We start from the raw sequence: 233,499 nt of genomic DNA, 5'->3' as shown, positions 1-233,499 counted from the left end.
CCCCGCTGTGATTGGACGGCCGCCTCGCCCATCACGACGGGCCCCGCCCCCCGCTGCAGCACGGCCGGCGGGGGCGCGTCCCCGCTGCTGCAGCGAGCGGCGGGCACGCGCCTCCCCCGCACCCGCCCGCGCGCCCCCGCGCCCCCCCGCCCCCCCCGCGCCCCATCCCTGTCCCTTTCCCCATCTCCGTCCCTGTCCCAGGCACCGCCACCGGCAATGCCACCGCGACCGGAGCTGGGCTGTGCAGAGCCGGGCGCGCTTCCCACGCGGCCCGTCCCGCGGAGCCGGCCGCAGCCCTCGGTGACCGCCCCGGGTCACTCCCCGGACGGTCGCAGACGCGCCGTGTCCCGGCAGCGTCGCCGTGCCGCCTCCGCAGCCCCTCGGCTCCCCTGCCGCAGTCCCGCTCCCGCTTTGCCCTCCCGCAGCATCCCCGCGGATTTGGAGCCCTCGCCCGCCGGGCAGCGCCGCTCGGGGCGGGCGGGGTGCGGGAGCTGCAGCGGGGGAAGGAGGAGCTGCGGAGCCTCGGAGCGCCCCGCGGGCTCTGGAAGCGGTGCCGGGGGGTTTGGGGATCCCTCGGGGAGCCCCCGGACCCCGGGGTTCATCGCGGAGAGCTCCCCGGCTCCACGGCCCTTCCCGCGTTCCGTCCCCGCCCGAGCCTCCCGGGGCCGCCCGTGGTGCCTCCAGGCCGGGTGGGCACCGGGTGAGTCCCCGGAGCTCCGGGGCTGCTGCGGCTCTGCCGGCCCCACCCGCGCCGAGCGAGGGCTCGGAACCAAACGCGTTTCGTGAAAGGCATTTGTGTTCGATCCTCCCGACTGCGAGCGGGGAGATGTGAGGAGCAGGAGAGAGCCAGACCTGTCCGGCGGCACAGCTGGAGTCTGGGGGATCCTGGGCAGGGCCGGGGACTGCAGTAGGGATAGGGATATCTCCCGCTTTTCCCGTGCTTAGGAAACAGGACTTTCTATCATCTCAAGTGTTTCAAATCACACCTGCCATTACAATTCAACTTAGCACTTTTGCAGGGCTCGAAAGGAGGCGATCAGAAAGCGTGGGGTGCCGGGCTCCGGCACGGAGCCGGGAATGGCCGGCTCACCGCAGCCCATCGCTGCGCACAAATCAGCTCCCGGCGCTCGCCTTCCTCTGGAAGTCTCCCTGGTAATTACCATTGCACTGGGAGGTCTTGCACGTCCTGTTTCTCCGAAAAATCAGGGTGTTGACTCGCAGGCAGATGAAAGCCAAAAGACTCAACTGGTTCCTCCCCTGCGTTTCGCTGTGCAAGGACTGTGCCACTCCCGGGCAGCCCAGCTCGGTGGCCACTGCCCCGAGCAGCCCCAGGCAGCTGAGTGAGGCAACCACACGTGGGTTTGGGTTGCCTAAACACAGACATGTCCCAAGATTGACACTTTTTCCTGGCTCAGCCATCATGTCTCCATGAGATGAGAGGCTCAGCCAGCACTCACAGAGCAATACCAGCTCCCTGGCAGCACCAGAACTTTCCAACCGAGAAGCTTGATGAGTTTTTTGCTCCCTTTGGGAAGATCACGGGCACAAGGAGCAGCACCAGGAGCAGCATCATCACTAGTTGTGGTCATCCCTCAAGGCAGCCAAGGCCTGGGGATGGTGCAGCATCCAAGCCTTGATGCCTCACACCCCAGGGCAGCACTTCCTCGTCTCCCTGCTTCCAGAAAACTTCCATTTTTAGACATTCAACATCATTTAAAAGAGAAATACAGACACCACCCAGAAAACATTAATCTAGGCACAAGCTGTTTGAGGAGTTTAGTTTCTTCTAGGAAATTATTTCCATGGAAAATCTTTGAGGATCCTGTAGATGCCGTGTGGAGCGTGACAGGGTATAGCACTGGGTTATTATTTTTATCACACAATTCTTTTTATCCAAGCTCCTGTTAGGATGGAATTCTCCAAATCCACTCAATGTCTTTAACCCATGGATGGAAAGATAATATTTCTGTCTAACCCAGGAAACTGGGAAGAGCAGAGGCTGGAGAAAGCAGAGACAAACATCTTGCATATAGGATTTTTATTTAAATAGAAAATCAGCTGGTCACCAATCCTAAATTTGTCCCTGTACCTTTACACAGAAGTCTCTTGATACCCTGGCCACCAGGGCATGCTTAAGGCAAAGCCTGTCCCGTGGGTGTTCCCAGACCTGAGACCAGGCAGGTAATTAAGAAACACTTAAGCCTGAAGCAGAACTGAATATGTTTAAAACAACACAGAGAATTTAAGCAAAAAATGCTCCATTAGTTTCTGATTTAGAGGTCTTGCTACTGGTGGCATGTCCTGTGACACTCCTCTCCATACTGGGTGATGTTCCCCTCCCTCCCAGGCTGGGACAGTGCCAGGCAGGACAAACTTCTGCAAGGGGAAGACACCCCTGACATCCCACAGCTGCTTGTTCTGTCCCATGTCCTCATAGCATCCACAAATAAACCAAAAACCCCTGGTTCCTTGACTATTTGGCACTTTGGCTGCCTGCAGAGTTGGGTGTCACCCCTTTCTGTCTGTGGGAACTTTTGGATGCATCTCCAAGAGGCACAGACCTGGGTCTGGCCTCCCAGGAGTCCCTACAGAGCAGAACCTCTTGGCCTCTTTCTGGGTCAGGTTTGTCCCCCATAACTTCAAGCCCTGAACAATTCTGAAGCAGGGTTTAGATTCAATATTTAAATGCAGGACTTGCATATGGACAGAACAAGGTTTGTGCTTAGTAGTGACAAGGGGACACCTAAATAAAATCCTTGTGAATTCATTTCCCAGTTCAAACTCCAACCTGCTGTGACTTTGGGTGGCCACAGCACATCCCCTGCCCCAGGGAGGAGATATCACATTTGCCATGTCAGAGGTGAGGTCACATTTGAGGCACAAGGTGCTGTGACTCCTTCGAAGGAAGGTGGAGGAAAAGGCAGGATTGCTCATGTACAAACTGCCTGCTTTGTTATGTGGGATCAAAACAGAAAGGTGTAAGGATAAAAGATAAATTATTCCACGAGAAAATTACTTTATAATAAACATTTCTATGTGAGAAGCTTGAAAGGAATGAGAAATTCAAGCCTCATGCTTGATGCTTGAGTTTCAAAGCTTTCTGAGCTGTACTAAATGGCAGTAAGATGAGGTTACATTTATTTCTTGCAGCAGACTGACCTCCAGGGCCACATGGGTTATTTCATCTCGTGTGTCAATAGGAAACGTTCCCAAACAGGAGGGATCAGCACCAAACACGAGCTCCATTGTCTCACCCAGCATATATTTCAGTCCTGGAGAGTTTTACAAGTTCTCTAAATCAGGAATGGAAAGTCTGCTCCTTCCTCTCCAAAGGTGATGGCACAAGGGTGGGCTGGCCAGGCTGCAGTGACCCTGATGTCACTCTGGCAGAAATAGCCACCTCTGCAGGGAGTTAGGCAGGGCCTGAGCTGTGCAGGGACAGGTTTGGGGTTTGCCTTCACCCCCAGCACACCCCACCAGCCCTGCTGGCAGCCAAGGCATTCCATGGACCATCCTGAGCCTCCTGGAGCAGCCAGGGCTGAGCTCCATGCTGGACCATGCTGCAGTCATGCTGGACTGGCTGTGCAGGAGGCACCTGTGCTCTGCTGCTCCTTGCCTTCTTCTTCCTTCTCTCCATCCATCACGCTGGGAGGGAGTGGAAACTGGGAAGGCAGAGCAGGATTTTCACAGCTGTGCCTTCCACTGTCAGCACAAGGGTTTGGTGTGCAGGGCTCTCCCCTCAAAGAAAAGCAGGGCTCATTCTCAAATCTCACTTAAATCCATCCAGAAATCTGAACCTCCCCTCTTCCCTCGAAGCAGGAATTTTTCTGCCAGATCTGCCCTCCCCTGCCCTGCTCACCACACCGTGGGATGGGAAATGTCCCAGGAAAACCACGTGTGGCAGGTTTGGGAAGCTGACCTGACACTTGTGTCTGACTGAGGGCTTTCAATTCTCATCCCAGTTACACCAGTTTGCACTGCTGAAGCACTCATCACTTGCAATATTGTTTTTAAGGGAAATTATTTACTTATTACATAGTAGAAAGGCCAGAAGGAAGCTTTATTGTACATTTAGAACCAGAGAGTAAATCAAGCTGGAATGAACATCACGAGATCACCTGGTTTGACCTAGCTAGGATTTTGCAGACTTAAATAAAGAAAATGGTGGAAGTTTCCCATTGATCCACTTGCAAAGGGCACATTTCCCCAGGAATCCGCCTTGTCCAGAACTGGCCTTTACTCAGCACAACTGCAGGATTAGGTGTGTGGATGCCAGCAGCATGAGCCTGTCATGCAGAGCTCTCCCCATGGCAAAGATTCCCCTCCTCACATTTTGGCTGTGGGGTTTGTTCATAGCCTGGTTTCTCATGTCCCATCTTCATTTCCCACAGACAGGGCTCAGTGCTGCTCCAGCACCCACCACCCTGGCTGGAAATCCCATTTATCCCTGTCCCTCTGCCCACACTGCTGGGGGAACTAAATGCCCCATAAAATGGGGAAATAAATGCCCCATAACACAGGGAAATGAAATAAATGTCCCATTTGTACCTGAGCAATCCCAGCAGGATTATCTGACATTTGTAACATAAAAATACAGAAGTGGTTCCAAGGTACACAAGCCCCTGCATGGCCCAGGGTTTCACACCATCCTTGGCTGGGCTGAAGGCACCAAATCCTTCCTCTTGAGCCAGAACCTCCATTTGAGACCAATCATTCCTTTGTGGAGAAGACTTAATTAAACCCATCCATTATTTTTACCCAATTAAGAGATCAATAAAGAAGAAGCAGTGTGGAAAAGTTCCCATCAGTGCCCGTGCTGGAAGCCCTGGCCATGCCCTGGGGACAAGGAGAGCAGGAATGTTCTGCTGTGGGAGCCAGGCTGTGCCAGGGGTGGGATGTGAGCAGTGATGGGACACTTGGCCCAGGGTGTCCCCCAGCCCTCAGGCTGCACTGGTGGAACAGGATGGGACCTCACTGCCAGCCAAGCTTCTCCCTGCACACCCAGCTCCACCTCCCACCTGCCACCAGAGGCTCTTCCAGCGCCAAAAAGCAGAAAAACCCTCCAGAGCCCCCTCTGAGGAGCAAGCATCCAAGAATTGAGTAAGGACAGCATCCAACAGGCTCCAGAGCAGAACCTCCCAGCAGGAGTGGAGATCTGATGGCTGCTGGGTGCCTTGGGAACACATTTTTACAAACAATGCATTTGGGATGTCTCCCTGCCCTGTGAGAAGGTGTGAGCTCCTCAGGGCCCACCACACCACCAGCAGTGTCCAGGGCCAGCAGCAACTGCAGCCCCTCCAGACCTGCCCAAGACCTTGTGTCTGCCTAAAAACCCACAGAGAAGCATTCCCAAGCCCTGCCTCGTGTTTGTACACGGGCACAGGTACTGCCAGCTGCCCTCACCCTGTCCAACCCTCTCACCTCAAAAGTGAGTGTGCCCAGCCAGGCTCCAGCCCTGACCTCTGAGCAGCTCCAGTGCCCTGCAAGTGGCAAGTGATGGCGTGCAGGGTTTGCCCAGGCAGCTCCAGTGCACTGGGGGTTTTCCCAGCTCCACTTGGAGCCTCCTGTTAGACTCTGCAGCCTTTAATTGGAGCTGATTTACGGCATTTTTATTGCTGCAGACAGCCAGCAGTTGGCACAGCAGGCAGCTTTAATATTACTTTTGCATTTTGTTGTTGAATCACCAGCTTGGAAGGCAATTGTGGGGCTTTTTATAGCTGCAGCCTGGCACCACAGCTGCTCCCTGGGCTTTGGGGAGCTCCTGGTGCCCCTCAGGGTGGGCAGGAACACAGCCAGGGCACTGGGCACCAGGCTGTGTGAGAGTCAGGGACACAGCCCTGCCCCAGCCCAGCACCACAGCCACTGCTCAGCCACTCCTTGGGGCTCACTGTGGCCAGCAGGCTCAGCCCTGAGGCTCTCACCTGGAGATTTGCACCCTCCCAGGGTGCACAATGCAGCTCCTGAGTGGAGCAGGAGACACAGGCTGGACCTCAAGCTCTGGGTCACTCCCAGCTCAGGACAGCTCAGAGCAGCATGTGCCAGCTGCTGTCACCCTCCTGTGTCCAGAGAGCCTGTGACAGGCACAGTGGCTTTAGTGTCTGTTGCTGTGACATCCATGTGTTTCACGGTCTCACATGGAAGGATCTGTCCTGGTCCAGCCCAGCTCTGTGCAGGGCTGTGATAAACTGAGCCTGAGAGGGAGCAGGGTGGTCTCTGCTATCAATTTGTTACACACAGTTTGTTTTAGCATGTTCTGAAGGAGCCCACTGATCTTCACAAGTCTGCTCCATGGTTATTCATGTTTACTTTGAAAGCAGGAGGGTCCTGCCTGGCAGAACCAGCTCCAGACACTGGTTAATGCCAGCTGGAGACACCCTCTCCCCTAGAAGCCCTGCAGCTGAGTGCTGTGCCTGCCTGTGAGCTGGGAGATGAATCCTGGCTGGGGAATGGCCCTGCAGCCCGTGCTGCTGTCCCCATCCCTGTGGCAGTGCCCAGCTCTGCTGGGGGAGCAGGGAGTTCCCTTGGCAGCCAGGTTCCCTGGCGTGGCAGCCCATAGCCACCATCTCATTCAACCTCATTCAATCTCACTCAATCCAATTTAATGATTGACTGAACCCTGCTGGCTTAATTACCCAGCCAATAGTCAGCTATCAGCTGTGGGTGAGTGTGTAACTCATCTGCCAAGCCTTGCCTGGGCTGGGGGATCGATCCCAGCAATCCCAGCAGATACATGCCCTGGAGCACTGAGGATGAGCAGGGTGAGGAGCAGTTAAGCCCTGGCACAGCCCACACAGCACATCAGCACTGCAGAGGCCAGCCCCACAGGGCTTCCCTGAGCCGAGGGGAAAAGCAGCTTGCATGTCCCTGTTAGGGCCAGGGCGTGTCCCCCTTGATGGCCTGAGGTCCTGCTGGCAGTGTCTGCTCCTTCCAGACCCTGTGAATGTGCTCTCAGATTTACCTTGTCCCCAGGCCACAGCCTTCAAAGGGTCACAGCATCATCAGGGTTGGAAAGGACCCCTGCAGGTCACCCAGTCCAGCCCCTCTGCCAGGGCAGGGTCACCCTGAGCAGGTGACACAGGAGCTCACCCAGGTGAGGTTCTTTGTTGCCTTTGTTGATGTGGTGAGGTGTCCCCAGCTGGCAGAAGGGGACCAGCTGCCTGGGCTGGCTGGGGAAAGTTTAAGTGCCCCCTTTACATGTGAGCAATCCAGCACTGGCAAAGGGCTGGAGCAGAGCACCCCCTCACCAATCCCAGCAGGGACAGCTCAGCCACGGGATGACTTCTGAAATAGCTTCAGTGCTTGTTCCCACCCTGCAAATGGCACTGGACTGAGCTCTGTTGGTGGCAAATGCAGATGCTGCCTTGGGAGGAGTGGGAGAAAATCTCAGCCCAGAGCCTGGAGCTCTCGGGCAGCACAGCAGTGGGTGCCAGAAATGTAGAGTGCAGTTCCTGCAGTGTGATATTGGGGCTGAAAAGGCAGAGCACAGGGGACCAGGGTGCTGCCAACACGGGCATCCCACCCCTCTCATCAGCACAACCTGATCCCCATGCTCATTCCCCAGCTCCTCTGGGAAGGTTTTCATGGTCCTGTCCCTGCTACTGTGAGCATCTCCCCATGCCCATTGCCACGACCACTGCCCTGCTCCACGCAGGCAGCATTCCCAAATCCCACCCTGGCATAGGCACAGCCTGTGCCAGTGGGTGGAGGAGCTCACATGCTCCTCAATAACTGCTCCCAGATCCCAGACACAGGAAGCACCACAGAGGTTGTGCTCAGTAGAGGTTTATGATGAAGAAGACAAAGGTGATTTGCAAATGATTCAATGATTTAGTTTTTAATTGGACTCGTGCCTTTCCTCACCTGTTTAAGATGGATGAGATTGGTCTGAGCCTCTAAAAGGACTGTTTGTAAAACAAACAAACAAACAGGCTATTAATCATCCTGGATGGTAACCTTGGCTGGAGGGCACTGGAGGAAGGTCTGCTGTTCCTCAGGGATGATCCTGGTGGGTTCAGGCACCAGGATGCTGTTCCTGGGGCAGGGATTTGTGTATCAGCACATCTCTATTTAACCCCTCACAGCCCATGGGAGAGAGCCCACACAGCCCAGTGGCACCAGTTGGAGGAGCCTGTCTGGCACTGGAATTTAAGGTCACTGCAGATGGAGCTGCTGTGACCTCCCCCACCTCTGCTGAAGGATCCTGGTGCTGCATATTTAACAGACTCCCTTCATCTGCATGCATTTACACCCTGGGGTTTAGGGAGGAAGAAATAAATGTCTCTTTGGTAGCTCAGCTTTTTGTCATGGTTTATTTATTAATTGTTTCTTAGCTGTCACTTTATATGTGTGCTGTTATTCAATCACCAGCAGGGTGTAAGCTAAACCTGATTCTAGAAAGAATAAAATGCCCTTTTCCTGTTCTGTTTTCTACTGGAGCAGCCTCTGCAGGTGCTGCTGTGCCTGAAGGGCAGAGAGTCAAGGGATTTTTCAATGTTAAGTCATGTGGAAATCAGCATAGAGGGGGAGTGTTTGAATAGTGCTGAGCAATGATGGGATTGCACGGCACAAAGAACACCAGAGGAGATGAACCAGCACAGGAGGAGCCTGCAAAGCTTCCAGGTGAAGGAATCCCCTAATTCCAGCCCTGCAGCAAAGCAAGGAGGAACCACTGACAAAACCACTGGGCCACTGCACCCAGGGGCCACTCTCAGCTCTGGGGGTGTGGAAATACCCAGGGGGGAGCAAACCCACTATTTTAGGGGGTGTAAAGGGGCAACTGTGCCACATGCAGGTGATTCCTGAGCATTTTAAAGGATGGCAGCCCGTGCTGCAGGGAGCAGAGCTCGTGATTCACAGCAGGACATGCAGCCAGTGGAGGGTTTCATATACACATCCTCATCAGGAATTTCATTTTTCCACAGGGCTCTCTCCTCTCCATCCTCCCGTTTCAATTTAAATTCCCTGTCAGGGTCCCAAAAGAGGCCAGTGCTCACCCCCAGCTGAACGTCTGCAGGACCTGTAATGAGTTAGGGCTGAACTGCTGCCAGCCCTTCTGGTAACATTTAGAGAGGCCCTGGCTCCCAGCCAGACCCCAGGGCTGGAGGGGAGAGAGGCAGAGGCTGACAGGAGTGAAGATATTGCAGGATGTCTGGGAGACAATCCCACTCTGGGTAAAATCACAACCCTGGGCAGCAGAGCCACGGGCAGGGAAAGGCTGAGGGGCTCTCTCAGAGCCAAAAGTGCCTTCAAAGCCTGCGAGGCAGAATGCAATTTATTTGTTTCTCATATTTTAAAATATTCTTTCTTGGAGGCATCTTGTGGGGGTCAAGATTGAAAATCCTCCTGCGGTTTTTTTTTGGTTGTGTTGTTTTGTTGTTTTTTTTTTTTTGATGGTGATCAAATTTCTGCATGTGGATTTTTTTTTGGGGGGGGGGTGGTCGAGGTCTTTTTGTGGGGGGGTTTTGTTGTTTTTTGCTTGTTTTTTGAGGCGGCAACAGGCCTTTTCTGGAGCTTGGTGTAGCCACAAACTGGGCAGGCCCTGTTCAGCAGCAGATGGTTTCACACTCTGTGTTCCCAGCCCAGGTTTTCCAGAGGAGACAGCAGAAAGTGCTGCAGCAGAGGGGGTTTCCAGCAGCCTCCCACAGGCTGGATGCCCTGGGACCCTGCCTGGAGTGCACATGTGGGATTGGTGTGGTCAAGGCTGCCAAATGCCCCAGGAGCTCTCCCTGCACCCTGTGTGCCCAGCCAGAGGTGCCAGGAGGAGGGGTCAGGGCACAGCCCCTCAGCCCCTGAGCTCTCAGAGCTGGCCAGAAACCAGGGAGATTTGCAGAAGAGAGGAGAGGCAGCAGCCTGAGACCCCACTCAGCCCCTGCCCCAAAATCAGTGCTCCAGGCTGAGCACCCTGGGGACTGGGATGTGCTGGGAATGCCGGGGCTCAGGAAAATCAGGCTAAAGAAGCTCCAGGGGATCCCCCAGGGCTCAGGGAGATGGGGTTAAAGCAGCCCAGGAGATCTCAGGGAGATGGGGTTAAAGCAGCCCAGGGATCCCAGATCACGCTCTGGCTGTGGGGCCAGGCTGTAGCTGCATCCCTTCCCAGCTCTGCAGCTCCTCTGGGGGAAATCCTGGGATATTTGTTGAGGGCTGAGCCCTGAAGCCCCCCCAGGGCCAGGCCACGCCATGGTGACAGTGTCCCTGTGTCTGAAGTCACGCTGTGCCACACATGCTTGGTGGTGCTGCCGTTGCTTCCCTGCCTGGCTTTTCCCTGCTGTGCTTCCAAAGGCTTTTCCCTGCCTGGTCCTGAGCTCCCAGCCTGTCCCTGCAGGGCTGGGGGTGGCACAGCAGCACAAGTCACCACTGCACATCTCTGCACAGTGGCCAGCAAAGCTTTCCCAGCCCAGGGAAAGCTGGGGGCTACCTCACTGTAGAGCCTGCATCCCCTCATAACTGGGGTTTGCCCCAGAGGAGCTGCAGAGCTGGGAAGGGACACAGCTTCAGCCTGGCCCCACAGCCAGAGCGTGATCTGGGGTCCCTGGGTGCTGTAACCCCATCTCCCTGAGCCCTGGGGGATCCCCTGGAGCTACTTTAGCCTCATCTTCCTGAGCCCTGGCATTCCCAGCATTTGCAGCCCTGGGGCTTCTTTAACCCCATCCATGTTGCTTTTTCTGTGCCCCATCCGAGGTGCCCCCTCTGCCTCGCAGGCACCTGAGTGTCCGGGAGCCATCTGGGTGTCCCACAGCTCCCCCCGCAGCCTCTCCTCGCAGGAATGCTGCGAATGCCAAAGCTGACAGCTGCCCAAACCAGCCTTTACCCTCCCATAGGATCTGCTCTCTCTCTTTCTTCCCTCCTGGAAGCGGGGCTGGGAAAGCCTGATGGCGATGTGGGAAGATAAAGGGCCGCCGCCAGAGAGGGGATAAATATTTGTCATTTTCCATCACTCTCTGTGAAGCACCCAGGATTCCAGGCAGCCCGCAGTTAAAGCAGATTCCGATGTGATTAACCCCGACTGTGCCGCGGCTGCGGAGGGGTTAACGAGCCCCTGTCACCGGGGATTAATGGCAAAGCCAGGGCTCAGGCAGGGCTGGCTGCAGGCACAGGGGACAGCTGGGGACGGGGCTGTCCCCTCCCCGGGCACCCCCAGACCTGCTGGGAGCTGCTGTCCCAAAGGACAGGTGGAAAGGGTGAGCTCTAGGGAAGTGTCTTTAAGGTTTTATTTAATTCTCATTATCCTGCTCTGGTTTGGTTAGCAATACATTCAATTCCTATCTCTAATTGGAGCCTGGTTTGCCCGTGCTGGTGTTTGCTGAGGGATCTCTCCCAGTCATTATCTCAAGTGCATCACAGCCCCTCTCTTTCCGTGCATTCACCCCCTGGTGGGGCTTGTGCCATGTCCTGGAGCTGGCAGGAGCCTGGCTGCACCTTCCCTGTGCCCCCAGCTCCAGGGCTGTGGCTGCCAGCTCCTGCCCCAGCAGCCTCCCCAGTGTCCCCAGCACCGGCTGGGTCCAGGCCCCACTCACACTGTGCTGCTGTGTCCCTGCAGCAGAGACATCTGTCCCCCCGCTGGGCACATCCCTGGCTGGGAATTCCATGGGAAAGGGCATGGATGGAGCCAGGACTGTCCCAGTAGGCACACTGCAGCATCCCAGGGCCCAGAGCACCCATCCCCAGCTCTCTGCCAACTCACACTGACTGAGAAAGGCACAAAAATTTTATTTTTTCTCTTTTTCAGTCCCTCGAGTGTCTGGTTCTCCGAAACATCCTCGCTGCTGCTCAGGAATAGCCAAAAGCTGGATGTGCAGGGGGAGGAACGTGTGCAGGCAGGCTGGACCACACACAGCCTGGTCCTGGAGCTGGGAGCAAAGAGATTTGTTCTTTCCAAACTCCATGTCCCCCTTTTCCTGGGCTTTGCTGGAGGTGCTGTCCCTTCTCCCCAGTGACACAGGAGTGATCCACCCACTGTGGCTGGATTAGATGAACCCTCTTTTACAGGCATGTTCCATTTCTCCCCTCCCTGGTTCTACCACAGGTGTTTTGTGCCTGATCTCTGCATTCCTCACATGCCTGGAATTCCCTGATGCTTAACCTCAGACCTGAATTTCCTGCATTTGCAACATTTGGGTTTAAGTGAGTAGCAATGACCTTGTGCAATTATTCACCCCAAACTTCTGCTGTTTGAGCCCCTCCATAACCCCAGCTCGATCCCATTTTTGAACCTAACTTATAAATTTGTTTGATGCCAAACCAGCCTGCAGAGCCTCAGCTCTGTCTTTCTGCTCAAACCCATCTGATATCCCAGATCTGGTGCTGAAAAGAGTGGCTTCAGTCAGAAATCTCTCTCCCTCTCACACCCCAGTGTTGTGCAGCTTGGTGGGATGCAGACCTGGAGCACATGGAGCTTCCTCCAGCTCCCACCCAGCACTCCAACCTCCATCCCACAGTCCCAGCAGTCCCACAGGGACAGCTGACTCCTCAGGGAGCTCTGGCTGGCTCCCAGCCATCAGCTTTTTCTTTCTCAGCACTGAAGAAGTCCCTTCAATATTTCCAAGCTGCTGAGCTGTGGTGCAGAGCTCTTCTGCTCACCAGGAGCCAGAGGGTGAGTGGGTGGGAGGCAGCTCCAGAGGCTGCTCAGGGCCTTGTTGCTTTATGCCAGGTTTTATCTGGCCTTGCAGAAGTTGTGTTTGCTGGGAATAACTGCAGGGCAGGTGGGTAAAGGGTGGAAACCTGAAAGCACATATCCACTATGGAACTGGTTAAATTCTTCTCACAGAGAATTTCTTCAGAGAAAGGGTGGTCAAGCATGGGAAGGGGCTCCTCATGGAGGTGTCCAAGGAACACCTGGATGTGGCACTCAGTGCTCTGGGCTGGTGACAAGGTGTGGATAGGGCACAGCTTGGACTAGATGGTGTTGGAAGGCTCTTCCAAGGGGAATGATTCTGTAACCCTGGGTGTTTCACACCCTGGATCAGTGCTGGGGTGGGAAGGCTGCACAGCAGCCAAACTGGATTTCATCCCTGCCATGGCACTGCCCGGTCCTGCCCTATCTCCACGGCACAGGAATTGTCCCTCTGGGGGAATTGCCTGGGTGGAAAATCAGCAGGATCGGGGGCAGGGCTGAGTCACAGCGGCACGACCCGGCCGCGCCCAGCGCTGCTCGCTCAGCGCCTTCCCATAGCCCGGGATCCCTTCCCATATTCCGGGATTGCTTCCCATCGCCCGGTATCCCTTCCCACCGCCCGGGATCCCTTCCCACCGCCCGGGATCGCTTCCTTGGAGGAGCTGCTGCCGGGCAATGGCACTCAGCAAGTCTGATCACCCCCACGCCCTGCCTGCAGCTCAGCGTCGCTTGCCCTGCTCAGCCCGGGATGATCCTGGCCGGGGATGTGCTGGGAAGAGAGGAGCAGGAGCAGGAGCTGCTGCCTCACACCTCACCTGTGTCACTGTCACCTCACCATTGCCACTGTCACCTGTGGGCAACCCTGCAAGGGGCCCTGCAGTGGCCTTTGCAGAGACCCTGGGACACACCTCAGCCCAGGTCCCCTGTGCCCAGCCCAGATCCTCTCTCTGCCCAGCCCAGATCTTTATGCCCAGCCCAGGTCACTCTGCCCAGCCCAGGTCCCCTCTCTGCCCCACCCAGGTCCCCTCTCTGCCCAGCCCAGGTCCCCTCTCTGCCCAGCTTCCCAGCTGATTCTCTTGCCCAGGTCCAATGTTTGGTGCCTCCCACAGCCTACGGTCCCTTCTCCCACCCCAAAAGCCATCCCTGTGACATGGACCCCCTGACTACTTGTCCCCAGGTGGGCAGCCCCCACCTTGCTGTGACTGCAGGGCTCCCACAGACCCTAGGGCTGTGACAATCCCATGATCTGCTGGCCAGATTCCCCAGGATCATCCAGGAGAAGCCACAACCCTGACTGTCCCCGCCGAGGCACCACACAGGGGCTGGTCTCTCCCCTCTCCCCACAAAATGTTCTTTGCACAAACAAACCAGTCAGAAAATGAGAAGCAGGTGAGGCTGAAAGCACAGATAATAAATTTTCATTCTGAACTGATTATTTGCATGTCTGTGGTTAGTGAGACCACCCTGGCAAGGAGCAGTCCTGCAAGTTCTGAGCTCTCTTGGTGGCCACCAGCCACTGCCACCAGCTACCACCAGCCTTCTCTTTGTCCCTCACCCCTGCTCCTCCCCTGGCACCTCCAGGTGTGCTCAGCTCCTGCAACAGGACCCCAGGGTGGGGACCTAAGGGTCACCTGGCTCCAGCCTGGCCCTGGCCCTTGGCTGCTGCTGAGTGTCCCCTCCTGTTCTCAGTGAGACATCAGCCTCTCCTGCCCAGGATGTCCAGAGCAGACATTTCCCAGCAGTCTGGCAGCCCCACTGTGGCTGGCAGGGATTCCCTGTTCCTCTGTGCCACCCCTCCTGCTCCACCCTGGTGGCCCAGCCCTCCCTGCCCTGCTTTACAGCCACAAGGTCTCCTCTCCTTGCACAGTTCTCAGCCAGGCCTGGAATGTGAATCACTTGTCAGGAGAGCTGTGGGTGACTGCTCAGGCCTGGTTTTATTTGCAAACAGCTCTGCAGCCACAGCTGTGGCAGCCCTAGGGAGGAGAGTGGTTCCCTCCAGCATGCCCCAGGCCAGCTTTGGGGCTGCCCACGTTTACTGACCTGGGGGACATGGACATGACCACAGAGGTGAAGATCCCGAGTGTGAATATTTTCCCCTAGATTTGGGTATTTTCACCTTCCCCTTTTGCCCTGTTACTCCCATCTCCAGTTGTGTCATATCTCCAATTTCTAGAGCAGAGCAAAAGCTTTGCCATTGTAGTTTTGTCCCCAAATGTTTTTTCCTTTGACTTTTTTTGTTGGCTTTTGTTTAGTTTTTTTACAGAAAATGTTCTGGGTTTCATATTTTTGTAAAAAAACTCACCAAGAAGTGGAATAACCCCTGGAGTTGAAGCAGAGCCCCTGCTGAGCCACCTGGATCCCAGCTCATGTCTCCCAGTTGAAGTGGTTTGATCTTTTGACTTCTCTCTTTCATTGTCACCCCCCATAATCACATAATTTTCTCTTTCTGGAAACCACCTTCAGAGGGAAGAGGAAGATTGAATGGCTGATAGAGGGAGAAATGAGAAATCCAATGGGAACAGAGTGCAGAAGTGACCAGGGGAGAGTCAGATTGGTATCAGCAGGTACAGATTGTCCCCTGGATACCTCCCCACCCTCCAGCTTCTTTTGTTGTGCAAGATTTTCTGAGCCTGGTGTGGTTTGTTGCTTTAGCAAATCTCCACAGATCGATTTTTCAAGCACTTCTTCAGTGCCTCCTGGAATCCACCTGAACCCTCTGCAGACACAACTTTGGCAGGGAGTTCCCTGACCCACCCCCTTCCCAGGGTGAGCCACACCTTCCTTTGGGCTGGGTCTGGCTCCTGCTTCCTCCTGGGACCCTCTGTTGTGCAGTGGAGGGATGATGACCAGTGGCTCACCCCGTTTTTAGGGGCAACTCCATTCTCCAAGCTCTTGGGCCACTCCAGCCCAGGCTGAGCAGCTCCAGGGCCATCACTGCCACTGCAGAATTCAGCTCAGAGGAGCTGAGGAGCAAATCAGCATCCCAAATGGGTCATGCCCATTGCTGGGCATCACTGCATGAAGAACAGAATGGAGAGAAGTCTCCCAGCCCAGAGCTGCTTGAGCAGAGCCAGTGGGTGATGGGGTCTGCTGAGCCCATCTCCACCCAGACAGGGTGTGCAGGTGTCCCCCAGTCCCTGTCCCATGCACAGGGGCTCCTGCTGCTTCTACCCTGCAGCCCCCAGCAGGAAAAGCTGCCCATTCCCAGTGCAGGGGCTGGGGCTGGCACTCAGGGGCACATGCTGCCCCTGCCTGCACAAACAGGGGCACAAGCAGGAGCTTGGTGAGTGTTTCCTCACCCTGCTCGCTCCCAGCCCAACCTAACTGGGCTGAGCAGGGCTGCCTGACTGGTTTCTAGCCAGCTCAGCTGGTTTGGCTCTTGCCTTGCTGCCTGCTGGCGAGACAAGTGTATTTTCTGGTTTTGCTTGCAGCAGCTTTCATGTGGGATGAGCTGCTCTGCTCCTCAGGGCTCCAGCCTGGGCCTGGGGAGCTGCTGTGCACTCACAGATCTGTGCTGGTGCCACCAGGCAGGGCCAGGACCTTCTCACCACTGACAGCCACTGGGAATGCCCAGGCCACATTGTCCCCACGATGTCACCCTGTCCCCTGGAAAGCCTCAGCACTGCTCTGCTTCCCATGGCTGCACTTGGGATGCTCATCCAAAGGGCAGCAGGGCTCCCCAGGCAGCCACAGGCTCTGCTGCATGGCCAAAACCTGTTTGTCCCAAAGCCAGGAAGACAGAGAATTTGCCTCATCCCTGAGAAGAGAGATCTGTCCCCTCTGGAGGTGTCCAAGACATGTGGCACTCAGTGCCTGCTCTGGTGATGGGTCACAGCTTGGACTTGATCTCAGAGGTCTTTTCCATCCTCACAATTACATGATTCTGTGATCACCCCAAACCTCGCAAAGCTGCTGCAGGGTTTGGGTTTAAGGAGGCTCCTTACCTGACCCAGGGAGTGTGTAACAAAGCCAGAAGTTGGATGCAGATCTCCTAAATCTCCTTTGAATCTCCTCCACCAGCCCTGGCTTCTTCTGCCAAGTCATGTCAAGGGTCAGTGACAGAGGTGAGAGCAGAGAACCAAACCCAAGTGTCCCAGCTCCTCCTCCCCTCTGTTTGTTGCCACCAGGTTGCCTCTCCACAAATAAAGGATTAATTGAGGCTGTTACAGTTAACTTGAAAGGGCCCTGCAGCATAAATTCGGGATCCTAAACACAACCAGTTTCAGGTTAGTAATTAGTACACTTCACTCGTTGCAGGTGCACCCTGGGAGCTCTGAAACAAGTACAGGATCAGCAAGAAAAATATCTGGAAGCAATGGCAGTGATTTGAGAGAGCTCTCTGGCTTGAACACCAATTGGATTGCTGCTGCCTGGCCCATCAGAGCTGCTCTGTTACTGGAAAGCCTTTGGGAATTGGAGCAAAATGCTGACATTTCATCTCCAACCTATACAGTGAGGGCCCCCATCATTCTATATTGGCTGGAGCCATTCCAGTGTGAGCACAGACAGGTCATTTCAGCATCCTGGGGCTCTTTTTCTTCTTCTCTAAGCAGCAGAGGTGTTTCTGTGCCTTGGAGGTGATGGGATGCACAGGGCTGGGGGGAAGGAAGGGCTGCAGGGGTAAAATCCTCTGGCACCCCAGAGCTGGGGACCAGCACCCAGCATGGGACAGGAGGAACAGGATAAATCCCAGACCCTGCTGAATCCCCCACAGGCAAACCCTGCTCCTTGTCCAAGCTTGTTGAGTTTCATTGGTTAAGAATGAACCAACTCCTTTCTTCCAGGAGCTGGGACTCCTCCTAAGCAAAGAGATATTGGATGTGATGGGTCTTCTTGGCATTCCTGGGCAGTGGGTGGCCTTTGTGCAGAGCTGGGGGCTGAAGGCTCTGCCAGGATGACATTAGCAACCCTTAGGCAGGAAAGGTGAGTTCCTGCAGGAGTTTTTATTCCTGGGGTTTGCACAGTGCTGTCTTTGTCCCTCTCCTCTCAGCCCCTCTCACCTCTGCAGCATCCTGGGGAGCATCAGCCCTGGAGATGGACACTGGGATTTTGGGAGCCTTGCTGTTCCAACCCAGCCTCCTGTGGTGCTGTTGTGACTGTGGCTCAGGCTGCAGGGGCTCCACTGGGGCTGGGGAGGGGGGCTGGGGAGGGGTCCCTGGTGTTGGAGCAGCACCAAGGCAGGAGTTCCCTCCCCTGGGCTTGCCAGGAGGGGATGTCCATGGCTGTGCCCCAAACCCCTTGTTCTCATTCTCTCTTTCTCCCAGTCATCTTCCTGTGCTTTGTCATTTTCCAGCCACCCTCATCCATGTTTTCTCAGGAATTCTTCTCTTCCTCCCCATCCTTTGACAATCTCCTGTTTCAGCAATGTCCAAAATGAGGCAGAGGATGTTCTGCCTGGGCCCCACAAAGTCCCTTCTGGGGAGGTGGCTGAGGTACCTGGTGGCCAGGGCCATGTCCTGCCGAGGTGGCCCAGCAGTGCTGGTGGCCAGGGCACATGCAGGGACACGTGCTTGTTTTCCCTGCTCCTTGCCTCACCTTGCCAGTGGAGCACCAGTGCATGGGTGAGCTGTAAAGGGTTTTTCAGAGCCCCTGCCCTGCCTGGTGAACACCCAGCTCCCTGCAGAGAGGCAGAAGAGCCCAGTGCATCCCCAGAGCAAGGGCCAGGAGCAGCAGCAGGCAGGGCATTGCCCCAGACACCCACACAAGGGTGGAGGTGACACAGCCCTGCACTCACACCCAGCCCCAGCATTCTGCACATGGAGGAGGAATATTTGGAATAGTCGCACTGCTTCCAATGGGGGAAGTTCTGGCTGAGGTGACTCACGCCAAATATTTTAATGCTGTGTTCATGAGCAGGGTCTGGCAGGTAAGTTTGGAAAAACAGGAGCAATCTGGTGCAGCTCCTGCAGGATGTTCTGACCTCACTCCTGTTGGGTGGTGAGCAGCACCAGGAGTGGCAGAGAGAAATAAATCCATGGAGCTGCTGGATAGAGACCAGAGGAGGCACCAGGATGATCAGAGGGATGGAGCAGCTCTGTTGGGAGGGAAGGGTGGGAGGGCTGGGCTCCATGGTGATCTAACTGTGACCTTTCAGGACCTGAAGGAGCTATGGGAAAGAGGAGGAGCAACTCTTTACAAGGGATAGAGGGACAGGACACAGGGAATGGCTTCAGACTGACACAGGGCAGGGCTGGATGGGATATTGGGCAGGAATTGTTCCCTGGCAGGGTGGGCAGGGCTGGCACAGCTGTGGCTGCCTCTGGATCCCTGGCAGTGCCCAAGGCCAGGCTGGACACTGGGGCTGGAGCAGCTGGGACAGTGGGAGGTGTCCCTGCCATGGCAGGGGTGGCACTGGATGGGCTCTAAGGTCTCTCCCACCCAAAGCAGTCTGGAATTCTCTGGTTTATAGTGGATGTTGGGCATTGTGTTTTGCACAGGCAAGGTTGGAAAAAGTAAAGGAAGAAACTTCATGAGTCTGAGCCAGCCTTGAACAGCCAGAGCTGGGCTGAGGCTCAGTCCCAGAAACAAAGGCAGCAGAATAAACCCGTGATGGAAATAATGTGCCTGAGTGGGCAGTTGGTACAGGAAGGATGAAAGGTGAGGGTGTGAGCCTCTGTGATGCCAGCAGGGATGGGTGTCCCCAGGGTGGCAACTGTCCCACAGCAGTGAGCTCAGCCTACCCACAAAGGGCACTGGGCATCTCCTCCCAGATCAGAGTGCCAAGGAGCAGGGGAGGGGACACCACAGAGGGGCCCCAAAGAGCTGCTGTGTGCCTGCCTGTGGCAGCTGGGACCCCCTCTCACTTTCCAGTGGGAATTTCCCCATGGACACTTGCCCTGTGCTCTCCAAAGGGCAGCAAATGGCCCAGGAGCTGTTGGTCAGTGGGAGCCAGGACAGTGACCCAGGACAGTGACAGACAGTGACACCCATGGCCTGGCTGGGCCCAGGACACAAGCTGTGCTGGAGCATTGAAATCCCCAGGGAAGGAGAAAGCAGTGTGGATATTTCATGTCTTTATTCTCAGAGAGCCAGTATCAGTGAAACCTGCTTGACAAAGTGCCCCCTCGGGACTGCAGAAATACCTTTTCCATCTGCAAATGGGCTGTTAATAGGAGAAGATTTAGAGGCTCCAAATGCACTCCTGGAGCATTTGATAAAAGTGTGTGGGAGCAGAGTGCAGAGCCTGAGCTAATACCTCTCTGTTGGATCAGAAACACTCGTCTGGACTCTGGCAGGATGCAAACAGTGCCAGAGCTACTGCTGGGGAGGCTCAGGAGCTGCTGGGTCACTGCCCCAGCACTGTTGGCTCTCTAGCAGGGGCTCTTTATACCCAGTGGGGGCTTGGCTGAAGCTCGGTGATTCATGAGACAAAAATATGGTCTAGAGGATAGATGGTGTTGCTTCAGCACTGGAAAATCTAAGATAAAGGCCAGAAATATTTTAAACTGAACTCCAGCAAGCACAGGGATAGGGAAGGACGTTAGGGCTTCTTGCATGTGCCAAAAATAGAGCACATCAAGGAAAAGAGCCTGGAACAATGGTGCAGGAAGAGCTTATCTCCAGGAGCAAAGTAGCACAGGTTTCTTTATATTGCCTGAAAAAAAAACCCAACAAAACAAAAGAAAACAAAGCTATGACCTTGTTCTAGATCCTGATTCTCTGCTCTCCCAGCTCCACCTGAGCTGCTGAGGGTGGAGCTGGCTCACCTGGCCAAGCAGGGCTGGCCCACACGTCAGTGCTGAGCCCAGCAGAGAGAAGTGGAAATGCAGAATTCAATCTCCATTGCCACAGCTCCATAAAAGGGAGCAATGTGAGGAGCCCCGTGGTGCAATCAGCCCTGGGACTGTGCAGGCAGCTCCTGTGCTGGGCAGGGCCAGAGCTGGGGACATGGGCAGGGGAGCTGGGGAAATGGCAGCAAAGGCAGAGCCAGCTCCTGGTCCAGCCTCAGCCAGGATCTGCCACAGCTTCCTGAACAATCTCTGGTCACATCTACCTGCAGACAATTCATCTGCAGGGTGCTGCAGTGTTGCATACAAGTAGAGATATTTTAAAATAAAGGCCTTTTAAAATACAGTTTAGGGCCTGCTACTCTAGCTAAGCTAGAAGTTAGCTTGTAACTTCCCATGTAAAAAATCATCAGAATAAAAGCAGTTAGCACAACAAACTGTTCTAGTAAGAGAACCTGTAATAAACAAGAAATCTGTCCCATAACAATCAGTGAACAAAATATGTAAACTAACCAAAATTAGAAAGATTTGACAGATGTACACCCTAGCCATCTACCAACCAATAAACTGTCAGTGTATTGTTAATTAAGTCTAGTTAGCCAATTAAGTCTAACATTGTGCCTATGAAATATGAGCTCTGTGAATAAAGAATTGGCTTTTTCTGCATGAAGAAACTGAGTCCTTCTGCTTTACTGCAACACTGCAGGAGGCAACCCTAGCTCACTTCTCTGGGTGGGGGCCCTAGAAAATCACCAAACCCATCTGCAAACCTGAGAGGATGGCAGCAGCAGGCCAGGCACTCAGGCAGGGAGGAACAAACACAACCTGAGGGAAGTTTGGGTAGGGTGGGGTGGGATGGGGTGGGACAACAGTGGGGCCAGTGAGCTGAGATCCAAAGGGAGCTTCATGGTCTGGTGGGATGAACTGGGATGAGCTGGGAGCTGCTGGGTCTGTTTGGATGCACAGGGAGTTGCAGGGTCTGGTGGGATGAGCTGGGATGGGATGGGCTGGGAGCTGCTGGGTCTGGTGGGATGAACTGGGATAAGCTGGGAGCTGCTGGGTCTGGTGGGATGCACAGGGAGCTGCTGGGTCTGGTGGGATGGGTGGGATACACAGGGAGCTGCTGGGGCTGGTGGGATGGGTGGGGTGGAAGGGGCTGCTGGATCCCAGGAGGGCTGGTGGCCTGCAGGGACAAGCAGGTCCTTTGGGCCCTCCCTGGCAGCCCAGGGCAGGTGTGGCTGTGGTTCAGGACAGGGAGAGCTCGGTGCCAGCAGCCTGGGCAGGATGTGGCTTTGCCATCACTCATGTGGCAGCGTGGGCAGAGCTGGGAGGGACACCAGGCACTGCCCAGGGGACACTGTCCAGTTCCACACCCAGCCAGGTGCCACTGCAGGGTACCCCAGCCCTGGGCAGGGTGGGCAAGGAGCCTCTGGCTTTGAGATGTGCAGGAGCAGATCCATGGCCCGTGGGCACAGCAGGGTCCATCAGGCTCTGTCCTGTCCTGGGCTGGGCAGGGCTGCAGGTCTGAACCTGCTTGGCCTTTAATTGCTCCAGCCCAGCCAGGTGAGTGAGAACACTCTCTGCCAGCCCCAATTCCAGGGATGTACAGAGATTCCGGGGATTTAGAGAGATTACATGGATGTACAGAGATTGCATGGATGTACAGAGATTCCAGGGATGTACAGAGACTCCATGGATGTACAAAATTCCATGGATGTACAGAGCTTCCAGGGATGTAGAGAGATTCTGGGGATGTGCAGAGATTGCATGGATGTACAAATATTCTAGGGATGTACAGAGATTCCAGGGATGTACAGAGCTTCCAGCTGCTGACAGACAGAGCCCCTCACAGGCAGCAGTGCAGAGTGGGACAGGGACCTGGGGAAGTGACATGGGGACAATGTGAGGTGCCCCTGGGTACCAGGGCTGCAGAAAGCACCTTGGGATGTGCCTCCCTGGGCTGGAGTGGTGCTCAAGGGACACCTGCTGCAATCAGGACACCACAAAAACCCTGGTGAGTGCACTATCGTGAGGATTGTGTAAATACTGTGATTAACTTCACCCTGAATCTACATGAAGGGAAGATTTTTATCACATTTACTGACAAAACAGCTTTTTTTTTTGTGTTGTTGTTTCGGGGAGGGAAGAGGAGGATGAGTAAGTGCTAGAGGAGAATTCCTGCAGTGATTTCACAGCAGATGAAAGCAGCCAGATAGGAGCTGCTGCTGCCTGGAGCAAGGGGACAGCACCCCCAGCAAGTGCTGAGCATGGAGAAATCACAATTCCTGGTGACTGGGACACGTTTGGGATTCCTGCTGTCTGATTCCTGCTGAGCATGGAGAAATTACAGTTCCTGGTGACTGGGACACGTTTGGGATTCCTGCTGTCTGATTCCTGCTGAGCATGGAGAAATCACAGTTCCTGGTGACTGGGACACGTTTGGGATTCCTGCTGTCTGACACAGGAACAAGGGGCAGCACAAGGATGTATCCAGCCCTGTGAGCAGCACAAGGATGTGTCCAGCCCATGGGCAGTTCCAGGGCAGCACAAGAATGTGTCCATCCCCTGGGCAGTTCCAGGGGCAGCACAAGAATGTGTTCATCCCCTGGGCAGTTCCAGGGCAGCACAAGGATGTGTCCAGGCCCTGGGCAGCTCCAGGCTCTGCCTGTCTCCTGCAGCAGCTCTCTGGGTTCATGTGAAGGGCCTGGGCTGAATACCATGGGTTGGCTGGCAGGGTGTCCCTGGCACTGTCACAGCCTGGGAATAGCCCTGCACTGGGCTGGGCTGGGGGTGAGGGGGGGTGGGGGTTCCTCTGCCCCCACTGCCAGGGCACAGGACAGACACCCCTGCCAGAATTCCCCAGGAGTTCCAGGAGGGGCCAGCAGGTGCCCAGAGGGCTGGAGGAAGACCGTGACTCATGAAGATGGGATGGGTGGCATTTCCCCCAGTGCAAGCCATGGCAGGGGACTCTGGAGGAGGCTGGAAACAGGGAACAGATCCAGAGCTGAGGCATCAGCAGGGCCTGGATCGGGGTGTGGAGGAGGCAGAACTGCAAAGCTTCACACCTCGTCTGCAGCCGGGATTGCCAAACCCTGCCCGGGGGATCCCGCAGCCATCCCAGCCCCGAGGGAGGACGGGCTGGGATGCAGGGCACGGCAGAAACCTCACCCCCTGCACCCAGTGAGCATCCTGCAAAACCCCGAACACCTTCCACGGCCTGCCGTCCTGTCCTGAATCCCTGCGGGACACCTGCATTGCCGCGGCAGAGGCTCCCGGGGCAGAGCCCAGCGCGGGCAGGGGCAGCTGCGGTTCCAAGGCACAGGGGCTTTGTGCCTTTGATCTCTGGCCTTAAGTGTAGTTTAATCATTGGTGAACGCTTTGCAGGAAAGATCTCAGTGTGCCTCTGGCTCTGAATAGAATAAGGGATTTAATGAAAATTTGGTTCAGGGCATGAAAAGGTGTTGGGGCAAAAACCTAAAACGTTTGGTAAGTCCCCTAAAAGCAGAAGTTAAACCATTTTTCCCAAAGAGTTTTCTTAAGGGGAAATTTGCTTCCACCTCAATCCAACAAAAACACTGAGGCATCTTTTGGTGCATTTTCTTTAATGTCACCGCAATGTCACCGCAATGTCACAGCAATGTCACCACAATGTCACAGCAATGTCACCACAATGTCACTGCAATGTCACTCCAATGTCACTGCAATGTCGCTGCAGTGTCACTGCAATGTCACTGCAATGTCACAGCAATGTCACTGCAATGTCACTGCAATGTCACTGCAATGTCACTCCAATGTCACTGCAATGTCACTGCAATGTCACTCCTGTGTCACCGCAGGGGGCACAGCCCCACCGTCCCAGCCCCCATTCATTGCACAGGCCGTGCTGGGCACCTGCTGCCCGAGATGAGGGAAGGAGCAGCCTCAGTGTCCTGAGAGGTGACCCAGGGCAGGACTGCTGCTCATGCCTTGGGGTCTGCAACCCTCCCAGAAAAACCCCAAAACCCCTGCAGCCCTGCCACGGTCAAAAAGGGAAAATGGGATTTCCAACCAGCCCCAGGCAGGGAGGGACCCCTCAGGTTGGGCTCCTGGCCCAGCAACAGCCAAGGGGAAGGGGGTGCAGCAAGGGAGGGTCAGGTTGGATATTAGGAAAAGCTTCTTTGCTAAGAGTGGTGAAGCACTGGATCACTGGAAGTGCTGGACTCACCATCTCTGGGAATGTTCATGAAACAAGTGGATGTGGAACTTTGTGTCATGGTTTAGTGGTACAGTGGGGTCAGTCAAAGGCTGAGCTTGATCTTGCAGGTCTTTCTCCACTTTATTGGTTCTGTGCTTCCAAACAGACCTGTTGGATCCTCCCTGCACACCTACTGTGCTGCACAGACCCCTTTTGTCCCCTGGGGTGGAGCCCTTGTGACATCCCAGGTTGGGCTGTGCTGACAGGGTCACTTCATGCAGCCACTGTGGATTTCCAGCCCAGGAGCAGCTGACACAGCTCTCTCACCACTTTCCCAATTTACTGCACGGTAAAGTTTTTTCTGCAGGGTCAGCAAGCCCTGCTGGGGATGCCCTGGGAGAGGGATGGGGGGCAGAGGAGGAGGGGGCAGGGGGACACCGCCTCTCTGGGCAGCAGGAGCCCCTCCATCCCATCCTCTGCTCAGCACAGCTCTCCCCACAGTCAGGGGAAGCTCTCAGTGTCCACACAGAGGGACACCCCATCTTCCACCCAGGCTCAGGAGCTCTGAGCAAGGCTTGCAGCTGGATGGGGCTTCCTGGAGTCTGGCTCAGGTACTCTGTTCCCATTGCTTCCATTAAAATTAATAATTCCTAATTATCCTAGAGGTCTGGACTGGATCACAGGGGTGCTTTGGAAAGGCTGGGACCCCTCATCAGTTTTGGCCCAGGTATATTCTCAGAATTGGTGAGTTTTGGTGGTTGTTTTCTCTCTGCCATGTTGTTTGCCTCCAGCCTGCAGTGTTCCCAGAGCAAGGAGCTCCTCACCATTTTAGAGAGAAAGTCAATTTAATGCAGTAATTGCTGCCTGAGGAGCATGTTTGACCACGGCTCCAGGGTCCAATGCCCTGTTGGCAAGGCTTGTGCTGATTGTCACACGTGGGAGCCCCTCCCCATCATCTCAGGGCTCCCTGGTGCCACCCCTCCCCTGGGGACTGGTGATGTGCCATTGGGGGTGCCAGCCAACAGACAATTTATTTTTATTTTTTTTTGTGCAGACAAATCCAGGCTCAGCTGTGCTCTGCCCTCTCCCTGCACCCCCCAGAGCCTGCCTGCCCACCCCACGTCTGCTCCATGGCAATTCCCAGATTCCAGCCCTCTCCTCCCTCCCTCCTGTCCTGTGGCTGCCCCTGCTCCCCCCAAGGAAAGAATGCAGCTTTGCAGAAGCAAGGCAGGAACAAAGCAGAAAAAGAGCAGTTTGGTATTATTTTCTTTTCTGGGCCATTTTGAATTAATTAAGGAATGTGATCTAAACTATAAATACCCTCCTTCACGTATGATTTATGGCCTGTTTGTTCTGGATTGGTATGTGCTTAATCTCTAATTGTGAGCCCACCATCTGTTTTTATTGATCTGCTTGCCAGGAGAGTTATTGCTCTCCTTGGCCTTATATGGGAAAATTAGGTATGTGGTGAGGAAGGCAGAGCCAGGGCTGCCCTGACGTCAGCCTTGGAGCTGCTGGGATTGTGCTTCCCAAAGCTGCTCCAGCCCCTGCTCCGTGTGAAACTGCAGCCCAGGGCTCCCCCAGAGCCCCGGGATCTGCAGGGCCATCAGCCCATCCCGGCTCCTGGCCATCAAACCAACAATGGGTTTGCTCTTCAGGGAAAGAAAAAAAAAATAAAAATGGTGAGAAGAAGAGCCTGGCGTGGCCTTGGTGTTTTTGGCTGCAAATCAGGGTTCTGCCAGCCCAGCCTGAGTGCTTTCAATGGTGGGAGTGTCTCCATGAGAAAACAGAATTTATTCATGGACCTGGAGGGCTGGGGTGTGTTATTAAGTGGAGAGATAACAGAGCCCGAGCCCAGCCCGTGTGCTCCACATGGCCAGAGCAGGGAGGGGAGGATGAGAGCTCCCAGCAACATTTTGAGACTTAAATGGACATTTTGAGACTTAAAGGAAGCCCGTGGGTTTTTTAGGAAGAAATGCAAAGCTGGGCAGCAGAGAAAGGCAGTGACAGTGCCACAGGGGAGCTGCCCCCAAAGCAAGGGGGTCTCTGTCCCCTCCACCAACCTGTCCCAGTGGGGTCAGATGTGCCCCCAGAGGCAGCTGGGTTGTGGTGGGAGCCCCGTGAGGGCTGGGATGAGGCTCCCTGGGGCACTGCAGGCACCCAGAGCTGCTGTGGCACAGGTGATGGGGATGTGGTGGTGCTCAGCACCCCCTGTCCCTGCCCGGGGTCTGCAGGGAGATCCAGCAGGTTCAGGGACAGGGACAGGGACAGAATGGGGACCATCCCCCCGTGGGGACCCCCAGAGATGGGGGTCACCCCGAGCCCCTGACTCTGCATTTGTGTATCCAGCACAAGATGCCTCAGAACACATTTGCAGCCAGGAAGGAGCTGTTGTAATTTGCTCAGTCTCCCACATCCTCCCGTGGTTATTTTAAACCATTTCCCTGATTTCAGGGCCTGGTCTGGAGATCCCCATTCCCAGACTGACTGATGCCTGTGATGACAGAATTTCTGCTGTTGGGCAAATTAATTTCCCATGGGATCGTGGCCTAATGCATAAATATAAAACTGACACATTTTTATTCAGTTGAAAGGAAAATAGCTCCAGCTCCAGCTCACATGAGATAAGGCTTGCAGGAGATAAGGCAGCAGTTGGAGTGTGAATTGCCATGTGGATCCCATTTTTCCCACAGATCCCTGGTGGTATTTGCTGGCTGGGCTGTGCAAGCCCCTGATAATGCAATGCTTTGGTTCTGCTTCATCTCACCCACGCCTGCCTTTCCCTGGGCACACGGCTGGGAGGGTGGGAAGGGGCAGATCCATGGAATTCACCAAGGACCTGCCTGGAGTGGGCTGGTGCTGGGATGAGCAGGGTCAGCCCCAGCCCTGGAGCCTGGAGCAGGGCAGTGAGCCCCTTCTCACAGGGAGCAGATGGACAAACAGCCAAGGTCCAGCAGGATCCAAGGGATGTGGGTCTTCTGTGCCCTTTCCCAGAAGGTGAAAACCTCTGGGGAATGGAATTTCCCTGGCTCTGGGCAGGGTGGTGCTCAGGGTGCAGGGAGCTGCTCTGCCCCAGCGCTGTGTCCCTTTGTGCAGAGCAGGGGGAGGAGATCCCGGGCTGGGGCTGGGGCTGGGGCTGGGGCTGGCCTCATGCCCCAGGGACCAGCTGCATTTGGAGCTTGATCTCAGAGTCCTGGAGCCCTTTGCTCATGCTGCAGAAATGAGGCTGCTGGATCCTGACCTCAGCCCTTATAAATAACCCAACCAGGGCCATGCAGGCACCAAAAACAATTTGTCCCTCTCCTCTCCTCTCCTCTCCTCTCCTCTCCTCTCCTCTCCTCTCCTCTCCTCTCCTCTCCTCTCCTCTCCTCTCCTCTCCTCTCCTCTCCTCTCCTCTCCTCTCCTCTCCTCTCCTCTCCTCTCCTCTCCTCTCCTCCTCTCCTCTCCTCTCTCTCCTCTCCTCTCCTCTCCTCTCCTCTCCTCTCCTCTCCTCGCCTCTCCTCTCCTCTCCTCTCCTCTCCTCTCCTCTCCTCTCCTCTCCTCCTCTCCTCTCCCTCACTCCTCTCCTCTCCTCTCCTCTCCTCTCCTCCTCCTCTCTCCCTCCTCTCTCCTCTCTCTCCTCTCCTCTCCTCTCCTCTCCTCATCCTCTCCTCTCCTCCTCCTCTCCTCTCCTCTCCTCTCCTCTCCTCTCCTCTCCTCTCCTCTGCTCTCCTATCCTCTCCTCTCCTCTCCTCTCCTCCCAGCTCCCTTTCTGCCCTGGGAATGTCCCCTCACCCCCAGGATGATTAAATCCTGAAGAATGTGTGTGAAGAAGGCTGGAGGCTTGGGCTGTATGTATTTGGATAATCCTGGAACAAATTCCCTTGTATTTATACCTGGAGCATTCAGGTGTCTCAGTCAGAGCTGGCCAGAAATCAGCTCAGAGCCTCAATCATCAGTAAATCCATATTTATTGTCCAAAACGGCACCAATTATTTTTTTTTAATAACAGGAAAATGCAAAATCCAGAAAATAGTAAGGAAGGATTGTTTTGTAAATGTTTACAAAAACACTTTTATTGCAGATGCTTAAACTGCTCTGATTCCCTCCCTGCCTGTCTGCTGCCTCTAGTCAGCTGGAATATGCTGACCACTTCCTACCAGCCTCAATCAAGACATAAAAATGTTAAGAATGGTTCATTCCTGCAAAAAAATCTGGGAAAGAAGAGCCCAGACCCACATTTAGGCTGCAATCAAGAGAAAGTCATCAGTGTGAGCTCAGGCCCACTGCCAGACATTGAAAAAAATGTATAAAGAAAAAAAAAAATCAAGTCTCAGAGGTTGTCTGAGGTGGGAGCCTGATCCGCAATCAGCTGGTTCTGCATCTTTATGGCTTTCACCTCCCTGAGCCCCCTGAGCACCTGAGGCCACCTTTCCAAAGGGGAATGTGCTGGGCAGTGCTGTGGGCAAGCAGCTCCTGGAAAGTGGATGTGAGCAGAAAATGCCAGACCTGGAAGGATTTTGCTTTTGCAGAGCACCCTGCCTGCCAAGCACCTGCAATGCTTAGAAAGAGCTCTGGGGGGGATTGCAAAATCTGCCCACTTGGAGTGGGCTTGGAACACTTCAATCCCTCTTTGACTGCCCAGGAAATGACAAAGCTTTGGGGAAACAGCCGGGTTGGATTCGGGCTTGGGACATTTCACACATTTTTTTCATTTTTTTTGTGCAGCTCAGCAAAACCTTACAATACCCTGCACAGCTTTCCTTGTTTCCTGACACTTCTGGTGATAAACTGGACACTGCAACAGATCCCAAGGCTCAGTTCCACCCAGCTTTGCCCCGTGCTGGAGGGATCTGCTTGGGATGACTCTGCTCTCAGTGGGAAAAGATTTGTGTAAATTCCACAGCCACAGGCGGTGCCACTGCTCAGGGAATGCCTGGCAGGAGTCAGTGGTGCCCACTATTCCATCCCAGCTGTGAGTTCAGAGCAGGGAACTTTCAGAGCTGAGCAAACTGCACTGGGGAAAGGAAATAAAATAAAGCACTGGTGTTCTTCCAGTGTTTAATGAGTAAATATTAAGCTGTTTTGAGGTTTTGTTACAGGAGATGTTTATGGGGTTATAGCTTTTAAACAGAACATTGAGAGCCTTTGTGCTGAGTCCAGGTCATTCACAAGAGGAGGTTACACTTGAAGAATCCACATTAGATTTAAAAGTGTTGGCTTGAGGCCCCAGCAAGAAGGGAGACCCAGGGAAAGAACCAGAGGCATCTCTAGAAATCACTTTGGTCCAAGCTGCAAGCAGTGAAGTGCCAGGTTTGGGCTGGTGTAGGACATTTGTGACAGCAAATCCTGCAGCCACAGACCAGGGGCTGCACCTGACGATGTCACCAATGTCACCAATGTTACACAGCTCCGGGGCAGGGGCTACACCTGACCGATGTCACCAATGTCACAATGTCACCAATGTCACACAGCCCCAGGGCAGGGGCTGCACCTGACGATGTCACCAATGTCACCAAGGTCACCAATGTCACACAGCCTCAGGGCAGGGGCTGCACCTGACCGATGTCACCAATGTCAACAATGTCACCAATGTCACACAGCCCCGGGGCAGGGACTACACCTGACCGATGTCACCAATGTCACACAGCTCCGGGGCAGGGGTTGGTACCTTACCGATGTCACCAATGTCACCAGTGTCATACAGCTCCGGGGCAGGGGTTGGTACCTTACCGATGTCACCAATGTCACCAGTGTCATACAGCCCCGGGGCAGGGGCTGCACCTGGCGATGTCACCAATGTCACCAATGTCACACAGCCCCGGGGCAGGGGCTACACCTGACCGGTGTCACCAATGTCACCAATGTCACACAGCTCCGGGGCAGGGGTTGGTACCTTACCGATGTCACCAATGTCACCAATGTCACACAGCTCCGGGGCAGGGGTTGGTACCTTACCGATGTCACCAATGTCACCAGTGTCATACAGCCCCGGGGCAGGGGCTGCACCTGGCGATGTCACCAATGTCACCAATGTCACACAGCCCCGGGGCAGGGGCTGCACCTGACCCGATGTCACCAATGTCACCAATGTCACCAATGTCACACAGCCCCGGGGCAGGGCAGGAGTCCCGGGCTGAGCCCCTGGGGAAAGGATTTGATTCTGAGCAGTGGGAAAGGCCAGCTCCCCCCGAGGGATGTCCTGGGGCTGGGATGGGAGGCAGGGATGGAGCAGGGATTTTCTTGCAGGAATATACCACTTTTGACATTTGAATGTCTCAGTTGAGGCTGGTAGAAAGTGTTGCAGTCCTGAGCAGGGCCAGATGAGCCGAACATCAGCTCCAGCAGCCACTGAAGCTGCTCTGCAGCCTGCAAGGGGCTTTAGGTGAACCACAGAGGGGACCAGGCTGTGCGGGTCAGGAGTTCCCTGGAACAGGGAATGTCGTGGCTGAGTGCCCCAGGAGGAGAAATGTCACTTGCAGCTCCCAGCCTGGGCAGGTCCAGGGGAGGGGTGGGGGCTCCTGATGCCCCTGGCAGAGCCAGCGGGGCAGGGACAAGGCAGGGAGGGGTGGATGTGTCTGGGATGTGTCTGCAGGGCTCCGTGGGGAGCAGCAGGGCCTGGGGTCCCCACACAGCTCCAGGACAAGGCTGCTGCTTCCTTCCAGACCACAGCTGAGCTGGGTGTCCCAGCAGGGAGAGTCCCAGGGCAGTGTGGGGTGTCCCAGGGCAGTGCGGGGTGTCCAGGGCAGCAGGAGCTGGGCTGAGCAGGGCTCCTTCTCTGAGCCAGCCCAGCCCCACTGCCCTTCCCTGGGCAGTCCCTGGGATGTCACAGCAGGGCTGGGCAGGGTCTGAGTGCTGCCCCCCAAAATGTGGTCAGCTCTGCACACCCCTGCAGCTCCAGCACGATTCCTTTGCTCTTTCCCTGTGGATTTCACCCAAAAATGCTGTCATGCTTTGTCTTTCCCTGTTGCCTGATAGAAGATCACTGTCTTTCCTGCAATCAGTGGTGCAGCAGCAGAGCTTTGGGCTCAGAAGCCTTCAGTGAAGCACTTGAGCCTAGAAACCTGTGTGCAGGAAGCTGGAGCCATAAATGTGGGAATTCCTCCCTGGGAAGCAGGTGGGAAGGGTCTGCCAGTTCCTATCAGCCATCAGCTGTCAGGGCCATGAGCAGCAGATACTGATTTCCTCCAGGACCTTCAGACATCAGCCTGTGTGAAGCAGCTCATTAAAAGCAGCTAATTGCTGCAGTCATTTGTGAAATGAATTTTTCAAGGTTAATTTAGTTTAGCATTGAGAGGCCTCTATTTAGCTCTGGAGAGGGTGAACTGCACGTGCCACACATCCCTCCCTCCCTCCCTCCCTCCCTCCCTCCCTCCATTTCTCCTCCATGGACAGAGCACCCAGCACTGGGAGCTCAGATCTGGGCCATTCCCAGGGATGGCAGAGAGGGAGTGCCCTGAGCTGGGATGGGGAAGCCCAGGGGATGCAAAGCACTGCTCCCAGCATGGCAAGGTGAGCAGCAGCCCAGCTTGGCCTGTGCTTGATGCAGACATCAGCTTTGTTTTGTCAGGAGATGAGCAATCCCTTCAGAAGTTCTTTTAACCATTGGGTGGATACTGGGAAATCAGTGTCTGAAATGGAACATGTTCAGTCAAGCTTTGCTGTTCACCTCCCTTATCCCATTTCCCCTTTGCCATGGAGTTTCCACAAGCAAACTTCCCTGCCTGCTGGACTCCCAGGTGGCTTTAAAGACAGCCAGGGACAGTCTGTAGGGCCAAAAGGGACATTGGCTGCAACTGGGATGGCACCTGGTGTGGAATAATTTTCTGCTCCTTGCAGACTGAAAGCAAGTCCAAGGAAGAAACAAATGCAGGGCCTTTTGTGAAGCATCATTTCAGGTCCAGGGGGGCTGTGCCAGCCTTTGCTGCCTCACTGTGGCACAAAGCAGCCTGGGCAGGGGTCTCAGTGCTGTGGGACACTGACCACAGGGTCAGTGGGGACCTCTGTCCATCTCTCCACTCCTGGTGCATCATCAACCACATCCCCCATAAAAGGAATCAGCTGCAGAGCCCAAACTTGCCCAGAGCTTGCTCCAGAGATGGTGGGGCTGGAGCAGAGCTAGTGGGGCTGGAGAGGGGCTGGTGGGGCTGGTGGGGCTGGAGCAGAGCTGATGGGGCTGGAGAGGGTCTGGTGGGGCTGGTGGGGCTGGAGCAGAGCTAGTGGGGCTGGAGAGGGGCTGGTGGGGCTGGAGCAGAGCTGATGGGGCTGGAGCAGAGCTGTGGGGCTGGTGGGATTGGAGCAGAGCTGGTGAGGCTGGAGAGGGGCTGGTGGGGCTGGAGAGGGGCTGGTGGGGCTGAAGCAGAGCTGGTGGGGCTGGTGGGGCTGCACGTGTCCCACCTGAGCACAGCCCGCCTTGGCACCAGCCTGGGGGAAATCAGCTGTTTAATGGACGCATCCTGTGTTTGAAGCAGCCACCAGCTGTGACAATACAGATGTTTCCTGTCTCCCTGGACCTGCAGAGAGCCTTTTCCCAGCTGGAAGCAGTTCCTGCTCCATCTCGGGGATCTTGGCCACCTGAGCTCAGCCAGCAGAACGTGCCTGGGCAGTGACCATGCCCCCCTGCCTGGGTCATCCTGGCTGTGGCAGCCTGGAGCAGCTCCAGGGAGGAATGCCCAGTTCTGAGGCCAGTGCAGTGATGCCAGGGAGTGAGGCCAGCCCTCCCAGAAAGTGTGAGCAGCCCTGAGCAGGACGTGGGGATCTGCAGGGAGGAAGATCCCCGTGTGAGCAGGATGGAGGATGTGGCTGTATGGACTGTCCTCCCTTGTTGAGTCTCTGTCTTTTCCTTGTCTGGACCCCTGGTGTTGCCACATCCTCTGGCTCAGGGCTGCCTTTGGGAAACAGATAAAGGCAGGTTCAACCCCTTTCCTGCTGGGGCAGGGCTCAGCTGGGGGAGCCCTCAGAGCAGCTTTTGCTTTCCAAAGCTGTGCTGCAGACAGGCTCTGAGCCATTCCCTTCCGTCTCTGCCCAGCTTTTGGGGCTCCATGGCACAGGTTGAGCTGGAGAGGGGGAGCTTAACTCTGAGTTTTCCTCCTGAGCTGCAGTAAACCCTGTCCTGACTCTTTATTTCCCTCCCCAGGGACAAAGCTCTGGAGCAGGGAGTGCCTGGCCATGACCATGGCTTCACCTGGGCTGACCTGAGCGCTTTCCCTGGGGCACTGAGCCACCAGCACATATTTCCTGGGATGTCTCATCACGCAGAGCTGGGGCAGGCGCTGGGTAAGGATGCCACCCTCAGTGAGGATTTCTACCTGCACTGTTCCCGGTGAACTCCCTTCCTCCCAGCATGGAAAGGTGCGGGCAAATTCCTTCCCGTCAGGTCAGACTGCGAGCGATTGGCTCTGCCTGGAACATGAATGCTCCCTGTTGGAGCAGCTCACCACAGGCCAGGCTCCTGGGGAACAGGGACAGCTGGATTGTCACCGGTGTCACCCCAGACAGCCCCTCCACCTCTCTTTGCCTGGTTTCTCCAGAGCCCGGGAGGACGCAGGGCTCAGAGCAGGCACGGTGCATGCCTGGGGACAGTTTCAAGTCGTGATTGAGCTCAGGAAAGCCTGTCCTCGTCCTTGCAGGGCACGCAGGACCCTGGACAGGGATGCAGGATGGATGCTGTCCCTTGGTGTCCTGCGGTGGCACAGCCCCCTGGGATCCTTCCCGCTGAGCTCCAGGACAGCTGCGCTGTGCATCTGCGGCCGGGGAGCTGAAACTCTGCTTGGAGCTGCATGGAGGGGGCAGGAATTGCGCCCCAGTTAATTTATTTCCTACCAAGCTGTGGGACAGCCTCGGGGACCCGCAGCCCCCCTGCCTGCCATCCATCCTGGCACTGGAAGCAGAGCCCCTCACCCTGCCAGGAGCCAGGGTGGGCGTGGAGGATTGCCAAATGCCTCCAAACCAGAAGAGGTGAAAAACTCGCAGGAATTGAAGCCAAAACTGGACAACTCCGCTGCTGTTCCTGGAAATGCCACGTCAGAGCCAGAGCACTCAGCAACCACCTGCATTTCCCAGCTCGGCCGTGCAATCCCACCCCCAGGAGCAGAGCTGCGGGGAGCGGGATCCAGGACATCACTGCTGACGCATTCCGGGCAAAACCGGGGCGAACTTCCCAGCAAAGGCCTCGGGGAAGCAAAGAGGAGAGGAGGAACGAGAGACAAAAGCACAAGTGGAGCGCTTCGGTCTGGCAGCCAGAGTGCTGCACTGGGAAAATCCTGATTTACTGCAAGAGTTCTGTCAGATGAGGAAAGAAGAGAGCAGAGTTTCTAAGTGACGGCTCCCTGAGTCTTTTCCTTTTTTCCCTGGCCTGCTTTGTAACACTGCTTGAGACATAGCGGGTTTGGGGGAGTTTGTGCTGGGTTGCCGAGCCCCGGTGCCCATCCTTGCCCCTCAGCTTGGGAATAGGGCTCTGCCAAGCTCCCTGCACTGCCCCACTCCTCATGGGAGCCTTCATCCCACCGGGGGGACCCAGTGGGCACAGCTGAGCCACGGGTGTGAGCCAGGAGCTCAGCTCCTGCTCCACCAGGGGCCATGCCAATGTTCAGGCTGGACTCTGGCTGCAGCTGTGCCCTGGACTCTGGTGCCTGTGGCCAGGCAGGAGCCCTGGGAACAGCTTTGCTGCACAGGGAGTGGGAGGGAGTCAGCACCCAGCCCAGGGCTCTCTCAGCTCGGGCGATGCGGGTGCTGAGCCTCGGGAAGGTTTCCAGGCCCATCCCGGCAGGTCTGCACACGCTTTTCCAGCCCGAGCTGCTGCCGGAGGTTTCCGTCCCGGGAAGCCCATGGGAGCAGCCATGGAGTATGGAAATCCGAGCGGGATTGGTGGCTGCCAGGGAATTCCCAGGAGGATCGGGAAGGGTCTGAGTGCCCCAGCTCCAGCCATCGCTGTGCCCAGCGCAGGTGCCCGGGCTGCCATCCCCTCTGCGGGCACACCCGCTGCTGTTTCTTCCGGCGCCGGGGGATGGCATCGCCTCCTCGCTGTTCGGGGTGCGAGCTAAGGAGCCGGAGACTTTCCCCATCCCCTGCGTGCGTGAGGTCCCTTTGGGTAGAAAACAGATGCCACATTAAAAGCCGAGCTCTTCACGCATTTCCAGCCTCAAGCGTCCGGAGCTAGCGGGTCGGGGCGCTCCTGCCGCCGCTGGGGACACGGGCAGGGCGCTCCGGACGCGCTGTCCCAGCCCGGGCTCGTTCCCACCCCGAGCCCAGCGATTCCTCTTGTTATTTCTTCATTCCCACTGGCTAAGGAAGGAGCTGGGGGTTCCCACTCCCATCATAACTCGGCACTATTAACACATTTTAACAAACAAGGACATCAGCCTTCACTAATTGCTGATCACATAGCTTTATTAATATTTACTTTTTAGTAACTGGCATCCAAGCCCTGGTTGCTGAGTGTCCTGATCAGTCACAGGAGCAGCTCTTCCCTGCATTGGAGCCGGATCGGCTCCGTTTGAGTCAGTGGTCAATGAGTCGGTGGTCGCACTTCCCACTGCCAGAATTCCCTTCCGTCGAGTATTTCCCATTCCTGCTGATTCTCCTCCTGGCGGCTCTGCCCCAGACACCCCATTCCCAGTGTGCCTGGATACCCCGTGGAGGCTCTGAGCCATTGCCGGTGTGCCTGTGCCTGTGGGAGCTCTGCCATCGCTGCTCCTGCTCTTTCCTCCTGCCGGCGCTGGCACAGCCCCGGGCTGGGATGGATGGGAGGCGACCCCACCCGGGAGAGTGTGTTTGGGGTGAGAGAGGTTCTCCTGCTGCACCAGAGGGCTCCCCGTGGCCTCCAACCCTCCCGTGTCTGACAGAGTGACACCAAACGTCCCCATCCCACATTAAAATGGCCCATCCCAGTGATCCACTGGGCAATCTCCTCGGTGTCCAGCCCTGCAGCCCCACACCAGCCCTGGGATGGGGACAGGGCAAAGGGCTCAGCCCCAACCGTGGGGTCCCCCCCGGGCTGTGGCTGCACCCCACAAACCCCAGGCAGGGCTTTGCCACAACCGGCAGAGTTTCCAGCCAGGAACGAGCAGAGTCTCTCCGGTGCTGGTGGATCCCGGGCAGCCCTGGATCCCCAGGGGGCTGCAGAGCTCCGTGGATCGTTGAAGGGCTGTGCTGGGCTTGGGGCGGGGGGGAGCGGATCTGAGAGTGTTTCTGGTGAGCTCTGGAGCCCGGTGTGGGGCTTTGCCTGGGCTCCGAATTCCCACAAAATCTGCCCGTGCTGTCACTGCTTTGCTGAGCCCCACGTTGCAGACAGGCCAGGGAGGTGGGAGAAACTCCAGACTGGCTGCCCTCCCCTCCAGCACCCCAAACTGGGACAGACTGGGTGGAGTGGGCCGGGTCCGAACCGTGGGAGGAGACCTCGGATGTCCCCAAGGGCAGCGCCCGCAGCCCCGGTGCTGGCACTGCCCCGCCCTCTCTGCACAGCCCCACGAGGGCCGATCCGATCCGGTCTGTGCCGATCCGATCCCGTCTGACCGCGGAGGGGACAATGCAGAGTGGAGCTGCCGCACGGGTGGCCACAGTCCGGCGGGGGTGGCAACGTGGGGAGGGTCCCCGTGCCCGTGGTGGCACACGAGGGGTGTCCCTACGGGAACTACGCGCTTTGGAAGCCCCACACTTCCAAGAGCTGCACCTGAAAGTTCTCCTGGCAGAGCGGGGGGTTGTCGAAGGTCTCGCAGCGCTCCGTGTGTCCCCAGAGCAGGCTGGCGTCCAGGGACAGCGCTTGGCCTCCCCCTCCACCTGCAAGGGCGAGCGCAGGTCGGGCCCGGCTGCCGCGGCCCCTCGCTCTCTGTCCCCGTCCCCCCGGCCCCCTCCTGCTGCTCCTGCGGGGGCTCCTGACTGCCAAGGGACGCTCCGGCCCGGGCTGCGAGCCTCGCCGGGATTGGGCTGTGGGGCTCCCCTGGGGGCTCGGAAGGGGGGGCTGCCCTCGCCCCCCGGACCTGAGCCGAGATCCCCAGCCCGGAGCTCTCTGGGGAAAACTCGGGATTTAACCCGGAGCGGGCCCTGCCCAGCGCGGCAGCGGCGGGCGGTGGATGCCGCCCTGGGGGCACCTGGGGAGGTACCGACAGCGATCCCGTGCACGGGTATCGATCCTCCTTATCGATACCGATCCCTTTCATGGGTATCGATCCCCCTTATCAATACCAATCCCTTTTACTGATATCGATCCCCCTTATCAATACCGATCCCTTTCACCTAATGACCCCCCCTATCGATACCGACCCCCCTTACTGATAACGATCCCTATTATCGATACCGACCCCCCTTACCGATAACGATGCCGTCCCGGGAGCCGGACATGAACATGGAGGCAGTTTTGGAGGGCAGGAGGAAGTGTCTGACGGCCAGGAACGGGGACAGGCGGCCTTTCCTCTGCGGCGAGGGCACGGCCAGGTGGTTGGGGCTGGAGCTGCGGCTGTCCCGGGAGGGGCCGAGCCGGGGCTCGGCGGCGGGGGAAGGCGAGCGCGGCACGGCCTTGGCCAGCTCCGGCTTCTTGATGAACACCCACTCGTACCTCTCTGCCTCGGGGCGCACCTGGGCGGCGGGACACACCCGTGAGCCCTGCGGCACCTCGCTCCGCTGCGGGGAGATGCTGCTGCCGCTGGGGGCTGGGGCCAAGTGCTGCGTCCAGGTCTGGACCTGGAGCAGGGAAGGGACAGGGTGTCCTGGCAGGGCAGCAATGAAGGGACAGACTCGGCCATAATCCGTGACTTACAGTGAACACGAAGCACTCCCCTGTCCCAAAAAAGCCCGACGTGGCTCCATTCTTATTCCTTTCGCTCCAGTCAGAGGAGAGAAACGCCCCACACACCTTGGGAGAGAGCACAGGGACCGTCAGGGGACGGCCGGGAGCAGAGCAGCCCCGGGAGTGCCGGGCACCGCCCCGGGCTCAGCAGGGCAGGGGCTCTGCCCCATCCCCTGGGGAATCAGAGCCCCAAATCCTGCTGTGCCAGCTCCATCCTGAACTGAGCAATGCCAGAGCCCCAAATCCTGCTGTGCCAGCTCCATCCTGCACTGAGCAATCCCAGAGCCCCAAATCCTGCTGTGCCAGCTCCATCCTGCACTGTCCACCCCTGGTGCCCTGCACTGAACAATCCCACACACAAATCCTGCTGTGCCAGCTCCATCCTGCACTGCCCACCCCTGGTGCCCTGCACTGAGCAATCCCAGAGCCCCAAATCCTGCTGTGCCAGCTCCATCCTGCACTGCCCACCCCTGGTGCCCTGCACTGAGCCCACCCAGCCTCGGTGCCCAAGGCTGATCCTGCTGTGGACACCCCTGACCTGACCATGGCTGCAGGGCCCTGCTGAGGGCTGGGAGCTCCTCCTGCCCGTCCTTGGCACGGCCAAGGGATAACAGGAGCTAAAACCTGTAGGAAACAAGGTTTTCTAGGTCACCTGTCCTTGTCTGCACGAGGCTCTGGGGTGGCAGGTGTTTATCTCCACCCCACCCTGAATGTCAGCCTAGGGACATCAGCACTGCTGGTCAGTAAATCTTTGGGAGGCCTGAACAATTCACAGAACTCCCTCCACTGTGGGATGGAGAGTGGAGAGATTAATTAGGGGTTTATGAAGCACTCAGAGTCCCTGGGAAGAGCCCTGGCTCAGGGGCCTTTGCAGTTATTCCACAGCTTTCAGTAGGAACTGTCCTTTTTTCTCCTCCATTTCCCTTGTGTGGCTGCTCGTGCAATCAGGACAGAACCTGGCCTTCAGTGCTTTGACAGCAAGTCCTAGCTCAGACAAAGCATCTGCTGACTTCAGGAGAGCCTGCTCAGCCAGGACCCACGAGTCAGTCTGTATTTGCAATTAAAGTCTCACTGGTGGCCCCTCTCCCCCTCGCCCACTCCTCTTGTTCCCCCAGCACCCCAGGCTGAGGTGTGTGCTGGTGGCCAGAGGTGCAGTTTGTTCTGTCCTGGGAGCTGGGACAGGCCCGGGGCGGGGCAGGACAGGGACCACACAGCCCGTGGGTGCTCCAAGAGCCTGTGGGGTCACACACCCTGTCCCCTCCCCAGGCCTGACTGGGAAACGCTCACCTCCCCCTCGGTGGTTTTGATGAGCAGCACCGTGGGTTCGTAGCCTTCACAGCACGTGTAGAACCTGCAGAGATGGACAAGGGGTGGGCTCGGGGGGAGCTGGAGCCTGGGCAGGGTGTGCTGGCTGTCCCTGGCCGCTCCCAGCGTGCCTGGCACAGTGTGGCACACGGGGACATCCCTGCCTGGCACATCCCCAGGCTCTGCGTGCCCTGGGCAGTGTCCGGGTGTTGGTGGCCATCGAGCCCCGCCTCTATCCTCTCCCGTAAGCCGCACTCAGGACCTGAATCGAGCCGGGAGGGGCCCCAGCAGCCCCAGAGGAGCCCCAGGCCACTCGCGCTGCTCCTTTCTCCACCACGAGCCCCGCCCGGGTTCCCCGTGCCCGACCCCCGCCCCGCTGGCAGTGGGGCTTCACCTCTGCAGGCTGCAGCCGTCCTCGGAGGTGGAGAAGAGCAGCAGCGGCGGGAAGAGCGAGAAGCGCTCGGGGATCCAGGACCAGACGAGGCGCATCTCCTGCGCCGTGACCGTGCTGGAGCTGAAGTTCTGCATGTCCACAGCCAGGTGGAAGGACGGCCTGCGAGGGGAGGGACATCAGGCCGGAGTGCGGGGCCCCTCTGCTCTTCGGGGCACAGCCCCCTGCAGTAGCTCCTGTCCTGCTCTCTTCACCGTGAGCTCTGTGCCAATATCTCCGGCTCTCCTGAGCCCTGTCCCCTGACAGGGTCCCCAGCTCTGCCTGTGCCCTGTCCCCTGATGAGTCCCCAGCTCTGGCTGTGCCCTGTCCCCTCACAGGGTCCCCAGCCCTGGCTGTGCCCTGTCCCCTGATGAGTCCCCGGCTCTGGCTGTGCCCTGTCCCCTCACAGGGTCACCAGCTCTGCCTGTGCCCTGTCCCCTGATGAGTCCCCGGCTCTGGCTGTGCTCTGTCCCCTGACAGGGTCCCCAGCCCTGGCTGTGCCCTGTCCCCTCACAAGGTCCCCAGCTCTGGCTGTGCCCTGTCCCCTCACAGGGTCCCCCAGGGGCTGGGGCGACCCAGCCCAGCCCCAGAGCTGTGGAAGGTGCCTGCAGCTCCCCCGAGTGCTCTCCACAGGAGCTCCCATTTTGACTGCTCAGCCCCCAGAGCTGGGGAACGCAGAGCTCTGCTCACCTTCTCTGCACCACGGTGATGCCCCTCTCCATCAGCGCCTTCCTGTTGGCCATCTGCAGGAGCCAGATCTCCTTGCGGGAGAAGAGGCGGATGCCGAAGGCTCTCTCCAGGAGTTTGTCCACAGTGACGTGCTGGGCGATGTTCCTCACGAAATCCTGCAGCTCCGCCTTGATGTCGGAGCCCTGCAGGCCGGCCGGGGCCAGTGAGAGGCGGAACTGCTTCAGCAGGGCCAGGGCGATGCGGTACAGCACCTTCTGGCCCTCCAGCAGGAACACGTCCAGCACCCGCACGGCGTAGCCGAAGGGCAGCCCGGGGAAGAGCCACGACAGCCACTCCGAGTAGACCTCGAGCACGTTGTCGGCGGCGCTGGCTATGAGCTTGTGGGCTGCCGGGCAGTGCTTGTTGGCCAGGTCCCCGAAGGTCATGCAGGAGGCCTGGTGGGCCAGGAAGGATTGGTCGATGTAGCCGGCGTGGGGAGCGTTGCTGGCGATGAGGCGAGAGACGCTCTCGAAGCACTGCGCCTCGTCCTCGCTGTAGTGCAGCAGCAGCGCCGCCAGCGCGGGCAGCAGCGGGCTGTGCGTGATGTCGGGGAACAGGGCGCCCACGCAGATGAGGATCTTCTTCAGGGCCGTGACCCCGTGCGGGTTGAGGCAGTAGGTGGGCATGGGGCAGCCCTCCAGGAACTCGGGCAGAGGGTGGCAGCTCACGCTGGGCTTCCCGAAGAGCCGGGCGGCCACGTCCCTGTAGACAAGCGCGTCGGGGGTGACGAGGCGGCAGGAGACGCGCTGGATGAGGCGCGGGTAGAGCCGGGCCCGGCCCGCGGGGCTCCAGCCCCAGCAGCCTTCCCTCGCCAGCCGCTTCAGCTCCTTCGGGGGCCGCTCCAGCACGTCCCGCGGCACCTGCGCCGCCTGCTGCGGCTCCGGCATCTTGTCCCAGTCCACGAACTGCCCGCAGCCCAGGCACGAGGAGGTGTCGATGTCCCAGGTGTCAGCCTCGGACGTGACCACGATGGTGACCGGGGACGAGCCAAGCACCTCTGTAGGACAAAGAGCTTTTATTGAACACCTTTCGCCGCCCACCAGCAGCGTTTCACCCTGGCTGGGGGCGCTCTGAAGTCTCCCCGCCACGTCCCGGGTTTCTCTGCTCTCCCCTAGAAAGGGAAGGGTTTCAGTCTTTGCCCTCTCCCGCTCCCATCAGCTCAGGCCCTGGAGAAGTGTGGGGCCCGGTCCCAGCTGGCTGTCAGGGTTTATTCCGCACCGTGAGGGGCTTTCCAGCCCTCCAGAAGCTCCCGGCCCGAGACAGGGCTCGGGCAGCCGCCAGCCGGCGCTGGGAAGAGCAGAGTCTGAGCTCCTCCTAGAGAGACGGGAGCGGCATTTCCTGGGGCTGCGGGAGAGCTCGGCCCGAGCGACCCCCGCACGGGGCACGGGAGCTGTTCCCGCGTGGGTGAGCTCTGCTGGGCGCTGAGTACCGGGCAGGGATCAAGGCAATTAGCGCACTCATTCACTCTTGGGTGGTTTATCGTGGCTGTGCTCAGTTGCTGGAGAGTTCAAGGATGGATTCTCACTGAGCCAGGGGGACACGGGGGGACAGCACATGGCGGCTCATCGGGACGGTCCTGACGCCCGGGCTGGGTCCGGCTCTGGCTCTGGCTTTCCAGCTCAGTTTGGCGCTTGCCCAAGGCCAGCAGGAGCAGCGGGTCGGGCTCAGGCTGGTTCAGGGCTCAGCTGGTGGATGCGGTGCCTCGGCCTGACTCCCTGTGCTGGACACAGCCTGACCCCAGCACAGTCACGGGGGCTTCTGGCCACAGAAACCAGGCTGAGACAACACCGCGGGAGAATCAGGGGCTGTTTGCTCCCCGCGCTCCCCAAATTCACCTCGTCCTCTCCCCAGGGTGCCGCCCTGCCAGGGTACCGAGCAGCATCAGCCCGAGCCCACCCGACCGCGGGTGCCCCAGCCCGGGTGCCGAATGGAGGCCCCAGCTCGGGGCAGGAGTTTGGGTCTGCCCCAGCCCCTCTGCTCCGCCGGCCGTGTCCCGGCTCGGGCGGGCCCCGCTCGGCGCACTCACCTTGCCCGGTGCCCGTGTCGTCGCCCGCGGCCAGCTCGGCCATGGGGAAAGCGGCGGCCGCGCCCCCGGGGGAGCGGGGCAGGCTGAGCCCCACCTGCAGCATGTGCCGGCTCAGTCACCCCTGCGGGTCCGCTCCGGCCCCGGCACCTGCCCGCGCTTTAAAGGTGAGGGCCGGCCCCGGCCCCGGCGTTTATTTGGGGTAAATACAGCCAGGGGTGGAGCAGCTCCGCGCCCGCATCGCCCCTTCCTGCCCCAGTTCCGCCGAGCCCGGCTGGGGGGCTGTAAACACCCCGTGGGCTGAGATAACATCAACCAGCAACACGAGCAGTAAATGAATCCTTTATTTTGCCCAGGATAACCTTGGTGTTCCCGCTCTGCGGCTCGCTCCCTGCGCAGCGCCTGGGACAGGAGGTGCCGGGGGCTGGGGCGGGCGGGGGCTCTGGCCATGGCCCGGCCTTGAGCGGGGTTGGCAGCATCTTAACATTTTAAAGGCTTTTTATTTGCCTTTAAAATCGGATCGTTTCTGTTGAGATAAGAGCAGCCGCAGGTTGTTCCTGACCTGCACCTGCAGCACCTCCCTGAGCATCCACTGGCACCGCGGCCCTGCGGCATCTCCCGAGCACGGCTCCGTCCTTAAAGACCTTCTCCTTTTCCTCACCTTTTCCGTGCTGTGCCAAACTCCTCGGGATCAGCTCAGCTGTCCCGTCACCCCTCCCCGCCTTTGTCCCTGGAGGGGGGGGTGAGGCTCAGCAAAGACCCCCGGGCTGTGCCGGGTGGGACGGGGCGAGGGGGTCTCCCAGTGGGTGTTATCCTTATCTCCTTATCCACCGCGGAGCCTGGCATGGCTCTGCTCCACAGGCTGCTCCCGAAGGGGCAGTGACAGTCCCAGCCCGCTCCTGGGCCCGGGGTGTCCCCACACCGCACTCGCTCTGCTCCCGGTGCCAAGGGGCCGCTCGTTCTCTCTGCAGCTCTAAGCCTTTGCCCAGCTCTGGCAGCAGCTGCTCCCGCTGCCTTTCCCGGACCTTTTCGGCCGCCTCATCCTCATTTGCCTTGCCCAGGACAGCGGCCGCCTCTTCCTGCCAGCGCCACGGTCTCTGAAACCTCCGGCACACGCTCCGGAGATGGCGATGGGAGTGAATTAGGGACAGGGCGAAAGGAAATGTCTCTTCGTGCGTTTTTAATGGCGAAATATTAAATATGTAGGGGCCGTGGGGCTCCTGCTGAGCAGCGCAGCCCAAGGCCATGAATGTTTGATGGCCACGGCAGCGGGAGCATCTCCGGATGTGCGGAGAAACGGGCCGGGACACAGAGCCCAGCCCGGGAAAGCACAACGGGAATGAGCCCTGGGAATGGGGAGCACAGCGGATGAGCCCTGGGAATGGGGGAGCACAAAGGGATCAGCCCTGGGAATGGGGGAGCACAGGGGGATGAGCCGTGGGAATGGGGGAGCACAAAGGGATGAGCCCTGGGAATGGGGGAGCACAGGGGGATGACCCCCGGGAATCCGAACGTGCTGACGAGGATGCGCTCGTTATCGTTATCAATATCGTTATCACTATTGTTATTGTCCTTATCACTATCGTCGTCACTATCGTTATCCACACGTCACGAGGGCGATAAAGCCTCGCTGGCAGCGCCCCGAAGCTGCTCCTGTGTTTTGTGCCCGATTTGCGTCACCGAGCGCACCCCAAAACAAAGGGACAGGCCAAATCCTGGCGGATCGGGGTGGGATGGGCTTGGACGGGGCTGCTGGGGAGGGAGAGGCTGCGCCCACCGCGGCCAAAACAGCGACAGTGCCAGCACCGCCAGTGTCACTCGGGAGCGGCGACATGGGCGTGGGCAGGCAGGGCAGTGACTGGTGCCACTGCTCAGTGCGGGGTTTGTGTGGCAGCAGGGAGGGAAGGGAGGGGTGGGGACAGCTCTGGTTCTGTGCAGTGCACATCTGCACGCTGAATGTCTGCACCTCTATACCCTGCACATCTGCATCTCTACAAGCCCCTGCCCCTGCAAACCCAGGGCCGCATCTGTGTCCCTGCATCCCGCACCTCTGTCCCTGAACACCTCCCCTGCCCCCGTACCGCACACCGGAACCGCTGCGCCATCGGCCTCGCTGCCCGCAGCACCGGGCACCCCGCACCGCCGCACCCCGGGGGCAGGCTCCGCTCCCCGGGCCCGCAGCCCGGCACCTCTCTCCTCGCTCCCATTTCCTTCTCCCATTTCCTTCTACCATTTCCCCTCAGTGCGCTCTGGGCGCCTGCGCGCGGCGCGTCCGGGCGGATCCGGCGGAAGCGCGGCGAAGGTTCCGGGGCCGCGATGGCTCCGGACCCCTGGTGAGCGCCGGGCCGGGCCGGGGGCTGCGGGCCGGGCCGGGCCCTGCGGAGCGTCCGGAGCCTCCGAAGCCCGGCACGGGCGGGAGCGGGGCCGGGCGGGGCCGGGCTGTGCGGGGTGGGGCAGTGTGCCTTCCCAAATCCATCCCGGTGTGCGTGTGTGTTTTGGGGGTGCTGTGCCTTCCCCTACCGGGATCCTTTCTCAGAGCTATCCCAGGCTTTGTGTGTGTGTGTGTGTTTTGGGGGAGCCGTGCCTTCCCCTCCCGGGCCTTTTCCCGAGTCTTATATCAACCCGTCCCAGCCCATCAGAACCCAGCCGATCCTAGCGGGTCCCGTCCCACCCCATTATCCCATCCCAGCCGATCCCAGCGGGTCCCGTCCCGTCCCGTCCCAGCCGGTCCCGGCTGCCTCCCGTGGCCCCGGGCTCAGTCCCTGCTGTGCTCCCAGGCTCCCGCTGCTCGCCGCCGCTCGCCAGCTTGCCCAGGACATCGCCGAGAGGATCCAGGAGCGGAACCGCTGCCAGCGGAGCGGGGAGAGCTCGGCCAAGGTGCCCCGGCAGGGAGGGGTTCGGCGGGGGGCTGGGCTGGGTTTGGGTGTGCCGGGTCCCGGGAGAGCGGCATTCCCGGGATGGGGGCCCTGGAGAGCGGCATTCCCGGGATGGGGGCCCTGGAGAGCGGCATTCCCGGGATGGGGGCCCTGGAGAGCGGCATTCCCGGGATGGGGGGTCGGGAGAGCGGCATTCCCGGGATGGGGGCTCGGGAGAGCGGCATTCCCGGGATGGGGGGCCTGGAGAGCGGCATTCCCGGGATGGGGGCTCGGGAGAGCGGCATTCCCGGGATGGGGGCCTGGAGAGCGGCATTCCCGGGATGGGGGCTCGGGAGAGCGGCATTCCCGGGATGGGGGGCCTGGAGAGCGGCATTCCCGGGATGGGGGCCGGGAGGGGCAGGAGCCGCGGAAGGGGCGGATCGGGCCGGGCTGTGTCGCTGTCGCAGGTTGTGTTGCACGGCAGGAGCCCAGCGCCCGTGTGTGTCCCTTGCTGTGTGTGTAAAGGGAAGCAGAACGCTCTCCGGGAATGAGCAGTGGCTTCCCCGTCACAAAGGTCGCGTGGGTTCGCAGCCGTGGATCTCTGCAGCAGGGCTGGATAGGGGAGGAGCTGTGGCGGGGCTGGGCACGCACACCCTGCTGCCCGCTCCGGCTGCTCCTCCTGGCTGGAGCTTCCCAGAGCTCAGGGATGTTGGGATGGAGCTGTCCCGGAGTTCAGGGATGTTGGGATGTTGTGATGGAGCTGTCCCGGAGTTCAGGGATGTTGGGATGTTGTGATGGAGCTGTCCCAGAGGTCAGGGATGCTGGGATGCTCAGCAGCTGCTCTGTGCCCTCTCTCTGGGAACAGGGAGCAGATGTTCCTTCCCCAGGGCTGGCTCCAGCCTTTTGCAGTGGCTGCAGTTCAGAAGGAATAGGAGCTTTGCAGCCTTGTTTTAGCTGCATTTCTAACAAAATACAAGCCCGGAGTTATATAGGAATTAGAAGCAGCAGTTAGAGCTTACCCAGGAGTGTTGTGTTCTCCATGTTTTCACACTTCCTGTTCAAGGAATAAAATAAGGTTTTCAGGATGCTGCTTTCCATGGGGCTCCAGGCCTTGTCCTTCAGGATCAGCTTTGAGTCATTACCTGCTCCCTTGGCTGTGTTCAGATGAAAATTACTGTAAGCCCTTGAGTTGATAGTTTATGCTTTATCTGCCCCCCTCTCTAGATTAGGTCTGTAATGCAATGCTGGATCTGCTGGGTCACTCACTTTGCTGAGAGGCATTCAAATCAAATGTCATTTTTGAAATGTTTCCTTGGAAGAAATTCTGAGGAAAAGTGTGTAGGCTGTGCACAACAATCAGTGCTGCTGAATGGCTGCCTCAGTTCAGCAGGAGTTGAGAAGGAGTTTCAGAAACCCCAAGGTTTGAGAGCAGTATTTCCTGCTTTCAGGATGGTGAAGTATCAGAATTGTGCAGATACACCTCAACAATAGGAGACCAATAAAAAGATTGCTGCTCATCTGTCTGTATTTATAGAGGGCAAAGTGCTCACCTGCCATCAGTGCCACCTCTGAGGAGTCCAAACCCCAGGGAAACCTGGGGTTGGTGTTGGAGCCTTTCTGGGGCTGGAACTCTCCCAGGTTGTGTTTTATGGAAACATTGCACGGGTGACTGACTTCTCCATAAAATCATTTGTCCCATGCCCTGTGTTTTCCAGCTTCCTTTAATCCATTAAGAGGTAAAGGGGGATATTTGGCAGTGTTTGATTCTACTCTAAACAAGTTTCCAACAAGGAGAGAGGTGTTTTCATAACAGAAGTGCCTGTTGAGAAATCCACAGCTGAGCAGTCGCGTGTCCTGTGCTCCTGATGTAATGTAGGAAAATGGCTTTGTACAATATTGGCCTTTTAGAGAGAATGTAAACAGGTTTTTATTTATTTTTATAGTATTTTGCAATTAGCATGCCTGACAAACTTCTTGCTTGTTGCTGAGCCAAAAATAGAGCAAAAAATTTAAAATGGAAAAAAACAAACTGTGAGGAAAAATTTTAATCCAGCACTTACCATATGTGAACTTTGCTCTATTAAGCTGATCAAAACTTCCATTGGTTTCTTTTCATTTCTTTCTACTTCTTTCTAAGTTTTCTGTGAAAGAGGTGAAATCTTTTGTTCTCTCACTGCAGTTTCTGGTGAGGTGGCTGCATTTTGTGACTGTTTTGGCCGTGTCACCTTTGTGCTCTGTTGCTGTTCTGGGTCAGTCAAATGCAGCACTCTCCACCTGGAGCTGAGAACAAATGAGAAGACCTTTAATTACCTGATTGCAGAGGCTTCAGCATTCCCAAAATTGCTGATCCCCCATCCTAGTTGGATCTTCTGCCATGGTGGTGTTGGGTGCTTTGGTCCAGAGGTGGATTTTGGCCTCAGCCTGACTGCATCTGCTCTGTTGTATGTGGTGGTGTTTGAGAGCAAACCTCCCTGGGCACAGAGGTTTGATCTTCTGAGGCTCTCCTGCTCCATCCAGTGCACACACCCAGGCAGGGTCTGGCAGCACTGGCCCTGCAGAGAGCTGCTGCTGCTGCCTCTGTGTCTCCAGGAAAGCAGGACTGAGTGAGAGCAGGTATCTGTTCCCAGTTCCCCACAGAGCAGCTGGGGTTGCTGCCCATTGTAAGCCACAGCTTGTAAACAAGAGGCACAGCAAGTCTTAATTAGGATGACTTGCATTGGTAATTGCAGTTAGAGTGGTTTTTCTGCATAACTGGAGTGAGAAGAAATAACATCTAAGGAGGAAAAACTCAAGAGGATAATGTGAGTTTGAGTTGGGAAGGGGTGGGGAGAAAGCAGGAGGATTCCTTCAAGTCTGGGGTTTGCATCAGGGAAGGATGCCTGAATTACACTTTTACTGAGAACAGACACATCTGAATCTTGGGCAGGTCAAGGAGAAAAGATTGGGGGTCCTGGGTGCTGCTGAGAAGGGAAATGGAACAGTCTGAATTTCTTTGGGGTGTTAAGTTTCAAGTCTGGAGTTCAGTGCAGGGAATGTGTGAACCTGTAGCAACCTTCTCTCTGATCCTGGTAGCTGGGAAAGAAACCCAGTGGCAAAAGAAGCTGGTGCCTGTATTTTCATTGCAGATCAGAGGAAAGAGCTGGAAATTTATCTGGAAAATATTAAAATGTGCTGAAATGTTTTGCCCATCTAAAAAAAGTGTGTTTATAAAGACTTGAAAGACAGCTTTCCATATTCATCAGCATTAATGTTTTAGAATTGTGTTTGTGAAACCATTGCATTGTTTTGTAAGCAGCCTGGCTCTGGACAGGTTCTCTGGGGTTGCAGTGGAGCCCTTCACACCTGTGCAGTAAAAGTGAAATGCATTGTGATGAAGCAGTATGAAATTCATGCCAATCTGACAAAGTGACAATCTCTGTGTTCCCCCAGGTCAACGTGGCCATCAGGGCCTCTCTGCAGAGCCTGAGGGAGAAGATTGAGCAGCTGAGGGAGCTGCTGCTGCGGGCGGTGTCCACACGGCAGATGTATCTGCAATCCCTGCCCAGGCCACGCTGGGAAATGGGCTCCCATTCCCCTGCCACACCAGCTGGGCTTCCCCTCATTCCCTCTGCAGGTGACTCTGTCACCAGAACTTTCTCTGTGCTACTGGTTGTTCTTTTCATGGCAGCTGCAGCACAGGGAGAGCTGGCACCTCTGGGGTGCTGAGAGAGAGCCTGGCTCTGGTCTCCTCTTGTCACCTGGGCTGAGAGGAGCTTAAAGACATGTCTGAGCCACCTCAGAGCTGCCCTGGTGCTGTCTGTGCTCTGCAGGCACTGCTGGTGTCTGAGCAAGGTCACTTGTCCAGCACTAAACTGGTCAGGTGACATTTTCTCTTGGCCAGGCCTGGCTAAAAGGAAGGAGGAAGCTTTATTCAGGCTGTGGGCAGGGCTGGGGTATCCTGGCTTTTGACTGACTGAAGAAACAGCAGGGCTGCAGTTTCAGATTGATCAAAATGCAGCAAAACACACCTTGGGAAGAAATCACAGATTTTCTGCTGGGAGTGTTACCCACAGCCAGACTGTGCTGGAACAGTCAGGTTAAGGAGTCAAGGTATGTCCATCTCCCTGAAAGTATCCAGGGGCAGTCTGGTTGGAGGGAGGGATGTTTAATTTGAGCCTAGCACAGCAGAAATCCCTCCTGAGCCCCAGCCCTGAGTGCTGTGCTGATGGCCAGTGCTGGAGCTGCCCTGCCCAGGGGTGCTGGAGCAGGCAGTGCAGCTGCTGTGGCAGAAAACACACACAAACCAGTTCAGCCACTGCTGACCCCACTCAGCAGGACTTGGGAGAGAGTTAGAAGTGCTTCAGGATGTCACTGAGGTTAATTTTAGAAAGCCTGCACAGCTCCCCTCTGGAAGCCACAGCTCTTCAGAGGCACTGTGTGAATTGTTGCTCTGCTCACCAGTGGCTGTCGGGTGCTCTGCTCCTGAATTGCAAGTGAAAACAGATGCTCAAAGGAAAATTTGGGTTTTTCTCTGATCACTTGGCTGGGAGCTGCTCCCTGGTCTGTGTGAGGAGCCTCCAGTGAAGTGACATGAGAAATGCCCTGCTGATTTTAAAGGCTGTGTTCTGCTTGGCCCTGCCCTGGTGTAATTTGGAGCTGTTTAAAGAAATCTCATCCTTCCCTGAGTTTAACCTGTGTGGTACTGTTACAATGTCAGGGTTAGAGACCGACAAATGAACCAAAAATTACTTTGGTGGGATTTTGGAGGGGGGTGTGCTATTCTTAATGCAAATTTGGCAGTAAATGTCCATTCAGTTCTCTAATTACATTGAGATAACGACTTAAAGTTCTGTGTCCACTGTATGAAACCTTTTGTTTCAGATATATAAAGATCAGAAACACATTTAGAATAACAGCAGGTTTCATTCAGAAAAATGTGACCAATCCTCTTAGATCTTGGAGCCTTTTTTTCTGTAATTTAAAATGGTTAATTTGGATGATCAGGAAGTCTGATTTATTTTAAGAATGTATAACAGGTATTATTTTATACAATGAAATGAAAACTTTTCAGTGCTTCTGAGTTTGGTCCTTAACCCAGAGCCACCAGCACACAGCTGGAGGGGGACAGGAGGCAGAATTTGGTGGATGATCTCCTGACACGGCACAGACAGCTGGAGGCATCCTACAGGAATGAAGGCCCGGAGCCAGACATGAGCAGGTATGGCACTGTCCCCTCCAGTCCAGCAGGATCTGAGCCTTGAGTGCATCTGAGGTGACACTGAGCTCATTTACCCCTGCAGGGAACACAGGGAGATGTATTTGCTTAGAAATGGTGTGGTTTTGTCAGTGACAGCACATTCCTGGCAGCTCTCTTGATGCCTGGAGAGTCTCCCTGGGGCAGAGGCTGGGCAGTGCCACAGGAATCCAGCAGGGATTCATGCCAAGGCTCCAAAGGATTCCCCTTGGGCAGTGCCAGGGCCCGGCCGTGGCTCCACCCAAGATGGGCCCAAGATGGATCCCAGTCACGAGTTCTCACACTTGCATCACTTTGGCTCCATTTCCATCTTGGCTTCACTGTCCAATCCCAGCTGCAGCTCCTGCACTCCCATCCTCCCACATTCTCTCCTCCATTGGCTGCTGGTTGCACTTTTTGGGGCTGAAGCTGCAGCGTGTCCTTGGTTGTGGGGCTGGAAAAGGATTGTTTTGTGTGCCTGAGCTGGGAGGAGAACTTGGGACACTTTGCATGGAGTTCAGAGTCACACACCAATGCAGTGCACAGTCTGGAAATATGAAAGCTGAAACCTAGGCATCACTCTGTGAGTGGTGACTGTTGGGCATTGATTTTGATGATTTCAGCTGATGCTTTTTTGCATTCCTGTGTATATTTGTGTTTGCTGAGGGTCTCTTCAGTGAGGCTGAAGGGGTTGGGTTCAGTGCTGGAATTCTCTGGGTTGTTTGTTACACCCAAAGCTGAGCTGCCTGTGCTGCCCAGAGCAGCTGTGGCTGCCCCTGGATCCCTGGCAGTGCCCAGGGCCAGGCTGGACAGGGCTTGGAGCAGCTGGGACAGTGGAAGGTGGCCCTGCCCATGGCAGGGGTGGCACTGGTGATCTTCAAGGTCCCTTCCTGCCCAGCCCATTCTGTAACATGTGATTGTCATTTGTCATCTTTACGTATCCAGACATCAGGGCAGCACCTGCTGCAGGTGATAAACCTCCAGACTGGGCTTGAACCCAAGCAATTGTTCAAGGTTTGGATTCTCCAGAGCTCAGTGCAGCTCCTGTTGTTGTGTTGGCTTTTAAATCTATCAGTGAGAATCATCCAAAACATGTAAAACAGCGAGCAGGCAAAATGTGGGACTGTGATGTAGGAGAGCTCTTGTGTCCCCTGCTGAGCAGTCCCTGAGCTGGCATGGCTTTTGTGGCCATCCCTGCTGTGGCAGGGCAGTGTTGGCAAGGTGCTGCTCCAGGGATTCAGCCTTGGGTTCCCCAGCCAGAAGGTGCTGAGGCAAACAGGAGGAAAATACCAAAATCCCTTGATAATTTCAAGCTCTGTTAGAAACGATCAGGAATCCAGTATTTTTCAGCAGAAGATAACATCAGAGAGAATATTTATTTGCTGGTGTTGCAAGAGCTGATGTTTTATAGTTCTCTTTTAACTTCTTTTATTAAAAATGGATAAAACTGTGCCAAATATTCTGTGGGGTGAATTCCCACCACATCCATGGTCTCCCTTGTGGGTTTGGTTTTCAGGGATACAGGCAGAGACAACTCAGGCCCTGAGTCTTGTGTCAGGAAATCCAACTTTGCTTGTCTGAGCCTGGGCTGTGTGTGGGTCTGTAGGGAAGGGGGTTGGAGAGAGCTTGGCAAGAGTTTGGAAGGAGTTTGGAGGGATCTTGGAAGGAGTTTGGAAGGAGTTTGGAAGGAGTCTGGAAGGATCCTGGCAGGAGTTTTAGTAGGACCCTGGCAGGAGTTTTAGAAGGACCCTGGGCAGGACCCTGGCAGGAGCTGGTGTCAGGCACAGAGCCCCCAGGGTCTGCAGGGCTCAGCTGCCCCTCCCAGCTCAGGGTCCCTCTGAAATCCTTGCAGGGTCCTGGCCCAGCTTTGGGATTCCAGAGGTGGCAGAGCCCAGCCTGGAATGTGCTGCAGCTGACACTCAGCTTTTCCCTGCATTAGAAAAATCAGCACCTGGAGTTTGATGAAGCTGAGCAGTGACACTTGCCTGGCTTGTGCTGCTTTTCCATATCTAATCCAGCCCTGATGTGACAGCCCACAGTGCCCAGGTCCTGTTCTTGCCAGCAGCCCTTCCTTTCATTAACCTTCCTGCACCACTGATCACATATTTATTGTCCCAGGACCTGGGGCTGGGAGGTTCTCCCTGGAATTAAGCTGGTTTACGTTTGGTCACCACTCAGTGAGTTTTACATCCTTTGAAAGCTGCTCTGAAGCTGTTTCTGGGATGCAGGGCTGTGCTTTAACGCTCTCAGGGTTGATCCCAAGTGACAAGTGTGAGCAGGAGGCTCCATGGCTTGGGGACACATTCCTGCCCCTTCCGGCCCTAATTAAGGTGCCACTGGGATTTTCCAGGGAAGGCTTGTGCTTTTTGCATGGCTCCCCTTGAGCAGGGCCAGTTCCATTTCCTTTAATTGGGTTTTAATAACAATTCCAGTATCTTCTGCCCCCTTTTCTCCTTGGGAGAGATCTGTGCAGGTTGTTAGAACAGGGGCTTTAGTGGGGCAGGATTGCCAGGGTTTCATTCCCTTCCAAAGGCAGGGGTGGGAAAGCAACCAGGAATGTTGACTTTTGGGATGTCACATGTCAAACTTTTAGAGTATTTAAACATTTGTGGACACAGAGGAATGGGAATATTCCTGCTCCTGTCTGGCCAGGTGTCAGGCTGGAGAAGTCACCAGAAAATCAATAAATTAACTGGCCTTCCTTGATGTCTCCTGGAATTCCTCAAAGATGGAGACTTCTGCTATCTGTGGGACACAAAGCACCTTCATAAGAGCCGCCCTGAGTACATTTTATTATTTTTTCTCTTCAATGTGGGTCACCATTTTTCCTGCTGTACATTTTCCTGACAGATGGCAGATCCAACAGGAATTTTGCCTAATGCCAAACAGGTTTCAGTCCATGAGTACCTGGCTTCAGGTGTCAAATGCTTTTGGGAATTTGGCTGTTGTTTGTGTGGGGCAAATGCTCTTTAGGAAATAAGATCAACAAAAGTTGTTTAGGTGCCTCTGAAAGTCCTTCCTGGTGTCCTTCCTCCCATTTCCTGCTGGAGCCTCCTGGCTGCAGCTGCAGCATCCTGAGCTGGGATGGGGCTGGCCTCAGTTCTGGGGGGGTGGATGGGAAGGGTGGGAAAAGAGGCAATTCTCCATCCAGGAGAGCATCTGAGTCCCAGGATCAGATCTAGGGCTGAGCTGGAGCTTTCCAGGATTAATGTGCCTTTGGCTGTGTGTGGCCAAGAGTCAGCATGGTCATGATTGTCCAGCAGCCTCCTCAGCCAGCACATGCAGCTCCCAGTCCTTGAAGCAGTGGGACCAGTGAATCCAGCCACAGGGAAATGGTGTCAAGAGCAACATGGAATTTTCTGGAATATGGGAATACCAGTTTTTGTGCTGGTGTGGCTGGAAGTCCTCTGCCAGCTGCAGGGAATGCTGGAGGAACCCCATCAGGAGAGGTTCTTGTGGGTAAATCTCTACCTGGGATGGTAACTGGAGGGTATTTGGAAGTGCCTGTGCTCCTGTGACCTCTCATGGGTCTTTGGAGAGATAGAGAGGGTTTCTATTTTGTATGTTAAAACTATATTTATTTTATTTCTTAACTTGGAGCTTCCTAAAGATGTAGAGTGAACATTGTGAGAAAGTGCCCCAGTCCTGCAGCACCCCTGTGGGGAGTGACCTGTGAAGCCAGGCTGGGGTGCCCTGGGTGCTTCAAAGAGCCCCTCTGTAGTTCAGGGAATGTTCAAGTGATCATCCACCCAATTGTCATATGACCCAGGTTTTGTTTAAGACTCAGTCTTGCTGATCAGTCTTGTAAAGCCCTAAGCCTTGATGTGTGGCCTTGGCCTAGAGTAAGTGCTGGTTGAGTAATCTAAGTTACTTGGGAGGTGTTCTGAGAATTATCAGTGAAACAATAAGACAAGCCCTCCCTTGTTAGGCAGTGACAGAGCTCCCTGATTTTAAACCCCATCACCTTTTATACTCAGGCACATTGCTGAGCCCTGTAATTAGTTAAATCTGCTCCCATAATCAAAAGCCATCCCCACACTCCAGTGCTCTGTGAGGCTCCTCAGATTTGCTTGATTAACTTGGCGGAGGCAGTGGGTGGCTAATTGGATAAGCTTTAATCTTCACACCAGCCAGGCGAGGCAGGGCAGGATCAGAGGCAGGAGGAAGTTCTGCTGTGTTGTGTGGGAAGGTAGTTACCAAACATGTCACAAAGATTATTGTAACGAGCAGACCACTTGTCATGACCCAACCTACAAGAATAGGGCAGAGCACTGGTGGGAGGGGGAGAGACAGAGCTGCAAATTATTTCAAATTTGCTTGCCTTGGCTGTTTTTTAACAGGCAGAAATAGTTCTGCTCTTTTTAGCAAGCAGAGAGCTTTATGTTCCCTTTGCTTTAGTTAAACAACTTGTCAGATGTTGTTACACTGGATTTTGTGTCCTTCTAATTGAACTGAATTGGGTGAGCTGCAGTGATGTTTCCACCTTTAGCAGTGTAATGTTTCGGTCATGTTCACAAGCCTGGTGCCAGTTGTGAGACTGGGAGATAAAAGAGCATATTTAATCCCCCAGAGCAGGGAGGAAAGCTGGGTAATGTGTAAAACTGCATTCCAGGTGTGTGTAAGTTTCTCTAATCAAGCCTGATTGCCAGCCTTGACAAATACATGGAAATCTAATGGAGGTGCAGGACTGGAATGCAGAAGAATCCCAGCTCCTCTCTGGTGCTGCCCTTGGCACCCAGCTGGTTGTGGCACAGCAGGGCTGGCTCTGCTTTGGTATTCAGCATCACTGGGGTGGTTAAGGGAGAGGTTGAGATTTATAAAAACTGCTTTTTAGTCACTTTTATTTTTTAAAAAAGTTTTTCTTTTCACTATTTTTCGTTCTGAATTCACCTTGGGCTGGAGTGCAGTGGCCAGGGAGAGGAGCTGCAGAGCTCTCGTGTGGGATGATTTTCCAGCAGTGCTGCTCCATTCCATGGCCAGGAGATGTCCCCAGCTCCCCAGAATTCCTCCAGGAGCCCCAGCCCCAGCTCTGGGCTGTGCTCAGACACCCTTCACGGCCAGCAGGGCCCTGAGCCCTCCTGGCCCCCTGCCCCTGTCACAGGGAGCTCCTGCCCTGGGCTTGGGCCACAGAGCCCTGTCCAGCAGATGTGGGCACTGGGCAGCATCAGAGCATCTCCTGCAGAGCAACTCCATCAAAAACTCTATTAAAACACCAAAACAACTGCAACATTCCAATTTACATCATGGTGTAGCTAAAATAATTGAGAATTTGATTGATCCTAAAAGCCCTCTCTCTGTTTTTGGGTTGTTTGTGGAAGTGCTTTGGGAAAGAGCAGGGAAAAGATAAAATAGGAATGAAATACAGAGTAAAGAAAAGAAAGCAGAAGCTCTCACTTGTAAAGATTTGTGGGGGAAGTAAGCTTAGCATGCCTCCCCCTAAACCTGAGCTGCAGTTCTGGGTTCAGGGGACTCTCAGTCTGTCATGAGGCTTCTCTTGGAGGAGAAACCAGTGAGGAGCTGAAAGGCAGAAAGCAGAAATCTGGTATTGAGGAAATATTTAAGTGGGGTTTCATTTTACTGCTTGGATTTATGTGTCCTGGACATGGAAAACTTGTTTTCTGTGGTCACCAGGGAAGTGTCTGTAATGTGAACAATCTCAAGTCATAATTCTTTGAAAAGAAAACCCATTATTTAATTACTTTTTCATTTAAGAGTGTGTGTTCCTGGCTTCTCATTCAGATTGATGCCAGACTAGGATATGCAGGAAGGGACCTGTGTCCATCTACAGTTCTTGAAATTCAAGAATGTTCCTGGTTAGGTTTTGTCAGAATTACAGGGAATTAAAAGTCTCATCTGATTTGCATCTCTTAACAAGTGGATCTTTCACTGTTTGAGGCTGTAGCAGTGTTTTTATCAGTTTGTGCTTTGTTCACGTAGCAAATACAGGAATAATGTAATTGCCAGGAATGTTGTGTGTTCTACATGCAAACAACATTTTATATGGATATATTATACAGTCTGTGGATATGTCATACAATCTATTTATCCCTGTAAAATGAATTCTCTCCTTCCTTAGCACTTCCAACCTGTGAGATGGATTTGTTGTTGGGGATTGCCTTTGGCTGATTCCTGCTGGGTTTGCACAGAGCCCCAGGAGTGCTCAGCCCTGTGTGCTGCTGCCTGCCAGGGGCTGGAAATCACTCACTGGAGCTCTTTTCAGGTCCAGCCTCATGGCAGGAGGGGCCAAACGAGGTGTCACCAACCCCTGGCTCTTGGAAGAGTCGGAGGAGACCAGAGGACTTGGCTTTGATGAGCTCAGGCAGCAGCAGAGAAGGATCATTGAAGGTACAAGAGCCTTTGTTGTTTTGGGCATCTCTGGGACTCACAGGCGGAGCCTTTGTTTGAACCCCAGCACACCAAGCTGTGCTGAAGTTTTGATATTTATAGATGTCAAACACAGCAGTCCCAGGCACTTTCTGTATTTCCAGGAGCAGCATTGTGCTTGCAATGTTCTTAACTGGATGCAACTTAAATGAAATTGTGCAAGTCCTGATTTTGCCCATATTCATGGTTTTGGTGTGCAGTGTGATCACATAACTGCACTGGGTGTTGGGGTGTTGCTGGGTGCATTAAATGTCTTGTTGAATTGGAGCAGGTAGGGTATTAAGGTCAGGTAAGAATTAACTCATCCAAGAAGGGTCTTTAGGTTTTGGCCCTCTGCACCCATAGGGAATCTCCAACTTTGGAAGTGGTGGGAAACCTCAGCCTGAGGAGGTCAGTTGGTTCATGAGGTCATTTCTAGACAATTAAATATTGGCAGGGATGGAATGAAATCAGTCTCCAGGTAAAGCCTGCTTCACTCTGCCTGGGAACACCTTGTGTGCAGCTCAGGAGAACCTGTCTAGTCCAGGAGGAACCTCAGCTGTGTTTTTAATTACATTATAGGTAATTAAACTGAGACTGAAGGAGGTGTTGGAGGGCTGCTGAAGTGAAGGGTGTCCTGGCCACTCCCTTTGGGCATCACTGCTGTGCCCTGGGCACTCTGCAGCTCCTCTTGTGCCACTCCTGGCAGCTCTGGGCAGCAGAGCTGCACCTTGGGGCAGCCTGCAGGGCACAGGGGATGTGTTCTTCACTCAGGAACTCTGGGAGCACATCACACTTTCACTGCCCTCAGCTCTCCCCCACCCTCTTGCAGCTTTAAAAATCTCTTCGAGTTCTTTGGTGTTTGCATCACCTGTTTTCTTTTATTCATGTTAAAAGTTGCTTGGAAAATTTAAAAAGGCTAATCAGGAGCTCACTGTGTTTGCCAGAAAAATCCCCTGCACTTATGATTGAGTAACAGCTGAATGTTAAATTCTTGGATTTTTTTTGGATCCTCAGCAAAATGTCCCAGCCAGAGTAGAGAAATTATTTACCCATCATTCACATTATTTCAAGAGTACTGTTGCCATAAGAATTAATTCTCATGTTGTGTTCATGTGTTTTTCTTAATGCATTTTAGCCCTTCAAGCACAGAGTAGATTACTTTTTCTTCACTTCCACCTATGTAGCCTGCCATTTCAGGAACTTTTAAAACTAATTTAATATATTTTCCTGGTGCAGAACAAGATGCTGGACTGGATGCTCTTTCTTCAATCATATCCAGGCAGAAACAAATGGGGCAGGAAATTGGGAATGAGCTGGATGAGCAGAATGGTAAGGACAAGATTTTGCCTCATTTCTATGTAAGACTGGAATATGTTTTTTCCTCTCCTCACACAACTCTTCTGCCCACAGAGCAAGCAGCTGACACTAAAGGTTTATGTTGAAGCAACCACTGCAGATCCTGCCCATTCATCACCTGATTTTATTGTGCCTCACTCCTTTCCCTGTGGGCTGTGTCCAGTGTAAAGCACTTAGGTTGTTTCCCCAAGCCTGACTTGTGAACAGAGATTGGTGATTACTGGTCCAAAGCACAGAATTAATTTTGTACTCCATCTTCTGCATTTTTCTGTTCTATGACAGTTTTTATGTGTTGCAGGGCTTCACTTGAGCATTCTCATTCTGTGTCCTTCCTGATTAACTGAAATGGAAAAGTCTTAAGCCAGCAATTAAAGCAGCATTGCATTGTTTGCTCCAAAGGGTTTGGTGTGGGAGGGTTTGTGGCAGTGAGTGAAGATGAATTCAAGTGTAGTATTGAACCAGGAGAGCACCTGTTACCTTTCAGAGGGGCCAGGGCCAAGTGGAATTGCTCTCCTGGTGAATCTGCTGTGTTATTCATTGTGCACATGCCATGAGCTGCCCTGGGACAGCAGATCCTCCAATGCTCCTGAGTTTTCCATTCCTCCTGGAACAGTCCAGGGAGGGCCCTGCCAGCTTCTCCCTCTCACAAAGACTGCACCCCTGTGCTTCACCACTGAGCAGTGTCCTTGATAATGAGTGATAACCTTGAAATCTAACCCTGGATCCTTCTTCTTCCTGGCATGACATTTTCCCTTTGTGTCTGTGAGTTTGCTCAGAGTGAGGGGTTCCCAAATTCACATTACTGCCATGAGGTGCTGCATGGCAGCTCTGTTCTGAAGCAGGAGAATGGATTTCTCCTGTTTGCCACAGCTAAATGCAGGAGGGATAGGAAATGCCTAGAATATGTCTTTGTTTATTAATCTTAAGGTTGTTAAGGAAGGGTTTGTGCAGCTGGGAGAGACTATGCTTAGTGCTCTTGTCATATTTGAATCCTCTGCCTCATGTAAGGAAAGACATTTTCAATTAGGGGTCTCATCTTATATGTTTCTTTATTAATCCTTGCTTAGAAAGTCATATTAATTGCTTTTTTTTTTTTTTTTTTTTTTTTGCTTTTAATAGGAAACAGGTGGGAAGCATGAGCATGTTTATGGTTTCTGTGAAACTTTGGTTTCTCCTCAGGAAAATGCATGATCTGTGTCCCATTTCTCTGTTGGGGGTTGGGGATGGTTCCCCAGATTCTTATGTTTTTGGGACCCTGAAGGTTCTGTGTTTTGTGCCATTGAATTTTTGCCAGACTTATTCTAGCAGTGAGGCCTCAAAATGTCTGTGAAATAGAATATATGTAATCCTCCTTTTCCTAAAGAATGCAAATAGTGGTGATGTTGTTTGTCTTATAGTTAGAAAGCCTTGAGCAAAATTCCTGTGTTTTCATGGGAGCTCTACCTTGAGCTGCAGGCAACCCTTTCTGGAGAAGGGAAGCTTTGCTGAGTGTGGAGTGGGAGTGGTGAGGATTGTGTGTGCTGCTCAGAGCTGGGTGTGCTCCACGTGCCCCAGAGCCACCAGCAGCAGACCTGCTGTGTAGGAAGTGTCACCAGAAGTGCTGAGGCTGTCCAGGAGAGCTGGGAAGCAGCCTGACTCTCCAGATGTGGGGCAGATCACTCAGCACTCAGCTGCATCCCTGCCAGGCCACTGGAACTCCCCTGTTTCCTCAATCCCTTTTTTTGGGGCTTTTTTGGCAGATGTGGGGGGGATAAGGTCAGACATTCTGTTGCCACTGGCACCCTGGAAAAGCTGAAGTCCTTAGCAACATTTTCCAGGGGCTGTTTTCCCTGTGCACATCTTACTTCATGCCCTGTGCTCAAGCACCAGCAGACTTTGCTCAGGCTCTCTGCCAAGCTGGTGTCACTGCTGCACGCTCAGCCTGATGAGGATAACTGCCCTGCAATTTCCCCTTCCCTGGAATCCCTTTCCTTCCTGCTGCTGAGTGATAATGGCATCGTCTGTATGGTGGGGAGGCAGGGGAAGTTCATCTTCATTAAGTGCTGCTTCAACATTGCTTTTTCCTCGAGTCAGATTTTCCATCAAACCAGCCCTTTCTGTGGGAAGCTTGACTTCCACTTGCCCGAGCTGCTGGGGATGTTCCCACCTTCTGCAGCTCAGGAGGTGCCTGTGGCTTGTCCTGGTGTTCAAATAAAAGCTGGCTTCATTCAGAAGTAGTTGATAATGTGCATTAATGAATTAGGCTTTAGGGAGTCGGTACTGATTTTCCAGACTTGTTCCTCAGCTCTGCTTTTCCCATTCCAAGGCAGCTCTGGCTCTCTGGAGGTGTTTGCACCAGAGGCATTTTCCCCGGAGTCCAGCTGGTGTAGCTGTGCCTTTGCAGATGCAGCAGGACCCAGGCATTGATTAATTATGCAAAGTTTACTCCTCACAGAGCCGGTGCATGCGGATTCCTTTGTGTTTGTTAAATGACTGCAGAGTGATTAAACTCTGCCTTTGGGAGGGAGGTGCCTCCCGGTGTCTACTCCTCCCGGGGAGGAGGAGCAGGGCTGGAGCTTTGTGCAGGCATTGCTGGGGTTTGCTGGGAGCTGTGCCTCTGGGAATTTGGGTTCCTGTCCCTGGGCAGGTGGTGACACCAGGTGACACCAGTCTGGCTTGGCTGCCCACCCAGGAGTCCTGTGGAGCCAGCAGGGGCTGCTCAGGTGGGATCCCTGCAGCCTGCCTGGCACAGCATATGCTGGAAAACCCATTCCCCCAGGGTACAGCTGGGATGGATGTGGTTGCTGTCCCATCCTTGGCTTTCATTGTGCAGCATCCCAGTTTTAGTGGGAGTCTCACGTGGTTCTTTACTCAGGTTTTCACTGTTGCCCTGTCCTGCAGATTTTAAGGCTCTGCTTAAAGCTGATGGGCCTTTGCAAACCTTTGCACTGATGAGCAAAATAGGAGCAGGAGACTTAGTTTTTTTCCAGCCTCAGGAGTCTGCTAGCAGTGGGGATTAGCAAAAGAATTTTCCCATCATTAGCTCCAAATTTGGCCCCAGAAAACTTTCTGTAATCCTTTCATCTGTTCCATAAAAAAAAAAAAGAAAGAAAATAGTGTAAATGGCCTCTGGCCCTGGTGATGAGGCAATCTAATCTAGTGCAATAATTGTGGAAGAATGCTTTCAGAAATTGTGAATGCTGTTTGTTTTACCCTTATAGAGATGTTGTTTTCTCATTGTGACATGCTTGCATGAGAATGGAGTACTCTGGCATGGATGGTAAATATTGGGAGCTTGCAAAACTTGCCCTGTTTGGCAATTTTCCCCTGTCAGTGTCCGTTTGCTTTGCTCTGTTGAGGATGGGTTCCTTTGCTTCTGGCTCCTCTGAAGTTTATAGCAGAGCATAAATAAATTCATAAATATATAAGCTGCAAAATCAGACATTTAATGTCCTTTTCCTGGTTAGGGGAATGCTATACCCAGTCATGATGTTCTTAACCAGACTGGATAATTTTAAGTAAACTATCTCTCATAATAATCTTTTAATTATATGATTATGTAACATTTTGAATTCCCTGTCAAAATCAAGTTTCTGAAACCAACCAGAAATTGTAGCATTATGTTTTTGTTTACAATAGCTTTGCAAATCAAGGTTGCAGTGTCACCTCTGGTCACAGTGGGTGGCACAAAACCCTCCACGGGGGACTCAGCTCAGCCTGGTGTGAGATTTTTGTTACTGAGTCCCTTGTTCTATTTATTATTTATACCATAATTTTTGTTTTATTTGCCTTATTATAGATTCTAATAAAAAACTGTTACTCCTATTCTCATATCTTTGCCTAAAAGCCCCTTAATCTCAAAATTACAATAATTCAAAAAGAAGAAGTTTACATTCTCCAATCCAAAAAAAGCTCCTGCTTTCCCTAACAAACACCTATTTTTCAAACTGAAACACTGCCCTCAAAATGCTTGAGACTGGACTTGTTCTGGCTGCTGTCCACACCTAGAGAGTTGTCCTGGTATCATCAGTAAAGGGAGTGAAAATATTCCTGGTGATGTAAAGACATTTTGGAAACTGCAGCAGGAGTGTGGTTGCACTCTCCCAGGGCAGTGCTCAACCCAAGCTCCTGGTGCAGCCAGGGTACGGACAGTAAAGGCCTTCTAAAGATTATTTATATGGCTAGTGCAAAACCCAAAAGTCGTTTCACATTTCTGTTTATTAAGAGCATTTTTGCTGTAATACAAACTAATTAGCACTGTGTATGGGCTGTGCTTGAGTTATGAGCCTCAGACCAGTGGGGCTGGGGATGTATTGCATCATTGTTAGGATTAGTTTGTAAATCACAAATGATTAAAGATTGAATTTTTAGGAATGTTCATCATCTTGTCTAAACAATATCTGCATTCATCCTATGGAGTTCCAGCCCTGCCTGCTGAGACCCCTTGGAGATGGCTTCAGTCCTGCTTGGGGGGCTCTGGAGGTGTTCAGCATTCCCTGGGAAAGGTTGAGCACCAGCAGGTTCAGCTTTGCTAGAAACCTCCCTAGAGGCCCATATGTTTTTAATATTCAGATGTAAAATAACCATCGCTAGCCTGAGTGACCTCAGACCATGCAGATAGATTTTAATTTTGCTTCCTGAGCTTATTGTATGGAATAGCAACAACTTCAGTGTTACTGGGGCACTGCTCTGTCTTTATTGCACATTGTTTAAGTGGATTTAACCCTTCCTAGGGGAAAAATTCACTTTGCTTTTTGTCTTGAGTGGTCTAAATAGTGCAATACTTAGGCTGGATATGACCACTGAGAAGCTGGGAAGTGGCAGACCTGAGGTTACACAGCACTTCTTGGGTGTATTTTTAATTCTAAAACACTTACCTGCTGTTTTTGCAGGTCTTGCCTCATTTTGTGTATGGGACTTGATCTCTTCTGGGGTTGAACTGTGCATATGTGGTGACAAAAACTGTTTGTAAGGTCCCAGCCCCATTCCTGCCAGGTGTGGGGAAATGTTTAGAGAGTGAGGCCAGGTTTGTGAGGGGGTTTGTGGCAGCAGCAGGTAGATGTTGCCTCAGAGCATGGAAGTGTCTGTGCTGCTGCCCAGGAGCTGGGAATGAGGGGTGTTAAGCCATCCCTCAACAGCTGAGCTTTTCCAGGAGTGGTTCCCTCTGTGTGCCTGGCTGGGCACCCCAGGCTGTGCCTGGGGTCTGGATCACTGGCACTTGGCTGAGCTCTGCCTGCAGTGGATCATGCAGTGCTTGGGCTGGGAAGGGACCTGTGAGGGCCGTCTGGGCCTTCCCCCAGGAAGGACTGGGGATGTGGAATCATTCCATGAAAGACCTTCAGCATCACTGAGTCTAGCTGTAAACCTGACACTGCCAAGTCCAGCACAAAAGCGTGTCCCTGAAATACATCAAAATGTATGAAATACTGCTTGGAAAGGTAGATAAGGTTTGGTTTGCATGTGGTTTTAAAAAGAGAGTAAAACTCTCTTTTACTGAATGTCCAAAATAAACCTGAACTATTAGTTTTCCTATTTTCCGTCTGAGTTGGAATAATAGTGTTCACCTCCCAAGGAAGCTGTCAAAATCAAAATACACTCAGACCTGCTGTCAGGAGGGCCATCGTGGGAAGGTCTGTGAGGGAGCTTTAACTCTTCAGAGCAGAGTTGGAGTTGTGTGCAGGCCATGAGGAATGTGCTTGTGCTGGGTGATGAGGATAAAAAAAATTATTTGGTATCTGTCAAGGAAGTAACCCTGCCTGTGCTGCCTGCTGGGTGATGGAAACCAAGGCTACACTGAATTTGCATTGCTTTGAGAAAGGTATCTACACACAAAAAAAAGTATTTATAGTGTTTCCTAACCTTTTAAGTACAAGACTTTGCTGCTTCAGTATTTCCAGTGTTTATTTATCTGTGAAATTTCCTGATATTCTTAAAACAAATGTGGAAAAAGCAGGGAAGCCACTGCAGAATGGATCTGTCTCCAAGCCTGGGTCAGCAGCCAGATGGGAACCTGCACAGGGGGCTCTGGAGCTCAGGCACAGGGTAATTTCAGCAGTGTTGGATGATTGGAGCAGCATGAGGGAGGTGTGAGGTGTCCTGGCCATGGCTTCACAGAGGGCTGCTGACAGCACAGGGAGGAACAAGGAGCAATCATCCTTGTGCAGCCTCAGACTCTGCTGGGATGGGTTTCCATCCTTTTGCAGCCTGTCAGGCTCTGCTGGGATGGGTTTCCATCCTTGTGTAGCCTGTCAGGCTCTGCTGGGATGGGTTTCCATCCTTGTGTAGCCTGTCAGGCTCTGCTGGGATGGGTTTCCATCTTTGTGCAGCGTGTCAGGCACTGCTGGGATGGGTTTCCATCCTTGTGCAGCCTCAGACTCACCTGGGATGGGTTTCTAGCAGTCAGACTGGGACAGCAGAACAAACTCCTGAGCACTGTGGAGATGACAGCTCTGGCCGTGTAAGAGTCAAATGAATTTGGATTTTTTTCTGTGCAAGAGCCTTATGGAAAGAATTAGGTGTCACCTGAACTTCAGGACAGCTTTGGTGCTGTTGCATAAGGTGTTCTTGTAAGTCTGGCAGCATGGGCACAAATGATTTCCCTTCCCTAGGAGTGTCAGGGGTTGGAAAAGTAAATGTTCCTAGGGATTGGCTGTTCCTGGCTAGAATTAAACATGTCTGGGGTTGGGCTGTCTGGAGATGCCCAGAGCCTGACATGCAGCATGAGGTGGGACCCCCAGGCAAGGGCACCTGCTGGGTAGCTGGGTGAAGGCCAGAAGGTGAGATGGGAACTCAAGGCTCCTGAAGAATGGAGCAAAACTGCTTCAAGAGGGGAGGGAGGCTTTTGATAACAGTATTGAGTCGAGGTCAGAAGGAGCAAAAAATCCTACCCAGCCTGTGTCAGGAGGTTGGGAAGCCCTTGTTGTGGGACACCTTTAGGAGCATGTATCATTCCAGACAGCTTCAGCTGAGTTAGAGCAGGAGCTGGGCCAGGCAAGTTCTTATTTTCTGTTGGGACCTTCCCTGGCTCGCTCTTTCCTGTCTCTTCTATAACTTGGCTTCCTTCAGACTTCTCATTATGCTGCTTTTATTGATTTGATCTTTAATCTCCCCTTCTGAATGTGTCTAATCCTCACTTTTGAAACAACCCATCCATATTCCAGCGTTGTTGCTCAACCAGTTCCCCTCCTGGGTCCTTCTCCATCCCCCTCTATTTTCTGTGTCTGTCACTGAAAACATTGGGGTACTGCAGCTCCTGAGGCCACTGCAGAGTCTTAACATGGAAGAAACAGCATTGTTCTGAAATGGCTTGGATATTTTGGCTGGAACTTTATTTTATTTTTGAAAATTCATCTGGAAGCAGGCTCCAAGCTGGGAATCTCCAGTCTGAGTTGTTACAGCTTTTCCTCATTTTAAGTGACTGCAAATAGGGCTTCTCCTGGGAAGCAGCAAATGGCTCAGCAGTGGGTTGTGCTCCCAGGCCTGTTGTGGATTTTGCTGCTGTGTGTGGAGGGGAGATGCTGCTGCCCCTCTCAGGGTGTTTGCAGCACCCAGAGCCCCGGGCAGGGTGCACCTGGCAGGGCTGGAAGTGCTGCCCAGGGCTGCTCTCACAATGAGCCTGCCTGGCCCCTTGGCACGGGCAGCCTTTTTCCTTGAATAGTTCAAGCCATAAAATAACTGTTCAACATTTGTCTTCTCAATTATGTGGATTTTTCCACAGTTAGTCAATCCCTACCTCACCCACCCCGTGCTGGAGAGGGGGAAGCTGTCTCCCTCCATCTGTCTGCACGGGGACCAGAATTGCTGGGGAAATGAGTTTCCAACTTTTTAAGCCTTTCAGGATTTTTTTGATAAGAATTATGATCTTAAACATCTTCTTTGTTAAGCCTTGTCTTTGTTTCCTAATGGAGGGTTCTGGTAGAAGTTTCAGCTTTTAGCACACGAGAGTTTCCCATCTGCTGCTTCAGGCATTTGATTTAAACTGTTTAAAAAGAAAACAAAACCTAACTGTAATTGTAGATATTTCAAAATGCTGATGATTTTTTTCCATGTTAATTTAGCTTTTCCTTCGTTCAAGAAAATCTCAAATTGAGACTGTGGAGAGGGGATTTATTTTCCCAGCCTGCTTTCCTGCTTTCTTAGGATGTCTGTCATGCATGTAAAGGAGCAGGAAGGGACAAACCCAGTCTGTTCTCCTTTACAGCCCCTTTTTGGTAAATCCTTACCTGTCTGGGAGCAGCTGCAGTTCTATATCCTGACCTTGCAGTCACTGCTTGTGGCACAGAAAGGCAGGGGATAAAGTGCCCTGTGCAGAACAGCCTTTGCTAGAGGATCTAGGAAAATGTTAACAAGTTTCTGTATAATTTGATTTATTTTACCCTTGTAGATATACCAAGGTGTTTCACCTGACTCATTCTCCTCTGGTTTTTGGCTGAATGAGGGGAGGTTTTAAGGTTTGAGACTGGATCCCAAATGCTGTCTCTGTGCCCTGAGCAGGACAAGTCTCTTCAGCCTTTTCTCATGATGACATTTCCCTGTCTCTGGGCAGTGTTTTATTCTCCAGTCCTTAAGCACCACTTAGGCTAAAAATAATGCTTTATTTTTAAATGTTTGCTATTTGTGGCAGTGAAATACAGCTTGATGGTTTCTACTTCAGTGTGTACATTAAAGAGTGACTTCAGTGCTTCCTCTGTGCCTTCCCCTCCTCAGAGGGTTTTTGAGGATTCATGGGGGGCAGGAGGAGGTGGCTGCTCTGTCCCACATCCCTGGAGGAGCTGCTGAAGGGCACTGCTGGAGAGGAGGTGATCTCCAGCTTTAAGGGGTCATGCTTGGTGGGAACCAGATGCTCCTGTGTCATGGTGATTTCAGTCAGGGCTGCTGGGCACTTCATGGACCTTTAATAGATTTCCCAGAAAACCTGTAGGGCTGGAAGCTGCACAGTCCCAGCACAGGAGAGGAGGAGAAAACCATGTTTCTGGGCACGTTGTGCTCGTGAGGTATGGCTGGAATCTGAGCAGTGCTTTGAACTGGCCTCTCTCAGCCTGCTGCTCAGAGCTCTCCAGCACATTCTCCTGCTTTTCCCATTACCTCCAAGTGCATGGCCAGCCCGTCCCTCCTCTTCTCCCATCTCTCCTGTTCTCCTGAGCAGGAAATATTGCTGCTCTGACTCTTCTGTGCAGTCCTCTGGAGATGCTGACTTACATGCCCAAAATCCTCGGGGTGGAACTGTTCCACACTGGGCTGGTGGCCAGCACAGCTCACAATTCCAGTTTGTTGCTCCCAAGAAGTTTGGCTTGGGGTGAGGCAACAGAACCAATTCATAGGTGTAGCACTTACTTGCCATGTAATTTTTAAGTGTTAAGTTTAAAGAAAGTTGAAGTGCCAGGTTGTGCCCACAGTATTTGTGGGAGCTGATTTTGCCCAGAGGAGTTTGTGCTGTGTCAGACTTTTCTGTTTAATACCAGAGTCATGGCAGCTTGATGGAGACAGAGGGAAAGCTGGGACCAGTTGCTTCCTCAAAGCTGTTTCAGTCAGAAACAAAATTAATGTGACATAAACGTGGCATTTTTTAAAATGTTGAAGTTGGAATCTTGATATCACTTATAAACTGATAAAATCATTATGCTAAACTATTACTATTGATTGAAGTAACTTCCTTGCAAGCTTGAGTGTAACCTTTTTGTCTGAATTGCTGATGTATTAAATGTGCTTCATCCCTCTGCATCCCAAACCAAGTTGATGTAGGTATTATCCTGTTTATGTCTGTATTGTGAAAAGTGCCCTGCCTTGACTCCAGTTCTTTCCTGTGATCCCAGGGAGCTCTGGGAAGGAGTGGGATGTACTTGCTGTTCCTGTGAACTTCTGTTTCCAGACATCAATAACTGGAATAATCCTCCAGCACAACTGTAGTACAAGTCTTGGATGTGGAAGCAGACAAAATTCCACTTTACTTTCTCCCAACAGTTTTACAAGGAACACTCCAGCATGAAGGGAATAAATCACACAAGGTACATGAGGTCCCATAACATGAAGTATCAAAGTGCAGGGGCACAATCAAATCTGGCTTTTGGCTGTGTGGATCATTGTGCTGAAACAGCTCCAGGGGTGTTTGATCTCAACATTTTGTTGGAAATTCTCTTACAGGACCAAGTTTGCTGAAAAATCCTGGTTTGGGGCCAGTCTTTAGTCTGAAACATCTGGACCTGACAGCCTTTTTCCAAGCTTGGGGGAGGAATTCAAGTGATACCTTTGTGATAAAAAGGGATGGGTTTGGCTCTGAGATACCAAGTTCCCAGTTTGGAGCAGGACACCCTGGGCTGGGCACCAGGGACCCCAGGGTTCCCAGTTTGGAGCAGGACACCCTGGGCCCCACCCCAGGGTTCCCCACTGCTGTATCAGCTCCTCCAGGTGTCAGCACAAATGCTGAAAGAAATACTGGTTTCCAGTTCTGCCAAGATTTCAGAAAGTTGTGTTTGATATGGTTTGGGCAAATCACATGTGAAAATAAGGTAACACTTGATATAAACTGTCCAATTGTTTGTTCTGTATAACCCTGAGCTCTGTGTTTGTAGGATCTAGAGGGGGCAGCCCCAGGACACAGTTCAGTCCCAGTGACAGAGCCCAGATCTGTGTCAGCACTGGGGTTCTGGTGCCCTGCAGCAGCACTGGGAAGAGGGATCAGGGTCCAGCTTCTCCTTCTTAATGGAGCAGAGAAGCACTTCTGGGTATAGAGAGAAGATTTTTGGTTTTTCTAGTTGGTTGTCATGAGCTTTGTCATGTTTGCCATTTTCTGTGAGGGAGTTAGGCTGGGAAATTGGTGATTTGGGCAAGAAACTTAGAAATTGTTAATTTTACTGTGTTAAAACTCTTTTAATGATTTTAATTATATTGCAGAGGTCTGTTATCTGTGCTGTAGCATAGATGGGTAGTGATGGAGGATGGTCCTTGGCTTGAGGAAAAATCCATCAGGACTTGGCTGATCTCAAAAATCTTGTGGGGGATGCTCCAGCAGAGACATGTTGATTTGTCTGCTTCATTTTCTCCAGGTGAAATTTCCCTGATCAAGCTGTGCTTGGGCTTGCAGGGGTAAGCAGGACCTTTCCTTGTTCCTGGTTTGGAGGCTGGGACAGGAGCAGGGACAGGGAAAGCAGGAGGTGCCCACTGGGACTTTAGTGTGGGGCAAGGAGGAACCATTCCAGGCAGGCTGGGGACTGGGAGGGCATCTCTTAGTTTTGCTGTTCCTTGCCTCTCAGGCTCCTGCATCCCCCTGGGATCTGATGTTAATAACTCTGCCACCTGCCCTTATTTTGGAATATCAAGGTTTCCCACATCCCTGTGTTTCCCAGTTGCTGTGCAGAGGGGTGTGGGTGTCACATTGCTGCAGTTGGGTTCTCAGCCAGGGCTTGCAGATAACCTGGGGTCTTGCCAAGGAAAATCAGCAGTGAGAACTGAACTCTGAAGTGGCCTTCCAAAACGTGGGGTTTGCAATGAATAGAAAATCAGATAAGCTGGGAGGAAAGCTTCCTTCTGCTTGAGCTTAGGACATGGTCTACCTCATATGTACTCACTATAAAAATGTATTTTCACTTGGGAATTATTTTTAGGACCAAGCTGCCTCAGAGCAGCAGCCTGGGGATAGAGGAGGCTCCAGCATGGCACACATTCATGTGCTAAATTATCAAAGTTCTGAGTTTGGGCCTGGATGATGATTTACTGGTACTGGTGCATCTGTGAGCAGTTGGGGTCAGTGCTGGATTTTCCAGCTGCTCCATGTCACTAATCACAGGTTGTTTTAGGGTGCTCAGAGTTAAACTGCAGCTGCAGTGTGGCTCTTTGCACTGGTTAAGCTGCTGTGACTTCACTTGTTAGGGAAAAGCTCCCTTTGATGCTTTGTTACAAAGGGAGCTGCAATAGTTTGGCTGATGGCTAATGTGGGTGGTGTGTTTTCAATGAAAGAAAAATGACTTTCATAGCTGGAGACCACAGGACTTTTGGGAGGGAAAGGCTGAGGGTTTGAGTGTAAAATCAGTGTATTCCTCCCTTCTGTTCCAGGGCCAGCCTTCACCCTCAGGTTGGTGCTGCTGCTAAAGCTCCCTGAGCACCTGGAACTGGTTTCATCTCTGGGGCAGGTGCTGGGGAGAGCCCAGCAGGGCTTGAGCCCAGCTCTGCCCTGCCCATGGCACTTCACCTGTGAGGTGTCCCCCACCTGCAGGGAGATGTTGGAGAGGTTTGTGTTTCACTTCCTGGCATAAGGGAACTCCAAAGTGGAAATAACCCCCACATCTGCCCTGTGCTTCCTACCCAGCTGTGTCCAACTGGAATTCCTGTTGGAAGGCAATGGCAGCAGCTTTTATTGAGTGAGGAAAGTTTACATCCCTCAGAAGCAAACAGAGATCAAAAATACAACAATCACAGCTGATTTAAAAGAAATCTTAGAGCTTTGTTGTAAGCATGAGGCAGATTTCTCACTCTGCTCTCTGTTGAGCATTCACAGGGCAAGTGTGATGGCAAACTACCCTGAACAGTTGTGTCTCTACATGGTTTTATTCTGAAGGTAAAAATTGTTCCTCAGTCCCTGCTGGGAGAGAAACTTTCAGATTTCTGTGAATAATGGAGGAAAAGCCCATTAATACAGGGGCTGGGGATTATTTTGAAGAGAGCACATGCCAGGCTTGCTCTGCTTCAGGCTTTCAACTTGTGCAGGATACCAAGCCAAATTAATGTAATTTCTGATGTGTGTGGAGTTTTTCTGTTTGGTATATATATATATATGGCTATATATATTTTTTTTTTATCACAATCTCTATGCATTTGATGTGCAGGTGAGTTGAAGGAGGGGTAACACTCCTACTGCAAGTGCAGATGTGGGCCTGACCCTGTCAGACACCTACAGAGATCATCTCTACAGGAGGGCAGATCCATTTCCATGCTCAGGAACTTTTTCCTGCTGTCCAAATCCTGGTGGCCACTGGGTGCCATCACACTCCTGGACCTTAATTAGTAGATATCAATCAGTGTTTGCTGGCAGGTGCTTGGCTCTTCTGCAGGACCTGGGGACTCCTGGTCTGTCAGAGCTCCTCAAGAGACCTTGTTTGAGTGAGGGCAGAGGGAATTGGAGTGGAACCTCAGGGTTTCTGTGGCCTGGCTTCCCCTCCTGCTCATTAACATCACCCACACTGTGACATGGTGACAGCTGAACAGTTTATCCCCTGAAGTTAGCAGGAAGATTGAGGAAAACTTGCATTTCAGAGTTGCCAGGAGCCTTTACAAGGGGTGTATTTTAAACAAGCCTCCCAGTAGTGTTTAAAGAAATTGGAAGGAGAAAACCAGTTTTTACAGGGATTAAATGGAGCAGCTGGGCATTAAAGGCAGCAGATCTCGTCTTCCTAAATGATCCAAATGTACAGACATTGCCAAACACCAACACAGCCAAACCCCCATCCTTCAATTGGGGATAAAAACATTTCATAAACTGACTGGCACTGCTGACTTCAGTGAGAGGTTTGGTTTTTGAAAGGAGGGAAGCTCTCCAAAAGTTCTCACTAGCAGTTATTGTGTGAAAATCAACCACAGACACAGCTCTAGTCCTGCCCAAGAGTTCTTGGTTACTTGGGCAGTCCATGGCTGCTCCATTGAAGCTCCCATCACATTCTCTGGTGTTTCTGGATCAAAGCAATGGTGATAAACACTGAATTATCCAAATTTAGCTTTGCTCAGGAGATTTTGGGTAAAATGTGTCATTGCTGGCAGCAGCTCTTTCTGAGGAGCTGCTGACACAGCCAAATTGTCCCCAGTGCTGCAGGGCCACTGGGTTTGTGTTACCCTCCTGCAGGGGATGCTCTTCCTCTTGTCCCCCCAAATCAAAAATGGTTTTAACAGCAGCTGGGGGTGGGAGTGGAGCTGGTGTGGCTGCTGTGAGCATGTGGTGACTCCTGTGTGCTGCCCAGGGGCTCAGAGGGGTCTGTGGATTTGGTGGTGCTATTCCCATGCACTCTGCTCTTCTGGTCTGTTTTAGGGGTTGGAAGATTCTCTTCTGGAAAAAAAAGGGGGAGGAGTAGGGGGAAGAGAAATTCAGCAATTTAATATGTTTCAGCGTTCCTGCGTGTCCTTCCCCACATCCTAAACATGAAAAATATCAGTGAGTTTCCCTTTGGCCCTGGGGGAAGAAAAAGGAGTCTCCAGCTGGAATTGATGAAGGTCTGCTGGAGGAAGGAGCTGTGTCATGGGCTTGGGGTGATCCCTCTGGAGCACAAGTGCTGTGCTGAGAGTGAACAGCCGGTTCATGCACACTTAAACTGTCCTGAACCACCACCCTCCCCAGCATTTCTTCATCCCTTCCATGTGGGAGAGAAGAACAGGAAAAAAACCCACAAAACATTGAAAAAGGAGAGTTAGGAATCCAAAGGTACATTTTGTCCTTTGTAAAAAGAGGGCACTGCTTTTCATTTTGCTTTTAATATTGCCTGAAATAATGGCTATATTTTATTTTCAAGGTGCTTTTTAAGCATAGGGGCAGCAGTAAGGTTGGATGATCCTGCAGTCCTGTGCCTGGCAGTGATGCTGTTTCAGAGGAATGTGTTTTTCCTGTTAGACTTCTTCAGACAATTGCCCAACTGTTGGGAAAAAAGGTAGTGCTGCCTGAGGGGAGGAGGAGAGGAGGAGGTGGAAGTGTTGCTGCCCAGCTGCAGTGCTGCATGCCAGGGAAGCCTCAGCAGGTCGAGCACATCCAGCTCTTCAGTGAGGAGCAGTCTCTGATCTTGTCCTGGGAGAGGCTGCCTGGCTGCTGGCTCTGTTTCTCCATCCCAGCACTGAGATGCACGTGGTGCCCTCTGCAAGGTGCTGAGCCCCCGTGTTGGCATCACTGTCCCATCCCTGTCTGTCCCTGCTGCTGGGGCTCGGCTCCTCCAGAGCTCCTTTGGTTCTCCTGCTCCTGAAAACAGCCCTGAGTGTTTGGGGTGCTCCTCAGGTTCTGACAGTCACTGGTGAACTCTTCTCCAGTGTGAGAATGCAGTGAGGTACATCAGAGAAGGACTCAAGTTCTGCTTCCACATCCTCACGTTTGAGCTGCTCAGCTCAAAGTGCTTCTGCTGCTGGGGAGCAAGAGCTGCTGACCATGGAATTCACAGTTGCTCCTGCTCCTTTCAGGCAGGACACTGAGCTCCTGGGGCTTGTGCCTGAGTTTCTTTGGAGAAGCTGTCCTGAAGCTGTTCTGTGCTCGATGTGGTCCCTTTGTGCTGAGGTTTCCAAGGACAGCATTTGATCCATTTGGCTCCTCACTCTGCTTGCTGCCCCATTTCTCTTGCATTTCTCTGATGTGTTTTAGTTGTCTCCCTAGTTGTGCTCACTTTCCTCAGTAAATGAGAGGAAAGTTGGCATTTTAATTTTCCCTGGAAACAAGTTCCTCTCGTGCCCCTTATTCACTGATAAAACCTGTGTCTATCATCTCCATTGCTCTTGGAGAACAAGAGAAAAAAGTCTCCTGTGGGTTTCTGCATTTAGTAACCAAAACTCCTCTTAGCAAATAGCTCTGGCTCTTGGGTTTGCTGTTTTCAGCTGTTGAACTCCTTGCAGGAGTAACAGAGGCAGGGCTCTGCCTGTGAGGAACCTGCTGTGTTCACAGCAGCAGCCCTGGTGCCTGCAGGCCAGACAGCTCCTCTGGGGGTGCTGAGCCCTGGTTGGGCTGGAAGTGAGACCTTAAGTTTGATCTTTCATATTCCCAGACTGTGCACTGCATTGGTGTGTGACTCTGAACTCCATCCAAAGTGTCCCAAGTTCCCCTCCCAGCTCAGGCACACAAAACAATCCTTTTCCAGCCCCACAACCAAGGACACGCTGCAGCTTCAGCCCCAAAAAGTGCAACCAGCAGCCAATGGAGGAGAGAATGTGGGAGGATGGGAGTGCAGGAGCTGCAGCTGGATTGGACAATGAAGCCAAGATGGAAATGGAGCCAAAGTGATGCAAGTGTGAGAACTCGTGACTGGGATCCATCTTGGGCCCATCTTGGGTGGAGCCAAGTGCCGGGCTCTGGCACTGCCCAAGGGGAATCCTTTGGAGCCTTGGGATGAATCCCTGCTTGATTCCTGTGGCACTGCCCAAGGGGAATCCTTTGGAGCCTTGGGATGAATCCCTGCTTGATTCCTGTGGCACTGCCCAAGGGGAATCCTTTGGAGCCTTGGGATGAATCCCTGCTTGATTCCTGTGGCACTGTCCAGCCTCTGTCCCAGGGAGCCTCTCCAGGCAGCAGCAGAGGTGAATTCCTTGCTGAGCACTCTTGGTGTGCACAGGAAGGGGAGGCTGCCCTGGACGCTGCATTCCTGCAGCTACTCCCCTTGGGTGCTGCTGGGATGATGGATATCTCAGCATCTTTGTTCTTTGTTTTCCTTCTGACACTGGCAGAGCTTAAATCACGACAGGAGAGGGCCTGACACGTCTCCAGTTACACAAACAAGTGGTGCTGCTCTGCAGAGCTGAGGAGCTGTGCTGAGAGCTGGGCTCAGTGCTGCTCCTTGGGCAGGTTCTGGGAGTCACAGTGTGACAGGGGCCTGAGCCTTGGAGCTGCTGCAGAAATGGGGATGTGAGTGCAGAGCCTGGGATGCTGTCCAGTAACAGCCTCACCAGGAGCTTATCACTGTGTGGCGCTTGGGATGGATCCTGACAAAATATATTGTGTGTTGTCAGATGCTTCACTAAAAGAAAATAGAAGCTGTTGGCTTACCTTTGTGCTTCTGCTGCTTCTTTCTCTTAAAATAATAACTCTCAAGGCAATATTAATTTGTTCCAGCTTCCATGGAGCAATCCCCTGTCTCCCCAGACCTCAACAAGAATAAATACGAGTGCGTAGGTGCAGCTTCAGCAGAGGAGGAGATCTCAAGTTGCACATTAATGTCAGGTTCTCAGCAGTAGCATGTGGATTTAGAGGAATCCAAGCTGTGGTATCAAAGGTGCTCTCTCCTGTACCCCCAGCAGCAGCTCTGTTGTGGCTGCCATCGAGCAGCTGTGGTCTGGTGGTCACATTCCTGGCTTGCCCAGGGACTCACTGTGTGGTTTTGGGCAGGGTTCTCTCCCTTGCCCTTTGTTTCTAGGCCCCCCAAAAAGGGATGGTGCTGGTGAACCTGAGCTGCTCTTCTCTGAAAGCTGATTTGCTGAAAGCTGAGGCATCTTTGATGTGCCATGAGATGCCTATTGCCACATCCTTTGTATCTTCTTCAGCGTGGTTCAGGTCATGGTATGATGGTGATGAGGGTGGAGGTCCTGAAATGTTGTGAGGATGAAACCTTGAGTTTGCCTTTGGTCCCCTGAGCTGCAGCAATGGAATGATCATGTCCTGAGCTCATCCTAAACCTGACCAGATCTTTGCTGGTTTGATGGGCAGAGAAAATGAGGTGGAGCAGGTGATAGTTGTGCCTGGGGCCAAGACAAATCACTCCACCTGGGCACAGCTTTGTGAAAAATGCTCTCTGAACTCTCCGCTTCTTGTTTCAGAAGAATAAACTGGAGAAAAAGAAAGTCCAGAGAAGAAGTGAGGGCTGTGGAGGAGAGTGGGAAAGCACAGAGAGGGCTCTGATGTCTGGGCTGTGCAGTCTGGCCAGCTGGGGAGGGATTGCAGATAATGGTTTGCTTTCTGTTCGTGTTTTGGCAGTAAAATATTGGGGAGGGAAAAAACTACTGAAGCTGAAGAAGGATATTGGTTCAAGAAAAAATGGGAATGAATTGCCCATAAATAGTACAGATTAGAAAATGACTTTTTTCTTTTCTAACTGAGAGATTAAAAATTCCAAATGAGCTTCCAGAAAAAAATGGGCAAAAATTTATCTGTTTTTAACGTGGAGTTCAGACTGGTAAAAAGTTTGTGACTTGACAAGGAAGGAACTGGCCTGGATCTGCAGATCTTTGTGGGGTTTCTATCTGTGAATATGTGTCGCTATTTCAGAGTAATAAAACCAGCTAAACTGTGTTTGAAAGTGATTATTTAATGTATAATACAACAACAATGGAAAACCAGCTGTATTTTGAATCTAGAGAGTGCTAAACCCAGGTATCAATTAGTTTCATTCTTTCATTCTATGGAAAGATCTTATTATCAAAAAACTATCAGAAAGTCTTTGTGTATTCTGAGAAAGCCACTGGATTGTATAAGGGACAAAGATGCATCCAGGGAAGGAACCTGCAATGCAGAAGAAGGAAGAAACCTGCCCAGTCTGGTCACCAGCACTGGGCTAGTGAGGGAGATTACATTAATAATTTTTGACCTTCCTGAGCATACATTATGCTGCTAATTTTTTCCTGCTGCTGAATGCATGTCAATGTTGAAAGTATAAACAATCCCCTGAATAAAATTGTGTTTGGTTTGCCTTGTCCCACGGATTAACAAATCTGATTACTGCATTTAAATTTAATGCCCCAAAAATTCCCTAAATGAATGATTCAGTGTGAGGCCGTGAGCAGATGTAATTATCTATGAAAACTAATGAATCATGTCGTTAGGAGAGCTCTCCTTGCAGCTGTCTCCAATTAATCCGTCCGGCAGTGCTGGTGTCCTAATCCCGGGCTGAGGTGCTGCCCCAGCCGTGCTGGGGAAGGAGGGAGCTTCCCTCACTTCCAGGTTGTATTTTTGGAAAATGCAAAGCCCTGAGAGTGTGTTTTCCAATACTCCAGTGATGTTTGAGTGGTGTTTGGTTTGACTGCATCCCTCTCCTCTTTCCCTGAACAGCGAAGCATTCACAGAAGTGAGTTTTGGGGAGGATTGGGAGCTTTTCTCTGCTGATTTTGTCTGTCAGTGTTCTGAGCTGGGATCAGGTGTTCATGTGGGAGGCTTCTGCTCCTTTTTCTGTGTAAGGCAAGTCCCAGTTTGCTCAGGGAGCTCAGGTACTCCAATAGCTTTTCCCATCTCCAGATAAGTGGCAGAGGGTGTTAAGTCTTTAATAAACAGCTCAAATGTCCTGGAAACAGCTGAGTGAGAAAAGTTAAGTATCGAAGGAGGCTTCCAAAAGCCTGGGGAGGAGGGACTTCCTCTTGCCCAAGTTTCAATGTTTTGGTAGCCATGTGGCCCTCTGGCAGCTGGTCCTTGCCTCTCTACCAGGGCAATGTGCTCGATAATAATTTTCATGTTCATTATTTTGTCTGTCAGTAGTAGAAGTTTCCCCAGGCTGGGGTAACATACCCAGAAGGTTCCATGCCTGATGAAGGTGAGGAGCAGTGCTAAGGCAGTGTCTCAGCTTTCTGGGCTGTGCACAACAAACCAAGGGATGCCCAACACTGCTGTCAGTGCTGGCAATGTGTTTAACTGTGTGCCTGCTGGGCACCTGGGAACTGCTGAAAACAGTGGGAAAATAAATCCCATGGTAGTTTACCCTGCTGCAGAATAAGGATTTTGGAGGGAAGAAAGAGCAAATCCCTTACCTGGAAGGAGGGATGTGGCTCAGCTTCACAGGGTTGGTGGGGACAAAGACCATGGCTGCAAGAAGTCCTTTCCTACATGGTGTTCCCAGTGTCTGTGGGGTGCAGAGCTGGATGAAGGAGTGTGGGGTACCTCAGCCCCCTCCCTGCAGAGAGAGAAGGGCAGGCTCAGGCTGGGAGCTGCTCCTGCCTGACCACAGCCTGGGCAGGTTTGTTATTGCAGGGAGCTGACTGGTTTGAAGTGGTTCCCCTGGCTGGGCAGAACTGGCTGGTTCCTGGGATAAATGGAGCTCCTGCTGGGAGTGCACTTGTTCCACCTCAGGCTGACAATAGCATTGCCTCTGTCCTACAGTGGGGATACATTGATGGCATCTCCTGCAAGCACAGCCTTGCTTAAAGCCAGCATTCAGAGGGAAGCCCAGCAGATTGCAGGGTGGTAATGACTCGCTGGCATTGCTGGGGCTGGGAGGGCACAGGGGTCAGGCTGCTGTGATTCCTGAGGAGGAATGTTTGCTGGACACAGCCCCACTCAGCGCTGCCATTTCACACAGGAGACATCTGTCAGGCTTTGGGACACCTGTAATTGCAATTAGCAGCAAGGAAACAAAAGTTATGGGGCTGGAGGAAGGGGGCAGAGCTGGAGGGGATGTGCTGGAGTGGGAGGTGGATGTGAGCAGCGTGGCCTCTCCTCAGCACCAGCAGCGCTGTAAAAACACCCCAGCTCCTTCTCAGCCTGTCCTGCTGATCAAAGCCAGGCAAAACGGGATTTTCCTGTGCTCTGAGGGGGACTTCCTATGAAAGGGCTGCATGAGGTTTGTTTATGAAAGTGCAAATTGCAGCGAGCAGGAGTTGACAAAGGAGAAGCAGTTTTTGCTTTTCCCAGTGAGAGTGCGCTCGCAGATCCACGGACGGCGCGACCCCAAAAACAACCGGAGTCACTGTGCACGGAGAGGGAGCTGGTTTGTTGTACCACCTGTACTGCACTGTGTTCTCTTAGCTATTTTAATAGCTAATTAATCTTGATTTGCTTGGATTTAAGAGGGTTTTTTTTTTCTCTTTTGGCACATACGAGCAACCTATTATATCATAAATCCCACACATTTCAGCAAATGTCATCCTGATTGTTCCCCACAGCACAGCATCCTACTAGGGAAACATTCAAGGTCAGGAACTCGGATTCTTTAACCACTGTACTCAAGGAAGCCGATTTATTGTTCTTTCACAGCAGAACAGGGTGATTTCTTTTGGACCTATATCACATTGGCAGCCAACCTGGAGAGGTCAGGATTGCCATGGGCACATTAATCTGTCTTCATAAATTCACTGTTGTACCCCACAGATGCCAGCACAGGGCATTTCTAGGTGTTTAGTGCTTTTGTATTCCTCTAGAAGCAGGAATTATTTTGGTGCACTCGGTGTTTGACCTGTGTCTCATATCCTAAAATCAATACAAGTATTCCTTGTCCTTTTTCCTTGTGTCTCTTGAAGGGTTTGAAGGAGTTTGCTTGGGGCTGGAGGAAGTGACCTTCATATCAAATAATCCTGACGTGGCGAGTTGGGGCTTTGGGTAGCTTTCTTGTGGCTATTTGTGCTGTGAAAGCTGAATAAAAAATTTGCAACTGAAAGTCTTAAAAAGTGAATTAGGGAAGTGTTGACTCCAAAGAGCCATTAGCATGTCCTCAGCGTGGGATGTGCCTTGTTTTTCCTTGCTGCTTAATGTATAGCTGTGTCTGACCTTTTCCCCGGGTTGTTTTGGTGGGCCTGTGAAGGAGATGTCAGAAGGAAAATGTGAATTAAAACATCTTGCATTAGGGAATGACTTCCCTGCTCTTCTCCAAAAGGGAAAAAACCCTGAAAATAAAAGAAGAGGGAGAGTCCTCTCCTAGTTTGCCACCTCTAATACTTGTAGTTCCCATTTGCTCTTGCTTTGGTGGTAGAATTTTCATTTTTTCAGGCAGTGGTGCTGGAGGCAGTGTGTCTGTGTGTCCTGCTCTATGTCCCTGCAGGAGCTCTGCAGGTGCTGTCACTGCCCAGCTGCTCTGAGCTTCACTCCAGAGCTGGGTTCTTTGTAAAACTCCTTCAGCCCCAGCAGCCGAATGTTCCCTGAGGTGGGATTCCTTTCCCAGGTGAAACAGCTCATTTCAAACTTTTTGTTAAGTTTAAGTAGCTAAACCAAACTTTGTAGACATTCCAGTTCTCAAATCTCTGTTGGCTGGAGCTCAGAAGCTTTTTATTTTCTTTTTCAGAAATCTTTGGAGTGTTCTTTCTTTCTTCTAGTGTGTATCAGGTTTTTTGAGTACCCAGTGCTGCTCAGTGTTTTTCTGACCAGGAATTGGGTTCAGGGCTCCTGACAAGCTCCTGGGCGGTGCCTGGGTGCAGAGACTGTTGTACAGCCCAGCCCTTTCACAGCCAGAGTGGGCTTGTGGTCATGTTGACAGCTTGACACTGCCATGGCAGTGATTTGTTAAAGCTTCCTCCAACACCCCTGTGAGCAGAGCAGACAAAGGGGAGGCATGGGCAGGACCTCCCGGAACGAATTGGGATTTGAGAGGAGGCTGGGCTGGGAGATCCTTGCGGATGCTGGGGCTCAGAGGGGCGTGTTTGGCACCAGCACCACGGGGCTTGTGTAACAGTGATGCTTGATTCATCCCCATCTTGTGTTGCAAAATAAACTTTGGAGTGCTTGGTTTATCCTGTAGCAAACTGTAGTTCAGGAGAGAGGAATCTTTACAGGACACGGGAGAGACTTAAAAAAAGGTGGGAGCTTTATTTGGGGATCCTGAAAACAGAGCTCTGGAATGGGGCAGCCCTGGGCACTGGTGGGTGCAGGAGGGCAGGGGTGGCTGTGCCCAGCCCAGGGTTCCTCCTGCCCTGAGCTGGGGAACAGCCTGGGCTCTGAGCTCCTGGGAACTGCAGGTTGCTGCAGATCAAACATGAATGGCACGAACACAGGCAGAGCAGGGGGCTCTGGCAGGAGGGAGCTGCTCTGGAAACACCATGTCAGGGTTTGAATTAAAAGTGTGATAAGCATGCACAGTGTTCTGCAGCAGTTGGGAAGATTTTCTAACACAGGTGCATCAGCTCTACAAGTATGTGACCCATTGTCACAGACCAGTGTCCTTGGCTGCAGTGAGGCTCGAAGTCAGAAGGAACACAGGCAGGAAAACTGATTTAATACACAGTGGAGCTCTGCTGGGGTCAGAGGATCAAGTGCCATCAGCCCCTTTCCTGGTCTAGAAAGTGCTAAATTCAGTTAATGTTCTTAATTCATGGGGCCTGACCCCTGCTGGTAGTCGGAGATCTCGTAGGTAAAGGTGACTGGAAGAAGTGCACCAAGTAAACAAAAATACACTATTTTTCAAAAATAAAAAGGCTTGTGAAGAGGGTGGGGGAGGGAAAGATGTATTAGGGTGCAGGCTGTAAAAGTAGCTCTTACACTCTAGTGTGTTCTTCCAGGAGCTGAGCTGGGGTTTGGTGTGCCAGGAGGGACCCAGAGGGGGGGGAAGCTGTGGCTGGGCACAGTCAGCCAGAGGCAGCACCCTCTGTGTGTGCTCAGGGGTTTTGTGTCCCCTCAAACTCCTCTCCTGTTTTCCCCCTCTGCAGACAGCCCCTGGCAGTGCAAGGTGCTGTGCAGCATGGCTGCCAAGTGAGCCCTGCTCTTTTCCTCTCCCCTTTCTCATGGGAAGCTCTAGAGAGCTGCCTGCCTTTGGTGCCATCCCAGTGCCCTGCAGGGGGTTTGGATCTCCTCACTGCCCCCCAGTGCTGCTCAGCTCCCCCTCTTGTGTCCTCTTAGGTGCCCTCTCACACCTGGCTGCCAGTCCTTTGCATTGCAAACCCCACAGATTCAAATTCCTCCTGCTTTGCCCTCAGCCTGGAGCTCTGGGGATGCTCTGTCCCTCTGTGGGCACAGCTCACAGTGAAGCTCTCCTTCAAACCTCCTTCCAATCAAACTGTCCACCCTGAGCCTTCTGCTGCTGCCACCAAAGTGAGCACATCAGGATCGCTCCCATCCCTGCTTTCAATCAGGAAGAGAGGCTGAGGAATAAATACTGCCTCAGATGAAACTTAATCTGTTTTTAAAGAACTCCCTCCCACTGAAATAGAGGGTTTTTTCCTTGTTTTTTAACAGTCCTCCCCTGAAAAGCCTCTCTTGGGGTGTCTCTCATCCTCACTTAATGATGTTGAGGTTTTTTTCTTTTTTATTCCAAGTTTCTGGGAGCTCTGTGGTTTTCCCTGTTACACGTTTTTAATTCAGAATGCCTCAGTGAGCCTTTCCTGTTCTGAATCTCCAGAGTACTCCATGGGGGAAAATTTAAAAAATAACATGTAAGCTTTACATAATTTACTATGAGAGTAATTGGGTTTATACAGCAGTTCATAAACCTTTAGCTGGTAAAAATCAAAGTACCTTAATCTCAAAAGCAGATGGGGGGATGTCACGGTGAAGGCTTATAGAGTTTTCAAAGACAAATTGTTTAATTCCGTCATTGCTAGGAAAATAAATAGTTCTGCTGCTCGATTGAAAACAGAAACATCTCAGAAATGAGACTTTGCTTTCAAGCATTGTTAGCTTGACAACAAAGAAATCCAAAGAAGCTCAGTGCAAAGATGTGATGGAGCTCCAGTTTATGAGAAATGAAAGGCGAGAGCCTCTACACCACGTTTTATCATTCTCAGGGAATTTTCAAGTGCCTTCCCTGCTCTGCTTTCAGGCACTGCCACTGTCCCAGGCAGTGTTTGGTGTGAATCAGTGAGGCATGTGGTGTCTGCAGGTCATTTCCTTCTATCCTCAGAGGTGGCAGGGCTGGCCCTGGTCCGTGCCTGACGCTGGGAGCGGTGAGTGTGGGACGCTGCTCCCAAATCCCACTTTTCAATGCACTGTGCAGGGCTGGATTGAAAGCTCACAGCCATGCCTTGCCTGTGTAATGAAGGCTGCATTTGTAGCCCACAGTAATGCTACTCACAGGCCAATCAGGGCTATCTGGCCAGCACATCCCCTCCCAAGTGATGGTCTTGCTTTAGTCCTAATGGCCTGATGAGATCACCTCTAATTTGTGTATCGAGCTGGTTTGTATCACATCGTTCAGAAAAAAAAAAAAAGAAAGGGGGTAAAAACCCCCACACAAACCCAACAAAACCCTCTTTATTTTATTTTTTTTCTTGCTGGACTTCAAAAGGTTGTATTATACCCAGTGTACTGTGCCCTGTGAAAGCTCAGAGCCATTACCTCAGCCCATACCCAGCAGAAAGTGAGTGCCTGTTTTGCTGGGGGCTCATTTGCTCCAGAATTATGACAGTGCTGTCAGCCCAGGAGGAGATGCTTGCTCTGGTGGCAGCCTGGGCTGCTGACTCAGGCTGGGGTCTGCTCTCAGCACCCGCAAGTGCAGCATCCTCCTCCTCCTGTGGCCAAGGGAGTGAGGGAGCCTTGGAGCAAGAACATGAGAAGCTCCTGGGTGGCAGCCCAGAAATAGCAGGGGGAGATGTTGAGGTGGCTCAGGCTGCTGAGAGCAGAGTGGGGGGGATAACAAGGTGCTCCCAGCCAGTGGTTTGGGTGTCCAGGTACAGATGTCACATTGGGCAGCTTGCAGAAAACCTTGCTTTGTGTTCTTGCTCCTTGAGGAAGCAGCCAGGAGAGACTCGGTGTGGGTTTGGTAACTCTGGGTCACAGGTGTGGGTCTGACAGGGGGAGCAGATTTCCTGGCAGCCTCCTGCAGCAGCAGAGCCTCCTGGTAGTGCTGTTAACTCAGCAGAACTGGGTGGAGCTGATGCTGAAGAGTGTTTTTGCAGTTTTTGGAAAAAGGGGACTCAGCCATGGTGTTGAGCAGTGATGGACCTGCTCCTGGTGGGCTTAGCCCAGTGCAGACACAGGCAACCAGAGCTGGAGGAGCAAAATAATCCTCAGAGCCCAGCACACAAAGCTCTGCATTGTGTGTTTGGGAGGAAGAGAGATTTAATAAAGTGTTTGGTATAAAGTATGAGAAATAGTGGAGTTGGGCTCTTGGATATTTGGGAAGAGAGTGCTGACAGGGGTGAAGCAGGCTCACTCTTCTGCTCACTATCTGCTGTGCACCAGCCAGGCCTTTCTGCCAGCTTGTTCCACAGCTGAATTAACCTCAAGATGTCTTTTCCTAACATTGCTTTCCCTCTCAAGGAAACAAATTGCTGGCAGAAATTGATTAATTTTAGAAGCTAACTTTTAAACCTAAAAATCTAACAAATATATGCTGCAATGATCAAAAAACGTTGCATTAACACTTTTATGACCTAGCTGAGACACTTAGTAACTTGCTGTTGTCCTGGGCAATTTTGATACTTTTATTTTTATTATTTTTACTGTTCTGCACTCTTCTGTCACTGGATCAGTTTTGCATGTTGCAGTGCTGGCATTTGGATTTCTCTTGAAATCTGGCTGGAGGAATTTAAATCTTTGGAGCTCAGCTTGTTGTTTTCTGCTTGTGTCCCCACACTCATACACAGCAGTGGGAGCCCAGGGGAGCAGGAGCTCCCAGGGACTGAGCCCTCACCTCTCCGTTTGGAAACTGCACTCTGCTCAAATCGGGGTGCTGGCTGTAGAAAATGCAAAATTTAACTGTGCAAGTTGCTCTCAGTGGGCTCTTAGGTGTCTGTTTGGGATCAAACCCAGGTAAATAAGTGATGCTGCTTCAATCTGAGGTGTTAGCTGAGGTAGGTTTGCTCTCTCAGACAGCAGGAATCATTTCCAAAACTGTCTTGGGGCTGCCTGCCTTGTTTTTTATGTTGGCTTTCTTGCTGAACTGGAGCTGCAGTTAATGCTGAGTTTCGATTTCCATGACAAGTTCTCTTCTGGGAGATTTACAGCTCAGCTGCTTTGCTTTGCCAGGCTAATGCTGTGGAATGCAGGTTGACAGTCCAGATGTGAAACCTTTCTCCTCACAAAGAAAACAAAGGATTAAATGCGTTTTAAGAGGGTTTGAAAAAAATAATTTAAGGCTGAGGCCTCGAACCCAACATCTGAAGTCTTGAAATACTGCTGGGGATGTGGAACTTCAAAATCAGGACACTTGGAAATGTGGCCAGCCTGTGAGTTCCCTGTGGCTTTTGGAGCACCTGACACTGCCTGTACTGGGGCTTCCTAAGGTTTTACAAAATGTCAAGTAATGAAATTCTGCATCTTCATGTGATCAGTGCAGGTTAAAGGGTGGTTTGGGTTTTGCTCCTGCTAAAACCTGAGGAGTGTGGGGCCAGCTGCAGGCACTCACTTGGAAATGACCATGTTTCCCTGATTTTCATAGCTAAAGATAGTAGCTCATATTTTCTGACAGTTTTCCTGATCACAGCATCATCCCTGTTTCAGGTGCACACAGGAAGAACCAGGTGGTGCAGGTTTGTTCCCCAGCACCCCCACTGCAGGGGGAAAGGTCTGACCAGGCTACAAGGTCATGACTGAACTGGAAAAGGGTTTAATGATGGTATTTAATGTCCAAAACATCTTTTTAAAGAGAGAAACACAATGGCCTCAGCCAAGCCATTGAATGTGATCCTTTGTGCTGGTGAAGATTTGTACAATACATCTACCCATGAATGCCCGTTTGGGTTTCAGAATTATTTGGGTTGGAAGCAATGCAGCAAGAGTTCATTGTCCTTTCATTGAAATGATGAAAACATCCAGAACTTTCTCCCAGCCCATATGGGAAGAGCAAACATGAGGAGTCTGTACTACCAGATGTCTTAAAATTGAGACCATAGCCTCAAAAGTAAAAAGGGCAGACCTTGCAGGGCAGGTCATTCTCAAGTTGCCTTGGGAAATATAATGGGGTTTATTGGGATTTATTGAAACTGGAGTTGTAAAAAGCTTGTGGCTCTTTATTTGGGACTGATAATCCTAGTGGTGTTCTGATCAGGCTCAGGAAGCTTCTGCAGAACAGAGAGTTTCCTGTAGCAGAGGCATGTTATGTATACTCAGATATTTGGTATTTGTTCTGTTCTGAAAGGTCTCTGCCTTTATTACAGGTTGTAGAACAATAGATGAGTATAGGTATGCTAAAAAGCAGGCTTAACAAATAACAAAAAATGGCTTATGTTTTTCCTATGTAAAAGTCAGGAAAAAAATAAAAACCCTAGGCTAAAACTGCCTTTTGTAGTGTCAGTGTATATTTTTTTAAAGCAGGATGTCCTGAATTGAGTAATTAGAAAAAACAACTTTGAGATTACACACATAGAACTAGGAGTTAATTTTTTGCCATATATATATTCACTTTTTAGAATTAATTTCTCTGTGGAAACCATGTATTTTGGCTAATAAGATGTTGTCTGGTGTTGAGCTCTGGCTGCTGCAGTCAGGTCCTGTGCTCACTTGTTCCCATGCACTGAGAGCTGTCAGAGCAGCCCTGCAGGACTTGCAGGCAAAGCACAGTGAGCCCCAGCAATCTCTGCACTTTGATAAACCCTCTGTTTGTGCAGCTTGATCAAAGTGGGGGCTCAAGGTTTCCTTCCTGTACTGGGGTTTGTCACACTGGAGTTCAGGGGATCACAACAGGGCTCAGCCACACAAGTGTCCCCAGCCTGGTGGCACCAGCCCCTCAGCTTGGTGCAGCTCTGATGCCTGGAAAGGCTGACCTAGAACAGACTAGTCAGAGCAAAAGGAATAAAATTGGTGTTTATTGAGAGGATTCACCTTGGGCAGTGCCAGAGCCTGGCCGGGGCTACACCCAAATCAAATCCCAGATGGATCCTGGTCAGGAGTCTTTACACTTTTATAAGTTTTGGTTCATCTACACATTGGGGTCAATTATTCAACCACAGCCCCAGGCTATGAAATCTCACTCCCCTGGCTTGCCCCCTTCCCTTTGACACCGTTTCTGCTTTTTGGTACCAGTTGTCCTTGATTCTCCAGCTGGGAAGGGATTGCTTTGTCACCACCCTGTGAAGAGAATTTACTAACACCTAATATGAAGTTTCAGAGTTACATACCAAGCAGCAGAGAATCTGAAAAATAGAAAAGCTAAACCCCAAGGCATCAGCTCGTGCCAGTGAATCCCTTTGGTCCTTCCAGCAAACGAGCTGTGGAAGGGGAAATTGGGGAGGAGCAGAGCAGCTGGGGAAGGGTTCCCTCCGTGCAGCAGCCTCCTCTTGCTCTGCAGAAACCCACGGGCACAGAGCCACCCCAAACACTGAGTGTTCAGCCACATCTGCAGAAAATCCATGGGAGGGCATGTGGAAAGTTGGCACAGCTCTTGGTGGAAGGAAGTGGGAAGAAAGAAAATCATTAGCTAAGGCTGACGGGGATGCGTAGACTCGAGGTCATCTTATCTGTGGAAGTTCTTCTTCCACCCTTTCTGTTGTTTTAACACTTCTCTAAGTAATCAGAACTTTTTCCACGCCTGCAGACTGGGAATGGAATATTTTTGAGGCACCAGCTCTGGACATGTATCTCCCTTCATTTGGCCTGTCAGTCTCCTGGGCAGGTGGCTGGGCAGGCAGGACACTGGTGCCAGTGAGATCAAGGAGTGCCATCACTGCAGGGCATCCAATTCCTGCTATTTGCCCAGTTCTGAACATGTTGTTAGGTGATGTATTCCTCTTGCTAATTTCCTCAATTTATCACTGATTCCAGTAGAGCTTGATGAAGGATGTCAGCTGGAGATTAGTCCCAGATGCCTGGGCTGACCTTAGCTTTATCAGCTGCTTTCAATACTGGAACCATGAAGCACTTGCAAGTTTTCTGGTTCCTCCCATGATTGATAGCCCAATTCTGAAGTGGCTTTCCTCCTGGTTTGTGATCCAAGAGGATAATGCCCTGCAGCTGTCCACAGCATGATGCTCTTGTGGTGAGCACTGATGCTGTGCTGGCTCCTTCCCAGAAGGAGTGTTTATTGAAATGGCACTTGTGTTCTGCAGGCCTGACCTCCCACTGATCCAGGGCTCTGCCTTTTCTTCTGCTCTCAGTATCTGGAGCAGAACAAGTCCCTCAGGTGAGGTGTTTTAGGAGAGGTTTAGCTGTGGATGATGTGCAGACTGGATGGGTCTGCAGAACCCGTGGCAATCAGGTTTTAGTGCTTGGCAGAGGTGTTTGCTCATTTTGAGTGTGGGTTTTGGGGAACTTTCCTGGAGTTCTCAGCTCCTGTTGCTGCAAGGGGTGAGCTGGTGAGGAATACCTTTCCTGCTGGCCTCATGACCTCTTCTGCTGTGTTTGTCACAGGTTTGTCATCCCATGGGAATGTGCTGCAGGGTGGCAGCTCGCCTGGCTCTGCACATTGAGGTCACTCAGAAGGTTGTGTGGACTCCCAGTGTTCCAAAAGCTGTGTGAATTCTGAGGCTGATGACAGCCTTCCCATGATGAAGAGCCAGGACTAGACCAGACCAGGAATTTTTATTACCCTAAATTTTGCATCTGCTCCTGCCTGATGTTGGGGTTCTGCAGAGGGTATTGGTGGGGAACTCGCCATGGTTGAGTCACTCTTTCAGACACAGCGTGTAGGGTCAGGCTGCTCTGCCTGGGGGAAGGTGCTCATTACATTTCTAAAGTGCATTTTCATTTTAGAAAAAGGAAAAAGAAACACCAAGCCCCATCTTCCTTAAAGGGTGAGAGTGGTAGGGCATGAGCTCTGTGTTGCTGAGCTCAGGAAACCCTGCTGGATGTGGTCCTTGTGTGTGTGCATGGGAAAGGGGCACTGCCTGCTCTGAAAATGGGTGACACTAGGAGAGGAGGGCATCCCCTCAGGCTGAGTCTCTGCAGTCAGCATCCATCCCTGTTTTGCTCCTCAAGCTGCACTCCATGGTTTGATCTCCAGCTGTGCAGGAGCACTGCTGGTCATTTTTCCCAATCTTTAATCTGTGTGGAAACCAAGAGCACTCAATCTGCAGCTGTTGAATAATTCTCCATTGTAGGGGCTGTGGCAGCAATGAAGTGTTTCACTGCTTTGGAGCTTCTTAATGTGAAAAATGTGGGGCATTCTCGTGGGCTGGGAATGCCCTTGCAGTTAACTCTTGGGGCATGGTCCTGCTTTTTGGGTTGAGTTTTCTTTCATCTGAGTAGGAATGAGTTTATCCAGCCTGCTAGACGTGCCAGGAATTCCAGTATTCCTTTCTTCCACCAGAACCAGCAGATGAGAATTGTTTTTTATCTCCTGGCAGGAAGGTGGAGAGCTGGGTGGAGGTGGCTGTGAGCAGAGTGGATGAGGTGCTCTGCCTCACTGGGGTTTTTATGTTTTTCTCCATGGACTAAGGCCTGGTTTGTTTGTACCCACAAGGATTGTGTTATGTTCCTGGGGTGGGCCCACCTTTTATGAAGTGTAGGAGCAAGAATTTCCAAGGAGATCTTAAAAGTGGCAACAGCTGCATGGAGTATAACACACATTTTTTAATTTAATCTTTTTTTAATGTTTTTGTTTTGGTATTTTTGTGGGGGTTTTCGTTTTCTGTGTTTCTTTGTTTCTGAAAACCTCAACTTGGGGTGTTTAGTGGCCAAGTAGTGTTTTATGGGGTATAACGTGGCTCTTTTGGACTTCCTTTTGGTGTTTTTGTTTTGGTATTGGTTGTTTTGGTTGTAGGTATTTTGGTATTTTTGTGGGGTTTTCTTGGTTTCTTTCTTTGTGCAATGGACTGGAAACCTCAGCTTGAGATGTTTAGCAGCCAAAACAGTGTTTTATGGGGATTTACTAAACCACCTTAGGAAATTGTGGCGACTGATGTGTATTTGTAATGAAAGCTGTTGATATCTATGGAAAAGGGTTGCAATGGTGTAAAAACTTGGGAAAAACGAATGCTGCTAAAAGAAAGCAGAGGTGAGCACTACCAGCAGTTTCTGAAGGCAGTATTTTAAAAAATCCTACTTAGATTTTGGATGAAGGAAAAACAAACAAATGTGGAGTCTGAAACATCTTCTGTCCTTTCATTTTCTGCTGTAAGTTTGCAGAGCACCAACACATTGTAGCAGGAAAAGTGTTTTGCTTGGCAGGAGTTTGTTATAGCCATGTAAGTGGCCTTCCAGCCTCCCAGTGCTCCAGGCTTTCCTGGACATGCAGATTTTATGGGGATTTTATCTATTAGCAGGACTTCCTTGCTTTTTCCCAGAGTCACGCCTGTAGGAAAATAATTTGGGGATATTGTCCCTGTAACATGAAGATCTTGCTGGAAGTTTGGGTCCAAAATCTCTGTTTGCGTTGCTGGGGCACTTGGATTTGGGATTTGAATAAAAATATATGTATTAATTACAAGTGCAAAGAGCCCAGTGAGTGCCCTGGGTATGTGGCACTGGGGACTTCAGCCAGTGCTGCAAACTAAGGGCAACTTTTTTATAATTCCTACAAGAATATTTTTGTTCTAAAGCCCTGTTTGATCTCAGGTGTCTGTGCTGCTGTGCCTTAAACACAGTGAATAAAAGAAGGGTCACTTGTTGGGAGCAAAGGGGAGGAACAAATGGCTTTACACTCAAATACTTCCAGAGAAGGAGACTTTTATCTCCTCACAGATAACTGAGAGAGGAAACTCAGAATGTCATATCATGTGAATATAGTTCTTGCCTGCCTTGTATCACTGCGAGTTCTCAACACATCTGGGCTGAGAGCAGTTCCAGTAACATTCAAAAGTACTATTTTGGTTGGCACACTGGGGCTGTGGTAGATGCCAATTAGTAATGGCTCTTGGAAACAGCCTGCATTAAAACTGTCCCTGAACCATTCCCCAGAGAAATTATTCAATTAAGTACAGCTAAAATTAATGTCCATGGGTTTTGTTCGAATCAAACAAAATAAGCAGCTGGAGAAGGGAAAAATTCTCAGTGTGTGCTTTTAAAATAATAATTCTTAACTAATAACTGTGTGAGCTGGAATTGATAGCAGTGTTTGTTTTCCCAGTGCTGCTCTGTAGCTGGGGATGAGCTGCTGAGGGCTCCCACAGCTGATATCCTTGGATGGCTCTGTGTCACCTCCATGCAGTCTCCAGTCACCATCTGCTGCTCCTGGTCCAGCTTTCAGAGGATGAAGTGTCCTGTGTTGCCTGGGGGGATATCAAAGTTTGCCCCAGATACAGTCAGATATTTTGGGATGGATGGAGGCAGTGTGGAAGGTGGAAGCAGAGGGCCTGGACCTGTCCTTGGAGCAGGTGGTGAGGTTCTCAGTGGCAGAACAAACAGGTTCCTCTTGTTTTGGCACAAGTCAGTCCTGAGGATGGTGAGGCTTTGGCTGGGGGAAGGCGTGGACTGGTCCTGGCCCTTCTGAGCTGGGTACTGGGGCTGCTCCCCACTGCCCACAGGCAGGCAGAGGGCACAGGGCTCTGGAGCAGCTCCTTCTTTCCAGTCTGTGCCTTTGTCACTGCTGTCAAGAGCTCCAGCAGCAGGAGCAGTGCTGGAAATGGAGTTGCTGTTCCTCAGGCAGAAGGAGCTCCAGCAGGAGAGCCTCAGGATGGGGCCCTGGGCTGGGGCTGTGCCCAGCTCCTGGCCAGGACACAGCTCCTGCCCTGGAGCCCCCCAGTCCTCAGTGCTCCTCTGCCTGCAGGACAGGGACAGGGAAGGGTGGGAAATGTCCTTGTGCCACCTGGAGCCCCCAGAACTGCAGGGCTGAGATCCCCTCTGCTCTCCCTGCAGCTCTGGCACTGCTGTGTTCACCTTTGTAACAGAAATATTCCTGTAGGAATTACAAAAGGCTGCCTCTAGTTCACATCCTGACATGCTCCCAGCAGGAGCCCAAATAGAACTTCTGAACCCTCCTGTCCCCAAGGACCATCAAGATCCCTGTTAATTAAAAGAGCTAAATAGTGAGACAGCTGGAACACGGAGGAACAAGTCAGTTTGACCCCTTGCAGAAGTTTGTATTTTTGGGGTTTTTAATACTTACAGAAAGTTCTGCCAAAGAAGAGATTAAATGTCCTCAGTTAAATTTGGGATGGTGGAGGGAGGAATCTTGGTGTTGGGTTGGAGTGCAGAGCTGATCAGAGCAGGGAGTGTTGGTGTCCCAGTTAGCACCATGGGATTGGAGCTGCAGGAGAAGCCCAGGAGTGCAGGGCTGTGTTGCCTTTGGCACAGGGAGCTGCACAGCTCAGAGGGGCTGCAGAAACCTGCCATGGCTGCAGTCAGGGAGAGAAATTCCCATTCCTGGCTTTGTATTTTTGACTGTGTTTTCTCACTTTTCACTCTGCCTTGACATTACAGCTGGCACATCGTGCTGAGGCTCTTCAGGTTTCTGATGAACTTCCATTAGTTGCAATCTTCATTTCATAGCCCTGGTACCTGGAACAATGCTTTGCTTTCTTATTAACATGTAATTATGGGGTTTGGACATACAGAGGTTGGCATTCCCTATATGATTCATTTCTTTGGTATCCAGCTCTTCTCCTGAGGCAGCAGAGACCTGAAGGAGGGAGGGAAAGCCTGCTTGGCTTCTGCACTGAATTCCAGCCTTACTGTAATTGGTTTTGTGTCGGGATTTTAGGTCTCTGTGTTTTCTTAAGGCTGACTGGAGTCTTCCGTGACTCAGTGGGGTAGGCCATGGAGGTGCATTACTCATCGATAAATGCTATTGAGTGATCCATAAATTTCAATCCACGGAAAATCCAAACACTTCTAAGGAAACCTTTGGTCAGCAGCACTGCTCTGCTAAACTGATCAAACCCCAGATTTGTTTCTCTCTTCCAGTGCTGAATTTCACGTGGCTGCTTTTGGGTTTGGGTTTCTCACTCCACAGACAGAATGGGTGCAGGTCAAAGATGGAGTTGCCAAAACCAAATGTGGCTCTTTATGCATTTTAAAGAAAAGAAACAAACAAAAAATTTATTAGTGTTAAGTCACGTATGCAGAATTGTAAAAGCTGTTCCACTTTATGGGAAGAGATGGTCATCCATGAGTTGAGGAGAGGGATTAAAAAAAACCAATTCCTCAGAAAGATGGTGCAGCTGTGTGGGACATGAGAGAGACAGGGAGACACAGCATGGAAAGGAACCAGGTCATTTTCCTGCTCTTGAGTAAGGAAAGATTAGGGAAACCCCCCATGGTTTCCTGCAAAATGAAATATCAAGTTCCTTATGCTCTAGCTCTGCCTGGCTTCCACTCCTGTAGGGAACTGCTCATTTCCCCAGAATCAGGAGTTCAGTCTCTCATGGAGGAGCTCCTCAGCAGGAGAAGCATCACAGAGAGCCCTGGCACTGAGAGGGACAGGATCCCCTGTGTCCCCGTGCTGCCCCATGCTCTGCCTTGTCCTCTCAAGGTGACACTTCTTTGGCTGGAACCTGCACCTTGATCCCTGTCCTGCAGCTGTGTCCTTGCTGCTCTGGGGCCCTGCAGAGGATATGCAATATTAATTAGTGCTGGGATCTCATGCCCTCACAGTCCACTTGCTCCTCTGTCCCCTGGAGCACAGCTGGAAAGGGAGGAAGGACAGAGTGGCTGAAAGAGCTGCAGCAGGGGCTCCTGCTCTCTGCAAAAGTTTGGGCTCCTGGTTTGGTTGGCAAAGCAGAATTTCATTTGGTTATTCACTTCAGGGAGGAGTTCCAGCACAAAGGGTACCCTCGAGGAGGATGGGCTGGGTTTGCCATCTGCCAAAGGCTTTCCAGGGGAAACTGTTCCCTTGGAAAACTTCTGCCCAGCTGTAGAAAGATGTGATGGCTGAGCTGCCACGGGAGATGGGCTGCCAGAGGAAGGGCTGTTGGGATGTTGGGAGTCTGGGAAAGGCAGCTAGGGGTGCTGCTGGGGGAGGTGTGTCTGTGCTGTCCTGGGGAAATCCCAGCCCAGGGCTGGTGGCCTTTGTGGGGGCAGCAGAGGAGAAGAACAGGACCCATTTGGGCAGAGCAGGCTGCTCCAGGCAGCTCAGCTGAGGTTTGCATTCCCTTCCTGCAGGGATGAGCTCCAGCCTGGGGGGCTCCTGGCCCGTGGGAGGCACTGAAATTATCCATGCTCTGGCTGGAGAGAAGCACAAGCAGCTTTCCACAGGGATGTCAGTACTAAAACAGAACATTTCTGATTTTCATGGCAGTGACAAAGTCTCTGAAGGAAAAAGGAAATGAAGGATGAGCTTTTTCCTGAGAAATTCCTAGGATCCCATACAATTTCTTCTGCTCAGTTTTTTATCATCTGTCTTCCTTTGGTGTCCTTTGCATAAATATTTTTTTTTTTTTTAGCTCTCAGCAGATGTGGTTTCAGGGATGTGTGTAAGTCCACCCTTACCACTGCTGTCAGATTGTTCCTTTGCACATTAATTCAAATTATTAAAAAAACCCAAATATTGTTTGGTTTTGGAAAAATAAAAAAAAAAGTAGGAGGAGATTTTCCTCACTTTGCTTAGGCTTTTTCCAGTAAACAGCTCTCCCCTTGCTGGGAGGCAGAGTTATGTTGGAAGGAGAGAGAGCTGCACTTCCAGCCTCTCCCACCTCTTCCTCAGGGATGTTTCTTCTGACCTGGACCCACGCTCAGCCTGCTCTGCACTGTCCAAAACACACTCCCTAGGATCAAAAACTGCTGCTGTGTCATTTCAAACCAAAAAACAAAGTCAAGTGTTTCAGAATATATCACCCTACATTTTTCCTGTCATGGGCTGGCTTTGCTGCTCCTTCCTTGCTTGTTTCCTCTGGAAGTGCCATGTGTGCGACTGGTGCCAGCTGCCTGGGGGGCTGCCCCTGCCCTCTCCATGGCTGGTGCCAGGCTGCAGGAGCCAGGGCAGCACTGCAGCCATGCTTGTGTCCCCAGAAAAGACCTGCCATGACTTCTGTCCTGCTCTCAGGTATGTCCGTGTTGGCCTCAGGTCCCACCATTATTTTGCTGTCTGACACAGACCTGAAGAAATCCTGTCCTTGTTGAGGCCTCCATCCCAGATTTTATAGTTTGGATCAGCAGGAAAAGCACCCAGATTTCCCCAGACCTGTGGGGACAGGTGGTGCTTCCCTGTCACAGCCTGGCAGGAGGGAGCTGAGCAGAGCTGGAAGTGCCTTCCTGCAGGAACTGGACAATTCCATGGGGAATGTTGGGCTGCCTCAGCTCCTGGGCCGCTCCAGAATGTCCTGCCTGGCTGGTGGCTGGCACTGCAGCACAGGGACACGTGTGCAGGGGTGGGGACAGCTGTGGCAGTGCTTTTTGAGCAGTCCCTGCTGATGGAGCAGCTTCTGGCCAAGTTCACCTCCAGCACTGACCTTCAAACTTCTCCCACTTCAGCTGTGCTTAAGTGATTCTGAGTTTAGTGCTGGGGTTGGGCAGTTGGTTTTTATCTTCTGCTTCAAGATCCTGCTTCCCTGAAAGGAGACCTTGGCTAAATGTGTGTTGCTGGCTGAGTTGTGGTTTGCAGTGCTGAGTTACAGGAGTGTCCTTTGGAAGGTCACCAGCAGCCAGCCTGCCTTCCCCGTCTGCTCCCTCCCACAGGGGACCTGCCTCCTTCCCTCTCTTCAGCTCTCTCCATCTTTTTTAGCCTGCTCCTTGCATTGCCAGCTAAAGGGGAGGTGGTAGAACGTGGAATTGCCAGCTTGAAGGGCACAGGGGGTTGCAGGTGGGTCAGGAAAGGTGGGAACCTGAGGAGTGTCATTGCTCTGAGGGCTTCCTTAGCCATGGATTCCTTGGTGCCCACCTTTGAAATCCAGTACTAATGTTCAACTCTGCCTTATCCAGCACTGATTTTCTTTGCTTTGGAGTAGGGAGAAATATTGCATTTACAGGGAGGTTGAGCACTGTGCTTGGGAGTCACCTGAACAGGGGGTTTGTGGGTGCAGAGGATGGATGGATGGATGGATGGATGGATGGATGGATGGATGGATGGATGGATGGATGGATGGATGGATGGATGGATGGATGGATGGATGGATGGATGGATGGGTGGATGGGTGGATGGATGGGTGGATGTTTCTCTTGACTGTTTTTGGTTACAAGGGCACTCTGGCCTGGGGAACCTGCTGGACTGGGCTTCTGGGAATGGGTCAGAATCTCCTTGTGCTTCCTCCCCATTCCAGCTGCTCAGACCTCCAGGTCCTGCCATGAGCATTCCAGAATTCTCCAGACATCAAAGAGCTGGGTGCTTGTTGAGCTTTGGACTGTGTGTTGGGTGAAGTGCCTTGCTTTCCTGGACTCTGTGTCACAAAACATGTTATATATATATATATATATATATATATATATATATATATATGCATAAATATGTATATATGGAGAAATTATTTTTCCAGGATGTCCAGGGCAGCCCTTTGGTTCAGAAATGAGTCCTGGCAAGGGGATTGGAAAGGACAGGCTCTACACAGAATCCCAATTGCAGTGCCTTGGGCCTTGAAATGATGACAGAAAATTTTCCTGCTCACATTTGTTCTCATTTAGCTACAGCTTGTTCACCAGGATGTTTTTCAAGGAGGGTCTGGTCAGTGCTGGCAGAGGAAAGTCTCCAATTTCCCAAGCATGCTTATCACTTTGTCCTTGACAACGATGGGAACTTGCAGCACTTTTTTTCGTGGAGAGGCAAACATGAGCAGTCCTGCCCTTGCAGGCAGCATTGTCCTGCTCTTCCTGTGTGCTGAATCATGCAGGACAGATAAAGTTTCCCCAAAATATTGCTGGCTTTGCAGATGTCAGACCTGGGAAAGTTGGGTAGAAGGGGTAGAAGAGTGAATATCTGAACTACAAGCTGAACACACCTTGTAGCTCACACAAAATGCCTCACATCTCTTGGGACAATGTGTTCAGGTGTAGGATGGACAGTATTGAGTGTAGTGATATTGACAAACAGTAATTTCAAGTATTGCAAACAACTTTGGAAATCTGGAAGGTTTGTGTCTGGAGCAGAACAGTGTTGGTGGGGTGGATGGATCAGACCCAGAGGGTAAAACACAGGGAAATGGTTGATGTTTGCCCTCTGCTCTGCCTTTGTGGGGATTCAGGGACATTTTGGACTGCAGGACAGGAATCAGGAGCCCATTTTTTAGGAAAGCTGTGTATTTTCAAAGTGCAGGACCTTTTAGACACTGGTATCATTTTACATGGGGATTCACTGGGGATGACAGAGTGTTTGTGGAGCAGACAGAAACGTGCCCTGCAAGGATGGTGCTTACATGTCTCAGCTCTCCTGGAGAGCTAACCCTCCGTGCTCCATGTGCCTTGGACATTTCCTTTGTGCCTGCAGAACTTTGATAATTTTATATGGTTTTTGTTATCTCTGTGTAGGATCAGACTGGTTTTATCTGTATTTGATACAGTGCTTGTTCCTTGATAAGGTTGAGAATGTAAACACTCTCCATAATGAACATCTGGGACCTGAAGGAACAGCTGGAGCTGTGTCAGGGGAGGGTTAGGTTGGATTTCAGGAAAAAGTTCTTCCCCCAGAGGGTGCTGGCGCTGCCTGGGGAATGGGCACAGCCCTGAGGCTGCCAGAGCTGCAGGAACATTTGGCCAGCACTGCCAGGCATGGACAGGGTGGGATTATTGTGGGGTCTGTGCAGGAACAGGGGCTGGGCTGGATGATCCTGGTGAGTCCCTTCAGGAGTTTCTGTGATCTGCTCTGGGAAGGTAAATGATGCAGAAAACCATTCCCATTCAACTGTTGGTGTCACAGGGATGCCACTAGGGAGGCTGCAAGAACTGGTGTCACACACTGGCACTACTCTTAAAAGGGGAGTTTGGGAAGTACAAGGAATGCCCTCTTCACTGTCATCCTCTTTTCCTTGTAGAGACATTTGGGTAATCGTTTGTCTGAAGGAATACAGTCAAAACAATAAAGGCTTTATAATAAGGGGCCTGTCCTGTTGTTGGGAGTTGTGTTCTTTAAATGTTCTTTAACCCTCTACAGTCATCCATATGGGGTTATAATCAATAAATTTGGTCAGGATATCACTTTGTCTTGCTTACTGGATGCTGTGTACTCTGACTCCTGCTTTTGTTGCTTAAGGGCCATTGCACCCAGGGTTTCCTCAGGGCAGAGCTGCAGTGCCAGGACCTGCTGGGGTACAGAGGAGCCCAGGGCATGGCCACTGCCCCAAGCCTGGCTTGGGGGACAAGCCTGCCAAGGCAGGCAGGACTTGCAGAGACAGGGATCCATAGTGGGGGGAGTGCTGGAGGTGGAAGCAGAGCAAGAGGCTGTGCAGCAGTACTCAGGGCTTGGCTGCTGTCCTCTCCTGCTTCATCATGCACAAAGGGAGCCTTTCCTACCTGCAGGGCAGGGGCAGGTGTGGTGTGTTCAGAAGCACTGGCTGTGTGTTCCAGGGAAATCAGAGCGTAACAGGCAGTGAGAGGGAAATTTAGTGGCTTTTCATTTTCAGCCATCCCATCAACCACTCTCAGTGTAAGCCTTGTACCAGCTCTGCTTTCCATGACAAAATTAAAGCCATCAGTTACAGGAGATTGAGGGTGGGTTGGCTTCAAGTTTTTCTTTCTTCTCTCTTAAAACTTGATGCAGGGGAAGCTTTGCCCACTTTGTTTCTCCCAGAGGACTTTCTGGGCTGCAGGGAGAGCTGCCAGACCACAGCTCCAGGAGGGAACCAAGGCAGGACTTTGTGCCCACAGTGGTTGCATGGTCAGGACTGCACTGAGTGCTCTCAGAAGCCTTTATGAAGATGGTGGATGTGGTTTAGGGATGGTGTCGTGACCAAGTGTTGAGATGCTGTTCCAGGGACTGAAACTCCAGATTTACTGTAGCATAGCACTAATTTCCTCACTTTAGCCCAGTGAAGGAATTCACCTCAGCTCTGTGGCTGCCACCATCCTGTACTCCCTGACCTCCTAGACTGATGCTGCTGTTTCAGGCTGTATTTTTCCTCCAGGCTGTGCTTTCTCCTCCACTCTTGCAGGGGAGCACTGCTCTGACTCTGAAGCCTCTGGTGCGGTATCTCCCAGGCTTTGGAGCTTTCAGTGATGTGAGCACTGCTCTGTCCCACTGGAGGATGCAGCTGGTTGCCATTTCAGCAGGAGGGTGGTTGAGCAGGGGTGCTGGTGGCTCAGATTTCATGTTGCTGTTCCTTTTCCCCAGAGATCATCGATGACCTCACGAACCTGGTGGAGAACACGGACGGGCGGCTGCGCAACCAGACGCGGCACGTGAAGATGGTGGACAAGAAATCAACGTCCTGCGGTAGGAAATGGTCCAGCACAAATCAGTCCATACCAGGGCAGTTCTCAGCTGATGAGGTGCACTTATTAACTGTGGCTAATTGCTGTGCAATGCACTCCCCCCCAAGGACAGCTTCTTTCAAAGGCACAAACCCCAGCACTCCAAACATCTCCAGCGGGTTTGACTGGCTGTGCTGAAGTGCTGGTGCAGTTGATTTCCTTGAGCCATTTGACTCCAGCCTTGCACAATATCCTGATTGTATGAAATGGTTTGAAATTAGAGCAGTGCATGTTAATTAGCTTTACACAAACTTGCTACCAGCTCTCACAAAGCTGGCACAGCGGGGAGTGAGGCTGCAGGGGCGTTCCTGGGGTGTTCTGCAGGAATGAGCTCTTAACCCAGCAGCACTCAGAGCCTGCCAGGCATGAAATCCTTCCTGGTGACTCCTGAAGTGATGTGCAGGCTGCTAAAGCTAAACTGGCCACCCTCTCCAGAGAGCCAAGGAGAGGTGATAATCACAGGCAGGTTTGGATGAAGAGCTGAGGGCTGGTAGCACTGACCAGGGGAAGATGCTTTGGGTGATGGCAGAAAATGTCATTGGGTGGGGAGAGTGACTGACTGAGGGGAGTCCCTGGGGAGGTGGTCGCAGCTCAGTTCTGGAAGCAGCATGTCTGCTTCTGGTGTCCGTGGTTTTTGTCATGCTAGAAGATTCACAATGCTCTACAGAAATTTGACTTTCAGTCAGAAGCTGTTGAAATTTGGTTTATGTAGTTCTGTAAAGAGATTACCAGGGGCTGATGTGGTCACAACCTGTTTGTAGCTGCTGGGAGATTTCATTCTCTGGCTGCAGAAGCTCCCCAGTTCATACTGGCCATGAAGCATCTTCCAGCACTGACAATTCCAGGGATTTATTTGCTTCTCCATCAGTGATAACTTTTGAAAGCTTGGTTGATGTACGTTGATGAAAACCTGTGGCTTCTTCTGGAGGTTAAAGTTGACTTGTCAGAGTCATTTGTCTCTGAGCTCTCTCGTACCAACTGCAGATGGAATTAAAGGCGTGACTGCAGAGTTCATGACTGACTCTTTTATTGTAGATCTTGAATGTTGATGCAAGATGGATTTAATTTAAAACTAAGTGCACTTGAATGATGCTGAGTACCCCTGTGTGCCTTTGGAGTCTCCCCTTAATTCCTGTGGCTCCGTTTTCCTCACGAGTCCAGGGCAGCTCAGCTTGATATGGGGGGTGGGCAGGGAGTCAGTCCTGTGGCATCCAGGAGGGATTTCTGCCCATTTTTAGGTTCCTCATACAAGTGCAGCCCCAGACACGTTGCTGCATGATGAGGCTGTCTCTTTAACTCAGGAAGCCCATCCTGGCTGCCTGGGGAGTTTCAGAGGAGGAGGGTGGGAGAAGCAAAGGCTGGGAGGATCCTGGGCTGGATTCCTTGGGGGTGACCTCTCTCACCCTTTGCACATTGAAAAACATTTTGCTTTGGTGAGAAGTGCTGCCCCTGGTGCCTGTTCCCGCTGCTCCCATAGGTCTTCCTGTGTTTGCATAACAATTTGGGCATAAGTAAACACCATATTGCCTCAGATGGCTGCTTCCTCCTGCCCAGGCATGAGCTTTGGAGCAGTAATGCTGAGGACACAGGCTTTAACAGCATTCCTCCTATCCCTTTTCCCCCTCATCCCTGGCACTAGAATGAACTGGTGTATTGGGATGAGAAATACCCTCCCTGTATGTATGATTGTCCCTGAAATGAGGCCAAGCAGCAGGAAAACTGGCATCTGCCAGGGGACTCTGTCAGAGTGCCTTTATAATTTAAATGGATAAAATCTTCAGTAACTCTTTGGGTTTGATGTCCTATTTTGGATTTAAAGCAGGGTGAAGTGCTCAGCCTTCCCCCTTGCTCACCCTGTCCTTACTCAGACCCAGTGTCCACTCTGCTCCAGCATGTGGCTGTTAATGTGTTTTTCCCTCCTTTTTGAAATCATGATGTCTTTTTATTTTCCTGATGAGTGCCTGTGCTGGAGCCACGGGCTGTGGATACAAGCAGAGCACACTGGCTGGAATAATGGAATAATCCATGTTTTACAAGCAGGAATGTAATGCATTAATGGGTGTGTCTTTGTTAGCAGCCAATATAATCATAAAATCAAAGTAGTGCTCGTGAAACCCAACTTTAATCAATATTTCAACATCTCCCTCTGATGCAAACCTCATTTCCAGCTGTTCCCAGTGCCTGCTGGGGCTTGTGCTGTGCCCTTGGCATTACCTGCCTGGCCCAGGAGCTGCCTCTGCCCATCCCCAGCCTGGCACAGCCCCAGGTTGTCCTGGCTGGGTGTTTCATTCACAGCTTCCTTTCAGTGCCATTTTTCTCCCTGGCCCAGAGCTGTTGACAGCTCCAGCCCCTGCCCTGCCCAGGGAAGGCTGTCCTGCCTCCTTGGTGCCCTTGGGCAGCCCCACACTGGTGGCACTGGCAACTCCCAGGGATTGCAGAGGAAGAGTAACCACAGGATAGGCTCCAGCCTGCTGCATTTATGAAATTATTGTTGAAAATCATCAGTCATCCACAGGCAAATGTTTGCACACTGCCTGGCATTGTTTTATCCCTTCCAGTGAGTGCTGGGCATTTGAAGGGGTGGTGGGACATATAAGTTTCTTAGATTGCAGAAATTTGCATTGAGCTTTCACCAGAATGTTCACATAGATCATCAATCAAGGGTCAGGCTGCCTGTAGCAGCTTTGCCCCAGGAATGGCTGCATGCACAATCCTGACTTTTCAGCCTCACCCCAGGCACTCTTGGGTTGGTTTGTCCTTTCTCTTCCAGTTTGGGCACCTTTAGGGCTTTCTGCAGAGTAGCACTCACTAACCATGTCTCAATAACTTGTTTTTATTAGAAACTTTAACCCTTAGAACATCCTCTTAAGAACTTCATTAATTTTTTTTTTCAAATTAATCAAAGTATAATTACTGTAGAGATGCTGGGGGATGTCATGGTTTGCTGCTTTTGGGTAACTTAGCCCCATCCTGGACTTTTGTAGTGGGATTTTTTGTTTGGTTATTTTCCCTGAGGACATGAGTAGGCAGCTCCCTGCAGAGAGGATGGTTAAGCCAGGCTTTAGCTGTGATAAGAAGATTCTGGAAGCCCTGTTGGCAGATGTGACTGTGCAGAGGTGGTTGCATCTGAGCTGTGCCATGTGTGGGGTGAGAAATGCTCTTCAGGTCCTTCTGAACCAGACCATGAACTGGGGAGGGGACCTGGGCATTGCTGGTTCTACTCCTGCTCCTACCCCAGCCTCTCTCTGGTGTTCTCCTGTAGCCAGGGAGAAAAGCTGCTTTTGTTTCCTGGGGAAGCAATACACAAAGTCATGACTTTGTCACAGTAAAAACAAGAAAAGAAAAGAAAAAAAGGGGGAAAAAAAAGAGCTTTTATTTCTGATAGATGAGTCTGTGTCCATCCCTTTCCAAGCAGCCTGAGGGCAGCAGACCATGTTCTCTCTGTGTGCATCCCTTTGCCCTTCCAGATAAATGAGAATGAGGAACAACCACAGCAAATGCCCTTCTGGAGCAGGAGCTGTGTCCTGGAGAGCAGCACCCACTGCACAGAGGTGCCTGAGCAGCTCTCCCTTTCCCTGCTTTCCTCCTGTTCCACAAGATGGCAATGCAATCTAATCACCTCCCTCAGCCCAGGTAAAGGCTCTCAGCTCCCCTTTGCCTTCCTGCTCAGGGAAGGATAGGGGATGCCAAAAGCAGGGTGTAAACTACATCAAATTAATCTGTACCAGGTGGGGATTTTTTTTTGGTTTTTTTTTTTTGTTTTTTTTTTTTTTTTTTTTTTTGGTTTTTTTTTAATCTTACCAAAATACCTGAATTAAAACCAGGGCTTTGCTAAACCCATTAATTGGAGTTTTTGGAAAGTTTAGTTTATTTTAAAACAGGGTAGCTTGGATTATATAAGGTTTCCTCTAGAAAAGAATGATTCATGCAGGCTGGGGCCCTTTTCTGCCAGGTTCTGTGATCTGTCTGTTCTAAGTTTTGCTTATTTTTACCATGGATTTAATTTGTTTCATAAATTGTGATGGCAGTTGCTCAGGTTTGTTCCCCTGACGTATCCTGTGTGTTTAGATGAGCAAGTCCCCATTCCTTTGGTTTTTTCTCAGTGGAGAGGAGGAGCTGGCTCAGTTGCCATGAAATCAGCCTTTCCTGCAATCTGACTCTCAGAGAAGTTCCACTCAAGTTCCTCCCCAGTGCTGCCCTGACAACTGCACTGCTCTGAGTCACCTGTCCAGCCTTGGGTGGGATGAGATTTCTTGGCCTGGCAGCTTTTCTGTTTTCCTGAGGTGAGGTCTGTGCTGCTGGCAGTGTCTCCCAGCCTGGAGCTCACTCCTGCAGTACCCCTGTGCTCCCCAGCCAGCTCATGGCCTCCTCTTCCTCCTTTTCCTCCTCCTCCTCACACTCACTATTTTCACTTCTCAAGTATTTGCTCATGCTGAGGTGTTGGAATGAATTCAGTTGATAAAAGAGGATGGACCTGAGCAGTCATAAACAGGGTTTTTTGGTGAAAAAGGTGGTTTGGATTTGCTTTATGACTCCCAGGTGGGAAGCACAGCATGTCCTGGTGCTGTCAGCTCTGTGTGTGTTGAGCAGGAAAAGATGGGACCTTCTGGGTCAGAGGATCCCTTCAAGATAAATTTCTGAGAACAAGCTTGTTTTTTCCCCCCCATTACTCCTATTGGAAGGCTGAAATGGTCATAAACTTATTTCCAGCCTGGACTTGTCAGGGATACTTCATGATGCCCACGTGCAGCCCTTGTTCTTCTCTCCTGAATAGTTCTTTCCTCTTTATTTTTCCCCTCAAATGTGTGTGTCCAAGAGATCACTCAGTGTGCCCTCCCAGCTTTTGTTCTGCAGGGCTGAACAAGTGTCTTTACATTTTAATCTCCTACATTAATCTGTTTCCTGCCAAGTCTTTTTTTACACTTCTTCCTATTTAAACCTTTTGGATGTTTAACCACAGGAACCAAGTGCAGCATCCCTGCAGACTTCTCACAATTCTGGGTTTCTGTAAACCCTGTAACCTGCCTTGTCCAGCAGCTCCTGTTCCTGTTGGAAATACTGCCAGTCCAGCATGTTAGTGCCTCAGTCATTTTGGTTTTGAGCTGTTTGCTTGAGCCTTTCTCACTCTTGAACATTTTCTGCTCAAGTTCATTTTCTTTCCAACTCACAGCAAAAACTATTGCTTATGTCTGGCTTCCTCTTCCATCCCATGGAATTTCAGTCTTCCTCCATTCATCTTCACAGTTACCCATTTTTATCCCATCCAGTCCCAGCTTTCCTGTGTGCTGGTGCTGCTTTCCAGCTTTGTGTCAGCAGCAGATTTCATTAGCACACTTATTTCTTCTGCCTAGGTCATTAATAAAAACATTTAATAAGATCAGCCTGCTGACCATTCCTGGAGGAGCTCTGCCAGTGTCCTCCATCCATTCTCATCCTTCTTTCAACACCACTTCCCCTTTCACCAGCTTCCTGCCCTTCCAGTTCTGCTAATCCCCAGTTTTTCATTTCAGGGTTTCCCACGTGGGGCTGTATCACTTTGCTGAAGTCTGTGTGGGTAGGATCTGTCTCACTTCCTTTGTCTAGAAAATTCATTATCTGACCAGCTAACCTGGTTAGCTCTGTGTGATCTGATTTCCCCTCAGTGCACTCCCAGTGTTTCCTACCCTCTTTACTTTTTGGTTTCATCTTCCAATTACTCTTGGTTTGCTCTGGAGCCTCCATCCTGCCCAGGTTGGTCAGACAGCCCTGGGGTTGCTCACAGCTGTTTCTTCCTTACATTTTGTTGGTGGCAGTTGTGTTGGTGCTGCAGTTCCCCTCTGCTTCTGGAGGGATCTTTAATTTTGGGATACATGTCCTGTCTGAGGCTCAGTTTGAAGGAAAGGGCCTTAGGTGCATCAGTTCTTCATTAACCAGCTCATTTCATTTAATGAGAGTTCATCCTGTGGCACTGAGACCCTCCAGAACCCCCACCCAGCCTTCTCCATGCTCCCACCAAGCCCTGGCTCAGTGGATTCAACCAGTGATCATTTAAAGTCATGGAATCACAGAGTCACTAGGGCTGGAAAAAGGCCTCTGAGATCAAATCCAATTATCACCCCAGCATCACCACTCATCCATGTCCTCAAGTGCCACATCCCCATGTTTCCTGGACTCTCCAGGGATGGGCACTCCAGCCCTCCCTGGGCATTTCCAGTTCCTGAGCTCCCTTTCCATGGGGAAATTCCTGCTGCTGCCTACCCTGAGCCTCCCCTGCCCAGACTGAGGCTGTTCCCTCTCCTCCTGTCCCTGTTCCCAGAGCCCGACCCCCCTGGCTGTCCCCTCCTGTCAGGGAGCTGTGCAGAGCCACAAGTTCCCCCTGAGCCTCCTTTTCTGCAGCCTGAGCCCCTTTCCAGCTCCCTCAGCTGCTCCAGACCCTTCCCCAGCTCTGTTCCCTGCCCTGCACACTCTCCAGCCCCTCCATGTCCTTGCTGTCATCAGGGGCACAAAGCTGACCCCAGCACTGGAGGTGCCCAGCAGTGCCAGCACAGGGGACAGGCACTGCCCTGGGGCTGTGGCACAGGGACACTCCAGGTGCCACTGGCCTCCTGCCCACCTGGACACCCCTGGGCTCGTGTCCAGCCACAGCCACAGCACCCCAGGGCCTTTCCCACCAGGCACTCTCCAGCCACTCTGTCCCCAACCCCTTCCCTTGTGCTTTTTTCCATCTGTGGTGGCCCAAGAGCATCTCCCTAAATCTTCATCCCTGGGTGCTGATGGCAGAGACAGGAGTGAAATGGTTCATCCAGGCTGCACAGCAGGTGTGGTACAAACCCAGAGTGAAGGGCAGCCACAAGTGTGTGAAACCAGGTGGGGAAAATTCCTGTTCTGGGGCACACTGCCCAGGGGCAGCCTCCCAAGGATGTGGAGATTGCAGAATAATCCCATGTCCCCTGATTTGAAGGACACCCCGAGAGTGGCATTTCTGCAACTGGGCTGTGAGATGTAAATCAGGCAGAGGCTGAAGCTGGAGCAGGGAAATGCCATCCCTCCCCATCAGGAGACAGGGTGAGGGGAGAGGGGGAGCAAAAGGCAATAGAGATCTTCTTAATTACATTTGCATATGCAGCTGTTCAAACAGACTGAACTTCACCATGCCTGTTCATACCTATCAGGAGATTTAGAACAGCTGTTGTCAACCCACACAGTGGGATCCTACAAATCTAGTGGTAAAATAAGCCCCTGGGCACCCTGCTCACCCAAGCTGCCCATCACTGCAAAATGCCAAGCAATTAATTGTATTTCAATATTGAAAAAAATGAAATTGTGGGAAACATCCAAGGGCGACTGCTTACAGCTTGGTTTCCAAGGATACATGTTGCAGAATTAAATCATTAATTTATATTTCTGAAAACGGTGATGAAATGTGTTAATTTGTACATTACCAAAGAGGCTCAAATTTGCCTCCTTTTGCCTTTTCCTTCCTAATGTGCTCAATGACAAAATAATTGCTCTCCCTGATCCAGATCTGAAATATAATGGTGTTCAGGCTGGGGGATTTGGTGTCACATTAAAACCCAAATTATTGGGGAAATCATCTGGGTTAAACGTTTGTAGCAATTCCTGCAGACTGAAATTCTGCCTTAACCTTGCTCTCCCAAGTGCAGAGCCTTTTGCAGCCTCTCTTAGTGGTGTTACCCTGAATCCCCCGAGCCAGGGCTGTGCTGAGCACGCCATGCCTGGGCTGAGCGAGGGTCCAGCATCTGGAATTCTGCTTCCCCAGCCCCGGGCACTGCAGGGACACAACAATGCACACAGGATGTGGTCAATGGAGAAATTAGTCTGCTAGGGACAAGTGGTTATGTTGTCTCTTCAGGGCTTTGTGAGATGCATGGAGGATGCTGATCTCACCAGAATCCAGGGATATAAATCAACAGGGGCTGGGATCTCAAGTATTTCTTGTTTTGCAAAAGTGCAGTAGGATTCCTGCCATTGTGCCAGTGGACTGCAGGAAAAGTGTCCTGAGGCACATGGGAAGAGCAGTGAGAAAGCCCTGCCCTTGTGGGAGATTTGTCAGGTCTGGGGATGCTTTAGAAAATGTATTGACTTAAGGTGAAAATGAAGATTTTTGTGCAGCATTGAAACACAGGAGTCCTGCTTGCAGCAGAGTGGTAATGAAGCCATGTTCACCCCTGGGACTGGTGGTTGTGTTTTGGGAAAGGATAAAGGATCTGTGTCCAGCCAGGGCAGGGCTGTGCTCGGGGTGCTGGGAGCACTGTGGAATGGGTGTGATGTGGGGCTCAGGTGGGAACAGCCCCCAGGAGACTGGGGTGTCCCTGTGACCCTGAGGAGGCTCAGCAGTGCCAGGTGCAGGGTCCTGCACAGGGGTCAGAGCCATCCCAAAGCAGCCTGGGTGGGGATGGGCTGGGAGCAGCCCCGAGTAGAAGGACTTGGGCTCTTGGTGATGAAAAGCTCAATATTCCCTGGCCTTGTTCTCTGGCCCCCACAGCCCCATCGTGCCCCTGTGAGACCCACCTGCAGAGCTGCCCCAGCCCTGGGGAACAGCAGCAGAGAGATGTGGAGAGAGCCCAGAGGGGAAATGGTCAGAGACCTGGCTGGGAGAGCTGGTCAGCTTCTTCACCTGGAGAAGGGAAGGCTCCAGGGAGAGCTCAGAGCACTTTCCAGGGCCCAAAGGGGCTCCAGGAGAGCTAGAGAGAGACTTGGGGCAGGAGTCTGTATTTAAATACAGGTCATTTGTATAGATGGCACCCCATGGCTTTGGCCTCACTGTGCTGCAGCTGAAGTTGTGGATGCAGCCCTGGGGAAGCCCCTTCAATGTCACTGTCACCTGGCTACCTGTCTGCTTGCCCAAGGCTTCAGGTGGGCTCTGCATCCTCAGTGTCCCACACAGGTGATGGGTGCTGCATGTCACACGGGTGACATGGGGCTCACACTGAAGCTGTTGTGCCATCCCTGGAGCTGCTGTTTGCAGTGACTTCCACACCTCTTGGGGAAAGCAGAGGAGTGGCACTGGCATGTCACACCTGTCTGCAAACACAGCTGGATGCTGGTGGCAGGAGTGCTCTCCTGCCAAAGGTGGTGAATATGCAGCCTGCATATTCTTGCACTGCCCGAGGTGTATCCTTTCAATAAGTACCTGTTTTATTCCTTTTGCTCTGTCTAGTCTGTTCCAGATCAGCCTTTCCAGGCATCATCTGCTTCAGGAATATTGGGTGGGGAGGGAAGGGGCTTGTTTCTGCTGCAGGGTGATCAGCTTGTGCCAGTGACTTTGGTGTGGCATTTTGGTGGATTCTGGACTCTGTAGGTGTGAGGTTGTGTTGTACCACGTTCCCAGATGGATTGTGACACACAGTTAGCTCCAGTTTCCAAAAAACCTGCACCAGAACATCATTCTTTTGGCAAGGAAAGCAGTACCACTAGCTCTGTTTCACTGGAAACTTCATTTCCCAAGCCATCCTTTCTGAATCCATCTGGTTATTACATTTATCTCTGAGATGCATTGGGAAAACTTGGAAAACTGGGCTCTAATTTGCAGTAACCTTTTGAGGGAGGTGCTGTAGGTTTGCACCTCACCCTTGGGTCGTTGTGTGCCTGATAATTAATGATGTTTGTCACTGTGGCTCCTGGGGCTGAGGGAAGCAGGGAATGGTGTTGGTTGTCCCCAGCCTTTCCCTCCCACCCCTCCTCTGTAAACATCTTCCCCTCCATGCTTTCTTTTGTCAGAAGCCTGAAAGAATACACTTATTTTAATAACTTCTATCTGCTTCCACACAGGACAGTTTTATAGGATACAGACAGTGCCTGCTGGGATTTTTATGGCCTATAGTTTTCTCAGCAAATGGTTTTGAGCACAAGTTGGCTGGGCTGGAATGACCTGCTCTTGTTCATTAACTGTCTGTTGAAAAATATGCGTGTGGTGGTAGTTAGAGAGCCTCGATTGGGGTTATTTTAGGTGGTGCAGGGAGGTCTGGGCCTTTCCTTCCCTCCTCATTATCAAGCAGCAGAGGCTGCTTAGGGCCTGGTTTATTTACCTAATAAACTGCCTCTTTATCGTCTAGGAAATGCTCACATTTTTCAGCCAAGAAATCCTAGTAACAGGCAAACAGAGGTCTAGCAGTCAGGTCTGGGGAAACAACAAAATGAAGGTCAGCTAATATTGCTGTTATTCTCTTTCCTGGTGGCCATGACAGCAGGGGTGGTTTATTTGAAGATCCCAGACTCGGAGTCATTGTTGGTCCCCTGAGCACGGGAGGCTGTGCCAACACTTGGGATATTAATGTATTCTACAGATCAGTGAATGAGGAATTCCTCTGCACTCCTTTCTTTGGAAAAAAAGGGAAAAAATCCCCTTGTCCCCCCTTCCCCGTTGTCCCCAGCCTGTTTGCCGAGGCTCTGTCGGCGGGGTGTTGCTGGGCATCCCTAATGAGGCGGCCCGAGCCGGGCCGGGGGCCGGGGCCGGCTCTGGCTCTGCAGGGGGCTGGGACTCTGCAGGTGTGGCAGCCCCACACGGGCAGGGATTCCCTGCAGGAGGCAGGGAAAGGCTCCTCTGAGCACACCCAGCTCCCCGATGTGCTTCCTGCCAGGAGAAAATCCTGCCCGAGCCCGCCGTGCCTCGGTGCTCCCTGAGCCCTGATCCCAGCCCAGCTCCGAGGGACAGCCGGTCCTGCTGCTGCTCCTGCATCTGCTTGGGAGGAACAGGGAAAAGCACAGGGGAGCTTGCTGGGACGTGTGTGCAGAGACTTCGGATGGGAATAAAAACCATTCTCCTGAGGAGACATTTATCCATCAGTAATGCCAGAGATCAGGGAAAGGCATCCGAGCAGGTTTTTTTATATGTTCCCGTTCATAGCAGGAATTGTACCTAGGTGTTCTTTTAATATATTCTTTAATCCCTCATGGAAATGTTAATGAGACAAAAACTCCTAAGGAGCTCTCCAGACACTGGCCTGCTGTGGAGAAGGGTGCAGTGAAACACAGCCCCTCCGAGGGCTCCTGACACACAAGCAGCCCCTTTGTTCCCTTTCTGTCCCAGAGACACGTCTGAGAGCAGAGGGGAGTGGGAGGAGGCTGAGGAGGCCGGGCAGTGCCATTGACTGCAGGAAAATCCCCGAGCAGCCCCCGGGGCCGGGCTGCAGGGCAGGGTGCGGGCGTCTGGGGGGTGGCAGTGGGTGGAAATGGGGTGGCAGTGGGATGGTAGTGGGGTAGAAATGGGGTGGCAGTGGGATGCTGGAGGGCTGCCTTTCACTTGGAGTTCATTAAGGAGCTCCCAGGCTTTGTCCCGAGGGGGCTGGGAATGGGTGGAACTCGACCCCATACAGTGGGGACATGAACATGGGTCTGTGCTGTGATGGCCCTGCAGGGTAGGGAGTGGGGCTGGCAGTGCCACAGGGCACCCCTGGAGTGGGGCTGGCAGTGCCACAGAGCACCCAGCCCTGGATGCAGCCATTCCCTCTGGGAACTGCAGCAAAGCCCTGGGGAAGCTGTGCAGAGCACTGCACGAGTCTCCCAGGTAGAGAACTCCTGCCCACCTCTGCCCCAAGGCTGCTTCCTGAGAGCCTGAGCACAGGGAGCAGGAATGGGGCCATTCCAAGGGGCTCTGAGCTCCCCTGGGGCTGTGACCTGCCCAGCACAGGAGCAGGAGCAAAGACAGCCCTGGATCCCTGCAAGTGCCCAGGCCAGGCTGGACAGAGCTTGGAGCACCCTGGGAAGGTGGAAGGTGTCTCTGGCCATGGCAGAAGTGGAACAGGGAGATCTTCATGGTTCTTTCCAACCCAAACCAGTCTGTGATTTTGTGATTTGTGAAATCCCAAATAGGCTGGAAACCAGAAAAATCAAACCAGCTCAATTTTAAGAAGATGGAGCTGAACCCCAACATCTGCATCCACCTTTGTGGCAGCTGGAGACCAGAGCAGGGGGTGAGAGTCTCCCTGCCCTGCAGCACAAAAAGCTCTCCAGGACAGCCTCACCTCTGAGGCACCCAGGGGAAAAGTGACACCACCACTCCTGCCTGGTGTCACCCTGCCACATTGCTAGTGTGGGGCTGGCACTGGCACATCCAGCCCCTCCAGCCCACTGCCAGTGTGGGGGAACAGCAGCAGTTGCTGGGGGTGGGAAGGGCTCTGTCAGTGCAGGATCCTTCCTCTGCCCCAGGAAGGGGCACACACTGCTTTGTGCATAGCTGGTGCCTGGCAGTGCATTTCTGTGGAAGGAGTTTGGGATTCCCTGTCCCTGGAGGTGTCAGAGCCAGGCTGGATGGAGCTCTGAGCATGGGGGAAGGTATCCTGCCCATGCAGGGGGTGGAATGAGATGATCTTTAATGTCCCTTGCAACCCAAAGCATTCCCTGATTCCTTTCTCTGTTTTGTGTCTGGTGAAGTTTCTCCCATTCCTCGTGCTGACTCATGACTGGACACTTTGCAGTCATCACCTCCCAAAGATGCTGGCCAAGAACCCAAGGGACAGCAGCTGCAGGTGGCTTTTGGCACCTGGAGATGCCTCACATCTCTGGATGCACACTGAAACACTTGGTCTTCATCCTTTACCTGTCTGGGAAGCTGCAGATAACCCATGGAGAAAGCATTTGAGATGGGCCTGGGAGCAGCTGGGGCTGCCTGGGGATCTGAGCCCAGGCAGAGTTTGTGATGGGTGCTGAGGAATTTCTTCCACACAGACTAGACCTGGTGGAGGGGGCTGGGGAGAGCTCCCAGGATGGGATTTGGGGTGGAGGATGGGCAGAGTAGGATGGGGATACCATCCAGACACCCTGAATTTTTGTCCTCAGTTGAGGAGCTCCAGTTGTGGCTGTAATTCAGATGTTACATTTGTCCTGCCCTGCATGGAGGGAGCTGCTTTCTCCTGCCCTTCCTCTGTGGTCCAGCATGGATGGGGCAGAGGAAATTTGCAGTTTTACTGGTGTTTATTCCTTAGCTGCTTGTTTCTGATTACCTGTGAGAGTTCACATAGCACAATGTGTGTCACGAGGGCATATTTGCAAAACTGGCCCAAACCTACCAAATGCAAGGAGTTTGGAAAGTATAACCTCTCTAGAAGTGAAGGTATTCCTGGCTTTAGTGCTTCTCCCTGGGCTTGGAGATTTTATTTAGCTCTGAGGTTTCCAGCTCCTGCAGAATGGGATGTGTTGGTTCTACCCCAGTGTTTACAAAGTCTGGGGGATCCCAGCAGGCAATGTTTTGTGTTTAGCTCTAGAGCATTAGCAAGGTGACAGTGCTGCTAAAAAGCTTTGGAAAAGCACCTTATTGGAGCCAAAGTGACTCATTCCTGCTAGAAAAGCAGCAAATGTTTTTCTGGCATTTAAGTAAAATGCAAAAATATTAATTTCCCACCTTGATACTGAATTAAAGACTAAAAAATGAGGGGGGAAGCCCCATATTTAAACCTTCTAGAAAAACAGCAGCAGTGCCAAATGATTCATGCTGGGTATTTTACAACATGGGGCAAGGCAGTATCATAAACAGGAACATTCCCAGTTCCCTGAGATGAGATGATGGGCTTTCTTCCTGTGAATTGGGCATTCTGTGTTTTCAGACCTAGAAACAGCAACATTTGGCACAGTGTGTTTGGACAAGACACTTGGATCCCCTGGGAACTGGGCAGAGCTTTAAGGCTGATCTCCAGTTTTTGTTAGACCTGCAGGTCTGGCTGGGGGATGTGGGGGAGAAGTGGCTCTCCAGACTTCTCACTGCCTCTCAGGCCCTTTGCTGGAATTAGAATTCCTTCATTTCTGCACCTTTCCCAGTGCCACTGCTTCTGCTTTACTGGTTATTGTGGCAAGGACAGCATCATTAACATTTCCTTGGTTGCTTTGCCATGTCCTCTGAGCCATTTCCATCATTCAGTGGTTTAATTGTTTGCCATCAGCTTTGGTATTTGGGAGGTGCTGTTGGCTCTGGTTCTGGATGCAGCTGTGCCCATGAATGCAGATTAAACTCATTCCTCCCCTGAGTTCCTCTGTCCTTTCTGGAGCATTCTCACCATATTTGTGTGTGAATTTTAGTGGTTAACAGAGAAACTGTCCTGGACAGGAATATCTCCAGCTTGGATCAGGCAGCCCTACCCAGTGGTGCAAAGCTGTTCCTGTGCTGGGATGCTCCACTGAGACCTGTCTGCCACTGCATTGCTGAGCCCAGAGTGTGTCCAAGGAGCTGCTGGGCTCAGCAGAGCCAGGCCTTAGGGCTTTGGATTCTGCTGGGAATCAGCAGCTGGTGCATGGAGGCTTGCTGTGTTCTGAGCTGTGCAAGCCCTGAGGAGACAGAGAGCTGAGTTCAGGTGCTGAGCAACTGCCCAAAATCCTGTGAGGGTGGGCAGGCCCTGGCACAGGGTGCCCAGAGCAGCTGTGGCTGCCCCTGGATCCCTGGCAGTGGCCAAGGCCAGGCTGGACACTGGGGCTGGAGCAGCTGGGACAGTGGGAGGTGTCCCTGCCATGGCAGGGGTGGGAATGAGCTTTAAGGTCCCTCCCAACCCAAGTCAGCAGAGAGCTTGGAATTGGGGATTATTTAGGTATTAAATGGCCTGGAAGTTGAGGTGGCAGCTCCCAGAAGGGAATGGTGTCAATAGGTGAGCACTCAGGTATTTTTATGGGATGTGACTGAGTGAGTTTTACAGTGGACAAGTTCCAGTTGTCTGCTTGGTTTGGCACGGGATACACAGAGCCCAGTGGGAGCTGAGCCTGGCTTTGCTGGGCTCTGCTCAGTGCTCTGGGCTGGCTCACCTGAGACTCCAGGTGCTGGGGGGACCCCATCTCATCAGGGAGGCAGGAAATGTGTTATTTCTGCTCTTGGCTCTTCAGAGAATCACAGAAGGGTTTGGGTTGGAAAAGGGACCTCAAAGCTCATCCCATCCCACCCCTGCCATGGCAGGGACACCTCCCACTGTCCCAGGATTCTCCAATGTCCAGCCTGGCCTTGGGCACTGCCAGGGATCCAGGGGCACAGCTGCTCTGGGCACTCTGTTTCTCACAGGAAACAATTTGTTCCTAATTTCCCATCTAAACCTACTCTCTCTCAGCTTAATGCCATTCCCCCCTGCCATCACTTCATCCCTTGTCCCTCTCCAGCTCTCTTGGAGCCCCTTTAGGCACTGAAGGAGCTCTAAGGTCTCCCTGGAGCCTTCTCCAGGCTGAATGACCTGAGCTCTCTCAGCAGAAGTACTTAACCTTGTACTTTCCTCTTTAGAGCTGTCCCACCATGCAGGTTCCAGGCACCTGAGCCCTTCTCATCAGGTTGGTCACTGGCTTTGTGCAATTTGTTCTGTTAGGTACCAGGGGTGAAACTATCCCTGGTGGTGGAGTTTCTTTTGGTGGAACCAGACTGTATTTCAGGAATCCTGAGCTGTCTAACTTCTTGCATAAGGGACTTTCTTTGAGAGGTATTTTTAAATACTTCTCTGATAAAAATACCTCGGGTAGGAGGGAGAACTCTTGGCACACTCACCTTCTCCAGTGTGATGGGGTTACACCCTTTACTTTGTACAGATCCAGAAAATGGGGGGGGGGGTGTGTAATTTTTGAGATAATTAGGGTTGCTGAGTAATGCTGTATAGACTCCTGTTAAACTTTTTTTTTGTCTTTTGTAACATGAACTGTTACAAAGCCCTGTCTGGAACAGCCTCTCCCAGAACCTGTCACTCCTGGCGATGTCATGAGTTGGCAAAAAGTCAGGCTTGCTGCCAGCTGCCCCAGTACTGCAGGCAGGCAGTGCCCACCCTCAGCCCCTGTGCTGTGCCACGTCACCATGAGGGCAGGGAGGGGCAGCAGAGCTAGCTGGGCTCCCAGAGCCACCAGAGCACAGCCTGTCCCCAGCACTGCCTCTGCTGCCGCAGTGGGATTCTTTTCCCAGCTGCTGTGCTGGGCTGGGTTTGCTGAGTGCTCAGCACAGATCATTCCTGTGCAGCCCCAGCTGCCCATGGGGGTTCTTATCACTGCTCTGGGTGATGCTGCTGGTCCCAGGCTCACTCCAAAAACACTGATGATTTTCTGAAAAGACTTGTTCTACCACAAACTGCTGCCTTGCTAAATGCTGCTGCAGCTTCTTCCCCTGTAAAATTTTGAACACAATCTTCCTCTTTGGCGGGGGGAACAGCTAAAGGGAAGTTCATTGGGAAATGTGTATTGAATGCTGCCAGGAAGGTTCCTGATGGGGTGGATCCTGGAGCTGGTAATGAATGTGCACTATCAGGGCCGGGGGATTTGGGGTGTGAGTTTCCCAGGCTCTAATCATCTCATAAAGCTGCTGAGTGTGACTCCTTCCCCAGTAATCTACTTAGCTCAGTCATTTACCCCTCCTCTTGCCATGCCAGGAGAATGAAGCTCCCAGGTTGTTTGCATGACAAGTAGCCCGGGATTGTCTGGGCTCTGAGGAAGATGCTGGGAGTTAATTGGAGCAGCTGGAGTTGGTGGTTTCCCATGTTTGCTGGCTGAGGAGCAGAGCTTTTATGGGCAGCTCTATTCCAGGCTGCACCATGTGTTTTGATAGCTAAAATACTGGAAAAAAAAAAAAAAAAAAAAAAAAAAAAGGTTTGCCTTCCAAAGGATGTTTTTCTCCACCAAAACTAATCTCGAGGGAAAATGATGTTTGGTAGCTGTAGAATTATTGGATTTGCAGATAGAAGCTGCTGTGTTAATGGCAGCTACTGACTGATGACCAAAGCAGCTAACTGGGAGATGTTCTTGGCAGCTGATCCTGCTAAAAACCTCTCCCCAAAGCCATGAAAACCACAGTGAACAATATCGAAATAACAAAAAAAATAAAAAAGAAAAAGAAAAACTGCTAGCAAGCAGAAACTAATCACTGCATCCATCTCTTCATTTTAAAATTAAGGATGCTCCATTAGAAATGTTGCCTTTAAAATTTTATTAGGATTCCCTCTTAGCAAACCTTGATTGTGGTTAAAATAAAAGGATAAACATCCCTTCATCTCTGTTTTTAATTTGCCTACTCCTAAAGCCAAACATTGTGAGTAAAATTCCTGCTTGGAGATGGGCTCTGTAATACGTGGTCAGCCTGTGCTGGCTGGGATGGGAGCAGAGGCACAAAGAGAGGCTGAAGCACTGGATAAACTGTACAGGTTTTATTTTAAATTACTGACATGTTCTGTGGCTTGCTTGAAATCAAACCCTGCCAGGCATGTCCCTGCAGTCCCAGTGGTTTGCACCTAATATGCATTTCATTAACCATTTGCAGATGACTTTATTCCTGCTGTAATGCTTCGTGTGCAGCATGGGGCTTTTGAAGTGATTGAGGCAGGAGTTGATGAAACCTTAAAAAAAAAAGAAAATCTTTTAGCATGACTTGAGAGTCATTCACACTCAGCCCTGCAGGGTGACACCAGGAAGGAGTGATGGTGTCACTTTTCCCCTGGGTGCCTCAGAGGTGGGGCTGTCCTGGAGAGCTTTTTGTGCTGCAGGGCAGGGAGACTCTCACCCCCTGCTCTGGTCTCCAGCTGCCACAAAGGTGGATGCAGATGTTGGGGTTCAGCTCCATCTTCTTAAAATTGAGCTGGTTTGATTTTTCTGGTTTCCAGCCTATTTGGGATTTCACAAATCACAAAATCACAGACTGGTTTGGGTTGGAAAGAACCATGAAGATCTCCCTGTTCCACTTCTGCCATGGCCAGAGACACCTTCCACCTTCCCAGGGTGCTCCAAGCTCTGTCCAGCCTGGCCTGGGCACTTGCAGGGATCCAGGGCTGTCTTTGCTCCTGCTCCTGTGCTGGGCAGGTCACAGCCCCAGGGGAGCTCAGAGCCCCTTGGAATGGCCCCATTCCTGCTCCCTGTGCTCAGGCTCTCAGGAAGCAGCCTTGGGGCAGAGGTGGGCAGGAGTTCTCTACCTGGGAGACTCGTGCAGTGCTCTGCACAGCTTCCCCAGGGCTTTGCTGCAGTTCCCAGAGGGAATGGCTGCATGCAGGAGGATTCACCTGAGCACAGCTGGAGCTGCTTGGGCTCCTGTCTGCAGGGCCAGGGAGAGCCCAGGGAGCCAAGGGGCCTCTCCCTGCTGCCCATGCCTGGCTGAGCCCTGCTTTTGTTAGCATAGCACCGTGATCAGTGGTTTTTTATGAGGAAAGATAAACATGAAAAATCATTTATGTAAACTCTGTATGAGCTGAGAGAAAATCAGAATGAAATCCATGTTGCAATTCCAAAAGTGCATGGAAAGGCATATTTGTTTTGTGACTCAGAAAGATGTCGTTGGCTTAGAAGTGTAATTTTAGCAGAATTGTATCACTTGGTTTGAGTTAATGCTTTACAGACAGCAGAGTCCTCAAAACAAAGTAAAATCTGGGGGATAAATGGGGATCTTCCCAATCAGAGCCCACGTGGAGTTGGTGGGAAGCTTTCCTAGGCAGCATTTTCTGTGCACTGCAGATCCCCCTCCTTTGGAGCCCATCCCCCAGGTCTGGGATAGGGAATGGGGATGACTGCTGGCAGCAGCAGAACCTTCCCAGCCATGGCTGATCCATGGCATCCCCCAGGTCTGGGATGGGGAATGGGGATGAGTGCTGGCAGCAGCAGAACATTCCCAGCCATGGCTGATCCATGGCATCCCCCAGGTCTGGGATGGGAATGGAGGTGAGTGCTGGCAGCAGCAGAACATTCCCAGCCATGGCTGGTCTGTGACATCCCCCAGGTCTGGGATGGGAATGGAGGTGAGTGCTGGCAGCAGCAGAACATTCCCAGCCATGCCATCCATGGAGCCTCCCAGGGGCAGGGCAGGGGCTGGAGCTCAGCTCAGGCCAGCTGCCGCCGTGGTGCTGCCACCCTGGACAGGGATTTGGGAAGGCCAGCATGGCAGCAGTTCCCAGCAGCTCCTGCTCTTCACCCCCACCTTCCCTTGGCCGCCTCCCGCTCCCGTGCCGCATTGTGGAGGCTGCGTGCTGTGCTGAACATTCCCTTTCTTCTGTCAGCCCAGGGACTGCCACTTTCTTAATTGTGGATTCTTTTAGTTAATTGGGAGTGTTTGGAAACGCCTTGCACCTCAGCAGGGTTCAGTCCTGCGGGGTGCCAAGGGCTTTGTTCCCCGGCCAGCAAAGCACTTCAGAACACTTTACAGGCTGCAATAAGCTCATTGATTTCGGGCACTGGAGGATTGAGCCAATACCAAATTTCTTCCAATGATCTCGGCTCTAACAGTAACATCCAGGAAAGTGTTCCTTGAATCTTAATGCTACCTTAAATAGCCGTGGTTCAGGCTCCTCAAGCAGGGAAACAGAGACTGAAACCAGTGTTTTGGGGGAGGTTCTTCTGGGAATAGAGGAAAAGTCATGGTTAAAGGCGATTTTTCCCTCTCTCCTCCCTTATTTTCCCTTCTATTCTGTAGTAGCAGGGATTTGCTTTAACTGTGGTCATCTTCAGCAAGCTTTTAATAAATGAAGAGGAAGCTGGAAGAGTTTGGAAAAGAATGGGATAAGCAAACACTCCAGAGGGACTTGTAGTGGCAACATGATTAATAAGGGACAGTCCTGGTAATTCTATCAAAGCAGAGCTATTGCAAAAGCATATGGAGCATCCCGTGTTTGGGCAGGAGCAGGATTCAGACAAATGATCCAGGGAGATTTATGTGCCTCTTGCTGGGAGGGTTTCTTCTCCCCTGGTAGTGTGAGAGGAAAAGCTCTGTAGGTTTAACCATAGAATTAGACTCCAGGAAAAAAAAAAGAGAAATTAGTAAATCAGGCAGCTTATGGCTCCCAAATATTTTTTATGCTGATTGTTTGTTTGATAGCAGGCTCCAATCCTTACACAGATCTCTTTTCCTTAACTTTCCATATTTATCTTTTTTTCTCTGTCAACCTCCACACATATCTGGGAATAACCTTAAGGAGCTGACAAAAGGAAATGTTCTCCAGAAGGAAAATAGGATGCAAAATATAGAATCCTAGAGTGGTTTGGGTGGGGAAGGACCTTAAATCCCATCCAGTGCCACCCCTGCCATGGGCAGGGACACCTTCCACTGTCCTAGGCTGCTGCAGGCTCTGTCCAGCCTGGCCTTGGGCACTGCCAGGGTTCCAGGGACAGCCACAGCTGCTGTGGGCACCAGAGAAGGTTTTCCAAACCATCTTGGTCTCTTTAAAAAAAAGAAAAATTTTTCTTTTTTTCTTTTTCTTTTTCTTTCATCATCCTGCAGGTTCTCCCAGTGCTTTCCTGAGGCTGCTGGACAGTCTCCACTGGCAGTTGGGGTGCAGAGCTGTGCCCATGGCAGTGTCACCAGCTCTGCCCTGCTCCTGTCACCCTGGCCAGGGGCTCCTCAGCACACTGTTCTCAGAGCAGAAATTTCCTTCTTTCCTTTGAAGGCTTTTACTGTGCAGCTGCTGGGGCAGCTTGGAGCTGTCATTGGGGAGGCAAAAACAGGGAACTGCAGTTAAGAGCTTATTAACTTCTCAGGTTTTAGGAAGGTACAGAGATGAAATGATACTGTGGGTTTTCCCTCCTCCTTTCTCTTCTTTTTTCTCGGGTTTATTTTTTTTTTTTTGACACAAAATGCGAGGGGACCTCTTGCACTTCACATGCATAAATTGTTCAGGTTTGGCTCTGCTCGAGGCTGAAATTAAAAAATAAAAGAAAATCAAATAGTCATCCTGACACATGAGACAATGCAGTCATCCAAAACCAAAATAGTTCTGTATAGTACTCTGCATATAGGAGTCAGAGATCTGTGTGTGGGCTTTAAGAGATGCCTTGTCTTCTTTTTTTGGAGAAGAAACTTCTGTTAACATCTAAATGATGTCAAGAATTCAGCAAGGATTGAATTCCCTGCTCCATGAAATTTTCACATTGCTACTGAACTCTGTTATTTTATCAGCCTCCTGCTCTTCAGACTCTTTTTTCCAAAAACTTTTAAAGTGATTGTGCAAGTCAAACCTAATTTCTTATCACAATTCTTGTGTATGTTGGCTCAGTTGTTTGCAAGGGATTGTTTCACCCACCCTGTTTCCCTTGGCATTTTTAGAAGGTTCTTGTTGTTAGCAGCTGTAAATGGTATTAATAAGGAGTATTTGGTTGCTGGTTTCTGCAGTTTTCTCTGCTGATTAGGCTGCATTGCCAAAGGTTGAGCAAGTTTCTAAAAGCAGGATTGTTCTTTGAGTTGTGAAAACACAATTCTCAACAAAATAACAGCTGTATCTGTGTCAAGAATTCTTCAGGCAGGCTGCTGCACCCCTGCAGAAACTGGGGTGAAACACTCTTAATCCAAAGTGGTATTGATGTTAAAATCAAGCAAGTTTCACCTGAATGTTTAAAGATCCAGCCAGGAAGATGCCAGGACTTTTTCCTTTCCTTAGGGTTGTGTTTGAGGTGAAAGCACTTTCCCACTCCAAGCATTCTGTCCCTGCTGTGCTGAGCTCCCCTAAGCAGCTTTGGTGGGTTGGGAAGTGCCTTGCCTTGTGGAGCAATGGGCACATCTTTGGGTGGGTTCCCAGGGAATCCAGGGTGTGGGCTCCCTCCACAGCTCCATGGCCTTGGGCGTTTCCAAGGCTCAGGGTGACAAAGCCCTGAGCAACCTGAGCCTGATCCTGGAATTGTGCAATTATGGAATATCTTAAGTTGGAAGGGACCCACAAGGATCATCAAGCCCAGCTCCCTAAGTGATCCTGCTTGGGGCATTGAGTTGGACTAGAACCTTCCATGACCCATTTCCTTGGATGGTTTTATGAATGATGACTCCAGAGCATGTCCTTGCTGTGGTCACCAGATCCTGCTGTTGGAGTAGGAGATTCACCCAGATAAAATTCATGGAATGAGTCAACTGAAAATGAATGCTTGAAAAAAAAAAACCTTGGCATCTTCTCTTGTGGCTCTATAAACATTTAGGTGAAATTGTATTGATTTGAGCACCAATACCACTTGTGACAAATGGTTTCAGTTTCTGTCAGCCTGCCTGGAGAATTCCTGACACAGAAGCAGCTGCTGCTTTGTAGACCCTGGCTGCAGGTGGGGAAGGGCTCCATGAGGTGAGATTCACCCGAGAAAGGGAAGCTGATGCCCAGCAAAGCCTGTTGCTGGCTGGATGGAACAGGAGCTGCCATCCAGTGCCAGCAGTGATGGGATTGTCCAGCCACAACACCAAAGTCAGGTTCACTTTCCTCTGGGACTGTGGAGCAATAGCCACATCCCTGTGCTGGGCTGTGCTGGGTGAGGGCTGCAGCTTGTGTTTCACCCAGCACCTGGGGATCAGCCTGTGCTGAGGGGCTGGAGAGACTCCAGGGAAGTGGCTGGAGCAGAGTGAAGGTGTGAGCCGCAGGTTTGAGGTCAGGTTCCCAGCAGAGCCCTTGGTGTGCAGAGCAGTGACCGTGTGGGGGAACAGCTCAGGGCTGCTTGGGCAGCTCATCCTGCAAACCTCCCCTTTCTGGGGACCCCATCCACTGCTGCCTGGGAATTCCATCCCTGCTGCCTCCTGCAGGGCTCTGCTGGTGGAGGCTGAGCGGGGCTGGCTGCTCCTGTCACAGTTCTTGGTCGTGGTTGCTCAACTGCTGTTCCTGGAGAATCTCCTGGGCTCAGCCAGGACCTCAGTCCAGCCTCCTTGCTGTGTACCTGGAATTGTGTCTGAGCTGTTCTCCAAGGTCTGGAGCAGATGGAGAGGGACATCATGAGCAGAGGGGAGAACAGTTTGGGCTTCCAGTCCGTATGGATGGAAAAACAAAAGGAGTTTTGGGTGTGTGGAAGCAGTTCAGGCGTGCAGTGTCATTAATCTTCATCTGTGGCTTTTAAAATCAGCAGCAGCCAGATCTGAAAGCCAGATCTCCCAGATCTGAAAGCCTGTTTGTTTGGATGGAGTGGATGTGCAGGGAATTTTTTCTGAATTTCACCCCACCAAGGTTTGTGTCAAGTGGATTGACTGGAGCAGCACTGCTCAGTGTGGTTCTGACCATTGCAGCCGCCCTGCTTTACAGGCTCAGCCCAGTGGTTTCATGTTTAAAGTTGTCACACATTTTATTCCTGACTGGTTTGTGCCCATTCTTAATTTCTGAAAAGAAAAAAAGTACTGGTTTTGAGCTGGAGTTTCTCATACTTAAGTCTGTGTAAAGATGATTTATGGTGCTAGAAGGGCTCCACTGGAAATGCAAGATCTATTATGAAGTGGATGGAATGGCCCATGCTGAAATGTTTATTGCTGTCTTCAAAATAGAATACATCAGGGTTGATGGGGCCTGTCCAGGAAAGAGAGAGAGTGCACTGCAGTGGGGCTAGTGGGGTATTTTTAGTATTCCAATAAAAGACAAGGCTTTTAAAGGAAATCACTTATTGCCATTTTGCAATCAAGAATGCAGGAGTGTTCCAGGGACTGCAAGAAATATGCTCCAGGAATGTGGGAGCCATAAGGAACTAATCATTCAATATTCTCCCATTTCCACCCCCGGCCCTGTGCTGAGGAAGCCATTTAGGAGCTTTGCAATTTGTATGGAAATCTCAGCCCTCCTGACCACTCAGTCAAGCATCCTGGGCTCTCAGGAGCCAGCAGCCCATTTTCAAAAGTCCCTACAATTCCTGGGCGAGCAGGGCACTTTGGAAAATTGGAGACACATGGACCAGCCTTCAGGAGCACTTAATCTGACCTTAAATGACTGATATGAACACAGTATGATCTTTGTGGTGCTCTAGGCTCTTCTTGCTGGGGAGGTTGTCCTGCAGGTTCAGATGGATCAGCAAAACTGCAGGGTTGTTGCTGTTTTTCTGTTTGTTTGACTGAGCTGTGATTATTTGTATTTCTTGTTTATTTTTCTCATGTGATGCTTGAAACATTTTTGAAATGTTTTTGTGCTGTAGTACGTCCATGTAAGTAGGGAGGGAGCAATCCCAGCATTTGCCAGAGTGAAAAACAAAGGCAGAGGCAAAAGAAAATCCTTAAGAGCCTGATGGGACAATTTAGTGATGCGTCTAAGCAGAGCTGGTGGTTGCCTGCTCCTTCTCCCCATGTTCCCACCTTTTTCCCTGTCTGGCCCTGGTGTCCTGGTGGGGCAATTCAGGCAGAAAAGTGACCCCACCAAAAGCAAAGCTGGGGTGTGGGGCTGGTGGCAGATGGACGTGGGCAGATGTCCCTTCTGTGCCAGGCCAGCAGAGCTGGCCTTTCATTTGATTATTTTTCTTTGCCCATTTGTTTTTAGTGGAGAAAGTGGTGCAGGAGATGCAGCTCCCTGCTGAGATCATCTGTCACAGCTTCTGCCTGTTGCCAGCCTGCTGCAGGTAGCAGAGCTGGGCTGTGACCCTTCCTTTCAGGAAAACCTTTTGGAGTTTGCCAGCTGGGCTGGACTCCTGCAGCCCCTGCAGGAGTCAGGGTGGGCAGGGAGGCTGAGCTGGGGAAGCCCATGGAGGCTCAGATTTGGGAGGAACCCCAGCCCTCAGGACACAGCCCCATCCTGGGACTGGCCCAGGCTGGTGGCTCCTGCAGCCAGGGCTGGTCAATCTCCCCCGTTTGCACTGAGAAGCCTCTTCAGTGACTGGAGCTGCAGAAGGTCCCACCTGGCTGGATTTTCCATTGGAAGCCCTTGGGTTCCCTGAGGTGTTATGTTCCTGCCAGGAGAGCTTTCCCTGGCCGTCCTGCTACCCCGATCCCAGCTGCTCTCCCCAGCACAGTTCATGAAGGTTCATGGCACAGTTCATGGCAAACCCTTCTGTTCCTCCTTGCTATGGCGTGGGGGGATATCTTCTGGTGGAGATGGGATATCCCAGTTAAACCTGTCCTTTCTCACCCTTCCTGCTGGTTTTGCAGAGCACAAGGGTTCAGGTGGCACAGCTGGCTTGGTTTCACTGGAGTGAACTGAGTGACCCTCATATGAAATATGGGATTTTTAGAACCTTTGTGCTCTGTTTGAGCTGTTTTGTTTCCTTTATCCTGGGAAACCTTCAGTGCACATGAGGTCTGTGAAACTTCCACAGGTCCCATTCCAAGCTGCTCAGAAATGCTGAGTATTCCTCAGCTGCTCCTGTTCCTTGGTGTCCCTGATGTAAGGGAAAGGATGCCCCAGAGTCTGGAGGAAGGACAGTTGGAAACTCCGTGTCTGTGTGTGCCTGTTTAATTAAAAAAAGAGGAAGAAAAATAAGCCACATGCAAAGAAATCCAGTGGCCACATCTGCTGATGACCTTTGGGGCTGGAAAGAGTATGATGATGGTGAGGGCCAAGCAAGGAAAGTGTGTGAAGTCACTCCAGAAGAACAAAAGGAAAAACCATGAGGACGGTTCCAGTTTGGGGCTTTGCCAAGTGATCTGGGTGGTCTGCACAGCTCTGCCCTGCCCACCCCTCAGAACAGACAGAGATGGGTTGAGGTTGCCAGTTTGGGGTTGATTTGGAGTTTTTGGGATGGGGAGTCATCTGGGGAAGCTGTTGCCTCTCACACCTGCTCTTAATGCCATGGTGAGTCCAGGAAATGATTTTATTAGCCAATATTTTTGCAGAAGGTGTTGGGGTGTGGATTGCTCTAAAGCTCTCTGGTTCAGTCATTGTGTCTCAGAGGTACATGAACCATTTTTCCACTATTGTCCTCTTCCAGCTACCTGCTGCTATTTAAAGGAGATACAAATTTAGCTCAGTGTTCCTTTTCCCACAGACTCCTCTGGAAGTTAAAACTTGTGACAGTTCAGTTCTTGCTGTGCTCTTGCCTTGTCTTCAGCTCCAAACAAATGTCTTGCCTGTCTCTGAGCTTCACTTCTGGTGGCTCAGTAGGTAAAATAATTTAAATTTCCTAATTTCCATGGGTAATTTTCCTGGCTTTGAGCTGCCCTTCCTGACTTCTGGTTCTCAGGGCAGTGCAGGAGTTCTTTCATAGACACACAGGCAGATGTGGCACCTCAAACCATTGGGGCTGAGCCTTGCAGAGGCAGGAGCTGACCCCCCCATGGAGCAGCTGAGCAGTAGGGCTGCTGGAACACGAGCAGCAGCTGGAGGCTGTGCCCAAAGCCCCAAGCTCTTGGTGAGGCTGGGTCTGTGCTGCTCCTTGAAGGAATTTGGGATTTTGGTGCAGTTGTGCTTGGAAGCAGTTCAGGGCATTACCTGACATGCATCTGTAATTTGAAAAATAGATTAAAAAAGAAGCAAATTGAAGTATAACAATAATGGATCAAGAGAAACACTTAGCTCGCTTACCTGCCCTCAGCCAGGCTGCACATGGGGTTTGGGACCCAAAGTTTGGGATTATTCAATTGCTGAAGTCATAAAGGTTTGGATGAAAACTCACTCCACGCTGCTTCTGGGGTTAATCTGACATTGTTTTCTGATAGTGATGATTCTCATCCTGCTGGGTTTTAGCCCCACTCTGTTTGCCCTTCTGTCAGTAGGGATCTCCAGGCCCTGATCAAAGCTTGTGTTAGCACCAAACCCATCTGTGTGCCCCAGAGGGAATCCTATCTCCAACCTGAGATGACCAAACCCCACAAAAATGCAATTTCTAGCATGTGAAATAATGTTGACTGAGGAGTTCATGTGCATAAACAAAGTCTGCACCTTTGCCTCAGATAAATGGTTTCTTCAGGTTAATCTGGCATGGCATGAACAGCTCCAAATGTGCAATAACTCATAGACCAAAAGTTTTTTCATCTCACATAGGAATGACCTGGGCTTTTCTTTCTTCCAAATAAGGAATTAATAATGCAATAGTTGTTGTTTCCAGGGAGCTCAGCTCTTTTGAGAAGTGCCTTTTTTCCCCCTCCTCTAGACCCAATGAAACACATGAACATTTGGAGCCTTTAATAACCTCTCGCCGGGCCTGGTCTTGATTTCTCTGAGAACTGCCAATGATTTTGATGTCAGGGCTGAGAGGTACAATAGCAGTGTTCAATTTCTGCAGGCAGAGCAGTTGAAAAGGAAGGTCAAAAGCAATAAGGGCCGGGTTCCTGTGGGCGGGGGGGCTCGGGGGGAGCCTTTCCCCGGCCCTCTCGCCCAAGAAAACATTTGGCTGTCACAAAACTAATAAAGCAAAACCTCCAGAGAGGTGGGTTCAGTGCTGCAGGTGTAGGAATCAGGGCTGTATTTACACACAAGCCAGCTCCATGGTGTGGGATTTCTGTTCAAGTGCTTCTTAATGCAGCACAAATTGAATACCCGGCACGGGGAGAATGTTAGAGGGAAAGGATTTTTATGGCTTTTGGGGAGAAAGTGTTTGGCTCTTTTTTTTAGGGAGCAGAAAGGACAGCAAGATGGATTTCTTGGGGTGCTTGCCATGTGAAAGTAGTGCTTTAGGTATGTGCAGAGGCTTCAGAGCCAGCCTCTGAGCTGGTTCTCTGCTGCCTCCAAAAGCAGGGCTTTGAAGGGTTCTGGGCAGGGTTTCTGCCATATATCTGGCAACACGGGCTTAAGATTAACTTATTGAAACAGCAGATAAAATTTGGGTTCTTTAAAACTGTGATATTAAAGAGAAGTCCTCGAGGAAAGCAGCCAGGCTCTGCAGCCCCTTGCTGAAGCTCCCATCCTTGCCCTGCCTCTGCTGCCCTATAAAACAACGATTATGTGTTTATAAGTTACTGCTCCGTGTCCCTTATAAAAGAAGACTTATTCATAAACTTCTGGATAGACAGTTCTGTGGGAATATAACTTCCTTGGCCTAAACCAAGCTGGTTTTCCCAGATAATGTAATGCTATACAGGCTCTTTAAAGTCCAAGCATGCTATTTATTATTACTTTATTATCTATAAAAGACACCAGTGTGGAACCTGGGAATGACACTACACTCAAATCAGCAGGAAAGATTGGGGAAACCCCAAGGACATCTGCTGTTCCCAGAAATATTCATTGGCAGAGTGCTGGGGGATGCTCAGGGCTTGTTGCAGGGCACCCTTCCCTGCACCTCCTCTCTGCAGGCACAGAGCCAGGGCATTGCCAGGGGCACATCTCATTCTTGGGGTGACATTTGCCAGATGCAAGGTGGACATTGTTGAAATGGATTTGGATGCAACCTTGCAGCTTCTGAAGTCAGGGCAGAGGACTTGGCCACACACACACATGCACATGCCTTAGATATTTTTTTTAATGGGCTGAAATCAGCATTTATTTGAGTCCCCAGGACTCAATGACCACGTGGCTGTGTTTGCTCTCTGAATATCCCAGTCCTGAGCCCACAGAAGCACCCATCTCACCCAAGGACTGCCACTTCCCCAGCTCCAGCTGGGGTGGATTTAGGGATGACAGATGGAATCACTTTGGCCAAACCTGCCCATAGGAGAGGTTCTCCCTGTGGGGAGGAGCTGTCCCACCAATCTGCTTCCAGGCTGGAATAGAATCCAGGGCTGGGCATCCATGGAGAGGGGACATCACCCCTGAGCATCTGCCCTGGTCAAGGTGCCAGCTGGGGTGGACATTCCTCTGCTGGTTGCCCTCCAGGTGGATTTGAACCTCGAGTTTGCTTTTCTGTGTGAACCCAAGCTGGAAAGTTGGTGGTTGGGGAATAAATCAGTGGGAAGGGTGTCCCTGAGGAACCCCAAACCAGTGACCCTCAGAGCTGACAAATCCTGGGGAGAGGGGATGGCCTGGGCACTTGGGCTGGTGTGAACCCCAGGTCCTCTGCCCTCAGGGCTGGACAGAGCAGCTGAGAAAGACCAAAGAGCAATATTAACCTAAATTACATATAATTTAACCCTTTCTTTCTGTCTTGTATCTAAAAATGGGATCTTTATTTGGAAAAGGTTTGGTGAGATGTGGAGCACTGAACCCCCCTGAGCCAGGGACTGGGGGCATGAGCAGAGGAGCATCTGAGCTCAGCAGTGACATCAAGCCCTGCAGAGCCAGAGTTCCAGAGTGCTGGGGTGATCCCATCCTGCCATGGAACATGCCCTGGAACTCAGGGCCAGCTGGGAATGTGCTCCCTGCATTCCTGCCCTGCTCCTCAGCAGCTGGATCAGCAGCTGAGCACTGCCCCAGAGCTGCAGGAGCATGGCATTTACTCCAGCCTGCCTTAATTATTTGCTCTGTAATTGCACAGAGATTTCTGCTTCCCACCTTTCCCTGAGAGATGCAGTTTGGATTTGTATTCCTGGCACTGATTCCTTTTGCACGAGAATCTTTCCTTTGTTCTCTTCCGACTCCTGTTGACTTTAAGAATGGCTTTGATTCCTGAACTTCTCTTTGAGGGTTGCTTGTCACGGGGAATATTTATATTTCATAGCATTTGAGCAAAAAAAGGCAAAGCAGGCAGGGAGCTCAGAATGCAGGATTCCTGTCAGATCCCATCCACAGCTTTTGTGGGGAAAGCACATGAAACACCCAGGTTTAAAACCTTCAGACCCTTCTAATCTGCTGTTCTGTGGTACAGGGGGGGAAATGTGTGTAACATCTGCTCTGTCTCATGCAGGAGATGTGTGTGCTGTGTGCTCCTGGTTTGGTGTCCCTGGGATCAGCAGCTCTGCTGACAGCTGGCACAAGGAGAGCACTTGGCCACTGCAGGTTCTTAGTGCCAGTCTGTTTCCAGGAGGTTTGGGCCATCCTGCTGTCCCCTCTCCCTGCCCTGCAGTTCCCTCACTCAGCATTGCCCATTAGCAATCCTTTATTAGTCCCCCACCTTTGCCTCTTCCTGCTGGGGAATAATATGGGGTTTATGTGCAGTTTTTCTTGGGACTCGTCAAAGAATAATTGCACCCATTAACTCCCCTCTGGATCATTACTAATTCACACCTATGGAGTATTTTCCAAGCAGCTGATCTCGGTTGTCTCTTAATTGCTGGAGTCCATAAACTCTGTTACACTGAAACTGTGTGAAGGATTTGCACTCTCTAAAACTTCTCCCTCCAGTGCAAACATAACAGAGAATCGGAATGTGGCAGCTTTATCAGATCTTACTTCTTCCCTATTTAGGCAAATTATTTGCTTCTGGCTCTGTTGAAAACTCCAAAATGTATATTAAGGTGTAAAAAATAGGAGACTAAAAGGGTGAGAAAGTCGTGGCTGTTCAGCCTGGAGAGGAGAAGGCTTTGGGGAGAGCTCAGAGCCCCTTCCAGAGCCAGAAGGGGCTCCAGGAGAGCTGGAGAGGAACTGGGGACAAGGGATGGAGGGACAGGACAGGGGGAGTGGCTTCACTGCCAGGGGCCAGGCCTGGGTGGGATCACAAATGGTTTCAGCTGAGCATAAGAGAAAAAAAATACTGTTGGTGGCAACTCTTATTTCCCTGGAAAAAAATCCTGGCCCCCTGGCAGAGGAACAGTTTCTGCACAGAAAACATGACACTATTTACAAAACCCAGTGTCTAATATCCTTTTCCAGCTTGGAAAGAGGAGTTTATTTCAATACATCCTTTTTTAATTGCCATGAGCTGGACTTGTAAATACTGTAAGTGGTTGAGTAATAGTCCTTAGTGAGCAGAGCAGAGGAAGGGACAGGTTTTCCACTCTTGGAACCCTCTGCATTCCCTCAGCTGGGGCAGGGAGACAGCTCACAGCAGATACTGAACACAAATAAAAGCCTCTCAATTAAAAGCATTTAAGCCCAGGGAATGCCCATGGGTGTGATGCCAGTGCCCAGCACAGTGATCCAGCTGGGTAAGGAGTTTGTTTATTGGGGGTGGTTTGGGAGGTGGATCCAGGATGTTTTCATAAAACATTTCTTCCTTTCCTCTAAAAAATGGGAGAGAAATGGGAGAGTTCCTGCTGGGAAATGGGGAGTTAAGAAGGGAGGAGGATCTCATTTTGTAGGATCTCGTTTGTCATGAACTTCTGTAGGGATCCAGTGGGTTTTGGGGCAGGATGGGGCACACTGAGTCACAGGCAGAGCTGGGGCACAGTGCTGTGGGATTCTCTCCAGAGCTGGATGATCCCTGTTTCCCCAAATCAGGTACATGCCTGAAAGCCCAGCTCTGCACAGAGTACTTTGTGTTGGAAACAATTTCCTGGTGCAGCTTGGATTTCCTCCAGAATAATCCTTTGCCCCAGTGGGATGGTACAGAGAGATTCTAGCAAAGTTCCACCAGCCTGGCTGTGAGTTAAACACCTCCCTTGATGTTTCCACAGCAGATGTTCAGATAGGAAGATACTCCACAGGCACTGCTGGAAAATACTGATTGCAAGGGTCAGGAAGAGAAGGAACTGCTCTGCCAGTGGGGGTTTGGGTCCAGGCCTCTGCTCAGGACCCCAGAGTGCAGGCCTGTCAGGGGTGAGCAGGGGCAATCCTTCCCAGCTGGGAGGAGGAATTCAATGTCAGAAGCCATCAGGAAGTGCAGAAGGCAGCAGCCTAACCCTCTGTGTCTCCTGCAGGGATGCTGGTGGTGATCGTGCTGCTGCTCGTCGCCATCGCCGTGGTCGCGCTCTGGCCGACAGGTTAACCCCACCTGGAGCTGCTCCAGGGCTCCAGGGAGGGACCTGCTGTGTGCAGGCACCTCCTGTGCTGGGAATGAACTCGCTCCATCCTTGGGAATGAACTCCACAGCTGGGAATGACTCCATGGCAGCAGGCTGAAGCAGCATCCAGCAGACCCTGTTCTCCCTGGAGCATGGCTGGGGAGCTCTGAGGGACCTGGAGAATTTCGGGGGGAAAAGAGGATTTTGTCCCATTCTTCCCTCCTCCCTCTGGCATTCAGGCAGCTGCAGCTGTAGGATGGACCCACCTCTCCTGCTCCTGCATCTGGGGACACACTGGTGCTGCTGCCCTGCCCATCTTCCTGAGCTCAGACATCCCAGGGGCTTCAAACACCAAAATCCAGGAATGGTTTGGAGAACAGCAATGTTCCCCTGCTTCAGGATCCCTGCTTCAGAGAGAACATGCTCCATGGTTTTCAAGGAATAGCCTTGGGGAATGACTGCATCTGGATTCTCACAGGTTGGGAAGGGACAGCCCTGCAGGACCCCCGTGGGCTGCACAGAACCACTGGTGACTGAGTCAGTGCTCAGCCCATGGGGTGGGGTATTGGTGGGTTATTGATCTCCAGGGATAGTTATTGATCTCCAGGGGTGGAATCATTGGTGAGTTACTGATCTCCAGGGGTGGGAGTTAAACAGCAACAGGACTCAGCCCAGCCTGTGAGAGTGGAGAGCCCCCAGAGTGTGCTCCCAGGGGCTCTGCCAGCCTGGCTCAGGAGATGCACCAGAATTAACGTCCTCACTGAGCTCTGCCTCTTCTTTGACAGCTTCTCACACCCTTCTACAGCTGAGAGGAAAGATTACCTATTTCAAAACTAATGAAAATGAAAAAGAAGTATTAAATGTTTGCTTCTGGCCAAGAGAATAATTATTTTGTTACACATGCCAGTTTGATTTCAGGATTAATAGAGCAAGCAATAAATACTGATTAAAGCTGATCCATTTATATACAGTTTCTCTGCCTGGGGTTTTACTGTTTTCTACTATCTTGTGTTGTCTGTGAATGATTTATCCAATGCTGCCATATCTTAAGAGCTGTTCTGGAGAAGGAAATAAGCTACTCTGTCAGACTTTGTATATGATGACAGATCTGTGAGACTTGCAAGGGCTGGCCCTCACCTGCCCAGCTAGTGTCTCCTTTCCCAGCTCTCACCTGCCTGTGGCACTCACCTCCCTCTGCCCACACAGCACATCCAGCACTGCTCTGGGAGGTGGAACCAGGTGTCCTGGTGCCTTGGCCCCTCTTGGCTGGCACAAATCCCTTCTGCCCTTCTGGACTCAGCTTCCCCAGACTGGGCTTGGGCACTGCCCCCTTTGTTAATGGTTTGGTGACTACAGATCATCCTCAGTTGTCTCCTTGCAGGGTGCAGGTGTTGGCTGGATCTTGGACCCCATCACTCCAGGCTCTGAGGATGAGAGCCAAGGAAGAAGATGGAATTCTGCAGGAAGCAGAGGCAGGGAGCTCCTGAGGAATACACAGAATTCCAGAAGGACTTTAAATCTCATGCCATGGGCAGGGACACTTTCCAGTGGCCCAGGTTGCTCCAAGCCCTGTCCAGTCTAACCTTGAGCATTCCCAGGGATCCATAGCTTCTCTTCTTCACCTGTTGTGGGAGTTGCTGTGCCCTGGCCCCAGAGAGCATTTCCCTGTCTTTGTGCTCCTGGGGAGGGCACTGGAGTGGGGAGAGGAGCATGGTGGAGAGAAAGGCCCAGAGCTCCAGCCCTGCCCCCTCCAACTTCAGGCAGGGCTCTGTGTCTGTGCCCAGCCCCTCAACACTCAGAGCTGGAGGAGAGACTGGAGGCTGGAGCTCCTCTGGGCTCTGCTGGAGAAAATCCTTGAAGCCTTTACAAGCCCAGCCTAGGCTGTGCCCGGTCAGTTCTGGGGAGATGCTTCACCTTTGGCTGTCAGAGAGGGGAGGGGCAAACAGAGGTGGTTTAATGTCCTCTGCTTTCCAAGAGGACACGGCAGGGGGTGGATGAGTTCATTGTTGATGTCAGATTAGAAATGGAGCTTTAGGCCGGGCTGCTCCAGCTGGAAACAAGGAAGGGCTTTGGAGAGCAGTTCCAAATCTGGGCATTGCTGCAGCTTTGCAGAGGGAGCAAGTCTTGGAATGCTCCTGGAGCTGGTCCTCAGCAGCAACCTCCGAGCCCAGAGTAAGATTTGACTCTTGCTCTGGAGCAGCCCCATGGATCTTCAGTGACAGCAGCGTGGGGTTTGTTCAGCTGAGACCACGGGCTGGGCTTGTAATTAAAGCTGTCAGTTCTGGAGGGAATTATGGCTTTGTTTGAATTCCCAGGACAGGCAGGATGGACGTGTAACTCATCCTGATCAATGTTCCACAGGGACTTTGTTCTGACAGAGGCACTTTCTGACCCACTGGGTCCTCCAGCACATTTTTGCTGTGAGTGCCTGGGAAGGGTGGAAACACCAGGATTTGTTGCTTGTGCTGGCAAACAAAGAGGTTCTCAGCCTTGCCCTTTAGGTAACATTTAACGTGTTCTGTGGGTGAGGAATTTTATTAAAAAGCTGCGGATTTGGCAGCGCTCTGCTGTGTGCAGGGAAGCTTTTCTGTCTCCCTGCCCCACTAAAGAAAATGGAAGGTTAAAATATGAGAGATGCCAGGGTTTGGCTCTGAGCAGCAGCGGTGGAGAAGCCAACCTGGAGTGGCTTCTCCAAGCAAAGATCTTCCTGGAATGTGCCTGGAGACATCCCAGGCTTCCCCTTCCCTGCCACCTCCTGCCTCTCCCTCCTGCAGGATATGCTCAGGAGTTCAGCTGCTTCCAGCTGTAGTTTCATCAAAAGTCCCAGTGCTGAGAGCACGTATAGGGTGTGCTCCAGGCACCTAAATGTCTCATGCCCTGGGAAAAATCCCCACCTCCTGCATGAGAACAGGGATCTTCTTGAAAGGCTGCTGGGCATTTTGACATTCCCTCATTCCTGGTGTGAGCTCAGTGTGAGGATGGCTCCTCTCCATCACTGCCTGGTGGTACCAGGCTGGGAAAAGCACTCCAGGTCCAGCCCTCCGTGGGAAAAGCCTCATCCCTCTCTTTCCAGAGCCACCATGTCACCTTTGGACAAGTGGCCACCTGCAATCTGGGAAGCCCATTTGCCCCTGGGAGCAGAGGGCTGGGGCTTGTGACCCATTTGTCTCTGCAATAAAGAGCTGAGATTTCTGCCCCCTGGGGTGTGTTTGGATTCATAAATTGCCAGCACTGCTGAGAGCTCAGGTCAGCTGGGCTGACCCCCAGCACCAGCAGCACCTTTTGCCTGGATCTTTGTCCCTGGAAGTGTTTGGTTGCCTCAGTTCCCCCCCTCCTCCAGCTCTCCCTGCTGTTGGTGCCACCAGCCCTTGCCTGGGCTCGGCTGATGCTGGGATGGAGCTGCTGGAGCCCTGAGCCCTGCAGGGAATGGGCAGGCAGGGCCAGCACTGCTGAGCAGCCTCTGGCTGGAGCACACACGGGTCCAGAGTGTGCTTGGCAGCTTTCCTGACTCCAAACTTTGCCTGTCCCCACACCTGTCCCCCATTTCTGGGCGGGGTCCCACAGGTTTTGGCTCTGTCCCACTGCAGGGCACAGCTGAGCTCACAGGGGCTGGTGGGGACACCCCATGACACCCACCCATGGTGACCCTGCTGTCCCCAAGGCCACGTGGCCACTGCCTGGGCGTGCTGGGCAGGGACAGGGCTGGGACTGCCTGTCAGAAATGTCTGTGCCACCTCAGCCCTGCCAAGGGACACCGACTGACCCCAGGGATGGAGGGACACCAGCATTTCCTTGCCCAGGTCTTTGTCCCACAGGCTCACCGAGCAATGGGGTGGGAAAAAGCAGAAAATCCTGGAGATTTTTACAGTTTACAAGAGTTTATTCAACTGGTTTCTGACTTTAGTTCTATCAAGGGGGTGCTGAACAGTTACAAGCTCCTTCGGGTCAATTACAGCCAATCTAATGAACAAACAAACAAAAGGGGGGGGAAAGGGAAAAAAAGAAACAACTCAGAAAAACAATAAGAAAATCCACAACTTTTTCACGTGTCATTAAATATATTCATATATAATAACCATAATATATTAGTATGCATTGTAAAGAAACATTGCCCAAAGCAGTCTGCCATGGTCATAACTAAACAACATTTACAGTTCAAGATATTAACAAAATAATAAAAAAAAATCAACCAAAAAAAAAACCAAAAAAAAAGAACAGAAACAAAAAACCAACCCCAAAACGAACACAGGTTTGTGAGGGGATGAGGAGGGGCCGGGGAGGGGCACGGACACGACGGAACGAACAGAAACGAGACCAAGCGACTTGTGTGGGGTGCTACGCTCAGTGATGATTGTTTTGGCATTGCAGCTGCTCTCCAAAGCCTCTCTGAAGGCACCCAGCCCCCTCCCGGCCCCCTGCTGTCCCCAGGTCCCCGTCTGTCCCCAGGGGTGGCTGGGCTGGGCTCTCTGCTGCTCAGAACGGGGCTGGTTCCCCAGAGCTGCCCCCTGGCCGTGCTGGTGTTGAGGGGGGCACCCTGTCCCTCTGGGTGACCAGGAGAGGTGCCCTCCTGGAGATGTCCTACAGCAGGGGCCTGCAGGGGACAGTTACACCTCTGGACTCTGAAATGGGGTTGCTGTGCCCTCCCAGCAGAGGCTGTTCCAGTTCCACTGTTCCAGCAGCAGCTCCTGCAGGTCAGGGCTCCTGGGAGCACGTGAAGGGCACTGGGACCATGGACACGTCCTGGTGGGACAGGGCTGGGGACTTCCTTCCCTCCTGTGCCAGAATCCAGGCTGTTGTGCCAGCTCATTTCCTTGTGAGTCCCCAGGTTCTCAGTGCCTGGAGGGGTCTGGCCCTGGGCGGAGGGGGTGGGAGGAGGGGGTGGGGGTCTCCTGCAGCCTCCAGGACCAGTGGGAGCAGGGAAGGGGCTGGAGGCTGTCCCTGGGGAGGCTGGGGTGCCCAAGTTGTGCTGGGGAGGGTGGCTGTGTTTGACAAGGCTGGAAACTGGGAGTGAGCATTGGGTGTCCATGTGTGCCATGGGCAGTCCCCGTGTCCAGTGTGTCCTTTCCTTCCTGCTCTCCATGTGGAGAACTGGCTTTGGGCTGGATTCTGGCATTTGAGGCACCGTTTGGAGGCTGGGGACATCCCCGGCCTGGGGATGGGCTGTCCCCAGCTCTGGGGTTCCCTGGCAGCAGCTGGTGGTGGCTGCAGGACAGCATCCAAGCCCTGGTTTGGGGCTTTCAGCCCCCATTTAGACACTCGAGGTCAGATTTTATCCTCCAGATCCTGGTGGCTTCACTTCCCTCAGCCGCAAAACCGTCGGTTCTCCTTGAGCTCCGAGATAAGGAAAACCAAGTTAGGAAAGGGGAGAAAACACAGACTTGGAGTGGGAGGAAGTTTCTTCATGTCCAGGGTGAGATTTTTTCCCTAATACCCAGATTAATTTTGAGGGCCTTGTGGTGGCAGGGGAGGCTCAGCAGAGCTGGGTCCCTCCGGGTGGTGTCTCCAGCAGCCCTGGGAGCCTCCTCTTTGCACCTATTTACATGGCTGCCCTGCTTTATGGTGGTTTATGTCATTATATAAATATTGTCAATTGCTATAAAACAAGGCAAAACCACTGGAAATGTCATAAAAGAGATGTTTCCAAGTTTCCTAAAAGGAAAAATATCAGGGAGGTTTTGCTTTTCATAGCGACTAATGTTTGCTTCTCCCCCAGGTACCATCCTGCCCTCCCTGCCTTCTGCCCCAGCTATTCCCGGGCTCCAACGATGAGGTGGAACTGGAATTCCCCATTCGCCATGGGCTGGTGTGGCAGGGGAGCAGCCTGGCATGGGAGTGACAGCTCCTGAGCCAGTCCTGCCCGCTGGGTGCCCCAGGGGAAGATGCTCCAGTCTGAGGTGAGGCAGCCTCCACTGTGCTCAGTGCATTCATGGCTGGCAATTGGGAATTTTCAATTGGCTGTTTTTCCCCCCATCAGAAGGGGGAGAGCTCCAGGTGGGTCACACCTTGCTCCTGGCTGAGACCTCTTCCCTGGGCCAGTCCCTGCCCTGAGTGGGCTCTACCCCTGCCAAGCCTCAGAGCTCTCTACTGGCCCCACTGCCCATGGGGACGGTCCTGGCACCCTCTGCTCCCCACTTTGTCTCCAAGACCTTTTACAGGGATGTCAGGGGGCTGCAGCTCCAGAGGGAGCGAGGGCAGAGCTGCTGTGGGTTTGGGAGAGCTGCCTGAGTCTGGGAGTGAAAGCAGGGACCAGCCAGGACCTTGGTGTCAATCCCTGCTGGGATTTCTACCATCTGAGGGTTCCTGGTGTGCTGACAGCAGCAGAGGGGACCGAGCCCATGGAGGAGGTTCAGGGACTGAGACTGGCAGGATCTTCCAGGGCACTTTCTGGGAACTGGATGCCAACTCATTTTTTGTCAGGTCTGGGTGTTTCCTTGGGGATCCTGGTTATTGACTCCTTGTCTGTAAATGGGTGGCTGGAGTGGGACAGGGCATCCTGTGGGCTCACCCTCCTTCAGTGTGGTGGGGGCAGCATCCTTAGGGTCAGGAGCTGAGCACGGAGCCATTCCCAGAGCTATGCACAGCAGGAAGTCACCCACCAACATTGTCCCCTCTTGTCTGTGCCTGAAATGGACCCAGAGCATGATCACAGCTGGAGAGCTCAGCCTTCCAAGACCCCATCCGCCGATCCTCGGATCCGTCCTCAGCAAAGTCTGGGTTTAGTTTCCTCTACAAGTCAGTCACAGTCAGCCTAAGTCGCAAATACGTATTTTGGGGATGGGGAGTTAATTTCCAGCAGTGCTGTTGATTAGTTTCTTACAGGGTGGGTGTGCCCATGCCGTGCTTTGGAGGCAGCAGATGTTGGCAGCTGGAAGGCAGTTTGGTGTCTCTGAGTTCTTCAGCAACGGGGCAGGAGGGAGCTGGGGGGCCCCAGGTGCCACGTGCTTGCACCCTACTCATGGGTTCTGTCTGTGTGTGCAATTGGATTTTCTTGGGTCCTGTTGGGTTTTGTTGGGCTTTGTTGAGTTTTCTTGGATCTTGTTGGGTTTTCTTGGGTCCTGTTGGGTTCTGTTGGGTTCTGTTGGGTCCTGTTGAGTTTTCTTGGGTCTTGTTGGGTTTTCTTGGGTCCTCTTGGGTTCTGTTGGCTCCTGTTGGGTTTTGTTGGGTCTTGTTGGGTTCTGTTGGGTCCTGTTGGGTTTTGTCTTCCCTGGAATACGAGGTGCAAGCCCAGCAGTCCCCAGCCATGGTCGCTGTCCCCCTGTTCCCCCAGCCCGCCCTGCCAGCCGGTTCCTGCCCGCCCCAGCTCTACACAAAGCAGCATGCACAGTCAGTCTCTCCCTCTGCTCCTCCTTTAGGCTTTCTTACACTTCCCCTTCTTCTCCCGCTGCTGGAACTTCCGCAGCCGCCGGGCCCACGTGTCCCGCCACTGGATCACCAGGCTGGTTTTGTCCGCAATGATGCCGCTCTGGTCGGGCGAGTCCTCGTTGTTGCCCAGCAGCAAATACTTCTTCATGGGCTTGATTTTGGGGCACTTGCAGGCTATGTCCTTGGAGTGGATCCACAGGGTCTGGTCTCCGCGCCGGATCCGGTTGCTGCCTTGTTTGTAGACGGAGATGATGTTGACTGTGAACTTCCACCAGTCCGCGTTTCTTTCTGCTTTCAGAATGTGGATCTGGACAGCTGGAAAAAACAACACGCAGGCAAGAGAGGAAAAGGTGTTACTGTTTGGGCTGGTGAGGAGAAATGAACTTGCCTTACCTAATGGGCTGTGTGAGGAAGAAGAATTTTGCAGCAGCCAAGGGTTGTGGATGCCCCACAATTCTGTCCCCAGGCCACCCCCCAAGAACAGGAGCAGCCAGTGCTGCTCCTGAAGGTCTCAGCAAAGCTTCCAAGACCACCACAGGCTTGTGGTGGACCACGAGGACCACCACCACCAGCCTGCTCTCCAGCTCTGCATCTCTCTGCAGTCACTCAAACATCTCTGCAAGTGCTGAATGGCACACTGGGCTCCAAGGCCACCTCCTGGTGTCCTGGCAGAGGATTGGGACACCACCAGCTCCCACAGGAAGACTGAGGTGGGAGGACAACTGTGATGTCTGCACAAAGTGGTGATGATGATGATGATGATGTTTTCTAAGCCCATGGCTGATGCTGTGTAACCTCCTCTGTAGTCATGGACTGAGGAAACATCAGCCCTCGCTCTTTCATGGTATGGGACTAAAAATCAGCTTCCAGGAAAATACCTTCCCCAGGCAGGGCCTGCCCAGCCCTCCTGGGTTTGTTTGGCAGCTGTGGGATGAGGAATCCCCACCAGCAGAGACAGAGGGAAATCAAAGGGGAGGATGGTCTGGCTGGGAGAGCAGGCAGGGGCCAAGCTCTGCACAGGTTGATGCAGCACAACCACAAAGAGCTTTTTTAGCCAAATCATGGAGCTTTTCCCTTTTCCCCCACTCTTCTCTCCATGCCCTGGGAGCTATAAACCCCTGTCCATTCACCTGCCTGTCTCAGCTGCCTGGCTAAGCCCCAGTGGGGCCAATCCTGTTTGTATAAATGAACAGAGGGAGAAGAAACCCCCAGAGATCTCAAGGAAAACTCTGCCATTTGCCTTATAACAGTACAGTTTTCCCCCCTGGGCTGATGGTTGAGGAGAATCCCCCTGTCTCTAAAACCAAGTGATTCCAGGCTCTGGGAGGAAGCAGAGCTCTGCAGCCCAGCACTACTTTTTAACACGTTGCAAAATATATGGGGTATTTTTTTTTCAGAGCATGTCATGGAGGCCAGATGCTTTCATTAAAAAAAAAAAAAAAAAGGAAAGAAGGAAAAAAACCAACCCTAAGCTCTGACTGTGTATTTCCCTGTCTGGTGTGAAGGTAACAAAATGTGAAGAGTAGCCAATTTTTATTTTTTTGGAAACAAATCTTTCCAAAAAAGCTTAAACCTTTGACCTGCCTGGGTCCACACTGACAAAATGGAGAAAATGAATGAAAAGGAACTGGAGAGAGGTGGTTACAGGAAACTCTGCTCTAAAACACACAGTCTGTATTTTTTTTTTTATGTCACGGCCCCCATCTCTTATTTTTCCCTTTTTATTAATGAAGTGGAAGGAGTGAAAGCTTTGAGGAAGGCTTGGCTGGCACAGCCACAGCTGCCTACCCTGACAGCCAGATTTCTGCCCATAGCTTCACATCCAGGATGCTCAGCTCCTCCTGAGCTGGGTTTAGAGCCCAGCTTTAGTGGTGTTTGCCTGGGTTTTCCAGTGGTGGGCTGGGGGCAGCAGCTCCACCATCTCCCAGGGGACACAGGACATGCAGAGAGGCAGGAATGGGCCAGGATGAAGTTTCGGAAGCACCTAAGCTGGCTCCCTTGGGGAAATCCCTGGGGATTTAAAGATTCCCTTCTCATGAAGGAGGTTTCAGTCCCTTCCTGATTTGGGGCTCTGGCTCAGCTGTGCCCCCAGAGTCCAAAGCTGGCTTTGGGGTTGGGTGTTGTCCTTCACCTGCCCTCTCCTGGGACAAAGCTTGGCTTTGTGCTGAACTGCTCTCATGTGGCTGATGTTCCCACTAACCCCCTGTGCTCAGGACTGCCCTGTCTCTGCATCCCTAGAAAAATATCCCTGGCAAAAGCCCTGGGGCAGCAGGTGGAATATTGGACGGTGGTTCCTCCTGGGGATGGTGCTCTCCTTGCTGTGGTCCCCTGGAAACAGGTGGTGTCCTGGAGCAGAGAACAAAATCAAAAGAGCTGCAGCTTCCATGGCTCCAGCTGGGGCTGGTGACACTGGTTTCAGCAGGGATGGGCTCTGCTCCAGACTGCTTTCAGTGAAGAGGGGATCCAGCCCAGCTCCTGATCCCTCTGGTGCCTTGGGGCTGCTCCTCCCTGACCTTTGTGCAGCCAACCCCTGGAGGAAATCTGGGCTTGCTGCACCCCAGGCACTCCCAGAGGTCCAGGGATTTTTCTCCAGGTTCACTTCCCTGCAGCCTTCTCTGCTCCCAAGGGAGCTCTCAGGCAGTAAAGGGGCCTGGGGAGCTGGGGGACAGCTGGGTCCTGGTGAGAACAGGGGCTGCCCCATGAACCACCTGACACTGATACCCCTGAACCACAAACCCCACCTGGGTGGTGCCTTCCAGCTCTCACCACATGGTGGTTCTTTGGCAGAAGGTGACTGAGTGGTCCCTGGTCCCCTCATGGATCCCCACAGTTCAGGGATGCTCGTGGCTCCATGAGGCCTGGCTGGGAGCCTCCAGCCACAGGAAAGCCCCACAGGCTGGAAGCAGGAGATGAAAGCCCAGGGGTGGATGGTTTGATGTCAAGAAAAACAAAACCCAGCCCAAAGCCCCAAAACATTGTTTGAGGGCAGCTGCTGAAGGCTGACAGCAACACCCTGCAGCATTCAGAGACTGTGAGTCAGGCCCCCAAAACTCCTGAGGCTGCCATGAAAAGAGGGGGGAAAACCTAATTATTTAATTCATTTTTTAAATTTACATTTGGGGTTTGTGATAAATCTCCTGAGCTCAAGGCCTTCCTTGCTGACTCAGAGCTGGGCTGCAGGGCCAAATCTGGAATCCTGGAATATCAGACATATCCCATGCAGTTGGAGTTGGAAATATGGGGACCATCGCTGTGCTGGCCCCTGGGAAAGATCCCAAGGGGTGGCTGTGGGAACAGAGCAGTTAGAGGGTGTTTAATATGGCCAGGTGGAAGGGGGTGCTGGGGACAGCGGTGGCAGGCACAGATGTCCCAGTCCAAGGCAAGGTTTTCCAAAAGCTTGGCTCTCCTCTCACTGCGCAAGTGGAGTGGAGTCCATGTGGATTTTATTCCAACCAGCAGCAAAAGGTGACCCCAACATCATCTGTGCTTGGGAATGTAAAGGGCTGGCTCCTCACTGGAGCAAAGTGTTAAAATGTGATTTTTTTCCCCCTTTTTTTCAGTTTTTAATTTATTCGGCGGCGGCTTTGCCTCGCTCTGGTTGCCAATTTCCTACTGGTTTAATATTGGAGATTTATGATCCCTAATCCCTGGGTGTGCCCTGCTGCTGGGGGACCCCTCACTGCCCCGGCTCTCTTCCTCAGCAGTGGCTCCAGCAGGGATTGCTCAGCTCTGGGGATGGGATTTCTCCACCTTCCAAGCAGTGGAAGGGGCTGTGAGTGTTGGGGTTGGTGCTTCCCTCCTGCCTTGGGTTTTTTGGAGGATTCAGGTTTTTTCTCCCCCCTCCCTCCCTCTTTTCAAGCTGCCTTTTGAAAACACATTTTGCTTTTTTCCAGCAGCCCCTGCCAAGCTCCTCTCAACAAAGGGGGTGACTAAGAGAAGGCTCCGCTGAAGGAAGGATTTTTTTACTTTTTTTTTCCAAGAAAGGGCAAAGTGAGCAGATGATCTCACCTTTCGGATGAGGACTCTGTTCCTCAGCCCCATTCCCTCCCCACTGCTGGGATGGGGATCCAGGGCCAGCATGAGGGACCAAAGTGCTGGTGATAAATGTTCCAGCATCATCCGTGCAGGATCGGGCCTTGCTGCAGAACCGGCAGCTCAGCATCAGGGCAAAATGAAGATTTAAAAGCTCCAGGTTTCCTTTACCACAGTCACACCCCACAGAGAGTGGAAAATTCCCCCAAATCGGGTGCCTGAGGGAGTAAAGGCTGTTCACACCTCACCTGGATCAGCATCACCTGCTGTCTTCAAGTAATGCTCTCTTCTTTTGTGAATCCCCACCCTCACTGGGTTCAGCTGGGATCCCTTCTGCTTCCCAGGGGTTTAATGCCCCCGTCCCAGCAAACCCCTCCAGCTTTTCTGGGAGCTGAATGGCCCTGTGCTCCCCCACACAGCCAAAATAAACCCAGAAAATGCTTTTCTGCCTCTGTTCCTGCCTCCCCCCCTCCTGGAATCTCCCAGCTTGCCCTCCCCGCCTCCTGTTTCACTCCAAATATTTGCACCCAAACTCATCTTGTGGGGGAAAAAGCCCAAATTAAAATAAAAAGAAAAAAAAAAAAAACCACAAACCAGACAAAAACAAACAGATACGAAAAATAAATAAGGGGAAATATCCCCTTTGAAAGGCTGAATGAAGCGGGGAGCTAAAAAGCCCCATTGAGGAGCACGGGTGGATGATAGCTCCCGATTGAGGCCGCGGAGAAGGAGCTCTGTTCAAGCTAATTAGGGCCTTTTAGGACATTCAGCCCAGCGAAGCCAGCAGAACGGTGAGGAAAAGAGCCTCCTAATTGGCTTCCTGCTGGGGTGTCAGTCCCAAAGTCTTTATTATCCCTCCCTGCACCTTTTCAACCCTTTCTTCCCTCCCTGGCCCTGGTGAAAGCCTGGGCTGCCCCAGCAGCGCTCACCCCACTGCCTCACTGCCATGGTTTGTCCTCAAAACAGCAAATTTGTCATGGCTGTGGGGCTGGTGGGGGCCATGGGGTTGTGGGGCACCCTTCCACGGCCAGGAGGGTCGGGTGGAAGCACCCCCATGCCAGCCTGGGACAGTGTCCCCCACACCTCAGCAAGCAGGTCTGGCTTCCTCGTGAAGCTGTAGAAGTGATGCTGAGTGAGAAAAGAGCAGGAAAAGCTCTTTACATTTCTTCCCTACTCATTGCTCCAAGGGGATCTCCTGCCTTAGGCACCTCCTGAGCCACCCACACCTTGGCAGGGTCTGCTGGAGCACACAGGGCAGCCCTAAACAAAACCAAGTGTGAACTGCCAGATGCCACCCAAACCTCCAACAGAACTGAGTGTGAGCTGCCACCCAAACCTCCAACAGAACCAACTGTGAGTGTCATCCAGGTGACAGGGAACTGCTTGCTGCTCATCCCCACAGCAAAAAGTATTTTAAATATTTTAAAATATTTAAAAGCCTGGCACAGTGAGAGGAGGGGGGACATGGTGTCATCATAACCTAGAAGACACTTGGAAAACACTTGGGAAACAGGAGTCTCCTGCAGATGCTGGGACAGCCCCAAAGCAGGGTCTGCAGCGTGCCCATCCCAGTTTCCCAAGGGACACAGGGCATCACTGCTCACCGAGGATCGCTGCCCAGGGCTGCCTCTCCAAACCTGGCTAAACCCTTTCCCAAAAGTGCACACAGCCCAACCCGGCCTGGGTGGCCTTGGGGACACCCCCGCAGGGATGCTCCTGCCCCGCACCCCTTTGGCACCGCTCGTCCCTGCAGAGGGGACACTCACCATAATCTTTCTTACAGTACTTCTTCATGTTGATCTTCAGCTTCCCCTTGGAGGCTTTGCAGTACGAGTCGCAATCTGCACGGAGAGAGGGGGAGGGCAAGAAAACATTAACAAAACAAATTAGCCTTAAAATGAAGAAAGCGCTGGGGGAAGGGGGGCGGCTCAAAGCTGCAGCCTGCCATGAATAAGCAGCGTGCCTGTGATATCCATCTGCCAGGCCCCGATTGGGTCAGCCGAGGGGGCATTGAGAAAGCCCTTCCTTTCTAAAGAAAGCTGCTCACAAAGGAGCCCGTCCTCCCTCCGCCTCCCCGGCCGCCTCTGTCTTCCTGGGAGACCCCAGGGGCCTCCCTTATTGTGCCACCCAGAGCTTTTGAGAGCCACACAAATTCCCCCTGTTCTGCAGCTCCCAACTGGAGCCTGCCCGGAGCCCACAGAGGCCTCATTGTCACCCCTAACCCGGGCCGGTGTCAGCCTTTGGCATTCATTGCCGAGAGATTCGGGCTGGGGTCACCCCGCCACAATGCGGGTCAGAGAGGAAATTAGCAGCCCATGAAGCATTAGCAAAGCCTTTTGGTGTCCACTCTACTGAAGTGTGCAAATAAAATACCCCAGTAGGAACATTTCATTTCTAATGGGCCCCCACTGCTGGGACACGCTGGGCTGGCCCAGGCAGCCGGCAGAGCCTGGCACGGCCCCCTGGCACTGCCCCCGCCGCTGGCCACGGGCCACTGGCACAGCCCCGGAGCCTGCAGGGACACCAGCCCTGCCCTGGGAGCTGCTGCTCTTGCACAGGGTGGGCAGTGCCCTCTGGCCACCGGGAATGTCCCCATGGCACCATGGCCATGCCAGGAGAGGAGGAGAGGGGACATCCTGTGCCCCCTGCCAGGAGTGGGGTGGGCTCATGGACATGCATCCACGGCTCCTCAGCACCCACAGGTGCCAGAGAGGCCTCCAGCAGCTCAGAATGCCTCATTCAGGGAGAAAGGACACATCTGTCTGCAGCAGGAGGCCTCGGTACAGTGACAGCCCTTGGAGGCCTCCATCTCTCCCAGCATGTCCTTCCCCAGCCACTGCTGGAACACAGGTGTGGATCTGCTGAAGGGCCCCAGAGGGTAGTGGGGAAGATGGCAATGCTGCTGGCATGCCATGGCCAGCACTGACCAAGTGCCCCAGAGGAGTTTCTGGAAGGTGGCAATGCTGCTGGCATGCCATGGCCAGCACTGACCAAGTGCCCCAGAGGAGTTTCTGGAAGGTGGCAATGCTGCTGGCATGCCATGGCCAGCACTGACCAAGTGCCCCAGAGGAGTTTCTGGAAGGTGAAAATGCTGCTGGCATGCCATGGCCAGCACTGACCAAGTGCCCCAGAGGAGTTTCTGGGAAGGTGGCAATGCTGCTGACGTGCCATGGCCAGCTCACACTGGGTGCCAGGACCATGAGCAACACCTTCAGCACCACCCCTGTGACCCATGTGTGCCCCAGCCCCTCTCAATGTGGCCATGCAGAGTCTCCACCTCAGCCCAATGGCTCCCTGCTGTTCTCACTCCTCAGGAGAGACCCTCAGGACAACCAGGCTTCCTGCTGTTCCAGCCTGGCCAACCCCAAACCCTGTGATCTTCTCCCTGCAAGAGCCCCAGCTGAGATCTGTGCCCAGCTACAACCCAGCCAAGGCCCCTCCAAACCCTGCTGACTGAGGGCTTCCAGCCACGGATGCCTCCCATTTGTTTTTCTCATCTAACATTTCTGAGCATCAAGTAAAACTTCAAACGCACTAGGAAGGAGTGGATATTCCATCAGAGCTGCAGCTGGGTGGATGGAGATACACTAGCAAAGCCATGCCCACATGGCAGGATGCCACCACGCCATGGGCCATGGCTGCTTGGTGTCACTGAGCTCAGGGAACAGAAACATTCCTGATCCAATGCACTGGTAAGGTGTTCCTGACCATAAACATTGAAGGGAAAGTGTCTGTGGGAACTGAACATCTGGGCAGTGACCCAGGGAAGGTTCCCCTGAGCTTTTTTGGGGAGCAGGGAATGCCAAGGGACAGACAGGCATTCTGGCACCACTCTGCTCAGCCCAGGCTGCTGATGTCCTCAGGACACCAGTGTGGCTGCTGATGGTTCTCCCTGGCACAGAAATCCCAGAGCTCTGTGGGTGTTCACTGCTGCTGTCACACCTCAGACCCTGGGCAGAACAAGAGGTGATACAAGGACAGGTGGGCAGGGACAAGCCTGGAAGCTCTGGCTGTACCTCCCTCCTGGCCTGGCCAAATCCAGAACACGCTGGCCAGCAGCTGGCCCCAAGCAGTGGGGGTGGGCAGCAGCTCCCACCTGCATGTTCATGGCTCAGCCCTACAAGGGTTCTCCAGCAGCCAGGCTGGCAGAGCACACCTGCAGCAGATCCTCCTGCAACCCTATTGCTGCTGGGATCCAGCCCAAGAAATAGCAGTCAGAGACACCATTGCTCTGGACTCCAGTCCAGAAGCCTCCCAAGAGCAATCCCAAATCACCTCAGCAACCTCTCCCCACAGAGAGAGCATCCCTGAACAGAGCTGAGCTCCCAACCCTGCACCACTGCCACGTTCTACCTGAGCTTACAGGCCCACTGGGAATCCATCCCGGGGCTGTTTGACAGCCAGGAAGGCTGTAGGGTGCTGGCACAGCACTCAGCTGTCCCCATACCCTGCAGGACAGCACCCACAGCCTCTGCTTCTCCCAGGGTGACAACCTGGGGCTCAAGACACCCAGTCCATCCACAGCTGACCCTGCTTTGCCTAAGCACTACCCTGTCCTGTCCTTCTCCTCGTTCCCCAGGCCCACGGGCTGTGCCAGAGCCTCAGCTGGTTTGAATTGAACCGGCCTGGCCAGAGCCAGCTGGTGTAAATCACTAGGAATCACCAGATTCCAGTGCTGGCTTCCGTGGGTGAGGGATTTGCTCTGCTTCATTTCCTTTGTCTCCCTCATAGAGAACTCTTCTGCCTCCCGGGGAACTTGGGCATCCTCTGGGGCCTCTTTGGGAGGGCAAGTGGGATTTCTGTGAGCCAGGCACTGAGCTCTGTGTGTGTGGGGTGCTGCTGCGAGGCCCCTCTGCCTTCAGACAGTGCATGGAGGGGATGCTGCAGGCACAGACTCTGCTCTCCTCACCAAGTGACTCTTCAGCAGTCTGGGCTCTGGGGAAACTTTGCTGAGCTGCTGCTCCCTGCTGCAAAGGGATGGTGGGGCTGGGGAAAGGATGGGAGGAAGGACCAGCCCGTGGGAAGGGGAGGGCTCAGTGTCCCATGGGTGTGCACAGGAGACACAAATAATGTGAGACTCTTGCAAAATTTGTCCCCAGATGTTTACGGGACAAACCTCAGGAGTCTCAAGACTTGTGCTGCCTGGCTGTGCCAGAGGCTTCTTGTCCTGCAGGTCCTTCTCACCTCTCTTCATGAGGCTGCAGAGCATCAGCCTGGGATAACTTGCTGGTGGGATGTGCTGCCAGAGCCCAGCCACAAACCAGGCTGGGATTGAGCAGAGCTGCCTGAAGGACACCCTTTGGTACCTGCAGCATGGGGGTCAGTGTCCAGCTGCTGTCCTGCAGGAGTGGTGAGAAGGCACCAGGATGGGCTGAGCCCCAGCTCCCTGTCCCCCTGTGCTGCATGAGTGTCCCCTTCTCACGGGGCACAGCAAGGCTGGCTGCTCATCCTGCTGCAGACCCGGGCCCTCCCTGAGCCCCTCTCAGCCCGTGTCCACCCCAAACCCCCCTGGCTGCAAACCCGCAGTGATATCCAAGCGCCCTGCTCCTGGCCCTTTCCTCCCCGAGTTTGCTCAGCTGCACAAATATTCCAGTGCAAATCCCTGTTGAGAGCCACGAGCCCAAAGCACACTCAGCCCTTGGTGTTTTTTTTCTGTCAGCCCTGCATCCTGCCTCGGGGACATCCTGCTCCTCCCTGCAGCCGCGGCTGGGGCGAGCACACGCTGCCGGCGCTTCCCGGGAAAGAGCGGGACGGACTCGGGAGGAGCCGCTGCAGCCGCCTGTTCGCAGGGGGAGCAGGTGGCGGGCGGCTGGTTCGTGTCGCTCGCAGCTCAGTAAAACGTGTCAGCACAGCCTTCAGCAGCTTTGCAGCTCAGCCCATCCCCTTGATAGAGCTAATTCTCTGGCTGGGCAGAGACTTTTCACAGCTAAACACCTTCTTTGTTTTGCTTAATTTCTTTTTTTTTTTTTTTTTTTTTTTTTTTTTTTTTCCCCAGAAAGTTGAATTTTTCCTGTTTAAACATCTTTGGTTTTGGGGGTTGTCTGGGGTTGCTGTGATGAGGCTGAGAGCCGCGGGGTGCTGAGTGCTCAAGCCATGATTTAATGGTTCCCGAGTGCCGATGCTCCCAGGGCTGGGCAGGAAGGAGGTGCTGGCAGCAGGGCTGCGGGTGCTGAGTGTTGTTGCAGGGAAGACCCTGCACCAGGCGCCTCTTGCTGTGCTTGCAGTTCCAAAATCAGCTTTGAGCTGCTGCGAAAGCCACATGTCGGGAACGGAAATTAAAGGCCCCTTGATTCTGACATGATAGAGCGATTAAAGCCACATTTCTTGGCCTGGGTACCTAACTGGAAATGCAGATATAAGGCTTAGATCCCCAAGGGGATTCAGATTTCTAATCCAAATTTATGCAGCTAAATTCCTATTGATTTCCCTCAGGTAGAGCCCTAAATGCCTTTGTGGGCTGCAATCCAAAGTGGAGGTGGTGTGGCTTAGGAGGGGAGCCCCAGCCCTGACAGCCTGACCCCAGAACCTGGGGCTGAGGGGCATTTTCCTGCCCTCCCTCCCAGGGGGTTGTGCTCTGTGGTAGGGGTCTGGGTGTTCCCATCCCGTGTTGTCACTGGTGGGGATGTGCAACCACACTGAGCCACTAAATGAAGGTGCAGCTCCAAATATTAAGTCCTAAATTTGTGATTCCTTCACCAGAGAGAGCGGGACTGAGAAGACAGGAGTGGGGTCTGCCTGGGGTCCCAGACACCCCCAGAGTGGGTCAGTGCAGATCACTGGGGCTGGTTTGATTTGCTGAAGTGCAAGGGGAGGCTGGTAGTTTTCATATTTCAGATTCCTGCCCTTTTCTCTCCCTTCCCAGTGTTACTGGGTCAGAAATCTTCTGTGCATGAGCTGCCCCTCACAAAGGGGGTGAGCAGCAGTGACTGTGTGGGGGACACAGTAGCTCCCAAGTCCCCACTGGCTCTGGCCAAATCTCAGCTAAATTTCTCCACAGGCATCCCAAAACATTGCTGCAGCTCCTGGCTTCCCAACAGCCCCTGCAGTGGGAAGGTCTGTCCACATCTGGGGGCTGGGATTTGTGTTTCAGTGCTGTAGAACCCCCATGAGTGCCCAGGGAAGGAAGATGCATTTTTGTGTATTTTTTGAAATTGGACCTGAGCATTCCCTCCCTTCCCCAGGAATTGGGGAATCCTGACTCTCGGCTTTGTCTGTGCCCAGACCCCCCTGCTCTCAACTGCAGCCTGGCCTGGCTCCCTGAGCCCATCCAACAACCACAAAATCTCCCAGGTGCTCCCAAGAACTGCTGCAGTCCTGTGGACATCATGTACAGCTGCTCCATGGCTCTGCAGAGCTTCCTGCTGCCCCATGCCCATGGCACTGAGAGCTCCTCCAGGCTGTTTAGACTCTGGAAAGAAATTTCCAGCCCCTCTTACAGGCAGCAACCCCACATCCCCAGCTTGTGGCTGGGGCCTGGAGGAAAAGCTCATGGAGCAAAAGGGAGGTTCATGGGGAGCTGCCCTTGGGAACATCGTGTGTCTGCTCTGGGGCTGAGTGTGGGCTCAGAGCTGGGTGCTCAGTGCATTTCACTGGGCATGAAAACCTTCCTGTGAGCTACCCCAGAGCATCCCAAAGGCAGCTGGGAGCCACACTCCCCAGGAACACAGGATAAAATGCAATCCAGCGCTGGGACAGGAGAGCATGGCCCTGTAGCAGTCATGGCAGAGATGCCTTTGGCTCTCAGACCTCAGGAGATTTCCCCAGATGACCATGAACTTCTGGTTTGCTTCCTACAGCACTGAAGCTGCCCCTTGCTTCCATCCCAAAGAATTATTTTACCATCTCATCCATCAGTCCCTGGGAATGACTGTTGGAGTCATTTGGAGAGCTCCAGCTCTGCTTGCTCTTGGGCTGTGCTGATCACACTCCTGAGGGAGGGGATGCTCTGGAGGAGCCCTCTCCTTTACCAGGGAGCATGGATGGGATCATCCCTGTGGGACAAGCACAGGGACTTCAGTGCCTGGCTCACAGAGCACACAGAGACTGTGAGGGATCACTGCTGTAATTTAATTTGTGCAGGACTCCACTGGGAGTCTTTGTCTCAGAGCTGGCAGCTTTAAAGAAGCTTGAATAAAATAGCAAAGCTAAGGCAGAGAATCCTTCCCAGGTTATTCATTTCAGCAGTGGCATTGCTTGTCTTGTGCTTTGCTGCACCTTTATCAGGCCACTGAGTGGATGGGGTCTGTTATCACTAATTGGCTCTTCTCCTCTCACCTGGCTGTGACCCAGATGCCCTTTGCAATTATCAGGTGTGAATTAGTGCCCTTCATCCCTGGCCAGCTGCAGGACAGCTGGTGTCCCCAGTGGGGTGGCCTTGGCCATTCCTCCAGCACAGCCAGGAGCTGGAACAGGGAAGCACATCCCTTCCAGGCCTGGGACCTGGGATGAGCTGGGGCTGGGCTGCTCCAGCCGTGCCTGCTGTGCTATCTAGAGGATGGTCCTCAGGTCTGAAGCAGCCTCAGCCTGTAGACAGGGGTTCCAGGGGCCTGGACCTGCCCCCAGAGGGTCTGTGCCAAGTCCTGGTGCACAGCAAGCCTCTGGCACTGGGTTGTATTTAACCAAGTGCCTGTGGTCTGTCCTTGGTCACCTCCCATCTGGGAGCAGCAGTGCCCAGGAGCTGGCAGGGGGTTGTCCCTCCAGCTCAGGTGGGTTTGTGACCAGGCTCTCAAGGCAGAGACACCTGCTGAGCATCAGAACAACTTCTGCCCTCCAAAGCGGGCTGAGGAGCCCTTGGCACCAACACGAGTGTGGGGGGCACCGAGGCCAGCCCTGCCCTGTGCCAGGCACAGCCACCACGGCACTGAGCTGTGCCACTCCCCAGCAGGGCAGCAAAAGCTGGAGGAGTCACTTCCACTCTTATTTATTTGTTTGTTTTGGTGCTTTGCAGACCCAAACCTTCCACTGGGACCCCAACGGATACAAAAAACCTTTCGTGCAGGATGCCACAGCAGCGGGCCCCAAAGATCTCCGGCGGCTCCGTGCCACCCCTGAGCTTTCTGCCTGTCCCTAAGATCCCCGGCTGTTCCGTGCCACCCCTGAACTTGCTGCCCGTGCTGCGGGAGAAGATCCCGGGGCTCCCGCGCAGGCAGCGCTGCCGAGGCAGAGCCGGGAACGCAGATCCCAGCGGATAACGACCATTAACCTCTCCCTTGGAACAAGAAGGTGCAAATGAGCCCACAGTAGCCTCCTTTCTTCTGGCTGAGCAAGATTGATTGAAAAACAAATTGGCGCAAATAAAGCATGTAATTAGATTAAAGCCTCTCGCCTGGAGCGGCTGGAAAGCGGCAGCGAGGGATTCCTGGAGCACGCAGCCCCTTCCCACCTCCGCAGCTCCAGCGCGGCCCGGGGACCACCAGCCCCAGTGCTCCAGCAGGACCCCAGCACCTCCAGGATGTGACCAGGCTGTCCCCGGCACATCCCGGCAATGTCCTTGGCAGATCCCTCCTGCTCGCCACTCCAGTCCCAGCTGTGGCCCAGCGTCCCGCAGCTGGGGCCGGGCAGGTTCGGGTGCCTTTGGTCCAACCCTGGGAGCTTTGGGCACGGTCAGAGGGACACCAGCCCAGCTCGAGGGGAGTTCAGTTCGCTCCCTGCCTCCGGAGCTGCCCGATGCCGGTTTGGCGATGAACGGCCCGAGGGATTTTTGGTATTTCAGGACAGGCGTGCCCACCTCAGCAGCAGCAGCAGCATCCCAATTTTTTCCGGATCTAAAGGGAGCAGGAGGCAGGCGATGGCTGCTGATGGCACAGTGGGGACAGTCCTGCTGTGCCAGACACCCACTGGAAAACTCCAAACGAACACGGAATTTTACAGCTTTTCCACACCGCCTCTGTCCCCTCCCCAGTCCTCTCCCTCTCCCAGGGCTGGCTGCACATTTCCTCTCCCTTCCCACAGGATTTACCCAGTGTTGAGCCCCAGGACACGTTGGGGATATGGGGTACAGATCCAGTGCTGCCCTGCCAAGAGCCACCGCCAACACCATGAAATACATTCCTAGGAAAACATCTATCCTCGGGAGCCCAGCAACCCATAAATTCCTACCTGACAGCAGCTCCCAGCCTAGGGGGAAAATCACGGTTTTGCATTCGGGGAGAGATGCAGAAACAGGGAACTGGTGCTGGGGACAAGAGTTTTGTGTCTCATGAGGGAATCAGCCTCTGGAAATGTCCCAGGATGGGGAGAGGGAGCTTGTCTGTCCTGACTCTGGAGCTCGAGACTTGGCTATGATGGGATGTGGGGATGAAGGGCTACAGTGATGGAGGGATATGGGGATGAAAGAAAACGGAATAGAGGAATGGAGGAATCTGAGGTGGAGGGAATCAGCTGCAGGGATGTGGGGATAAAGGGTTGCAGGGATTAAGGGATGTGGGGATGAAAGAATAAGGGGGTGGAGGAATGGAGGGGTTTCGGGTAGAGGGAATTAGGTGCAGGGATGTGGGGTTGGAGAAATGCAGGGATTTAGGATTTGGAAGTGGTGGGATGGAGGAATGACTGGATGTGGGGCTGCAGGAAGCCCTGCACTGGGATGATAAGAGCACGGTACTGTTGTGCATGAAACTTACCTGCATTTCAGCAGTTTTGGGGTGTTTGTTTTAGTTTTTTTTCCTTCAGACTTTTGAAGCTATTTTGAACTGAACAGGAGCTCCCTCACTGGAAGCCCCTCTCCCCTATTGTGCTCCCAGCCATTCACGGGGGATCACCATGAGAAACCTTTGAGAGAGAGCTGGATGCTGCTGATCAATCAATCAATCACCTTGTTTACAGCTGGGACAAAGCAGAGAAAGCCCAGGCAGGGCTGAATGAATTCCTGCTTTGGATGGGTACAAAGCTGGAGACTCCCAGGCTGAGTCCAGATTTAGCCCAGGGTGAATGAAATTACGATTTCCCCTCCCTGCAGCACAGGGAGCTGGGCAGTGCTTTGTTCCCAGGCTCTGGGATGGGGCTTTCCCCCCTAGCAGTGCAAATTCCTCCTGGATTTGGGAACATCCTCAACAAGAGGAGATGCCTGTGCCCCAGCCTGGCAGCTCCCCTGGCCAGTAGCCCTTCAGGGAGGAGGCTGAGTCCTGTTCCCAGCTCCAGCACTGCTGACCCCATGCACAGGGAATAGCAGTGCTGGGAGGTGGCTGGGACAGGGCCCTGCTTCACACCCCAAGGAAAGCTCGGGCTGGCTCCTGTGCTCCTGCCCCACACTCTCATTTCCAAGCCACCCTGGCACTCCTCACAGGTGCTGTGGAGGCAGCTGGTGGCTCACAGGGGGTGGGTGACTCCTTGTTTCTGAAGGAGCTGTGGCATATTTAATCCTTTCCTAGTGTCACTTTTCCTTTGGAGCTGTTGCTGCAGTGATGGTCACAGTGTTTATGTGGCTGTGAGATGGGGACAGTGGTCCTCAGGCTCTGCTGAGCCAAAAAGGCCAGGTTGCCATGGGATGCCCAGGTACAGGAGGGCTGGGAATGAGGTGTCTCAGCTGTCCAACCCCTGGACCTGCAGTGGGAGAGGAGATTTAATATATGTTCCCCCTGTGCCCAGTGAGGTTTCCCTGCAGTGATGTAGGTGCTGGGGGTGGCACCCAAGGAACCCATTTTCTATCCTTGTCTGGCCACAGACATGGGCTGTGAGCCTGTGGCCACCCCCTGAAATCTGCATTTTGCCCTTCTGCTGAGGGCAGAGCCCATTCCTGCTGCTCACCCTGGGACTGTCCCAGAAGAGACAGAATTTACCTGACAGCAGGGGTGGCTCTGCATCACCTCAATCTGGGCATGAACAGGCAAAAATCAAAGCTCTTGACTTTCAGACAGAGGAAAACCAATCCTTTTATAGGACAGGAGTACTCTGGCTACCTGATGCTGAAACAGGAGCTCCAGCTCATAAGAGAGGGCAGTTTTCCTCATTCCTGGTTCTTCAGAGAGGATTCAGGCTAAAATTCAGATACCACAGCATGCAGCCAGCTCTGCACCAGGTCTCCCCTGCCTCTGGGAAAGCTGCAACCTGCAGCCAACTCTGCTTTGATTCTGTGCACTCTGGACAGCCCAGAGATCCCTCAGAGCTGGCTTCCCCCTTTGCTGCATTTACATCCAGCCTCTTCCTCATCAGCCAAGAACAAAAGGGCCCAAAATGATATTTGGAAGGGCCAGATCTGGTTTTGAAGCTGCAGAGGTTGATTTCCAAGGAAATCATGGGGAGCTGCATCAATCCAATCACCTGTTTTTATTTAAACCTCCTGGCTGAAATCATCCACCTCAGATAATTATTCCCCAGAAAATCTGGATTTGATTCAGATAAGACAAGGACTGACTGGCAGGTTTGTAAACCTTTCACCCACCCACTGCTATTTTTGTTTGCCCTTTCACTGTGGTCTCTTCTGTCTGAGAGGGACCAAAAAAGGACTAGAAAAGCTCCTCTTGCCTGGCAGCAAAAATGAGGAGGAGTCCCTCTTCATCCTGCAATCTCCCAGCATGGGAGAGCATGGATGCATTTCATCTAAACAATCCAATCTTGGCCTGTTTTCCCAAACTGATTGGGACCCCTGAGAGTAAAGCAGAGCCAGGCAGGACCCCCCACAGCAGAGCTGACAATGTCTCACCCCTCATCCCTGGGTCAGCTTTGGCCTGTGCTCCCCTGGAATGGTTCAGGTTGAGGTGATGCTTTCTCAGCTCTTGGCCACTTTCTGTCCCATGTGGCCACGAGCACAGGAAGTGGAGCAGCACCTCTCCCACAACTGGCTGCACTCAAAGTCTCCCACTAATTGCTTTTTCCATCTTGTTTCCAAACCCCTTTTCTCCCATAGCATGGGAGCTCTGACTCACAGACACTGATTTAGGGGTTTGTGAAAAACCTCACTGATTTCAGCAGGGTGGAGGTGGGAGCTGAGAGATGCCAAGACACAGCACTGCTGGATGCTCCCCGTTGTGGAAAAGGGATGAAATATAGAGAGTTCAAGCTCCTTGGACAAAGCAGTGCTTAAAAATCCAATAAAATCCCAGTGAGAAGAATTACGATGGGATTCTGGGCCTCTTGGATTGTTCAGCTTGGCTCAGCCTTCACAGGGCTTTCAGTGGGAGATGGCACAGGAGGCTCCTAGTGAGATGCCCTGGTGCCTGGTCACCCCTCTGGGCAGGGAATGGGGACATCTGGCCCTTCAGGGACGCACTGTCCAGGCATTTCTCATCACTCCCAGAGCATGGATAACCTGCTCCCAGCCTCCAGCCAGGGCTCCTCAGCTAAGGAAGGGCTCTAACCCTGCTGGGATATTCTCAGTTTTTGGCTCTATGCATACGCAGCAGGGCTTTAGATCCCTAAGCAGCCCCTTTCCTGTTTGCACAGGGTAAAACCTATCCCTTAAATCAGCCCCACAGAACTCCTGAGATCAACCTTCCCGTGACACAGGGGGCTGAAGAGGTCCCTTTGCTCCCTGGGATTCTCACCCAAGGGCTGCTCCTGATACACAGCCTGGCTGACAATCTCTGCCACAGGACTGGGCTCAGGGATCAATCTTAGGTGACATCTGTCACTCCTAGTAAAAACTTTTCACTTGTGAACTCTCCTGCACTGCTGAGACAAAAGTAAACAGCTTTTACACCTCATGACCTTCACAGCTGGGGTTCAAATACCCCAGGAACCTCCAGGAAGCAGCACAGGACAAGTCAGCCTTTCCTGGGACCCTCTGGCTCCTGCTGGCATCCCCTGGTCAGAGCCATGCAACACGAGGGAAGTGGGAATAGAGGAGTCCCTCGGTGACACAGCTGTAGTTCCACTTGGACCCAACACTGGGTAACCCCCCTGTGCTCACAGATTCAGCAGGAAGATCTCCTGCACCTTTCCTGCACCCCGAGGAGCACCAGCCTCTCAGGATGCTGCACACGTATTTCCAACACATTTGGGCATAGAAGGAAACCACTTGTCCCGGTACAAACAACAGCATTTATGCCTTTGGGGCAATTTATCTACAGGGAAATGATTGCAGCAGAGACATTTAGCACATGCTCCCAAAGAAGAGGACGTACCTGCGGGCTCCTCCGCGCTGCTGGCGGCCGTGGTGGGCGGAGCAGCCGGGATCTCTGCAGGACAGCCGGGGGCACGCGGGAGCAGAGAGGAGACAAAAGGAGGAGCGATTATTGCAAACCCCAAAGAGCCCGGTCCCTGCACACGCTGCAGGTTCCCTTCCCAGCCATGTCTGCCAGCAAGGAGGGTCCCCAGCTACGACCCCTAGCAAGAGCCCCCAAACCAGTACACCAGGTACTGGGGAACCTCGAGGGTGTTGCAAAGGGGGTTTTCAGCAAAAGAAAATTGGCTTTTGGCTGCGTGCTGCACTGTGGCCAGTCCCTGTGGGCTGCTGTCACTGCCTGTCCCTGGGGTGCCCCCTCCAGCTGCTGTCACTCACATTGGAGGCAGTGCTGGCACACCCCTGGTGAGAGGCAGGGTACAGGTACAGCTCTGCTGGGATGCAAGGGGTGCCTCCCACATTTAAAGGAAATACAAACACATCTGGTGCCAATTCCCTGGTCCCTGGCTCTGATTTGGGGCCAGCATTGCAGAGCTGAAACCACATCATGCTCTGGATATTCATTCCCAGGCCTGGCTGTGTTTGTTGAGAGGATGGAGGGAGCTGTTTGGTCCCAGCTTTGCAGGGTGCTCCATGTCCTTCCTGCATTTGGGGCACGGTGCTGGCATGTCAGTGCATTCCTGGGAACCTTGGTGGGGGAACACTCCTCTAGTCCAGTTTGAAAGTGGAAGCATGAGCTGGGAGTTGGCATCTGCCTCTTTCTGCTTCTGTTCTTGGAAAAAAGCACAGCCACCAAGGCAGGGTTTGCTGGGGTGTGTGACAGCAGCTCGTAGGGCAGGTGATTTTTGGGGTCACTCACCTTCCTGCAGTTAAACACTGCCATTAAACACAGTGCAGGGCCAGGCAGCACTGAGAGCCAGCACAGCCATCCCAATGCTGGGGCTGGGGGGTGCTCATGCCTGGCCCACAGGGGTCTTGCTCCTTCCCCAAGGAGTTCTTTTCATGGCTACAGATCTCTGGGAACAGGGAATGATGAGCAGTGGTAAATCAGAGAGTGACTGTGCCCAGCCCCACACCCTGGATGGGCCATGTTGAAATCCTGGGTCTGTCTTTATTTAGTGCCATGAATCCCGAGGGAGCTGATGCAAGGAACAATTTACTCTCTGATTTCCCCTGGCCCTGGGGTATGATTAATGATAAACCTTTGTGCACACTTGCTGCAGAGCAGACTGGAGCCATGGCTGGAGGTCTTGGGGACAGCAAGCATCTGCTTTGGGCTCTTGCTGTCCCATTGCAACACAGGGGAAAATGAATCTTAAGTGACCCCAAACCACCCTGGAATGTATGTTTTCTTCAGCAGGAGAAGGTGGAGAAAGGGTCTCTGCCCTGGAATTTGGCAATGGCCATGTTGAGAGGGGTGAACTGTGTGGGAGCAGACTGTGGGTTCCCAAAAAAGGCTTGATTCTTTCAACCTTCACTTGTCTTATAGGGCCTACTTCCCTTTTTAGCAACAGGGAATCACCCTTAGGGGTGCAGTTCCCCCATCCCATCCCATCCCATCCCATCCCATCCCATCCCATCCCATCCCATCCCATCCCAGGCACCCTAATTTTGGTGCTTTGTTTCATTAGGGCAGGTGGAGATGTCCCACAAGGTGCATGGGCCACAGGAAGATCCACCAGCAGCAAACCCCACAGGCAGCAGAGAGGGGCACAAGACTAAAGCCCAACTTCCCAGGCAGTGAGAGCTCACAGGGGCTGAGGGGATCCAGGTGTTTGCAGAGCAGAGGCTGCAATGGAAGCATTTTGGGAGCTGTAGCTGGTGCTTCTGCTGTTGTTTCAAGAGCAGAGGTGACAGCAGCCTTGGGAAGGCAAATTAAAAGGCAAACCCAAGGAAGCTGACAGTAAAAACCACCCATGTCTGAGGGAGGGTTGTGTGAGTGCAAGAGCCCCTTCAGCAATCCAAGTATTCTCAGCTGTGACAGCAACTCCATCACAGGAGCAGCTCCTGTGATCTGAGCCCTGTGCCAGTGCAGCACAGCCTGATTTTGGAGAGAAAAACCTGTTTGTAGTTATCTGCTTTAGCATCCAGTCCTGATCTGACAACCCTAAATAAATGTGTTCTTGAGACACCCCTGTTCCATGAAGCAAAATTGAATTCCCAGCAAACTTGGCTGTGGATGCACTCACAGAACCTGCCCAACAAGGCAGGTGAGCTGCTGGAAGCTGCTGTGGATTTTGGACCAAGTTTGGGCAGAATGGAGGGGAGGGGTCCCCAAGTAGCTGGTGGGGCTCAGCAGCCCCCTGGGCTGGGCAGTGGCTCTGGCAGGTTTTTAAGGGTTAAAACATCTACTGCACAGACACGGAAAGAAGATCCACCTACTTATGCAGGGGGCGATGGGGGAGCGGCTCTGCTGGTAGCCCTTGGCGCAGCGGTTGCAGGTGATGCCGGTGACACCGTCCTTGCAGGGACACTGGCCCGTGGTCTGGTTGCAGGTCTGGCCGGCGGCACCCACGGGGTGACAATCGCACTCTGTGGGGACACACGACAGCAGGGTCAGGGGAGGGCACGGGTGGCATCGCCGGGAGCGGGGCAGCTCCCCCGGCACGGCTCCACCTTCTCTGCCACCGGCTCTGCGCCTCCGGCAAAGCGGGGCTGGCCCTGTCACAGCCCCCTGCGGAGACAGAAGCACAGCCGGGATGATGGATCCTGCAGGCAGCGTGGGCATGGATCCCACGGACACAGCTCCTCACCCCATCAGCTGGGATCGGGGCTTTGCAGGGTTTAAAGGAAGCACCCACTGCCCCCAACCAGCAGCTCCAAACTCCCCGGGCTCTGGGCAGTGATGGCAGGGCTGGTACAGAGGTTCAAACCCAGCAGGGTTCCAGCAGCCTTCGGCACGCCGAGCTCAGGCAGCAAGCAATTGCTTGCAGAGAGCTTGGGAATTCATTCCACGTGCTCTCCAAGAAAAATCAACCTAGTCCTTTCAGAGTTCTCACTCGAGCCCTTCCCCGCTGAGCAGCATCCCTGGCAGCTGGCACCGCGGGCACAGGAAGGAAATGCCCTTGTGGGATGCAGGAGGGCTGGAGGACCTGCTGTTCCCGGCCAGATGGATGCAGCCTTGACAGCAGAGCTGGGCAGATGTGAAGGGTTTGGCAGGGGATGTAAATACCACACTTGAAAACATTCACCATCTCATTTCCCACAGTGGGACTTTAGCGGTGCAGCTGTTGGGGAAAAAAAATATCAAAAAAGGCAAAAAGAAGAAAAGAAAAAAGCAAAAAAGCATCAGGGTTTGTTATCATTGCTGCTCCAAAAGGATTACAGCCTCGCACATTTGTTAACAGCCCTGATTTCTAAGAGCTGCAAGCGCCGTGCCAGACTGTGGGCTGCCCCTGCTGAGCGGTGGCAGGGACAGGCAGGCAGGCAGGAAAGCTTTCCTTTTCTTCTGCAGCATCTCCAGGAAAGAGGCAGCCAAATCCCTTCCTTGGAGCACTGATCCCGCTCTCCTCCTGCCCCTCAGGGGAGCTGCCTGCAGAAACAGGGGCTGGGAGAAACCTGTCCCACTGCCTGGGCCCTGGAGGGGGCTGTGCTAGGGGCCAGGGCAAGTGTCCACATGGGCACCAGGGGCTTCAAACCCCCAAGTCCCTCCAAAATGGGCACATCACTCCCAAGAGGGCTTTTCCTAGACCCTGTAATGCTGCTTGGTTTGTTCTGCACCTCCCTGGCACTCAAAGACCCTAAATCTGTCTCATCTAGGGACAGCAGACCACATCCCACATTGGTTTTGGGTTTCCAAGTTTTGGTGTTTGGTTTTGGTGCCACCCTAGCATCATCCTGCTCCCTGCACCAGCAGCTCTCAGCAGGGCTTGGATAGTGCTTGGAGCACCCCAGCTCTGGGATGTCCAACTTCTCCCTGGGGACACCCCAGAGCTCCAGCAAACTGCCACTGGCCCTAGACCCACCAGTCCTGGGTGGGAAGAGACAGAGCCTTTCCAAAACCTGATGGTTTTTCACATGAGAGGGAAAAAAAAACCCTCAATAAACCAACAAAGCTTTTGCTCCTTTTCTCCTCTTTTCATAACATTTCTGACTTGGGGTTTTTGATTTAAAGTCTCACTCTTCCCCCTGCCCTGAGCTCCCTCTGGGAAATGGCTGCTTGCAAACCTGCCCACAGTGGAAATCTCCTTTTCTAGAGCTAATTCAGATTGGAAAATCTTTAACATGAAATCAGGCTGGTGATGAGCAGAGGGATACTTGGGTGGGAAAACTTTCACACTGCAGCCCCGAGGGATGGCTCAGGTAATGCTGGGAGAGAGGAAATAAAAACGGATTAAGTGAAAGTCTGAAGGAGGAATAGGAGAGAAAAGAGTTAGAGAAGAGCAGAGAGGCAGGAGCTAATACAAAAATAAGTAAATCAAAGAAGAGTTACCCAAGAAGAGGCAAAGGGCAGGAGGATGGGCACGGCCTCGTGTTTCAGGGGTCCCCTCCGGGGCTGCTTCAGGCATTGCTGCAGAGCCCATCCTGTGAGGAATCCCCCCTATGGGAGTACATCGCCCTCCTTCAGTGGGACTGCTCGGACCAGAGAGGGAAAAGAGGGGGAAAAAAGCCTTGGTGATGAGTAAGATTCTTAGACTCAGGCTCTGAGGCTCTGGGACTCCGCGGCCCGCGGGCAGGATTGCACCGGGATGAGATCGTGGCCGATCTCCCCTGCTCGCTCTCCACACTGCGGGGAAAATCCTCTCTGGGCGCAGGGACGGGCTCAGTGCCACCCGTCCCCAGCGTCCCCTGGGGCCCCGAGCCCTCCTGCCTTGTCCGTCTTCCCAAAACTCTGGGAATCAGCAGCTCCCAGGCGGAGGCAGGAGGTGCTCTCGCCATGTCTGCAGATGTAGATTTGCTGTCCCTGTCCTCGAGAAACTGAACCAGCGCCAGCAATTAGGAGCAATTAAAGGTAATTTACAGTTCCCCGGCCAGTGCAAACACTTGCAGCCAGCAATTACAGGCTCTTCTCCTTCCCCAGCCGTGGAGAGCCGCGCTGCTGGTGCTTGATGCTGATTTTTCCAACCCAGTGCAAATTCCTTTGGGCTGTAACCCCACACTGAGGGAAGTCTGCCCCAAGGTGCCAGCGGGAGGGTGATTGGTGCAAACATCCCTTTGGCATCGCCGCTGCCTTTCCCATGGGCACCTTGGGGCTCGCAGAACACGTTTGCATTCCTCAACTTCCCCAGCTTTCATCCCTGAACTTCCCTGGGTGCAAGGATGTGTGGATTTTTTTCATCACCCACCGAGGTGCAGAAATTCAGCGCTACCCTGCACTGGGCAGAGCCCTCGAGGCACCAGACCTGAGGGCACCTCTGTGAGCAGGACAGGGATATCTAGGATATCCCGGGAGATGATAAGGAGGATAATATATGGATTTTCCTCATGCCTTGCTTGAAAGATCACCCCAGAGAGAGTACAGTGAGATGGGAGAGAAGCGAACGAGGATGATGCTGGAGTGAGAAAAAGACGTGTCTGCACTCTGTCAGCCCACAGAGGATCCAGGGAAGGGAAATAACTCTCAGGATCTCGTTTTTTCAGTAAACCTTTAAGAAAAATTTATGCTAAGTGTCTGTGGCAGAGATGACCAGAAATTCCTAGTGAAAAATTGAGTTATTTTTGGTTGAAAACATGGCTACGGAGGAGAAAACAAGGGGCAGGAATCTGAGGGGAGGCTTTAATGGGCAATGAGGGCAGCATGAGGATGTCTCTGCTCCCAGAAGCTGATTTTCCCTATTAAATAACCATGGCCTGGAAAGCAGGGAGTTGAGAGCACTCCCAGGTGAGCACCCTGAGCTTGGCTGCTCCAGATGTGAGGAGACCATGTCGCTCTTTGCGAGACAGACCCAAAGTGGCCGAGTGGATGAGGGGAGAGCAGCCAAAATCCGGAGTGCAGAAGGAGGCATAATTGGAAGGAGGGAACAGGATGGCTCATCCACGCTGAAGGGTCCCAATTAACTGCATCCACTCCAGGAAAAGATCTGGGAGTCAATGAAACATCTGGCTGATTGCAGCGAAGCTCAGAAGAACCTCAAGATGGGAGGCTGTGCTTGTGAAAGGGGGAGAGAGAAACTCTGAATTCATACCAGGGCACTATAGAAATCAATAGCTCGTCCTCAGCTGGGAGCTGGAGTGAAAGGCACGGAGAGCACCCACGGAAAAGATTGGGAACGCCTTGCCAAGAGACGGTGGAGGGCTGCCAAGCAATGCACAGCGCCGGGAAGGTCAGACAGGTGCTCCTCTTCACTGGTCCTTAAAGCCCAGCAACAAAGGGACATTGAGGGCGTTGAAAAGGCAACCTTTTCAATGATAAAAGGAAACGCTGCTTTGCACCGCACGTAATTAACTCGTAGAACTCCTGCTACGAGACACCATGGCAAGGGCCCAACAGGATTAGATAGGGCTCTGAATGAGAACATCTGTAGTTACATTAGCTGGGATTAATATATATACGGATATAAGCACTGCCAGGCAGCTCCTCACCGCCTGCAGCCAGGAGATTTCCCCCGGGGCCAGGCTCTACAGAACTGGCTGCCGTGGGCTTTTATAGCTCTGTCTGGAGCTTCCAAATCAGCCCCTATTTGCTGTACAAACCTGCTGAGGCAGAGCATTGCCCACCCCAGCCCAGCCAGTGACACGTTTCTGTGCTTCAGCTCAGGTATGGGGCTAAAAAAACACCTGGAAACATCTTGGGGCCATGCTTGGAATAAAAAACACCCACGGTTTTTCAGTTCAGGTGGTTGAACTTGCTGAGATGGTTCTGCCCCACTGAAGATTGACAAATAGCACAACAAAAATGCAAATATTTTCACACCCCTAGTCTTCGGGCCGGAGGTATTCCCAGCCACTAATCCTGCCCCACACACGTGTGGTGAAAGGTAAACAGAGGGATAAATCTCCAGGCTCAGCTCTCCTCAAGTGTGACCTTTATGGGGAAGGTGGCTGAAAAGATCTGCATTTTTGGAGAATTAGCATCTTCCTGTTTTCGGGGAAGCTGCTTCCTTGGGAGGTTTTCAGAGTGGTGAAAAATGCTTTTGCCTGGACAAGAAAAAAAAGGCTGGGTTTGCCAGGGTGTCCAGATTTCCTCTTGTAGCCCTGGATGTGCCAGGATCACAAACCCCACAGGGTTTGATCCAGCCTCTGGACTGAGCAGAAATCCAACAATGCATTAAACTGAAAAAAAAAAAAAAACCCCAAAAAAACTTTAATTAGTAATAATCATTGATGAAGGCTTCTGAATCCAGAAATCACATTCAGTTTTAAGCACAAATTCAATCCCAGGTAGCCTATGTGCCTTAGGTGCAGATTTATATTTATGCAGGCTTTAAAATGCTTTTCCAGAATCATGGCCAGAAATTGCTTCCCTTTGGTTGCTTCCCTTCATCCCTCCAAAGATTTCAACAAGAGTAAAAAAAATGTGGCTACAGAAAATTTCTGCTGGAAAAAAAATGCAACAAACCCAGTTTTGTTGTCAAAATGTCAAAACAAATTCAATTTAAATTCTCCTGTTGCCTCAATCACATCCTGATGCAGCAAACATGTCTCACTTAACCTTGTGGTTTAGTGTTTAGAGGGGTGGTTCTGGCATCGTTACTTAAGTGAGGTTTTTTTGTTGTTCTAGAGTTGTTTTTTTTCCTGCTCTACTGTCTTTAGGAGCTCAGGTACATGAAATCCTGCTCTCTCTGAACACATCTTGCCAGGGAACTCAAGGAGTGAGAATTCCTGGAGTGTCCCTCGTAGCTGAAAGCCATTCCAGAGGTAACCTTGAAGCGGTCCCAAGGAGGTCAGGATGTTTTCACAGCTTTTCTTTGGCTCCTGTCCTTGAGAAATCAATTCAAAACAAGCAGGGCTCCTTCCTTTGGAAACCTATCCCAGTTATTTGTCCATGGATTAGGGAAGTCTGAGCTGAACCTGTGCACCTGAGCACTGAGGAGAAGTTTGTTCTGGCTCTGGGGACATCCCGTGGGGATGGGTGAGCCCACAGGCACTGCTAGAGCATCTCCAGCACGGGCAGCACCTCCTGCAAATCCCAGGGACTTCTGGGGAAGAGAAGCTGGAATTTAGGGTGCACGCACCCAGTCTAGCCCCAGCTGGTTTGCAAAGCAGTAGCAGGGGTGGAAATGTCCCTGTGCTAACTCTGAATGCCATTAATGACTCCCAATATGAACCATTAGCTGCTCTGCCGTGAGCTCGTCAGCCTATCTGCAACACTGGGAGCCGCTTTAGCCCTCCAAAGGATCATGTTCGTGCTCAATGTCCCTCAGCACATTCTCCTGGAGATTTAAAGGTTTCCTGCCAACAGAACATGAATTCCTCCTTTTATTGGGCAGAGCCAAACAATCTCTGGGTGTCTCCTGCTGTCCCTCCTCCCGTGCTGCTTCTCAAGGCTCTCCCGTTTCCCCTCCTGGACGGGCACTCAGGGGAGCCAAGGGCTTTGGTGCTCTGCAGTTTGGGCCAAATTTCACAGATTAGACTTTGGCTTTGTCTTCTTCATAACAACGAACAGACAGGGCCACAAAGCCTCCACTGAGCTGGAGTCACTGCTAATCCAGAGGGGCCTTGGAACCCCAGCAGTAAATCCACTTTTTGGGCAGGGGCACTGTGAGCAGGCATCAGTGACACACACAATGGGACAATTATGGCAGCATTTCCCCAAATGCTGGAAAATTCCCTTGTTCCAAAATTTTTAAAACTTCCCCTGTCCGCTGAGAGCTCCGCTTCCCACGTGATCCCAGCAGGGCTGGAGAAGATGCTAGGGATGCTGAGATGAAGCACTGGGGTTTCCTTTACCCCACTTTGCTGGGAAGGCTTGGGTTTTATCATGGAGGATGTAATGCCTTTGATTTTTCCATCAAAAATATCAGACCTGCAGGGGCAGCTCTGGCCAGGCGAAGAGCAGCAGCTCAGTGGTCTCAAAGATCTAAAGCAAACCCAGCTTCCCCTGCTCTCATGGGAGGTGCTGCATGAGGAAGAGTGGGTTGGGAATGCTGTTATGGAAGAAAAAAAAAAAAAAGAGAGAGGCAAAGTTTTTCTCTTCCTGATGGGTTTTTAGCCTGGCTCTGGAGGAAACGAGGTTCCTACAAGTGCATTCTCCCACTAATAATAAAAATCAAATCTGGCAGCAGAGCAGAAGGCTCAGGGATAATGAGGTTGCCACAAGCCTTGGGAAAGGAGGCAGTGGGGAAGGTGAGGGAGGAGCTGGAAGAGCTCTGCAGGAAAGGATCCTTTTGGTGTGCACAGCCCTCACAGGACACCAAAGCATCCACAACGGGGGGAGTCCCCAGCATCCCAAGAGCAGAGAGAAATCCCAGGGAGAGCTCCTGTGACACAAATCCCAGCCCTTCATCTGTGATGCTCTGAGAAGCATCTGTTTAACTGGAAAAGAAATCCTTTCCTACCAGAAAAAAACAAACCAGCCCTTTTCATTTTACTACACTGAAAACCAGAGTGTGGGGATGAGCAGGACTGAGCTTGGTTTTAATTCTCAGGATCTGAGGGCCTGAAGCACTTTCCACTCCTGAGAACTGGTCTGAAGCAGGAAATTATCTCAATTATTGGAAAACATTCATGGGGAAGGCAAATTATTCCTTTTCTTTGCTCTGTCTCATGGATATGCAAAGGTCTGGCTGTGCAAGTGAATTTAACAACTTTTGTCCTTAGTCTGAGACCAGCGATGGAGAGCTGGGGTTTAGTCTGGTTTTATTTTCTTAATAGGACGCAAATTCCCCTCTATTGTGTCACCACTTCTGACAAACCACATCCCAACCTGCCCTCCGGGATTGCTCCTGGATGTTTCTCTGCTGGAAACCCAAACCCCAGTTTGGAAGGTGGCCGGCCCCCAGTTTATCCAGTAAACCCCTCCTGGGCACCAGCATTGCCAGGATGTGATTTTTCAGGAATGCAGAGCCAGCTCTTGTCAGGGAATCAATGCTGTCCACTTTTCCTATTCAGCTGGATCATGCACGTGTCTGCCATGGATTCAGGACTCAGCTGTGAGCCATGTCTCTCCTCTGAAGATGCTGAGCTGGTTTCCAGGTGGCAATGGAGATTCCAGGTCCTTCTGAGGGTCTCTGGAGCAGCCTCCTCCATCCTCCTCACAGCTCCCTGGATTCAGCAGTGTCTTGCCCTGAATTCCACAGCTCAGCAAACTCTGCCCACTCTGCCTCAAAGAGAAGAAGCTGCCTAATTTAATGTGTCTGATCATCCATCATTAAAATGTGTATTTTAATGGATTTTTAAAAAGCTGGCATGAGCTGGGAGATGCCTTGTGTTGAGCTTATTCTTAATTGAAGAAAAAAATCACTGCTTTTGCATGGTTTCCTTTTACAAACTCAGAACAGCATAAGAGTTTCAGTAATTCTCATGTCCCTTCTTTGGGATCCTTCCAGCCCAGGTGGGTGAATGGTGCAGCTCTGCCCCAGGTCCTGATGGAGGAGGTGACATTCAGTGGCACTCGAGCCTCTCGTGCTGCCCAAGGACATTCCCACAGCGACCTGTGAGCATGCACAGCTTAAAGCTGCATTTCTAGAAACCTTCTCTGATGGTCTGTGTGTTTCTGGGGGTTGTGGTGACAAGTTTTAGATGCAGAAGCCATAAATCAGCTCTCAGGGCTTGCAATAATATCAATATGAGGAATTATGGGGCCGTGGGGAAGGGGCAACTCAGACATTGCCACTGACAAATGCAGGATGGAAATGCAACTAGAAAATCGTTCTTGTGGCAGTGGAAGAGAAGCTCCAGAGTCCTGGGATGAAATTAAAGTCTGTACTTGGTAGATCAATGCCTAGGAAGTTTGGCATTTCTCCAGGGATGTCATTTCTCAGAGGTGACCAAGCCCTGACACAAGAGCCCAACCCAAGCCTTGCCAGTACCAGGAGCTGGCTCCTCTCTCACCTCAGCAGCTCCAGCTGGAATCCAAAGTGGAGCAAAAGGAGGAAAGGAAGGGGGGGAAGTTTGACCATTAAGGACAACAACCTGGGGTGAATTCCTGGGAAGTACTGCCTTGAAGTTTGCCTTAAAACCAGGAGAGAGTGGCATCAAAATGAGGCAGCTCTGGAAAGGGGAGCATCTCCCTCCTCAGCCCCTCCTGAGGTGACCCTATGGGCAGAGCTGTGCTGGTCCCAGCAGAGACCTGCAAGTGAGGAAAGGCTGGGTACAGAGCTCTGAAGAAGCCACCACTGCTGGCCCTGCTGGTCCTGCTGGCCCTGGAGCCCTGGTGCAGGGATCCAGCCAGGCCATCCCAATGTCTTTGGGACATTTGGGACATGCTTCAGTTGTGAGCTTGTCTGCCCCACCCAAGTGTGACTCGGGGACCGTGGGGACAGGGGACATCTCCAAGGTTGGAGGGATGCTGACCACAACTGGAACTATGAACAGACTGGTGTCCCTACCCTACATGGGGGCACCAGCAGTGGGACACCTCTGGTGGCAGTGGCACCATTCTCAGACCCTGCTGTTTGCCGTGGGTGTTCCCCTCAGCACCCCCTGTACCCCAACTTCCCAGCAGCAGGAACAGAGAGGTTCCATCTCCCCTGGCCCAGCCTCCAGGGAATGAGCTCTCAGCTCTAAGCTGGTCACGCAGCTCCCTCTATAGTCACTCAGAGATGGGGACTGGTGCCACTGTCACTGTCACCAGGGCTCTGCTCAGCTCTCCCAGCAGCACCCAGAACCAAAGGGGTTTGGGTTCTCTCCCACTCAATTCCTGCAACCGTGTGGGGAAAAACCCTTTATCTGCACCCATGAAATCAAGGACAGGAGGCTGAGCTCAAGGAGACAGATCTCACCTCCCTCTGCTCCAGCCCAAACTGCCTCCAAAATGCAAATGTCAAATCTTGACCCTTGGCAGGCGCAGGCCAGGACAAGCAGGGAGGCTGGGAGTGTTTTTTGGGCTTTGCACAAGGTGTGAAATCCTCCAGCACAGCTGGAAAACTCCCCAGGCAGCAGCAGCACCAGGGCACAGACAATCCCATTTCCTCCCACAACAGTGAGCCCTGATGAATGTGACCTCTCCAGGTGCCACATCCTGCCCCTGCACGAGAGGTTTGCACTGGCTGCCCCAGCCCAAGTGCATTCAGAGCACGTCTCATTTGTCATCTTTTCATCAAAAAGTGAGCAAAGCCTCTCCCTGAAGTGCAGAGCTATTTTATAGCCAGGCTATAAAACCCTGCAGACTCTCTATTCCAATGGAATTACATTAGTGCCAATAATCTGGCAAATATCAGGAGGGAATTTAATCAAAAGAACCAACATCAGGGCCCTGATTTACAGCGGCCCGTGACAGAGCAGGGTGGACGAGGGTTTGCAGGACCCAGATGTGGAATTTCACTTGCAACATCATTTGGAGCAGAGGGAAGGCAGAAGGAACTGGAAGCAGGGTTTCAGTGTGCTGGGAACTCTTGGTGATTTCTCAAAACCAGGGAGTAAGGAGGAACAATTCGTCCTTGTCTGAGTCTGAAAAAAATGAACCTGAGCTCTGCTGCTTCTCAGGACGGTCCCCACACCAGGGGTGTGTCCAGGAGCAGGGGTGTGATGTGTGCCAGGACAAAGGGTATCCTGGCCCCACCCGCTGGAATGAGCCCACCCATCCCCCTGGAGGAGGAGCAGCGGCACCATCGGGCTCCTCCAGCTCAGGAGCCGTGGCTGGGGCAGCGATCAGCTGCAGGCTGACCTCGGAATGCCAGGGGAGCCCTGGCTTGGTGTCCCTGGGCTTGCCTGACCACCCACCCAGAGAGTCACATCCTCCATGCCCAGCTCCATGCCCAGCTGCAGCCTGGCAGGCTCTGGCACACACCCAGCATTGCCACTCCATGCAATAGCCCTGCTCCATCTGTCATCAATTCCTTTGCCTGTGGTTTGCAGTCTCTGTGTCACGGCTTGCCTGGTGTGCCTCTGTCCCAGGCCATCTCTGGCCACTGACAACTTCCAGGCTTTTATAATTTTTGCAAAGAAAACCACTGGAAGCAAACACAGAGCAAAGCACAGCTGGATCACTGTTAGCCATGAGGGAAAGCCATCCTTAGACCCCAGCTCCTTAAGCCTTCACCTGCACTGCTGATCTGAACTCAGGCTCATTAGAAAACTTTTTATTTATCAGTTATTAAAGGTCTGGCTGTTGGAAACACAAGCAGCCCTGAACTGGGCAGCGGGTGTTGCTCAGCTCTGCTTTGTGCTCACCTTTTGCTGCCTGAACCTCACCCATGCCCTGCAGCATGTGCAGAAGTTTGTGGAATTCTTTTTCTCCAAGTTAAAAAGAAGGAGACATTGTGCAAGCATTGCTGCCATGTCATGTTTTTGCATAATTACCCAAACCAACCATTTCAAACAATGCAAGTCCAGCCTCTTTAGTTTGCTGATGCTTGATGCATTGTGATTGAGGCCCCTCTTGCATGGGATGGAGTGGGAGATGAGGAATTCAAGGCTCAGGAGAGGCAGTGTAGCTGCATGTGTCTGTTAGGCTGAATAAATGGTGTTGAGTTAATGAAAAAATTTATCTGGCAGCTTTTTCATGGAGCTTTTGCTGTGAGATCACCCGAGGTCTTGCTGGGGTGGGTGAGAGCCATGAGCTCCTCAGCAGCTCCCAAGGCACCAGGGCTCTTTGACATGCTTTTATTTAAATTTATTATGTGTGGGACATGATCAGAGGTATGTGATGGTTTAAAGAACCAGGTTTTATAGAGAAAATATTGTTCTACTGGGTGCAGGCAGTAATGAAGGAGGTAGCAGGAGCTCAGGATGGTTAATTCCTTAATTTTAACCACATTCAGTTGAGATGAGGCTCTGGGAGTGTTGGTTTGGTGAGATGGAAAATGAAATGTTGCTATCAATGGAGAGGTGGCTGGAGCTGTTAAATGGATGGCTTTAAACCTGCCCATTTTCAACAATTATTTCAGCACAAGCCCTGGGTCAGGAAAAAAAAAAACAAAACAGAGGGAACACAAACCCTGCTGTGTGATCAACAAAGCTGGAGGAAAGGAGTTTTCAAAGGGACGCTGGTGCTGTGGGGAACTTCATTTCACTGCTGCTGTAGGGACAGGGGGTTTGCCCCCACAAAAATCCCTTGAGGCCTGGGCAGATTATGGGCTGTGAGGCAGGAACTGCCTGTGCCCAGCATGGTTACCCTTTGTGTCTGCAGGCTCGATGGGCACGGGTTTGGCACAGACCACGGGGGCTGGAGGAGCACTGACATTTGGCCATCCCCCCTTCAAGTGCAGGAGAGGTTTGAGCAGGCAGAGCAGGAGAACAGAGTGATTGCAAAGAAGATTCCACAGACAGAATGATCATGCAAGTGGGGAATTCAGCCTGAGAAGTGCCTAGAGGCCAGTGATGGTATCTGGGTGCTGGCTTGGGGAAACTGAGGCACAGAATGGCTCTGAGGTTTCCCATCTGCAGGTGCCACCCAGCCAGGTTTTTGGGCAGGACTTGGTGCTGTCAGTGACAGTGAAGGGCCAAGGGACAGCAAGGAGGGACAGACAGGAGATGGGAACTGCTGCCCGGCCAGGAAGGAGACTTGGGAAAAGCAGAAATGAGGACCTGGGAAATATAAAAGAAATCTCATAGGAATCCTTTTTACAAGGATCAAAAAGGGGGAGTAGGACTATCTGAAAAAGGAATTTCTTTCCTACTATGGCAAAAAATGTCTGTTTTCAGTAAGGAAAACGAAAGAAAACCAAAAAATTGAAAATGCGGCAGACCCAAAACTTCCTAGCCAAAAATATCGATCTGAAGCCAAAAGGCTTTCAATTTCTTACTGAAACGAATCTTTAAAGAGAAAAGAGCTGAGCATTCCGGTGGGAAATCCCAGCATTTTCTAATCTGGCTTTTGAATGTTTGCTTCGTTTCACTGCACATCAGGTTCAGGATTTCCATCTCTTCCAGCAGCAGCTGAGAGCTAAAAGGGTTCATTTGCAGGATTTGCTCTTCTCGCTGCTCCCGCCCCAGCTGAATCCCAGCTCGCCTCCACGGCCACACGAGGAAACCTCAAAATACTCCAAGCTCAAAATAAACTCGTTTCCCCTTTTTCTGTTCTCTCCTCGTCTGCAGGAGTGACAAGTTCTGTGCGTGGGCTCAGCTCTGCCTGAAGGGTGGGAGCTGGAGACGGGGCTTGGAGGAGGCTGATTTAAATTCTACATCTCACCCATACCTGGGATTTTGTGCCCCTTTGCCCTTGCAGAGTGATGATCAGGTAGGAGCAAATGCAGCACAATTTGTAAGTGATAAAACCTGATATAATTTGAAGTCTTCCTCAGTAGTGAGGGCTTTTATTTCCACGGCCTTGTCCTCAGCAGGAGGCTGCAGAGGTGACGGCAGGGAATGTGGGGGCACGAGAAGTCACTCCAAACAGCAAAAAAAAAGCAATTCCAAACCGGTTTGGGAGACGGGGGAGCAGGAGGAGCTCGGCGAGAGGAAGAGCTGCAGGGAGGGGCTGGGGAAGGAAAAGCTGAGCACTGCCACACCCACCCCTGCCCCGTACCTTTGCAGGCCTTGCGGTGGGAGATGGGCTTGCTGAGGTCGCGGTAGAAGCCCTCCTTGCAGTAGTGGCAGTGCCTGCCCGCCGTGTTGTGCCGGCAGTTGAGGCACACGCCGCCGCTCTTGCGCCCCGACAGCTTGAACAGCTCCATGTTGAAGCGGCAGCGCCGCGCGTGCAGGTTGCAGTTGCAGGCTGAGGGAGGCAAAGAGGGGACACTGTCACATCTGTGGCCAAACAGGGAGGTGCCAACCCCAGGGGGTGCCAGCCCCTCTGCGTATGCCCTGTCAGACTGGGGGGTCACAGGATGGTGGCACCTCTGGCTGTGGGCAGCTCAGGCACATCCCTTCCTTATCTGTGCTGTGAGATGAGCCCAGCTTCTTGCAGCGCACAAGGAGCCACGAGCACGTTTCATTGGCCTGACTTGCATTAAATACAGCTTTGGCTCTCCCTGCTCGCAGTGTGGGTTGCAGAGGGACTGTGAGCACAGGGGCCTAACCGTGGTTAGGGGACAGAGCACACAGACCCCTGTGGCACCTTCAGCTTTGTCACAAGCACTTTCGCCCGTGGGAGCTCCGCTCATCTCCCTTCTCATCCACTCTCACTTTATGTTGTTACTGCTCAGTGCAAAAGTCCCCGAACTGCTGAGAAACCCCCACTTCCCTGCACCTCAGGGTGCAGGAACCCCCTCTGTCCCTGTGGGAAGGAGTTTCCACCATCACCTGCCCAACCTTCCCAGTATTTCCACTCTCACCAGTTCTAAAACACACATATTTGAGCTCTGAGTACCTTTCCAGGACCTTCCTAGCTTGTTTCTGCCTCAGCTTTCCACACCACATGCTCTGTCAGCCACCTGCAGCCCCCACTGTGCTGCTAATCCTCATTCCTGCCCCTGCATCCCCCCTCCAACCTGGGACAGGCCCAGTTAGCCAAATTCCAAAACGCGCCCCCTGCTTTGATTGCTGTGGCTGAGCTGTCCAATTCCTCCACCAAATGCAGCCTAAAGTCAACACCGGGCCTATTTTAACAGGGGGCCTTCTCAAAGGACAACTTTGGGACTTCAAAAGCTCGACCCCTCGCCCGCCTCTCCCCAGAGCTGTCACGGGGCCATCAGGAGGCAGTTGCCGGGGCTCTGGGCTTTACTGAGAATTTTATAGCTTGTTTTCTTTTCCCGTGGCTTTTATTTGCTCTTCACCCTTGAACAATGCAGCTGCGCCATGCCAGCCCACAGCTGGGCCCCTCGCCTCGGCACGGAGGTGTCACAGCTCCGGGCTTGTCACCTTCCCTCAGAGCACAGACGTCTTAATCCCTCATTCCTTCCTGTTTACCTTATGGTGCTCTCCCAACACAAAGCCACGCTGTATTTGCTTAATTATCAAATTTCAGCCCAGAAAATGACAGCGCAGCTCCGGAGCGTTTCCCAGGAACAATCACCAGCTGACACGCCGTGACAGCGCAGGGGAGAGCGGAACCTCCGTCCCCACGTCCCCAGCCGCCATCTCCGTGCTCTGCCGTCGGAATTCCTCCGGCTGACAGCGAGAGGCCGAGCCTCACGTCCCCATCAGGGCTGGCAGAGCCTCACGTCCCCATCAGGGCTGGCAGAGCAGGAGCCCGTGGTGACAGCGGCGGCCCGGGAGGGCTGGGCGGGCGTGAGGGAGAGAGGCTCCTGCCGCGGAGCCGGGCCTCGCCTTTGAGCAGCGGTCTGGCCCTCCTGGGATGAGCCTCCATCCTGCAGGAGCTTTGTCATGTCCCCAACAGGACAAGCCGTGAGGGAGCCTGGAGCCAGCGCTCTGCCTCCACAGGGAATGGCTCGCTCAGCCCCACATGTGCTGAAGCTGCACTTTTAGCAGCTGAAAGCAGCACGGGAGCACGCAGCAGGCACTTGTGGGTCATCCCTCACGGCTGTTCCCCTTCCATGGAAAGCTCAGGAAGAGCAGCCTGCTGTGCCCTGCTGGAGCAGCTGCTCCTCTCTGCTCTCTCCTCATCCCACACGTGCTGAGCAGCCCCAGCCCACACCACTGCTCCACCACAAAAAGGGTTTTAGAGGTGATTCCTGCCCTGCAGAATGCACAGCTTTTGGGAAGCAGGTGAGGGTTTTAAATTTCCAACCCTTGTTTTACAGAGCTGACCAAGTGAGGTTAAACCCTTTTCCCGGAGGTGCAGGACTCAGGCTGGTTCCTACCCCCAGGGCAGAGTCTTCCCAAAGGCACAGAGCAGAGCTGGGACACAGGGATTGACCTCCTGGCCACACCTAACCCCAGGACAGCACCTGTGCCCTGGCACAGCTTCAGGACTTGGCTCAAACACAGGAAAACAGATTTAAATCCCTCATCCCAAGGGCTATTTAGGTTGTGACCAGTAGGCACATAGCCATCATTCAAAACCTCGAGGCTCATGAGCAGCTCTGCCTTTGGTGCCACAAACCACAGGATTTGGTCCCTGTTGATCAACATGAGGGGACATTTCTCAGGGAGTGGCATGGCCTCATAGAAGCCTTAGTTCTCCCTCAAATCTGTCAGAAATGCATATTTTCCCAGGAGAATGAAAGCTCACCTCCTCCTAAAACTTGTATTTTAGGAGAGCTGGACTTGGCACTGGAGCATTTTGCAAGATTGCATTGGCAAGTCCGTTTTTAAAATTCAAAGCTGAGCCCACACGAAGAGTGAGTGAAAATCTTCACATTTCTTTGGGTTGCTTGATAAGCAGAAATGTTTTTGCAAAGCCAGGAAAACAAGTTTCTGGGGATTTTCCCGAGTTCTTTGTTAACGTTTCCACTGGTGCCACCAGAGCAGAGCTGCGCGGGAATGTGGAGGAATAAGTGGAGTGTGCAGAGCTCCTCCCAGCTCTGCTCCCAGGATCAATTTTCCATTGGTGTTCCAGGGATAGGAAGATCCTTAAGGGAAGAAGCTGAACCTCACAAGAAGCTGCAAGGAGCTCCCCAAAACATCCTTCCCTTTCTCATCCAGAGCCAACCACCTGAATACTGAGGCTGCCTTGGGGGACAAACCCTTCATCAGCTCAGCCTTGGTTCTGTCTTCTCCTTCCAGGGCACTGAGGAAACAGCTGGAAACAGCTGGGCACTGATTCCCTCCCAACCCCATACATGTGGCTGCTTTTCCAGCATCCTCCCCTCCTGATCCACCTGTTTCTGCAATCAAAGGGGGCCAAATTTAGGGAGAATGGCTTTAATTGCAATTACTGTTTCATGTGTCCACCCTGAGTGCCTGGGCCAGAGTGACCAGTGCTGTGCACCACTAGCCACCAGCCAGGGCAAGCTGGCGGCTCTGCCTCTAGCCTGCTGTGTTTGCAGAATGCCAAGTGGGAGAGGCTTGGTCTGGCTGAAGGAAAATACCCATTCCATGTCTCCTGATAGTAGCACAGAGGGATGAAGGAACTGAAGGAAAATACCCATCCCATTTCTCCTGAGAGCAGCACACAGGGATGGAGGGGCTGAAGGAAAATTCCCATCCCATTTCTCCTGACAGCAACACACAGGGATGGAGGGGCTGAAGGAAAATTCCCATCCCATTTCTCCTGACAGCAACACACAGAGATGGAGGGACTGAAGGAAAATTCCCATTCCATTTCTCCTGATAGCAACACACAGACATGGAGGGACTGAAGGAAAATACCCATCCCATTTCTTCTGACAATAGCACACAGGGATGGAGGAACTATGGCAAAGCAAGAAATGTCCCAGGCAGACATCACAAAGTCGTGGGGACAAATCTGAGACATGCCGTGATGGGGTCACTCTGGAGGTGCAGAGTGTGGCACTGCCTGGCACACCCCTGGCCCCAGCAGCAGGTTGGGATGGTTTTGGATGCCATGTCCAAATCCGTGCCTGTCCCCAGGGCGTGTGGCTCCCCAGCCAGTCTTTCCCTGGACAGAGGCGCTCGGGAAACGCGGCTCCCGCCCTCCCTCTGCTCGGCCCGAGGTTAATCCCCTGCTGTGCTGAAGCCTTTTGCCTTGTTCCCAACATGACTTGGCCTGGCTTTAATTTTCTGCCACTGCTTCTTGGTTTGAATTTCCCTGAATTCAAGTGGCTCTTTAGCAACCTATTTTTTCTTTCTATGAACGCCTTGGAGGGCTATAATAAAAATCACCTCCCAGGACTGGCATCATGTCTGCTCCTCAAGCTTTGCTTTGCACCTGGTGGAGAAGACACCCCTGCACCCCAGCAGAGACAGCCATGAGCAAAACCTGGGCCAGGTGCTGAGGGCTCTGCGAGGAAAGGTTTTGGCTCAAGTTGCTCCACTAAGCCCAGTCCTGCTGTCTCTTGATCTCTTCTTTCTCTTACTCTGCCAAGGACCTCACAAGCCTTTTGTTCCCTGACTTTATTGCACACAGATGTGCAGAGCTTCATCAGAGCATCTCTACCTGGGCTGCCAGGCTGAGTCTGGAGAACCAGATTTCATTTAAACACAGATGTTCCGAAACCTGGAAAAGGTTGAAGAGGGAAAGAGGAAAGCTGCAGTTTGGAGCCAGGAAGAGAAAACACCGCAGAATCTTCTCCATGTTAAAGCCAGTGACTTGGTCAAATGAATCCCACAGGGAGGTCAAGGTGGGCAGGATTTTCCATGTGGGAGAAGGAAAGGAGGGGCATGAATGGAGGTGCAGGCTGGGAGCTGTGGTTGTGGTCTTTGTGCTGCCACCACGTCCCCAGCGCCCCGCATCTCCCAGGACGAATTCCTCTCCGTGGTTTTCATTCAGCAATGACAATGCTGCCCTTTCAAAAGACCCCACCCTCCCAAAGCTTATATTTTGGCAATTTTCAAAATGCAAATTGCTTTTTAAACAAACGAAAACCCCAAAACATTTTGTTTTAATTTTTGCAAACAATAATTCGGGGGAGGGGGGAAGGAAAAGGGGAGGATAGAAGAATCCAAAGACTGAAAGTAATCTCTAAATTTGACTTGAATTTATGAACAGTCTCAGTCTCCTTAAAATTATCCTTTTCCCAAACAAGTTTTTTTTTTTCCCCCAGAAATTTGCTAGCTCAGCCTGAACCATTATTTCTCTTTTGCAGGAGAAATCCTGGCTCCCAGTCCCAGAGAGGGACCCCCTGCCCATGTCCATCTTAAAGGGGGAGCTTTTCTCTCAGCGAATCTCTAGAGATATTTTTCTGAGGACCACAATGGTCAAGGGAACACCAACAGGGACAACAGAGGTGAAGCAGCCAGAGCCAGTAGAGACCTGTCTGGACTGGGAAGTAGAGAGAAAAGAGAGAAATTGCCCATGGCGACAGCAGGAGGGTGTCCCTGCAGTGTCCCTTCACGCCACTGCCAACTGGTTTGAGGTTTTGGAACAGCTGGGCACAAACCTGGAAGTGGTGGATAAGCTCTCACACCACTACAGGTCACTGGGCCACACCAGTCCAGCACAGGCTGCCAGGGCTGTGCCCGGTGAGTGGTTCCAGGTGTGGCCTGCAGGGATCTCTCCTGGAGCTTTGGATGACCCCAGGATGGAACAGAGTTTCTGTCTCTGCCTGCTGCAGCAGAATGGCCAAGCAAGAATGAACACAAGAGGCAAAGTCCTGCAAAGTGGAGTCACGACATGTGGCCCCAAGAGCTTGCAGCCATAGGGACTGAGGAGTCAGATCCAGCTCTGCTCCAGGGCCTGAGTGCCCTTGCCCTCCTGTGGTCCAGTGCCAGCCACCACAGCCCCAGCTGGCCACCACCAGACCTCAGGAAAGTTCATCTGCATGAGCAGTTGAGTGTGAGTGAGGAGGAGGCTTGGGAGTTGGCTGGGTTGGCTCAGGCAAGGGGAAATCCATGGGGGTGTTGTGGCTGTGAGGGGCAGACACGAGGGCTGTGCCAGGCCCAGGTTTTCCTGGCAGTCAGAGCTAAAGGATGGAAGGAAGTGTGTGGACACACCACAAAAAATGCAGCTGTGGCTGGCATCTCCCCTGGGGCTGGAGCCACAGACACGAGTGCGGGAAGGAAAGGCAGAGCCCCAGCCTTGCTGGGACCCCCCCATTGGGGTGAGGGCTTTGGGGGAGCCCCTCACACTCTGATCACTCCTCATGAGGCCATTGCCTCTGACCCCCTTCACCTGTGAGAACAGGGAATGGCCAAACTGCCAGTGTAGGAGAGGCAAGGGTGCAGGATCCTGGGGACAAACACACTGAGGTCATCTCCCCCTGGGCACAAAAAGGGCTTGGGGATCAGAACCCTTTTCCATGCCTGAAAATCCTCAGGAATGGCTGTTCTGTGGAAAAGCTCTGGAAGAGATGCTGTCAGAGTGACTCAGGACCTCCCTGGGGAGGCTGCACAACCCAAGTGCCCTTCACTTCCCACTTTGCCAGTTCCCAAATCCCCACATGCCTTAGGGACAGAGAGGCACTGGACATGTCCTGCTGTCAGCATTGGCTCTGCAAAGTGTAACAACTCTCTGTGACACTGAGTTGGTAACAGAACATTGACACCCGCCTGGGATTTCCAAGGATAAGACCCTCATTCTCTTTTCCATAAAAAAATGCCAGACTCAGTGTTTGGATTGAAATGTTTGAGACTGAGTGCCTGAGTCAGGCTGAGCATTTCTAGAAAAGTCCCTTCCAAAAATGATTCAGCTGGAAATGAGAAACAAGGCGAGTGAAAAATCCTGTGCTGTGCCAACCCTAACAAATTTAGGGATTTGTTTCCTTAAAGAAAATCAATTTCCCTTATGTTTGAAGCCAAAGCTTAAAAGAAAAACACTACTCTCTGCTAGGGATGTCTCTGTTGCTGTCTGTAAGAAGAGCTGCTCAAGCTCAGCTGCATTTCTCAGTCACTGAAATGAGTCCCACCAATGGAGTTCTGCAGCTGAATTCCCTGAAAATCTGATTTTCAGTGCCCAAACCAAGCCCAAAATCAGGCCTGTAGAGGTGAGGCTGGGGATTCCTGTCCTGCTGGTGGATTCTCAGGTGCTGAGTGTGGCAGTGCCACCCTGACCTCTCCTCCCTGAGGTTCACCTCCATTGATCAGGACTCCCCAGTGGAGTCCTGCCCTGCCATGGTCATTGTCAGGCCCATCAGCAGGAAGGAATTGCTTCCAGCAGATGCTGGGGAGTGGAAGGAGAAGCAAATGCTGAACAGCAGAGCTTGGCTGATGGAACCCATGAATGTTATGGGACTGCCCTCACCCCAGTGACAATAAGGGCAAACCAGGCATGTCCATGGTGAACCAGCTGTCACCAACACCCAGGGCCAGATGAAACAGTGCCCATCCAAAGTGGCCAGCAGATGGACAGCTTGGCATGGTCAAATCCCAAAATACTGTGTCTGGTTTTGAGAGCAATTCCAGAGAGAAAGACCAGAGCTGTTCACAGATCAAGTCCCCAAGAGGAAAGAACAAGTCCTGTCATATCAGCTGCTGAGGGTTAATTGTCACCACTCAAAATTATCAACTTTCTGCAGCATGATGAGACCAAAACTCTTCCCAACAGCACCAGATCCATGTGGAAAGCACCCATCAGCTGCTGCCCACCCACTGTGGCTTCCCATCCTGCAGCCCCACAAGCCATGGGAGCTGATCCCAACAGCCACAGACACCACTGGGAACTTTACCTGCCAGACTGGGGTCTGGCCTAGGCTTGGATTCATTTCATGGATGGACAGATTCCATAACTGTTTCCACATTTATTGGTTCCAGCCTGGACTGCAGCACCAGAACCTCCCAAGGTATTTCCTGGCTGTACACGTGGTGTTTCTGGCCCCACAGGAAGCATCAGAGGAGCAAGAGCAAGGCTTATTCCTGGGAGATTTACAGCTCCCAGATATTCAGATTTTGAGCCAGATTTGAACAATCTCTGGGCAGTGAATCTCTCCCCACTGCCAGGCAGCACACGTGGCAAACAGCTGCTGGCAGCCCTCGAGGTCCAACTGAGCTGTGTGTTCTTTGCTGGGGTACTCGGGGACATGTCCAGTGACCTGCAATGGATCCTTCAAAGCCACCAGGCAGCTGAGGGTCCATCAGCAGGCGATAGGGGTGGAGGAGGAAGCTGCGGGGCCCTTGTGCTGCATTGAAATGTTGGGATTTGTGGCAGCCTCTCACCCAAGGCGTTTTCTCCCAAGACAAAAGCGCTGTTACTCAATACAGGATGGGGAGCACAAAGCCGGCCTTGCCCTGGTGCAGCACACGCGGTTGGGCTCCGAGCGCCTGGGAATGGGCTGGGAATTGCCCTCGAATCCTCCAGAGCGCTGCGAGGGGACAGCGCTGCCCTTAGACTGCCAGGAGCCACCTCCCGCCCGGAGAGCTGCCTCAGGGTCAGCCTTCAGCCTCCCCGGGATCCAGCCTCCCCGGGATCCAGCCTCCCCGGGATCCAGCATCACCGGGAGCCAGACTCACCGGGATCCAGCCTCCCCGGGATCCAGCCTCACCGGGAGCCAGCCTCACCAGGATCCAGCATCACCGGGATCCAGCCTCACCGGGAGCCAGCCTCACCAGGATCCAGCATCACCGGGATCCAGCCTCACCGGGAGCCAGCCTCACCAGGATCCAGCCTCACCGGGAGCCAGCCTCACCAGGATCCAGCCTCCCTGGGATCCAGCCTCACCGGGATCCAGCATCACCGGGAGCCAGCCTCACCGGGATCCAGCCTCACCGGGATCCAGCCTCCCCGGGATCCAGCCTCCCCGGGATCCAGCCTCACCGGGAGCCAGCCTCACCAGGATCCAGCATCACCGGGATCCAGCCTCACCGGGATCGAGCCTCACCGGGAGCCAGCCTCACCAGGATCCAGCCTCACCAGGATCCAGCCTCACCGGGATCCAGCCTCCCTGGGATCCAGCCTCACCATGATCCAGTCTCACTGGGATCCAGCCTCACCGGGAGCCAGCCTCACCAGGATCCAGCCTCACCGGGATCCAGCCTCACCATGATCCAGCCTCACCAGGATCCAGCCTCACCGGGATCCAGCCTCACCATGATCCAGTCTCACTGGGATCCAGCCTCACCAGGAGCCCGCCCTGAGCACTGGGATGGAACTCCCGGGGATTCTCCCCTGTGGGCTGCTCTGTGGCAGGGGCAGAGTGTGTCCCCTCTGTGTCCTGCACTGGATGCCAGCATTGTGTTCCTTCTCTCTCCTGCACTGGATGCCAGCACTGTGTCCCCTCTCTGTCCTGCACCAGCTGCCAGGACCTTTTAGCCACTCCAGGTCCTGCTGTGACAGTGAAGGGACAGTGCTCACAAGCCCAGAACCAGTGAGGCTGGAAAAGCCCTTGGAGATCACTGAGTCCAGCCTATGACCCAACACCACCTTGTCACTAAACCACGGCACTGAGTGCCACATCCAGGCTTTTTTAACTTGTGGGGATGGTGACTCCACCACTTCCCTGTGCAGCCCATTCCCATGCCCAACCACACTTTCTGTAACAGATTTTTCTAATGTTTAGCCTAGACTTCCCCTGGTGCAGCTTAAAACATCCAGCAAAAGCTTTGACCAGGATTTGACTTAGATTTGACCAGGGGATTTTCTCTGCAAATCAGGTATTGTGCAGAAAGTTTGCAGATAAACCTCAGATTGGAAAGAGCTTAATACTTGTTTTTTTGGGTTTTTTTTTTCTTTTTTTTTTTTTGAGAAGGAAAAAGTCAAGAAGTAAACTCTATTTCACTCTGGGAGATGATACCAGCCTGTCATCAGCTTGCTTTGTTTAATTTCACCATCCAAGCCCAGTCTCCTGAGATTGTCAGTCCTTTGAAATGAATTGTTTGCATCCTGTAATTCATCCAGATGCCATTCAAAGGCAGCAGCTGATGGGAGAGCTTGCCCTGCAGTCCCTGGGTTATCAGGGAGAGCACAGAGCCCCCAGTCCCTGCTCTGTCCCCCAGTCCAGCTCCAAGGTGCTCCTGAGGAGCCAGTGTTTATTTAGAGTCGAGGGAACCCACTTGGGAACAATTTACCCACTTAGACTCTGCCCTTGTGGTTTCCCTCTTATCTGGTACTGATCTCAGCAGCAGCTTCCCTCAGCTGCTCCAGAGCTGTGGTGCTCTTCAGGACCTTTCTCTTCTCTCTACCCCTCACCTCGGTATTTGTTGTCCAGCCTGACAACCTCTGGGCAGCTCTGAGCTGCTGCAGACTGAGAGAATGCATTTCAAATCGCCAAAATCCTTATCCCAGTCCCCAAGTGTTTTGTCTCATCAATACGTTTGTGTTTCTGTAAAACCAGAACCCTGCATCTCAAAAGGAGGGCACGTGGTGGGGTTGAGCACCCCAAAGCTCCAGATGATCCTCCAGGATATTTTCCTACACTTTTCTGCCCCAGGAGGGACCAGCCACTTCAGTGTTAAAGGCACAGCACAAACAGATACTGAAAGAATTTGCTCACTCAGAGCAAAGGTTACCCGAAATGCACAAGGCTGATAACGCAACCAGCCCAGCGAAGAGTCAAAGGCTTTTCAAATCTGGATTAAAACTGTTCAGCCCAGACGGGCCAGGGATACAAACAGCTTCAGCTCTGCTTCCATCGGTGCCTCAGGGAGCTGGGAAACTTGGCCGTGCTTCCCCTCAGCCAGGGGTGAAAGCAAAGCCAGGCGGTTTTAAACCAGCTCAGGCTGTGCTTCCCCCGGGGCAAACCCAGCTTAAAGTGATGTCGCTCCCGTGCCCGGCCCCTGGTAATTCAGCCTCCTGTGAGGTCGGTCTCCTCTTCATAAACAGTGTTCAGGAACGTGTTGTGTTGTTTTAACCCCAGATCATTTCCCAATCTCCTCTGGAGTAGGGCCAGGGGAATTGTTAAACCAGCCCCAGCCAGCCTCACTTCCAAAGGGATCCTGTGGCTGCTGCCAGCACCCAGCATGGAGCTGGGCACATCCCAGGCCTCATCATCCCTCCCCAAACCCAGCAGCATCCCCACCATGGTCCCACTGCACCAAAACCACCTCTTTGAAGCCCAGCTCCTGCAGGATTTCCTTCTGGAATTTGTATCACCCTCCTTTTGTCCTTTTCTCAGCCCTGGTTTGGTGCTGCCTTCCCTCCTCTCTACAGGATCCCATGGCCTCGCTCTCCCAGGCAGTTCAATTCACAATCCCAGACCCCATATCCCGTGGCAGCAGGGAATGGGGGATCCCCAGAGAGAGGGTAACACCCTTCTTGGAGAGAGCATCCCCCTTGGAGCTGGTGAAGAACCAGACCCCAGAAATCCCAGCATGCACAAAAGCCCCAGGGAGGAGGACTCTCCAAGGGGATGGTCTCTGTTTTGGCACATTTCTGGGAGCTGGTGCTGCTGTGCCTGAAGAAGCTGCTCCAGCCTGTGCCTCTCCCCGGGAGATGGAGCTCAGGGTGGCTTTGAGAGCACTCCCGTTCCCGTGAGTGACAAACCTCAGCCTGGCCACTCGAGGTGCCAGACAGTAACCCAGGCTTGTGACAGCTGAGGGCTCTTGGGAGGGGTTTGGTTCTCTCTGAGCCCAGCTGGCTCAGGGGAGCTATTGGCAGCTCAGCACATTCGTTCCACCAGCACAGCGGGACCGAGCACTGTGCCTGGCCTCAGAGCTCAGCCTGGGCTGTCCTGTGAGCTCCATTGCCTGGGCTCAGCCACTGCTGCTCTGGCCTTGGAGAGGACATGCTCCAAGGATGGTTTGGCCTAACTGTGCCTCAGTTTCCCTTTCTGGAAGTGTGGAGAGGGACCCTGTGAGGGTTTTGTTGTGGCAGAGGCTGAGAGCTCTGATAACAGGAGCTAGAATTGCCTGTGGATCTGCAGAATGATGTTGAATGATGTAAAAATTCAGCTCTAGCTGGGAAAGCTCAGCAGAGATGGATTTTATTTCTGCTTCCAAGCCTTCCTAAACCTGAGCTAATCCTGCAACCCAATCCAAGCACAAATCATGGTGGTGGAAAGGTGAGCATCCAGCTCCTATCCCGCAGTCACCTGGGCCCGGCATCGTTCGGGTCTGGCTTAGGAAAAGCGCCGCAGGTGTGAAGAGCTGTGTTTGCTCAGGGATATTCGCACCTCGGGGCTGTGGACAAAGCTCTGCGGCGTGCCCTGGGTAAACAGAGCTATCTTATCTCCGGGACACTCTGGGGCATCTGAGAGGGAAGGAAAACTGCGGCTGGTGAGCCTGACATCCCAGCTGTTATCGCGGCGAGGACATGAAGGTATTTCAGGGAGGTGTTGGGACGAGCTGTCTGCCCTGCTGCCCCCACGCCGCGGCTCTCTGCTCCCGGCCAGGCTGGGCGGTCCTCCACTCCCGACAAGGCACTGGTGTATTTTGTTTTCCTGGAGATTGGGGTGTTATCAAAAGCTGACAGGCTTATCCTGCTTTATCAGGGCAGCTGTGCTACTGTTAATGGTTTTCTGTAGCAGGCTCTGGGCAGAAATGTGGATTGTGATTGTGCTGGGCTCGGGTAGCTCGGGGCGGCCCCGGCTGGGCTCAGCATCCCCTGCGGGGTCTCCATGGAACGCAGCACCACGATCCCAGGCAGGAATGGGACCGTCCTGCACTGCCCATGTTTAACACCCAGACCCCCACATAGAACATTCTGAGGGCAGATCCCCGCTCCCTGGAGGGAGCAGCTGCCAGCCTGGCTGTCCCACACCCACATCCATCTGCAGCACGGCACTTCCCCTCCTCACTTTCCCTGCGATTGCCATGGGACACCTTATTTCCCTGTTCTGCTGCTTCCCAGCTGAGCAGCGATGGGCTGGGCTGGCTCCAAGCTCCCCCAGGCACGGCTCTGGGCAGGTTCAGCAGCTCTGCGCTCCTCACAGGCACCACCTCCAGGAGCTCATGGTTTGTGCGTGCTCATCCCTCCCTGCTCCACCCCCAAGGCTCTGGGATAGCAGACGTGTGAGGTTCCTGCAGAAAGAATTCGTGAGCCAGAAACACAAATGTCTTTGGGGTCATGGGACTATTGTAGGGCAGGGATTTGAGCCCAGCCTCACCTGCCTTAGGCCAGTGTTTGGATGGAGAAATGGCTGATAGTGCAGGACAAGGGGAGTGAGTGGATATGGACACACACCCCGTGAAGGACACAGCTCCTGGCTCTGCACTGAGCCCAGTCCTGAGGTGGGATCCTGGAATGATCCCACTGACCCAGCAGCACCAAGGATGAAACAGGCAGACATCTACTCCATCCTGAATCCAAATCTGACCCTACAGCCTCCCTTGGGCAAGGATGACACACCTGGAAGTGCAGCATCTCCTCCCTGCCCCACCAAGAGCCTGCAGCTGCCTGCTCACTTTTCGGGGTCGCTCAGGGCAAACTTTGATGGCTTCAAGTCAAAACACACAGCCCCAGGAAGGCTGTTCCTGTTTGTCTCTGAGGGATTTAATCCAGATCAAAGCTAGTCAAACACGGGGATTTCCCACCTTTTCTGCTGGGATCAGCCTCCCGTGCATGCACTGGGACACTGACTTGTCCAGCCTGGCCCTTGCTCTTTTTTCCCTCCCAGGCAGGAACACCAGGGAAGACCACGACTGTTTGAAGAGGATTGGTAACCTCTGGATGGGACAGCATTCCTGGAAACCAGGCAGGTCTTTGGAGAGGAGCTTGACATGAACAGCCAGACACATAAAGCTGCACATTCTGCAGGGCAGCAAAGGCTGTTTGGGCTGTGGGAAGTCTTTACTTTTCATTTTGGCCAAAACTTGAGGAATGGGAATGCCTGGGAGTGGGTTCCCTTAGGGGACAGAAGGATTCTGTGGTCCCCCCTTTCTGAACACCACATCACCCACATTTTCCAAGCCCCTTTGTTCTCCACAGGGCTGTGGCCATGCAGCCACTGCCCCCAGCCCAGCCCAGGTCACATCTGTAACCCCAGGGTTGCTGCCAACACCCCGGAGCAGAGAAACGAGACAGCCCAGCCCCAAGCAAAGGTGCTGACAACCCCTTGAGAGCAGGGGAGGAGGAAGGGCTGTGATGGAGCCCTGAGTGTCCCAGCAGCAGTCTTCTCCCTCACCCTGGGAGTCACCACCAGGGTCATCACAAGCTACTCTGCCAGGCAGATTTTATCGGGACCCTTTAATTAGCTGATCATGGCTGGTTTCAAAGCCGGCTGAAGAGGTGCAGACATTTCCAGGAATCAGGGTGGGAGTGGCAGCGCTGCCATGGTGAAGAAGATGCTCAGAGATGTGCTTGTGCCACTCAGATCCTGGGTTGTGCCATTTTGTCCCTAAAAATATCCATCCCACACCATGAGGGGAGGCTTGATTCTGTCCTGGAATTGCAGTGGTGGTCCCTGACCACCCTGACAGGAAAGATCAGGCTGGTGCATGCAGGGACATGGGACAGCCTGGGCACAGGCAGGAACTGAGCCCTAAACAGATTTCCATCCCAAAATACCCTGGAGCTACACCCAGAGCTTAAACCTGACCTGCCAGGGACACTGCCGGGACTGACTCACGTCCAGAGTGTCCTCCAGGGGGAATGGTCTCTGGCTGTGTGACCCCACAGAGTAGCTGGGAGCAGGGACAGCTGGGCCAGGCCTGCCCTGTGCCAGGGCCCATGTGGTGCTAACCATGCTGAAAGGGTGACCTGTGGTACAGTTCCAAGTGATGTGGCAGCTCCTCAGGTCACTCCTCAGGTGATACCTCATTGCTGCGGGACAGGGTTGGAAAAGCTGCTCGCCCTCAGCTGGGAGATTCACCATGTGGAGCAGGGTGCCAGTCTAATCCATCCGAGAGGTTTTTCTTCTTTTTTGTACGTGTTCCCCACTTTCTGCACTCCAGCTGCTGCTCCAGACTCACATGAAGTCTGTCTCAGTGGGAGACTGCTCCACGCTTCAGCTGCAGTTTCTGAATTTTGCCCAAAAGTTACAGGAGGAGATTGCATTTCTCTGAAGGAAACTGCATTTCCTCTGGTTCCAGCAACAGGCTGGGAGCAGTCCTGGGTTTTAATCTGGCCCCTGCCTTTGAGTCTTGGATGTTGTCTGAGCCAAACCTCTGATCCTGCTGTGGTTCATTTTCAGGCGCGTGTGCCCCAGAAATTTTTTTTTCCTGAATTAATTTTTCATACAGAATTCTTTCGTTTGATGGATGCAGTGAGAAACTATTTCCCAAACAGGAAAGCGAACCTCCCTCCCCCCTTCTCTGTGCCGTGGATGTTTTTAATAACAACATCAATTGTCTGCAAACAACTTATTCCTTTCTGACCTCAAAACAACTCCTGGTTAGTGCATTCCAGCATGGCCACAGACCAAGGCTCAGTGACTTCACAGGGCCTTCAGGAGCTTTTCCATCACAATGCCTGCTCAGGGAAGGGCCTGATCTGGCATTTGGGAACTTGGCTTTGCTGGGATAAGGATGCCGAGCAGCTCAGAAACACACCCTGAGCACTGGTGCTGCTGTGCCAGTGGTTTCCCTGGTGTTCCTCATTTCAGCTGCCTCCTCCTGCTCCTGGGGGACATCCCTGCTTCTCCTTTGTCCTGAAGGGCCGGAAGTGTTTCTGCTGAGGGCTCCTCATACCTGAGCCCTGTGCATGGCAGGAGCAGCAGATTCCTGGGACTTGCTGATCCCTGTGCAGATCAAGGAGGGGTTTTGAGGGGGGTCAAAGGGAGGGGGAGTCTGCAGCCCCCCAGTGCCATTGAGGGGGGATGTGTCCCCTACCCTGCTGCAGGCTGTGCCACCCACAGCCCAAGGTTACACCATGGCAGAGGTTTAATGGGATAGTGCAGACACAGACCAACATTTAAACCAGGTCTGACCTGGCAAGTGGGATCATCCTCCAATTCCATCCACAACTTCCACAGGAATCACTGTGCAATGGCGAGGTGGCCAGCACAGATGAATCTCCCACAGTCACCTCCTGTGGTGGCACATCAGGTCCTGCCCTTGGCCAGGGCAGAAGATCTACTGTCTCTGGAACAGTCTCAGGAGTGCTCCTGGTTCAGAGGCTCCTCTCTGCACATTCACAGTGCAGAGGCACTGCACATTCACAGCTCTTACACTCAATTTTCACATTTGTGATGCTGCACAGCTGGACCACAGGGATCACCACAGGACCCAGACCCACCGGCCCCGGGACTGAGGGATCCCAACCTGGCTGGGGACACTTCTAGCCAAATGAATTATTGATTATTAAAGCAGCTTGAGACCAGCTGGAGCTGCTCACAAAGGGTGATGGAGCTGAGAAGAAACACTCCTTTTCCTGTTAGCTCATTGGAAATACCCGTCTGGGCAATTTTGAAATGCAATATTTTGGTTTTCCGGTGTGAAAGGGCACTGCAAAGCCAAGGCCACCTCAAGGCAGCCAGAGAAGGGATATCAAACCACAGAGAATCCAGCCAAAGGGAGCCGTGCTGCGGGGGATCACATCAAACATTTCCATGGGCTGAAATGCTGCAGGGAAGGGGGAAGGGAATTGTGCAGGACAGCAGATGCTTTGGCAGGGAAAAGGAAACAGGCTTGAGCTCGAGCCCACCTCCGGACAGAAAAGCTTTTGCAGTTCCCAGCTTGGCCAGAGCTGCCGGCACTCGCCCACTCCTGGCTCCTTCTGGGGCCACCAAGCTGTGTCCTGTGATGGGAGACCCATCCAGACTGGAGGTGACCACCCCACAGCCACCTTCCCACCCAGAGCTGCCTGAAGCACAGCTCTGCCTTTCCTGGCCCCAAAACGAACCTGCAGCTCTGGGAGAGACCCAGACTATGAACTCCAAAACGCCTGGCTGCAGCAGGGGCTGATGTGCAAAACCTCTCCCACAGAAGCTTTCCTGGCTGGTTTTGCAGCCCAGCTGCTCTGCAGAACAGCAGCAGCTCCATGGGGAGGCCCAGCTGTGCCCCCAGGGGTGGTGGGTGACTCTGTCCCTCAGGGGCCAATCTTTGGAGCTGAGTGGGACAACCCCACCCATGGCAGCTCAGCGTGCCCCTGTCACAGCAGTTCCTTCACTGCCCTCCTCGGGGTGACCCTTTCCCAAGGCAAAGCCCTGAAATGTCTGTGGTTTGCCCAGTGCTGATCACCAGGCTGTGAACCCTGGTTTGCTGTAGTTTGTATCTCTGGCCCTGAGCTTGCTGCAGCCCTGGAAACAGCCCTGAGCTGGAGCCTGCTCCCCAGGCAGGAAACCCCCATCACTGTGTGAGCGTTAACAGACAGCGATCCCGCAGGAGCACGCGGCATTTCCCAGGAACCCAGATGTTCCTGAGCCCACGGGCTGATGTCAGGGAATGCACAGAGCCCACGGGAATATTCCCACATCAGGAAACAATGCCTCCAAAAGCCACAGAAACAGGGACTCCAGGGCTGAGACTGGACAAACCAGGCCATGACAGCCACCAAAGCGTCACCTTGCTGTCACACCCAGAGCACAGAGCAAAGCCCAGCCTGGCAAGGCTGAGAGGCAGAGGGAACATGGCCTCAGCCCTGCCTTAGTGGCTGAGGGTCTTTCAGGTTCTTGTATTTGGCCCTCAGCGTTTCCTGGCTGCCATGGGGGTGTTGGATGGAGGTCCTGGCACTCAGCAGGGGGATGGTTGCTGACTTCACTTGGAAAATGGATGGCTTTTCACCTGGAGGACCTGGGGACTTCCCATCACAAGCAGAGAAACAATCTTCCCCAGGACAAACACTGCTTCTTTTGAAAGTAGGCTTGGCCCACCAGCCTGACACTCTCTCTGATGTCCCTTCCCTCAGGAGCTCGAGTCTCCTTCACCTCTGGCCAAGCACGTTCCCTCCCAGGAGCAAACCCTTCTCCCTTGGGACAGCACGGCAGAGCCCTTCCACTGCACCACTTCAGGGAGTGCAAGTGAGAGGCATTAATTTATTTATTACCCTTGCTGACAAGTTAACCAAACTGACGCTTGGGTTGTGAAATCAGGGGATGTGCTGCAGCCTGGCACTGAGGGGCTGTGCCTGAGCTGAGCTGGTGCCACCAGCCGGGCTCTGGGCACGGCTCCACCACCTCCCATATCCAGCCCTTCCCGGGGTGCTGCCCTGCTCCTCCCACAGACCTTGGGACTGTGTGTGCCAGAGCATGCGACACATCAAAGGGTGCTTCAAATGCCACTTGAGAGCCTTCCCTAGGCTGAACCAGGGACATTGGTGCAGCTCCTCACTGCTGCCTCCTGCCAGCCAAACTGCTGCCCTGGGCACAGCTTTCCCTGGATTTCAGTGAGTGCACACAGCTCACCCCAGAACTGATCCTGCAGAGGGCCAGAGCACTGTGGGTGCTGTTTGGAGCTGGGACTTTTGCCAGGGGGGCTGGATTACCCCGAGTGTCCTGGGGAAGGGGTACCCCCATGGCACAGCAGAAGTCCTGCCCATGCCCTTGGTGCCCTCCTGGGGGAAGGAGGGAATCTCCTGAGCAGCAGCATGGCCTTGGGCAGGTCCTTTCCCCTCTCTCTGTGCAGCATGGACAGTGTCCTGGCTGAGAAACAAGACTTTTGTCTCAGTTTTTGCTTTAAAATTTTGCTGTGTCTTTTCTCACCAGCTCCAGTCCTGGACTCATTTGCAGTGTGGCTGTGGCCAGCATTGCATGGACAGGAGAAGCGCCCAGGGACTGTGGATCCCCAGGGAGCACAGAATCCCAAGGACCATGGACCCCCAAGCCATTCAGTGCTGTCACCCCAAAGGTGGCATTTTCTTTGGGAGCCCTTGGAAGGGATGGAGGATGGAGGAGCAGCAGCCTTGGGGGTGTGTGCTGTTGTGTGCCCACCCTCCTGGCTTGGGGCTGCAGGGACTTCACACACATCCCTGAGGACACGGGTTGGTTGCTTCCAGTGAGGTTTCATTGGCAATAAACTCTTGAAGACAACATTTGGAGTTGCTGACACTCTGCTCAGAGTTTTCATAATCCCAAAAGCCTGTCCCCTCAGGCATGACAGCCCCAAACAAACACCATATAAACTGAAGCTCAAGGACTCTGCCTGGCTGCAAAAGCTGTTGCTTTCAGAATGGCTGGAGGTGAAGAGGATGGACCATGGGCATGGCATGCTCAGTTGGTCTCACAGAGAGGGGACTTCAAGTTCCCACCCTGTGGTGGCACTTTGGGTTGCTCTCCACGGGTTCCAGCAGTGCAGGGAATGAGGAACTGGTTGCATTCTTCATCCCAGGGTGATCAGGGTGGCTCCATTTCCCCTGAAGGCACATCGGCACGGAGAAGAGACACAGCCCAGAACACCTAGTCCTCTGCCCTGATGCTATTTATCCCTTCATGCATAACAGCACCCACCCCAGGAAACAGGGATGGAGGGGTTTTCCCGCTGACCACAGAGGTCTTTAATTCAGCCCCACCCACCTCCAACGTTACCCCTTGTGCAGTTCTCTCTCCCCTTAGAAATGCGGGGTGCAGTTCCCTGCGGAGGGGTCTTAGGCTCGGTTTCAAGCCTGCAGCCCGCTCTGAGCTGGCTCTTGCCGGTGCAGCCGCCCCCAAACCCTTTTAAGCAGCCTGGGCAGCGCTGCCATCTCCCCATGAGCCCGCCACATCCCCGTGTTCCGGCCGAGTGCTCGGCTCAGCTCAGCCCGGATCGTTTTTAACCTCGCCCAGCCTTGGCTGCGGCAGAACTGAGGCTGCTCGGTGGGAAGCCCATTCCAAGCAGCGCTGCCTTGTATTTGCCTCTCCAGGTGGTAAGGAGTTGAAAAGCGCCTGTAATCCCCCTGAATGAATCCCACAGCACGGAAACAAAGTCGGACTCCATTGTGTTGTGTTCATCCCCTTTTAACACGGGCTGCTTCAGCCACCCAAGATAAAGCAGGCGAAGATCTCCCAGCTCCCTGTGCCAACACCCCTAAGGAAGGGGTAGGAAAGGTTCACCAGGCCCTGCCGTGGTTTGTTGGCAAAGCTGCTGCTGCTCTTGCCACCCTTTTCTTACCACATCGAGGAAAAAATTCTTCTGGCCCATCTCCTGCCACAACTGGTGCCTTTCGCCACGTTTCTGCCAAGTTCAATCTAATTTTTTTCTGCAGCCTTAGTGAGACTCCCCCTTTGACCAGAAAAGCTCCTTTTAGGGCACCATGGCTATAAATGGGAGACACAGGCTTTAGCTGAAAGAGCTAAAGTTGAGCCCATGACCGTGGGCTCAACTGACTTCTGAGCCATCTCTGCAATCCCAGGGTCAATGATGAACCTTTTGAAAGAATTCACTCAGCAGGGACTGCAAAACCTTCTCTATGCCAAGCATCACATTTATGTCTCATTTCTCCAGGTCAGCTTCAGGTCTTCTGCAAAGATTGTGGACAGGAAACTCTCGCTAATCCTTGGCTGGTGGGTTCAGTTTGTGGATCTGCTGCTCTGCCCACTCCTGACCCCTGACAAGACCAGAGGGATGGGATTTGTGCCCAGAGCCTACACTGTCACTGCTCAGAGTGGGCTGAGGATGCAGAGGCAAAGGCAGAGTTGAGCCCCAGCCCCAGAGCTGCATGTTGTCTGCCTCATGGGTAGGTGGTGCAAAGTATGGAGATGGCCACACATCGAATCCAGCCCCTGCTTTGTTTGCACAGAACCTCCTCAGGGTGGCAGCCAAAAGCGAGCTCTGTGCCCCCTCCTTGGGGCAATCCCTCCCTGCTGCCCACAGCAGCTGCACTGTCCCACCCCAGCTCATCCCACCGTGCTCCCTGTGCTGTGCAGCCGAGTCAGGGGTGCTCCACACCTCCATGTCCAGCTCCTACTCAATCCCAGCAGCTCCAGGTGCTGAAGGCCCTGATTCAGTAAAATTGGCACTGTGCTGGAGCTCAGATTCTGCTTGAGCTCCATCCAGGGCAGGGTTGGGAATGCTCCCACTGTGATCCTGAGAGCCCCCAAGCTGTGAGTGACTGGGATTGGGAGGGAGCTCAGGGCAGCTGCTGGACTGAGCCCTGGCTGGGAGTGTCCTGTGCTGGAGCTCAGGGCCAGCAGGGGCTGTGTCTGACTCCAGCCCAATTCCCAGCTCCAGCAGGACATGGGCTGCCCTGTGCTGCCCTTTGCACCCCTCCCTTCCCATGGAGGAGCCCCAGCTTTGCCTCACTGACCTGGAGCTGCTCAGGCCAAGATGAACAAGGGCTCGGCAAGGAAGCAGCCGTGAGCTGGGCTCTGCTTGAGTGAAAACAACTGCCCTCTGCCAGTTCAAATACAGCTCCCCTTGCCTTACTTACATAACATGGGAATCTTCGTGCCACAAATTCCCTTTATTCTTGGCCCAACAAAACATTACAAGCCTTTATGTTTTTTGGCCACCACAGCTGAGACCCTCTGAGCGAAGGTGGAGTCAGTGCTGGGTGCACCTCTCTGGTCCCTGGCCAGGCTTAGGTGAAACCCTTGGTGAGGGAAGGGCTGGATGTTTGCTGAGGGCAGAGTGAGGGAATTTCTGCTGATGGATCTCTGCCTTGTGTCACCGCAGAGCTGGATCTGAGCACAGAAATATCAGCACTGCTCAGGCACCTTGGCACCTCCTGAGCAGGATCTGCCTTCCATCCAGCACACCTTGGGTGGCCCCAGGCATGTCCCTGACCCAGCCTGGGAACACCCCTGGTTCTTGCTGCCTCCAGCTGGACAGGCATTTCCAACAGGATGGGGCAGGATAGGATTTCTACTTTGGGTTCTCTCAACTCAAACTGGTGCTGCATCCCAGGACCTTCATCAGAAGGCAGGTCTGGCTTGTCAGGAAAGAGGGGGAGAAAGGTCTGGGGAAAGGTGGAGTTTCCACTGCTGAAGCCAAGCAGTACTGAGCACAGGGAATGACTGGGATCCAGGGAGATCCACCTCGGTGCTGTCTGCTGGGAGCTGTGCCCGCTGAGCCAGCAGCCGGGCAGTCCCTGTATCAGCTCTTGTTTGGAAGGTGTCTCGTTAGCCCAGGGTTTTCCAAGAACACCAGAGCCTTGGCAGGGCCAGGCTGCAGCCTGAGGTTAACAAAACAGCCTGGGGCAGACAGGCGCTCTCGGAGCAGTCCCCGGTCAGCCCCGCTCCGTGCCACGGGGCCCGTGTGAGCAGCAGGGATGGCCCTCCCGCACCTTCCCCAGCCCTCCCAGAGGCTGGGAACAGCTCGTGTCGCTGGGACAGCCCTCGGCATGTCCACGAGAGCAAACCCTGCCGCTCCTGCCGGGGACACAGCCTCTGCCTGGCTCCTCAGGCATTTCTCCACCGCAAATGAGCGCCGGAGCCAAGAGCAACCTCGGCACCGTCCAACGCGTCTCCTCCGGTCGCCTCGGCTGCCCCAGGGGACAGCCCGGCTGGAAATGCCATCAGTCTGTGTCACCTCTGCCTGCCTGGAAGGATTCATCAGAGCGAGGAGCTGGCGTTTAACGAGCCTTTCATGGTGCGTTACCGGGGGAGCAAAGAAACGCGCACCACACCACCCCTCCCCCAAGAGAAACAGATTTCCCAATAAAATTTATAGAGCATGGAAAGGGCTTCTGGCGCTGGGGTTCAGAGGTGGCCAGCCCTGAGTGTGGGGAGGCACCACCCTCCTCCTCCTCACAGGATGAAAACAAAACAAACAAGCAGAGAAATTCCGGGAGCAGATAAGTGAAGTCACGTCCTTCACTGGAAGGATGGAGGTGCTGCTGGAGGTGGTACGTGACCCTTGCGTGGACAAATGGACAGCCCTCTGAGGCTGCTGGGCTCTACAGGACAGGCCCACATGCACACCATGTGCTCAGCTGCTCCAGGAGCCCTGGGGACATCCCTGGACACCAGGAACCGGCTCCAAGGCTTTCCTTGCCTTGAAGTGGAGTTTAGAAACCTCTCCCCGGGCTGTGACAATGCCCCGGGTGTGCAGGGGGTGAGAGAGCTTGCACAAGGAGCACTCAGAGCAGGAGCAAATTGTGGCCATGGGGGAAGCCCCCAGGCCTCAGCCTGTGCTTCAGTAGCCACATGGGCTACCCTTGAGCCAGACACCCCAATTCCCTTGCAGAGCCACAGGGGAGAAGCTGCCACCTCTGGGCTGCTGCATCTGAACTCTGGGCACGTTCTAAGGTGTGCAGTGAGCTGCTGGCAGCATCCCCTGCTCTGAGGATATTCAGTGTCCCTTTCCAGCCCTGGGCCACAGGCAGGAGTGTCCCCAGTGAGTGTCACTCACTCTGGAAGGGGTCAGGGATCCCCGTGTGGCAGGGCAGCCTCGGGGCAGAGCAGGACCATGGGGTCAGCAGCCCCCCATGGGTGAGGGCTGGGGGACAGGGGCCGGAGCCTGAGGAAAGGGGAGCAGGATCTCCGTGCCCAGCCAAGAGAAGAAATTATTCCAGCACAGTCCACCCTTGCCTCCAGTGGCGAATAATCCTTGCAACCATGACAGCCACTTCTCCTGGCCCCAGAGAATTGTATAAATCAGAGCAGAACAAAAGTCCTTTGCTGGGAGCTGGGCATGTGCGCTGCCTTTCAAAGGGGAGGCACATTTCTCTATAGATCTGCATTCTCCAGGGACTGCCACTCTGACAGCAGAGAGATTAAGCAAAACAACCCACTCAACCTTCCCTTCCCCAGCATCTCTCCATGGGTGGAACAAACCCATCACAGGCAAACCACAGGGCAGGGCCATAATTCACACTTGTTACTTTGCTCCTTAGTTGTTTAATGGCCTATTTTTCCTCCTTTAAGTTTTCAAAGTTTTGAGTAATAATTACATCGAATACAGCCTCCTTTGGCATTAGGGCTGGAAAACTTGGAAATAATGAGGCACAGCAAACCAAATGGAGCAATTCTGGGAGTCCTGAGGGAACCTGCAGAGCTGCAGGGAGCTGGATCCGAGCGTTCAGCACAGCCACTGAGGCTGCATTCCTCGGTGGAGTGGGGCACACGCACAGTCCTCAGCCACACACCCAGAGAAAAGCTTTAAATCAGCCCTAGCACACCAGCTGGGGCTTAAAGTCAAAGCATTCCTTTGTCACTGGCAGTGCCACAGGTGGCAGGTCCCCCTCAGAAGTGCTGCTGGTGGTGTTTGTCACTGCAACCCTGAGACAGGAGATGGAGAGAGCCCCAAATGCTCTCCTAGCCCAGGGGTGGCTTCTGGGAGCTCTTCAAACAGCCAGAGCAGCAAACTCATTCCTTCTGCACCTGTGTTTGCACCAGGGGGGAACCTGGCTCAGCCCCACTGACCGAGGGGCTGAAAATCAGAGCTGGGGGGAACTGGGGCCCTGCATTTGCTCAGGGCTGTTTGAGAAGGGGCTGTTCTCCCCTGAGCTCCCTGAGCAGTCACACACCTGCTTGTATGGGAAAATTTGAGCTTCTGCCCCGTGCCCTGGTGTCTGCTCCAAGGCTTGGCCACTGGGGAGATCTGGATTGGGACACGGTCCCCCCCATGTCACCCCACTGCTCCAAGGCTGGCAGGAGCAGATTTTGGTGCTCTCTGTGACCCCTAGTCCTGAGCTCCCTCACAGCTCCTGCCCTGGCTCTGGGGACCTGTCTCCACCTTGCTGGCATTGCTGAGGAGGGAGGAACGTTCCTGAGGGGGCAGCTCTCTGCAGAGGAGACATGGCATGGTGGTCAAGGGACACTCTGAATGTCCCCTGAGCCACCCAGCCTCTCCAGGGACAGCAGAACCAGAGACAACAGCTGCCCTGGAGCCACCAGATGAACACAACTGCAAACCTGGACTGGAAAGGGCTTTGGAGGAAAAGGAAGTATTAAAGAGCAAAGAACGAACAACAACCACATGTGAACATCATTAGTCAGATGAAGAAGTGCCATCCCCAAATCTGTGCCAGGAAACCTCTTCCTGTGGTGCTCCTCTGAAGAAGGAATAACAGGGAATTGTGCAACTGCTGTTGATGTCAGAGCACAGAGCCCGAGCTGGGGAGCTGAGCTTGGCTTTTGCCAACCTGCCTGGGTGTCAAACCTAGAGCTGATTACAGTGTGAGCCTCAGACAGAAATCACAGGGGGCTTGGAGGCTGTGGGAGGAAGACTTTTCATTTTTCCAAGGAAAAACATCGAAACATAGTAGAAACATTGATGGGTGTATTTCAGATTTAAATGATTTCATTTGGGGTTTTGAAAGCCAAGCCAAAAGTTTGGGTTTCAAAGAAAAAAAAGGGAAATATTCCTGTCCTGTTTTGAATTGCCTTCCATCAGATAATCAAAAACTTCATGGAAAGGGAAGAGTTTCCTCCAAACATTCACATCAAATCTGAGGCAGTAAATTAAAAGAAGTTGGATGGTTTTAAACTGTTCCTTTCTTAGCAGCAATGTAACTTCCTTCCCTACAGGACACAACCTCCCTGCTCTGCCTGCTGCCCCTCCTGACTCCTGGGTTGATTTTAGGGAGCCTGGTTTGCAGCTGAGCTGTGTCCAGATGATTCCAGGGGGGCTGAGTTCTCCCTTTCCCTGCCTGCCCATGGCTCCAGAATTGCTGGGATGGGAGAATCCGAGCTGGCATTTGCCTGGCAGTGCTTTGTTCACCTTCCCATGGCTCTGGATCCCCCCAAAATCTGGGTACACACACAAAGAAGAAAATCTACCCTGCTCCACAGCGTCCCCAGATTGCAAAATCAGACCAAATATTATTTACTCACTGCAAGCTCCATATGAAAAATGCTAAAGTGAGGATAAATATCTGTTTTCCTTTCCTTGCCTCTGTTTAATGTAGGGAAGGTAACACTCCCGAGCCCTGGGGAATCTCCTTTATTTTCTCTTTTCTGATATTTACTAAAGACTTAAAGATGGGAAGAGGCAGAAGCCTCCGGAGTGCACGGGCTGAGATGAAAAGGTCCCGGATCCCCAGCGGGATAGGAAGGCTTCCAACAGGAGGCACAAACTGCTCAGCTTTGTTTCCCAATTCAAACATGGGCCCGGGCACAAAAGGAGGGGAATAATATCGCTCTCCCAGGGGCGAGCCCACGCCTCGCTGCTGCCCACAATCATCATCGTTCCCAGCAAAAATAAAAAAAAAAGGATGCCAGCAAGAAAGATGATTTGGGATTAAGGATTCCCGTGTCCCACCTGCTGGCTTGCGGTATTCTTGTGCTGAATGGACCTTCAGCTCTCGCAGAGCTCGGGCACCCTGCGGCACTGCCCAGCCCTTTCCGGGCCACCGCTGACAAACCGCGGGATCAAAACGCCTCGGGAAAGATTCCTGGGGAGCTGATCATGTGCATGAAAGGGCAGCCTGTCAGTGACTCCGTGACAGTACAAACGGGGCTGCGGGGCAGGGACAGCTCGGTTTTCCTGCGAGGCAGAGGCTGGGGGAACGGGCAGCACAATGAATGTTAATGCCTGGGCTGAGCAGGGCCGGGCAGCTCAATGCCACCCCAGGAATTCCCTGTAATCTGCCATTATATCCCTCCTTTGACATGGCTTTCCCCTGCTGAAGGGCCCTCTCCGGGCTTTGCTCCCGAGGAACAAGGCTGAGCTGCTGCCCCTTCCCAATCCCTTCCCAACCCCAAGGTGTGTGGACAATGCTCAATTTTCTCCTACCAGCACAAACACAAAGAGGGAGTCAAGCTCCCCTTCCATGTCAATACAGCATCTGAGCCCCCCCTTTCCCCCCACAGTCACTCCTTGAGGCCACAAAACCCTCTGTCATCCTCTGCATCCAAGTGTGAGCAGCTCCATGGCTTGCCCAGAGTGCTGGAAGAATGAAAGAATCCTTACATTTGACTTGGCTCAAGATCCCACCGGCTTCATTCATGCCCTCCTGCACAAAGTCCCCCATGTCTGCACAGAGCCTCCTGTCCCACCAGCATCCCCCAGCCCTGTGTCCCACTCTGAGAGCTGTGGGGGATGTGGCTCCAAGGCTCAGGAAGGAGCTCCCCACTCCCCAGACAGAGACTTCTCCTGCCCCATTCCCTGCACAGGTCAGGCTTTGCTGAGTGCCTTCGAGGGCTGTGGAACCCTCCCAACCATAGTCAGGCTCAACCAGCTGCAGGACAACCAGCTGCTTCCAAACCTTCAGCACAGCCACTGAAAGAGCTTCCCCACCTGCACTGGCCATGCTGGAGGAGCATCACTGACCTGCCTGGCTGGGCTGGAGGAGCATCACTGACCTGCCTGGCTGGGCAGAAGGAGGTTGCCTGTCCTCCTTGGGCAGCCCCAGAGCACCCTAGCAGGCTCTGGGTAAAGGTCCTGGGCAGCCTTGCTGAGCCAGAAGCTCTCTGGAACTCACCAGGTAGCATGGCAGTACTGAGAGCAAAAGCTGGGAATGAAGCTGGAGGGAGCTGAGCTCTGACTGTGGCTGCCCTGGAAAATAAACCCACTGTGGCTTGGGAGCCTATGGGCCGCCTGGAGCCACCTGGAGAGCTGTGCCCTTTGCAGCTGGTGCAGCCTGGACAGACACTCCCTCCATCCTGGGCACCAAGCAGCAGCACAGGTATTCAGCACTGGTATTCCCCTTAGAGCTCTGCCCTGCTCCCACTGGCATCAGTAGGATGCTCCCATTAACTGCAGAGAAGCAGCTTCCACCAGCTCTTCCATCAAAACCAGCCCTTCAAATCCCATAAATAAATAACAGCATTTCCATCCCATTACAGATTCAAGCTGAGGATTTGTTACTCATTAAGGGCCATTGAGCTGTGCCCTTTGTTTGCCCAGGGCATTGTGTGGGTACCCAGCACCTCATGGCAAACAACTGCACTGATCCCCCCAGTCTACCTGGGGAGATGCCACAAAGTCTAATGGAGGCAAAAGTATCAGAAAAATACCTCACCTGCTTCAGGTGAAGGATTTGGGATGAAGGAGGAGCAGCCTCAACACCACAGGCACTTTGTTTATGTTTGCCAAGACTTTCCTGGTCACCCCTTGGCAGGAAAGTGCAGGATCTGCCACTGTCCTTTGAAGAGGGACATCAAAAGGCATTGCCAAAGGGGACAATCTGGGGACACTGCAGGCACAGTAACCATTGCATCATCCATCAATTACTCACCAAAGCCCAGCTGAAACCCAGCTTTCAGTACCAGACAGTGATGAAGTGACAATCTCACCACATCTGGGAGAAAGGTCTGTCCCACGCTGATCTCAGGGAGAGCCAGGAGCCTCCAAGAATTTTGCTTAATCTTTTCTATGAGGTTCTGAGTTTACAAGAGTTTCAGTCTGGGTGTCTGGCCAGAAAGGGAAGCCCTGGCAAGGCCTGGGCCCTCGTGTCCTGTGGTACTGTGACAATCTCCACAGCATCTCCCTGGCCTGCCAATCCCCATACCCAACAGGGTGAATTTGGAATTGTCTCTGAAGTTTCAGTTCTCTGGCGTTGCTCCCTCCTGCAGGGCTGGGAATTGCTGTGAATTTTATTTTGTTTTGAAAGAGGGGAGCTCTTGCCTCCTGCTTCCTTCAGCCTCCAGCTGCTGTGCTCATGGCTCACAGCCCGTGAGTTCTATGGGACTGTGGGACCAGACCCAGCAGCTGCTGGGGGCTGCTCTCACTGCAATCCCAAACCCAGCCTGGAAAGGAGAGCCCCGAGCAGAGCAGGGAGAGGGGCAGGATGGCCCCTCACAGAACTCCCTGCTCCTGCTCTCCTGGGCTTCTCCTCTCACAGGGTGCCTGCACTGGAGGTTCTGCACTTCATCTTATTCATAAAACTGATGCTAGGCAGGAGGTTTGGCTCAGCCTGAGCCTGACCCACGGCCATAAATCTGCCCTGCTCTGCCTGCTCACGCCCCCATGGAGCTGCTGTCACTGCCCATTTGGAGCTGGAAAACCAACCATGACATCTCCCAGGTGCAGCCCTGTTTGTCTCCCTCCCTTCCTGCCTGCCTTGGTTTCTCTCTCTCTGAAGAGGCAGAGATGGAGCAGCCTCTCCTTCTGCCTGGAAACACTGAGGCCACAGCTGGGCTGGGAAAGAGGGACAGCTCTGACACCTGGGGACACGGTGCCACCCTGTCAGGCTGAGGAACAGGACTCAGGGTCTTGCCTTGCCCAGGAGGACTTTGCAGGAAAGGAGTGTCACCCATGGCAGCAGTGGCAGGATGGGGAAGGGCTCCTGGTGGTCCCTGACTGCAGGAGCTTTATGGAGCAAAGAAATATGTTCTGACAGGAGGATGGTGGGGAGGAGTTTGGATAAGGAGGAAAGTTGGTCTTGTGGAAGAAATTTAACTGAGCTCTGGTGCTCCTGCCCTTCCTGCAGGCACCCAGTAACCCACAGGCTCTCTCCTAGCAGTGACAACGGGCTGGGGCCACAGCCCAGGCAGAGTCCAGGGCCCCTTCTGACCTTACACATGGGGAGACAAATGTAGCACAGCTGAGAATCAAATTTCCAGACTCCAAACAGTCCCACCCTCTTCTAAGCCCTTATCCCACACCAGTTAATCCATATAAACAACTTGAAAATATCCTAGATGTGTGATCCATGGAAGTGGAGGCCATTAAATCACTCTTACTACTGATATGTCACTAAAATGAACTGAAAGGATCCCATCTGTGGTTCAGAACCCCCTAAATTATAGAGAAACCCCCAAATCTCCAAATTACAGCCACGTGCCTGCTCCATACTCAAGAACCTCCCAGGCAATCTGGTGCTGCTCAGATTGGGAGCAGGATCCTGCACCAGCAGGTGCTTTCTCTGGACCAGTATGGCCAGTGCAAGGACCAGTTGCAGAGCCTGAGGCTGAGCTCCATCCCCACTATCTCTGACATTCTGTTTGGTGCCCATTTTAAGCTGCTCTGCCCTTCTCTGGCAGCCATGAAGGAAGGGAGGATTTCCTGGAGGAAATTTGCAAAGCAAAGAGAAACAGCTTCCCACTTCCCAGCCAGCACTCTGTGATCCTACAGCAACATCAGCACAGACCAAGGGTGGCATCAGCCACTCATTGTCACCTGGGAGTGGCAGGCCTGACCTCACCTCTGGGGCTTTCTAGAAGAGCAGAAGCAAAGAGCTCCCAGCTGTGCCTTGGGGACAGCAGGGGTGGGGTAAAGGCAGCAGTCCTAGAGTCACTGTCACAGGCCATGTGCAACTCCCAGGGACAGAAAAATTCCCAAGACCTGCTCCTGTGCCCGCTCTGGGTGACTTTTCCAGCTCATTGTCTGCTCCAGAGCCAGATTTCCCCTCTCAGTTCTCTGTAGAGGTGGGTCTGCTCCTGCAGCTGGTGCTGGCAGCCTCCCCTGCAGATGCCACAGTGATAAGGGGTGACTGGGGCTCTTTATGAGGGTGCTTAACGAGCTGATGACATTTTTACAAATTAAGGCAGTCCCAAGGAGATCAGACTTGGTGATTCTTCAGAGATGCCAAGACCCTCCCCTGACTAACAAACCCATTCACATTCTTCTGGGCAGATGAAATCTTTGCCTGTCTTCTCCTTCTGACCAGCCCCACTCAGATTTGGGAATCTCATTTCTCTCATACAGAATGGGAAGCTCCCAAATCCAAGGTACCCACGGCACTGAGGGCTGGGTTTGGGGAGGGAGAGCAAGACTGATTGTTGGCTGATCTTTCCTTAAGGTCGGGAGAGGGGATGTGGGATGAGGAGAGCACAGAGGCTCTGCTCTGTAGAACCTCCCAAGGGCCAACCCTGAGTTCACCAGGCATGGGGTGGCTTTGGAAGAGCCAGCTCAGTGTGCATGGAAATTGGTGAGGGGCCCCCAAGAGGCTGTAAAGAACACCTGGTGACCAGGGGAGAGAGACAAATTCCCATCCCAACGCCAGCCTGGGGTAGCAAACACAAAGGCTCTGAACCCTGCAAGGCTTGGCATGCGGAGGGGAGGGGCACCTGGGGCCAGTCATAATTAAAAATAATAACACTGAGCACTCTCAAAGCACTCAGTAAACACGATTAACTAATTAGTCAGGTCTTTACTAATTAACCAGTCACAGGACTGGTGTTGCTCAATATGTTTAATGATCCGGAGAGAGGATGAATAGCTGGGGGCAACGTCTGGAGGAGAGGGAGCTGAGGAGGGGATGGATGGGAAGGCTCAGATGGGCTCACCCAGGGCTGGGACACGAGGGGACAGGCAGGGACACTTATCTTGCCAAAGACAGCCCTGTGCCCTTCTCCTCACTCCTGGCACAGCCCTCTCCACCTCCTGCCAGGGCAGGGGACTCACTGTGTCTGTACCTGTGGTTAATGTTTGTCCCTGTTAAGGGACAGCAAAACGAGAGGGAAATGCTCAGGTACACCTGAAACCAGCCCAGTCTGAAACCAGGCTGAGCTAAATGAGAATCCCCAGAAGGCCACAGGCTCCAGATTAATGCTCCCCAGCACCACAAGGATCTGTCACCTCTCTTTCCTCCCACTAAAGCAAGAATTGGAGGAAAGCCAGTGCAGGAGTGGGGAAAGCAGGAGAATTAGGACCAGGGAGCCTCTCTGGTGGCCACTGCCTTGCTCATTGCCTCAGTTTCCCCAGGACAAGGGCTGCATGTCACACCAGATGTCATGCTCAGACACTCCAACATCAGTTTCATTTCTAATCAGGGCTGCAGTTGGAAACTCCCCCAAAAGTGAATGAAAAGCACCTCCCAAAAAGGCAGATGGGGCTGGTTTCAGCCCTGCACCTCTCCCTCTGTGTGAGCCCCTGTTCTGTTCCTCTGCACTCATTCCCACAGGCTGTTCTCAAGCTGCCTCTGGTGGCACCAGGCTGTCCCTGCTGCTGTCACAGGTGTCACAGTGAAGGAAGACTGCTCCTGGCTGGCTGCTCCAGCACATCCCTGCCCAGGGCACCTTCCTGCTCCTGCCCTGATCCTGCCAGTGAAAGCCATCCTTGGGGGTGGCTTTAGGCATTTGCTCACTGTAATTTGTGCATTCACTCAGAATCCAGGTTCCCATCAATTCAACTTTGGATTTCACAGCAGCACAGGTGCCTCTAGAACAGATCTGGATGACTGTGCCCATGGCTGGTGTTAAAACCCCTCCCCACACAGATCCCTCCCACCAGCACCAGGAGTTCATTTCCTGCAGGAGGGATCTGGGAGCACCAAGGAGTCCCACATGGTGCTGGGGTGGGGGGGGGGGGGGGGGGGGGGGAGGTGTGAGTGATCCCTCCCCCCTCTTTTCCTGGGATGGCTGGGAGGTGCTGAGATCCCCGTGGGACCTGCAGAGCTGCAGGATCTGCAGATGGCACCCAGAGCTGAGGGGCTCACAGGGCCAGGCAGCCTCTGCTGTGGCCTCTCCCAGGGCTCTGCAAGAGAAACCAAGCCTTGGAGAAGGTCTGACCTCGGGCTTTCACTGGGAGCTGGATGGGCTTTTCCCACCCAACACCCCCAGTGAGGTGGGAAAGGAGGGACAGAGAACTGGGGCAGGAGCTGGCAGCTCTGTTTGGTGGCACTGGGTGCTCTGCTGGCGGCCATGGAGCACCCCACCCTGCTGGAGCCATCACAGCCTGCAAAGAGCATCCTCTCCTTTCCTCCCAGCTGGCCCCTGGACATTGGGAATAAAGGACCACCACTGGGCCAGCAGCTCCTGGCTGAGTCACCAGCTTGCTGTGGTGGGAGTGAAACCTTCCAACTGCAAACTCTCCGTTCTGCAGTTACCAGGAGAGGAACAAAGAGAATTCTCCCACGCAGAACAGTGTCTCCAGGTCAATAGAGAAGCCCCTGTGGCCTGAATTCCCAGTCTGGGGAGCTGGGGAGGCTGGCAGGGAGGCTCGGGCTCTGGGTGTCTGCTTGCCACACTTGTAGCCAGGTTACCATGGCTCATCCACAGGGCATCCCCGCCCGGGGCTGCTGCCTGGGCTTTCAATGGCTCTGCTCCACCAGCATTGCGCAGTACGCTGCATTTGCAGGAGAAAAGCTCATCCTTAGTGGTGCTGTCATGTCACCCCCCCACCGCCTCCCGGGGGCTCACAGAGGAAGGGGGTGCACGGGGAGGGGATGCCTGCACTGCCCTCCCCAGGCACCCCCTGCACCCTGCTCAGCCCAGACACAGCTCAGGTGTCCCACAAAGGCACCTCAGCCACGGGGGCAGGTGCTGGGGGCACAGCAATGGCCACAATGCCCTGAATTCCTGTGTTCTGGCAGTGTCATCCTGTGCCTGATGCCTGCTGGGACCTCAGTGCCCTCGGATCTGGAGCCACTCAAGCATCCAAAGAGGGACATAAGGACAATAAGGACACTGATTTTGGGTTTTTTCCTAAATGCTTAAGCTGACATCCAGAGCAGGGTATCCAAAGGCCATGGCTGCTGCTCAGTGCCCACAGGACACTCCAGTGTCCCCCTCTCCCTCCATGGATGGGGACCCTCAGGTCTCTTTCAGGGCACCCCTCCAGCAAGCCCTGCTGCTGGGGGAGGAGAGTTGGGTGCTTTGGCCACGTCTGCCCACCCCTCCCTCCTGCTGGGGGATGAGAACTGGAATAAAAGGTCCATTTCTTTAGAAAGGCAGGCCTGACTATGGGAAGGGTCCCTGTATCCATGCAGCTCTCCGGCCTCCCGCTCCCCTGTTTAGTAATCTCACTTCTGGGCCTGAATTCATTCAGATGCTGTGGAGGATTAGCTGACCTTTCTTTCAGAGCTTGGTAAGCTGGGGATGTTAAAGCTTCCCAAAAATTAAACTCCCAGGAGGCTGGGAGCCTGGAGAGTTGTTTAGAGGCTGTGACTGCTTCCTCAGCATCCAGCCTAGGGCAGGGACAGACCTTGGACTGTCCCTTTGTGTCCCCAAAAATGCTCAGATCCACACATAACCCCCATTCGTGAACATGTGCTTGTGGGGGTTAAAACCAGAGGGGTTTTCTCTCCTCTGAGAGGGTTTGGTCTTCTATTTTTCTGTTTGCCATAGGGGGTTTCATCTCCTGCTCTCCCAGGTTCTCTCTGCTGCCATGAGAGGAAGGAGTGAGGAAAAATGTGACCTGGGAGCTGAGGTTTGGGAAGGTGGGGGAAGCTATCTGGGATGGCACTGTCCCAGCCAGCAGGACAAGGACCAGCTGCTCTCACCATTACCAGGGTGTGTTCACTCTGGAACCAGATGACTTGAGGAGCATTTCTCTGTGACTTGAGGAGCATTTCTCTGCCTGGGATCTCAAACTGGGATTGAGCACGAGGATCTGATTTTAAGCTCCCAAGCACAGATGTGATGGACTGACCTGAAGAGTGCTCCCATGAATGGAAGTGTTCACCCAGCACAGCTGCACCCCCTGACCAAATGAGTCTGATTTTCAGAGCTGGATGCACAGGAGATGCAAAAAATTCCTTTTCTCCCCCCCACCCCCGGGTTTCTACTAGTTTTGTCCCAAGAGTGAATCTCAGGGCAGGAGGACTATACCTGGAAAGGGCACCACCCCCAGAGCCCATTTTATCTCCCTGGACCCAGGAACCAGCCAGGAAGGTGAACTCACTGCTCCTGCAATTCAAAGAGCTGAAGAGAGCAGCTGGAGCTGGGGGAAGCCAGGGACTGCGTGCTCTGTGCCCCACCGAGCTGCAAACTGCTGGGACTGCCTTTGTGGGGCCCCAGAGCAAAAGAGGGGCTGCAGGAGCTCTCCACCCCCAGCACTCAGGGCAGACAAACTCCTGGAGGCAGCACCTTCCCCTCTGGCCTCAGACTCTCCCGCTCGGGGCTGTGTTGTTGCCTCTGGCAGAACAGGAGCAAGTCCATCAGCCCACACGTGGCCAGGGCTGCTCTTCCACCCAAAGCCCAGCAAGGTGCACAGAGGGAGAGCAGGGCTCCATCCAAAGCCCAGCAAAGTGCACAGAGAGAGAGCAGGGCTCTGTCCAAAGCCCAGCAAAGTGCACAGTGGGAGAGCAGAGCTCCATCCAAAGCCCACGGAAAGCAGCGGTGAGGTGAGAAATGACTTCTCCTGCCCCTGTTCTCCCTCTCTGTGCCGTTGGAACTGAAGCCCTTTGCACACAGAAAGGATCCCCGGCAGCAGCATCTGAGCACACAGATATGTGAGCCCGGCTCACACAAACCCAGCGCGTCTCTCCTCCCCAGCGAAACTCAGGGTTTGTACAGGAGCTGGGAAGGGGGGCAAGGCGCTGCCTTTATTATCCATTTAAAGTGCTCGTTTAAACGGGCAGCCGACTCCTAACAGGGATAATTTTATAGGCCCCATAACCCAGCACGAGGAGTCTCTTTTATGACCCTGCACTCCCCCTGTCTGAGGCAGGAGCGAGGCAGCGGCCGGAGCCCGCGGGGCTCTCTGGCACGGAATCCATCGGTAATCCCGAAAAATAAAACTGTCTTATGAGATATAAATTAGATTCCTGCCCTGGGGGATGAGCGGCTCTGCTCCCCCACGGGGCCGCCGCTGTCAGAGAGCATCTGTTGCAATTACAGGTTCCTGCAGCCTGCTCGGCAGGAATGACCTCCCAAATATTCCAGCAGCAGCTGGAGTTTGCACAAACACTCCGTGTTCTCTTTACTGCCCAGCAGCAAGGGCTTGCTGCGTGCTCGATTGCTGCTTGGTGGCCCCATCTCCTCCCTGGACCCCGGGGGTGTCCAGGGTCCCCTTGCTGAGGGTCCAGATTGTTACCTGGAGGCTGAACTTGTCTCTCTTCACAGGTTTGTGTGCTCCAAAGTGCACCTTTGGCAGGAGATCAGGACCATTAATTGCCCAGGAGAGGAAGCAGCCTTCAGTCCTGTCTAATTACACAGAAATTACCAGAAGAAATTAATTCCAAAAGGTGACCATATGGGCTGTAACGCTGAAGCCGAGGCTGGATTTTGCCTCTGGTTACTGCCACTCAGAACTGAGGGCAGAATCCAGGCCAGAAGTGTGTTTCTAGTTCGTGATTTATTGCACCAAAATGGAGCTGGTAATGAAAACCGTGTTCCACTTAATACTCAGGCGACTTCCAACAAAAATGCCAGCAGGAACTCTTTCTTCTGCTCCCTGCCTTGCAGCTGCCCGGCAGCAGAGGTTCTGCGAGCTCAGCCCTCCTGCCGTGCCGCGGGAGGGGCCGCACATGTCCCACGTGTCCCCAAGCCCAGCCGATGGCACCGGGCTCGGCACCGGGCCCTGCTTCGCTCTGCCTCATTGTCCCACACCTTCCCCACCCGGGGAGGCTCAGCCTGAACTGCACCTTCACTCACCAAACAGACGAAGCCTCTCTGTGACACTCTCTCAGCACTGGCGTCCAAAGCGCCCCACGGGCTGGTTCTGCTGCAGCACTGACCCAGTGACCCCAGCTCTGGGGGTGCTGATGCTTTACTCCTCCCGGCCCAACCTGCTGATCCTTAGCTTTAAAAATGTCATTTTCCCTGCATGCAGAGAATAGTAGGACCCCTCCCCTCTCCTCCCAGAGAGCAGCGGGTGGGGAAAGCTCCGAGAAAGCCTCAGAAAGGACCCTCCGGCCCCTCCGACCCCTCCTTGCGACCACGGGGCGACCTGTGGGAAATGCCTGGGAGATGGCCGAGTGCCACGGCTGAGCCCCTGCGCTGCGAACGGCGATTCATTTGCATGCCGAAGTGGTAGCCAGGCTCCTTCCAACACGGTGCAGGCATAGAAATGTATTTAAATGTTCAATATCGCCCAGCAGAGAGCTCCCCGTGGAAACCACCCACCCGGGGGGCTGCTGGAAGGAGCTTCCGAGTCAAAGATGCCCAAAGGAAAACTCGAATCCCAAGGGCAGCAGAATTGCCGGGGGTCTGAAAGGCACCGAATGGAGCGGATGCCGCGGGGCTCTCCCGGCCAAGGGCAGGCGTGCCAGCGGCAGCAGAGACTCGCGGGCTGGGTGACAAGTGCTGCGGCCCCTCCTCAGTCTCCGCACTGCTCAGTGGCTCCCGGGTGACTCCGCAGTCAAGGTCCCATTCACGCCAGGAAGAGTCAGATCCCAGGGATATGTGTCGGCCAGCACTCCCCACTTCTCTTTCAGCCCACGGACCCCTATAAATTTTCCAGGGACAGAGGGACAGGACATGCCTCCGCTGCAGCCACTTCCAAAGGCTCCTTGAAAGCAGCCCAGGACACGGAGAAATCCATTCTCTGGAGCAATTACCAGGGATGAGTGGGAGTTCTTGTAGCTGCTGTCTGCCAAGGACCCGAGCACAAAGTCCATCACCCCCAACCAAAGCAAGCGAGTCCAATTATTGGCAATAAATACATTTATTCCAAATGTCAAACCACTTTACATTCCTTTATTTAACACAGCTGCTCTAAATAGGAGTTGGGAGGTTTCATGGCTTCCTGATTCTTTGGGCAGAGCTGCCCGGGCTCTGGTTGCTATTATTAATGTAACGATTGTTGTTGTTATTATTATTGTTATGATTATATGCATTTCATTCTCTTCTGGGTAATGAATAATTTATGACTCTGTCTCGATCCCCTTTCAATGGATTCACTATCCAGGGAGACTCGCTGAATAATTTGGATCATTCGTTTTCAAGTGCAGGGGCTGCCGACAAATTGTTCGCTTTTCACTGCTGGGGACATTCATTGGTCACCCAAATCAGGGGATTTCTTTGGTCGCCCCCAGCACGTGAGGCGCTGTCTGGAGTTTTGTTGGGATTTTTTTTGTTGTTGTTGATTGGGTGAAATTTGCAAAGTGGAGACTAACAAACATCTCATCTGGGGAGCTGGATTTGTGCAGAAGTCAGTTTGCCAAATTTCTGTGAACATTTGATGGTTTTGCAGAGGCTTGTGAAAAGTAAATGCTACAGAGGATATTAAATGTTATTCAAATGTTTTAAAGGCGATGCAGCTCTTGCTCTTTGATTTGATCTAAACTATTATGCAGCTGATTATTAAGTTTTGCTTACTCAGCTCACACTAGAAAAATGTTGCGGTGTTAAACCTGCTTGCCTAAAATCCGGAGGGAAAGGGAATTTTCAAGAGGCTTGCATTGAGGATCTTCTAATCCTACAATCAAATGAGCGCCTGCAATCCCTAATCCCGAATTCACGTCCATCCCAGGGGATCAGTCCTGGGCAGGCTCTGGACTCTCCAGGGATCCATCCCCAAGCACGCACACGACACGGTGGGGATGAGCACTGTTCCATGTCCTGGGATGGGATGGGACGGGACGGGATGGAGAGGGCTGACACATCAGCGCTGAGACCCACGGTTTGCCTGGGATGTCCCCACTCTTTGCCTGGCCCTGGGATGTCCCCACTTGGACAAATCTCAGCAGATTTTCTGCCAGCTCCGTGAAAAATCATCAGGATATGCCACGCTCATCTGAAGAATGAACTGATAGCAGAGCGCCGCTGCTGCACAGACCCCCTTGACACAGCTCTGTTAGATGTTGAACTGCGCCCAAAACCGCCACTGGCTGAATCCAGGAACAGCTGGGAATGAACAGGGCTCAGCACCCCCGCTCCAGCTCACACCTGCCCAGCTCAGCTCCGCAGCCGCAGAGCTCCCACCTCCCGGCACCGCCAAAGCCCCAGAGGACAATCCCTGGTCCCCATGGCCGGAGCTGGAGCCTCTCACCCCGTCCCTATTCCACTCATCCTGTTCCTGTCTCTGTCCCGCCGATCTAATCCCGCTGGTCACATCTTTGTCCCGCTGGTCCCATTCCTATCCCGCTGGTCTCGTCTTTGTCCCGCCGGTCCCATCCCTGTCCCGCCGGTCCCGTCCCTCCCGCACCGCCCGCTGCCTGCACCACCCGCCCAGCCCCGATTTACGAGCAGCGTGTGAAGGACAGACACTGGGCCGCTGGGCTGAACAATGCCGGAATATTAGCCGAGTTACAAAAACAAACAAACCAAACCCTGCCGGGAGCCCGTTTCATTTATCTTCCTTTGTCCCGTTTTGCTTCAGCGTGAAAGTCGCCCTTTCAAACGCAGCGGTTGCGTTCCAGCCCCGGCGGGCAGCTGATCCAAGGCGCTGCACCGCGGGCTTCCCAGAGGCGTGTTTGCACAGTTCAATTCATCCCTAAATATTCAGCCCAGTTTCCCTCCCTCCAACCCTCCCAGGACTTTTTGCCCGAGAGCCGAGGGTGTAAAGCCCGGGGCCGGGGATGGCGGGGCACAGAGCCTTTGTGTGCAAACACAAGCTGCTGTTTGTATTTGCCTTCCCACTGGCAGGTCCCGATTGTGCACGGGGCAGCGCTGGCCACCAGGCTGCTCTCAATATCCGCCCGGCCACCGCCGCTGCCAGAGGGACGCTCCCCTCCCTCCCCGGCCGCTTTGAAGAAAAGGGTTTTAATTTCATGAGGCTTTCGGTAATCACGTTCCGATCTCCAACATTAACCAGAACTGACTCCCTCTTACAAAAGGGGGAGGATGAACCAGTAACCAGCCCGACTCGGGACGAGTTGCACCAACAGAGGAAGGCAAAACGCGGGGCTGGTTCTGCGCCGCTTATCAGATGAGGCTGGAAAACAACAGGCTCTTGACAGCGCCGGGAGGGAGCGGCTTCACCCATCCCGAGGATGCTCTTCAGGCTGCTCACGTGCACCACAAACTCCGATTTTTAAACCCAGATATTTCCCTCCTGTCCGCGGCCCTTTCTATCCTTTACCTTTCTTCTTCCCTGTTCCATTTCCAGTGTCCTGATGCCTCTGTCACATTCGCCAGGGCTCGCTTTGCTGCTGGAACAGGTTCTTGCTCGTGCCTCGCTACCTGCTGGCCAGTGGGCCAGGAGGAGCCAGGGCCAGCCCTCCGGGGAAGGCCTTGCATGAAGAGGAGGCTGTGAACAGGGAGATTTAGGTCTCACCTGCCTGCACTGCCCCTCCCTCTCCTCTCCTCCCCTCCCTGTCTGCTGGGCTCAGCTCCCTCCAGAGCATTTCCTGACTAGGCAGCAGTGACACTCTAGACCCTGAAGGAAAGTCCTTTTGGGGCTGTGAGAGCAAAGCAAGTGCTGGGGCAGTCCCCAGTGCGTGCTAAAATTCCCTTTTCCAATCAGATGTGCTGTCCACTCTTTCCTCACCCACTCTTGTCTGACTGCCTGAGCCTGCATCCTAAATACCCACAGAGCTTCCATTAAGAGACATTAATTATTCCCATAGGATAATTAATGACAATTCCAATGAAAGTGGTTGCCCTTGGTCAAAACAAAGCAGAGATCCCAGTGATCCACCCAGTGCAGCCTGGCAGGGATCTGGGTGATGGATGGCTCTGAAATACCACAGGGAAGATGACGTGGACACCTCATCCATCTTTCTGTGCCGGGCCCTGAACTTGGAGCACGCAGGCTGTGAGGATGGGATCTGGGAGGGAGCAGCTGGGAGAGCACAGACCCAGCACGGAAATGGCAGTGAGCCCGGAGCAGGGCCTGCTGAGCCAGCAGCATTCCTCCCGTGCTCCTCCTCCAATTCCCACCTGGGACGGGGCAGGACACCTCACCTCCCTCCCTCGTGCTCCGAGAAACTGGGGAGGGCTCTCACCACTCCATGAGACACCATCAACAAATCTGTGCCTATTTCTCGCTGACAGAGAGAGTTTCCCACCCCAGCACGTCAAGAAGGAGAAATTTGCTGTGAAACAACCCCATAGAGCCGGGCTGCTTCCAGCCCGTGGCACTGCACTGCCTGCTACTGCCCTCATGGCATTTTTGCTCCTTCCCAGGGGAAGTTGGGGGTGCTGGGTGTAAGCCCTGGGCTCTCCATCCTCTCTCCAAACCAGAGATGCAGAAGCTTTGATCCTCAAGCAGAGATTCCCAAGGCTGCTCCTCCCTCCATGTACTGGAATTTCCACTCACCTGCCCACACAATCTCTTTTTGCTGCTTGTTTTTTGGCAGAAGATGGCCAAGTGCCCTTGGACTCATCCATTAGCAGCCCCTCCATCCCCAGGGGAGCAGGAGCTCTGCTGAGGGCTGTGATTCCCAGTGCAGCATCCCCAGGTGTCCTGTCTCAGCCCAAGAGGGGATCCCTGTCCATCAGTAACCACAATCTGGGTGACAACAGGTGATGGGCAAAGACAGAGTCCCCTTCTGGCCCTTTTGTGAAAACTAGAAAAGCCCTCTACTTCCAGGAGAGAGTGAAATAAAGGTTTGCTCCATTCCTGCTCTCCAACCCTCTGTCCAGGTGGGGGATGCAGATACAATTTCCAACTCTCCCGTCACTCACAAGACATTTTGAAAAGGTTGGAAAGGAAAATTTCTGCCTGCGGAAACTTCTGCCCAGGAAGATTTCTTCCATGGTCTCACAGCTGGGTGTGGGGTATGAATCCAGCTCTTTCCGTGTCCCCTGTGATCCCAGCAATGCAAGAGGTGCCTGTTGTGGGCAGCACTTCTGCGCCCAGTTTATGCTGTCGATGGCCCCCATGCCCGCTGAGCCCCAGAACAAAATTATCTCTCTGCCCACGTCACTCCATCAGTTTAAAAAAACTCCAGTCTCCATTAAAACCAGTGGTGTACAAAATACTTCCATAAATTCATCTCCCAGAAGAGCTGAGTGTCTCTTCCATTCCCCTGCTCTCCCAGCTCACAATCTGCTTCTTTAGTATCTCCCAAACCAAGACAGGATTTTTCCCTCCCCATCATTAATTCCCTGTTTTCTGCTGAGCCTAAAGCAAACTCCCACTCAGTGTGGGGTTGCGCCCCCCCGTGCCACTGGTCCTTTCTGCCTGGGATGGGTCGAGAGTGGCCGAGTCGCTGTTCCACTCCCTCCAAGAGCCTCCACGGCAGCCCCGGCTGAGAGCAGGAAAAGCCTCCCTGTCTCCTTATCAGTCCCCAGGGCATCCTAATCCCCTTATAAAGGAAATCCATTATACAGATATCTTTTTAAAAGCCTGCCTGTCACTCCAGCCAGCCCCAGCCCAGCTCTCGGGACTCTTTGGAGCGTGGTCAGCGGGGATGAGTCTCTACCGCGGGCATAGCCGGGATCGCGCCGGTGAGGATCCAGCCTGTCCCTGTCCCTGTCCCTGTCCCTGTCCCTGTCCCTGTCTATGTCCCTATCCGTGCCGTGATCCCTGCTCAGACACGGAGCTTGTCCCGCTCCCGCCGGGCTGCAGAGCCAGGCTGAGCCGTGCCAGCCCCGGCTGTGCCCTCTCCGTGCGGGAAGCCGCGGGGATCTGGCAGGGATGCTCGGGACGGGAGCTCGGCTTATGCAAAGCAAACGTTTCCTGCTGATCGCAGCGGCAGAGGCCAAACGGCAGCGGCTGCTCCAGAGGCACCCTGGGGACGGAGCAGATGTGGCTCTGCCACCGCCGAGCCCCGGCCCGGCTCTGAGCCCTCTGCACGGGCTCATCTTGGCAGCAAATCCTCTCCTTTCTCTCCTGAAAAACGGCGAAGTCTGTTCGGTGCAATTGTGAACCTGCTGCAAATAAACCGTCCTGGTGAGCCCAAGGCTGTGTAAACCTCCATGTGTTAGGGACTGTGCCCCAGGCAGCTGTGCCAGCACTCTCTAGGAAAGGCTGGATGTTGGATTTGATGGGTTCTGGGGCTGCTTTGGGGTTTTGTTTCTTGACAGCAACAACAGCCTCTGCGATGCCAGACTGTTCCAGCCATCCTGACCATCTCCTTTGCCCTGGATGTCCCTCAGGACAAAACTGGTGGAGGAAAAAACTCAACACAGCACCCTGAAATCATGCAGAAATTCCTCAATAAAACTCTGCTTGCACAGTCCAACCACAGAAAGGTTATAGACAGGATGGAAACTGTAAAGGCTTTTGAGGGAGAAATGATCGATCAGGGTAGAGAAAAGGATCACCTAAATTTAATAAGAAACACCGGAACACCCTGAAAAGAATGCCTGCAGTCCCATAAAAAACACAAGAGCCCCCAAAACCACTACTAAAAAGCTGGGTGTCACAAAAGGAAGGCAGGAGAGATCTAAAGCAAAAAATGCAGGAATCCTCCGTGGTCACAAAAATCCATCTCCAACCCTGAGGATGAAGGGGAGATAAATTAAGAACATAGAGACAAATTCATGTGCTCAACTGCTCCCACTTCACAGGCCAGATGGAAATCCCAGAATCCTGGGAGTGCTTTTACAGGCAGTATAATTCCAGATCCCTCGGGTGGTTTTTGCTCCATCCCTGGAGAGGCAGCACGTCCCCCGGGCAGGCACAGGCAGTTTGCGAGGCGAGGACAGCAGAGGCTGAATAAGGATGACATGATTTGGCCCAGAAAGAGGAGGGCAGAGATTAGCTGTGGACAAGCTCAAGGGAAGGCAAGTGTCCAACCCGGAGTGCCAAGCCTGGTTTTGTTTTAGCCTTAACTGCGCTTTTTTGTTTGTTTGTTTGTTGGTGTAAAAACCTTTCTGTTGGAAATCAGTTTAACTTTAAGCTTCCTGAGAATAAAAGCCTGTGAGAAAGCTCTGCCCATGCAAGGCTCCCTTGGGAGGCTACAATGGGAGCCTCAGCAGCTCATGGGCTCAAATTTCTATGGCTACAGCACCCATCTGCTCAGCAATACAGTTACCCCTGCTCATGTGCTTCCCCATGCAGCACAATCCGCTGGGAGCTGCACCAGGAAGGGCTGGAAAGGACCTGTGGCTCCATGGATGGCACATGGAGCCAGGAGAAGCTCAGCCCTCGCAGGATCTGCTCCAGTTGCTGGTGAAGTTGCCCCAAGTTGCAGTTTCCTGAGTACAAGGATGCTGCAGTAATGCTTTGTGCCTTTCTCAACCCAAACCCAAAGGACTTTACAGAGCCCCCCTTTGCTCCCTATAAATGGGGAAACTGAGGCCTGAGACAAACCTGGATATCACAAATTCTGAGCATTCCTGTTATTATCAGGAGGTAACGGGCAGCAGCACCACCGAGCAGCTCCAAAATCCACCTGAGATCCCTGGCTGGATGCAGCCACAGGCAGACTTGTGCTGTGCTGCCAGATCCAGGCACCAGCACCTGCCTCGGGTGCACAAAGGATGTTACACTGTGGGGATCCAGTTCTGGCACCCTGGGGATCCTCTGTGGGACTCGGGATCCTGCAGGAGTGGCCTGGGGATCCTGCTCAAGCCTCTCTGCTCAGGTTGGAAATGTTTCTCCAAGAAAGAAGGGATGGATGCTTGCAACCTTCCCCATCCCTCTGGAACAGATGTGGCCATGAGTAGGGTGAACAGACTTCTTTTCCTCTCACAGAGGGATTTGCAAATCACTTTATTCCTCTGTCAGTCTCCCATCCCACCGTGGAACTGAAGGGGCAGAGGATGCAGTGGATGTGCCCCTGTGTGCCCAGGTCCCTGCCAGCTCTGCCAGTCCCACCCATACTCCCCTTGCCACTGCTGCAGCCAGAGCCTCTGTCCCTCTAAGGACAAACCATCTGCAAAGCTCTGAACCACCCCGGGAGTGGAGAAGACAGAAAGGACATCTCCCACCAGCCCAGCCCTTCCTGCTCAGATGTGTCTCAGCCCCTGTGAGCCATTGTCAACTCCTGGTGGCCCAGGCCTCATCCTGGCTCCCTGCTCTGCCCAGATCCTGCCAACAGGCACCAGCTCACAAGCAATTTCTGCAGGGACTGTCCAGTGGGACAAAGTCACCACCAGTTTGACTCCTTCTTCCATTTGGAGGCTAAGGATAATGGGAAGGAATTATCTCATGGGGCTCCCCAACATCTCACTGTGCCAAACTGGGGAAAATGGTTACAGACAGGATGGGAACTGGGAAGGTTTTTGAGGTGGAGGTGATTAATGCGAGGTAAAGGGGAAATGCAGGGGAAAAGGGATCACTTGAATTTAATAAGGGAAATGAAATCCCTCCCATCCCTCTGTGGGAGCAGAGCGAGAGGAGCTGACTGGGTGGGAGGATTTGATTTCCTGTTTGTGATGAGGGCGGAGGGGCCCCATTTGCTATTTTAGCAAGCACTGCCCTGCAAATGCCTCCCTGGACCACCACGGAGGTGATAAAGCCCCAGGTTTGACTGGAAGGAAGTTTTTCATTGGGAGTGTTTGGAGGGCGCTTCTCTCAGAGTTCCTGGTCAACTCCTCGTCTGAGGTGAAGTTTCCTTTCCGCTGAATAAGAAACTTGCTCGGAAATTGCTCTGACATGAGACACATCCCAGCCTGGGAACCCTTCGGCAGCGGAGCAGAGCCTGTTCAACACCAGGCTCCCTGTGCTGCCTGTGCCAAATCCCCTATCTGGGAACACAATGTGTTTCCTTTCTCTCCTCGCGCTCGCTCCCGGGTTTGTTAAACGCTCTCAAGGCAGCACAGAGGCCAAAATCCGAGCGGCGCCCAGCACCTGCAGCCACCGCTGACGTCAGGAACATGTGCAGGTGCTGGGAGCATCTCCTGGCTCCATGGGGGAAAGGCTGTGGAGATCCAGAGCCGGCCCTGGGAAAGGAGTCTGGAGTTCTCCAAATGCCTGTCAGCGGGATGCAACCTGGGCTTGTCCAGTAGTGCCTTATCCAAGGCAAAGGTCCTCTATGCAAACTGAAGGGAGGGTGCTTGGCTGGGCTCATTTCCAGTACCTTAAACAAAACCGAGGTTCTGGAGAAAATGTGGAATGGTGCCCGCTGTATTTCAGTTATGTTAAATCTGATCACAGACCCTGCCTGCATTTCCCGTGCCCACACAAACTCACCAGCAGCTGAGCTCTGACAGCACTTTACTTCAGACCTTTCCCAGCTGCAATCTCTCCTCCCGGGGGAGCTGGAAGCTGCATCAGGACAAACTGGGCTGGAGAAGGGGGCTTGGGTTGGACCAGTGCTCAGTAAAGAGCCAGCCCAGCGGCGCTGGAGAGAGGCAGGATGGAGAACAGACCTCCGAGCTCTTCTCCAAGCTGAGTCCTCCCTGGAGCACTCTGGCTCCCAGGCGCCCGGCCAAAGCCGGACCGCAAGGCCAAGCTCTACGTGCGTGAGTTACTTGCCAGGTAAAGCTGATGGGAACCTGAAGCTGTGAAAAGCTCTGCAGGAGCAGATCCCTGGAGAATGTCTCCTTGGGACAAGCCCTGTCCTCTCCATGTGCGGTGCTGGGATCTCACAAGGAGCTATGAAGAAAAATTCGATCTGGCTGGCAAAAACCGTTCCCATGGGAAATTTTGACTTTCTGTCAGAAACTCCAGAGCATTTCTTTTTCAGCCCCAAGTAAGCATGAATAGGAACAAAGATTCAGTTTTGGCAAGGGGAATGGGCTTACCAAAGAAAACACCCAAATTTTTAAGCAAAGCAGACACATTCTATAATTTTTCTTCTTGGATGAAAAGAAAAGTAAAACCCTCAACGATTTTCCAGAAAGGAAAAAAAAAAATTAGTGAAAAAAAAAATGCAACCAGTTCTCCCACCGCCACTTGATGCAAATTCAGCTGATTTGGCTGATTCACCTTTCCCTCAGCACGGCGGCTCAGGATGCTCTGGGCATTCCGATCCCCTCTGCAGAGCTGGAAGGAGCCTTCAGCGTGCGGCGGCAGCAGCAGCAGCTCCCCGCTCGTCCCCTGCCCCTGCCCGGCGCGGGCGGCTCCGCAGCCCCCGCTGACTCGGGGCCTGACTTTCTCTCGGGATTTGGGAGAGAAACCGGGGTGGGCCGACGGTCATGAGCGAGCGGGTGGGAGTTGAATGGGGTTATTGTGATCTTTATCTGGGGGGATTATTCCAGGCGGTGTGGGCTTGGCAGGGCAGCGCGGGTTTTTGGCCGTGGCTGGTTTTACAGACTGAAAGGTGCGGCCCCAGGAAAGGAGCAGCAGGACTGGGCTGCGGAAAATTGTTTTACGGTAGCTTCATCCTTGCAAAACACTCACTTCCGAGCAAAGCCGGTGGAAAAGGAAAAAACATCGATTTTCGTTTGCAGAAGTCTGATGCGGCTAGGACGGCACATGGTCTGAAACGCAAAGCCTGGCATAAAAGTGACATATTTTACTGGAAACTGGGAACTTGCTCCCTATTATTGGAAATAAATTGGAAGGGAGAAGGATGGTAGGAAAACGGCGCCAGCACAATAACTGAATAGAATCGTTTTCTGGAGCAGCTGGGGATCCTGCAGACCGGGGGTCCGATAGCACCTCGAGACCGCACCAAAATTTACGGCATGGCTGATAGCAGTGACTATGCAGGCAGGGAGCGGGGCTGAGGTTGGGATAGCCGGACCCCTCCTGCCCCCCGGCCTCGCTGCTGGGCAAGAGACAGCGCTGGGAAGGAAGCGAGACGCGGAGCTGCGTCCCCGAGCGCTGCCGGGCGGCGGGACCCGCGGGACGGCGGAAAAGCAAACCCGGAGCTGACCCCGGCAGCGAGGGGCACCCGCATCTCCCGGCCGCTTCCCCCGTCCCGACGGGATCCGCGGCTCCACGGCGGGGCCGAGCATCGCCCCGAAACTGCCGGGACCCCGCGGCCACCCCGGGAGCTGCCACCGCCTGTGCCTCGGTGCCATCGAGACGTGGGAACGAGCACCTCTCCCCGCCGGATAACCCGGCTTGGCCGTGCCTCCCTGGTGAAGACGCCGGCGAAGAAATTGCATTCTGTGCAAGAGACACATCTGATTGTGATTTGGGGAAAATATAAAAAATGAAAAGAAAGGAAAGAAAACCAAAAAAAACCCAAAAAAAGGAAAAAAAAAAAAAAAAAAAAAAAAAGGCGGCCAACCCCGGCCTCTCGGCGAGGGTTTTTTCCTATCGTCGGAGCTGCAAATATTTTGGAAGACGAGGCCGTGTTTTCCGTGTAAACAAGACGGCGGCGGCGGCGGGCGGCGGGACCGGGGCTGCGCTCCGCGAGGCCAGGGGGTCCCGGCGCGGGGAGCCGAGCCCGGTCCGGGACGTCCCAGCCCCGGAGCCGGGTCCCTGCGGGCTGGGCACCGGCCCCCTAAACCGCGGGGAGAGGAGCGGCAGCGCGCGGGGATCCCCCTGGGAAGCGGGGGTGGAACATTCGGCGGGACGTGTAGGGACTCAAGGGGAAGAACTCCCGAAACCCTTAACCCTTATCCACCTCGGCAGCGGAATGGACACGCCGTCCCCGCCCGGGAACAGCCAGCGCGGCGCGTTTCTCGCTCGAGATGGAACGAACGGGCTGCTGCCCGGTTCTCATTCGGTCCTGGGGCTCATTCAAGTCCCCTCCGCCGCCTCCCAGGCCCGCCCGCCCTTCCTGAGGATGCAGGCACAGGAGCGGCGGGCTTTGCCGGGCTTCTCTGTCCTGCTCCCGGCCGCCTTCCCTCTCCGGAAAGGGCCAGAGCCCGTCCCCGTCCCGCCCGGACGCGGCGCCTCTCGGGCTTTGCGGCGGCTCTGAGCCCGTGTTCCCGGGAAGAGAGCAGGGCGGCTGACGAGCTCCAAGATCTCCGGAGCGGAGCCGGGTCTGGGCTGCGATCCCCGGCTGGAACCTGCGGGGACGGGAGACACTGCCCAGCCAGCCAGGGACCCTCCGCTCTTTCCCGGACAAGAACGGCATTTTCCCGGAATTCTGAACGCCCCTTATCCCCTCCCCTGAGCTCCTTGGTTTTTCCTACCTCGCGTTTCCGAGCTTCTCCTTGCTCTGCCCATCGGAGTCCCCGCTAAACCCATTCGGCGCCTCCCGGTGCCTCCGGTGTCCCCGTCCCACACTCCGCGGCTTTCGGCATTCCCTGCCCCAAATTCCTGTGCCCTGCTCGGCGGTCTCTGGGTCCCCGTCCGCACTGCTTTGCATCTGGAGGTCTCTCGATGTTGTCACCAGCGGGCTCATGAGTACCTCAGTGTCCCCTGCCTTGAGCTGCCGGGCGCCTCATTGTCCCATCCCCTGCTCTCCCGAGTGCCATCACATCCCTGCTCCGCGCTCCGAGGTCGCTCGGTGTCCCGTCCTCATCCCTACGCTCTCCGGTACCTCAGCGTCCTCCTCCTATCCATCTCCCTGAGTGTCCACGATCGGCTCCCCGTGCCCCGGTTGTCCCCGAGCTGCTCGGCGTTTCCCTGGATGTCCCTGTGCCTTTTGCTGCTGTCCCCCGCGGTTCCTACGCTCTGCCCTCCCTTTACCTCCCCTCCGGGGACCTCCGCGCCCCGTCTCCGTCCCGCTCCCCGCCCGTGTGAAGCGTCCGCGCCCGCGGCCGGGACTCACCCACACACTCGTTGGCTTCCCGGGCGGTCGCTCGCTGCCAGGGCCGGTCGTAGTGGAAGGGCTTGCAGCGGTCACACTCGGGGCCGGCCGTGTTGTGCTTGCAGTCGCACACCAAGCTGTCGTCGCGGTCCCGGACGCAGCGCGACGCGTGCCCGTTGCACTTGCAGCGCCCGCCGACCTGCAAGTCGGACACGGCGTAGAAGTAGGAGTCGCGGGCCAGCTCGGAATCGTCCTCACTCTCGTCGCCGAACGTGTGCAGGCGGCTGAAGGTCACCCTGATGTCGGTGGCCGTCACCCAGTCCTGCAGCACGGGCGAGTTGTCGAAGTCGTGGGCGGTGGGGCGGCCGTCCAGGGTGCTGAAGGCGATGAGGCCGCCGGAGAGGGGCCGCACGTCGGTGTGCGAGTCAGTGCACACCGCCTCCTGCTCGTTCTGCTTCGTGATGGCGGCACGGCTCGGCCTGTTGTACATCTTGCGGCATTGCGTGGAGTAGAACTGGAAAGGCACCCAGGTCTTGCCGTAGTCCATGGACTTGTGGATGGCCATAGACTCGGGGCGCGGCGAGCAGAACTGCAGGCTGACGTAGGTCACCTCGAATTTCTTGCCGAGGGAGAGGGTGAGGGTGACGTTGTGGGGATACTGGACGTAGCTGTCGGACTGCCAGCAGGTCAGGTTGTGCGGGTTGTTGAGGTCGGTGAGGAACGAGGGAGGGTGGGCGCGCTTGGGGTCGGAGGCGTTGCAGAGGTGGCAGGTGCGGACCTGCTCCTCGCCCTTCTCCGTCACCACGCAGTACCGCGACGGCGGCTTCCCGCAGGTGCTGGACACCTTCACCTCCTTCCCGAAGGCCGAGTTGACGAAGTCGGGGATGCAGCGGCGGGGCAGCCCGTGCTCGTCGTAGCAGGGGTCGGGCTGGGCGGTCTGCACGGCGAACATGCTCACGCCGTGGTAGCCGCCGCGCAGGGGCTGCGCCAGCCACGCCGCCGCCAGCAGCAGGGCCAGCGGCGCGTCCGCTCCCCTCCGCAGCATCCTGCGCGACCTCGGCGCGGCGCGGGGACAGCGGGGAGGGGGACACGGGGCAGAGCGGGGAGCCGCCGCTCGAGCGCGCCGCTCCGCCGGGCACCTCGGCCGGGGACGCGGTGCGGCGGCTCAGGGAGCCCGGAGCATCGCCCGCCCCGCGGCCAGCCCCGCGGAGAAAGGGGAGCCCGCGACGGCGGCGGCACCACAAAAGTGGGGCTGGCGGCGGGGCTGGGTCCCGCCTGCCTCCCGCCCCGGCCCTCGCACGGAGAATGACTGGCGGTCCCAGCCCCCGCCGCGTTTGAGGTCATGCTAAAGGAGTGACATCGCGCTCAAGGAACAGAACAACGACATCCACTGGCGGCTCAGCCAGAGACGCGCACAGGCCTCGGGGAGGGCGGGGGGGGGGGGATGGGAGTGGGACGGAGCCCGCCTCGACACCGCGGTGATGGGCGCCAGCTCCGCCGCGACGCTCCCGAACCACCCCGAGGAGCCGGGCAAGGGCCATTGTCCTCCTCCCGCGCCCCTGTGCCCCCGACGGGGCTGGGGGAGCCGCGTTCTCCTGCGCCCTGCAGCTAGGGATGCCCCGCGGGCGTGGAACCGGAACGGGTGCAAGGGGCCGGGAGGAGCCCCACACCCACCTGTGGGGACGCCGGGGGGATCAGGATGGAGATGTCTCCCAGCTGGTCCCTGCTGGCCGCCCCTCCCCACCGGGCCTGACAGTGACTGGCCCCCGCAGCCGGATCGGTGAGGGCACCTGCCCGAGTGGGGTCCCGCAACCTTCGCCCTGGGACAAAAAACCCGGTGCTGGGGAAGTTGAACGGGGGGAAGTCACCACACGGGAACTACAGGGCCCGACGACGCCCGACAGGTTGTTTTGGGGGGCTGATCTCGGTGAAGAGGGGCAGTCTCTCTATCTCAGCCCCGGGACAGACAGGGCACGAGGGGCTGCGCGGCGCCTCCCACCTCGCTCTGCAGTTTGTCGTCTCTCCCGTTAAGGCGAGGAAGGGGCTAAAGGGCGGCACTTGTCCGGCACAGGGCCGTGGCCCAGACCCGGGCTCCCTTTCCCACCCACCCAGCGGACCCCTAGTGCCGAGGGGCCGCCCCTAAGGCCGCTTCCCTCCGATCCACTGCTGTTCCGCTGCTCCCGCTGTGATCCCGGCCGGAGACACAGCCCGGGCGCACGGTACCGACGTCCCGGACAGACGGTCCCGGGAGGGAGCGGAGTTTCCCTACCTCGGCTCCCGCGGCCCTGCTCGCCCCCCTTCCCTCCCTCTTTGATTAAAAGGGCACTTTTATTTTTCCAACGGAGGTGCCCTCTCTCGGAGCGCTGCCCACGCCGTGTCACTCAAGCGGCCGGGCCCTGGCACGGCGGCGCGGTCCCCTCCCCGGAGAGCCTGGCGGGGCGGCCCGAGGGGACGGGGGCCGCCCGAGCGGCGGCGAGCCCCAGGCCTGCCTCCGCCCCCTCCCCTCCGCCCGCCCCTCTTCCCGCTTTGAATTCCTTGCCACCGAGCTGAATAAAAGTGGTTGTTGTAAATTGAATTAGTGCCTGATTAATCTGCTCCCGGGTCTGCTAGCCCAGCGGGGCGTCTTTGGCAATGCAACCGCCTTCCCTGCAGGGCAGCGGGGCTCCGCAGCTTCCCTGCCCCCATGGGTCCCTCCGGACCCCCCCAGCCGCCCCCCCAGCCCCGCCGCTCCCGGGATTTGTTAACTCTTCCCCGAGAAAGAGCCCCTCCGTCCTGCTCCCGGCGCCCTCCGGAAGGAAGAGGGGGTGTATGTGGATGGGGGTGATGCCGGCCCGAGATTGGGGGTTCAGGTCCCTCTGGTCCCACCCGAGCCACCCAGGGACTCGGCCGCAGCCCGGCACACCCAGGACACTTATGGACAGTCCCAGGATACCCCAGCCCTGGAGAAAGGTGTAGCCCCTCTCCTGAATCGCGGCCTTATTTGCAGAATTGGGATGGGGGGGGGCGGGGGGGGGGGGGGGGGGGTGTGCTCCCGTCGAGCTCTTGAAGGGCATTTCAAGGAGGGACGGGGGTAATTTAGACTGACCTGTCCCGGACCGTGGGGGCCAGGGGACATCGCCGCTCCGTGCGGCGGGCCCAGCGCGGCTGTGAGGACAACGGGGATGGGAATCCCCAGCCCGGAGCCCCAGGTTCAGGGTCACAGACCCCTCCAGGTATCTGCTATGAGCATCTCCGCTTTACTCTCCTGGCGCTTTTCCTTCGGCCACGCAAGTCCGGGACCAGCTGTCACCACGGGTTCCCTGACCACCGTGTCCGGGCCGTGCCGGGGCTGCGGAGGGACAAGGGGACGGCTCCTGTGCTCGGCAGAGACACGCGGAGCCCTCTCGCAGATGATGCTGCCGGGACCCACGTTACTCCGGGGAAAGATGCGGCTTTGGCTCCGGACGCTCCCGGACCCTTCCGCGCGGCCGCGGCCTCGGGGATGTCCCCAGTGAACAGGGCAGGGCTGAAATGTCAGCACGGTCCTTCACCGCCTCACAGCAAAAACTGGGGTGAATCTAAGGAAAAGTGGCCCCCTCGGAACTCCCCCGCAAAGCCGAGGTGCTGCATAATCCCATTAGCAGGGTGTTAATTTAACAAGCTCCCGGCGCTGCCGAGCGCGGGGCTCCGCGCTGCCCGCCGGCGTTCCCGGGGCTGCGGCTCTCGCCTCCCTCCTGCCCTTCTTGCTGAGTTTATTCGGTGTTTCACAACCCCTGGGGTTTGTAATGGCTCTTGTGGTCATTAACGTGATTTACTGAGGCTTTCTCCTCTAATTACCTCGCCCTCGAGCTATTAAATGCATGTAAGCAGCTCCGCCGGGACCGAGGCATAGCTCGCCGGGCCCGAATCTACTGGGCCGTCCCGGGACGATGGAACGGGGGATGCTCGGGCCACTAGGCCGTGCCCTCCACGGATCGCCCCCCACTTCGGATTTGATTTTCCGATCACGAAGCACCAGCCAGCCCCGGCCCTGTCCTCCCTCGGGAGAGGACGGATCTTTGCCGTCGGTGAGATGCCGAGGCATCTCAGGTACCTGCACCGGAGCTGGAACAGTGCTGGTACCAGCACCGGTGCACCTCCAATGCCTACACCAGGAGCGGTGCGTCTGCAGGATCTCCGGTCCCTGCACCGGGAACGGAGCACGGCTGGGACCACACCGGAGCATCTCCGGTCCCCCCGTCGCTGCCCGGGAGCGCTGCCGGCCCACGTGCGGGCCCAGGGGCTGAGCGGCGGCGGGGCACGGCCGAGCTGAGCCGGGCCGGGGCAGAACGGAGCAACCCCGTTCCCCCGCGTTTGTCCCGGGAGAAGCCCAGGGACGGAAAACCGGGAAGGGCTTTATTTCAGCCGCACCAGGGGCAGAGGGAAAGGTGGCCCCGGCGCCCGGAGCCTGTTTTAAAAGTCAAATAGCTTCGGGTGCCGGAGCTCGTCCTCCTCCCCGGGAACAATGCGCTGCTCCTCGCCCACCTCCCCCTGCACCGCCCGGGCTTGGAGAAGGGAGGGGGAAAGCCCGAGTGGCTCTTCTCCTCCTCGGCTCTCGGGGGGCCGTTCCCCGGCGGGACCGCGAGCGGCTGGAAAAGCAGAGAAGACCCGGGTTGAAATAATCAGGAGCGATTTATTCCCCTGGAGTGACAGTTCTTTTGAGCAGTTGCCGAATGGCAGTTTCTGTCTTTCTGAAAGCTTTTCTTCCAGATTCTGTTCAGATTAGGCTGGGGAGATGAATGAGGCCATTATCCAGCCCAGTAGCTATTCTGAAATGCCAAATTAATTACCAAGGACTAAATCAAGGCGATGGGGGCTGGAGGGGAGAGGGGGACGGCGGTTTGAGGTGTGAAAATATCTCCGCGATCTTTTAAACACGGGCACGGCGGGCGGCCCGGGCTGCTCCCCTCAAACCCCCCAAACTCTCGCTCCGCAAGCGCGGGGGCAGCGGCGGCCGGAGTCCGGCGGAGGGACCGAGGAGACGCCGCGAGGTCCCGCTCGGGCTCCCCTGCCCCAGCCCGGCACCACCCCGTCGCTGCCGCGTTTCTCACCTCCGGCGGGGCCGCCGGGCACCGCGGGGCTCCGGGCGGGGCTGAACCGCGGCCGCAGCCGAGGCCGAGGCCGCTTGTGCCGCTCACGGGTGCGGCGCACTCCCCATCAGCTCCGCGCTCCCCAGCGCAGGGCTCTCCGTACCTGTGGGCCAGTGCGGAGCTCTGTGGGGAGCAGCCCCGCTGCCCCAAACCCCTTTGCAGCGCTCTGTCGCAGCTGAGCCGCCGCGGAGCGAGCCCGGGCCATTTCCGAATTCTCTCAGCTGCGGAGCGCCGGCTGGGGGACACGACAATGACCAACCGGTCGTTTCTTTGCGACGGGAGAGGGAAGTGGGAGGACGAGAGATTGTGCAGGGATGCCGATCCATAACTTGGTTCGCGTTGCTTGGTTGGGAGGGTCACAGAAATACCGCGGAGAAAGAGGAGAAAAACCGGTCCCAAGGGAATTAGGGAAAAGGTACCGCTGGGTCTTCCCGGACTGATGTCTCTCTGCCAGCACAGATGACAACATTTGCACATGACATTTAATCCTCCACCCTAAAGCTCTGTGGCTCCCGGCAGGCAGTTATTGTTATTATTGTCGCTCTAATATTTATGCTTTGCTCCCAAACAAGTGTAATTTCCCCAATCGCTTTGTAACTCCTTGGCCCCTAATCCAGTTTTCCCTTCAGTTCCCGGGAGACCACACCTCCGACTCCTTTCATTCATGGGGGAAAAAACCAAAAAATGGAAGGAATTTTACGTTAAAAAGTAACAGTTTAGGGAACCGCGAGTCAAGCCTGACTATCAGTTTGGACACGGGGCTGATGCTGAATCCCCTGCAAATGCCCACGGTCAGTGAGGGACAACCCGGCTCAGCCTGGGCAGCAGCCACTGCAGAGCCAGGCAAGACTTTTCCTCGCACTAGACAGTCCTTGCAAACGAAGAATAAGCACCGAGGAGATTTCCCAGGGGCTGAGAAGTGGGCTGGAGAAGGAATCAAGCCTTTAATGTAAATTGGCCGTGGCTGGCGGAGACCACTGAACACTGGGCTATTCAGCATCTCTGTGAACCTCTAATGATCAAGTCGGTTTTCAATTATACACCCACAATTGCCACCAAGTGAGATAAGCCTCCGGAATACTATATTTTCTCTTGTAAAATGTTTTCTTTGGGGCAAGCAGGCTGGGAAGCCCAGTGAGTAATATTTGATTTATTTTCAGCAGACCTGCGGGACACCCAGCAGCCAGCAGAGTTCCCGGCTGGCCCAAACAGGAGCCAGACTTGTCCAGAGCAGCTCAGGCACTCCTGGGAGCTCGCAGGTGGATTCAGCCACAGCAGCACTGCGGGTCCCAGATATTCCCAGGAAAACACGGGCGCTCCTGGATGGCAAAGTCGCCAAACCCTTTGATTTATTTGTGTGCTTCCATACAGGAACCACGGCTTCGTTTGCAGATGGAGCACAACACAAACAAGGCAGCTCGGGCTGGGAAATGCTGCTGTGTGCTGGACACGCTGCCGGGGCCCATCCAGGGAAAAGCAGGTCCAGGAGCAGGCACAGACCCCCCCAGAGCCCAGCTCCTCCTGCAGCCCAAACAAGGCTACCCTACATCCAGAAGCTGTTTCCAAGTCAAAATTACTTTTCTGAGCAATACATTACAGGGATGGGACAAGAGCAACTTGGTGAGCTCACAAAAATGTTCTGAGCTCCGGGGGAAAGAAATACTTGAATTGGGAGCTCGGGCTACTGGGAATGCTCCAGCACAGCTGGAGAAACCTCCCTGCACTGAATTGATGGAGGCCTAGCAAGACCCCCTGCACTGATGGAGGGAATATCCCTGTGTGTTTCTGTAACCCCAATTTCAGGGTTTTCAGGGCTCTGCTGCCAGGCTGAGGCATGGGGTGCAAGAAACAGGTTTGGGGTTGGAGGAGACAGATTTCTGCATAAATATTCCTGAGAATCTGTGTGGAGAGGGGGGGATGGGGACATCCAGCTTATTCAATAAAATGTTTAGTTCAGAGAGACTTCACTGAGGTTTTGGTGTCACTCTGTAGATCTTATTTTTAGGTTATCAAAGCACCCACCTGGATCTCAGGGGACCTGAAGCAACTCAGGGCTTCCTACTCCACTGTTTAGGACTATTCCCTTTATATCCAGTATTTGTGGGTCTAACTGACAGAGGGACACCAGAGCAATTCACAAATCCCCAGGTACCATGAAGGCTTTTGGGGACTCAGAGTGAGCATCCCTGTCCCGAAGTGCCTGGCTTTGACCCCACACTGCATTTTGCACAGGAGTTTGATCTTTCCACTCCAGCATTCACTCCCCCCTGGCACTGCCTGACACCAGCTCAGAGAGACCTGGGCACTGTGAGCTGCTGTTTGGGAGAAACCCAGCCTTGCCTGAGAACCATCCACACCTGGGCCCTGCTGGGGGAGGATAACAGCAAACAAAGATTTTTCCTTTTGATCTGATCCCAGTATTACTCATAAAAAAATCTATCTCTTCCCTCACTGCCTTAGCAAAGTCTGAGCAGCAATTCCAGCACAAGAGTTGTGGTGCTGAGGGAATGCAGATGGAAAAGGTCAGACTTGGCCAGGGCAAAGAGAGATCAGGCAGGACAGGGAATCTCAGCTGTGCTAGGGCAGAGATAGTGTGGTGAGCAGTACACCACGGTCCTTTCAAATAACAAATATTCCTTTAAAATAATTAAATTGGGCGGAGACAGTTTCTCACCTACATTACAGAATCGTTTCTGGGCACGGGGAACACCATTGGTGTCACTCCCTGTGGGAGATTTTCTTGCTCTGGCATCAGAAACTGGCCCATAGAGAGATATTCTGTCTCGATAGAGACTGTTTAGGGGAACCCGGGATCAGTTTTGTACAGGACCCATGGAAGCTGAACCCCTGATCCTAGAGGGAATGCTCCTCCCCTGTGAAAAGGAATTCAATCTCCTTAAGCTGGTGTAAGGTAAAGGTGGAACCTGGGCTGGGCTTCCACTGGAGAGGGAGGGAGTGTGGCAGAGGCTGGGGCCAGGGCAGGCAGGGCTGGGTGGATTTCATCTACCTAAGGAGCAGGATTGTTGAAACATGGATCACCAGAGCCTCTGGATTCCCAGCACCCAGTGACTCCCTTTGCCAGATAATTAACTCTTCCCCAGCATTCCCTCTGCAGTGACAAGTGAGCTCATGGGACCTAGCTCTGATTGCAGCTGGGGCAGTCCCAAGGCAGGCTCTGTTTCAGCATTGCAAATGAAGGCAGTGTTTTGTTGCTTTATTTGTTTAGAAATAATAATAAAAAAAATATATTTCAGAAAAATATATATTCCACTGTTCCCTGAGGGAAAGAGTGGAGGATTTGTAGGGGTTGAGCCAGCAAGGCTGGGGCAGGGCAAAGAGGCTCATGCAACAGACTATCCAGGCTTTGGGTTTGTATTTTCCTTAAGGTAAATCAGACGGGATATCAGACAGGACAGGTGGGTTCTGGGGTCTTCCTGATACCCCAATCACGAGAGGTCACAGAGAGGGTGCTGGGAGCGAGCCCTGGCCTAGCCCTGAGCAGTCCCCTGCCATCTGCCAGGACGAGTTTTCCAGGACCTTCCCCAGTGCACTGTGCAGCGTTCCGGCTCCTTTTGGCAGGCATCCTAACCTAATTATAATTAAGGATATATTAAGCGGGGATGAAGTGGCCTTCGAGTGGCTCTAACCTTCTAATGGAGGGCTTGGGGAGAGAGGGCGGGAGCGGCTCCGGCCGGGCACTGCGGCGTCCTGGGTACCGGGCCGGGCTTGGGATGGGGCCACAGCTCCAAGGGAAGAACCTTGGCGTGCCTCCTGCCGGGACACAGAGCCCTCACCCCGCCCCATGCCCGGGCCGGCTTCATGCGGAGCCACCCGCGCCGCTGCTGGGCTGGGCTCCGCGGCTTTACCTCGGCGCTGTGTCCGTCCTTCCAGCCGTCACCAGTGCCATTCACCGGCGTGGTGCCCATGCCAGGCCAGTGGCACGGGTGCATCTGAGCGAGAGGAGCCCAAAGCGCGGCACGGCCCTCGCTGCGCACCTTCCCCTGCGTTCTGGGGGTCCGCACCGTTCCGAACCCAGCCGGTCCCCCTGCCCCGCTGCCCCCGGGCCCCGCGGCTCCTCTGGCCGCTGGAGCAGCTGGGCACTGCTTGGCTGCCCCGCCGAATTCCTCGCTGCCCACTGAAGCTCAGGAGCACCGCCGCCGCCTGGCAGCCGATCCCGCCCGCACGCCCCGGCGTGCCCAAGCCCCGGGAATGCCGGAGGAGTGCGCATGGAGGATCGCAGGGGAGGGGATTGAGGCGGTGGTGGGAGAATGCGAATGGACCCCTCCGGGTCAGCCTCAGTTTCCCCAGACACTGAGCAGAGAATGATGCTCACACCCTTGGTAAAACTCTTTGCTGCCCTTGGCAGGAAAGGCAGCTCCGAACTTCAGCCAGGGGTGGCTGCAGGTCTCATCCCTGCTCCCGATGCCTCAGGAACGAGGGGGAGGAGAAGGTGAAGCTCTTTTTTCTGTCCCTTCCTTCTATGGCTCCAGTAACCCCCTGCTGTTTTTCACTGTTCATCTTTTGCTAGAGAACAGCAAACCCATTCTCCCGGCACAGCACTTGCTTTGGATTCCTCTGGATCCTCATCTCCAGATCCTGCCAGTCCCAGGCATCCCGCTGGATGCAGGCAGACGCTTCCCCTCGAAATTCCAGCTGCAAACACCTCACATCCATCAAACGCTCCTCCAGGACCTCGCTGCCCACAGCGCTGTCCCCTCGCACAGGTGCCTTGGTCATTTGGTGGCACCGTTAATTGCTTGGTGACAGAAGCAGTAAGATGTCGCCGTTGTGAGGGTTAAAGCGAGGTGTGAGCTGTTCTCGTGGCACCCAAATGTAGAGAAAACTGCACTGCCTCTGACCTGGAGGTACCTGTAGCACACACCCACCCTGCTGGTCTCTGACAGACCAGAGGGTTGGGTTGGAAATCTGCTCTGAACACGCCAAGTTGCAGGTTTAAGCCTGGACCCACTGATGGCACCTCAGAGGATTTGCTGAGACCGGAGTGGCTTCACTCTAACTGAATTAAAGCATCAGGATGGAACTGGCCACTGGGAATGGTGCAAAATGGGTTGAGGTTTAAGGGACAATGACAGCAGGGGGCCTGGGGGTGCCTCCTGCCTCCCGGGCACCTCCTCTTGTGCCCGCTCTGATGCTCCCAAAGGAGGGTTGAGGATGGGCTGCTCAGCCCAGCTCTGTCCTGCTTCCAGCCTCTTTTGTTTCAGTGGGTGAGATCTTTGTCCCATTTTTCCCATTTATGTCCACAAACCCCATTTTCACCTCACAGCTGATGCGGGCACATCATTTAGGTGCCTGCACTGAGTTTGTCAGCCGGGTAGGGTGCGTGGCAAATGTCCCTCTCCCAGTCCAGCTTATCCCAAGATATATCTGCAGCGAATTTGCACGGGATGATTACTTTCATTCAAAGCAAGCAGGGGAGAAAGGAAATTCACGGGAAGGAACGATCCATAGGAGCTCACCCTGAGACCCTGCTGCCATCTGCTGGGGTCCCAGCGCTGAGCCCACTGCACCAGCCCAGGGTGGGGATTGGAAGTTGGAAATCGGAAATCAGGAAACGGGATTGGGGATCGGGAATCGGGATTGGCGATTGGTCGTGTCCCGGGGGGACAGACCCCTCCAGGGGGCTGGGAGGGGAGGGGAGGGGATGCCTGTCCTTGTTTTTCTGGATCTGGCCCTCTCCCGCTGCATCCTCATTTGGGATCAAAACCTCCAGAGAGGCCAAACAGCCCCAAGTGTCCCATGCGAGGATCTCAGCTGTCCCTTGCTCTTCTGGGATGTCCCTTGCTGAAGTATTTCAGCCCCTGCATTTGGGGAGTGCAAAAACTTTTGGTTTCTACTCAGATTTTCAGATTTACACCTGATTTACACCTTGGCTGTCATAAAATGTGCATCCAAAAGTGGAGGGGCAGAGGCAATGACTGGAGTGGGACATGGCTGGACAGTGCCATCTGACTGTGCTGGGTGGCAGGGCTGTGACCTGGGGAAGGGGGACAAACTGCAGCTGCTCGGGGCTCACAACCCTGCAGTGCTGCCACCTCCACAGGGATGTGTCCAGCCATCCCCAGGCTAGTAGGGGTAGCACAGCACAGGCCCAGTGTGCAGCCAGCTCCAGGGATTGCCCAGATCTATTCAGTCCCATCAGGACTGGGTGAGTCCTGGTCATGACATAGCTTAACTGGCAGTGCCCCAGGTGAGTTCTCAAATCCAGGCTCGATTGCTGAGGAGCTCACCAGGAGCTGGGGTGTGTGGGATGTGGGGAGTGGATGTGCTGCTGGCTCTGGAGACTCGGAGTCTGAGACATAGTGTTGAGGGTCACCATAGCCACAGATATCACGGGACCCACGGAATTTCAGCATCCTCACTTCGTCCCTCCTGCGGGCTGCCCCAGAGAGGCTGCCAGAGGCAGAGCACTCCTCGGGAAGTGTTTTCCAGGGATTCATTGCCCAGCTGGGTGCACAAGGCCGGCCGAGCTGCACCCCCGGAGGATGCTGAACCCGCTCCATCAGTGCAGTTCTCCGGCAGGACACAGGGTGGAAACCTCAGCCCACAGGAAAGCCGCTCCCTGCCCGGCTCTTTCCCAGCGCTCTGCTCCTTCCCGGGGCTGCCTGCTCCTCCTGGTCCCGGACAGGGATCCGGACAGGAACCCTCTGCTGTCAGGGCAGGGAGCTTTGAGTACTGAGGAGAGGAGTTCCAGCTCCGGCTGAATCCCGTCCGGAGTCGGGGGTGAGCGAAGAGCTGGGAACGTCGGCAGCCCCAGATCAGAGCAGACCAGGCTCATTTGCCGAAAGTGGGACAGCTCTGGAGCCTTCCCAGACCAGAGCTGGCCAAAAAAACTTTGACAGCTCAATAGATCGGGTCATGTAAAGTTATATTGTCACCTCCTCCCTGGGAGGTGGATGGGGAACGTTTGGTGTCAGATCTGCCCGCAGCGAGGTCTCTGCCCCAGTTTCATTTATCAAGGGCTGCGAAAGAATCTGTCAGGATCCTCTGAACGTGCTCTGAGAAATGAAAAACACAAGTTGTGGGGGAAACCAGAGGCAACAAGGTTCCCTTTTCAGTGATGCTGCTTCCCGTTCCCTCCGAGGGACAGGCGGTGGGGAGAGGCTGCAGAGCTGCTCTTCTGGGGCTCCTGGTTACATTCCTGTGGGAACTCGGGGAGAGAGAAGCAATGGACTCGCCTGGAGCCTGTGCAGCCCCAGCAGCACACAGCAGCCTCGGGGGCTGTGTAAGGACAGGGTCAGCCATCCCAAAGCTGCTGGAAACCCTCGGCTGCACCAGCAGCAGCACCCAGGGAGATGTGCAGTCTGCAGAGCTTGGCTTGAGTGTAGAGCTGCTGACTTTATAGCATTTTTGGGGGGTTGAAATGCTCAATTCCCAGTGTGGCTCTGGGTTGGAGTTGCTGTTTCAGGGAGTGTGTCTGGGTGTGGAGCAGAGAGGAATGGGAACAAGACTGTGATGAGCTGAACTTCAGTGTGTGTAAGGTGAACGTTGGTGCCCAAGGCCAGGTTGGATGAGAGTCGGAGCAACTCGTTCAGTTAAAAGTGTCCCTTCCCCTGCTGGGGGTTTGGGACATGACCTTTAAGGTCCTTTCCAACCAAACCCATTCTTTGACTCTGGGCTGTTCACAGAGAACCCAAAGGTCTAAATGAGCTCATCAGAGCACAGCCTCAGCTTCCTCCTTCTGCTGGGGCTGGTCAGCAGCTCCAGGGGCAGGAACTCAGCTGGGACATGCCCATGTTCCATGGCCATACTCTGGCTCGAGCTCCAACAGCTTCAGCATCATCGTTGGTGCCACGCTCAATGCTACCCCTCCTCGTGGGTGGGAGCCCATTCCTGCTCTCTGTGTGACCCCAAAAGCCACCTGGGATCACTTCCCGCTGCCTGCTGTCACCCTGGTGTGGCACCAACATCCCCAGGATCCCCTGGACTTGAGCACTAGCAATAAGGAGGAATACAGCTCCCTGCTCCAGGGAGCTCCTGGGGACATGCTGGTATCGACATCCCTTAGAGGTGGCCCTGCTCCAGAGCCCTTTCCCTGAGCTGGCAGTGTCAGCCCGTGGCCCCACGGGCTGTTTGTCACCGCTGCAGCCCTGGCACGCCCCTCCCTGCCCTCCTCCGCTTCCTTCCGCTGCTGTGAGCCCCCCCAGCCCGTGTTTGGTAACTTCCTCAGCTGCTCTGGGCCCCCAGGGGCAAAACAAGGAGCTCCCAGTGTCTCAGGTGGGGAGGGAAGGGGACAGGAGGGGACACACTGAAGCCCCAGTAATGAGAGGAGTTTGGCTTCTGCAGCCTTGGCCCTTCAGATACCTCTCAGTTCCTCCAGTTCTGGGATCTGCCTGAAATGAGGAGGTGGGAAGGGGGCAGAAGGAGTAGAAAAGGTCAGACTGGAATCCCAGATTGGCATCCAGTGAAGAGCTCAGGCCCAGAGGAGCTGGGACACAAAGCCCTGCCCAAGCACGAGGCTGTTTCCCGGGCCAGCGCCTTGGGGCAGGTGGCACCATGACATTGACACCGCACCTTCCCTGTCCCGCTATTTTTGCTGCCTCAGGACTTCTTGTGAACTGCTGGTGGCCGCTCAGCTGGCGAAAGCCGAACCCGTGTCCCTCCACAGGGGTTTCACCTGGCACAGGTGACACAGGCACCCGGAGCTCTGGCCCCATGTGCTTTGCACTGCGGGCGTTCGTCTCCATGGGTCACCAACGAAAGGGGATTTCGGCTCTGACTGGGTTTGCTTTTTTTAAAATTCACTGGAATTTCACTGCAGAACCCACAGCTATTTTGGCCCCCAGTGGGTTTCGAGACTCGGAGCAGCAG

At 53.4% G+C, this 233,499-nt stretch overlaps 3 protein-coding genes across 5 annotated transcripts; 1 reads left to right on the top strand and 2 right to left on the bottom strand.

Annotated features, from left to right (window-relative positions):
• Window positions 1-35,840: 35,840 nt before the first annotated feature.
• Window positions 35,841-43,073, bottom strand: LOC306810484 (TBC1 domain family member 24-like). The gene is made up of 7 exons (XM_079323155.1): window positions 42,764-43,073; window positions 40,699-41,734; window positions 39,973-40,131; window positions 39,561-39,624; window positions 38,244-38,339; window positions 37,798-38,062; window positions 35,841-37,267 (listed from the first exon to the last, which is right to left on the bottom strand). The coding sequence occupies exons 1-7, from the start codon at window positions 42,864-42,866 to the stop codon at window positions 37,122-37,124; spliced, it is 1,869 nt and encodes a 622-aa protein (XP_079179281.1). The 5' UTR covers window positions 42,867-43,073; the 3' UTR covers window positions 35,841-37,121.
• A 1,909-nt stretch (window positions 43,074-44,982) lies between these two features.
• Window positions 44,983-131,175, top strand: STX8 (syntaxin 8). 3 transcript variants are annotated; one of them, XM_079323185.1, is made up of 8 exons: window positions 44,983-45,093; window positions 45,538-45,637; window positions 49,045-49,139; window positions 50,702-50,812; window positions 57,048-57,172; window positions 58,430-58,522; window positions 98,815-98,916; window positions 130,123-131,175. In XM_079323185.1, the coding sequence occupies exons 1-8, from the start codon at window positions 45,077-45,079 to the stop codon at window positions 130,188-130,190; spliced, it is 711 nt and encodes a 236-aa protein (XP_079179311.1). In that variant the 5' UTR covers window positions 44,983-45,076; the 3' UTR covers window positions 130,191-131,175. The 3 variants fall into 3 exon arrangements, with proteins under 3 accessions (XP_079179311.1, XP_079179312.1, XP_079179313.1); XM_079323186.1 differs by lacking the exons at window positions 98,815-98,916; window positions 130,123-131,175 and adding an exon at window positions 58,848-59,001; XM_079323187.1 differs by lacking the exons at window positions 98,815-98,916; window positions 130,123-131,175 and adding an exon at window positions 58,604-58,782.
• A 2,889-nt stretch (window positions 131,176-134,064) lies between these two features.
• On the bottom strand, window positions 134,065-220,971 carry NTN1 (netrin 1). The gene is made up of 6 exons (XM_079323157.1): window positions 219,584-220,971; window positions 171,164-171,352; window positions 158,038-158,187; window positions 155,657-155,710; window positions 143,366-143,440; window positions 134,065-137,882 (listed from the first exon to the last, which is right to left on the bottom strand). The coding sequence occupies exons 1-6, from the start codon at window positions 220,605-220,607 to the stop codon at window positions 137,554-137,556; spliced, it is 1,821 nt and encodes a 606-aa protein (XP_079179283.1). The 5' UTR covers window positions 220,608-220,971; the 3' UTR covers window positions 134,065-137,553.
• Between the last annotated feature and the right edge of the window lie 12,528 nt (window positions 220,972-233,499).

The sequence above is a fragment of the Erithacus rubecula genome, assembly GCF_903797595.1.
Source record: "Erithacus rubecula genome assembly, chromosome: 20".
Lineage (NCBI taxonomy): Eukaryota > Metazoa > Chordata > Aves > Passeriformes > Muscicapidae > Erithacus > Erithacus rubecula.
This window is presented reverse-complemented; position numbering and strand designations above follow the sequence as displayed.

What these genes read in the sequence shown, in the direction of transcription:
- LOC306810484 (XM_079323155.1), bottom strand. Translation starts at nt 42,866, where the DNA reads ATGCTGCAGGTGGGGCTCAGCCTGCCCCGCTCCCCCGGGGGCGCGGCC. An exon ending in ATCACCGTGGTGCAGAGAAG is followed by an intron (nt 40,132 to 40,698) that starts GTGAGCAGAGCT and finishes CTCCCCTCGCAG; the next exon opens with GCCGTCCTTCCACCTGGCTG. An exon ending in GACGGCTGCAGCCTGCAGAG is followed by an intron (nt 39,625 to 39,972) that starts GTGAAGCCCCAC and finishes CCATCTCTGCAG; the next exon opens with GTTCTACACGTGCTGTGAAG.
- STX8 (XM_079323185.1), top strand. An exon ending in GCGGTGTCCACACGGCAGAT is followed by an intron (nt 49,140 to 50,701) that starts GTATCTGCAATC and finishes CAGAGCCACCAG; the next exon opens with CACACAGCTGGAGGGGGACA. An exon ending in GCAGAGAAGGATCATTGAAG is followed by an intron (nt 57,173 to 58,429) that starts GTACAAGAGCCT and finishes TTCCTGGTGCAG; the next exon opens with AACAAGATGCTGGACTGGAT.
- NTN1 (XM_079323157.1), bottom strand. Translation starts at nt 220,607, where the DNA reads ATGCTGCGGAGGGGAGCGGACGCGCCGCTGGCCCTGCTGCTGGCGGCG. An exon ending in GGAAGCCAACGAGTGTGTGG is followed by an intron (nt 171,353 to 219,583) that starts GTGAGTCCCGGC and finishes TGCCTCCCTCAG; the next exon opens with CCTGCAACTGCAACCTGCAC. An exon ending in CCCCATCGCCCCCTGCATAA is followed by an intron (nt 155,711 to 158,037) that starts GTAGGTGGATCT and finishes GCTGTCCTGCAG; the next exon opens with AGATCCCGGCTGCTCCGCCC.